Raw genomic sequence first — 232572 nt, forward strand, 5'->3', positions numbered from 1 at the left:
GATTGGAGACCCTACCTTTATGTTTGTTTTTTTGAAGAAGGAAAATCAAGAGAGAGAGATGAGGACAGTACCAAAAAAAAAAAAAAAAAAAAAAAAAAAAAAAAAAAAAAAAAAAAAAAGCTTGATTCAACTTTAGCAGATCCAAGTCTCACATTCCAGGACAATAATATAGTTTCACCACACTAAGTCACACTCAGGATAGCTAGAAAGATCAAAATGTAGAAGGCAGGGAAGAGCAATAAAGGAAGTAATATCATTAGTCAGTACTATCACTGCTTTTTTATAAGCTAAAATGTCATCACAGGAGATTCTTAGAATACTCATGACTTCACTGAAGTGAGGAATTTCTCATGGGCTACTAGTATGGCATAGGAATATAAGATCTTCCTGGCCCAAATCCAGCCAAGACACAACAGCTATCTCTAAGCAAACTAGATATTGATGACTAGATATCCCAGAGTGTTACAAATAGCCATGTAATAGTCATGGCATTAGCGTAATGAGGAAACACTCAGAAATGGCTCCAATCCTAGAGAGAAAAAGATTTGAACCCCACAAGTGTTTTCTTTTTTTTCTTTTTTCTTTTTTTTTTTTTTTTTTGCTGAGGCAATTGGGGGTTAAGTAAATTCATTGTTTTCTTACATCCATTCTGGGGCAAGTAAGTGAAATAAAAGTGGTTTTTTTGTTTTGGTTTGGTTTTTGCTGAGGCAATTAGGACTAAGTCACTTGCCCAGGATTACTCAGCTAGGAAATGTTAAGTGTCTGAGACCAGATTTGAATTCAGGTCCTCCTTACTTCAGGGCTGGTATCCTATCCACTGTGCCACCTAGCTGTCTCATGAAATACAGGCAAACTGAGGAATATTCTTTGGGCATAATCAGTTTGTTAACAGTGTTAACAGTTAACAGTGTATAAGTGTACAAAGTAGGCCAGACCTGAATTCAAATACAGCCTCTAACACTTAACACTGCTTAGCTGTGTGACCCCGGGTAGGTCACTTAACCCCAATTGCCTCAGAAAAAAAAAAAGGAAAAAAGGAAATCAGACTGGCCACATTAGTAGGGCCAGCAACCCCAGTGAGAAGGTAGAAATTCAATTTATTGACATGCAGGAAAGGAGGGAATCAGTGTACTTGAAGAAGATTGCAATTGGTTATATTAGGAAAAGTGGTTTGGCATTTAGGCATGACTGATCACACTCCTTAAGGAATGTTAATTGTTTTATGGAACTTCTCTATTTCTTTATAATCTTGGTCAGGAGACCAGAATCACCAGAAAGGTGATTATACCTCCCCTAATTGCACAAGGACAGAGTAGGACAGATGGCTTGTTTTTTGGGAGGATGGAACCAGGTTAAGTTTATTGGGGCTTAAAGACAACATTTGACAACATGCATGAGTGATAGCTATATTCTCTCCAACCATATATTTACCTAGTTAGGATAAACAACTGTATTCTTGAGCTTAACTCCAGAACTGAGAAACGTGATTTGGCAAAATGGGAAATAGGGTCAAGTACAAAATAAAATAGAAAGAGTAGAAATTACAGATAATACCTATTTTTTTTACCTTTTTATAATTCATTCTCTTAAAATTCAGGTCTTCTCTTTACTCTTGCACTCCTGTCACAGAATCACAGAATTTGAGAATTAAGAGACTTCTAATGGCAACTAGAGCAAACCATACCTGAAAGATTTTTTTATCATAAGAAAAATTCTGTTGATCATTTTCTTTTTCTTTTTCTTTTCCCTAGTTACATGTAAAACAATATTTTTTGGTTATACATGTACATTCATTTTTTTTTTACATATTTCTATATGAATCATATTGGGAGAGAAAAATCAAAACAAAAGAGAAAAACCAGAAGGAAAAAAAAGTGAGCATAGCATGGATTGATTTATATCCAATCTGTATGGCCTCTGAATGTGGATGGCATTTTCCATCTAAAGTTTATTTGGATTGCTTTGGATTGCTGAATTGCTGAGAAGAATCAAGTGTATCATTGTTGATCAATATGATGAGATTTAGGTTTTGAGGTTCCCTTTCAGGGAACCAAATGATGAGATCTAGATTTAGGGAACCATGGTAAGAAATGATCAGCTGGATGATTTCAGAAAGGCCTGGAGAGACTTACATGAACTGATGCTGAATGAAATGAGCAGGACCAGGAGATCATTATATACTTCAACAACGATACTATATGATGATCATTTCTGATGGACGTTGGCCCTCTTCAACAATGAGATGAACCAAATCAGTTCCAATAGAGTAGTAATGAATTGAACCAACTATACCCAGCAAAAGAACTCTGGGAAATGAGTATGAATTACTACATAAAATTCCTAATCTCTCTGTTTTTGCCTGCCTGCATTTTTTATTTCCTTCACAGGCTAATAGTACATTATTTCAAAGTCCAATTCTTTTTGTACAGCAAAATAACAGTTTGGACATGTATACTTATATTGTATTTAGTTTATACTTTAACATATTTAACATGTATTGGTCAAGTCAATCTGCCATCTTGGGGAGGGGATGGAGGGAAGGAGGGGAAAAATTGGAACAAAAGGTTTGGCAATTGTCAATGATGTAAAATTACCCATGCATATAACTTATAAATAAAAATGTATAATAAAAAAACTAATATTTAAAAAAAAGGAAAAAAAATTAGATTTAGGGAACCAAAATGAGATTAGGGTTTCTGGTGGTCAGGTAGTTAAATGATAAGGTCTAGTGGCAGGTTTGTGGTTCAGGGTGTAATGCCAGAGAAACTGAGGCAGGAGAGAAATTAGAGAGTTTTTAATATTTTATTAATTGGAGAGCATAATTGACTAGACAGGACTCTCGTCTCAAAGTATCCAGCAATGAATGGGAGAATCCCAAATATCCTTAAATATCTTTTACGAACAAAGAAGAGGACAGAAGCAGGGAAACTTTTTCACAGACCCATTTGGTTCTGTCAGGATTGGGGAGGAGGCTATAAATTCTTACTAAAAGCCAGAGTCAGGATGTCTGAATAAACAGAAGTAAAGCTGTCAATGAGGTATCTGGGATAGTCTTATCTTTTGGAATATTTTAGAGGGATAGTGTCATCAATTCTTGAGGACTGAAGGAGTTAGGAGTCAGGAAGTCTGATCTCCCCCTTATCTTGAGTCTTACATTGACAATTTATTACCTTAGAGCAAATGGTCCTCAGTCTTAATGGACCAGAGGGCGGTTTTACAACTAAGGAGGTTGAGGCAAAATAGTTAAGGAAACTGAGACAGAACAATTCAGGGAAACTAGTGCAGGGAAACTGAGGTAGAACAGTTCAAAGAGACTGTGGCATAACAAGGGAACCAAATGGAGAGGTTTGGCTTTTCTATACTCCCTTGGGATTTGGCGAACCCCCTTTTGATGGTGCAGAGATTCTCTGTAAAGGAATTTACGACCTGAAAAGGCTAGACTGTTAAAAGAGGTTTATTATTGGCATTTGGAAGTCAGCCTTCACTATGCAAGAATAGAAAAGCTGAGTACCTTTGAGGCAAAATCTGACAGAGAAGTAAAGTCTAGAGAAATTCTGACAGAGAGGAATAAAGTCTCGCTAAGGAAATAGGTAAGGATAAAGGGAGGGTAATACTGGAAGAGAACATTCCAGTGGGCAGAGGTTTCCTTGGCATAGCAAGCATGACAGAGCTAGCATGTCAGGACCTCTGAAAAGAAATGAGTTTATAATTGGCTCTTTTATAATAGGAGCTTTGGCTACAAAGCTTGGTTTCAGCTTGAGCTGAATTTGAATAGAATTGAATGAGTCTCTTAAATTCAATAGGGTTACCTCAGGACTGAATCAACTCTACCTACATAACAGAATGAAGCTGTTTATCTTGTTTCCTCTGTGAGGCTGAGTCCCACAGACACAGGATTCAAGGAGTTAGAGAGTTTTGGGGTCCCTTCTTCATTTACACAATCTTGCTATTGCTGTGTACAATATTTTTCTGGTTCTGCTTGTTTCACTCAGCATCAGTTCATGTAAATCTTTCTAGACCCTTCTAAAATCAACCTGTTCATTATTTTTTATAGAACAATAATATTCCATTACTTTCATATACCATAACATATTCAGCTATTCCTTGTCACCACAAAAAGAGCTGCTACAAACATTTTTGCACATGTGGGTCCTTCTCTCTTTTTTATAATTTCTTTGGGATACAGATCTAGAAATGGTGCTGCTGGATCACGGTTTTATAGCCCTTTGGGCACAGTTTTAAATTGCTCTCCAGAATGATTGGGTCATTTCACAGTTTCACCAACAATACATTAGTGTCCCAGTTTTCCCACATCTCTCCAACATTTGTCATTGTCTTTTCATGTCATCTTAGCTAATTTGATAGGTGTAAGATGTTACCTCAGAATTGTCTTAATTTTCATTTCTCTAATCAATAGTGATTTGGAGAATTTTTTCTTATGATTATAGATGGCTTTAATGTCTTCATCTGAAAATTGCCCGTTCAACTCCTTTGACAAATTGGGAAATGACTTATATTCTTATAAATTTGCTCAGTTCTCTATATATTTTAGAAATGAGGTCTTTATCAGAAATATTGCCTATAATTTCCCCTCCTCCCCCAGCTTTCTACTTCCTTTTTAATCTTAGCTGCATTGGTTTTGTTTGTACAAAACCTTTTTAATTTAATGTAGTCAAGGTTATCCATTTTGCATTTCATAATGTTCTCTAGTTCTTCATTGACCATAAATTCCTCCCTTTTCCAAAGATCCCTTGCTCTCCTAATTTGTTTATAGAATGTCTAAATCATGTACCCATTTTGATCTTATTTTGGTATAGGGTGTGAGATGTAGGTCTATGCTAAGTTTCTAACATTATTTTCCAGTATTCCCAGGAATTTTTGTTAAATAGTGAATTTTTATCCCAGAATCTGGAGTCTTTGGGTTTGTCAAACATCTCCTAATCCAAGAAAGCTTTATTTACCCCCGATTTCTACTGGGTTTTTTTTTTTCTTAATAAGAAGATATATAATATCTTGTCAAAAGCTTTTTCTACATCTATTAATTATCCTATAGTTTTGGTAATTTTACTGATTTAAAATGATCAATTATCCCAAGTATTCTTAATATTGAACAGTACCTGCAATCTTGATATAAATCTAACCTAATAATAGTACATAATCTTTGTGATATGTTGTTGTAGTTTCTTTGCTAATATTTTTCTTAACATTTTAAATAAATATTCATATTCATGATATTGAGCTATAGTTTTCTTTCTCCATTTTGACTTTCTTTGGTTTAGGTATCAAGAACATATTTGAATCACACGAGGATTTATAGAACAGCTTTTTTTCTGTTTTTTTTTTTTAACCATTTATATAGTTTTGAAATTTAAATATTTGGCAGAATTTGCTTGTAAATCCATCTGACTTTATAGGCTTTATTTTGCCTGTTTATTTATGTGAGATTTCTCCCATTTTTCCTCTCCATTTCCCACCCTACTCCCAAGGCTTAATTCAACATTCTTTTCTCTTAGAATGTTAAAACAAGGAGTGGAGCCAAGACTGTGGGAAAAAACCAGGAAGTCACCTTTAACTTTTCCCAATTTCCCTCAGAAAGAACACTAAATTAAGCCTCTAAAATGATTCTGTAGTAACAGAACACACAGAAAGATGGACTGAGACAATTTTCCAGCTTAATTGAACTTAGAAGGGCTTCAGGAAAGGTCTGTCTCACTTGGGTAAAAGGGGAATGCATCCCAGCTCAGGAAGAGGTTCTAAATTGTAGCACAGATCAGCAAATGAAGCCTCTCAGTCCTGGCTCAGTGGGCTGGTGACATAATAGGCCAGCTGAGAGGCCTCCAGCCCCAGTACAGAAGGCAAAGTGTGAGCCCTAAAACTCTGGCATAACTAGGTAGGACCACCTAGCACAGTGAGCAAGCTGCCAGCAAGCCTCTATCTAGGCCTCTGTCCTCCAGCAAAAGAAGCTTGGAACAGTGTCCCCTGTGCCCTAGGAACAGTCCTTAGCTTTTAAAAAATGAGCAAAAAAACCAAAAAGAGCCCTCACCATAAAAAGCTATCATGATAACAGGGAAGATCAAAACATAAACTCAATGGCAAAAGGCCCACAGATAAAGCCTTAGAGGGGAATATGAATTGATCTCAAGCTCAAAAAGTTTCTTGGAAGAGTTCAAAAAGGATTTTTAAATTTAAATTAGAGATGTAGAAGAAAAATTGGGAAAAGAAATGAGAGTTATTCAGAAGAACCATGAAAAAATAGTCAATAGCTCAGAAAAGGAAGCATAAAAACTAGCTGAAGAAAACAGATCCTTAAAAAAGTAGAATTGGACAAATGGGGGGAAAGTTCACCAAACAAAATGATTCCTTTAAAAATATAATTGGCCAAATGGAAAAGGAGGTTAAAAAAAAAAAAGGTAATTGAAGAAAATAATTCATTAAAAATTAGAACAGGTCAAGTAGAAGCTAATGATTCTTTGAGACATCAAAACCAAAAGAATGAAAAAATAGAAGAAAATGTAAAATACCTCACTAGGGAATTTGTTTCCTCACCAATAAAATGGGAAGACCTGTGAAGTCTGGATTAGCTCTCTGGAGGCCTCAGAATCAGCTGGAGTCAGGATAAGCAAAAGTCCTTGGTCTTTAGGGGGAGAAGTGAAGGGGATCAACAAAACTGACACACGCTCTCCACTGACCAACCTCCCTTCTCCTCATCCTCCTCCAAAGTGATTCTGGCTTGTCTTACTCCACCCCCTAATCCCTCCTATGATTATCTATATACGCCAAAAGATCAAGCCAGCACAGAATAGTGAGAAGAACCATTTTTCCAAGCATATGCTAATAGAGCATTGTCCAATAGGTCCAATAGCTTAAGTTCTTGGTTGTCTTATTCCAGTGCACCTATTCAGAGTTTCATCCCTTTACAAAGACCTATTTGTTTCATCTGACCAACCTTTCAGTAGTTTCTTAAAACTTGGTTTAACTTCTTCTTAAGTATTTTGGATGGCTTTTCCATTCCCTTTTGTGCTGAACCAAAACGGAATTATGGTCATTTTCACTATTTACTAATGCTCTTCTCCTATTTATCTGGACAGTGAGCCCAAAATTTTTCAAAAAGGCCTGACTAAAGATTCTTCTTTCAATTTATCTCTTCTCCTTCATTCCTTCGTCTTCACCAACAACTATTAAATTACATAAATAATAGAATTCATAAATTAGAAGAGACCTGGGAGACCATAAATATCAATTGTTAATTTACTTCACCTCCATCACAACATGACTTACTTTCCACATTTCTTCTCCTACTCCTCACAGCCATCTCCCACTCTGAACAAACCTCTGCCCTAATTCTCCTAACTGGTAACTCCTTCACTGGCATTCCATTTCAAGAAATACCTCAACCATTGGTTCCCCATACTCACGCTTTGATTCAATTGCTCACTATACTTCTCTTTCTCCTTGCCAACCATATGACCCACTTCCTCTCCTGGTTTACACTATCTTATTTGTACAGTATTTGGCTAATAATCTGTGTTTAATAAATCCTTTCATTCTTTGTCTCTCCTACCCTCCCTCCCTTCAGGATGCCTTGGTGCTGAGGCTTAACAAGCCCAAAGGCTGGCCACTGACCTCTCCTTAGCCACTTGCTCCTAAGTGACACAGTTAAAATTAAGCTTCCTGGCTCCCTGACCCTTATTCCTCATTCCTTATTAAGGCAATTCAGAGAATACTCTGGTTTCAGTGATTCCAGATTAATCTACTATGGTTCCAGATTAATCTACTATCTAGCTTCATGGACGACAGGGAAATCTTGCATTAATAGCACCTCTGCCCCTTTTCTATAACTCTCTATATATTTAACTCAAAATGTCTTGCTTGTTAGCTTTGAATCAGAATGCATACATCTTCCAGGTAGGACCGTTTCAGTATGCTCCTCAGTATGATTCACAATGGTTATAAAACACTTAATCCCTCAAAATTCATAGTATAAGGTTATGGTTCTAACATCCTGGGGAAAAAGAGAGGGCAAAGGTGTTATTTTTATCACTTGCAAATAGAGAATCTGAGACCCAGAAAAATTAAATGACTTTCCCATGATCCCATAGCAATTTTGAGTGCAAGAAACAACAGATTTTAATGCCTATATGATTTTGAGCAAAATAATAATAATTAGCCATTACAGAGTATTTCAAAGTTTGCAAAGCATTTTGCATATATTATTTCATTTAACTGTCACAAGAACTCTGATGTATAATTCTCATATTACTGATGAGAAACTGAGACATGATAATAATGACTTTAAGGTTTGATAAGCTCTTTATATATGTTATCTCATTTGCGTTTCACAACAATCCTGGGAAGCATGTGCTATTTTATAGATGGAAAACTGAAGGTTAGAAACATTAAATAATTTGCCTTTGGTCACACATTGAAGAACCATCTGAAGTATGAGCTAAATCCATACTTTCTTGATATCAATTCCACATTGTCCACTAAATTTCTCTTAGGCTCAGTTTTCACATTTCACTTTCCTTTAACCTCTAGATCTTGCGACATTCTAATATGGTGAATAATCCTTGATGTGATGATTAGTATGCATTTTGATTTTAATTTGTAGTCAGAGCCTGTCCCAGAATTTTCTTCAATGCTCCCATAACTTCTTTGTTTCTCAGACTGTAAATGAGGGGGTTCATCATAGAAATCAGGATAGCACCAAGCACAAAAAGAATCTGATCTATTTTGGGATCTGTGGTAGTAACTTAGCCTCATATAAACAACAATGGCTAGACCATAATAGAAACTGACCACAGTTAGAAGGGAGGAATAGGTGGCTAGAGCTTTGTTTCTCCCCTTAGGTGAATTTACTTGGAGGACATTAAGGAAAATGAGGGTATAAGAAGAGAGGATGAGTGACAATGGGAGAAGGAGCACCGCAATGCTTGTTATTACCACTGTCTTCTTATAGGCTGAAGTGTCCTCACAGGTGAATTTCAGAATAGCCATGACCTCACAGAGAAAATGGGGAATTTTCCTGACCCCACAGGTGAAGGTTATGTGAACAAGAGAAGTGAGACATGAGCCATCTTTATGCAGGTTCTCTGGTTCATGATGATGAGATATCTCTTTTTTTTATATATATACCTTTTTATTTACAAGATATATGCATGGATAATTTTTCAGCATTGACAATTGCAAAACCTTTTGTTCCAATTTTTCCCCTCCTTCCCCCCACCCCCTCCCCCAGATGGCAGGTTGACCAATACATGTTAAATATGTAAAGTATATGTTAAATACAATATATGTATTCATGTCCATACAGTTATTTTGCTGTACAAAAAGAATCAGACTTTGAAATAGTGTACAATTAACCTGTGAAGTTGGCCACTTAATAACAAAATCATTAATCTTGGGGTAAACAATCTTTCAGTACTGCCTTCCTGTTTTCCTCCTCTGCACACCTTGTTCCCCCTTTTCAGGTTATTTCCTGCTATACAGCTTCTTTTGCCATGTATACCTAAAATCACCTTACACACCTTGTTTATCCCAAGATTAATGATTTTGTTATTAAGTGGCCTGTACCGTGCCAGGGTAAAGACAAAGAAAGCTGGGTATGAGATGATGTAATGAGATGGTATATATGAAGGAATGTAATAACTTCCAGAAGCTGCAGACACCATTAGAGAAGATACGGGTGCTTAATAACTCTTGCAATACTTAGTAACATCTGGTGTGTCCGGTGCTCTGTGAGGAAAGAGAGCAACTAGAAGGAGCTGCTTCGGAGACGTCCAAGTACCTGGAGAATGGTAGAAGTAGTTAAACCGGTTTTTAAAAGAAATACAGGTTATAAATAGTCCTAAAGCTTCCCCTAGTGACCAATGTACCAAAGTGATGAGGTTATTCTTAGAAAGTAAAAAAGGGGGAGGAAGTTTCTGGAGCCCCTATTATTTTTTTGTTCTCTTTCTAATGTTAAGTTACCAAAAATTGCCCAATTATATCAACAATTTGATATAACTATTCCTTCTCATGTGATTAGTGTAATTTCTGTTGATGGCCCTAATATTTTTACAGATGCTAGCCATAGGGCTAGTTTTTACATACCTTCCATGAATGCTCTATGTGTTTTATCTACTCCTTATGACTCTACCCAGAAAAATGAATTATATGTTATTTTATATGTATTACAACATATCTCTCTACCTTTTAATATTATTACAGATAGTATGCTTATTTAGTGGTTAAGAATTTATAGGGATAGTAAAGAAGTGTTTAAAATGTATTCCTTTTGCTCTTCATAAATGTGATCCTACTTATAATCCAAAAGGAGATAAGCAAATGGATGTTACTCACTGGAGAACACAGTGTGTTCATGTAACTGTAGAACTCATTCTAATTTTATAGTAGCTACTCTTCAACCTGGAGAGGCACTTAAACATGTTATTTCTCATTTATATCATTGTTTTGCTTCTATTGGTGTGCTTCAACAGATAAAGACATATAATGGACCTTCTTACACCTCAAAAGGTTTTCAGTCCTTCTGTTCAGAATTTGGCATCATCATGTGACAGATATTCTTTATAACACCACAGGTCAGGCTATAGTTGAAAGAGCTAATAGAACCCTTAAGACACTCCTGGTCAAACAAGAAAAGGGAGTGTCATGGGAGGTAGGCCAAAAGGTCGCTTAATCTTTCAAAGTATGTTAGACAAAGCAGTATTTACATATAATTATTTACAATTTTTTGCCAATGAATTAATGCCAGCCATTTGTTTTTGGCATACATTTGAAAGGACACAGTCTAACACAAAAGTACAACACCAACAAAAACAAAAGGAAAAAATTAATAGAGTGCTATGGAAAACAAAGGAAGGAAATTGGATAGGTCCAGGGACAGTCGAGGTGTGGGGTCCTGGGTATGCTCTTATTGTTGCAGATGAAAACAGATGTGAGCAGTGAGTGTTGACCAGAAGGGTCCAGGTCATCAAGGAGGTCAAATGGAACAAGAAGAGAATAGCAGAGAAGAAGCTCCCAGGACCAGAGGCGGAGATGGAAAGGAGAATTGCAATCTCTGCTGGGACTGTTATCTTTCATGAGCCTTAACACAGGAGCCATAGCACAAAGAGAGTGGAGTAACTTTGTGGCACCAGCACAACACCTGGCCAATCAAAAGGGACAATGGACTTGGGGGGTTATATCTGGACTATCGGTGGTACATATGGTAGGGTAGGAACAACAAACACTTGATTTTCATGTATATGGATGATGGACACTTATTTAAATAATGTCACTTTTATTGCTTATTCTGTTCTCATTTGTTTTTCCATGGAGATGATTGGGTCCCCCAAGAGATGTATTCTATGGGTAATGAAATAGGCCCTCACAGAGAAGTAGAATTGGGTTATCATTTTTTTTTAACAGTTTTATTTATTTATTTTTAATAGCCTTTTATTTACAGGTTATATGTATGGGTAACTTTACAGCATTGACAACTGCCAAACCTCTTGTTCCAATTTTTCCCCTCCTTCCCCCTCCCCTCCCCCAGATGGCAGGATGACCAGTAGATGTTAAGTATATTAAAATATAAATTAGATACACAATAAGTATACATGACCAAACTGTTATTTTGCTGTACAAAAAGAATCGGACTCTGAAATATTGTACAATTAACCTGTGAAGAAAATCCAAAATGCAGGTGGGCAAAAATATAGGGATTGGGAATTCAATGTAATGGTTTTTAGTCATCTCCCAGAATTCTTTCACTGGGCGTAGCTGGTTCAGTTCATTACTGCTCCATTGGAACTTATTTGGTTCATCTCATTGCTGAGGATGGCCAGGTCCATCAGAATTGGTCATCATATAGTATTGTTGTTGAAGTATATAATGATCTCTTGGCCCTGCTCGTTTCACTCAGCATCATTTCGTGTAAGTCTCTCCAGGCCTTTCTGAAATCATCCTGTTGGTCATTTCTTACAGAACAATAATATTCCATAATATTCATATACCACAATTTATTCAGCCATTCTCCAATTGATGGGCATCCACTCAGTTTCCAGTTTCTGGCCACTACAAAGAGGGTTGCCATAAACATTCGTGCACATACAGGTCCCTTTCCTTTCTTTATGATCTCTTTGGGATATAAGCCCAGTAGTAACCCTGTTGGATCAAAGGGTATGCACAGTTTGATAACTTTTTGAGCATAGTTCCAAATTGTTCTCCAGAATGGTTGGATATATTCACAGTTCCACCAACAATGTATTAGTGTCCCTGTTTTCCCACATCTCTTCCAACATTCTGCATTATCTTTCCCTGTCATTCTAGCCAGTCTGACAGGTGTGTAGTGGTATCTCAGAGTTGTCTTAATTTGCATTTCTCTGATTAATAATGACTTGGAGCATCTTTTCATATGGCTAGAAATAGTTTCAATTTCTTCATCTGAGAATTGTCTGTTCATATCCTTTGACCATTTATCAATTGGAGAATGGCTTGTGGGTTATCATCTTTTAGCTTTGAGTGTAGGATTGTATGAGATATATGCTTTAGAGATTATAGTAGAGTGGTTGGGAGAGGAATTGGTCCTCCACACTTTGTTACAATCTATACCTTGTCATTATGCATATCACCCTGTATGTGTTACCCCTTTGTCATGGAAAGATACTGCACTTAATAACACTTGGATTAAGGTACAAGATCTTAAGAGGAGCATTATTGGCAGCGAATGTTTCTAACCAAATTGAAGAATTGGCTAAAATAGTCCAAGACATTAATGATATGGCTGCACAATTTCAATTACCTGATGATGCATCACAAGATTTTGTAAATTGGATCCAATCTAAATTATCCACTTTGCCCTCTTGGTTTTATAGTGTCATAATTGGAGTAACTATAATTCTACTACTTCTTTTGTGTCTTCCGTGCTTAGTGACAATTATGAGAAAAATAGTGATAAATGCTTTTGCACAGTACCACCCTTGGCCTCAGGTTGCTATACAAGCTGTTGAATTAATGGGACCATGACACATCTAGGTGTTGGGATTCACAGACAACAGACAGGGCTTAGGGTTGAGGACACTCAGGAGTCCTGGTTTTAACTGTGCTCCATTAACGAGGCTGAGCTTCCCCTCTGCTTCTGTACCATGAATGGGGTTTCCCTCTCCTCTTACCTGAGCGGTCCCCGCATAACAAGAAAAGGGAATTGTAAGGTGATTTTAGGTATATGTAGCAAAAGGAGCTGTATAACAGGAAATAACCTGAGGAGGGGGAACAAGGTGTGCAGAGGAGGAAAACAGGAAGGCAGTACTGAAATGTTGTTTACCCCAAGATTAATGATTTTGTTATTGAGTGGCCTGTACCATGACAGGGTAAAGACAAAGAAAGCTGGATATGAGATGACGTAATGAGATGGTATATATGAAGGAATGTAACTTCCAGAGGCTGCAGACGCCATTAGAGAAGATGTAGGATGCTTAATAAACACTTGCAGTACTTAGTAACATCTGCTGTCCCAGGTACTCTGTGGGGAGGAGAGCAGCTGGAGGGAGCTGCTTCAGAGATGTCCAAGTACCTGGAGAATGGTAAGGAACCTAGTTATAGTTCCCCTTGGTGAGTAGAGGGAACTCAACAGTTCATATTCATTTCCCAGAGTTCTTTTGCTGGGTGTAGCTGGTTCAATTCATTACTGCTCTATTGGAACTGATTCGGTTCATCTCATTGTTGAAGAGGGCCATGGCCATCAGAATTGATCATCATATAGTTTTATTGTTGAAGTATATAATGATCTCCTGGTCCTGCTCATTTCACTCAGCATCAGTTCATTTAAGTCTCTCCAGGTCTTTCTGAAATCATCCTGCTAGTCATTTCTTACAGAACAATAATATTACATAACATTCATATACCACAATTTATTCATCCGTTCTCCAATTGATGGGCATCCACTCAGTTTCCAGTTTCTGGCCACTATAAAGGGCTGCCACAAAAATTCTTTAAGATCTCTTTGGGATATAAGCCCAGTAGTGACACTGCTGGATCAAAGGGTATGCACAGTTTGATAACTTTTTGAGCATAGTTACAAATCGCTCTCCAGAATGGCTGGAGGTATTCACAATCCACCAACAATGTATCAGTGTTCCAGTTTTCCCACATCCCCTTTAACATTCCGCATTATCATGATGATGGGACATCTCAGTGGGTTTCAGATGGCCACATAGCAGTCATAGGCCATGAGGGTACACTCAGCAATTCCTAATGTTAGGGAAAAAAAATCTGAGTACCACAAGCAACATGTGAGATGTTTGTCCTTCTGGAGAAAAAAATATTGGCCATCATTGGGACAGTACTAGAAATTAGAGTCAAATCCATTATTTCAAGGTGACTGAGCAGGAAGTACATGGGAATATGGAGTTGGGGATCTAGCCAGATCAAGAGAATTAAGCCAGTGTTTGCAGTGAGAGCCACAGTGTATATCATGAGGATGATAAAAACAAGAAAGATGACATGTTTCTTCCTGGCGAAGAGTCCAAGAAGAATGAAATCAGTGTTCAGTGTCTCATTCCTTCTTTCCATGTCTCTAACTGATCAGGCTGAAGAAAAATATGGCAGAAGCAAACCAAGAGTATGAAGTCTGATGAAATGTTATTGAACTGTTGATCCAACTTCACAATTTCTCTCTTTCTCTTCTCTAGGAAAGAGGTCAGCAAACATATTCAATGTTCTCCACAATCTGGCCTCATCTTACCTTTCTAGATTTCTCACTTGTTACTCTATTTCATTTTCTTTGTCAGACCAAACCAGTCACTATTCCAGTAATGGCTGGGATTGCTTCTGGAGAACTGTGGGGAGAAAGGTTAATTGATTTTGTGCACCAATTTCATTGTAAATGGCTAGCCGAAAGTTCTTTATGATTTGCTTCTTTTATTATAGCTTTTTATTGACAGAACATATGCATGGGTAATTTTTCAACATTGACCCTTGCAAAAACTTCTGTTCCAACTTTTACCGTTCTTTCCTTCACTCCCTCCCCTAGATGGCAGGTAGTCCCATACATGTTAAATATATTAAAGTATATGTTAAATACAATATATGTATACATATTTATACAGTTGTCTTGCTACAAAAGATAAATCAGATTTAGAAAGAAGGTAAAGATAAACTGGGTAGAAAAACAAAAATGCAAGCAAACAATAACAGAAAGAGTGTAAATGCTATGTTGTGGTCCACACTCATTTCCCAGTGTTCTTTCACTGGGTGTAGCTGGTTCTGTTTATTATTGATCAATTGGAACTGATTTGGATCATCTCATTGTTGAAGATAGCCACTTTCATCAGAATTGATCCTCATATAGTATTGTTGTTTAAGTGTACAATGATCTCCTGGTTCTGCTCATTTCACTTAGCATTAATTCATGTACGTCTCTCCAAGCCTCTCTGTATTCATCCTGCTGGTCATTTCTTACTGAACAATAACATTCCATAACATTCATATATCATAATTTACTCAGCCATTCTCCAATTGACGGGCATCCATTCAATTTCCAGTTTCTAGCCATTACTAAAAGGGCTGCCACAAACAATTTTGCGCATACAGGTCCCTTTCCCTTCGTTAATATCTCTTTGGAATATAAGCCCAGTAGTAATACTGCTGGATCAAAGAGTATGCACAGTTTCACAACTTTTTGAGCACAGTCCCAAATGGCTCTCCAGAATAGTTGGATTCGTTCACATCTCCACCAATAATGTATCAGTGTCCCAATTTCCCCACATCCTCTCCAACATTCATCACTATCTTTTTCTGTCATCTCAGCCAATATGATTTGCTTTATTTTTGTTAACTTATTATTGTTAACTTACCTCGATAAATCACACAATCATTAAAAATAAATTGTGTTCTGAATGAAGTTGATATTGAAATCAGGAGACTGGAGCTTTAAGAGCTGAGAGATGTTTCCTATTGTTTTGATCATTTGGGGACATATTTCAGTCTCATCTTTAATCTGCACAGAACTTGGAGCTGAGGTTAAAGGGAAAGTGATTAATTTTTCTAGAGTTCAGATGTCATTATTTTTTTGGTGAACAGTAAAGAATGCTCAGCTATTAGGAAAAGTCACTGTACTTCACCGACCACCCTTTGAATTAGTTACTGGTTTAATAGCCCAAACTTGGAATTATTTATTGGCCAAACATTATACTACATCTTTAGCCTGCTAGTTAATCAAATTAAATATTTATGTGAGAGCTGGATATTCTTTGTAGGTTACCAAAAGAAGAGGAATGAGCTAGGGTATGAGTGGGTATAAATTGGCAGCAATCTCAGCTGTACAACTAACTCGCCTAACGTCACAGATATTTGTTGAATATACTACTGGAACACAATATGTCAAGTGTGCCAAAGATAGTATATAGGCTCATTTTGTTTGGCATGCAGTTTCTTACATGAAAGAGCTGTCACAAAGTGTTAAGGTCCAACTTAAGTTCAACTTCCTACTTGGTAGAATTAGAAAATGACATGGGTTTCTCAAATATTCTTCATGTCTACCCCTGGCTCACAAGTCAGAGATGAACTTATTCAGTTCTGCTTTTTTTTTTTTTTTTGTTAGCATGTAAGAAATAAAAGAGTTTAAAACTTAGTATTTAACACTATTTGTTATCCCTATTTCAAATTTTTTGGCATTATTCTCTTGGTTTTCCTTTGGTTTGGTTTTGGTTTTTTGACCTGTAATTTCCTTGGTACAAGGATCTCCTTGAATGATGAAACACTTCTGCCATTTGCAGTTCAGTAGCTTGTTTGCAACTTCAGTTTTAGAGAGTTGCTCAGAGGACTTGCCCCAAATCATATAGCTAATATGTGTCAAATGAAGTCAGGTCTTGCTGGTTCCAAGACCAGGACTCTATCCACTAAAACAGGCTTCTTCTCTTTTTCCTTGTGTTTTGAAAACTAAGTAAGTTTTTAAAAACTAAGTTGTTGCTAGAAAACCAAAATATGCATTTCTCATAACCCTTTCATTTATGTTGTTGGTTCCTTCATTCTCCTGTTTATTAAGCATTAAATATTCAGACATCTTTGTTTCACTACTTATCTCATCCAATCAGTTGTCTGGGCAGCATGATACAATAGAAAAAGCTTGGGGCATATAGTGTGGAGATTTGACTTAAAATTTGTACTAACATTCATATGTGACCCTAGGCAAATAATTGAATTTTTCTGAGCCTAGTTTTCTCTTCTATAGAATAGGGATGATAATACTTGTATTTCCTAGATCATATGGTTATTGTGAGTTAAGGTACTCTGTTAATATTAAAATGATATTATAAATTTGAGTTATTATTAGTCAGGTAGTTAATAAACATTTGTTAAATGCTTCTTATTGGCAGGCAAGTGCCGTTGGGTGGCACAATGGATAAAACACTGATCTTGGAATCAGGAATATTCATTTCTGAATTCAAATCTGACCTCAGACAAGTATCTCTCTATAATCCTCAGCAAACCACTTAACCCTGTTTGGGTCAGTTTCCTCATCTGTAAAACGATCTGAAGGGAAAAAATGATAATCAACTTTAGCCTTTTTGCCAAGAAAGCTCCAAATGGGGTCATGAAGAGTTGGATCAATGGAATGACAACAACAAAAGCAAAGACTCCTTCAGGTGTTTTCAGGCAACATTTTAGATATAGTATAAAGAATTTTCTTCCTTTGATATGTGTTGGACAAGATGACCATTGGAGTCCATTAAACTTTGAAATTCTAAGCCTACAGATCTGTGACTAGAAATGAAAGTGGGGGTAGTCATCTGACTATGGAGGAGACACTCTTAATTAGCTTATCTGAAAAACATCTAGGGGTTTTGTAGCCTTCAAGCTCAATAGTGAATCAGTATGCAAAGCAAATCTTGAGCTATATTAGTTGAGGTATAACTTCCAGCCATAAGAAGATGACCATCAAGTCAAGTCTTCCAAATCCCTATAAATTCCTTTTTCTTTTGAAGATAGCACTATTTCCAGTCATATAGGTTGACAACTTTGTAATTATCCTTGCATCTTTCCTCCTTCTTCATATGACATATCTCATCCATTGGTAAGTCATGTCAGTTCTACTTCCACAATGTCTTTCATATCCATCTTCTTTCCACTCACAAAGGAAAGAATACTACTCAAATTCAATTCTTCTTGCCCAAGCCAGTTCGGTAGAGTTCTTAGTAAAGTTTCCTCCGCACATGTCAAAGAGATAATTTTTATACATAGATCTCTAGGTCATCCCAAGTTGAGTCACGAAGAGTCAGACGTGACTGAAAAATAACCGAACAATATTTTTTTCATTATTATAGCTTTTTATTGACAGAACATATGCACGAGTAATTCTTCAACATTGTCCCTTGCAATCACTTCTGTTCCAACTTTTCCCTTCCTTTCCTCCATCTCCTTCCCTGGATGCCAGGCAGTCTCATACATGTTAAACATGTTAAAGTATATCTTAAATACAATATATGTGTACATATTTATACAGTTCTCTTGTTGCACAAGAAAAAATGGATTTAGAAAGAAGGTAAAAATAATCTGGGAAGAAAAACAAAAATGCAAACTGTTGGAATCTTTACAAAGTGTTATGCCATTGGAGTTGATTTAATCTTAGAGTTATTTTGGGCCAGAACTTGAAACAAGGTACTAAGTGGAACTGATTTAACAATGCTTGTGTTCACACCTTTAGAGAACTCATAAGTATCTAAGTACTCAATGGAGTTCACACGTGTAGGGCTTAGTTCAAATTCACACCTCCCTTGAAGTTCTTAGGACCAGAGAGCACTCTGGGAGATAACCCAGAATCCCTCTCCCTCCAGAAGGCGGAGTTAACCTTTGGGAGATCACATATATAGGGAGCTTTTGAAGCTTGGGCTTTAGTTCTTCTTGTGGGACTGACTGGAGTTAGTTACTTGAGGAGTTACTAGAAACTCTGGAAGCTCTAGAGAGATTTACTTGAAGTCAGAGAGAGCTCTTGGAACCTACAAGCCCTATCTTCAAGGCAAGAGAGATTCATTGCATCTTCCAACTTGGTGCTGGCTGGAGGCTGAAGAAAGCAGAGGCAGAAGCCAAGGACAAAGCTGCAAAAGCTCAAGCAGAGAGTTAGGCCTCAACTAACCGGGCTATTTTGGAAGGAGAAATAAACATTTGCAATTTTTACCAGCTGGCTGGATTTTGGAGTAATTATTTATTTCAACTGAAACTAAGGCTGCCTCCAAGAAAACCTTCACAGCAAACAAACAACAATAGAAAGAATATAAATGGATGTTGCGATCCACACTGATTTCCCAGTGTTCTTTTGCTGGTTCTGTTCATCACTGATCAATTGGAATTGAATTGAATCCTCTCATTGTTGAAGATAACCACTTCCATCAGAATTGATCCTCATATAGTATTATTGTTGAAGTATATAATGATCTCCTGGTTCTGCTCATTTCACTTACATCAGATCATGTAAGTCTCTCCAAGCCTCTCTGTATTCATTCTGCTGGTCATTTCTTACAGAACAATAATATTCCATAACATTCATTTACTACAATTTACTCAACCATTCTCCAATTGATGGGCATCCACTCAGTTTCCAGTTTCTGGCCACTACAAAGAGGACTGCCACAAACATTCTTTGTGCCAGTCATTTTGAAAAAACTTTTTCAACTTTTTTCAACATGCCAAAATGATCTCTGAGCCTCATAGTTCTCATTTACAAAATGAAAAACTTGGACTTACTGAACTCAAAGTCTTACTGAACTCAATTCTAAAGTACAATAATTCCCCCCCCTCCCCCCTTAAAACTGCTCTTTTTTTTTTTCTGATTATTTTAATACAACCTGAAAAGCAACTGGGAGCAAATTACTGGCCTGACATCTATGAAATAAATTAACGAGAATTCCTAGGTGTTTTCCAACTATAAGATTACTAGAAGGGGATAATATAAGAGAGAGAAATAACCTTCATATGGAAAGTCTGAGCAATTAAAACTATTCATTCGAAACGAATGAAGTCTGAAAAAATAATGTTTACTTTTAAGATCATATTAAAACATAAAAATCCTTTTGACTACTTTCATTGTATTGAACAATAATTGTTAAATTTGGATCATGCTAGTTATATTAAGGATATAATAAATACCAAGGCTAGTGATTAGAAAGAAAATGATTATTAATAATAATTATTCTTTTTATCTTTAATACTACTAGTACTTGGTGTTTATTATATCCTTAATATATAATAAACAAACCTGGCATTTTTTTCTGACATCTTATACATGAACAAATGTTAAGCCCATTTATTAATGTCTCCTGGGACCACAGACTCCTGAATTTATTCCAGAGAAAGCAGTATTGTAACTGATTTTGCAGCCAAAATACATTTAAAAGTTGATATCTTATGGAGTTTATTATGGAGTTTTAAATATAGAGTAACTAGTCAGATTGAGAACGAAAATAATGGAATTCAGATCCATTCAGACCCTGATTGAGAGACTTAGTGCCTCATAGGAAATGTCTAGAGAGTTACTTATCAGTACAAACTAATTTGTTTATTAATTTGATTTTATGACATCAGAGCCAAATGTCTATGAAATAATTCTCTAAAGAAAATCCACCCCTGACTTTTTTCCATGGGCTATTTTGAACCTCCCCTCCAGATTTAAGTATGATTTCAAGTTTTTTACTGTGGTAATAATATCAAAGACACAGATTTCATCCTCATATAGAATAATTATTTTCATCACAGAATGAATGTGTATAGATTGTATGCCAACTCATTTTTTCTCATAAACACGTCTTCATACAAGAGAAATTAGATGGATAGTTAAGTGCAACATGTCCAAATTCAAAGCATATTCTACTGAAGGATATTTCCAAATGCAAATAATTTACCTTTCTTTAATGCTTTATATTTTTTAAAATGCCTTCCTTATTGGAAATTATCAGTAATATAAGTGTGATCCCATGTTATACCTGAGGCTTAAAGATGGTATGATTTTTCCACCTTAGAAATATTGAATTTAGAGATCCTGGATTCAAATTCAGATTCTAAGTCCATTGCTTTGTCCATTATGCCTTGCTGTCTCTCGACCAAAGAAAAACTCATTAAATTAAAAAATAAAAAATACTAGATATAAAGAAAGTGACAATAGCTGAATCCTTACAATTGTGAGAACAGTAATAGTTTTTACAGTAATAAAGAGCTTAAAAATATTGGAAGATATATAAAAACAACATGATTATAAATTGATTATAAGCATGGAATGTTAAAGTTGGAAGGAATTTTAAAGAGCATTTACTCTCGTCACATCATTTGTCTATTATTAATTTGTTAAAATTTTTTATACTTTCTTTTAACATAATTTTAAATTTAAATGTCTCTCCCCTCACCCCTGCTTTCCTATTAAACATGCTATTTCATATAGTGAAGTATAAAAAAGAGTCTGGGGAACCCTCCCTCTGCCCCAATTTATCAGAATTAGCAAACACATCAAAAAACTCTGACTACATATTCAGTTACTTGTACTGTGGTTCTTCAATTCTAGAGGGAAAAAAGGTAGATGAATTTTATCATTTCATCTTTGTGGCTAAGGTTTTTCATTATAATTACACAATATTCATTCTGTTATTCTTTCAATTTGCATTGTTGTAGCCATTGTATATTTTTCACTTTGCATATTCTCCATAAGCATTGTTTTGTATGATAGAATAAAATTTCATTTCATCAAAGTACCAGTTTGCATAGCTATTTTCTAATCAACAAATATAAATTTTATTTTCAGTTTTTTGCTTTTCCAAAGTTCTACATAAGAACTTTTGATTCCATGATTTCTTTCTTTTTTTTTTTTTTTTTTTTTTTTTTTAGATAAAGGATATAAAGGCAAGATATTTTGAATGACTTACCCAAAAATCATGTAATAAGTTAATGATAAATCCAAATCTAGAATCTTTCTGCTGAACAGCAAACTAGTTTTCCCCCATCAAACTATGTGTTCTCTGTCTATTTGATACCTATATCTAGATCCACATCCATATCTATGTGTATATCCATCTATCTGGATAAAGATTTAGAAGTGTGGGGCACTTTGATTTCTTTGATTTCACTAAAGGTCCTCTAATCAGGACCTATATATTTGGGGTTTAGGGAAAGCCTTATCTCTTAACAGAAGGGTCCTTCTAATTTTGTTTGGCTCTTTACTTGTCCATCCTGATATCCCAGAGAAAAATTACTTAAAGTATAAGTTTTCCTCTAGTGTCTCCCAAAGAGTAGAAAAGTAGCTAATATACAATATGAATCAGGTTTAAGCTTTTCTTTTGTACTATACAAAATAAATTTGAAACACACCAGATCCAAATGTGTGCAATGACAGAAAATTTAAAACAAGGTACACTAATTTATAACTACTGTTATACTCTCTTCAGAGATAAAGAACTACAGCCATCAAAATAAAAACAAAACATTTGGCAGGACTACAGGAAAAATATTTATGTTTTCACTTTGGTTGTGCACTATTCAAAGAATTCCCACCAGGTCTATGTCTTCCAGCAAACCCGGCCTTCTGGATTCTCTTGTTGGTAGTCAGATGTCTGTTAGCTCTAGAATCATCAGAACTTTGGAAATCATAACTTTACATCCAAATCTGGACATATCCATTTTGAGATCCCTCTTTGGTTATTTATATTTAGGTAATGAACATAAGAGGCAGCTAAGGCCTTAGACTCAGATTTTTTTAATCTGTTCTCTTTGTCATATTGTAGCAATCATTGTACTCCTTTGGAGGAGCAAAGACACTACACTAGACCTCAAATGCTCTGCAGATGAAAAGATAAGAGACTGATTAAGGACAGGTCACTGATTCAGAAGCTCTTCTTAATTTTTATGTACTAAAAGAATTGTCTAGTGGGCTAGAAATAAATAGGGTAACTAATGCTCATGGCTTCTGTAATACATTTATCTAGGGGAATATGATGTGATTGTGTGTGTATATATATGTGTGTATGCATGTATGTATTGAAGCTGTCCCCCTCATGTACCATGAGGTATCTTTGTATGGCTCAACAAGAGGCAGAATTTCACAATGAACACACATAGGAAAAAACAAAGACTACTTATCATCTATCAATAGCATGACAGAAATTAGAAAGCACAGAATAAAATAAACTAGACAGTGTAGAGTGAGGGAGATTTCTCATAGTTCAATGAGAAAAAAAAAATTCCAGTTTTCATTCAAGGAGAAATTCCCCTACATCTCTTTGTATAGAAATCTGGGGATAGGGAGATGAGAGATACTACCCTTTCTTCTCTTGTCAACTTTTTTTCAGAAGAAGCTTCTTTTTCTTCCTTTAGCAACTTGAAATGGGGTGGCATCCATCTTCTCTTTCAAAGCTAGAAGTTAAAAGTGCCTAAAGGAATTGTAGAACCTGAAGAGATGCCAGAGAATCAAAAACAGTTGAGACCAATGGGACTAGAATCCTATTCTTTCTTGCTCTCACCAGCTCTTACTGACCTTTTCTGCAGATATGAGGCAATAATCTCTGCAAATAAGGAGAGAGTTCTATACTTACGCTACTTATATCCTCCATAAAGTTCTATTCCAATTGCTCATTGTAGTATAAGGTACTGTTCTTTTCATTTTTGAACAGATTGATGGCAGAAAATAATATCTATAAAAGGAAAACTAATGAAAACAACTTGTGAAGAAAAATAGTCTCTCACATAACATGTTGAGAAGAGACATATAGTTTTCTGAAGACCAGATAGAGTGGAAGGTAAAACAATGACTTTAGTAGTAGAATTAGGACATCATGGTCATTTGCATGTTTACTATTGTGAGAAGTTAATTCAGAGTTGTTAATTTCCCTGAGAACATGAGTTTCCCTAATTATTTAACTCCTTGATAAGTTTCCATTAGAGAGTATTCCTATTCTTTCCCATAGACATACATTGGGAGAGTGTGACCAAAGTTTATGAGTGGACTGTTACATAATGATTTCATTTTTAGTTAAATAAGTATTATGAGTCTTCCTGCTCTTCTAATGAATAAATATTATTATTATTATTGCTTTTGCCTTATTAAATGATTTGTGTTTAAGTATTAATGCTATCATAGTGACTGATTTCATGTAAATGGGATGTATACTAGTGAAGGCTAGTAGGTGTATATTCCTCCCTTCCGTACTAGGTTTATGGGAAAGGGAGAGAGAGTCAGAGAGAGACAGAGAGAGAGAGAGAGACAGAGAGAGAGAGAGAGACAGAGAGAGAGAGAGAGAGAGAGAGAGAGAGAGAGAGAGAAGGAGAGAAAGGGAAAGAGATAGAGAATGAGGGAGGGAGAGGGAAGGGGGAAGGAGAAGGAGGGAGGGAGATACATTTTAGTTGTAAGTTTTAGCTACATAGGATATCCTTCTCTAAGAATTTCAGATCTTCCTTATGTATATAGATTGGGTGTATCAGCCCAGAATATAATAGTGGGGATTTCATTTAAGATCTAGCTGCAGTAGAATAGAGCTGACATGAGTTCTTTTAGGCTAAGCCAGCAAAGTCAAGCACTTGTTAGTTCCACCATACTAGAATAGCTCCAAGTATGGTACAGATAACAAATGGTCTGCTTTCCAAGTACCAGTATGGAGACTCATCACCAGTAGACCAAGATACTTGGTGATGAATAATTTGGCCACAAGCAACCCATGAAATAATGAAAAATAAAAAAATGTTTAGCTTAGTGTAATTAATTTCTACTTCTACAGTCTAGTAGTGTGGTGGAAAAGGGGTTAGAAGTTTCTAAGGATCACAAAATTCTTAGAAATTTGTTACCATTAACTTAGCTGTGGGTATTATAAATGTCTTCTTTGTACAGATCAATAAGTAGACCACTGCTGAAGGAACTGAATCATATCAGATCATCCTCTAGTTTCCTTAAAGAGTTAAGTTCAAGTGCCACCTCGCTTAAGGAGGCTCTCTTAAGGAGCCATTCCTGAATTCCCAAGTTCTTAGTGTTTCTCACCCTAAAATCACTTTGTATTTTTCTTATATACATTTAATATTCACTTATCTCTAAACATGTTTTATTTCCTTTATTCCCAAAAAATGTAAACTCCTTGAAAACAGAGACCATCTAAGTGATTAATAAATGCTTGTTATTTGGATGACACTCTCACTTCAAATGGAACCAGAAAACTAAAGAAAGAAGAAGGATTATGAACAGATTCTCCTTGGGAAGGCAAAGAAAATTTCAGAGTTGTTTTTTTGTACTTTCACAGGCAAAATGTCACAATTCCAAAGTTCATTTGGTTATCTAATGTTATAATGTTCATTATAAATATTTATCAACCTCTGTGGAAGAGGAAGAAGAGGAAGATAAAATTCTACCAAAAACTCAATAAGACCCCCAAATTAAATCAACATATACAGAAAGTCATCATTTGAGAGCAATTGTTTTTAGAAGATTACTTAAGATAAATTTACTTAAAACAGTAACCAACTTTCATAGTAAACATTTTAAAGGTTTTGATTGAATCATTTTAGTAAAAGAAATTAAAATAACCAAAGTGTTTTATTTTCTCCCACATTTCAAAAAATTGTTAAAATGGCCTCTTTGAACTAATTTTTATATTGAATAAATAATAAATTCTGTTAATTGGCAGAGCATAATTTTTCCTCAAAAATTTTATGATACTTGACAAAGTTTATATACTGGATTGTTGCTGGGTAAGTTACCCTTGGTCATATACATATACATACACACATATATAATATGTACACACATATACATACACATATAATATTTTATATTCATATAATAATATATATGAATAGATGTACTTGTATACATTAAGTATAATTCTGAATGGGAAAAAAAGGACATTTAACAAACGAAAAGACTTTAAGTTTTTTGTGTCAAAAACCCCAGAACTTAAGGGGAAATTTATCATATACCATCCCGAGAAATATAAGATAAATATTAAAGGCCAATTTTAAGGCGGCACAATGGGAAAAAGCACTGGCCTTGGAATCAGGAGGACCTGAGTTCAAATTCAGTCTCAGATATTTAGCTGTATAACTATAGGCAAGTCATTTAACCATGATTGCCTTTTTTTTTTTTTTTTTTTTTTATTGATCTAAAATCTTTTTATTTTAAATAGTTTTGGATTTTCTTTTTTTTTTTTTTTTTTTTTTTTTTTTTTAATTTAATAGCCTTTTATTTACAGGATATATACATGGGTAACTTTACAGCATTAACAATTGCCAAATCTCTTGTTCCAATTTTTCACCTCTTACCCCCCCCCCCCCCCCTAAATGGCAGGATGACCAGTAGATGTTAAATATATTAAAATATAACTTAGATACATAATAAGTATACATGACCAAAACATTATTTTGCTGTACAAAAAGAATCAGACTCTGAATTATTGTACAATTAGCTTGTGAAGGAAATCAAAAATGCAGGTGTGCATAAATATAGGGATTGGGAATTCAATGTAATGGTTTTTAGTCATCCCCCAGAGTTCTTTTTCTGGGTATAGCTGGTTCAGTTCATTACTGCTCCATTAGAAATGATTTGGTTAATCTCGTTGCTGAGGATGGCCTGATCCATCAGAACTGGTCATCATCTAGTATTGTTGTTGAAGTATATAATGATCTCCTGGTCCTGCTCATTTCACTCAGCATCAGTTCGTGTAAGTCTCTCCAGGCCTTTCTGAAATCATCCTGTTGGTCATTTCTTACAGAACAGTAATATTCCATAATTTTCATATACCACAGTTTATTCAGCCATTCTCCAACTGATGGACATCCATTCAGTTTCCAGTTTCTAGCCACTACAAAAAGGGCTGCCACAAACATTCGTGCACATACAGGTCCCTTTCCCTTCTTTATAATCTCTTTGGGATATAATCCCAGTAGTAACACTGCTGGATCAAAGGGTATGCACAGTTTGATAACTTTTGAGCATAGTTCCAAACTACTTCCCCAAATGGGTGGGATTCGTTCACAACTCCACCAACAATGAATCAATGTCCCAGTTTTCCCACATCCCCTCCAACAATCATCATTATTTTTTCCTGTCATTTTAGCCAATCTGACAGGTGTGTAGTGGTATCTTAGAGTTGTCTTAATTTGCATTTCTCTGATTAATAATGACTTGGAGCATCTTTTCATATGACTAGAAATAGTTTCAATTTCTTCATCTGAGAATTGTCTGTTCATATCCTTTGACCATTTTCATGATTGCCTTTTTTAAAAAATCAATTATAAGGGACTCAAAAAGGTCAAATTGTTTACTTCTTAGAATTAAAAATGTTAACAGAAATCTTATGACTGTCATTCTTTGGGTAGTTTGAAAGAAAGGCTTGGGCTGAACTAAGTATGAAGTGATGATTCTAAGAAAAATGAAACTGTAGGAAGAGGTAAAAAGGAGTAATTATTTCATACAAATGAAGAATAGCAGAAAAATTGATACAGAAGAAGCTAATGAGAGGAGGGTGGGGAGTGCTGAAACATTCTCATTGGGAAGGGGTTAAAGAGGGAACAACATAAATATCTAGAAGGGTATAAATTTAATAAGAAATAAGAATGCAAGGGGATAGGGCTGGTGAAGAGGATAAAGGAAGGACTCTTAGAGGGGTGGCAGGTTAAGGAACAGGAGAGCAAAGTAATAGAAGTAAATCTGAGGAGTAAGAAAAGAGGGCAAATAGGATGAGAAGGATAATGAGGAAAAATAAGGAGGAAAATATATAAGTAATGGTAGCTTAGAATGTGAATGTGATGAATTTACCCATAAAATTTACCCAAGAAATGGATAGTAGATTAAAAACCTGAATTCAATAATATGCTGCTTTTAGGAAATACTATAAAAATGAGAAATTAAGATAAAATAAATGGCAGGAACAGAATTATGTGAAAAAAGCAAAGATATTAGTCATAATTTCAGACAAAATAAAAGCTAAAATAGATTTAATTAAAAAATAGAATTAATAATAAGAAAATAAAGAAACTATACTGGGTCAGTAATATTATTCAATATTGTTTTAAACCATTTAAATAACCTAAAGTATAAAATACCTAAGAGTATACCTACCAAAAACAGACACAGAATTTTTATGTTTATACAAATAAAGTCAGATCTAAATATTTGTAATTTTTATTGTACATGGGTAGGTAGAGTTAATATAATTTTTTAATTATATTTTAATTATAATTTTTTAAATGACAATTTTGCCTAACATTTATTTAATGTCATCTCAAATAAATTACTTTTAAAAACCCTGTCTTAATGAGTTAGAAAAAATAACTACAAAGATCATTTGGAAGAACAAAAGGTCTGGAACTTCAGAGAAACCAGGGGAAAAAATGTACGGGAAATATATTCAGCAGTATATTACAATGTGAGAATTGTTGAAGTGCAAAATGGATAATTTTGATTATGTTAAATTAAAATTTTCTTGTATAAATAAAACCTATGTATCCAAGAATAGAAGGAACACACGCACACACACGCACTTAATTGTAGCCTTCTTGAGGGAGGAGAGATGGAGAAGGAGAGGGAGAAATTAAAGAAAAAATGCACAGTGAGAAAAAAAGAAAGCAAAGTAGAGAAGCTTTGAAAACAATACATAATATTTGTGATATAGGTTTTCTTGAATTGGAAATGTATTGTTTTATATTGAATCATTTCTTATATTCTGCTATGTACATGGCATTTTTTTTCTTTTTCTCATTTTGTATTTAAGTTTAAAATAAAATTTAAAATAAAAAAATTTTTGAAGGAACTGGGGCTCAAGATATTGAGATGGCCTCATGATTATTTGGGTCATAAAAGACCAAACTATATGAAGTGAGTATTGATCAGGCCTGACAGAATCTCATTGCTGAGAGACTCCATAAAGCTAAGCACTTTGTTAAGCCAATTGTTCTTATATTTTTATGGGCTCCCTCTTTTATTATTAAATTAATTTTTTATTAAATATTAGATGGTCCCCAATTGTTTCATTTCATTGCAGTCATGAGTCAGAACCATTGGACTAGTCTACAATATAGGGGTACATAGACTATTATGTAGTATCTGAACTAGCTCTCTGGAGGATCTCAGAACCAGCCTTGATTTTAGTGGAGGAGTGCAGGAAGCAGGAGAGCCACCAGGAGGATGGTCAAAGATGGAATGTCTCTATTTCCAGTCCTCAGTATGATTATATCATTACAGCACATTAAATATGTATGAACCAGAGAACCATTACATCACCATACTAAGTACTAAGTATATGTGAACTAGAGAACCATTATCTCATCAATCACACTGAGTTAACACCCTATTGTATTTTTGCTTCAAGTATATTTTTCTCAGAGTTCCTCAATATCTGTGGTCCTCTCCGTCTCCCACTTTCTTTTGTTTTAGAACACAGGTGGTCATGCCCTTCCTGATTTCTCAGGAAGGGAGGTGAGAACACCAAAGGGAAATGGGGAGTCAAACCAGATATTGTTAGCAGGTTTCCTCTGGACTGAAAGGTCTTACCTGAAACAGATATAAAAAATCCATCAGCATAAGCACATAGTAATATAACATAGGCTAGTAGTGATGTAACAATATGAATCAACATGAGGAAATACATATGTCAATAAGTACTAGAAGGAGGGTATATAAATAACATTAACACATACACCTCTTTCAGCAGCCAAGAGAGAGTCCAAAACCAATCAATTGTCCATTATTTCATACGTCAGGGAATTCAGTGATTCTTGCAGATTTTGAAGTCCTGCAACAGTCTCATCATGTGTTAGGGAATCCAATGATTCCTACAGATTTTGAAATCCTGTAGTGGTCTCATCAACAATTTTTGATGTTCACTGTCATGCTTTTTCAGTGGCATGTGTAGTCAGAGATGAAACCATCTGATGTTTCTTGGGTCTTTTCCTTTGTTTCAAGGGTCTTCTCCTTTTCTGTCTCTCTCTCATAGACCAGGTGAATACAGCTTGTTGGCACCCATCAGATTCTTTCTCTCTCTGTAGAGATACACGCAAACCCTCACCCCCAAGCAGTTAATCTATCTGGTCCCTTCCATTCACCACTTTCTGAATCTTTCCACATCACCTGGCAATTATCTAAAGATAGTAGATCTACTTGCACTGAACACTGCCCTTCTGGCGGGTTATAAAACCTGTCTGCTAGAGCCAGTGCATCTTTATCAAAAATTAAAAAAAAAATTAATAGTAAAAGAGCTAAATTTAGATGTTTTCTAGGGTTACCTGTGGCTCCCCCTTTCTTTTGTTTTTGGAGGAGTGTCTTGATGTCTCTGTTTCTCTTCTCTACTATTGCCTGTCCTTGAAGATTAAAAGATATGCCAGTGGTGTGTAAAATCTGATACTGTGCACAAAAGTGTGTTAAATGTTTAGAAGTATATGTAGGTTCATTATCTGTTTTTATTGCTTGTGGCACACCCATAATTGCAAAAGCTTGTATAAGGAATTCAGTAACTACTTGGGCAGTTTTTTTTGCTGCTGGTATTGCAAAAGTAAATCCTGAAAAGGTGTCTACTACAATATAGATAAAAGATAGACAACCAAAGATTTATAATCGGTCACATCCATTTGCCAAATTTCATTGGGTCTCAACCCACGAGGATTTTTTCCTAGAGGGAGTGTAGGAGCGTGGAAAGGAAGGGAAGTTGTACAGGCTTTTACTATGTTCCTAGCTTCCTCTTTTATTATCCCAAATTGCAAACGTAAAGCTTAAGCAGTTTGATGATATTTAGAATGAGATTCTGTGAAGGCAGAAATCCCCAGAGATGAGGAGGATCAGCAGAGCATTTTCAGTGACAGCAACAATGTAGATGATGGAGATAATGTAGATGATGGAGATAAGAATAGCATGTTTGATCTGAGGGAGAAGTCCCATGAGGATGAAATCTGTTGTTTGATTCACTTTGGCCATGACTTGTCTTCATCATCTTTAGATAAAGGACTATAGAACAAAACCAGAAACAAATGGGCCAAAACTCTTGTACTTAAAACAAGGATTCTTACAAAGGTGTTAAATCAGTGGAATTGATAAATAAAATGGTTATCTAGTTTAAGATGGTGATTAATAATTCTCTAGTTCAGTACATGTACTTAGTACTTAATATAGTTCCACAAGATTCACACCTATGATAATGTAATTAGAATGGAGCATATAAGCTGGAATGGACCCAGAGACAGATTCATTCCATCATCCACCTTTGTGGTGGCTGAAGGCTGAAGCACAAGCCCTGGGACTCAGAGATTCATTCACTTTATCTCATACCACCGTTGTGCCTGGCCTCCTGCACTTCCCCAACTGAGACCAAGGCCAGTCTGAAAGGCTCTCCAGAAAGCTAGCCTGGGCCCCAGGCAAGGAAACTAGATTGTGAAGGAGATAATAATGGATTTGGCTTTTAACACCTGGCTATTCTCTTGGTGATTACTGAACTGAAGCAAAGGCTGGTTCAGAGATCTTCAGAAAACCACCAGGAACATTACAAGAAAGAGCATAAAGTTTTATTAGACTGTTCTGAACAATCCCTGATTAATAAAACTTTCTCTTGTGTACATTGTTTCCTTCCATTGACTTCTCTTTCTCCGTGCCTCCTATATTGTATCCATACTTTTTTTTCAAAGAATTTGATTCTTGCCTTTCTGAGACAACTGAAATTAATTATTGTGAGCTCCCTCATATTTTCTAGTTTACTTTCAGCAGTGTTTGCCTCAGTTGCTTCAATTTCCTTGTCAAGACCAACCTCTCTCTTTATGCCTCTGATCTCAACTTCTATCTTTTTTTTCTTTTAGAGCTTGTTTCCTTAATAATTCTCCCCATATACCTCATCTTTAATTTAATTTAATTCCCTTTCTATTGACTGCATCTCTGCTATAAATAAAACATTTCAATTTAACAAAACTTTACTTGAAGGAAGTTAAGACTCTGTTATGGGACCTCTTCTCCACGCTCTTTGGTAGGTTCTATTTGCTTCTTTATAGGGGTAGCTACAAAATAAATTTTCCCAACCCTAATTTCTCTCTCTCCTAAATTCCCATCTCATACCACCAATGGTTTGTTGTATATCTCCAACCAGCTGCCACATTGGCATCTTAAACTCAACTTTCTGACTACAGGGTTTGACCAATAGTTTAAATCTGTCTGTAATTTTCTTTCATTTCTCCTAGTTTTCTGTCTTCTGAAACTGAAAAGACCAAGTTGAATTCCTCTTTCATGTGACAATTCTTCAAAAACTTGGAAAATATAATTTCCCCCTAAATCCTTTCGTTACTAGGACCATGAAGCATAATATCAAGACCCTTCATTTTCATAGTTGATCTTTATAAGTTCTCTGGATTCTTAGAGTCTTCTTAAAAATGTAGTACCCAGAGTGGAACATAATATTCCAGACATTCACCAAGCAGGGCAGAGAGCAGTAGGACCATCACTTCTGGACAATACACAGTCTTAGACTTAGATATCCTTGGCTCTGGTGTATCATAGTTTATTCACATTAAACTTACAGTCCACAGAAAGCCCCAGCAGATCTTCTATCAAAAACTACTGTTGACATACTTCTCTCATCTTGTACTTGTTAATTTGATATTTTGAATCGAAAGACTAAAATTTTGGCTTATATTTAGCCTAGAATCCACAGAAATTCCCAAGTTTTTTTTTTTAAACAAATTAATTGTTATGTAATAGTCTCCCCAATTTTTTACTTGAAGTTGATTTTTGAATTTCAGAGTAAAACTTTACATTTACTTGTTTTAAATGTCACCTTCAAAATATATTTGAATCCTAATTCTATTATCCAGTATATCTGCTTCTCTCAGGTGTGTGACCTATTATTCTGATAAATATATCATTTCTGCCTTTATCCAAGTTAATTTTAAAAAGTTTTTTTTAAATACAGTCAGAAATCATTGTGACATTCTACTAGTGATATTCTTGAAAGGGTATAATATCTGAGCTCAGGAAGAGATCTTAGAGAGTATTTGGTCCAATTCCTTTTATTTTATGAGCCAGGAAACTGAAACTCAGCAAAAGGAAACAACTATTCCTATAGTATAACTTTCTAAGTTAAGACTTTCCTGTCCCTTCCATCTGCTACTGTGGCATATGTTTCCCTCACAAATGACTTTTGTTGTAACTACTTTGTATCTGTTTATATTTATTTTCTTTTTATTTGTTCTTATTATATATTTGCTTATTGTCTCCATGAAAGTATAGCATCCTTTGAAGTGGAAAGCATTTATTATATTCTCTCTCTATTTGCCTAGTATACTAAATTGCATACAGTAGACCCTTAATTTATACTATTGCTTGAGTGCATGATCTCTCCATCTTTTCCACAAGAAAAAGCTTTGCCAAATATTTTATCGAAATCTAGGTAGATTACATCTGCAATATTACTCTGATCTATCATGCTAGTAATCATGCCAAAAAAGGAAATACTCTCTTTTTTTAGTTCTCTTCTTTTCTTTTAGTTCTCTTTAGTTTTTTAGTATAGTTTTTAATACCTTCTAAAATTTTCTTTAGTATTCATTACCAACCTGAGCTCAGATTCTTGCAAGCCTCTGTCATACTTCTGTATTCATTTTTTGTTACCTGGATTTCTTTTCCTAGTTCTCCAAATATTTTCCCATAATGTAAGCTCTTTGGTCTCTTTAGACAACCTCCTTTTTCTTTCTTTTGGAATTGTTATTCTTTATATTTTCAGAATTTCCTACTGAATAATTCCCATATGTTTGGACTGATTTCACCTATAGAATTTTAATTCACAGGCTCCACACTCATATCTTTTTGAATCCTTGATTATATGCTTACCTGAAATCTAATGTATTATGTTTGGCTGTCTTGGTGTGGAGGTGACACCATTTCCTTAGATATTATTCCAGTGAAATTCAAATTCTGACCAGATTTTAGTATGAAATAAAAGTTTTAAGCAAAGCCCCACTAATAGTTTATGTCTGCTTTCCAAAGACAAGCCTTGCCATGTACTGAGAGTCTCTCCAACAGACAACACTGTAACTTTCTTCAAGAAGTAGAAGGCCTATCGTTTGGAAATACAATATGATGGAGTACTATTGTGGTATAAAAAATGAGGAAATAGATTATTATATAAAATAGATGTGAAACAACTAATATGAACTGATCCAAAGTACAGTTAAGAATAGAAAAATGACTAATACTTTAACATCAATATTATAATTTGAGTACTTTTTTCAAGATCTAAAGGAAGAAACAAGTAGATCCAGAAGAATTTATACAATAACAACAATGGTAAGACAATTCCAAAAACTGGAAGAAACTATGATTAGAACAATGACTATTAATGATTCCAGAGGACCAGTGATGAAACACTCAATCCCTTACAGAGAAGTCATAGAATTAAGATGAAGAATTATATACATATCTGTACACATCACAAACCTAGACACACAAAGTCACTGAGGATATTTCCTTTTACTAAATATTTATTTGTTTCAAGAAAAAAAATTTAATATACTTTGTAGAGAGTAAATAAGAAAATAAATTTCTTTTATTAAAAAATAGAGGGACACTGTTACAAGTGTGAAATGCTGCATATACTTTCAGATGAGATCACTGTCATTAATTTTATTTACCTGCTTTGCTTTGTTAAAAATAATTTCTTGTGAAGTGGAAAAAATCTGTAAATGTTCATAATGTAAACACAAAACATGTCAATGAAATTTTTAAAAATTAAAGAACTAAGGGATATAAGTAAAAGTTGCAAAAAAAAATAGCTGGGATGTTAGGGTAAAATTCGATACAAAGAAAACAGTCCAGAAGTGGAACAGGTAATTTCTATAGATCATAGGTTCCTTTCCATTGGCTACAGGACCTCTTGTTAAATGTATTATGAAGTAATTATTTTTCAGAGAGAGGTTGGACTAACTGGCCATTGAGATCCCATGGTTATTTCCTACTGCAACGATAAAATAAACCTATGTTCTTTCATTACATAATTGTGATTTCCTTAAGTCAAGATCTTACTATGCCATATCCTTATGTAACAAACTTCATTACCTGTTAGTGTCTTTTTACAAGGGTCAAGCCCAATGCAACAGGAGGTTGAAGTTAAGCAGCCCTGAAGTAATTTCTTTTACCAGAGATTGCCTCATGGGCGGGACTCTGGTCATATTGAGATAGCTTCGTAATGGGAGACATCTTCCTCTCTGATTAGCTGTTCATGTGACCTCACAGTTCCTTCTTAAGCCTGGTGCAAGCAAGAGGTCAATCTCTTTGTCCTGGGGAAGCTGAGTGGATGGATAGCTAAGAGGTAAGGAGCTTGATAGTGAACATGTGGGTCTATCGCAGACCCAGTGTTCACCCAGTTTTAACAGATCAGGGCAATATGTGAGCAAGTATAATAAAAGACTTTAAATTTGCATATGACTGTTCTTGAGGACGTTATGGGTTATTAAACTACAGTTTGAGAAATTGTAGCCAGAGACCTCTGAAGATTTCAGAAGAGGTAAGCCAGGTTAAAGTTGGTTGACACTTCGAACGGCAGTGGCCAGAGCATTCACTGAAGCCCTGGGAATTAGGAGAGACTGGCAATGTAAAGAGCTACAGAGTAACACTAGAGCATTCGCAAAGGAAGTGACTGCCCAGGGTTAAGTATTCTGCCCTTTACAAATACCCCCTATTAATTTGAGAATCAAATATAAACTTCTTTGAGAAGAATTTGGTTTATCAAATTTAGTGTTAAGTACCCTTCTAGATTTTGGGGGAAAAATGCATCTGATTTGGTTGTGGAAGAACTGGATTCTAACTTTGGTTCTAGTTCTTTACATGAACATAGGCACTTAACACAACATTTGTATCAACAGTTTTATCTGTGAAATTGGTATAAAAACACTTGCCTTGTCTATTTCAGTAGTATTTTGCTTGGAGAAAGTAAGGTACAATATGTGAAAGTTCTTTAAAAGCATGCAATAATAACACTATGTACTTAGATGCATAATACTTCTGCCAACTATGTATAAAGGTGTATAAACATTTGTTTAAGGATATATGATTAATAGAAAAAGAAGAGTTTGAGTTCATGTGGCAGATAACTGTTTCTAAAAATTGATCTACCTAATAGAGAAATTATGGAGTTAAAAACTCCTTAGGTTTTATTATACACAAGCACAGATTCACAGTTTAGGGCGGGGAAAAAAGAAACAAAACCTGAAGCAAGGTTAGGATTATAACAAGGCCTCTTATATTGCAAAATTTCATCAGAGTGCATATGAAAATAAAAGAGTAAATTTTTTTTTTACATATTAGAGTCTTGTACATTCCCCTTTGACCATAAAAGTTGAAGAAAAGATAGATTCAAAATGTCATGCTTCCTTCATTATCATAAACATTGAAAAAGCTTAGTTAAACTGAGTTATAATCTTATATATTCCCTTAATGAAATAAAGCAAAGTAAACAAACTCTATAGGTTTACCTGTCTAGTTACAGTCTGATTATAGACTAAATTACATTTAGTGGGTTCATAGAGGGTTGAGTAAAGGAAAAGGGGATTTACATATTGTCAAAGAATTAGGGACAATTGAAATTCTTCCTCTGGCTTCTTACTGGAAGAATGTTTAAGGACTTAAATAAAATTTCACATTCCATAGGACAGGTTTCAGTTAACTCAATAAACTCCTAACTAGGAGAAATAACCTGACATTCCCAAATAATAAAAACCAATAAAAGGAAATCAAGAATCAATAATTTCCCATAACACATTAAAAATAAGAAAGATTTTATTTTATATTAGGAATTTATGTAAGCATATAAATTCTTTAACCTATCTATCATTTGACATAAACCAAAGCAGAAGAAGGAGACATTGTGATATGGCTAAAAGAATAGAATAAGAAGACATGAATTTTAATCTTGGATCTCCTTACTGATTCTCTGATTAACTTATGCAAGTCATTTTAACTTTTTTTTTATAAGCCTAAATATCTTCATTTATGAAACAGGGGCAAGCACATTTAAGCCACCTACTTCACAGTTGTAAAACTACATATGTTTCTTGTGATAATGTTTGTAAAACTGCTTTGTGATCCTAAAGTACATTATTGTGATTACTACTAATAATGAAAATAACAAAAGTCACATTTCTGATATATACTGGCTATGTGATGCTGGGTCATTCTCTTACCCTCTCAGTGCTCCTAAACAATTTTCTAAGGCTATAATTAGTTGGAGAACAGTCTTGGTAGAAGATGTTCCCTCACCAGAAGCTCCCTGCAATAATTAAATTCAAGGTCCAGACAGATATTAACAGCAACTACAACATATAATTCAGAATCTATATCTAGGTTTTACCAGAATGAAGAAGAATTCTGTTTCCCAATCCCCAAAAGCAACTGAAGGAAGGTTTTCTTAGTTAACCATTATGAAACAAAACTCTGAAGTAGGTGGAATTCATCTTTGGCTTCCAGACTTCCTTTAATTTTAAAAGTTGCTTCCTCACTATACCCTATCAAGTACCCAGCCTCTTCATGCCCTCTTCTTCCTAATGTATCAGTGAATTTCCAGGTTTTAGCATCATTGTGAATTTTTTGCCTCTGCATTCCCTTATTCGTGGATCTTTGCATCTTCAGACCTCTTTAATTATGGAAAGAAATAAGAATAAGAATAATTCATATGTTTAATATTTGATTCTTGCACAACAATCATGATACCCTCCCTCATTATGTTGATAACTTTTGTTTTATATAACAATACTTTCTGGATTTTATTCAACTCATTTATTTGACACTAATTCACAATCTGGTTCTTTCCTTTTCAGCTCTTTTCACACTTGCTCTTCACTATACACTCTTTGAATGGTCCAGATTGAGGGGCATATGATGTTCCTCACAAAGAATGCTCTCCCTTTTATCTCCATCATTTGCACTGACTGTCCCCAATGCCTAGGATGTTCTCCCATTATGCTTCCTTCTGGAAGCACTGGTTTGAGGCTTTTCCTGTTTCTTCCTGTAAGAATTCTTTCTTTCTTTCTCTTTAAGATTACCCTGTTTTTGCTAGGTGATTGTCTATACACATGCCATTTTCCCAATTATGATGTAAATTTCTTGAGAGCAATGACAGTTTCCTTTTTGTCCTACTATTTCCTGGGGAAAGTGCTCTCTAAAATAAGCACATAGAAAATTCTTATTAATTATTAGTATTAAGGTAGAGACTTAAGGAGTTAACAGTATGCAGGAAAAGTCTGACACTTCCTTTTTGTAGTCACTTTCCCTAGGACTGAACCTTGTCTGAATTCTGATCTCATTTTTCTCCCCTCACCCCCCCTAGTCTTAATTTCTAATCCTTGCTCTTTCACTTTTTTTTTCCTTTTGTAATTGTATGGAATGGAAAGATGAGATGAAGAACTTACAGGAATGTGTGAATGCTTTTTCTTTATTTTATTTTCATTATTTCTGTATTTCCCTATGACCTATGTGTAGACCTCTATTTACTTAAATTTGGGGCCAGTTGCAGACACATTTACTTAACCTACCTACATTGGTGCCATTCATCAATGTCTGACATTGTTTAACCTATTTAGTTTAACCTATTAGTTTAAACACTGTCAGCTCAGTTATTTGCTCTTTTAAGGTTTCCTACAAGGCAGGTAATTTCAGGGAAACTGAAATATTCCATTCCCAATTTTTTTGACATCGATATTCCATTAGGAGACCACACACTTCTTAATGCTTTCTAATTTATGGTGCAATGTTTGGTAACAAAACCTATTAAATGGTATGTCTGTACTAACTCTTTGGCCCCCCTACTGTGAGCATTTTTACTGTCCTTTCTGCCCACAGAAAGGACTGCCCACTTCTCGAGATTCTAATAAAATTTCTGCTTTCTACTTTGAGTGATCTCTGAGTAGTCATTTTTGGATAGGAGTCTTTTGCATCTCCCACATAATCAATCTGTTTTTTTATATTCTTGGAGGCCATCAAATCCCAAATTCTCCTCCACCCTACTCTCTTGTCCTGGGCCAGTCCATTAGTTACTTTCATATATTTCTTTGATTCTATTTGACTGCTTCCTTGTTATAAACCTTCTCCAACATAGTTAAAAGCAAATTTTGTATAATTCCTTACTGCTCCCCATCCACATCTCCATATTTGAATAATCTTTGATAATAGCCCAGTTAGAAGAATTAAGACGTTCCTAGTCCTCCTCCTTCTTTGCTTTCCTTCCTTAGAATATTTTTTTCATCTCTTTTTTGTTTTTTGAATTTTCAAGCCCATAACTTTGTTCCCTTACTGATCTTTAGAATTGGTAGAACCCTAAAGGGAGTCTTTTCTCCTTCTCAAGATGTAAAAACTTCATGGGATACACCCTGGTTCAGCACATCTTGATTTAACTCTTCAGTTAAGTTCTTACTTATTCTTAAGTTTCTTTTGCCCTTTTCATTTCCTTTCAAAGATTAACCAGGTATAGTTTTTTTTTCTTCTAAAATTAAATTTTTGATGTAATATACATAAGTATTAGTAATCAGGAGGGAACTGGAACTTTCTCCCTCCCTAACACAAGTCAGAGGTTCCTCTCAGTTTTTAATCTGCACAAATCAACTGAGTTTAATTTTTGGACAGTCTGGCCCTTGAGGAAAGGTGTCAAATTCTTGTTCTCAAATCTTCTAGATCTTTACTCACTCTTCTTCCCCCTGTCCTTTGGAAAAAAATGACTTAAAGTTATGTTTGGCTTGCATTTCCAGTATCTCCAAAAAGGGAGGAATAGAAATATTTTCAGTGTACAGGTGTAAGGTAAATAGTGTTGTAATCAGCACTATTCTAAATTCTAAAGTCAGGAAGATTAATTCAAATCCTGCTTCAGACACTTACCAACTATATGTTCATGAATTACTCATTTAATCTCTTTTTGCCTCAGTTTTCATATGTATGATTGTTATGAGGATGAAATGAGATGATATATGTAAAGCACTTTGCAAACCTTAAAATGCTATATAATTTTATAGCCCTTATTATCAGTGATATATGTGAAATGAAGATCAGCTATAACAAAACTATTAGTTCTTCCAAAATAATAATAAGAACATAAAAGACTTATAAGCATGGATTTTAAAAATCTTAAACATGTAGCAGTAGCTTATAATTATTTGTCATACTTTCCAAGACAGTAATGCTTAAAATATCAAAACATGAAACCTTTCAGTATTGCTGAATCAGCATTTCACCTGGTCTACATTGTGCAAAACAGTTCTTTGTAGGTCTATGTCATTTGAAAACTCAGGCTGGAATGGACTCATGTCCTTGCTGGTGATCATCTTCTCCTAAAAGTCTTGTAAGTGTTTGCTGGGACCTCTTCCCAAAGTACAGTTTATACTGAGCACCTTGGAACTCCCAACATTTTTTAATTCACAAGTGCCTCCAAAGCAAGAAATATCCATCTCATGATTGTTGGAGGGGATGTGGGAAAACTGGGACATTGATGCATTGTTGGTGGAGTTGTGAACGAATCCAACCATTTTGGAGAGTAGTTTGGAACTATGCTCAAAAAGTTATCAAACTGTGCATACCCTTTGATCCAGCAGTGTTACTACTGGGATTATATCCTAAAGAGATTATAAAGAAGGGAAAGGGACCTGTATGTGCACGAATGTTTGTGGCAGCCCTTTTTGTAGTGGCTAAAAACTGGAAACTGAATGGATGTCCATCAGTTGGAGAATGGCTGAATAAATTGTGGTATATGAATATTATGGAATATTACTGTTCTGTAAGAAATGACCAACAGGATGATTTCAGAAAGGCCTGGAGAGACTTACACGAACTGATGCTGAGTGAAATGAGCAGGACCAGGAGATCATTATATACTTCAACAACAATACTATATGATGACCAGTTCTGATGGACCAGGCCATCCTCAGCAACGAGATCAAGCAAATCATTTCCAATGGAGCAGTAATGAACTGAACCAGCTATGCCCAGAAAAAGAACTCTGGGAGATGACTAAAAACTATTACATTGAATTCCCAATCCCTATATTTATGCACACCTGCATTTTTGATTTCCTTCACAAGCTAATTGTGCAATATTTCAGAGTCTGATTCGTTTTGTACAGCAAAATAACGGTTTGGTCATGTATACTTATTGTGTATCTAATTTATATTTTAATATATTTAACATCTACTGGTCATCCTGCCATCTAGGGGAGGGTGGGGGTAAGAAGGTAAAAATTGGAACAAGAGGTTTGGCAATTGTTAATGCTGTAAAAGTTACCCATGCATATATCCTGTAAATAAAAGGCTATTAAATAAAACCAAAAAAAAAAAAAAAAAAAAAAAAAAATATCCATCTCAGAAAATCCTAGACTAAGGAAAGAAACACAAAGTAAAAGAGGTAGTTGGGCTTTGGGAGCTTGAGATTATATCTCCAATTTACCTCTTCTGCTTTGTGTTTCTTTGCTGAGTATAGATGAGTATAGGAATTAATCCTTTGAACAGTCACAGAATGTGCCACCTCTTCTAAGGCACAAATCAGTGCTCTTCTCTGTAATTTCCCTAAGTCATATTGGAGGGTAAGGCATATCAAATTACCCTCCACCCCAGATTTTGCTGCACCATTCCAAAATGACAATCCCTTCTTTACTGAACTATATTTTCTTGAAAGTGGGAAGAGTTCAGGCCCAACAGTCTGTGGAAAGTGTTTTGCTAGAAAAGACTAGAGAGTGTGCTCTTTATCTTTCCCTCCCTCCCTTATTATGTTAACAACCTTTGTTTTTATATTACTGTACTTTCTTAATTAAACTTTCTACTCCCCATCACTCCACCATGTACATTGAACTCTTTGTTATAACAATAGCAAAAAGAAAAAAAAAGTTAAGTAAAAATAACCAAATTAATCTCTGAACTTGATAGCGATGAGCATCTTTTGTCCCAGTTGTCTTCCTGCTGAAAAGAGGAAAATATTTTATTATCTGTTTTTTAATATCAAGACTGGTTATAGATGTTTCCTTTTTAATGTCCTTTGCATTAACATTATTGAATTAATTGTGTATATATCTCTGTAGTCCATCCATTATGTATTATAGTTATTTGTAGATTTGCCATAGGTCTGTACTAGTTTTATGAAACTGGGACTGTGTTTGTTCTCACCTTTCATACCTCCCAAATGCCTATAGACTTCAGTTTTCATTTGTTTATTCTTTCACCCAGCAAACATTTATTAAGCACCTATTCTCTGAAGAAAATAGAGTGCCAGAAGGTGAGGAAATTCCAATAACAGATTAAACATAATTCTTTACCTCATCAAGTTCATGTTCAATTAGACAAAAATAGGGAAATAACATTTGTTGTAAACATTTTTGGGATCAAAGATTCTAAACTTTTTGAAGACAGAAACAGTCTTTGCCTCTTTTTTTCCAAGCTCCAGTGCTTACCACCATGTCCAGTACATAGTAGAGTCTTAATAAATGTTTATTAACTGTTATCATTCAGCATTAGCAGAAGAGAGTACAACAGTTTTGCTGCTCTCCCAATGTTCAACTTATCCAGATATATGATTTTATAAGTCTTCTATTTCCAATTAATCTATGTGGTTAGACTCATAAAAACACTTGATCTATATTGTCAAAATTAAGTTTTGAGCTCCATTATATCCCTAATTGTCATAATCCTTTATGAATGGATAACATACAAGTTATTGCACTCATCATGCATTCCTCCATTTAGTCTTCTACTGTAGGACTGAATTGAACTATTAGATGTATGTTGGATTGATGAGGGATGAGGGTACCGACCCAATGAAGAGGTTAGGCAGGAATGGGTGGGGTTCTGTCTCTCCAAAGCACAAGTTCTGAGCAAAGGAATTCGCTTTAAACTCAGAGACTATGGTAATAAAGCTTTATTGTTAAAGAAACCAAGAGGGATTCTCTTGGTGGACAAATCATTCTCAAGGAAGAAGTGATCTGCAAAATGTCATTTTTTGAAGACCCATTTTATGTATGAGTCTCAGGAAGTCTCAAGTAAATGTGAAATCTTGCCTGGGGTTGTGACTTCCCTCAAGAAAGCTTATCTTGCTCTGAGAGACCATTTGGATTTGTAGCTCAAAGGAGACATGTTTTGTTTTGTTTTGTTTTGATTTTACATAATTGTACGGAGCTCTTTCAGGTCATACAGAGTTCACTCTCGTTAAGATCAAAACAAAATCCTGAAAATCACACAGTTTGATTGAAGGTAATGTAATTCTAAACGGACTCAAGATCATAGAGGCAATTAATTGTTTGGGTAGAGTTAACTACAGGTCTTCTAATTCTAAATTCACTACTAGATTAATGTCTATTGTTCTTCAGAAAATATTGAAGTGGCCTCAAAACCAAATGTGAACAAATCTTTATTATCTGAATTGTACACTAATTAGATAACATGCATTTGGTGTATCAACTGGAAAGTTCCACTAGCTCTGATCTGCTCTTTTAAAAATTATCCCTGGAGTTTGGTTCTGCTATTAAGAAATCATTGTTTTATTCTGATGAAGCAGACTATTGTTTAATCAAAAAAAAATGCATAGGTTATTCCAGTAAGCTGCTTAGTCATTTAGGAATTTTAAAATCTTTTTGAAACTTAAATATGCTCATATTTCACTCAATTTTTTTTCATGTTAGCTTGAAACTCACAGAGCTGCTAGATACTGAATTTTCCTTGACACTGAAGAACATTATTAATAAATTCCATGGTGTGAGGGATAGACAATCCTATTCAAAAATGACTGCTCAGAGACCTCTCGAAGTAAAAAGCAGAAAAGTTGTTTATTTAATAAATTCTCATGAGAATGAGCAATTCCACCATGAGGAGGGAAAGAGAGAAAGCTCATGGTAGAAGGGCTAAAGAAGGGGATAAGGTATACAGTCTTTATAGGTTTTTAGACAAAGGATCTTTAGATACAAAGGATCATTTAGATACAAAGGAACATCATGTGTTGAGGAACATTAAGAGATAGGTGCCCCCCCCCCCCCATTGGATGTTATTCGTGCCAAAAACAGCAGATTCCTAGTTCTGGGAGAAACCATACATCAGGCAACAAATTGTCTAAACATTAATGATTTGAATAGCAATAAATGCCGTCATTCTAGGTTGGATACATATATCTAAAATTTAAGTACATATTGGCTACTATTCAACATACTTATGCAGGTCACAGAGACCTTGAGAAACTAAAATATAGAAGAGGAATTTAAACGTCCTTGGAAGTTCTTCACTTATCTTTACTGCACACAGCTGCTGGAAGTTCTTCAATTACACACACACACACACACACACACACACACACAACACACACACACACATGGTATTGCATGGAACAATTTTATTCAGTATAAATAATTGAGTTATGTTTATTTATTACACCTTTGCCACCTATATTTTCAGAATGAAAATTTTTACAGAGATAAACACATATCCATATATATAGGGGAAATTTGATTACATAAATGATGGCTATCAGATATTTTATAAATAGAATTCAAATATACCTACTTCCATAAATTAATAATTAACTGATTGATAGATACTTTGATTCAAGTTAACAATGACCAGTCAAACCATAGACTAAAATAATTGAATTTCAGTTAAAAAAATTTTTATAAGAATACACAATTGTTCCAGAAGAGTACAAAATACAAAAAATTATATATTACTTGTACCAAAAGAGTTGTTATAAGAAAATATGACCAGCTCTTGTGCTAAATTACTATTATTATTGAAAGGCAGCATGGTGCAGTGGACAGTGTGCTGAATTTAAAGTTAAGAACTCCACTCTGGCAGTAGGGTGACTTTGTTTTCTAATTATTACTTAACCTCTGTGAGATAATATTTCTTCATCAATAAAACTAGAGATAAATATGTCTTTATGGGGCTATTGTGAGGACCAAAATATTTTGCAAAGTTTAAAGCACTATAAAAATGTCAATTAATAACATGGCAAATCTCCATTCATTTATTCATTTTGTCATCAGATATTCTGAAATATTTCTCATAGAGCAATGTGAGGTAAGGTGGAAAAGATAAGTTGGTGTCAAAATATGGATAGTCTTGAAAAACAGGCTATGCAGTTTGGATATTATTTGGTTGAAAATAGAGAGTTACTATTTTGATTAGGGAAGTATCTATATTATGTAAGTAGTTATTTACATATTAGCTCACTAGATATAATGTGGATTCCTTAAGGAAGAAACCATGTTTTTTCTTTCATTATAACCATAGCTTTTAGCAGGAGGCTCAGCACATGGTAAATACTTAATAAATACTTATTGTCCGGCTGACTGAATTTGTTCATGAAAATTATTGTAAAGGGAGAAAGGGTTGAGAATAGAAGATAGAGTACAAAGATTAGAAGATTATCAAGAAGACCACTATCATAAACCAAGTAAGAAATTATTGTACCAAGAAAAAATGCACCAAGAATAACTAAATAACTCAATGGATAGAGCCCAGAACTTGGAGTCAGGAAGTCCTGAGTTAAAATTCTGCCCCAGACACTTACTACCTATGGGATCTTGTGTTTTCCCATCCATAATAATGCTAATAATAGCACCTACTTTATGAAGTTTTTGTGAAGATCAAATAAATTAATATATGTAAAGTGCTTTCCAAACCTTGAAGCACTATAAAAATATAGAATCAAGCTATCTTTTTATGAATGTCAATTCGAGTAATTTTTACTGATCAAATAATTTGATTTAAATTATTTAAACAGTTTACATTAATAAAAATAAATAATTAAATCATTTTAAGTTAATAATTAAACATTTACATCAAGTAATTGCGACTTTGCTTTCTTCTAATTGGAACTATATCTATAGGTTCTGTTGTTTATCTACCAAGTCAACACAAAAGTTTCCAGCTTGTATGCTTAAAGAAGCAGTATGGCATAATAAATAAAGAGTGGACCTTGAAGTTGGAATTAGTGAGGTTCAAGTCAAGCCTTTGACATATGTAAACCTGAGCAACTCACTTAATCTTAGTCACTTAGCAAGTATGTCAGGCAACTATCTACCACAGTTAAGTTGCAGAGTAAACACAGATCTGCATTAGTAGAAGGAGTTTCCTTGCTGGGAATTTCACATACCAATGAAATTACAAGTAAATTTTAAAAAGAAATTTTACTTGTTTTGTTTTCTTTTGGCTTGGTATTCAAAAAGAGAACTGAATGAATATTTTGCATTTATTTCACATTCATATTACATGCACAACTTTGAAACCAGGTAATTTCAGCTCATACTCAGAATTCAATGTTATAGCATGGTTTATCAAAATACAAATAAACAGAAAATTAGGAGATTTGGCTTCTATCCTGGCTCTTCCTTGACTTGTCTTCTTGGATTCGTCATTTAATGTCAGACTTCACTTTTTTTCATTTATAAAATGGGAAATTAGACTACAATTTGTTTTAAAATTGTGTTTAATGGAAAAAAGTAACTAAGAACATACTTAAAAAGCTTAACTAGGTATCTTGCTCTTTTCAAAATTTTCATCAATGACATGTTTTTCAAGTTTGCAGATGAAAAGAAATGGTATACAAAAAGTTCTAAATTGTTTTTTGTTTGGTTTTTTCTGGCTGCTTGTAGTATTTTTTCCTTGGTCTGATAGTTCTGAAATTTAGCCACAATATTCCTTTCAGTTTTTATTTTGGGATCTCTTTCAGCAGGTGACTGATGGATTCTTTCAATGTCTGTTTTACTTTCTGTTTCTATAACATCTGGGCAGTTCTCTTTGATGATTTCCTGAAAAATAGTGTCTAGGCTTTTTTTCATCATGATTTTCAGGGAGTCCAGTAATCCTTAGATTATCTCTCCTAGATCTATTTTCCAGGTCTGTTGTTTTCCCAAGTAAGTATTTAACATTTTTAAAAATTTTTTTCAGTCAACTGATTCTTGCTATCTCCTCAAGATATTTATTTCCATTTATTCAAGTTGATTTTTAATAAATTATTTTCTTCATTTACTTTTTACATTTTTTTTTGTATTTGTCCAATTGAGTTTTTAAATGAGTTTTTTTGTTTTGTAGAATTTTTTTTTCCATTTCACCAATTTTTTTTAAAGAATTATTTTCTTTTTCCAATTCACAAATTCTGTTTTCCTTGGAATTTTTTTCCTTTTCCAATTCACAAATTCTGTTTTCCTGGGAGTTTGTTATCTTTTCCAATTCACAAATTCTGCTTTTCATGGAGTTGTTTTCTTTTTCCACTCTATCTTTACTGAGTTATATGCTTTATCCTGACTCTCTTGAAAAGTTTTCTTTTCCTTTCCCCATTTTTCTTTTAGTTCTCTTTTAAGAGCCTTTTTAATTTCTTCTGTGAGGGCCTTATGAGGGCTGGTCCCCTCTGCGGGGACCAAATTATATCCACCTTTGGATCTAGAGACAAACTGTTTTTAGTCTCCTCAGGGTTTGAAGTCTGTTCTCCTTCATTATAGAAGCTATTTATAGTTAGAGCTCACTTTGCCTTTTAGCTCATTTTTTAAAAAAAGCTACTGTATGCTTATGGGGGGCAGTGGGTATTTCCAAGTTGCCTCTACAGACAACAGGAAGTGACAATGAAAGAGCAGTGGGACAGCATCCACTGGCTGCTTTGGGATTAGAGTTGTGCTAAAATCAGTGGCAGCAGAAAGGCAGAAACTGAGACTGTGCTGGGACCAGCAACTGGGACTGATCTGGAAACAGAGACTATGGCTGCACTTGGATCACATTGAGTCACTCCAGGTGTTGGGTGGGTTTGGCCAGGTCCTGAGAGACTAGCGTTTTTTGGGGTTATAGTCTTTACCCTTTATGTTTATGGTTTCTCTGCTGATCTATTGGCTTGATGCCAGGGCAGAGTATCTGACACTGGTAACATTCTCTTCGCAGATTTTTCTGACAGCAGAGACTACACCCTGCCCTCTCTGGTTTGCTCAGAGTGAGCTGTTTCCCATGCTCTTACTGCCTGCCTGAGTCTGCACCTGGCCTATCCCCATTCCATCCCCTCCCTCGAGCAAAACAGACCTTATCTGATGAATTTTGAGATTATCTCCAGTTGTTGATGTGTTGTACTCCCAATATTCATGGGTTATGACAGTCAAGCACTAATTCTGAAATTGAAATTTCAGAATTCTGAATTGAAAATTCAGAATTTCAAATTCAGAATCTGAAATTGAATTTCATTAAAATAGCTTGAGGGAGCTTGAGGAGAGTTTAGGAAGACATGTGGATCCTCTCTGCCATGTTGGCTGTGCACTCTCCCAATACTATTAAGACACCCTTATTCTTGGAATCCCCTAGTCTCACAATTTGAGTATCATCCTGCTTCCCTCATTATTATCTCACTATCCATTTTCAACTTATCAATTTTATTTTTGCAATATCTTTGGAATATGTCTCCCTTCCCTCCTCTGACATTACTACTTCTTCAGTGCAGGTCTTTATTACCTCCCACTTAGGCTATTGCAGTAGCCTGCTTCAATCTCCTCCCCACTCCAAAATCAGCCTCCACTTAGTTATTAAAGTGATTTTCTTACAGCACAGATATAACCATGTCACTCTCCTACTCAATAAATTCTATTGGCTTCCCATTGCCTTCATAGGTCCCAAACAAAAATATAAAACACATTGTTGGGCATTCAAAGTCCTTCACAACCTACCTACCTTTTTATACTTTACTCTCTGTCAAATACTGTGCTTTCCATGGTTTTCCACAAACAAGATACTCCATATTTAGGCTTTAGAAATTGCCTTTGATTGTTCTCTAAGCCTTGGATGCTCTCCTTCTTCCTTTATGACTCTAGATTTCCTTCAAGTCCCAATTGAAAGCCCATCTTCTAGAGAAAGACTTTCCCAATCTCTCATAATTCTAGTGTTTTCTCTCTGTCACTTATTTCCTATTTATCATCTATTTATCCATTGTTCTTGTTATATATTTGCTTAAACTCCTTTAATTAGATTATGAGCTTCTTGATATTAGAGACTGGCTTTTGCTTTTTTTTTTTTTTTTTTTTTTTTTTGTATCTCCAGTGCTCAGCACAGTGTCTGGCACACAGAAATAGTTAATTAACTCTTTATTGACTGAGTAACTAACTGATTAGCCATTATAAATGGGCAATAATAAAATTGACATCTTAGACCATAGTATCAAACTGGGAAGGGTGAAGCAGATAATATATTCTCCTCTGGTGAGCAAACTCTATTCTTTCCTCCTCTGAATTCCTATGATTTGAAGTCAAAAGATGTCAAAGTGAAAATCCCACTGCCACCCCCTCTATTAACACTTGCCATTCTCCTTACTCATATCCACCTCCACTCCACCTCTTCAGTATTTCTGTCCTTCTCTGTCCTCCCCTTTCCTTGTGCCCTTTGGACCCCCATTAATAACTGCTCATTACTTTATAAACTGCTTTCCATGTAATATCTCTTCTGCTTAAATCTTTCTGTTTTTTTTCAGTCATCAAAACCTGACATCATCCAAAAAGCAACCTTGGCTATATTCTTCAATACTGACTGGATGTTTCTTTTTTTTTTTAATACCTCTTATAGCTTAGAAGAATAGTAGGCATTATTGTTGTTCCTCATGGTCACTTTTAGGTCCTCCCCTTGCCATCTTCAGTAAGAAAGCTCCCTTGAAACCATGGAACTTTGAAAGGTTCAGACTACTCTCATGCATCACCTTGTCCAGATCCTGGTGGCAAATATCTACTACCACATCCCTCCCCTCCATCCCAATTTAGTATTTTTAGAAGTTTAGTATATGGATCATAATCTTTTTCTTCACTCTAACACCAAGTCTTATACTTGGGGATTTTAAGATAAATACTTACGTTCTTTCAATAGTTACTGTGGCTTTCACTTTCACTTTACTTCAGCTGTACATATACACACTCATGAATTCACCATCACAAATGGATGCTCTATCTCTATTAACCAGAATTCTGCAATTTCCGTAACATCACAATTTATTATATACTTCTTTCTCTGTATCCTTCATTTCTCCTAAAGCTTTACTTCCTAATCAGTCAGTCAATTTACTCCCTCCCTTTTTTTTGTCCCAGTTCCATGCTCTGGTCTCATTCATGTTCCTCCATTTAGTCTTGACATTATACCTAATCAGTTCAATTTTATAATCATTGGTCATCAATTCTCTTACCCCCTTTTTCCTATTGGTGTTCATTTTTTTTTTCCAAAATCCAGACCTGGATGACTCCTATCATCCTGTTCCTCCGTTTACTTGTATGCTGCTAATGCAGCTGGAGGAAAACCTACACTAGGTTCTTTGTGTTCATTATATATATACATTTTTATATAATTTCATCTAGACCTTTGTTGCTATATACTAAACAATTTACTCTCCCCTGATTTACTTCTTATCCCACTTCCCAAAGAGCATCTGTACTAAATTTTCTTATCTTGAGTCGCCTAAACCATCCTTTTCTTTCCTTACCAAAGGTCCTTTTTTCATATTTGACTGAGAAAATTGAAACCACCTGTTATGAGCTCCATCTTCTTAGTTTTATGTTCTCAAAATCGTTCAGCATTATTTCTGAATCTCTTTCCTAGTATCTGAGGAAGAGGAGATTGATCTTATTGTCAGGACCAACTCCACTGCTTCTGTTCTTGGTCTCTTCCTGTCTCATTTCCTGTAGAAACTTGCCCTTTTAATCATCCTCTCTCTAATTTTCAATTATATACTCTTAATGTACTGGCTCTTTCTCTGTTGTCTACAGCTATGCCTAGATCTTAAAATATATCCTATCCTTAAAAACCTATTACTTCATCCTCATTCCTTTAAGTATCCTATGTATCTCTTCCCTTTCACTGTTATCTCTTCCCTTTCACTGTCAAAATTCTAGAAAACTTTCTAGAAAACATTGCCTCTAACAATAGTTCTCAGCCCCTTATAATAGTTTTCTACCTCATTACTTGGCAGAAGCTTCTTTCTTGAAGATTGCCAACAATCTCTAAATTTTTAAGTGTATTTTTTTCATGTTTTTTTTTTTTAACTATTCTGCAGTGCTGATTTTTTTTAGATACTTTCTCTTTCCAAAGTCTTCCATGATACTATTGTCTTGTAGAATACCTCCTACTTTTCTGATTGTTCCTTCTCAGTCTACTTCATTGAATTACTTTCCATAGTTTGTCATCTAACTGGGTTCTATGCCAGTATCCTTTCTTGGGTCTTGTTTTTTTCCCTCCATTGATGATCTCATAAGTTTTCTTTGTTTACATTATCATCTCTATGCACTTGATTTTCCCATCTACATATTTGGCATCTAAATCTATCAAACTATCTCTTTCTACCTAAACCCATCCCCTTTCCCAACTTCAGTATTTCTGTCCCTTTTCCTTTTGCCTAGATTTGCAAAGATGAAGTTAGTCTCAAGTTCTTACTTACCTCATCCTCATATGTAATCCTTTACTAGATTTTGTTGAGTCTGTCTATCCATTTCTCTCCATTCCCTCAATCACTACACTATTTTAGGCCCTCATCACTTCTTGCCTGGAATACTTTATTAGCCACCTAATTAATCTCTTTGTCTTAGGTCTCTTTTCTTTCAATGCATCTTTTGCATAGCTTAATATTCCCAAAGGTCACATCTATGTCACTTTTGTGCTCAAATTGTTGTTACTCCAGAAATTAATTTACATTTATTTTGAATATATTATGAATCTGTGTAGATGTTGTTTCTCCCAAAAGAATGTAAGATCCATCAGGACAGATAGTGTTTTCATTTGTATCTTTGTATTGTCAATGTCTATCTCATAATATGTGCTTGTTTAATTGAATTGAGTCTCAGCCCAGACTTCACTTATTGAAATTCACCTCATCTCTTGAGGCCCAATTGAAAGATTAACTACTGGGAAGTCTTTTCCGAGCATCTAATAAAAGGTGTTTGCTTCTTTTTAATATATATATGCAATCTATATAAGATATATACAAAATATTTGTTTTATATACAATGCAGAAATACATATATGAAACACACATGTAACATGTATGTAATATATATAGGGTACTCTTGTACACTATGCATTTTTACTGGTATTATACACCAGTATTTTTATTATGGTAATTATCACTTATTTCTTTGTATTATGGTTTCTTTTATGTATATAGTATCTTACTACTGATTCACAGAATGTCAACACTAGAAGAACTCATTTAGTTTAGTTTCTACCTAAATAAGAATTGCCCATAAAATGCTTTCAATAATCAGTCTTTTATTCTCTGCTTAAAAATCTAGTGTGAGGGGCAGCTAGGTGGCACAGTGGATAGACCACCAGCCTTGAAGTCAGGAGCACCTGAGTTCAAATCTGACCTCAAACACTTAATACTTCCTAGCTGTGTGACCCTGGGCAAGTCACTTAATCCCAGTTGCCTCAGGGGAAAAAAAATCTAATTTGCTCTGGATTCTGGGTCACCTTGTAATATCTTCAGTTGTTTGAAACTTCCTCCTTATGTTGAATTGAAATCTTCCTATTTTTAATTTCCACTAATTGATCCTCTGGGGCAAAACCTAATAAATCTAATTATTCTTCTATAAGATGATCTTTGAAATTTATCACATTCTTTCCATGACTTATCCAAACTACATATTCTAGTTCCTTCAAAGGATCTTCATGTAACTTTTTCTTAAGTTAGTTAATCATCCTGAATATTTTGTTTCACTGTAATAGATAATTATTACATTGAATTATTCATTCAATGTCAAAATTATTTGAAAACAAGAGGAAGAGTTAACATTTATTATTAAATTTCTTTTTTTTCATTTTTGCTTATCATTCTAGCCTATCCAGTTTTTTGTTTCCTACTGTATTTTATTTGAAAATTTTGTTTATATCTCATGATTTAATATCATCTTTATCTTCCATTTTGTTCCCATTTTCATCCATCCATCTATTTTAAGAAAGAAAAAAAAGAGGCAAAATGAAAATAACTCAGAAAAACTAGCCAGCACATCATTTCTCCAGCATTATAATAACACTAATAGTTCAGACTTATATTTACATAATTTTATTTAAGTATCACAACATCTGTGAAGTGTCATTATCACTACTTTACAATTATGAAAATGAAGCTCAGAAGTTGTGACCAGCCATACCTGCAGAGTCTGAAGCCATTTCAAGTCAGATCTTTTCCATTCCATGTCCAATCTCCTACACCTTTTTATTATACAGCCTCTCAGTTTTGGAAAACAGGTAATGTTTCTACTCCCATCCATTCCTTCCTCCCCTCCCCTTGCCCACAGTTTTCATCCTTCTTGACCTCTCTACAGCCTTTGACACTGTGGAGTACCTTTTTCTTCCCTATGTTCTCTTCTCACTAGGTCTTTGTGACTGTTGCACACTCCTGGTTCTCCTCTTTCCTATCTGACCATTGTTCAGTCTCCTTAGTTGGATCTTCAACAGGTCATTCCATTAACTATGGGATTCCAATAGGGCTCTGTCCCAGGTCCTCTTTTCTTCTATACTATTTTACTTGCTTATCTCCTCAGTTCTCATAGATTGAAATATCAGTTCTATGCTGATAATTCTCAATTATACAGCCCTAATCTCTGCACTTATATGCAGACTCTCAACATCTCAAACTGGATTCCTATAGACATCTTAAACTCAATATGTCCAAAACTGAGCTCATTATCTTTTCCTCCCAGTCACACAGGCTTACAACTTAGCTGTCACCTCTCATATCCAATCTGTTGCTAAAGCCTGCTGATTTTGCTTTCATAACATCTCTTGAATACCACCACCATTCCTTCTTTCCTGTAACACTGGCCCCACACTGATGCAGTTTCTCATATCTCAACTACATTATTGCAATAGCCTACTTCTTGGTCCACTTGTCACCAGTCTTCTTAATCCAGTACATCTTCCACTCAACTGCCAAGTAATCATAAAGTGCAGATCTGACCATGTCCTACATCACCAACTTTAGTTGTATCCAGTGACTTCTGATTGCCTTCATGATCAAGTATATAATTATCAGTTCATAACCTTCCTTTCTCCCCTACTCCCACTTTCCTAGTCTTCCAGTCTGCACCTTACACTTCCCTTAAGGACTCTGGTCTCCTTGCTATTCCCTGAACAAGGCACTCCATTTCCATTTTTTCATTAGTTTCCCCCTATGCCTGAAATGTTCTCTCTCCTTTCTCATAAATCTCTATAAATTTGGAGGGAATCCTTCTATAGGAAGGTTTTCTTGATTCAACTTAATTCTTGTTCCTATCCTCTTGATTGTTTCAGTTTTTCCTGTATTAGCTTGTATTGTTTGTATGTCATCTCATCCATTAAATGGTGTGCTTTTTTTGAATCAGGGACCATCTTTTACCTTTCTTTGTTTCCTAGGCACTATAACAATTTAGAAGTTAAAGTAGACTGAGGCACAAAATTCTGAACATAGTTACTTTATTAGTAAAGCATGATTTTACTCAGAAGTAGGGTCTCAGCTTCCCCAGTAAAAGTAAGCCCTAATTATGGGGTTAATATAGGTCACTTTTTATCATTTTGGGGAGAGGAAGACTGGGATGGAAAAAATATATAATTGGATGGAAACTGGGAATGAGGGCTAGCAACAATACCCTCCTTCCCTCCTGTGACTAAAACAAGTTCATTATTCGAGTTCAGGCGTATCTGCAAGGACAGAAACAGCAAACCAGACTTCTTTGGATAACAAACCAGACATATTTAAAAAAGGATAGCTTGGTGGTGTAAAGATACTACACAAGATTCCATGATGTCCACCTGCATCCCTCAAAGATAATAGATTTCCTTGAGGCAGGAATAGAACAGTAATTAACTTCTGATTTCTGAGAACTGAACTTCTCAACTTAATTCTATAAGGGCCAATTTAATTTCTGAATGAAGTTTGTTAGAAAAAAAACAAGTATGACTGTGGTGTTCTCTTCTTTTGTAATATATATGATGGTTCTCTGTGGGCAGGTTTCTTGGGGAGGTTTTCTGGAGGCAGCCTTAGTTTTGGTTACAAGTAATAATCACTGCAAACACACCCAGTTGATAAAATCCAAACGTTTATTTTCTCCTTCCTTGATTCCAAGAGCTCTTGCAGCTTGTCCTTTGCTTCTGCCCCTGCTTTCTTCAGCCTCCAGCCAGCACAAAGGTAGGAGATGGAATGAATCTGACTCCACCTCTGAGAGTGGGCTTGTGGGCTTCCTCCCAGTGTTCTCTGGCCCTAAGAGCTTCTTGCTTATATGAGCTCTCTAAAGGTGTGAACATAAGCATTGTTTCTATCAATTCCACTTAGTACCTTGTTTCAAGTTCTGGCCCATAACATTTCCTTGTGGGATCAAATCAATCATACTGACCCATGCTGAATTAGATAATTATTGTCTCTATGAATTCTAATGACTTAACAGTTTGTAAGGATTCCAACATCTCCCGCTTTCTTTTGATTTAGAACATAAGGTGGTCATGACCTCCCTGACTTCTTAAGGAGGTGAGAACCCTAAAAAGAAGGTGATCATGCCTTCTCTGACTGCTCAAAAAAGAAGTGAAAACACCATAAAAAGAAGGTGGTCACACCCTCCCTGACATCTCAGGAAGGGAGATGAAAACACCAAAAGAAATGGGAAATCAAATCAGATTAGTGGGTTTCTAAAGGGGCTAACTTGAAACAGGTATACATAAATCTATCAATATGAGAGGCATTACACATAATTACATAAGCACATAGCAATATAACACAGGCTAGTAGTAATGTAACAAATAACATCAATCAACATGAGAATTTATACATGTCCATAAGTCCTACAAATCGTCCAAAAGGAATCCATTGTCCATTAGTTCATGTGCCAGGGATCCAATAATTCCTGTAAGCTCTGAAGTACTGCAACAATTTTTCATCTCAAGGAAACAGTCTCATCTTGTTGTTAGGGAATCCAATGATTCCTGAAGATTTTAAAGTTATTTTAACACATTGGCAGTCGTGCTCTTTCAGTGTCAAATGTTTCTCAAATCTTCTCCTTTGTTTTGAGGTTTTTCTCTTTTTCTGTTTCTCTCTGATGGACAAGACGAATACGGCTTGTTGGCACCAATCTGATTCCTTCTCCATCTGTAGAAATACAAGCAAACCCTCTCTCTTAAGCAGTAAACCTATATAATTCTCTTCTATTTACTACTTTTGGGATTTCTCCTCATTATCTGGCAATTACATTGGAGCTGTTTGCACTGGACACTACCCTGTTGGGTTAAAAGGCCTGTATTCTCCCCAACTGTAATCTCTTTCTGCTATCTGACTATTTTCAGGCTGATTGATCACATCAGAGTCCTGACCTTCTAAAGACTCTCTGGGTGTAAACTCAGCTGCTATCATGCCCCACCTGTCTTTTGATTAATATCTTGGAGCTGGGCTCCACCTCTCATTTCCCTGGGTCAATCTACATTCAGAGGCCCAGTGAAAGCCTCAGTTGCATTTTGGACATGGGGTTTTGGGTTTTCTCTCACCCTGTCTTCTCATTCTATCTCCATATCTACAATGAGCTCTCAAATGTCCAACTTTTCCACACTGAAAACATCAACAAGTTCCTCTAGAAGTCCCTTGCCAAGAGGGACTTCTTTCCATGTTCATCATAGTTTGGGTATAATAAGCATTTGTGCCCACTGTGGCACAGCACCTTATGATCTCTTCTAAAGGAGCATCTTTTTCTAGTCCCCATATAATTCTTTTGCAAATCTCATTGGCATTTCCTTAGCCAGATGTCTGGTCATTATTTCTGTAGCTGCATTATCTCCAATGGTTCTTATTACAGCTGTTTGCATATGTCCCACAAAATCTGCAAAGGGTTCACTGGGACCTTGCTCTATTTTTGTGAAGGCTTCCCCTACATCTTTTTGTCCCGGGAAGGAACCTCAAGCTTTTATTGCAGCCTTAGAAATTTTCTCATACACTGGTATGGGATAATAAATCTGTTCTGAATTCTTTCCATACTGACCTTCACCAGCTAGTTGGTCAAAAGCGATTTGTACAATAGTTCCTATTTGCCTATTGCATTGGGCTTGAACCCTACCTAATTCATGATACTCTGAAAGCCACAACAAATTCTGTCCAGGTTCTAAACATGTCCTAACTATGGATTTCCAATCATTTGGGGTTAAGATTTCATAAGACAAATTACCTAGCAACATCTTAACATAAGAGGATGTAGCCCCACAGAGAGTGCAACCCTTTTTCAAATCCTTAATTTTTTCCAAATTAAAAAGTGTATCTTCTCCTTTTTTGACCTGAAGAGTCGAGCTCTTCAATCACAGAATAAAATCTTCTTCATTTATAATATCTTCTTCATTTTTTGCCTTATTAATGCTTTTTCTAATCTTGTCATATTCTGCTTCACAGGAGATGGTGATTGTGTTTTTTCCTCTTTCCCTCCCCCTTCTTCCTCCATTCATGAAGGGTTAATTGAGGGATGAGGGTCATGAGATGTGGAAAGATCTAATTTCTCCTGCTGTGGAGTATCACATTCAGAATTGTACCTAACTCCATTCTTATCTGATTCTTCCTCCTTTTAGTTTAGTTGGTACCTCCCCCTCCTGCTCTTTCTTCTTTTTCCTTATTCTAACACTTAAATAATTTCCTAAAGCCAATTGTATTAAATTATATGTATTAAGTATGTCTTTGAAAATTGCATTTTTATTGTAGAAGTGACAAAGATCCTCTCCTTCTAATTTCCATTCCATTGAGTTTGGATTAGAATTGTAGTATTCACCCAGTTGCTCTCCTATTAATTTCCACTCATCTAGATCCAATTCTTTTTCCATAGAGAACCAAGGACATATGTGCTTTACAGTTTCTAAAAGTTCAGTGATCTGCTTCAAAATTATAATCAAACCTTGCCTTTCTATCACCTTGACAATGCTCTCTAAATATTTTCCTTGAACAGAAACAGAAGGCTGTTTTCTAAACATATGTCCCATCTTAGCTGAAATTCTACTTTAATTCTTTTAACAAAATTTCTTTGTTGTACTCACCCTAATTCTGGGTTGAGGAGACTTTTCCACTGAATTCAGGATCAGAGGTTTTTCTACTGAAATCAGAGTCCTATCAACTCCACGTTGGGCGCCAAAATGTGTCGTTCTCTTCTTTTGTAATATATATGATGGTTCTCTGTGGGCAGGTTTCTTGGGGAGGTTTTCTGGAGGCAACCTTAGTTTCGGTTCCAAGTAATAATCACCGCAAATACAGCCCCCTGATAAAATCCAAATGTTTATTTTCTCCTTCCTTGATTCCAAGAGCTCTTATAGCTTGTCCTTTGCTTCTGCCTCTGCTTTCTTCAACCTCCAGCCATCACAAAGATCGAAGATGGAATGAATCTGACTCCACCTCCGAGAGTGGGTTTGTGGGCTTCTTCCCAGAGTGTTCTCTGGCCCTAAGAGCTTCTTGCTTATATGAGCTCTCTAAAGGTGTGAACATAAGCACTGTTTCTATCAATTCCACTTAGCACTTTGTTTCAAGTTCTGGCCTATAATATTTCCTTGTATGATCAAATCTATCATACTGAACGATGCTGAATTAGATAATTATTGTCTCTATCAATTCTAATGATTTAACAGTTTGTAAGGATTCCAACATATAACCTATGCAGTTATAAGGGAGAAAAATCAATAATTTAAATAAAATCAATTTTATAAAAACAATTTGATTATTTCAATAATTAGCCCAGTGTCTGGCATATAGGAGGATCTTAATGTTTATTGATTGATTGTTCTCACTTCATTTAATGTCAATTCATTCTCTTCAGGAATCTCAGAAATCTTCTCATTCATCATTTCTTATAGTGCAATTAATAAGTTTATAACCAGGGCTTTGCTTTGCATATGCTCACATCACCCAAAATGAAGTCACCCAGGGAATAGCAAGGGTCTTTTTCTAAAAGGCATCTTGCATTTCCCAAACATGTGGAAATGAATAGCACCTTTCCTTTGGCTATGTAGCTATAACTAAAACAAGCTATTTCTTTAAATTATGAGACTGAGACTCTTTTCTGAGGTGTCCAGACAGATTTCACCCAAAGCACAGAGAATCATGAACTAGCTATATAATGGCAAGATTCCCTTTCATTTCACCCTATAGTTCTGAAAAATGGACTTAAGTTTGGGGCTTTTTTGTTTTATTTTTCTTTGTCCTTTTCATTTCTAGATACAGGAAATGAAATCCCCATTAGATGCAAGAATTGGAGCCCTAGCAACTTTGGAAGCAGGTTTCTAGGATGAAGCCTATCTCTATTCTGAAAGCCCTGAGAAGCCAAAGTACCCAGGACTTGAACTCAAGGGGAACTTTATTCTTAGAATTTAGTTGGACTAACCAGCCCCCTCCCTCATCTAATGCATCTATCAGTTCTTTCTCTGCATCTTACTTTTTTTTTTTTTTTAAGCATAATTCATATTTTTACTTTTTCTAAAACAGCTTTGCTTTTTAAGAGTCAAATCATACTCTGACCAATCTTTCTTTTGGATTACTGAAGTACTAATGTTAGTCTTAGACATATGGTTTATATTTCCATGAATAAAATATAAATAGTTTGTCCTTATTGAGGCCCTTGAAATTAGCCTTTAATGTTGGCTCTTATATGTTAAATTTCCTATTGAATTCAGGTTTGAAGTCAAAATCCTGAAAATCTTCAAGTCTATGGAATGTCCATTTTTTTTCCTATTCAATATTATATTCGGCACAGAGTAGGTGCTATGTCTATTCCCTCATCCACCTACAATCCCTTTTTAAAAATAGATCAAATTATCAAATTCCAAAAAACTCTCACCCATGCCTAGGGACAAAATCCCTCTATTTCACAGAGTAGGGACTGATGAAGAGGTGGGAAGGATTATGTCCCCAGGAGTAGGAGAGTTTTTTGCTAACTTGATAACTTAATAAATATAGTATCGGAAGGATAAATTAATCTTGACAATATTATCCTATTTGTTTTATTATCATGGCCCACACATGGATATTGAATATTCCTCTAGCTATTTTCTTTATTTCTTTAAGAAGCAATTTCTTCTTTAAGAAGAATTTATGGTTGAATCTATACAAATCTTTTGTGGGCTTTTGAAAATTAATCCCCAAATATTTCATTCATTTTGCAGTTGTTTGGAATTTTTAAAAAAACGAATGCTGTGGATAAGTTCTCTTACCTTGTTTGGAATAGGATTTCACATTATATATGTTGATATGATTACACAAAAAAAATGGCATTTAAAAAATTATTATTTAAAACAAATACAAAATAAGGAAAAAATAAAATAAAGACAAAAAAAGAAATAAAATGTAGCCAGTAGAACATCAAGGATGATTCAAAATATGTAATTTCCATTTCAGTAAAGCATATATAATAATAGAAAACATTATATTCATGACTGCCCATCTTTGCTTCCTTGTAGGTTTTCTTTTGTTCTCTGCTGTGCACTTTTTACTTTATTCTTTTTTTCCCCTTTCATCTCCTCCACCTTTCCCACAAGAAGGCTACAGTAATGTAGACATGCACCCACTTATCGCTTAAGTGACTTGCCCGAATTCATACATTCAATTGTTAATCTTTTATTTTCAAAGAGGATCAACTTCTTGTTGATCTAAGTAAGTAAGAGACTAGACAATTTCATACTCTACAGCATAACATGCTGTCTCTCTGGAAAACTTTTTTTGGCAGGAATAGGGGAATAAGGAAAAAGGAGGAAAGGAAAATGTAATGTCTAGTTAGCTCTCTGGAGGGTCTCAGGACAGGCCTTGGTCTTTAGGTAGAGAAGTGACGAAGGCAGGAGAGCCACCACGAGGTTAGTCAAAGATGGTATCCCGAATCTTTTCTGAGAGTTCTTCTGTATCTGTGGCTGAGAGACTCTTCTGTGTTTGAGACTCCCTTAAATACCTCAGTACAATTACATCACTACAACACACTGAGCATGTCCAACCATTACATCACCCACATCACATTAAGTATATATTTAGAAACCATTATCTCACACTGAGTAGGTGCTTAACTATAAACACCCTGCTGTCCTTGATTTGAAGTGCCCAGAGAAGAGAAAATACAAGATAGCCAAAATAATATAAATTTGAGTGTTTATTGCTAGCTAGTGACTGAATCCCACCAGAACAGGGGAGTCAGTATCAAGCGATTTCAGAAACACAAAGTTATAGAAAGAAACAAAAAAAGTTTCCTAATACATTTGTCATACTAAAGGAATTTCATCCTAGACAGGAGGCAAAGATTATTACACTAAGGGTGCCATTCCCAGACAGGCAATAAGACAGTATTTCTTTATGATTATCAAGTTGTCAAGGTTTGGGGTTTTTTTAGGGCAGCACATCTGGGGGTGTATACATACCATCTGCATTAGGGTATGAAGAGCTACTAACAAACTTGTAACTAAAGAGTTTCAAGATTATGTTTCTTATGGTCCAGAGGGGTGTCCTTCCACTTCACTCCTCCCTTTTCTTGCGACTGGTTAGAGACTCAGAGGCCAGGGGAGAGTAAGTGGTTTTGGTAACAAACAACTTAACAGCCTGGGTCCTCTTCCTGATATATGTGGTTAAACAGTTAATAAAACAAAGGGCAATTAGTAGAGCTAGCAGAAATAGAGTAAGGGGCCTACCAGGGAAGTTATAAGGGAAGTTATCCAGGGGGACCATTGAAAAGTGACTGATACCAAGACATCGAATGGTGTTAAGTTGTTTCTCATTCCGCAATCTGCTTTCTGACTACAGACGGGGATTCTCTTATTACACCCAGTTGTTAGCATAAAAACAGCAAGCTTCTCTGAGGGCCACACATATCTCTCCCTGTTTAAGACAGAGCAACTCTAGGCCTTGATGGTTCCTCAGGACCACCTCTGCCAAGTTTAGGGAGTTCTGCAAGAAGGATATTTGATTTTCCAGGTCCTTTAAATCCTGGTCCACCTGGGAATCCAGGGCTAACAAATGGCTGCCACCATGGATCAGGGCAACTGTCCCAACAGCGGTGGAGCCTGCTATTACTAGTCCCACTTGGAAGAGGGACAAGAGTAGGAGCAGTCCTTGCCCTATCTAACAGACCAAAATGTTCTTCAGCCCCTTCTTTAGAGTATAAATACACTTGAGGGAGTACATATACGAGTATGCAAAACTTGGGAGATTCTTCCAAGGCTAAAGTGAATTCGCTGATACAAGGGGTTAATCCCATGGTACATACAAAAATAGCACCCTATCAGGACCTGTATTAGGGAATTTACGGTATTCTTGGGGGATGGGTGGAAACCTCGATAACTGCTACACAATGCTTTTTGTATGGAGAGTGCTCCAGACCATAGCTTCCAATTTGATGCACTGTGCTTCACCCTCCATCCCTTCCAAAATTAATCTGGGAACATGGGCAGTATACTCTGGGGGCAGGTTCTCGGCTGAGAGTAAAAGATTCTGGATGGATTGGGTCTCTGTCCTCCAGGTGGCATTTATGCCTATGCCTACAAAGTAGAGGGGTCAGATCCAGGCAGAGCCAACAGATTATGGCGAGGGTGGGGCTAGTCAGGTTTATCAGCCGGTATACTCCATCAAAGGCTGACATTATAGGGAGTGGAGGCTGCAGGGGAGGAGGGGTGGACAACTGAGGTTTCCCCCTCCCAAGATGAGAAGTGGTCATGGCTGGTCTCAGGGGTAAAGGAGGGGGATTAATAACTGCATTAGGCCCTATGGGGATTTTTTCCCTCAGGAGGGTCCTTCTTTGGATTGTGAACAGAGATCCCAAATCTCTTCCTGCCACATAAAATCTGATACCCCAGGTCCTTCCCAATTCCCAGGCCTCATTATACTATCCTTTCATTGTGACTGCAATGGGATTGCAGGTACCCTCTTTCTGACATTGCTGTGGTGATGTTAATCTATGTACCTTAATGGAGGAGTCCTTACCTCCGTCAGAGAGCCAATCTGCTATGGTCTCACAGCCCCATGATCCACAGTGGTACTGGCCTAACCCCTGACACTTAAATACCAGGCACATATAGTACTGGGTTTTCCCCAATCCTTTCTCCATGCTCAAAGATCCACATCCATATGAGGGGAGGACTGTGTTCCCAACCTCCCTTCTCTTAACTTAGAGGGATCATTTTTCATGAGTCCTGTAAAACACTGTCAGCAGGAAGGGGGTAAATTCCAAGAGCTTCCCAAGAGCTGGCATAGGTCAAGATAGAACCATGGCTGCCTGTAAGTCTCATTTAGGTCCTCCACCTCCCTTCAGTAGTTCTTATTAGGGTCCACATATATCTATGGGGATAATAGTGACTAGGTATCCCCAATAGGGTAGGGGAAACAAGAGGATCAGGACATAAAATAGGATAAGATATGAAAACATCATCTTCCTGAGTTAGGTCCTATAGGTACATCAGAAGCAAGGCAAGACCTCACATGCGAATGATGGATCAATGCGTTACGGTCGGCCACCTTCACTACTGAGGGATTGGAGAGGATGACTTAGTGAGGGCCGGTCCAGCAGGGTTCCATTGCAGAGCCATGAGGAAATTTTCTGGTCAGGATCCAATCTCCCAGTCCGGTCAAGCAGGCTGGGGCTGGGGAGGCCCCAGTCTCAGTGAGGGATTCCATTCCAGGCAAGAAAAAGAAATGGCAAAGCAGATCATATAAGCAGTCCCTCCTAAGTGAGTTAGAGAATGCAGTTTTGAAACAAAAGGTTAGCTCAAGGCTTTTGGAAGAATCACATGACCTTCTGAAGGGCACCACCAGTCCTAGCCATCAGCTGGGGCAGGAGGATCTTGAAGTCTGTAGGAGGGTCGATTGCCCATAGGTTTCTTTGAACTCCCCCTTATTTTGAGTTTACACATTTACAATTTATAACCTTAGAGTAACTAGCCCTAACTTATATCAGTCCTAATGATCAGGAGGGGGGTTCGCAAACAGGGGAACTGAGGCAGGACAATTCAGGGAAACTGAGGCAGGACCTCAGTTAATGGGAACTGTGATACAACAGCTCAAATTAATGTAATTACCTTCCCCTAGATACCTGGAAGGTCTCAGCACCATAATGTTGACCAACAATATTTGAGACAAATAAACCAAAATAGAACTAGAAAAAAGCAAGGACTTATATGGCAAGGGCAAGTGTCTCCCTGACAACTCCAGAGTTATCAGCAGTACAAAGGCTTACTGTTGCAGCATGTCAGATCCTCTGCAGTTGGAGTACTATCTCAGCCGGAGAATCCAGTTTGAGATGGACAGTTCACTGTGAGTTAAGTGGTCTGCAGTCATTTGTGCACTTAACTCAGTCTCTGCTTATATAGGGAGTAGCAGGGCTCAAGACAGTCATGCTGTCCATTCAAAGAGGCAACCCACTCCAGGGAAGAAGAGTGAGGCTTGCAGTAATTCCACTTGCCCCCACTCAAAGGATCAGACAGGGCTACTACTAGGGTACCGAAAAGATCCAGATTTCTGAGCAGAGCAATCAGAGTATGTACAGAGTATGCAATACAGAGTATGCACATCAAGGCAGGCAAATTCTGAAATTTTAGAGGCCTGATATCAAACTGCAATGTCCTTTGAAAATGCTGAAATACTAATTATTAAGAAACGGGTTACAGGACTGCCAAGTCCTAAGGTGTCTGATTTCTGGTTGTTTCAAAAAAAAAAAAAAAAAAAGTCCCCAAAACTGAGTCTGCCAACAGAATAAGAGGTTTCAAAGTTAAAACATAACCAGCAGTCACATCCCAGTAAGTTTCAGCAAGTAAAAAACTGCTCATTCAAAAACTGCTTCATGAGCTGGAAACTTTGTGGATGCCCATCAATTGGAGAATGGTTGGGTAAATTGTGGTATATGAATGTTATGGAATATTATTGTTCTGTAAGAAATGACCAACAGGATGAATACAGAGAGGCTTGGAGAGAATTACATGAACTGATGCAAAGTGAAATGAGCAGAACCAAGAGATCATTATATACATCAACAACGATATTGTATAAAGATGTAATCTGATGGAAGTAGATTTCTTTGACAAAGGGACCTAATTCAGTTTCAATTGATCAATGATGGACAGAAGCAGCTACACCCAAAGAAAAAAAAAACACTGGGAAATGAATGTAAACTGTTTGCATTTTTGTTTTTCTTCCCGGGTTATTTCTACCTTCTGAATCCAATTCTCCCTGTGCAACAAGAAAACTGTTTGGATCTGCACACATACATTGTATCTAGGATATACTAGGACATATTCAACATATATAGGACTGCTTGCCATCTAGGGGAGGGGGTGGAGGGTGGGAGGGAAAAATCGGAACAGAAGTGAGTGCAAGGGATAATGTTGTAAAAAAAATTACCCTGGCATGGATTCTGTCAATAAAAAGATACTATAAAAAAACAAACAAACAAACAAAAAAATTAAAAAAGTGAACATCAAAACAAAAAAACCCAAAAAAACAAAACAAAACAAAAAAAAAACTGCTTCATGCTGATAAGGGGCAAAGACAGTCTGAGATAGAAAGACTGGTTCACAAGACTGCTACAAGATTTGGGGAGGCCAAAACAGACTGGCCAGCAGCTGCCCACGTAAAGAAACATGCTAGTTTCACAGGACAGGCAAACAGCTGTCAGCTATAGTCCCAATAAAAACAGCAGTTAGGTTTCACAGACCACTGTCAATAATCCTCTCATCATTTAGAAACCTTTAAAAACCTGAATATCTATGGACCCAAATATCTAGTACCAGATGACCAGGCTAAACATTCATTTGCCTAAGTATTTAGGATACAATAATTACATATAACCAGATTGAAAACAGCAAGGTATAACTTAATTGAATTATATTAACAAATTCTACTGACCATTGGCTCCTATTAGGCACAGGAGGAAAAAAAATGCAGGAATATGACTATAATATAATATAAAAACTGATTCTTCAGCACATACAGGACACAGAATAAAGTAGCCTTAACCCAGTTATACTCCAGGTAATTGTCCCACTAACCATCAGAGGGTGGAGCTTTAAAACTCCCTATAAATATTAATTACAAGCCCCCAAAATTTTACCTCCAATAACAAATTCCATTAAACAAAGTTTCAGCTAAATCCCAAACAGATATTTACCATGACCTTATATTGATAACAGTAAGAAATTTGTCTCAGTAAATTCACAACTCATCTTTAATATCTAAGTAGGCAGTTTCATAAGTCAAACATTATACAAATCATTTTGCTTTAAAATACTCAATACATAGAAAAATTCCAAATTACATATTGCCCATAACAGAAATATTTTCAAAAGGACAAAGGAAAAAAACTATTATTTTCAGAAGCCCTTTAAATGATGGGCATAACCTCAGGGTACAATCAATACAATCAATTAAAACTTATACAGAATATCCTAATACCACATAAAAGAATCTGAAAGATTCTTTAAAACATCAATTAAACTTTAAAAAATAACTTTGCTAAATTATAAATCACATTTATGACTATATTCCTTAACCAAGGAAATCATTATGTATCTAAAAAAACAAAAACAAATGTAGGCTGTCTTTAAAATCACAGTTGCTCCTGTCAACCAGCTGCAGTAAAAAAGACTGGAACACACTTAGAAGGGGGGAGAGGGGGAAGGAGAGGGAAAGGAAGGAGAGCTAAATCTGCACGAAAGATTCCCTCCTGTTCCCACTCAAGCTTCCCCACACAGAAATCCTTCCATTAAAACCCTTCCTTTTTCTCTTCCTACTTAACTCCTTTCCCTCAGCTACATACTTTAAACACATTTTAACAACCCTTCTAGATGCTCCATTACTAAAGTAGCAGAAGCAGGAGGGGGAGGGGGGGTAAGTGAATCTTTATCTTTGAAGACAAAAGATCCTCTCCCATTTCTCTTTCCTCCACCTCTTCTCTTTCCTCACTCCTAAAACCCTTCAAACCCACAACTGTTCCTACAAATCAATCTTTCATAAACCCTTTCCTTTTCCCTTCAAAAGTTTTAAGATTCACAATACAGTGAATAGCTAAATAACTCCATAAAACCCACATGTCCAGCAAAACATAACTTATAATGTTAACAAATTACCCAATGTTTCAGAAACAAACCAAATAGTTTTTTTTTTAAAAGTTTTTCTTCCGTCTGCCTGAGTGTTTCAAGGCCACTAGCATAAACTTCTTTTTCCCAGGAGGCATCAAGCAGATAAGATTTTATTGCCATTACTCCTCTCTAGCAGGCTTTGAAAACTTGCTTTTCAGGGGGAAAATTCCCTGCCAGTTTAAAATAAAAAGTTCAAAATCACAAGCAAATTTTATACTAAGTACAGGTACATTAAAATAACCAATTGCCAAATTTCTTAATCATTGTTCTTAAAACTTAACAGAGCTCTTTTAAATCAACACAATAGACAGACAAGTCACAAACATGGAACACAAATCACACAGACATAGATGACACAATTACAATACTAAACAAAACATTTAACGTATACAGAGGAGGAGCTATCCAGAAACCTTAGAATAGCCGTAAGGGAAGTTGTTGCAGTTCAAGTCTTCCCTCTCAGAATCCAAATGGAGCTTTTTAGGCTTCCAAGCCCCTGTTTGGTGCATTTCTCTGCTTTCATAGAGAATGCCCAGAGAACCAGATAGTGCAAAAATGCACTCAGAACCGGACAGTACAAAAAAGCCACTGGCACACAGAATCAGATAGACACAAGTACACTTAAACACAAAGAGACAGTAGACAATTCTGGAACACAACATACAACCAACCAGCCAGGGCACTCCAACAGAGGCATTTCTATTATTGTGTCCAGAGAAATCACCTACTATTCCTGAGTACTCACCCAAAAGTGAGCCAGTTCCCAAAATGCTCAAAGCCAATTGAGTCAAATTTATGTCTCCTCAACCGGGTTCGCAAAAGTGGGTTCCCAAGGTCAGAGGCCAAGGAATATCAACTCGGTGGCAACCCCCTAGAGACAGTAATACGCTTTGCCCCCCCAGGGAAAGGGACTGGCTGTTGAACAGAGCCAAAGGCTATCTCACTGGGGCTTCCAAATGAAATGCCCAGATGAGAAGAAAATACAGCACAGCCAAAATAATGTAAATTTAAGAGTGTTTATTGCTAGCTAGCAATTTCTTCTAGAACAGGGGAGTCAGTATAAAGTGATTTCAGAGACACATATTGATAGAAAGAAACAAAAAAGTTCCCTAATACATTGTCATACTAAAGGAATTTCATCCTAGACAGGAGGCAAAGATTATCACACTAAGGGTGCCATTCCCAAACAGGCAATAAGATAGTATTTCTTTATGATTATCAAGTTGTCAAGGTTTTTAGGTTTTTTAGGGCAGCACATCTGGGGGTGTAAAAATACCATCAGCATTAGGGTGTGAAATGCTAGTAACAAACTTCTAACTACAGAGTTTTAAGATTATGTTTCTCATGGTCCAGAGGGGTGTCCTTCCACTTCAGATTCAAGTATACCTTTTCAGAGTTCTAGCCCTCTACAGAAGAGCAAGTAACTTTGATTGGAAATAGCTTAATACACAGATTTAATCTTTTGATTGAAATACTAGAGCAAAATGGTGGCAGTAAAATTTCTAAGCCACAAAATGTTACAGTATTTCAAAAGATAAAATATTTAGTTTTGATGAAATGGTGTCATCCACTTTTTTCTTTACTATTTCAGTAACATAATGAGTGGTATGAACTGGAGATGAAGGGCAAAATACTTAATATTACAATTTACTTATTTCAGAACAACAGGACATATTTGATTTCTTAAAAATGTATTTATTACTTTTCTCAGATACAGCAAGTATGCAAGGTTTCTAATAAAACAATTAGCAAAGTTTGCAAAACAGTTCACCTGTCCTTTCAAATAACTTAAAAGTCCAAAAATCAGTGCAGGCTGAATACAGAACAGAATTTTCTGCCCCTTCATTGTAAATTCACATTACAGGCAACATGCAAAGTATTTACTTAAGAGAAGATTTTAAAAGGACAGCTAGGTAGCAAGGTAGATACAGGGCCAGGCTTAAAATCAGGAAGACTTATCTTCCTGACTTCAAATCTGGCCTCAGATAATTAACAGCTATGTGACCACAAATCACTTAACCCTGTTTGCTTAACCCTTTTCTGTAAAATGAGCTAGAGTTGGAAATGACAAATCACATTAGTATCTTTGTCCAAAAAAAAAAAAAAAAAAACCAACCTCCAAACGGGGTCAGGAATAATCAGACATGACTGAAATGAGTGAACAACGACAATCTTTAAAAATTGAAGAACTAAAAGTCAAAGAAAAAGGACTAAAGGGTTATCAGTTTGGGAACGTGTTTAAAAAAAAGGGGAAGAAGAGTATGTCAGAGAAGGAACGAGTATGGTGGCATTGAGAGGAGATAGAGATGGGACAGGGGGAAGAGATGGCATGAGAGAAGGAGGAAGAGAAGAAAATAGCTTGTTGGAAATAGGGGACAGAAAGGCGCAAATTCCTAGTGAACTTGCGATTTCCCAGGGAAAAGGAGACACCCCATGAGGTTGGGGCCTGTCTTTGGCTGGCAAATTGGATCCTGGGAGACTTGGCACCCTAAAAAGGTTAGCTGTGAGAAGTGGGAGTTGGGAAGCATGGTAGAATGTAGGAAGGGGCTGCCATGTGGAAAGGTCCTTGTCAGGTTAAATGGTCAGGTGACAATCTTATTTCCCCTTCCTCCCACTGAGTGTGGTGCCGCTGCTTTTCAACTGTAGCACCTTGCTGATTGAAACATTAATTGCTTATATTATTTAAAGGAACAGCTTACATTTACATGGTGTTTATAACTGGATGTTTTATTTATTTATAAATAAGTATTTATTTAAAATATTTTATTTTATTTAGTCTATAGCTGTTCTAAGAGATTTGTTGGAACTGTAAGTTTCCTGAAAGCGATTTATTTCTACCAAGGTGTCCTATCAGTCTTCAGCAAATTATTTAATGTTTATCTAAGTGCATAATGGTATCCTTGTTTAAGGAATATAACAACAACAAAAAAAACCTAGAGCAGAATTTTAACCTGATCTGATAAGTTGATAGGGCTACTTCCAAAAAGTTTATAGGGACTCCTCAATTGGAGAAAGGTGACGTAACACTTTTTTTTAAAATGAAGAAATTGTTAATTCCAATAAGGTTCTTTTATCTGAAATTTAAGGTTCTATATTCTGTATGACTTTTAATTGATTGTATTGAAACATTTTAAAGTTGTACTCATTATTTAAAGGAACTCTGAGTAGTTAAAAAAAACATAAATAAATAAATGGATAAATAAATAGAAATAAATAAAAAATGAAGAAGTTTTTTAAAAAGTAGATTTTGCCTTTGTCCCATTGAACATATTTCTGTTATGGACAAAATGCAATTTAGAATTTTTCTACATATAAGGTATTTTAAAAGCAAAATGATCTGTATAATGTTGAACTACCATCTATTTAGATATGGAAGATAAGCTGTAAACTTTCTAGGATCAATTATTATGAGCTAGATTCATCTGAAGCTTTATAAAATCTTTTGGGACTGCAGCTGATATAACTATAACTATAACTATAACTATATATATATATATATATATATATATAGAGAGAGAGAGAGAGAGAGAGAGAGAGAGAGAGCGCTGATAAAACTCCAAATAGAGTTTTAAATTCAGGTATGACTATCTGATAGATCATCAAGCCCACTAGTGATCCACCCTCTGAAATGAATGTCATAAGCTACTCAGAAGTTGTTACAAATGGACGTTAGTATCTGAGAACAAATTAGAAGGATGATCTTGGCCTCTGCTGAAGGTAGGATCCTTCTGACTCAATTTCCTAGTGGTCTTTTGAATGAGAACCCATCTAATTATTCCTGAGTCTTGCTTAAGATGGAATTGCTAAAAATTAGGAGTTACCTAAAGTAAAACTGCATTAAGGATGTTTTATCCTGTATATGCTCTCAGGTCAAGACCTAAAAGACCAGTTTTGATACTATTTAAATCATGTTCCTGATTTGTCCTCTTATAGCAAATTTCTGTAATCAGAGCAAGCAGTCTGTAATCAGAGCAAGTGGAAGATATAAAACACAATACCAGTATACAGATATTATTTTGATTTGCAGCCCAGCCCTGGAGGATTCTCTGGTTGCTACTATAAAATCTTTAACTCTTTTGTTTCCTGGGGCTAGAGTTTCTTTGTTTGAAGGCCAACTTTGCCTAAGTATTTGAAGCCACTCCCACTTTCCCTTTTGTTCATTGAGGGGAAGCAGACAATTTTAGAGGCCCTGATCAGGCTAAGCGGGGTCCTCAATCTTTTTAAATAGGGAGCCAGTTCACTGTCCCTCAGACTGTTGGAGGGTCGGACTATAGTAAAAACAAAAACTTTGTTTTGTGGGCCTTTAAATAAAGAAACTTCATAGCCCTGGGTGAGGGGGATAATCGTCCTCAGCTGCCTGCATCTGGCCCGTGGCTGTAGTTTGAGGACCCCTGGGGTTTTTTTTTTTTAGGACCCTGATCTGCTTAGAGCCTTTTACTGTATGTTGATGGAAGGCATGGCAAGGTCCTAGGAGTCTCTGGAACCTTATCCTAGACTTTTTGCTTACTTCTCAAAGATTTATGTTGACTTCAAATGTGGTTTTCATGTTTTGCATGATTAGGGTAACTATATGGAAAGAAGGGGGATTTTTGACAGCCAAACAATTCCCTATTAAGTATGCAGGGAAAACAATTACTGCCAGCTGTCCATGGACCCAAAGAGGTTTCTGTAGTTTCCTAAAGGAAGGGGAATTCACTTCAGGTGAAGGGAAGAGGGCTCACAGATCAGCTGTCCATGTTGCTGATTATTTGCCCCTCACTATGGCAACTTAATTCCCCACCTCCTGACTCCTGCACTCCCTCATATAGTTCCCAAACAAGTAAATTCTGAAAGGACTATTAAAAGGGCCTGCACGAATGTTGGAGGGGATGTGGGAAAACAGGGACACTGATACATTGTTGGTGGAATTGTGAACACATCCAGCCATTCTGGAGAGCAATTTCAAACTATGCCCAAAAAGTTATCAAACTGTGTATGCACAGCCCTTTGATCCAGCAGTGTTTCTACTGGGCTTATACCCCAAAGAGTTACTAAAGAAGGGAAAGGGACCTGTATGTGCCAAAATGTTTGTGGCAGACCTGTTTATAGTGGCTAGAAGCTGGAAAATGAATGGATGCCCATCAATTGGAGAATGGTTGAGTAAATTGTGGTATATGAATGTTATGGAATATTGTTGTTCTGTAAGAAATGACCAGCAGGATGAATACAGAGAGGATTGGCGAGACTTACATGAACTGATGCTGAGTGAAATGAGCAGAAAGAACCAGGAGATCGTTATATACTTCAACAACGATACTGTATGAGGATGCATTCTGATGGAAGTGGATTTCTTCAACAAAAAGAAGATCTAACTCAGCAGCTACACCCAAAGAAAGAACACTAGGAAATGAATGTAAACTGCTTGCATTTTTGTTTTTCCTCCCGGGTTATTTATACCTTCTGAATCCAATTCTCCCTGAGCAACAAGAGAACTGTTGGGTTCTGCACACATATATTGTATCTAAGATATAGTGTAACCTCTTTAACATGTATAGGACTGCTTGCCATCTGGGGGAAGGGGTGGAGGGAGGGAGGGAAAAAATTGGAACAGAAGTGAGTACAAGGGATAATGTAAAAAATTACCCTGGCATGGGTTCTGGCAATAAAAAGTTATTAAAAAAAAAACAAAAACAAAACAAAACAAACAAACAAAAAAAAGGGCCTGCACATGTGCCCCTTACAAAGGGGCTTCAAACTGCTTTCCATTTTATTAACACCTGTACTAATTAGGTAAAAGCCTTTCCTTGTAAGTTTTTGCTGGGAGATAGCATACTCACAGAAGGACACAATGTTCTATACATTGCACCTACTCCTTTGAGGAAACAAAAGCAAGAATTTTGGAAAAACATTCTTTAGTATTTGTCCTAGGAAAAACTATTTGAATGAGAGGCATTTATGATAGCCTCATCTTCCCCCCCAGCCTTCCTCTGGGTGGATTTCTGTTACTGTTCCTAGTAACCTCCATATTAACTCCACTTTTGTTTATTCTTTCTTTTTTGCTCATATTTAGTCCTTGTATTTTTAATATATTTGTGAGAGTTGCTTTTTCCAGTCTCTGAATCATGACCACTTGTTCAACTTGAAATAACGTGAGACTGATTCTAACATTCAGCAACAGATGCTGCTGCCACTGTCTAGAAATCACTTGTCTCCCCTCCTCAGTCTGGACCCCACTGGGTGGGGCTATATGCCCCTTGTCAGACTGAAGCAGTTTCAGAAGATGAGACCTCTGTCCCTTTGCCCCAAATGAATCTGGATCTGGACTGCTTGAGATGGGAATGGTGTGACAATGGACCTGAGGCCCCAGGGCCTTCACAGTGCTGCAGTTCTATGGCTGCCAGGTGCAATCGATTCTGTAATGACTGGGTTTCCAAGACAGATAATGGGAGTTGATGGAAGCAGGGTCTCTGATTCCTGCTCATTGTTTTAAGCAGCAATATCTTGTCACCCGCTTGCTTATGTACTTAATTGTTATGGGCCAGAACTTGAAATAAGGTGCTAAGTAAGTGGAATTGAGGAGACAGTGGTTAAATCTAGCTTAGCACTGATTTAATCCTACAACAAATAATGGTTTCCTAGTGATATGATTGGTGTATACTCAGTGTGGAACAAATAAGGAGGAGCTCTCAAGGCCAGAAAGGACAGGAGCACTAGAAACTCTTGGAGGCTTTGACAAATTCTTCCATCTTCCACCTTTGTGCTGGCTGGAGGCTGAAGCACAAACCTTTGGATTCAGAGACATTCAGGGGGAGCTAGAGTCAGAAGCTGGCAGAGGCAAAGGACTCACAGCAGGAGCTCTCGGAACCAAGGAGAGAGATAGGCCTCTAAAAAAGCTAACTGGGCCCCAGGAAAAGAGAAGACTTGGAAGGAGACAAAGGATTTGGACTTTAATCCCTGGCTGCATTTGGGGTGACTACTGAACTGAAACGAAGGCTGCTCCCAGAAGCCCCCCAAGAAACCTGCTCCCAGAGAATATTATATTTTAGAGAAGAATATTACACTTAATCATTAGAGTTGTTCAAGATTTAGTGAAGCTTTCACTTGTGTGGGGGACTGGTTTTAAATGATAGAGGGCGGATTACAATTAGTACTGAAGAGGGACCAGCCTGAAGCCTAAGTAAACAAAGGTGCCCTAGTGGAAGATGTGTATATTGGGGTAAGAAATCTTCAAACAGATGAAAAAAGAGGGAGGACTGAATGGGATTGATTGGATGAAGTTTTCTTAGTATTGAGATTAGATCAAAGTCACATGATCCCTATTCCCAGAGTCAGAAGATGAGGTCTTGAACTGAGTCCAAGAAGGACCCTAGAAAGTCACATGATCTCTAAAAGGTAAGATAGAAAGTTACAGGAAGTGACCTGGCCTGTGGGAAGCAGATAACATTGGTGGCCCTTGGTCAAGAATGGTTATGTCCTTTTAGTCTATCCAATGAAAAGGTTTGGGTCTTTTCCCATTTAACCGTGTGTTCTACTTCCAGCTGGCCAGATTTCTCTTTCTACCTGAAGATGTCTCTGATTAGCTAATTTGGAAAAGGGATCTAGCATCTGTTCCACACAGTTCTAAACATAAAGACATTAAAATTTCCTTCCATTTTACCCTCAATCTGAGTTTCATCTCACCCACATCTTGGTGAGTTTGATTTTTGTTTTTTTACAATTGTGATAATCCAAATTCAAATTATTATATTTTATTAGTTCATTTCCTTGCTTCTCCCTGCAAAACTAGGAGAAGAAAATGCAGTTGTCTTTAGGAAGGTTACAGGTAAGTAGTCCAGGATGATAGGTTTTTTTTGCTATTATTGTTGCTGCTTTTCCTCCATGCCCTTTCCAAGTCAGTATGAAGAATCTATGACTCATGAAATTCACTTATGTAGCAGGAAGATTAACTACCATATTCTAAAGTCCTAAAAACTCTTAAAGATTATGCCTTTTCAAATAAAAACAAGCAAGTTCTTACAGGGATCATCTTACTAAATCCATGTTACATATGTGGAATAAGAAGAAAAATTAATATCTGGTCCAATGATAGAAATGACGAAGGGAAACCCGAAACTCTTTCTCTTTCTCTCTAACTTTGGGGGAGAACACTAAGCTCTTCCCTGAGAGACCCACCCCAGAGAATCAAGATAAAGTGGTTTTTATTCTGTTATCTAGGGGGGTCTAGTTGAGTCCAGAGTTGGAGATTCCAATTCTACTGAATTGGAAATTAGCCCAAAGACACTCATTCAATTCCAAGATTTTCTATTCTGATTCCAGCCCAAGCTGCCCTCAGCCCCCATCAAGAACTGCTCCCAGCTTGTAGCCAAAACTTCTATGAGCCAACTTGGGGCTCAATCCTTGCAGAGGACCTAACATGCTATGCCTCATCATTTAACTCCCTGACCACCAGGAATCCTAACCTCATCAGATATATACATACTCACAGAACTGTGTTTAGAACTCAAACTCCTAATCCTTCAATCTGCATCTTTGCGGAGACTATTCTAAGCAACATTATTTTCTTAATATAAACTTTAATCTGAGTGTGTGTAATGTGAGATTGTTTGTGTAGGAGGGTACGCACATGTGTAAGGAGAGTTAAGGAGGGATGAGAGAAGGAATGCAGGGAAGATGCTTAGACACTCTTCTCCACACAAGCAGAACTGGAAAGCTCAATGGGGAAAGATAACTGAGTTATTAGAGAGATAATCTCTGAATGGTGGTAAGTAGTACTTGAGAAATTAGTCGGTCACATTTGATAGTCATCTCTTCAAATTATATAGTCATCTCTTCAACAGTCTATATTTTTATGATATTAAATAATATGGACAGATTTAAAGGGAAGAAATAAAGAGGTATATACATTACGAAACTGGTAAAGACCAGGTGAACAGGATTGTAAAAGAAGTTTTTTGTTTGAGTAAAATGAAAATTCTCATTTTTTGACAGAACCTAAAAAGTAAATCTTTCTACTTAAATTCAAAAAGTAATTAACATTACAAATGTCAGTTTGGATTTTACTTGAATTTACTCTTTTTTAACAGTCCTTAAAATATAGTTCTTCTGATTAGATGAATTTTTTTAAAATTCTGTAATATTTTAAATGATACAAACTCTTGACAAATGAAATTCTCCACAACCATTATCTGTGCTTTCCCCCTTTCAAATTTGGTATGTTATTTTACATTTTTACTGTCCACAAGATCCTTACAAAGACATATTTTTCTAATGAATATGTTCCTTGTTTTTTTCTGTCAAATATCATCTGAACAGAGCTTAAATAAAATACCATTCCTATAACCAGAATAAACTTGTACAAAAACAATGAAAATTATGATGTGTTTTGGCTAATAGAAATGTATCTATTTAGAGGCTCAAATGTGGAGTCATTCAAAGTCAAAAAAAAAAAAAAAAAAACTTTATTTCAAATTTGGGCTGTTTTTTTCTGCCCAAACTATGAGAAGAACTAATTACTTCACCTATTACTTAAGACAAATTAAGATCCAGGGAGGCCTTAACCAAGATTGGCCCACTGTACCTGGCGTAATCTCTACTATCCAGACCTAAGTCTTGCCCCTGGACTCAGATGACAGGAGGAACCCAGCTAAGCTGCCCAGCCTCACTAGAGGCTCACCAGCAAGTCAAGACATCACCTTCCAGAAGTTACTGGTTCCTTGGGAACAACAACAAGGTACTTAAAGGTTAATTGTTGTATTTATTTTTCCCCCTAGCAAGAAGACTAAAAGCTATGTTTTTATGGATAATGGATATGTTAAAATAGGGTTAACATTTTAATTGGTCTTGAATAGCTCTAAAATGGTTCTCCAAATCTTGAGTATGGTCATTTAAAAAAACCAGTCTGCCTATGCAGAATGGGAATATTTCCAAATAAGTAAAATTATATACATTCCCCAAAAATATAGAATGCCAATTGTTTTAGTTAGGCAGTCGTAGACAGTTATGTTCAGTCTTAGAATTTTTTCTCTATTTCTCAAATGAGTAAATATAGTTTCTCAATGAAAAGTTCGTTGTTCCTCATACACTGATAAAAAAACTTAAATATTTATAAAATAAAATTCACTGTAAATAAGTGATACATTAAATATGGCCATGGAGTTTTTAAATTCAAATTTATCACTTTATTATTTCAAATCTTGAACCCACAAGGCCCTTATCTTACAGATATGCTGGGTCCCCAATACCATAGTCAGGATTGCAGGTGAAAGAGATGGTAATTGCATAACGAGTACCCCAATGGACTTTCTCTACCTGATGGAGATTTTCTGAACCCGAGGTGAAGAAGGAGACTCGACCTAAAAGAAGTAGAAAGCAAATATCATTACTGAACACAAGGCAGATAATACTTGAAGGATGATTGGCTATTTGAAAAATGCTATCATTTGGACCACTGGATATTTGTGTATGAAGTAGAGCTCCCATAAAAATAACTAATTTTATTTAATGAGAGCTACTAAAAAGAGTTAATGTTCAGAGGATAAAATGCTTTAATTTTACACGAGAAAAATCAGATAAAGGAATGAAAAAACAAACTCAGAGAAAAGAATAGGAACACAAAATTCTTTTGGGGGACAAAGTACAAGACTAGAATGACCCAGGTTTTAGACTATATATTGACATTTATAAAATCTAGACTTTGGAAGGCTTGTAGGATTTTGGCAGTTTATAGAATCTAAATGAAGCTAGATACTGTATTAAGACACCATGGTAAATTTTTTAAAGTATACTAGTTAAAAAGAAATAAGGAAAATAACCTATAGACTCTGCCATCAAGTCCAGGGATTACTCAAAAGATCACCAGAATCCATGAACAGAAAATATGGCATGAAATAGTCCAGGGCAATTGGAAATAGCCCAGAGTCTGGCCTGAAGTCAGAGATACTCAGTGGTGGGAATGCTCCCAAACCATTGGCAGAAGATTCCTAGGCAAAGACCACCCTGGACTAACCTCAAAAGCCCAATGATGGGAGCCTCATATGGGACAACCCCAGAGGCCAGTAGTAAGGGGAAAGATCTAAGATATAACCTATTGAGGAGCATCTCTGGAGCTCTGTGACTAAAGGGAGGTTCCAGTACCAGAAGAGTCTTGGAGTTCCTTGAAGATAGGAGCTAGTCTTAGTCAATCCATTTGGAATAAAGCAGGGCCTGCTAAAGCTATTCAGAAGCATGAGAGCAAAATCTGAACAAAGCAGTCTTTCTCTAATCCCCAATCCAGACAGCAAAGATGCTGAAATGAGCAAATTAAGAAAAATATTTAATATTATGAGAAAATATCTCGTACCTGGACATAACTGGGGCTCAACTTGGACTCACAAGAAAAAAATAAGTCCTGGCCCAAAAATTATAACATTATCTAGAACAAATAAAATAGGAGATACTAAATGGAATGCTTAGGGAAGAAAAAAATGGCAAAGAGTGGAACAGTGGAAAATCCCAACCAAGTAAGGAATAACTAGAAAATCAGAATAGCCAAGTAGAAATCAACAATTAATTGTGACAAGAAATATATTTTTAAAAAACTGAAAAAATGTAAGATTATAATATAAAAAACAAATGACATGAAAAACAGATCAAGAAGCAATTTAAGAATTATCAGATCATCTGAAAATCATGACCAAAAATGCAAAAGCTAGCCATTACATTCAAGAAAGTATAAAAGAAAATTGCCAAGAACTTAGAAACAGAAGGCGAAGTAAAAATGGAAAGAAATCACTAGTCACTTCTTGAAACCACCTTAATATAAAATAACTCCCCAGAATGTTATAACAAAAATCTAGAGCATTCATTACAAGCGGTCAACAGAAAGAGTTCATGTCCCAAGGAGTCACAGGCAAGACTACCTAAGACTTAACAGCTACCACTTTGGAGAGATGAGCTTAGAATCTCCAAAAGGCAAAAAGAAAAAGTCTTACAAACCAACAATTATCTACTATAGAAAAACAAGTGCACTTATACATGCTTGATAGAACTGTGAACTAATCCAGCCATTCTGGAAATCAATTTAGAAATATACCCCAAACCAAAATTATATATATATATATATATATATATATATATATATATGTATTCTTTGACCCAGAAAGACCAATATTAGGTTTACACCCCAAAAAGATTAAAGAAAGAGGAGAGGAACCATGTTTACAAAAATATAACAAAGCTTTTTTTGTGGTGGCAAAGAACTGAAAATTAAAGTATACCCTCATTGTGTAATATTCAAGAAAACTCTGTTATAAGAATATAATGTAATATATTGTAACATATGAAATGTTGAAAAAGATGATTTCATAGGAAAGTAGGACTGCTTCTATAAACTGATTTAGAATGCAGTGAGCAGAATTAAGAGAATAATTTATACAGTGACAACATAATAGAGAAAAATAACTTTAAAAAACTTAAACTCTTTATCAAAACAATGATAAAATGAGTCCAGACAAGTCAAAACGAACCATATTAACAACCTCCTATCAGAGAAGTGATAAACATAAAATTAAGAATGAGCTCTATGCATTTTTAGATGAAATGTGGGAATTTGTTTTGCTGGACTGTGCATATTATGAAGAGCTTGCTTTTTATTTTTTAAAAATTATTCTTCAACTTGGGGAAGAGTGACACAGAAAGATACTGCTTATAAAAATAAGTACTTTTTAAAAAAAGAAAAAAACCTACACTTCATGTTTTCATGTTCTTATTCTCTCACCTTTCTCAAATATTTTGTGATTATCCTATCTTTCTGAAAGAAACAAAACAAAAACCAGACTCAAATATAATTAAGGCTATGTGAACTAAACTATTTTACAGCCACCAGAGTCTAACTAAAACCTTTCTTTTAATATATTAGCCCTCTGATATTACTAAAGACAGATTTTTTTTAAAAGTACGTCAGTTATTCAATACACAATATAAACACATAACCCAATACTATTTATGATCAAAGAAAGCAGTCCTGATATCACTAGCCATGGAAACAACACGAAAAACAAACAAAAAAAATAGAATTTGCTGCAACATTCTAATTAGAAATACTTTATTGGCCTCCCAGTGACAGTCTTGAATTCATTCTCAGATGCATTTTCTATAACTTGAGTGATACCAAGGCATTGGGGTATCCACTGAGTAATGCCATACACATGGTCGAGTTTAAACACTCTACCACCACTACCACAATATGTGTAGGAGTTGTTGGGGGAAGGACAAACTCTAAGTCTTTCTTGTAGACTGGTTATTAGAAACCAAAATTGGGGAGAAACCAGAATAGGGGAAAAACTGGTGTCAAACATCTTTCCTGTTCAGGTCACTTTTTTGTTGTCATTACTAGTGAGCATACTTTGCGACTTTGTAAGACTGTTTTAAATGAAAAAGCTTATTCCCAGAAAAAGGAATGTCATTTTTATTAAAGTTTTTAAATGCTATACCTAAATTTTCCCCAGTAGTATATGTGGAACGCTTTTTGGTGATCAGTGATTGGCTTAAAGTTTCTTTGAAAAAAAGGATTAGAAAAATATTAAAATAATGAAGTGTAAGAAAGTCAAACTAATTCTACTTTGGAATTAATTCTATATTCTACGGATTTCATGGTGTAATTAATTCTATATTTGTTCAAGTCCCCTTTTCAGTGTCCTTTAGTTAAGTTCTAGAATTCAGTTTTCCCCTCTGGGCTAGTTTAATTGTCAGCCTGATAAAAAACATGTAATTAATTTTTTTTTTAATTTAATCTGTATTATCATTTTCTTTCTTTCTTTTTTTTTTTTTTATTTAATAGCCTTTTATTTACAGGATATATGCATGGGTAACTTTACAGCATTAACAATTGCCAAACCTCTTGTTCCAATTTTTCACCTTTTACCCCCCCCCCCCCTCCCCTAGATGGCAGGATGACCAGTAGATGTTAAATATATTAAAATATAAATTAGATACACAATAAGTATACATGACCAAAACGTTATTTTGCTGTACAAAAAGAATCAGACTCTGAAATATTGTACAATTAGCTTGTGAAGGAAATCAAAAATGCAGGTGTGCATAAATATAGGGATTGGGAATTCAATGTAATGGTTTTTAGTCATCTCCCAGAGTTCTTTTTCTGGGCATAGAGTTCAGTTCATTACTGCTCCATTAGAAATGATTTGGTTGATCTCGTTGCTGAGGATGGCCTGATCCATCAGAACTGGTCATCATATAGTATTGTTGTTGAAGTATATAATGATCTCCTGGTCCTGCTCATTTCACTCAGCATCAGTTCGTGTAAGTCTCTCCAGGCCTTTCTGAAATCATCCTGTTGGTCATTTCTTACAGAACAGTAATATTCCATAATATTCATATACCACAATTTATTCAGCCATTCTCCAACTGATGGACATCCATTCAGTTTCCAGTTTTTAGCCACTACAAAAAGGGCTGCCACAAATATTCGTGCACATACAGGTCCCTTTCCCTTCTTTATAATCTCTTTGGGATATAATCCCAGTAGTAACACTGCTGGATCAAAGGGTATGCACAGTTTGATAACTTTTTGAGCATAGTTCCAAACTACTCTCCAAAATGGTTGGATTCATTCACAACTCCACCAACAATGCATCAATGTCCCAGAAAAACATGTAATTAAAATGAAAGGATTGCCATCTTTTAGACCATTAGCTCCAGGGTAAATATCAAGACATCTGGTGTTATCTTTAAGTCCTAAAATTAGTTCTAAGAAATTTATTGTCCCAAAACTATTCTTAAAATACTAAAAGCTAACTTTCTCCATAACAGAGACTCTATTAACTTTAATTCACTAGCAAAAATTACAGAATACAGATGGATCCCATACATCAATCAGCATTATTTTATGACAGTCACTAGTTCCATGAAGCTACTAACCTGAAATACTCAAGTAATCTATTCATAATGTTCCTATCCCATGTGTCAGCTCTATAAACAATCACAGTGTTCTCCATCTACCAAGTTCTATTGTTATAAGTTTATAAAAATGAGCTATCTCCTCTCCTCAAGATCTCAGATGTAGCTGAGGCAGCCATTGACCCTTCTTTATTAATAAGATAATGCTCAAAACTTTATTCTTTAGCTTACCTTAATTTCAATCTTAATGTGTATGTATGTGTATATTTTGACATTTGTTACATTATGGCATCATCCCAAGAAATTAAGAGATCAGAAACAAAATATGCTTTAAAAAAATACACATGTATAACCTATTTTGTTTAACATCTCAGGAAGGGAGTTGGGAAGGAAGGAAAGGAAAGAAGAAGGGAGAGAGAGAATATGACAATTTTTTTTTTTTAAATGTTAAAGTTTTGGCATGTAATTGGAGGAGAAAATAAAATATATTTTTAAAAAGACATACCTTAGGAAAAAGAATAACAAAATTCATCTGGAAGAATAAAAGATCAAGAATATTAAGGGAATTAACATTTTTTAAAAAGTAAAAAGAAGGCGATCTCATAGTATCACATCTCAAACTATTATAATGTATCATCAAAATCTGGAACTGGCTAAGAAATAGAGTAGTTGATCAGTGGAATAAATTCCTTACACCAGACATAGTAGTAAATGACTATGGTAATCTAATGTTTGAAAAACCAAAAGATTCTAGCTTTTGGGATAGGAACTCACTATTTAACAAAAACTGCTAGGAAAATTTAAAACAGTATAGTAAAAACTAGTCATAGACCAACATCTCACATCATATACTAAGATGAGACCAAAATGGATACATGGTTTAAACATGAAGTGTGATACCTTAAGCAAATTAGGAGAGTAAAGAACAGTTTATCTGTCAGAGGTATGGATAAGGGAAGAATTTATGACCAAACAAGAAATGGAGACTGTTAGGAGACATAAAACTGATAATTTTGTTTATATTAAATTGAAAAGTTTTTACAAAAAGAAAACCAATACAATCAAGATCAGAAGTAAAGTACAAAGGGGAAATTTTTATAGCAAGTGTCTCTGATAAAGATCTCAATTCTCAAATACATAGAGAACAGAGTCAAATTTACAAGTCATTACACAATTAATAAATGGTCAAAGAATATGAACAGGCAATTTTTCAGATAAATCAGTTATCTATAATCATATGAAAAATGCTCTATATCACTATTGATTAAAGAAATGCACATTAAAACAGCTCTGCTTTGGAAATAGAGACAACAATAAAGAAAAGAATTAAATGCATGATTATAGGAGATAATTTGCTAGTATTAAGATGGAATATATAGAAAATACTACAGAATTAGCAACAATACTATTTGAAACAGTTAATGGATTCAGCAGAGTTGCAGGCAACAAAATAAACTCTTAAAAATCCACTGAATTTTCATAATAATAACATCTAAGAAGTAATAATAGAAAGGGAAATTCCATTCCAAATAACTACAAAATATCTGGAACCAGATCCACCAAAGTACAAAAAATACCTGTAGAGAATCAATTGCAAAGTTCTCCTTAAAGAAATAAAGAGCAAAATGCACAGCTCAAAAATAATTGGGCTTTATGGCTAGGTCATGCTAATGAAAGAAAAATGAAAATACAGTCAAAGTTAACACACATTTTTAATGCTACAACAATCAAATTGCTAGAAAAATACCAACAGTATCCTTTATGGAAAAAATTATAAAGATCAAGCCCAATTCAAATGAATAGTAGAGGATAACCCCAGCCAGCTTCATGGAGGTGAGAGGTCTACAAGTGTTATATATGCCACTATGTTGTGATCAGTAATGCTGATTTTTCCCTCCTCTTCTATTCTTTTCTCTTTTTTTGTCTTTAAAATATGCCATTTGCTATATAGAGTGGTCTTCTGAGTAAGGGAACACAGGGAAGAGATATTGGGAAAAACAAGAAACATCAATAAGCATTTTTTTTTAATGACTCAGAAAAGAAGTCAAGTCATGATAATCTTGATCATAAAAAAACATAGATAACAGATTTAAGAATTCACAAAGGGTGGAGCTAAAGTGGTAGATTAGGAGTTATCCAGCTGAACTCTCTCAATATCTTCACCAAACAACTTTAAAATAACATCTTAAGTCAAAATTTGGAGTTGTAGAGCCAATAAAAGATCAGGGCAAAACACTTTTTCCAATCTAAGAAAACTTCAAAAGTTGGTAAGAGAAGGTGGAGGCCTATTCACATCCCACACATAAAGAAATGGGAACAGTACAACAGAACACCAGCAGTAAGAACTTCTTTCAGATCAGAGAGTATCAAGAGATTACAGAAATCAAAGATTACAGAGGGCCCTTTGCTGACACTAGGTACATTTGGCGCTAATTGGTACCTATTGCCTATACCCAGCTCTGGGTCAAAATGGGAAAGAAGCACTTGGGGGTCAGTCACTGGGGAGCAGGAGCCCTAGTCATTGTACCAAGGCAAAGAGACCATTCTCAGTTGTAGCTCCAGGGAACTAAGGGCCATTCCTAGGTAAGGACCCAAGCACAGACCAGCAGACTAGTGACCAAAACTATCCCAGGATCATACCATTGTGGAAGCATCAAAAACTTGCAGACCACCAGAACTAGCTCTGAAAACAACAGCACAAAAGAGCCTAACGCTTGGGACAGCACTGCTCAACCCCAAGATGAATAGAAATCAACTTTATAATATAAAGTTCAAAGTCTAGAAATAGACTGGAAGAATGAGCAATTAACAAAAAAAGAATCAGAATGGCAGTAAAAACTAAGAAGGAGAAAACAATGTAAAAACAGCTACATGCAAAGCCTCAAAGAAAAATGCTAATAGGAACCAAACCATATAAGAATTCCTACAAGAGTTAAAGAAAGTGATAAGTGTGGGAAAGGAAAAATTGTAGAAAGAAGAATGACACAAGACAATTTTTAAAAGAAAATAAGTAGCTTGGCTAAGCCACAAAGGACAAATTTTTTTTTTTTAAATACACCTTAAAAAAACAGAATTGGACTAATGGTTGTTGTTACTGTTGTTTGTCCTTCATTTTCGAAGAGGACCATGACATCATGGAGGTGATGCCAGCACACAAGGGCTGTGAGGGAGGGCTGGGAAAGGTCACCAGCCTCACTATCTCCTCCAGAGCCATCTGGGTCCAGCAGCCCAGATATAGATTAGGCCAACTGGATATGGCCCTCAGATTAATGGTTAAAGAGGCACAAAAATCCACTGAAGAGAACTCCTTAAGAAAACAGATTTAGCCAAATGGGAAAAGAGATACAACAGCTCAATGAAGAAAGTTCTTTAAAAATTAGAATTTGGCATGTGGAAGGAAGCTAATGACTCCATGAACCATCAATAAATAATGAATCTACCCAGGAGTCACATGGCTAATTAAGCAGATATTTCTGCCCAAGTGACTTCAAGTGACTGAGGAATTTCAAGATCTTACCTCAGTTGGTTATCTCAATATGTGATATTGATGAGACCAGGTCTTTGAAGGGAGTATTAACAGAAAAGGATCTGAATTACAATTCAATCAGGAAGCCAAGCTAAGACCAGAGGCAAGCAGAGGAGGATTATCTTATCTTTAAGTGGGCCTTTTGTTCTTAAATGAGTCTTTAGTTATCTTTAAGTGGACCTTTATTGAAGTAGATCCTTGCTGAATTCCTTGCACAGACAAAATTATCATGACCTCACAGTTACTGTATCCAATCAAAAAGTCAAGTTATAATATCCCCCAGAGATTTTTTCTTCATAAAGAACCTACTACTTTTTTGTAAGTTCATTAGGAATTGTATGCTTTATGGCAGCAAATTCTCTAGGAACTTTGACTATCTTATGGCATCTTTCTCCTTGTTATAATAAACTTCTTAAGGAATTTAGTCTGCTTTATGGCATCTCTAGTTCATTAGGAACTGAACCCCACCTTATAGCTTCTTCCCCCCTTGTTAACAGTGAGTTCTGCTAGGAGACTTAGCCCAGTTCTTTCCCCTGGTTAATCACTAATTCGCTTTTGGAACTTAGCCCACTAGTCAATGGTATAATAATAAAATCTTTGCTTCTTAATTTGGAGATGATTTAAGCTTACAATTTCTTTTGAGATACCTTGTGACAGTGGCCTGAAAATCCAATATACTTTGTGGTTCAGACCCTGCTCCCCAACATTCAGTGGACTGTATGGGGAGAGTCCTGAAATTCCAATATATTTCTGGGATTCAGTGTCCTATATCCCATCAATATGTGTCTTGATAGCTGTACTCTACTTATACTCTTACTACTTGTGGGGCTAGATTTGGTGAACAGGAATGTAATATTTTGGGGAAAGCGTCTTCTAAGAATAATTTTGATATTATAATTTTTAGTGAAAGTTAAATTTGGGGACAAAAGAGGAAACAATAAAATGGAGTTAGAGGAGTGAAAAAATACCCCCCAAAATGTGAAATAGCATATCAGAAAAACAACTGATCTGTAAAATAAATTGAGGAAAGATAACTTAAGAATTAAGAAGATTACCTGAAAGCCATGATCAAAGAAAGAGACTAGACATCTTATCAAATCCTCAATTGCATAAATCCAGAGGATAAAATAGAAATTTAAAGAATTCACTAATCACTCCTGAAAAAAATACCAAAATTAAAACTTCCAGGAATATTATAGCCAGTAATTATAGACCTACCAACTTTAGGTTCCACGGTCTTGTTAAAACCCTCTTCCATGAACACAAATCTTCCTCCACCAAAGTCTTTCATATAATCTGAGAGATACAGCAGTGAGGTATAATCAAAGGAACCATATGTTACCTATAAACCAAAGAAACAAAAATGGGAATAATACTGTTTGCTAGTTATCTGTAGAAATGAAATCTCAAAAGCCATGTATAAGATTTTCCAATTCCAGGTCAGGACCAAATTGGTCCTGACTTATCTGAAAGTTAATGAAAAAAATAAATAGCCCTCATTTTGGTAGTCCTTTCCAAATTTCTTGACAACATAAAAGGGTATATTGACAAAGTAATTCCCAAGATAGAGAAAAATAGACAGGTTATGATTTTTATTTAAACAGGACATGAGACTGGACATGAGCAATGGTATCTATATTCTCTTTCCCTTTCTCTGAACATAGTTAATCCAACTTGCTCTCAGACTAGCAGCAGATCTAGTGAATTTTCTCAGAAGGTGATCAAGACTACAGAGAGTAAGCTACTATTCAAACTCTTTCTAAAGATCCTAGGAGTTAGCCTGGTAAGAAGCAGGGCACAGCAGTTATTCTAACCTCACCTGACACTACTAGCAGATCTTGTGATTTTTGTCAGTAGAGAGACAGCTACAGGTATGACCACAAACATTAAGCTACAACTCAAACTTTCTCTAAAGGTTATAGTGAAAGGTAGAAAAGAGATAATATTCCTATACTTTGCTACTAATCTGAGCTCCTCTATTGTGACTCTCAAACTGTAATGGCAACAGAGCCATGTAAATTTCCCTCTCCAGCTCTTCAAATAGCCAGGGATTCTGTTAAATCCAATCAGCTCCCAGAAAAGTCAAAGGCTAATCTAATTGCAAGGCCATACAAAGCCTCCCACTATTTTTCTTGCTCAAATTGGAGAGAGACCGGCTCAGGAACTAGAGAAAGAAATGGCAAATGGCAAACATTCCAGTAAATTAGTCAAGAAAATCCCAAATCAGGTCACAATGAGTCAATATAACAGAAATGAATGAAAAATAAAGCACAAGAACTTCTGAGTAGTTCACTTCTTCTCAGGCTATAGATGGTCCCAGAGAACAATAAACCCAGATGCTCTCCCCACAGCTCTTTTCTAGAGAACTAGTAGCTGCTAAGCTCTCTGGCCCTGTCAGTATTGTGTCTCCTACAAACAGCTTCTCTCGTTGTCTCCCCGGCTTTCTATCTCTGATTTCCCTTTGTTCAAGTTTCTCTTCTGCTTCCTCTATCATTTATTTAGTCATCTTCCCTTGCTCTCTTATAGTTTCTGCTGCAATTAGCTTATCTTTACCAATGCCTCAAGTGAGTACCTCCTCCTAAGTTGTGATTCATCTTTAATTTATGAAGGGAAATTCAAAAGATTCACTTTTTTGATAAATATGACCCCAGTAGTCCTTATACATCCTGTATCATCTTCCTGTACTCTCGAAATAATTATTTGATTTATAGTTTCTTAGTTTTAACCTTCAAAATTCTGAGAACATTCACATAAAAATGAACTGATAGACTACCATGCTCTGTGTCTATTATTACTCCTAGTCATTGCTCTGCCTTCAAACAAGTCCTTCACATTTTATTTGAGAATCTAGATATTAAAATATTCACAGAAATATTCAAATATTCACAGACTAATTACTCAGGCACTACTCAGGACCTTTTCTGGCCATTCCAACTCTAAAATTCTGTAACTCTATGGTATTGAGTATTGACTTGAAATTACTCATTCATTTATTTACTCATTTATTGTGTTTAAAAATTTTCATTATTATTTGGCTTTCCACCTTATATATGTCTTGTCTCCCAAACTAGAATGCAAATTCCAATGTTAGGTATGATTTCTTATAAGTATTTTTCTGTACTTCCCATAGAATCTAATTCAGTAGCATTTATATATATTACTATAATCAATAAATATTTCAATAATAGTTATGCTCTATTTGCTTCTTTTGCTAATACAAAAAGCTAGGATAAATCTCAAAATTGTAGGAAATAAAATCCTGAAATATTAAGCAATAAAAGATATAAAGAACATATAACAGAGAATTAATAATTACAATAAGGAACTTGCCCTTTCACCTACAATAAATTCCTGCCTTGATCTATTTCATAAAGTTTCAAAGCATCATTTCTATATGTCATGTAAAAGATAATTCAATCAATATATAACTTAAGTCTTATGTTCAATATGACATATTAAAAGGGAAAATGTCCTACACACCCACCCACACATACATGCACCCCACCTTATCAATATGAGGATGCCAGTATTCATCATGAGTTGTCTTGGCCTCTGTACTATTTATCCGGGAGAAGAAGGTAGGTTTTGTCAGATACATGGATGAAATGTTGATAACAAAAGCTTGACCAATTGCATGTTGAATTTTTTGCCTCACATCACTGTAAAAAAACAAAACACAAATCCACTTACTTTAAAGCAAACTCCATATGCAAAGTAAATATTTTAATTATCTTTAACATGACTCCTATCAAATAATTTCATCCGTCTAGAGAGTTTCTGGTAAAGAAAGTCCCTCCTATAGCAAGGCAGATCTGCAACTTGAATTTTCACTTGGGACACTAAGAGATTAAATGATTTATCAAAATTTATAACCAGTATTTCAAGAATTCCTGACCCTGTAGCCAGGAAAATAAATTAAAATTAATGTAAATGGAATCTGACTTTCTCATAGGAAAAAAAAATGGTATTACAGAGAAATGGTGTGACACAGTATAAAGAACATCAGTTTCAGAGTAAAACAAACAGGATTATAGACTGGGTTCTACTTCTATATCAACTATATGGTCTCAAGCAAATGACAATTTCTGAACTCCAGTTTCCATATAGGTTAAAATATGGATACTTACTATAAGGAGCAATGAAATAATGTAATAAAAGTGCTTTTTTTATAACCTATGTCTCTGTGCTATTTTTTATACTGGAAGTATGTTATTAAAGATCATTTTATTTTTAATTGATTCCTTTGGTTGTAACATTATATACATTTTAAAAATATATCCCCTGGCATACCCATTAGCACACCTTGTATACAAGGATTTTAAAAGTGTATATTTCATACCTATAGATTCTCACCACTGCAAAGGAGGGAGTGTTATATTTTTTCATTCCTTCTCCAGAGCCAAGATTGGTCAGTGTAACCATGCTGTATTCAATACTGTTCTTTCCAATTAATACTGCTGAAGTCACTATGTATATTATTTTTCTAACTGAAGTTCTGCTAACTTCACTTTTTTCAGTTCATCTTTCTGTCCCTGTCACTTGATACTTGTGTTACTTTAGGAAAGTCACCTAACTCCCTAAGACCTTAAGTGCCTAAACCTATGAAAAGAGAGGAATGACTTCTAAGGTTCTTTCCTAATTAAATCTTTGATGCTTAGATACCATCCGAATTCCTGTTTCTTTTAATTTTTCACATTTAACATTTCTTATGGCACAATAATATTCCATTATATTTAGGTAACAATTAGTTGAGCTATTTTCCAAATGAAGATGATGACCAATTTTTAAAAGAAATGGTAATGAATTCTATATTCTACTGTAAATAATATTTCTACCTAAAAGAAAGTTTTCTAACATATGTCAATTAAACATGGCAACATAGTAATTCATCACATAAAATCATACTGATCTAAATAAAGGACAAACTTTTTTCACAAATCTAATTTATATGATCAGGGTTATTTTTCATTACCGATGTATTCCTTCTTTTCAAAACCATATATTTCCTTATAATTTCAAAAGAGACTCCATTTAAGTGACTTGGCATATATAGCACCATGATATAGTATCCCAAATTTTAATTTTATTCTGTAATTTCAGCCTTATTTTTATTGCAACAACTTAGAACACATTATCATCAGATATGTAGAATTCATGAGGACTTATGAGTTGAGATTTTGAGAAGCATCATTACAGAGATCTAGAGAATTTAATATTTTTTGTTATTAGTTGTTATTTTTGGAAGGATATCTGATTTCCTGAAAAAAGGTTCATTGCAAATTCCCTTTCAGCAAACAAGCTAATTAGTTTGACATGCATATTAAACACTTACTATGACAAAGATATTGGGGGGAGAAGTAGTTTTGAAGGACCCTGTCACGTTATATGGAAAATAGTGGAAACTGCCAGGCTAGATCATTAACAGAACACATGGTAGAATTACAGAAAAAAATATGAGATATAAATATCTCAAAAACAATGGATCCAAATCATTAAATTGATATTTTAAGATTGATCTTATGTATCTAATAAAAGATATACACAAACAAAATCTGAATCAAATTCAAAATGGAAAAGCATGAATCTAAGCATAAGTCTACTGCCTAACTTTCTCACAATATAAGAAATATTATTGCCAAATTTAAAATTTTAAAATTAGGGTATGCATATATGTGCATTTATGTATGATCTCACAGAGATCAATTCACATTTTACAGCCGAGTCTGTGAATGTGTATTACCAAAAATAAGTTACACAATTTTATTTCTTAACTAGCTAGATGTAAAAGTACATAGATCATAAAAGATAGACAGGAAATTTAGATAATGTATGAGTTGTCATTAATATATCCCCTTTTCTCTGAATCAATTCCCAATCTCATCAGTGTAATTTAGTGTAAATCCATTTTTAGCAGTCAGGGTATTCTTTTTGCAAAGATGACAAAGAAACATCTTACATTTGATCTGTGGCTAATTGTCCACCAAAAAAACCCATGTATTCAGACACATGTCCTTGAAAGCTCAAACATTTAAGCAAGATTTTTCTAAAGCCTTAGCACTAAAATTCAAGAATAGATCTTGTTTTGACTTCTTTGAATTATTTTACCGGTATAGCAGAAAATCCTCTTCTGAAAAGACATTTTGAATTTTTGCCCCAAAATATCTGTAAAAAAAAAAAAAAATATATATATATATATATATATATGTGTGTGTGTGTGTGTGTATATTAATAAAAAGAAACAAATCATACTATAGTTTTTCACTCTATTTTCCTTATTGCCTTTAAAATCACCTTTTTCTCCACCATTTAGCCAATTAACATGGCAAAATAAAGTTTCTGAAAATTAACTTGTTCTTTGAAAAGAAATTATTTGAAACCATCTATTTAGTGCACTGATAAAAAAAAAAAAGAATCGCCAAAAAATATATAAAATTTATACTAAGTAATAATAACATTCACCAGGGTTAAGAAAAATATGTATTAGTTCCCTTACCTAACAAAAGCAAAGGCATCACAAGGGAAATGGAACAAATTAGTTTAAAAGTACTTTGGGCTATGAGTCAAAGAACCCAGATTTAAACCCTGACTAAGACCTACGCTCTCTACAAAGCTGTTATTTTTCCAAATTAATAAAAATTAGATTCAGCCTTAATGAAAAAGGCTTCACTGACATTAAAGGCTAGGAACACTGGGATAAAATACCACAGAAGTTATTTTCTGAGCAATATATACTTTAAAAGTAAATTCAATCTCATATACTTCTATGATAAAAAGAATGCTAGGATAGGTATGTTTTATTATTATCTGTATAGATTTACAAAATATTTTCCAGCTTCCTCATCTGTAAAATAAGGGATTCAACAAGGAGTCCTCTGAGGTTCCTTCCAACTCTCAGTTTATGATCCTCTGAATTTGTGTCTTTTACTACAACACAAATTTGTTTGTGTATGCCTTTTATTAGACAGATAAGATCAGTCTTAAAATCTATTCAGTTTAATGGATTGGAACCATTTTGAGCTATTTGTATCCATTGTTTCTTCTATAATTCTACCATGTATTCTGTTAATAATCTAGCCTAGCAGTTGCTACTGCTCCATATAAAACCATAAAAACTGAACAATGCAAATCTATCTAGGATGCTTTCTTAAGTCTTACCTACCCATCTTATTCATTTTTCAAGGCCCTGGTAAAGATGTAGCTGCAAGAATTCACTCTACACTATTCCAAACCAATCAATCTCTCCTGTCTGTGAACTAGTATTGTACCTACCATACAGTTTAACTTTTAATTGCTCTCTGATGCCATATGAGCACACCTTGTCTCTTCAACTAGATTAAAATTACTTGTGGTAAAAAGTCAATTCCTTTTTTTTTTTTTTTTCAATTCTTCAGATTAGTTTTTTAAAAGTGTGAGAATTTTATACTTATTTAATACTTTCTAAACTCATTCAATCTTTTTCAATCATGACCAACTCTTCATGACTTCATCCTAAATTTTTCTGGCAGAGATACTGGAGAGGTTTATTATTTCTTTTTCTAGCCCTTTTTATAGATGAGGAAACTGATGTAACAGGATTAAGTGACTTGCCCAGAGTCACATAGTTTATAAGGCTAGATTTGAACTAAGGAAGATAAGTCTTGCTAACTCGAGATCCAGCATTCTGCCTACTACACTATTAAATGAAATTAATAGGCTATGGTTTTTCCAAATTAACAAAAATAAGATCAGTCTAAATAAAAAGGCATGTGGCTAGACACAGTGGAATGAAATACCACACTAGTTATTCTCTCAGTAATATAAACTATAAAAATAAATTCAATCTCATATACTTCTATGATAGGCATTTTATTATTACCTGTAAAGATTTACAAAATGTTTTCCAAAAGAAAGTGCTCCAGAGTGTAAGTCTAAGATGGAAGCCTGGAAAAGATTGAGAATGAAATGAAAACTTAGTGATGAAAAATCAGGAAAAAAAAAAATTTACTCAACTGAAGGCTATAAGTAGCATAACTCTTATTTGCATAAGAAAATAAATTTTTTTTACAATCTGATGTGTACACATGTTCATTTGTTTATTTCCCTATACTTAACATTAGTTATATTGCTTCCTTCCTAGTTGATATTTCCTTTAGTTGATAATATGTTAGAAGAATCTTATAGTTCTGATCTGTAACTTGGCAATGGAGGAGAGAGGGATAACTAGATAATGCAGTGGATAGAACACCAACCTTGAAATCAGGAGGATCTGAGTTCAAATTCAGCCTCAGATATAACCCCAAAGCCAATTTTGTATTTATGGCTTACATTTCTTTGGTTAAAAATTCATTAGAAACTGCTAGGAGTATTCCAGCTTTTCAGATAATTCACTATTTGACAAAAATTGCCGGGAAAACTGGAAAATAGTGTGGCAGAAACTAGGCAAGACCAATTATCTCACACCCCAAAGATAAGATGAAAATGGATTCATGATTTATATACAAAAGGTGAAACTATAAACAAATTAGAAAAGCAAAGAATAGTTTATCTGTCAGATGTTTGAAGAAGAGAGGAATTTATGACCAAAGAAGAACTGGAGAACATGTGTAAAGTCCGAACTAGCTCCCTGGAGGTCTCAGGATCAGTCAGAGTCAGGATAAGTAAAAGTCCTTGGTCTTTTTGGGGGAAAAGTGAAGGAGATAGACAAACTGCCACAGGCTCACCACCAATCTTTTTCTTCCTCATCCTTCTGAAAAGTGAGTCTGGCTTGTCTCACACCACCCTCTAATCCTTCCTACGATTATCTGTATACGCCAAAACATCAAGCCAGCCCAGAACAGTGAGAAAGGCCATTTTTCCAAAATATGCAAACAGAATCATTATCTAATAGGCAATTAGCCTTAAGTGCTCAGTTGTCTGATTCAGGCACACCTTTTAAGAGTTTCAGCTCTTTACAGGTGGTCATGCCATCCCTGACTTCTCAGGGAAAGGAGGTGAAAACACCAAAAAGGAGGTGATCACACCCTCCCTGACTTCTCAGGAAGAGTGACGAAAAACACCAAAAGGAAGTGGGGAGTCAAGCCAGATATTGTTAGCCGGTTTCTGAGCTGAATGGTCTTATTAGAAACAGGTATGAACAAACCCATAAGCATGGGAATTATTATACAAGCACATAGCAATAAAGCACAGGCTATAGTGATGACTCCACACAACGGGTGCAGGCTCAATGTGGTATAACAAACATGAATTGTACATGCAAGTAGTGATATATCAAACAATATGAAACAACATGGTATTGTAAAAGATTTCCAGAAGTCTTAGAAGGAGGGTATATAAATACCAATCACACATATGCCTCTTTTAGCAGCCAAGAGATAGTCCAAAACCAATCTATTGTCCATTACTTCACGTGTCAGGGAATTCAATGATCCCTGCAAGTTTTTGAAATCCTTCATCTTATTAGGTGTTAGGATTTTGAAGTCTTGCAACAGGCTCATCATGTCTCAGGGAATCCAATGATTCCTGAGAGTTTTCAAGTCCTACAACAATCTTATCATGTCTCAGAGACTCCAAATTGCTGAGCGTTTTCAAGTGCTACTACAGTCTTATTAACAATTTTTGAGGTCCATGAGTCAGTTGCCATAACTGCCATGCTCTTTCAGTGGTGGGCACAGTCAGCGATGGAACCACACTGGATGTTTCTTGGGTCTTCTTCGTTTCAAGGGTCTGCTCCATCTCTCTCTGATGGATAAGGTGAATATGGCTCATTGGCACTCATCTGATTCCTTCTCCACTTGTAGAGATACAAGCAAACCCTGTCCCCCAAGCAGTTAACCTATCTGGTCCATTCCATTCACCACTTTCTGGGTCTCTCCACATTACCTGGTGATTTTCGAAAGATAGTGGAGCCGCTTATATCCCAAAGAGATACTAAAGAAGGGAAAGGGACCTGTATGTGCACGAATGTCTGTGGCAGCCCTCTTTGTAGTGGCTAGAAACTGGAAACTGAGTGGATGCCCATCAGTTGGAGAATGGCTGAATAAATTGTGGTATATGAATATTATGGAATATTATTGTTCTGTAAGAAATGACCAACAGGATGATTTCAGAAAGGCCTGGAGAGACTTACACGAACTGATGCTAAGTGAAATGAGCAGGACCAGGAGATCATTATATACTTCAACAACAATACTAGATGATGACCAGTTCTGATGGACCTGGCCATCCTCAGCAATGAGATCAACCAAATCATTTCCAATGGAGCAGTAATGAACTGAACCAGCTACGCCCAGAGAAAGAACTCTGGGAGATGACTAAAAACCATTACATTGAATTCCCAATCCCTATATTTATGCCCACTTGCATTTTTGATTTCCTTCACAAACTAATTGTACAATATTTCAGAGTCTGATTCTTTTTGTACAGCAAAATAACGGTTTGGTCATGTATACTTATTGTGTATCTAATTTATATTTTAATGTATTTAACATCTACTGGTCATCCTGCCATCTGGGGGAGGGAGTGGGGGGTAAGAGGTAAAAAATTGGAACAAGAGGTTTGGCAATTGTTAATGCTGTAAAGTTACCCATACATATAACCTGTAAATAAAAGGCTATTAAAAAAAAAAAAAAAAGATAGTGGAGCTGCTCGCACTGGACACTGCCCTTCTGGTGGGTTATAAAACCTGTCTGCCAGAGCCGATGCATCTTTGTCAAAAATTAATAAGTTAATAGTATAAAAGGCTAGATTTAAAAGTTCTCTAGGGTTACCTGTGGCTCCCTCTTTCTTTTGTTTTTGGAGGAGCGTCTTAATGTCTCTGTTTCTCCTCTCTAGTACTGCCTGTTCTTGAGGATTAAAGGGTATGCCAGTAGTGGGTAAAATTTTATACTGTGCACAAAAGTGTGCAAAATGTTTAGAAGTACATGCAGGTTCATTATCTATTTTTATTGCTTTTGGCACACCCATAATTGCAAATGCTTGTATGAGGAATTGGGCTGCCTCTTATGCTGCGGGTATTGCAAAAGTGAATCCTGAAAAGGTGTCTACCACAACATGGATAAAAAGACAGATGGCCAAAAGATTTATAATGGGTCACATCCATTTGCCAAATTGCATTGGGTCTCAAACCATGAGGGTTCTTCCCTGGAGGCAGTGTAGGAGCGTGGAAAGGAAGGCAAGCTGTACAGGCTTTTACTATGCTCCTAGCTTCCTCTCTTGTTATTCCAAATTGTAAACGTAAAGCTCCAGCAGCCTGATGATATTCAGAATGAAATTCTTGGGCTTCTTGAAATAAAGGAGTGTTAGTACCTGTCAGATTGGCTAGAATGACAGGGAAAGATAATGTGGAATGTTGGAGAGGATGTGGTAAAGCAGGGAAACTAATACACTGTTGGTGGAATTGTGAATACATCCAGCCATTCTGGAGAGCAATTTGGAATTATGCTCAAAAAGTTATCAAACTGTGCATACCCTTTGATCCAGCAGTATTCCTACTGGGCTTATACCCCAAAGAGATACTAAAGAAGGTAAAGGGACCTATATGTGCCAAAATGTTTGTGGCAGCTCTGTTTGTAGTGGCTAGAAACTGGAAAATGAATGCATGCCCATCGATTGGAGAATGGTTAGGTAAATTGTGGTATATCAATGTTATGGAATATTATTGTTCTGTAAGAAATGACTAGCAGGATGAATACAGAGGCTTGGAGATACTTACATGAACTGATGCTAAGTGAAATGAGCAGAATCAGGAGATCATTATATATACTTCAACAATGATACTGTATGAGGATGTATTCTGTTGGAAGTGGATTTCTTCAACAAAGAGATCTAACTCAGTTTCAATTGATCAATGATGGATAGAAGCAGATACACCCCAAAGAAAGAACACTGGGAAATGAATGCAAACTGTTTCATTTTGGTTTTTCTTCCCGGGTTCTTTTTACCTTCTGAATCCAATTCTTCCTGTGCAACAAGAAAACTGTTCAGTTCTGCACACATATATTGTATTTAGGATATACTGTGACATACTTAACATGTATAGGACTGCTTGCCATCTGGGGAAGGGGGTGGAAGGAGGGAGGGGAAAAGTTGGAACAGAAGTGAATGCAAAGGATAATGTTGTAAAAAATTACCCATGCATGGGTTCTGTCAATAAAAATTTATAATTATGAAAAAAAAAAAGAAATAAAGGAGTGTTAGCCAACATGGTTAGAAGGCTTTGAATTACCATCAAAAATAGGACCTGGACATCCACTATGAGAGTGGACATGCAAGATATACATCTTCCCTGGATGCTTTCTCACTTGCTCGTTAAGTTCCTTAAAGAGCTGATATATATTAGAAGATAAAACATTTTTTGGGCTGTGGCAATTCTTTGTACCACATCTACTGAAGAGGCCAAATCAGATATTATATTTATATCTCCTGGATAATAAGTAAGAGCTAGAATGATTGCATACAATTCATTCTGCTAAGTGGACTGAAAAGGAGTTCTAATTACTCTCTTTATAGTTAAGTCATGAGAGTATACAGCACAAATATTATGTTTGGATGCATCTGTAAAGATAGTTGGTCCTTTAAGAGGAATTTTAGAAACCTTTTCTTCAAGAATCCATCGCCAATTACGTAACAGTCTGGTTTATCTTTAATGGAGACCCGTGTGTAAAATGTGGAGCCATAGCTAATAAAATTTGCCACTCTGGGATGGATTCACAGCGTACATTAATTTGAGCATTTTTATCTTTAATGGAGACCCGTGTGTAAAATGTGGAGCCATAGCTAATAAAATTTGCCACTCTGGGATGGATTCACAGCGTACATTAATTTGAGCATTAGTATAAAAGGTATATATCTTGTCGGGTCTTATCCCAGATAATTGTACTGCTTGCTTAATGACCTTTAATAAACTTCTAGCCACAAGCACTTAAGGAGTAAGGCTTTGTTCTGATTGTTTTGGGAGGTTCACTCTCTCTATCACACTGTCTCCTTGATGAAAGACTGCTGTGGGTACCTCTTTTGTAGCAAAAACTGATATTTCCAAGGGTTTCTGAGTGATTCTTTCAACCACATTGGATAAAGCCAGTTCAATTTCTCTCAAAGCCTCTTGAGCTTTTTTGTAAGCTGGCATGGTGAGTTTAAAGCACTGTCTCCCCTTAAAATGTCATATAATGGTTGCAATTGATAGGTAGTCAAGCCTAACACTGGGGTGCTCTTTTGTAGCAAAAACTGATATTTCCAAGAGTTTCTGAATGACTCTTTCAAATTCTGAGTGACTCTTTCAACTACATTGGGATAAAGCCAGTTCAACTTCTCTCAAAGCCTCTTGAGCTTCTTTTGTAAGCTGGCATGGTGAGTTTAAAGCACTGTCTCCCCTTAAAATGTCATATAATGGTTGCAATTGATAGGTAGTCAAGCCTAACACTGGATGCACGCATTGGATATCTCCTATCAATTTTTTAAAGTCATTTAAAGTGTTTACCTTCTCTGTTCTTAAGGAAAGTTTTTGTACTGTAAGTACCTTAGGATATACTTCATATCCTAAATATTAAAAAGGAGCATGTCTTTGAATTTTTTCTGGAGCTATATGCAATTTGTAGTTCCTTAGTGTTTCTATGGTCTTTTGTAGACATTCTTCTAAATCTGTTCGTCAAGTGCACATCCCAATATATCATCCATGTAATGTAATAGCATAACTTTTGGAAATGCTTTTCTTACTGGACAGTAAGAGTAGCAGCAACATACATTGGACCCATAGTAGGGCTGTTTTTCATTCCCTGTGGCAAAACTGTCCATTCATATCTTTTATAAGGCTCACTCTTATAAGGGCACTGAAAAAGCAAATCTTTTCATATCCTCCTTATCCAGAGGGATAGAACAGAAACAATCCTTAAGGTCTATAACCCAAAGACTCCATTCTCTAGGCAATTGAGTAGGAGAACCAGGCTGAAGAGTTCCCATAGTTTCCATCTGTTCATTTACTTATCTTAAATCATACAACATCCTCCATTTTCCAGATTTCTTTCTTACAACAAATACAGGGGAATTCCAAGGACTTAGAGAAGATTGTAGGTGTCCTTGGTCAAGTTGCTCCTGTGCTATATCTAATAAGGCCTGAATTTTATCTTTGGCTAAGGGCCACTGTTCTATCCACACAGGTGTATCAGTTTTCCACTGAATAGGGACAGGTGAGAGTGTTGGCAGGCCTTCAACAGCAGCCCTGCCTAAAAAACCAAAGTATCATTTGTAATCCTAATTTGTAGCAAGTTGTCTTATCATAATTTCTGTTGCTGCATTTTCACTAATAGTCGTAGGACAGCTGCCTGCATATGTCCCACAAACTCAGCAAAGGGTTCATTTGACCCCTGTGCTATTTTTGTGAAGGCCTCTCCTTTGTCCTGTTTACCTGGGATAAAACCCCAAGCTTTGATAGCAGCTGAAGTAATTTGCTCATATGCTGCTATGGGGTAATTAATCTGTATTGAAGTGTCTGCATAAGAACCTACACCTGTTAGTTGGTCATAAGGATTGGAATATTAACTCCACTTTGATTGTTTCATTGGACTTGTATCCTACAGAGCTCATTATATTCAGAAAGCCACAAGTTTTGTCCAGGTTCTAAGCATGTCCTTGCTATAGATTTCCAGTCAGTAGGGGTTAAGACTTCATAAGCCAAATTCTGTAATAACATCTTAACATCCGATGATGTAGCCCCATAAAGAGTGCAAGTCTTTTTCAGATCTTTGATGATTTCTAGATCAAAAGGAGTATATCTTCTACTTTCTTGACCTGAAGAGTTAAACTGTTAAATCACCGGATACATTTCTATTCTCTCTCTCTCTCTTTTTTTTTTTATTTAATAGCCTTTTATTTACAGGATATATGCATGGGTATTACAGCATTAACAATTGCCAAACTTCTTGTTCCAATTTTTCACCTCTTACCCCCCCCCACCCCCTCCCCTAGATGGCAGGATGACCAGTAGATGTTAAATATATTAAAATATAAATTAGATACACAATAAGTATACATGACCAAAACGTTATTTTGCTGTACAAAAAGAATCAGACTCTGAAATATTGTACAATTAGCTTGTGAAGGAAATCAAAAATGCAGGTGTGCATAAATATAGGGATTGGGAATTCAATGTAATGGTTTTTAGTCATCTCCCAGAGTTCTTTTTCTGGGCATAGCTGGTTCAGTTCATTACTGCTCCATTGGAAATGATTTGGTTGATCTCATTGCTGAGGATGTCCTGGTCCATCAGAACTGGTCATCATATAGTATTGTTGTTGAAGTATATAATGATCTCCTGGTCCTGCTCATTTCACTCAGCATCATTTCGTGTAAGTCTCTCCAGGCCTTTCTGAAATCATCCTGTTGGTCATTTCTTCCTGGTCCATCAGAACTGGTCATCATATTATACCACAATTTATTCAGCCATTCTCCAATTGATGGACATCCATTCAGTTTCCAGTTTTTAGCCACTACAAAAAGGGCTGCCACAAACATTCGTGCACATACAGGTCCCTTTCCCTTCTTTATAATCTCTTTGGGATTACACTTCTATTCTCAAATCAGCTGTATTCTGCCCTTCTTCTGTGGCTTTAAGTAGCCTTTTGCAATCTAGTCATAGGATGGGGTGATTGCTGGGGGGGAGGTGCTAGTGATATCACTTCCCCTCCCACTCTTCCTCCTCCCTCCATCCAGAAAGGTGAAGTTGATGGGAGAGTGTAATGGGCTCAAGTTGATGCACTGAGGTCCCAAGCATGTGAGGCTAAATAGCAATTGGATATTATTAAATATATGCTTGGAGAAAGAATGGCCCCGCCCACTCTTTGTGCAAGTTTTGATGTGTTGTATAGGAAGTGACGTAGAGACAATTTTGGTGGGTGGAGGGAGAGAGGCAGAGAGACTGCTGGCTGGGTTCGTGTCTCAGCTGCTCACACCTCCTATTGCCATCCTCCTTCACCTCTGCAAAGAATAAAGATCAAGAATTTTCCCTTAACCTGAATTCCTGACTCCGGCTGATTTTAAAATATGCCATCATATTTGGCACCCAAGCATGGGAACCAAGGACCCTACTTTCACTGAAGAAGTCTCTGGTGACCAGGAAATTAGGTGAGTATTTTAATAGTCAAACAGGGAACTTACTTTCTTAAGGACTAAACTAGTAACCTTTTCTGGCTAAAATGGGACAGATGTTAGGAAAAGATTTTCCTCCCCCCACCCCCACCCCAAAGTGGCGCTATAGAAAGCATGCTTAAGCTGATAGAAGGACAAGGGCTACTTATAACTTGGGAACAGAAAGCTAGACTTCTGGGTACATTAAAACGCACCTCCCCTTGATTTTTAGAGGAAGAATAAATATCTCCAGATAATTGGACTTTAATAGGGTAACAGCTCTCCGCATATTACAACGAAAAAGGTCCTTGTTCAATTTCCATCCAGGCATTCTATTTATACAATATAATACAGTTGGCCTTAAAGAACCCTATTATTTATAGAAGAAAAAAAGCTCTAGGAATAGCCAAATGGGGAAGCCTGAGATTGTAATGGGCTGAGGTTTGAGTTGATGCACTGAGGTCCCAAGTACATGAGGCTAAATAGTAATTGGAGTATACTCTATTAATATACATGATTGGATAAAGAATGGTCCCTGCCCACTCTCTGTGCAAGTCCTGATGTGTTGTACAGGAAATGACGATTTTGGTGGATGGAGGCAGAGAGAGGAACAGGAAGAGAAGCTGGGAGAGATTGGGCCTGGGTCCATTCTCCTGGCTGCTGGTTGTGTGGCTGCGGGTCTAGCTAGCTTCTTGACTCAGCTGCACACATTACTATCGCCGATTCTCTTCCACCTCCGATCCTTCTTCACTGAGAATAAAGACTGACGATTTTCCCCTAACCTGAACTCCAGACTCCTGCTGATTTTAAAAATACACAGTCTTCACATTTGGTGCCCAACGGTGGGAACCAAGGACTGAAGAAGTCTCCAGTGACCAGGAACTTGGGTGAGTATTGTTAATAGACAAACAGGGAATTTTGGCTAAAATGGGACAAATGCTAGCTAAAGACTCTCCATCCCCGCCCCCAGCTCCTTCAACCCCTTCAACCCCACCAACCCCACCCACTAGTGGTGCTATAGAAATCATGCTTAAGCTGATAGAAGGACAAGGGCTACTTATAACTTGGGAACAGGTAGCTAGACTTCTGGGTACATTAAACCGCATCTCCCCTTGGTTTGAAGAGCAGGAACAGATCTCTCGAGAGATCTGGTCCCTGGTTGGACAATAGATGTCTGCATATTACAATGAAAACGGTCCTCATTCAATTTCCATCGAGGTATTTTATTTATACAATATAATTCAGTTAGCATTAAGAAACCCTATCCCTAGAAGAAGGAAAAAACCTATTGCTCCTTTTTGGAGTAGCTAAAGAGGCAGGCCTGATATTAAGGAGGAAGGCAATGAAGAAATTAATGACCATATCCTCACAGGGCATGGAGACTTAAGTGAGCAAGGGTGTGGTGACTTTCCACCTCAGGAGGCAGCTTCAGCCCTATCTCAGGAGCAAGTGATTGAATCTCCTCCATCAACTCCACCCTCCAGGATGGAGGGAGGAGGGGCAGTGGGGGGGGGGGGCAGTGACAGCACCAGCCCCCCCCCCCCAGCATCCCCAGTATCCAATTATGAGTAGATTACAAGAGGGCTTAATGAAGGCCAAAGAAAAGGGAGTGGACGTCAGGGAGCTCCAGCCACATATCTTTCCTGTAATTTCCCAGTTTAATGCCTCCGGTCAACAAAGTCAAAGATATGCCCCTTTTAACATAGAAATCATCAAAGACCTAAAAAAGGCTTGCACTCTTTATGGGGCTACATCAGCTTATGTTAAGATGCTATTACAGAATTTGGCTTTTGAAATCTTGACTCCTAATGACTGGAAATCTATAGCAAGGGTATGCTTAGAACCTGGACAAAATTACATGTGGCTTTCTGAATATAGTGAGCTCTGTAGGATACAAGCCCAACAAAATAGTCAAAATGCTATTCATGCTGCTATCACCTGTGACCTACTAACAGGTATAGGTCCCTATGCAGATGTCACAGCACAAATTGATTATCCAGTAGCAGCATATGAGCAAATTGCTACTAATGCTATCAAAGCGTGGGCTTTGATTCACAATAAAAGTGACAAAGGTGAGGCCTTCACAAAAATAACACAAGGGCCAGATGAACCCTTTACTGACTTTGTGGGACGTTTGCAGACTGCTATCACAAGAACTAATGGGAAAAATTCATCAACAGATGTTTTAATAAGACAACTTGCTAAGGAAAATGCTAATGAAGTGTGCAGAAGGATTATACTAGGACTGTGCAAGGATGCTCCTTTAGAGGAGTTCATAAGACGCTGTGCCACAGTGGGCAAAAATGCCTTTTATAGCCAGACTATGATGCAGACTTCCCAAGATCCCAACGTGGGTAGACAGGGTCCCTTCTGGCAAGGGACTTCTAGAGAGACATGTCAATGCTTTCAGTGTGGTAAAGAAGGGCATCTGAAAGCTCAATGTTGATATAGAGGCAGAGTGAGAAAGCAGGGTGGGAGAACAAGACCCAGTACGCCATGTCCAAAATGCAACAGAGGCTTCCATTGGGCCTCAGAATGTAGACAGGTTCAGGGAAACGGGATGAGGGGCCCAGCCCCAGGGCCCCAGGCAAAAAACACTTGGGGCATGATGGCAACCAATGGTGCACCCAGAGAGTGCCTAGAAGTCCAATACCCAGACATGACCAATCAGCCAGGAAGCCATATGATGGGAGAAAGGGATTACAATTAGGGAAAATAGAGTTGTATGCAGCTGAGACAACTGAGATACCCCTGGAGAGGTGAAATCTATAAACCTCTGCTCACAATCTATATAAATGGCCTACCATTGAAAGGATTGGTAGACATAGGTGCAGATCTTACACTCATTAGAGGTGCCAACTGGCCCAGTCACTGGCCAAAGATTAAAGCAGACACCTACATGTCTGGTGTAGGAGGATCAATAGCAGCTGAAGTTAGTGCTGACCCTATGAGATGGACTTTTGAAGGTAAAACAGGAATTTTTACTCCTTTTATATAGTTGAAAAACTCCCCATCAATCTGTGGGGAAGAGACGTTCTACAACAATTAGGGTTAAGAATGAGTACTTTGGTTTTTTAGGCAGGGCTACTGTTGAAGGCCTGCCAACACTTTCACCTGTTCCTAGCCAATGGAAAACTGATACACCAGTGTGGATAGAACAGTGGACCTTAGGTAGCGATAAAATTCAGGTCTTATTAGATATAATACAGGAGCAACTTGACCAAGGACACTTACAACCTTCTCTAAGTCCTTGGAATTCCCCAACATTTGTTGTAAAAAAGAAATCTAGAAAATGGAGGATATTGACCGATTTAAGAAAAGTGAATGAACAGATGGAAACTATGGGAACTCTTCAGCCTGGACTTCCATATCCTATTCAATTGCCTAGAGAATGGAGTCTTTGGCTTATAGACATTAAGGACTGTTTCTATTCTATCCCTCTGAATAAGGAGGATATGAAAAGATTTGCCTTTTCAGTGCCCAGAGTTTTAGCTGAGCCTTATAAAAGATGTTACAATCAAACCCTGTATCTTTATCAGTCTGAATATGCTTCCTGTAGATCTCCTTTGGGGTGGGGAGAATCTTTTCCTAATAACTGCCCCATTTCAGCTAGAAAATGAGAGCTACTAGTTTAGCTCTTAATAAAGTAAGTTCCTTGTTTGTCACCCTGTTTCCTGGTCACCTGGGACTTCTTCAGTGAAATTACGGATCTTGGTTCACACAATGGGTGCCAAAATGTAAAGTCTGGGCTAGCTCCCTGGAGATCTCAGGATCAGCCAAAGTCAGGATAAGTAAAAATCCTTGGTCTTTAGGGGGAGAAGTGAAGGAGACAGACAAATTGCCACAGGCTCGCCACTAACCTTTCTCCTCCTCGTCCTGCTGAAAAGTTGAGTCTGGTTTGTCTCACACCACCCTCTAATCTTTCCTATGATTATCTGTATACACCAAAATATCAAGCCAGCATGGAACAGTGAGAAGGGCCATTTTTCCCAACATATGCTAATAGAATCACTGCCCAACAGGTAATTAGCCTTAAGTGCTCAGTTGTCTGATTCAACCACACTTTTTAAGAGTTTCAGACCTTTACACACATGGACTAAGAGAAATAAATTATCATTTAAAAAATTATTGGAAGGTATGTGTGGTGTTTTCTTCTTTAAAATATAATGGTTCTCTCTGGGAGCAGGTTTCTTGGGGAGATTTTCTGGACGTAGCTTTAGTTTCAGCTAAAAGTAATAATCACCTCAAACGCAGCCAAATGATAAAATCCAAAAGTTTATTTTCTCCTTCCTTGGGCCCAGGTAGCTTTCTTAGAGGCCTCAGCTCTCCTTGGTTCCGAGAGTTCTCATTGCTAGTCTTTTGCCTCTAGCTCAACTCCAAATGTCTCCAGTCAGCACCAAGGTGAAAGTTGGAATGAATCTGACTCTACCTCCAAGAGTGGGCTTGTGGGCTTCCTCCTAGAGTGCTCCTCTCCAACTCCTGGCAATGTTCCGAAGTGATTCTGACTGACTCACTGAAGCTCTTTTTATGCTCGGGGCAAAAGGTTGACTCCTCCTTCGAGGGAGGGATTAAGGGAGGTGGTGAATTCACAAAGTTACAAAGTTAACTTTGTGACTCTCCCATACTTGTGAACTCCAACGTGTGAGCTAATGTGTGAATTCTTAAAGGTGCAAACACAAGCATTGTTTCTATCAATATTAGCGACTTTTCACCTTGTAAGGATTTGCTCTAAGGTGTGAACCAATAAGTGTTGTATCAATTCCATTGAGTTAATACTAGGATTCTAACATCTCCCTTGAGTTATCACCTTGTTTCAAGTTCTGGCTCATAACAGGTATGTATGAAAATAGATACATTAGTGCACTGTCAGTGAAGTTATAAACTAGTTCCAAAAAAGTGAAGATAGGAAAAAGACCCATATATGTAAAAAAAATATTACAACAGCTCTTTTTGAGGTGAGAAAGAATTAGAAACTGTAGAGATATCTATCAGTTGGAGATAACAAGTTAATGACATATGAATGTAATAAAATACTATTGTGCCATGAAAAATGATAGAGGAGAATTTCAAAAAAACCTGGGAAGATTTATATGAACAGATACAAAGTGAAGTGAGCAGAACAAAGAGAACAATTTACACAGTAACAACAAAATTATAAAAATGACTGTGAACTCTGATGAATACAATGACCCACCACAAATATAAAGGACTCATAGTGAAATATGCTATCCACTTCCACATAAAGAACTCAGATACTTGATCTGAGTGGAAGCATATTTTTCCCTTTGTTTTTATTTATTTATTTATTTTAATTTGGAAACATGGCTAATTCAGAAATTTATTTTCCATGACTCAATATTTGCAATGGGTTTTATATTTCTTGCCTTCTCAGTAGGTGGTAGGAAGGAAATTTGAAACTGAAAATAAAATAAAGTTGAATTTTAAAAATTCACAAAAACTTTATGGATACCAACATGTTTGTAGAAAAATTGATATTTTCTTTTTTTATCTCAGCCCGAAGATATGTCAAAAAAAGTTTTTTGTTTTCTCAAAGAAACTTTCATAAATACTTCTACAAAATAGTCAGGAGCTGATATTGTATAAAAATTTTATGCAATATAAAAAATTTATGAATAAGTCTGACAATAATTCTTTCAAAGACATTTATTCTTCTCAAGATCTTTTGTGCTTTTGCAGAAAATAAATTAGCTTTTCACACATGTTGGTTAGAGTATTCCTTAATGCTTTACAAAATTTAAAAATTATCTTTATTTGATATAAAATAACTTTTCAATACTGGGCACAGTTCAAAAAAGAGGAAAAAAGTCAATACAAAATTTAAAGGAACTCTTGTTCCACAAAATTATTCCTGTCTTAGTGGACATTCAGGAAGGAAAAGGAGAACAGAGAAAGGACAAGAGAGAGAAACGAAAGGTAAAAGATTTATGGTATCTTATGAATATGACCACTAAGAAAATATACATATTTCTCAGTATTAGATTCACCTTAATAGAAATAAATCAGAAGTCAGGATAGAAAGAATGGCAAATAAAAATTTCAAAGCGGACCTACTAACCCCATTCGTCAAAGAACCAAGAATATAAGCAATTAAATAGAATTAACAATAACAAAATCATAAAAAAGAGTGGGTCAAAGAAAATAATATGGAAATAACAATTGTATAAAAGATCATGATAATGACAACAAATAACAACTTCTGAGATGGAGCAAAAGTCTTCAGAGGAAAAAACATATTCCTAAAGACATACAGTAACAAAAAAGAGAGGTTTAAAGAAATGAAACAAATAAATAAGCCCTCACAAAGAACAAGGTACAAAATATTAAAAATTAGATGAAATAAGATTTAAATGTGATCCAAAAAGGCTATAAAACTAATAAAGCTAAAAAATGTTTCTTTAAGAAGACTAAGTAAATTTATAAGGAGAAGGAATTCAAACCAACCCAAAAATGCTCAAAGTAAAATCATGTAAACAAAAAAAGATTCAAGAGAAACAGAATGCAAAATATAAATGGTGAGATAGGAAAATATAAAAGCTACACAGAGAAAACAAGACTAACATTATCAAAGATCACAGGAGAAAGAAAACACAATTAAAGAACCTGAACATTAGCAAATAACACAAAAAGGACAATACTGAAAACAGAAAAGAATAGCTGGAGATCTGGTAAAAGAATATTAATATATGCCCAAATATTTCAAGCCAAAGGAAAATATATCAACACCTAATAAGGAAGAGGTCATTGTGAATTTCTAAGAGATCAAGGAACATCACAGTAAGACATTCCCAAATAGTTTTAAATTATTCTTAAGAATTAAGAAAGTAGTTCACCAGATGTCTTATATGAAATACTGTCCCAATACCCAGAAAGAATTAAGAAAGTAGTTCACCAGATGTCTTATATGAAATACTGTCCCAATACCCAGAAAGGATAAAACAAAGAAATATATCAGCAAATCATTAAGGAAGATTCAGAAATTTTTTAAAAATCCTGAACTACAATAATTCATTACAATTCAAGAATTACATTATAATTAAGATACATTACAATTACTATAGTAATTTATACAATTACTATAGTAATTTATCCAAGAAATTATTCATTACGATCAAGCTAGATTTATATTAGGTATGATTCAATATTGGGAAAGCAATCAACACAATCATATCAAAAATAAAAATATCAAAAACTACATGATTATCTAAATAAATATAGAAAAAAAAAAAAAAAAACATTGACAAAGTGCAACACCCAATTGTGCTAAGGAAAAAATTCCTCCAAATCAAAAGCTTCTAAAAAAGGATCTTTTTTTTTTCATAGAAAGTATCTAATTTTAGGTATCTTAAGATAACAAAAACAAGTATCCCATTCAATGGGCATTCTTTAGAAACTTTCTCAATAAAAACAACAGTAAAGATGCCATCTCAAGTATTATTTGAACTAATTCTACAAATGCTAGCAAGGACAAATAATATCTTGGATTTTGTTATTTTTATATGAAAATACTGTTGATTTTTGTTGATTTATTTCAGTTTCTAAATTTAAGAGACAATGATAAAAAGAGCAATGCTTCATCACATCAAGGTGGAATAACTTGATCTTTGGGTATCTATCAATTCTGAAGTACTCCTAGGTGAGCAGAAATCCATAAAGCACAGGCAGAAGCTATTAGGAAGCTACTTCAAGGAAGGTACATTTTGAATCTTTCGCTATCCTGCCAATTAAGTTCTGCTTTGTCAACCAAAGTTGACATATTAGGAAGCCCTAGTAGATATTGGTCTTTTTATATCATGCCAATTCTTTTTTTTTAAATAATTATTCACTCTATTAAAGTGTGGGTATAGTTCACCTGAGTTTTAGCAAAGCTATGGCCCACTTTATTCTTCTCATTGTGGTCAGTTCCAAGCAATCCAATTTAAGAAAAGATCTATTTCAACTTTTAGATCCTGTAATTCTCTAATTGTACAGATCATTGTCAGAAGAGATACTATGGGTCATGTAGTATAATTCCTTTATTTACAAAAAAAAAATTTTACTTTGAACAATTAGAAAATATATGATGAGTGGATGTGTGTGTGTGTGTGTGTGTGTGTGTGTGTGTGTGTGTGTGTGTATTGAACTAGATGGCTCAATGGATAGTGTGCTGTCAGGAATCATGAAGACTCAACTTTCTGAGTTCAAAAATGGCCTCAAATACTTACTAGCTGTGTAACCCTAGGCAAGCCAGTTACCCCTGTTTGCCTCAGTTTCCTCCTCTGTAAAATGAAGAAGGAAATGGCAAACCACCAGTATTTCTGCCAAGAAAACCCCAAATGGTGTCACAAAGAGTTGGCCATGACTGAAAAATACTGAATTATGGGCAGTTAGGTGGTATAGTGGATAGAATTCCAAGCTTGGATTTGGGAAGATTTGAGTACAAATCCAATCTCAGACACAATGAAAAGAACACAAAAACCATAATTTATTCAAATTTAATTTATTAAATTATATCATGTAATTCCCTTTTATATTTACTGAGAGTCTTTTATCCAAGTAAAACAAAAATATATCACCATATATCACCACTTTCCCAACTATCAACATTTGTCCTTTCACTAATTTACAGAATATTATGAGAGCACCAGAATGCCATGAAAAAGTGGTAAGAGGGCATACTAGAGAAGGAAAGGAAGAATATCCCCCCAAAAATGGAAGAAGCAGTCCCTCTAGACTTGGAAAGTTTATAATCAGGTTACTAATATAGACAGTATAATACATAAAAAAGATTTAAGTATACTAAACATACAAAAAAAGTTCTATTAAAAAACAAGGACTTTAGAAGCTCCTGGAGGGAAGAAACAGCTAGAATTTTTGTTTTCATATACCATAGTTATTGCACAGCTATGAATAACAAAAATCTCAAACTAAGTCTCAGAAGTACTGAAAAGGATCATCATTCAGAAGTCAATGAAGAAATGCAATGTAAATGGATGAATAGACTGCAATAGTTATAAAACAAGGAACTGAGGAAAGAGGATAAAGGATGACCTCAAAAATGTTTGAGTGCAGGACAAAGGATATCATCAAAAATGTCTGAATAAAAAAGAAAATGAGGGTCCCATTCCTGGGACAGATAAAAGATGATATTTGGGACAGTCCATGTGTTCCAGAGGTGTCCTCACAATGTCAACAGAAATCAAAGAAGGCTCCACAGTACAGTAGGTGGATGTTGTACAGCAAAATATAGATGGACATAAAAAAAGTTATATATGATAAGTAGGTATGGATGGGCTGTGGTCGATATCCCTGGATGAAATATTCAGATTGATGAGATCATAAGTCATCACTTAAAGAATCTTACTATGGGACAACAAGTAGAACAATGAATTGCACACCAGCCTTGGAATAAAGAGAAACTGAATTCAAATGTGACCTCAAACACTTACTAGCTAGATGATCCTGAACAAAACAATCCCAATTGCTTTCCCCCTCAAAATTAAATAGATAAAATCTCATTTTGCTGAGCACATAGTAGTCACTTAATAAATGACTTTTGAGTTATAAAGAGAGTGAAAATATATATAAATTTCTTGGTCAATGTAGGAATATATTTTTTGCTGAAGTATGCATAATTGTCACAAGAATTTTATTTTCCTTTTTTTTTCAATTGGGAAAAGAAGAGGTCTATGGATGGAAAAGAAAGAGAAAAAGAGGCAGAGAGAAAAAAAAAGTGAATCACTGAAAGGGGATTCTAATATACAGAAGAGAATAGAAAGATAACCTGAGTCTAAGCAGAGCAGCTTGTAAAAGTTAGATTGTATACTTGAAAAATGTGCTATACATAATAATTACAGTTTCGCGTATAATCTTTTTTCTGTTTCATAGGGATATGGAAATGCTCATTTTATTTGGCATTTGTTAAGCTCAAAATTTTTTAAAAAGCTAAAAATATAAGAATTAACAAAACAAAAAAGAAAATTTACATAAACATAAAAAAATAGAGATGATGAGAGGGAATAACCCAAAGTAGCAAATAATAAAATAATAAATCTTTTAATATAGACAGATTGCACTTTTCAATGCTCTGCTAATTTAAATTATGCTGTGGTATAGGAGAAACAATACTGGACTTGTCTCAGTTCATACTTTCTCTCTCTCTCTCTCTCTCCCTCTCCTTTTCTCTCTCCCCCTCCCTCCTTTTTCTGGGAGAAAAATCAGGATTAAATGATTTGCCCAAGATTACACAGCTAGTAAATATTGGGTTCTAAGGCTAGATTTGAGCTCAGGTCCTCAGGACTCTAAGACCAGTTCTCTATTTGCTGGACACCTAACTGCCATATCAAGTTCTATCTCTTAAAAGAATGGCATAACCAAATGCTTTACTGACCGACTGACTTACTTGTTCTGAATTAATTTTGCTTATCCATAAAATAAGAAACCTAGAAACTTTCTAGCTCAAACCCCTTATTTTATTTATTTATTTTTTTCATTTTATTATAGCTTTTTATTGACAAAACATATGCATGGGTAATTTTTCAACATTGACCCTTGCAAAAACTTCTGTTCTAACTTTTCCCCTCTTTCCCTATACCCCCTTCCCTAGATGGCAGGTAGTCCCATGCATGTTAAATATGTTAAAGTATATGTTAAATACAATATATATATATATATATATACACATATTTATATAGTTATCTTGCTGCACAAGAAAAATCGGATTTAGAAAGAAGGTAAAAATAACCTGAGAAGAAAAACAAAAATGCAAGCAAACAATAAAAGAAAGAGTGGAAATGCTATGTTGTGGTTCACACTCATTTCCCAGTTCAAATCCTTTATTTTAAAGATGGAAGGAACTGAGGCCCAGAGAAGTTAAGCAAATGGTGTATAGTCACACAAGTATTAAACAGTAGAATCGAGAAGTGAACGTCTATTCTTTTTGTTTGTTTGGTTTTATTTAAGTTTTTTATTTTCAAAACATATGTATGGATAATTTTTCAACATTGACCTTTGCAAAATGTTGTGTTCCAAATTTCCTCTCCTTTTCCTAGCCCCTTCCCCTAGATGGCAAATAATCCAATATATGTTAAACATGTGCAGTTCTTCTATACATATTTCTACAATTATCGTGCTGCATAATAAAAATCAGATCAAAAAGAAAAAAATGAGAAAGAAAACAAAATTCAACACCAAGAAAAAGAGTGAAAATGCTATGTTGTGATTCATTCTCAGTTCCCACAGTCCTCTCTCTGGGTATAGATGGTTCCCTTCATCACAAGATCATTGGAACTGGCCTGAATCATCTCATTGTTGAAAAGAACCACGTCCATAAGAATTGATCTTTGTATAACATTGTTGTTGGCATGTATAATGATCTTCTGGTTCTACTCATTTCACTTAGCAGCATGAACTCATGTAAGTCTCCCAGGCCTCCCTAAAATCATCCTGCTGTTCATTTCTTATAGAACAATAAAATTCCATAACATTCATATACTAAAACTTATTCAGTCATTCTCCAACTGATGGGCATCCAGTCAGTTTCCAGTTTCTTGCCACTACAAAAAGGGCTGCCACAAACATTTTTGCACATGTGGGTCTCTTTCCCTCCTTTATGATCTCTTTAGGATAGAGGCCCAGTAGAAACACTGCTGGATCAAAGGGTATGCACTGTCTGATAACCCTTTGGTCATAATTCCAAATTGTTCTTCAGAATATTGAATCATGACCTCATATTCTCTGACTCTAAATATAGTGCTCTTTCTACTACTATACCCAAAATAGGGACGGGACAAAACACAATAGAGATAAAGAAGATCTGGTTCAGGAGGTTGTAGAAAATTTTGCTCCATTTGTCTTTTTTTTTTTTTTTTTTTTTTTTACCCCTGAAGCAATTGGGTTAAGCCACTTGCCTTGGGTCACATAGTTAGGAAGTGTTAAGTGTCTGAAGCCAGATTTCAACTCAAGTCCTCCTGATTTCAGGGCTGTTGCTCTATCCACTGTACCACCTAGCTGTCTTCCTGCATTAATCTTTATAGCAATTGTTCAAATTATCCTACTATCTATTACATGCTATCTATTATTAATACCTTTCAGAATGATCTAAAAATATCAACTAAAAAGAGGTGTCTAATCTCTAAATTGCTGTCTTTTGGCTTAAGAAAAATTACCTAGATCTTTACTACTATTAAAATAAATAAAAAAACTTTATAAATTATAGCCTATTTTATCAACTTGTACTTCTATATTGTTTTTAACCATTTTTCAGTCAGGTCCAACTTTTTGTAACCTTCTTTGGGATTTTCTTGGCAAAGATACTGGAAGAGTTTGCCATTTCCTTTTCCAGGCCCAGAACTCTATCCAGTGCACCACCTAGTTGTCCCAATACTTCTCTATACTAGAATGCAAAATCTTTTTTACTTATGATTCTTTCATTCTTTCAGCAACTACTCTATTTATCTACTGAAGATATATATAGAAAATAAGTGGCATAGACTAAGTGAAAACACAAAACCTATTTCTATGCAGATCTCACTTAAAAGAAGAAATGAAAGGTAAGCAATACACATACAAGTTTATAGTAACTAGGCCAATAATAGTGACTAGTTAACAAATAAGTATTTCTACATTCCAAACCCCACATGGAGTTAACCAAGAAAGAAAAAAATATTTTCTCTCATTCCTGGAAACTTTTCATTTCCTCCCAAAAAATATTTTAAAATTCTTTTCAAAATTTCAAAAAAGCAAAACAAAACAGTAATAGTACACAACTCACCCCTCCTTCAGATCCTCCTAGTGACAATCCCTTTTCAGCTATACTGTAGAGAAAAAATTTCAAATGAGAGAATATTTGAAGATTTTTCCCACTATTATGTACAAAATAAAATATCAAAGTGAACAACTTGAAGGTATAGATTTTGTTTATTTTACAATGACATAGGCTAAATTAGTATAAACCTTTAATTAGAGAAGGAATATATTAAATTAGGAGAAAGGAACTAGGAGAAGACTTGGGTTCAAGTCCCAATTATTCTATTTCCTAGCTATGTTACTTTGAAAAAATAATGTTCTGAAAGACTCATCTATAGAATACTGATTACTTCATATGATTATTATTAATAAGAACTAAATGAAATAATAGATATGAAAGCAGTTTGAAAAGTGGCAAATGCCATATACATAGAAACACTGGTATTATCTTTTTCAATTTAAATCCAAATCTGGTACCTCAATGTGGTATGGGTGTAAACCTTAATTCAACGACAGTTTATCTCAAAATAAAACAAGGAGGTACTAGATTTACTAATTTTGGGGATGGAAGGGTCCAGTATGGGCCTAGAGACAAAAGGTGTTTTTGTTGTCTAAGGACTAACTTTAATTATTATGTTGTAAATATCTATCGATATACATTTATTAAGAGCCTACAACATTGTGATAGGAGAAATATCTATCAGACTTCGGTAATATTTATACAAGGTTGGGTTTTCCTAATGCTCTACCATAAGCAGATTAGGCTAGTTTTTCCTCAAAAGGTACTGAAATTTTCCTTCAGACTTGGATGACTCATGGCATTAAGGCTCAGGTCACTGACTTAAGTTCTTGGTTGCCTAAATAAAAAACTCAGTTCATAAAGAGAAAAGGGATTTTTCCTGAGGCTTCTAGTCACAGACCCACAGAATGATCAACATCAAGAATCATACCTGAATTAAATCTGTACCTTCACTGAGTAGTCTCTACATTCTTTGACTAAGAAAACCTCATTTTATTAATTTCTAAATATTACAAGAGTACATCTTTCCAAAACAATCTTGAACTTTAGGTATCAGCCTCACATTGGATCTGGCCATCTATGTAAGATCTACGCACTAAAAATACATGGACAAAAATGAAGTAGTCTTCATGCTAAAAGAGCTTATATTCTATTAGGAAAGACAACATGCATAATTAACAATAAAATATATACAAAATACATACAGGGTTATTTTCATATCAGGAGAGGAAGTGAAAAATGAGGAAAGATCTTATATAGGAGGGGTTGAGTGGAGCTCTGTAGGAATCCATGGATTCAAAGATGTATCAGTGTGGAGGTAGGGTATTCAAGACACAGAGGGCAAAAGATATAACGTGTGAACAACAGCAAGATGGCTAGTCAGTCTGCATTGTAGATTATAGGAAGGGGGTAATATGTGATGTATCTGGAAAGTTTAGAGTGGAACCTGATTATGAAATATCAAACATAATTGATAAAAATTGCTGGGAAAATTGGAAACTAATATGGCAGAAACGAAGCATTGATCCACACTTAACACCGTACACCAAGATAAGGTCAAAATGGGTTCATGACTTAGGCATAAAGAATGAAATTATTAATAAATTAGAGGAACACAGGATAGTTTACCTTTCAGACCTATGGAAGGGGAAGGACTTTATGACCAAAGAAGAACTAGAGATCATTACTGATCACAAAATAGAAAATTTCGACTATACCAAACTGAAAAGTTTTTGTACAAACAAAACTAATGCAGACAAGATTAGAAGGGAAATATTTTTACAAAGATTCTGATAAAGTCCTCATTTCCAAAATTATAGAGAATTGACTCTAATTTATAAGAAATCAAGCCATTCTCCAATTGAAAAATGGTCAAAGGATATGAACAGACAATTCTCAAATGAAGAAATTGAAACTATTTCTAGTCATATGAAAAGATGCTCCAAGTCATTATTAATCAGAGAAATGCAAATTAAGACAACTAAGATACCACTACACACCTGTCAGATTGGCTAAGATGACAGGAAAAAATAATGATGATTGTTGGAGGGGATGCGGGAAAACCGGGACATTGATGCATTATTGGAGGAATTGTGAATGAATCCAACCATTCTGGAGAGTAGTTTGGAACTATGCTCAAAAAATTATCAAACTGTGCATACCCTTTGATCCAGCAGTGCTACTACTGGGCTTATATCCCAAAGAGATCATAAAGAAGGGAAAGGGACCTGTATGTGCACGAATGTTTGTGGCAGCCCTTTTTGTAGTGGCTAGAAACTGGAAACTGAGTGGATGCCCATCAGTTGGAGAATGGCTGAATAAATTGTGGTATATGAATATTATGGAATATTACTGTTCTGTAAGAAATGACCAATAGGATGATTTCAGAAAGGCCTGGAGAGACTTACACAAAATGATGCTGAGTGAAATGAGCAGGACCAGGAGATCATTATATACTTCAACAACAATACTATATGATGACCAGTTCTGATGGACCTGACCATCCTCAGCAATGAGATCAACCAAATCATTTCCTTTTTTTTTTTTTTTTTTTAATAAAAGAAGCATTAATTCAATTTATTTTAGGCTCGTTGCTTAATTTCTGTTTGGCACTTTCTGATTTTTGTTTAGCTATTTTTTTTTTATATTTAATAGCCTTTTATTTACAGGATATATACATGGGTAACTTTACAGCATTAACAATTGCCAAACCTCTTATTCCAATTTTTCACCTCTTACCTCCCCACCCCCTCCCCTAGATGGCAGGATGACCAGTAGATGTTAAATATATTAAAATATAAATTAGATACACAATAAGTATACATGACCAAAACGTTATTTTGCTGTACAAAAACAATCAGACTCTGAAATATTGTACAATTAGCTTGTGAAGGAAATCAAAAATGCAGGTGGGCATAAATATAGGGATTGGGAATTCAATGTAATGGTTTTTAGTCATCTCCCAGAGTTCTTTTTCTGGGCGTAGCTGGTTCAGTTCATTACTGCTCCATTAGAAATGATTTGGTTGATCTCGTTGCTGAGGATGGCCTTGTCCATCAGAACTGGTCATCATATAGTATTGTTGTTGAAGTATATAATGATCTCCTGGTCCTGCTCATTTCACTCAGCATCAGTTCGTGTAAGTCTCTCCAGGCCTTTCTGAAATTATCCTGTAACCAAATCATTTCCAATGGAGCAGTAATGAACTGAACCAGCTACGCCCAGAGAAAGAACTCTGGGAGATGACTAAAAACCATTACATTGAATTCCCCATCCCTATATTTATGCCCACCTGCATTTTTGATTTCCTTCACAAGCTAATTGTACAATATTTCAGAGTCTGATTCTTTTTGTACAGCAAAATAACGGTTTGGTCATGTATACTTACTGTGTATCTAATTTATATTTTAATATATTTAACATCTACTGGTCATCCTGCCATCTGGGGGAAAGGGTGGGGGGTAAGAGGTGAAAAACTGGAACAAGAGGTTTGGCAATTGTTAATGCTGTAAAGTTACCCATACATATAACCTGTAAATAAAAGGCTATTAAATTAAAAAATATATATATCAAACATAAAAGTTAAGTCCTCAGAATATCCCCCACAAAGCTATTTAGCCCACATATTAATACAATATATAAATTAAAATACTATAAAAATAGATCCTATATGATCTGTGCCCAAAGGGCTATAAATTCATGTATATCCTTTGACCTAACAATACCACTACTAGGCATGAATACTAAAAGAGATTCAAAAAAAAAAAAAAAGAAGAAGAAAAATGACATATATGTACAAAAAATATTCATAGCAACTCTCTTCTCAGGGCAAAAAAATTAGAAATTGAGGGGATGTCCATCAAATGAGGAATAGATCAATAGGGGCTGTGGTGCATGTTTATGATGGAATATTATTGTTCTATGGGAAATGATGAGCAGAATGCTCAGGGGAAAAAAACCTGCAAAATCCTCTATGAATTCAAGCAAAGCGAAATGTACTATATACAAAGTAATAGTAATGTTCTGGGTTGACCATCTGTAAATGGCTTAGCAATTCTCAGTAGGATAATCGTCTATGACTACTCTGAAGGACTTATGATGAAAAATGCTATCCATATCCAGAGAAGGAACTGATTGTGTCTGAATACAAAATGGAGCATTCTCTCCTTCTCTCTTTCTCTTTAACTTAATCTTTCTTGAAGGTTTTTATTTTCATCAGGATGTTTTCTTTCACAACATGACTTTTATGGAAATGTTTTACTTAATCTCACACGTGGTTTCTTAGTTGTGGATAGGGATGGAGGAGAGATCCTAGAACTCAACATTTTAAAAACAAATCTAAATATTTTTTGTTTTGAATGTAACTGAGAAAAATATTAAATAAATAAAAGAAAAGAATATGAAAAAAAAAAATAAAGTTCAAGGCCAAAAAAATTATATATCCTATCTACTCAAGAAAAGTTAGTAGGGTTATACTGGGAAATGGATAGTTTTAAAGCTGAGGAAGATGAGGGCAAAAAAAAATATATGACAAGAAGACAAGAGTTCTCTCTTAATGTACTGGTGACAGTTACAGGAAGAGGGAGAGAAATAGAAGAAGCCATTAGGGCAACAGTAGTTCAGTCTCAAAAGGATATTATAGAAAGAGCTGGGCCAGGTCTGGGTCTATTAAAGAACATTAGAGAGCTAGTGTACTAGTCAGTGGTTGATCCTTGATATGTGTTCTGCCTAGGTCATGCAGTTTAGAGGTATCCATGCTTTCCTCCTTCATGGTTGAGATAGAAGATAGAGAGACATAATATTAAGAAGATGGGAGGTGAGCAATAATGTTCTATACCATCAGAGGGTACTGCTCAGTTGCCCAAGTTTAGCCTCATGGCCTTCTAGATAAAGAGTCCTTGCTTAGAGAATGAGGGACTGGTATGTGGGTTAGTGATACAATCCACAATAGAAGTATTAAGGCAAATGAAGTTGAGGGGAGAGCAGGAGGTAAATTAGAAAGGAGAAATTTAGGGGTTTACTCAACCCTCCCTCCTCATCTCCTCACCACAAATATTGGCACTTAAAATGCTGTTTCAGACCAATTCTAAGGAAGTGATAAATAGAGCAATGGGGCCTACAAAGACTGAGAGATGCCGTACCAGGCAGCAATTAACTAAAGAAGAAATTCTAATCAGTACTTTTAGAAAAGATAGTTGCCCTTAAATAAAGGACACATGTGATTCAGGGACTACTTGTACTAACAAAATATTTCATGGAAATCCAAATGATTTTAATAATATGCTTTTTAAAAATCAACAAGGAGACATCAGGTTCAATTTTTCCAGATCATTATTACGCATACCCTGCTATCAGTTGCCAGCTTGAAGCTAAAGAACAAAGAGCTTGGCTTATGACCTGGATTCTATATCCAATGTAAGAAAGAGGAAATTAAGTTATCTCCTATATTATGTCTATAACCCTCAGAAAGTAATATCATCTTTGAGTCTCCAACAATAGCATGGTAGCAAATAGTCTTGATTTTTTGTCATAGACTGCCAACGATTCAGCTATCCACCCTCTGACAAAGAAGTGATGGACTTGGTAAGGATTAGACATGTAATGTGGGCTTTTTCACTGCATATTGTTTTGCTTCACTGCTAACTTTTACAAAGATTTTGTCTTCCTTCCTTCTTTCTTTTCTTCCTCCCTCCCTTCCTTTCTTCCTTCCTTCCTTTCTCTTCTCTTGGAAGAGAGGAGGGAATGGAAAAGATTTTGTCAGTTGAAAAAAATTAAAATTTTACATATTAAAATATTTTTTAAATCACCTCATGGAAGGGAGAATGGCAGTGTAAAGCTGCTATGCCTAAATAAAGTACTTTTAAAAGAACAATATTAAACTAGGACATGTTCTTTCACCTTCTGAAATGTGAAGTTTGCTTTGATTGAGAGAAAATACAAAACCAAGAAGTTTATGAAAACTTTAAAAAAATTTCTAGAAACTGGTGGGATGGGATCATAAAGTTAGTATCAGTGTTTTTCAGGAATAGTTTTATCTATAAAATATGACCAATCATTCAAACTCAACTCATAGCTTTCATATCCCAGGACCAGAAAGTATACATTCAAATGTACAAACTATTTAATTACCGACGAAGCTGTTGGGCTTCCTCTCTGGTGATTACTATGTCTGTTATTCCTCTGCCACATTTTCTAGGTGTACACCCTAGAGAAGAAAACGAAAATAAAGATATAGGAAATAAAAACACATTTTCAAAGCACTGCATAATTTTCTGATGGAATAAAGCAACAATTTCAAGGTATGTTGTATCATATTAGTGTCAATATTTATTAGATATATACTATGTAAATGGCATTTTTCTAGGACCCATGGAATTTTATAGTATGAAGAAGAAATAAATTCCTTTTTATAAAGGAACTTATAATTTAAAGCCATTTACTCTTTCCTCTATTTCTATGAAATATCAGGAAGATAATGACTCATACCCTTAGAGTACTCAAATATAAAAGACACTAGGGTCCTTAAAAACTTTTCTTGATAAGTAATCCATTCAATGTTAGAAAATCTTTCCTAACATCTAATAAATTTTTCTTGCTGCCATTTATATAAATTTTCTCAGACTACAGTCAGTGACAATAGAAATCAGTGGGTAACTTTGCAATGATTACCACTGCTTTGCCCCAGGTATAAAGTATTATCAAGTGAAGAAGAATAAAAAACCAACAGAAATGAGTCTTTCAAGCTCCCAGAGATAAAATGCCTCAGGAACAGCAGTACCTGCCTTAAAATTTTTAGTACCTAACAATTATCAAAAATTTTCAGGCTGCATTTTGCCTTATTTTTAAGATGTAATATTATTTATGTTTTATTGTATTTTTATATAGTTTGTAAAATGTTTCCCAAATGAATTTAAATCTGACTTGGACAATACTCAGGCATACTGAAGCAAGATTTGGGGTTTTTTTAAGTCAGAAAAAGGTTGTTGTTGTTTTTTTTTTAAATAAGTAAGTTTACTAAATAAAGAAATGAAATGAGAGGAATAGAAGAAAAATTGGAAAGGGAACTGACAGCTTGACACAAGAGGTACAAAAGTTTCCCAAAACAACAAAGTCCCTGAAAATCAGAATGGTTCAAACAGAAACTTAATAACTTCATGAGACAGCAAAAATTATTTTAAAAAAAAATCTGAAAATATAGATGAATATGTTAAGTATATCATAAGAAAAATAACTGACCAGTAAAACTGATGTACGCAAGATAATCACAAAAGAAAATTGCCCATATTTTTTAGAACCAGAGAGCAAAATACAAATTGGAAGAACCCAACAATCAAATCCTTTAAAAAAAAAAAAAAAATGAAAATTCCTAGAAATATTATAGCCAAAACCCATAGTTTCTAGGCTAAAGGAAAAAAAAAAAATACTGCAAGTAGCCAAAAAGAATAATTTCAAGTACCAAGAAGTCATAGGGAAAATCACACGAGATTTAGAAATCACCAAAACAGAAATTTGGAATACAATATTCCAAGATGCAAAGGATATTATAGGCTTGTAATGAAAAATGACTTACTATGGAAAAATGAGTGTAATTCTAAATGGAAAAATAAGATTTCTTTAATGAAACAGAGCACTTCCAAGCATTTCATGATCAAAAAACTAGAGCTATATAAAAACTGTGCAAAGTAAATGTGAGAGTCACGTTAAAAAGGTAATCTGAGTGAACAATCATAAACAACTAAACACAAAATAAGCTACTTACATTCCAACAGAGAGAAATGATATATTTATCCCCTCAGGGTCTTAACATCATTGAGAATCATAAAGAGATTCTAATTAGAAATACTAGAAATGGTTTTAATGCATTTTACTGATCTTAATAATAAAAAGGGAAAGGAAGAAAAATATATTGGGGAGGAAGGACTATCTCAAAAGTCTATACAAACAAAAAAGAAAGGGAGAAGCAAAGGAGATGAACCATACTCGCCCTCAAATGGCCAAAGGAGTGAAGAATTCACACACACACACACACACACACACACACACACACACACTCTCTCTCTCTCTCTCACATTCTATCTCTCAAGAGTTGAGTAGAAAAATATAGATGTCACTCAGCAGGAAAACAGTTAAGAAAGGAGAAAAGGATATCAGGAATAAGAGGTTGGGAAAGTTAAAAAAAAAAGTGATAAGTCATACTCAAAATAAACTCTAACTTAAGCATGTACAAAAATATTTACAGCAGTTCCACTACAGCTAGCAAAGAATTGGAAACTGAGAGAATGTCCATCTGTTGGGAAATGGCTGAGCAAGATACAAAGACAGAGATAGAGACATATAAAAAAATTATATGAAATAATGAAGCTTCAGAGAAATCTGGAAAGATGTATGCGAACTGATGCAGAATAAAGTCACTAGAACCAGGAGAATAACTTACAAAATGTCAATATTTTAAAAACAATTTTGAAAGACTTAGGAATTCTAATCAGTTATGTGGTCAATCATTGATTCCAAGGAACTAGTGATGAAAAGCATGCTATCCATCTTCTGACAGAGCTGTGAAGTAGCAAGAGGCTTTTTTAAATGCAGTCAATATAGGAATTTGTTTTGATCAGTTACATATATATGTAACAATTTGGTTTTTTCATTCTTTCTTAGCTGAGAAGAGGGGGAGGGACATCATGAAATGGTAAAGAAAGAAAGTACATCTTTACTGATTGAAAAATAAATTCTAACTTTAAATAATAATACAAAACTAGCAAAGAAATACATTAAAATGTTACACAGTAGAACAAAAATGAATATATACTAGGAACACAGATTTAAGATCAAAATTAGGAAAATAAAAACTAAACCATACAGTATCTCTTTAAAATCTAAAAAGGATAGTATTAAATGTATCTTTACTTAAGATGGCATAAAATAGTCAACACTAGAATCATGGAGAGAAATCTGGATTCTTTCTTGTAAGATCAGAAGTAAATAAAACATATCTATTATCACTACACATTTTTTATCTAGTATTAGAAAAGGTTAACCTTAGTAATAAAACAAGAAAAAGGAACTCAGTGAATAAGCACAAGGAGGACACAAACATATTGCTTCCTCTAAATAATTTGATGTTTTACTTTTAAAGAATCTTAAAGATTTAACCAAAAATTAATTGAAACAATTTCAGCAAGGTAGTCAGATGTGAAATAAACCTATATAAACTATCAGTCTTTCTTTACATTACCAACAAAAGCCAGAAAGAAGATATGTAAAGAGAAATTCCACTCAAAGTAAGATATTTCAGAATTTAACTACCAAGGGAACTAACTATATATGCAACAACAAAACATTTATAGAAACAAAGACAGATATGAATAAATAGGAGATATTAATTGCTTGTGATTAAACCAGACAACATAATAAAAATCCAAATGACTAATAATTAGAAAAACATGTTAAAACAACTAGGAGGTTCCTATTCACACTTATCAGATTGACAAATATTACAAAAAAAAAGAACCATGATTTAAAAAAAAATAAAGGAACCATAGAAAGACATTGTTGGTGGATCTGTGAATTAGTACAGACATTCCAGAAAGCAATTTGGAACTATGTCCATATATTCACCAAACTGGACATAACAGTGATAAGACTACTATAACAATGAGTATAACATAGTAGACAGTCTCTGGGACTTGAAATGGACAAAACAATTCATCTTCTAGGAGCAGTGACTGATACCTTAAGTTTTATTCCTAAACGGTACTTCAAACAACTTATGAGTACATCAATTCTTAAAACCATTCTACCTCAATAGAAACACAGCTTGTGTTTCTTTGACACTGTCTAAGAAAACACAGAGTCAACTCCATGCTATGATGAGAGATTAGAGGAGAACCCTGATAATTGTCTTATATGATACTGTCCACAAACTTACATCATCAACTACTATATAAAAACAAAACCTGTATATAACAAAGCTATTATGTTCTCATATAACATGTTCTGCTACAAAATCTTTGCAGTTAATTGCCCTATACAATCAATGCTTTGTTTGGTTTCAGTATACTTTCCCCCATTTTATATAAACAAATTTTGCTCTATATATAAGGAGTCATATTTCTAATAGAATCCACCTCCTTATTTTTCACAAATATGTTATGTACACTTCTACTGCCTGAGGTTTTGAAAACTAAATTTTTTATGTGGAACTCCCATCTTTTTCCTCTTCATTAATCCAAATATACTTCCTTCAATTGCACATACCAAGCACTTGAAAATATGAATAACTTTACATGTAACGTTTACAAATAGATATTTCAATAACTGGTATTCTCTATAATGAACTCCAGTGGCTTCCCATTGTCTCTAGGATAAAATATAAATTCCTCTGTTTGGATTTTAGCTCAACATGCCCTGTCCTCCACCTGTCTTTCTAGCCTCAGGGAACATTACTCCCCCATCATACTCTAGTCTAAATGGCCTTCTCTTTGTTCATCAAAATATGTTATTTCATCTTCTATCCTCATCTGACTATTCCACATGCCTAAAATATATTCCCTACTTAGCTGGCCTCATAGAATCCTTTCTCTATAAGACCTAGTTCAAGCATTATCTTCTACATGAAGCTTTTTCTGATTCTCCTCTTCTACCTATTAGTCCCATCCCTCCCAAACTATCTCATATTTAACTATTTTGTAAATATTTATATTTATATTTATTAACTTGATATTTACTTTGCATATGTTTTATTGTCTCAACAATTAAAGTGTAGCTCCTTTCAAGAAAGGAATATTTTGTTCTTTGTCTTTTAGACCCTCAGCACCTAGAAAAGTGCTTGGCACCATAGTGGCTTAACAAATTGATCACAACAATGAAAGTACCCCTTCCAACATAAATCACAACCTATTTAGGATTTCCCATTCAGTGAGATTCTTGTTCATGTTTGTCTATATTCAAGTTGTTATGCTTTTTTACAGTTTTTTTTTAACAAAAAGATGAGCTATGTTCTGTCAATATATATATTTTTAATATTTGTGGATAGAATCACATCATTTTTATTTTTCACTATTTATGTTTTACCATGTTTTTTTTTTTCTTGGTCTGGAACAGACTGTGTATTCATGGAATAAATCTAATTTCATCAGGATTTATAATTTTTCTGATATGTTGCTATACCATTTTTGCTAATATTCTATTCCATATTTTTTCATCAACATTAATTAGGTAGGTCAGTCTATAGTTTTCTTTCACTACTTTGTCTCTCTCCTTGATTTAGGTATCAGAAGAGCCGAGTGTAATGGATGAAGTTCCAACGGGAGCATAGGTGATCAAAACCTCTCTCAAACAAATACTAGTTGTAAGACCCCAGGTAAGTCACTTCCTGTTCTATAAAATCAAAGATTACTTATAGTTCTTTATCTATTAGCCGAAGGTCTTTTGACCTCATATTTATACTATAGAAAAAAATTTAGTAGGATTCCTCCTTATGTCTATTTTGTTGGAACAATTTATAAAATATGGAAATTAGAGTGGTATGTAAATTCTATGAAGTAAAGTAAATAATCAAATGTACTCACTTATATTCAAATAAATATAATAATCAAAAAAATTCAATAACAAACTGACTTCTTCTACCCCAGAATTGCTCAAAATGCCAGCCAAAATCCATAGGCAATTGGAAATGAGGTTACCAGCAAAGGCAATGCCATCAGGCAAACAAGCCAAGAAGACTAACTGTGGGCAAGAGCCACATGCAACCTAAAATGCTCTATGTTTGCAGTTAGCAATAGTAGAGGGTCCTCTAAACACAGTCCAGGAGATCAGAAATCCAAAGGATAGAGGCTTTGGAAGCCCCAAGGAGCAGCAGCAATCACAACAGTCAAAGCACAATAATAGTACTCACACACAGGTAGCTTAGGTAACCAAGCACTGTGTCCAGAAAGACCACACAAGTGAAGATCCTGGAGATATAGCACAATGAACTTCAAAGAAACAGGAGGGTCTAACTTTAAGAGGCAAGGGTCAGTACAGGAATCAAGGGGCGCTATAACTGAACAATTCAATCCAAAAGTATGGCAGGGTACAGAAATCAGGCCTTATACAAAGCCCCAATTAAGGAATTAAAGAAAACATCAACCTATTATCAAAAATAACTAGAAAAACTAAAAGGGAGCTAGTCACTGTACAATAACTATAAGCAGGGATTAAAATGTTAAAATGGAATTTTCACAAGAACTATATTAATATGGAAGAAATGAAGCAAAGGGAAATGGATAAAATAAAAGCTCTAGGGGAAAGAATTGGACAGAGAATAAGAAGCTTAAAAATATGATGAATGAAAAATGAAATAAACATGAGTTAGAAATCCTACCTATAGCAATAAGGCAAAAAAAAAAAAAAAAAAAAAAAAAGAAATTGAGTGACTAAGCAAAGTCAAAAGGGAAACAAAATTATCATTTTCTGAATATGATAGGGTAGTTTAACCAGTCCACAAAAAATTTATTTGAAACAATAATTTCAGCAAAATTGCAGGACATAAAAATCTACATAAATTATTAACAAAAATGACCCCCCCCCAAATCCAATAGGAAGTAATAAAAAGGGAAAAATTTTTAAATGTTTAAAAAAAGATTTCTTTTAAAATTACTACAGAATATATAAGATATTTGGGTACCCAACTACCAAGATAGAATTTATGCAACTATTTATACAACAAAGAATTTATACAACTAAAAATATTTTTTTTTTCAGGAATAAAGACAAACCTAAAATAACAGATCAAGCCAATATAATAAAAATAACAATACTATCTAAATTAATTTATTGATTCTTTGCTATACCAAATTACAAAAGAATTACTTTTATAGACTTAGAAAAAAATTCATACTATATATTTAAAGGAACAAAAGGAAAAGAATCTAACAATTTTTTATTAGCAATCTAATAATTTTTTAAAAGTAAAAAAAGGAGACATCAAATTATACTTCAAAACATTAATCAAAATTGTTTGATTAAAATTGATTAAAATTTGATTAAAAATCAGTGGAACAGATTAGCTACACAAGACAGAGATGAAAATAAGCACAGACAAATATTCAATAAACCAGCTACTTAAGTAAAGACTCAGTTTTACAATAACCTCTAGAAAAATCAGAGAGTAGTATGGCAGAAATCAATTTAGATTAATGTATATAACCACAACACTACAATTAATTCCAAAATACTACCTAGATAGAAAAAGTCACAAAATAAACGAATTAGAGAAAGAATGCAGAAATAACTTTTCATATTTATGAATAAGGGAAAAGTCCATGACCAAAGGATAAAGAGAGGGTTACATTAGTTAGAATGAACAATGTTGCTTACATAACAAAAATAAATAAATAAATGTTGCTTACATAACAAAAATAAAATCAATGCAGTTAAGTCAGAAGTGGAAATGATCTTTTCGGCAAATTTCTCTGATAAATGTCTCATTTCTAAGATATGTAGGGAACTGATTTTTTTTTTTATAATAGCTTTTTATTTTTCAAAATGCATGCAAAAATAGTTTTCAACATTCATCTTTGCAAAACCTTGTGCTCCAAATTTTTCTTCCTGCGTCCCCACTCCTTCCACCCAGATAGCACCCAGATAGGTTACACATGTTCTTCTTTTAAACATATTTCCACATTTATCATGCTGTACAAGAAAATCAGATAAACAAGGATAAAAAAAAATGAGAAAGAAAAAACAAGCAAGCAAACAACAAAAAAAGGTGAAAATACTATGTTGTGATCCACATTCGATCCCCATAGTCCTTTCTCTGATTGCAGATGGCTTTCTCCAACCCAAGTCTATTGGAATTGGCCTGAATCATCTCACTGTTGAAAGGGCCAAGTCCATCACAGCTGTTCATCATATATTCTGTTACTATGTACAATGTTCTTTTGGTTCCACTCACTTCATTTAGTATCAGTTCATGTAAGTATTTCCAAGCTCTTCTGAAATCAGCCTGCTCCTCATTTCTTATAGAACAATAATATTCCATTACATTCATATACCATAACTTATTTAGCCATTCCCCAAATGATGGGCATCCAGTCAGTTTCCAGTTCCTTGCCACTACAAAAAAGACTGCCACAAACATTTTTGTACATGTGGGTAGGGAAATGATTTGTAAGAATAAGTCATTCCCCAACTGATAAATAATCAAAATGATAGAAAGAGGCAAGCTAACAATAGGAATATGAAAAATGTTCCAATTACTAAGAGTTATGCAAATTAAAGCAACTCTGAGGTCTCACTTCACACTCATCAGACTAGCAAAGTTGAAAAAAGAAAAATGACAAATGTAATTTTTATTAGAAAATAAGAAATGCGTAGCACATGTAGAAATTTGAATAATGGCTAAAAATAATAAATAAATGTAATGGAATACTATTGTTACATAAGAATTAACAAGAGAATTTTCTTAAAAACACAGTATGACTTGTATGAATTATTGCAAAATAAAATGAGAAAAATCAGGAAAATAATTTATATAACAACAAATCTGTGTAGGACAAATTTGAAAGACTTTAGAATCAATACAGTAATCAACTATGACTACAAAGAAATGATGATAAAGAATGCTAGTCTCCTGGCAGAAAGGTAATGGATTCAAGATACAGAACAAAAAATATATTTTTGAATAAGACCCCACATGTGAATTTGCCTTGTCTATCTGTCTGTCTGTCTCTCTCTATCTCTCTCTCTATATGTATGTATTTCTTATGAGAGTTTTCTTTTTCTCTTATTCTATTGGGAGGGACAAGAGAGAAAATAAATGCTTGTTAACTAATTTTTTTTTTATTTAAATATCCCATAATAAGAAAAAAAAAAAAAGAAAAAAGGAAATTGCATTAGTTCAGTCAAGAAGTAATGAAGGTCTAAACTAGAGTTGTGGCTATAAGTGGCAAGAAGAAGAGGCATATATTGAGAAAATAGAAACAAGACAGGGCAACTGAATGAATATGAGAGAGAAAAGAGAATGAAGAATTGAGGATAGCATCAAGATTATAAGCTCAAGTGATGGAAGGATTGTGGTGCCTAATAGGGAAAGTTAAAAAAAGAAAGAATGATAGGGAAAGTTAAAAAAAGAAAGAATGATGGAGAAGTCAAAGTCCAAAATAAAGAGATTAACAAATGAGACAATAGAGAAGGAAAATAGAAGGGGTAATAGGACAAAGCTTGGAGGACACCTACCTTTATATGTAAAGGATATAAAGGAAACCGAAATAAACTGTCAGGCATATAATGGGAGAGAACAGTATTATAAAAACCTAGGGAAAAAAGCAGATATATCCAAAAGGGAATGGTGATTTGCCAGAGTAAAATATTGCAGAGAGGTCAAAAAAGATCAAGACTGAGAAAAGAACATTAAATTTGGCAATAAGAGAGCTCTAATAATTTGAGAAGGTATTTTCATTTCAATGATGAAGTAGGAAATCAGTTAGCCAGATTTAGAAGAAATGGAGAAGAAAGAAAGAGAAAACACCAAATGAAAAATGTTGTCAAATAGTATTATCAACAGGGAGGAAGAAAGACATGCCTAGTGGATGTATTTAAATCAAGTGAGGAAGACATGAACACATTTGTAGACAGTAATGAAGGAGCCAAAAGACAGGGAGATTAAAAATAAAAGAGGGCATATCACAAAACATGAATCCTCTGAAGTCTATCATACTCCATTCTTCTCAAGCATAAAAACAATATAAAATTTTCACCAATACTGGTTTTTATTGTTACAAAGTTAATTCCACCTTTTTAATTAGCTTATTCACAGAGAATGGGGATAGAAATATTTTCATTATAAAATATTAATATATTTAATGTAAATAATATAAATTGTCTATATATCTAAAATGTTAAATTAATAATGTGAGGTTTATAATTGCAAGTTTTCTAAGATGAATAGAAATGATTTTTAAATGTTACATATAAACATCAAAAGTCAGGGTTAAGATCCTAACTTACTCTTCTTTTCAAGGCTAAAAGGTCCTAGGCACATTGTAATGAAATTTGTTGAACCAATATTTTACAACCACTTTTTAGATCAAAGAACCATCCTATGAGAGAAACAAGCAACATCTATGAGAGAACCAGTACCTTCAAATCTTTTGTGACTGTCATAATCCTCAGAACAAATCACCTCAATAAACTTGTTCTGTAGAATTTCATTATGATGAGCCAGAACTTCAGTAGCACCATCATCACCATTCAAAAAGCTCCACAATAAAAGACTGGCAAGTAGACCAGATGATCCCAAAAATGAAATTTTCAACCATTTTCTCTGGGATTCATGATGGACTCGATTCTTCTTTATACTAAGGACAGAAAATAAACTAATATCAATTTTTATCCAACATTTGATTGAACATTTCAACAACATCAATGTTAAATTCACATATAACTCTTTTTTTTTTTTTAGGTATTTTTTAAATTATAGCCTTTTATTTACAAGATTATATGCATGGGTAATTTTTCAGCACTGACAATTGCAAAATTTTTTGTTCCAATTTTTCCCCTCTTTCCCCCATCCTCTCCCCAAGAAGGCAGGTAGGTCAATACATGTTAAATACAATATGTGTATACATATCCATACAGTTATTTTGCTGCACAAAAAGAATCAGACTTTGAAATAATCATATATAACTCTTAAAACAGTATTTTACTTGTCGCATATTACTCCTTGAATAAATGCACCCACAGTTCATAGCTGATGGAAACTTAACCAAAGCTTTATGTCAATCAACAATTATCAAGTATCTAACAGATTTTCAGAAGAAACTTAAATCATAGCTCCTATAGGTAACAGTACATAGGTAAAAAATAATAATAATAAAATTAAACAAGACAATATCTAACAAAGTTTTAACTATGTGGTAACCTGTGACTTAATTGGTGTCAAGGCTTAAAATAAAGCTCAACTCCACACCCCAACCCCTCCTCTAAGATCCTCTGATATTCAAATTCCAAATGACAGAAATCACTTCTGGTTCCAGCAGCAGCACTATGAACCATTAAGTTGAGAACTAAGAAATGGGGTACAAGATAGGACATCAAACATATGAGGCTGTGCAGCAATCCACTAAGCCTGGAAGAAATAGTACAGCATCCAGCTAGAGACATTTTATCTTCCCACAATGTGGCATAGATGTAAGCTCGTGAACTGTGAAATGTTTAGTGTTGGAAAGAGGCTAAGACACTTTGAAATTCTCCTAGGGAAACTATCATCAGAAGAAAAAGAGTTAGAAGAGTAATAAGGGAAAATAAAGTGGAGAAATATTGGAATTAATGAAGATCTCAAGGGAAAATGCAAAGGTCTTAGATTTAAATGGATAAATCAAAAGGAAAAATATCAATAGCAGGAAAAAAACAGGTATACAAATGTAGTAAAAGAGTTCAGTTATCTATTAATAGATTTATTTCCTTTATCAATAGATAAAATAGAAACATTTCCTTTACATAAAATATAAAACAAAATTTGAGGAGAGAGAGAAGACCCTATAAAATTTGGGGGCAGCAGAACCATCAAAAGGATAGAGTAAAACAATTTTCCTGTCCAAAATAACTTAAATGGTTGATGGAAAAGGTCTGTCTCAGTGGGGAGAGAGTAGAATACAGTCCAGTCCAGGCTGCTCCAGCTAAAGCCAAAAGCAAGGTCTAGAATCCAGGGCCAAGCTAGCAGTGAGGTCCTGATTCTCTGGACCAAGCAGATCCTAATAGGCCATCGCTGGTACAAATATAGCAAGTGGCCTTGGGAACAACTGAACTGGCTTCTAGAGCTCTCAGAAGGAAATTACAAGAGATTTTTTGCTGGAATTGGGTATATAATTCTGTTGCATTGCCTATATTTAGTTGTGAGTCAAAGTCCCAGGTCAAGGAAGATAACAGTTCCAGGGGTAGAAAATCGTGATTGTAGTCACAGGCCACATGTCTTCTTAGATCATATTACCTTGGAAGAGCTGAAAAGTGACAAATGTCCAGAACTATTTCTGAGCACAACAGCACAAAAGCCCTGAAACTTGAGACAGTGCCCCCTCCACCCAGGAAGCAGAGTTCAACTTTAACATAAATTTAAAAGCACATGAGCAAATATTAAAAAATAGAACCAGACAATAGAAATTACTATGGTGTCAGGAAGATCAAAACAAATTCAGAAAAAAAATTCTTTGTAGAAATACTACAAAGAGCAAAGCAGCTACATGCAAAGCCTCAAAGAAAAATAAGCCTCAAGCCCTGGAAGGACTAAGAAAGGATTTTTAAAATCAAATGAGAGAAATAGAGGAAAAAATGAGGAAAAGAAATAAAAATGATGCAACAGCTTAGAGACATACATAAAACACACATACACACAAAAATACTAAAAAAAATAAGACCCTAAAAAAAAAAAAAAAAAAAGAATTAAAAAGAGGCACAAAAATCCACTAAAGAAAAGAATTCTTTAATAAGCAGAAATGGCCAAAGGGAAAAAAGAGGTACAAAAATTAACTGAAGAACTTAAATACATAGAGGGAACAAGTATGAATTGATTATGATAGGATGATATCCAAAAAATAAAACTAAAGGCTGAAAAAAGGAATGATTGGGAGAAGGGAAGAGAAAAGTAGAATGGGGAAAACTATCTCACAAATAAAAAAAGTCAGAGTTTTTACAGTGGAAGACAATTAAAACCTTATTCTTATTGGAATTGGCTCAAAGAAGGAATAGCATACACCCTCGTGTAGAAATCTCTATCTTGCTCTACAAGAAAGTAGGAGGGGAGGAGGAAAAAAGAAAAAAGGGAGCAGATAGAAGGGAAAGCAGATGGGGAAGCCATGGTCTAAAGCAAAACAATTTTGAAGAGGGAGAGTATGAGAGAGAGAGTAGGATAAACAGAATACAAAAACAGAAGGGAATAAGCAGAGAGACGCACAGACAGAAAAGGCTGAAGCAAAAGGTAAGGGGCTGGAAAAAATAAAACAGGGATAGCAATCATGATCTCAGAAAAAGCAAAAGCAAAAACAGATCTAATTAAGAGATAAGCAGGGAAATTACATTTTGCTGTAAGGTATCATAGACATTGAAGTAATTGTAATATTAAACATATATGTACCAAATGGTATTACATCCAAATTCTTAAAGAAAAAGTCAAATGAGTTACTGGAGGAAACAGACATTAAGACCATACTAGTAGCAGACCTCAACTTGCTCCTTTCAGAACAAGATAAATCTAACAAAAAAAAAAAAAAACAACAACAACAACAACAAAGAAATGAATAGAATTTAGAAAAGCATATGATAATAGTTTTGAAGAAAACTGAATGAGAAAAGAAAAGAATATACCTTTTTCTCAGCAGTACATGGCACCTATACAAAAAAATGACCTCTCAACCAAAAGCAGAAAAGCAAAAAAAAAATTTAAGTACATCCTTTTTAGATCAAAATGAAATAATAATTACATTGAATAAACGGTTGTGGAAATACAGATTAATATTAATTGAAAACTAATCTAATCTCAAAATTGGCAAGTTGTTGGTACAATGTCTGACTGTGGTTGATCAGACTAATATGAATTCAGAAGGCTCTATCAGACTGGGCATAAATAGTTCATATGAATATTTGAAGTGTCTCTAAATTTGTGCATCTCACTTTTTTTTGAGCTACTGCAATTAAGCTTCACTTATAGAGCACAATGCCTTCTTTGATGGAGGTATGCCTTGCTGATCAGTCTTGTGTCAATATCTCATAACTCCTGTGTCCCATATTTCATAGCCTATTCCAGAATTCTTTGGAGCATGTCTTTATATCACTTCTTCTGATATCTGTAAGTGCTAGCCTTGTGTGAGTTGTCCATAAAATTATCTTTTAAGGCAAATGTATATTTGGCATTCAAACAACCATGGCCAGCCCATCTATCTGAATTGCACTTTCTGCAGTACAGTTTGAATGCTTGGCAGTTCTATTCAAGAAAAGACCTCAGTGCCTCGTATCTTATTCTGCCAGGTGATCTTCAGAATCTTCCTAAGACAATTCAAATGGAAGCAATTCATTTTTTCCAGCATGTTGCTGGTACACTGTGCAGATTGCACAGGTTTATAACAATGCAGTCAATACAATTCAATTTGGAACGCAGTGTAGAACCTCTTTTCTCCCACACTTTCCTTTGGAGTCTCCCAAATACGAGTTAGCTCTGGCAATGTATGCATCAAACTCATCATCTATAGGGATATCCCTAGAAAGTATATTGCCAAAGGTAAGTGAACTTATCCATAGCATTCAAAATTTCTCCATTTGCTGTGATCATGATTGCTATCCCTCTTTTCTTTGGTGTTAACTGTTGGGTCAAAATTAGCACAAGCAGCAGAGAATCAATCCATATTTTGTTACATCTCAGGCTGCACTGAGTGTAGGATCATCTGTAAATAAAAAGTCACATACCAACTCCCCTTCCACTTTAGTCTTGACTTGTAGACTAAGTTTAATAAACCATCAATGCAACAGCCAATTTTTCTGCTGTTTTCATATTTATCAAAGATGTGTGACAACATTGCTGAAGACATGGTAAAAAGCATAAGAGCAAGCACAAAGCCCTGATAAATTTACGTCACTGGTGACTGGGGAAAATGCAGGACCAGCACTGAGTATCCAGAACTCCTACAAGCACACCTTCATGAAATTGATATATAACAATGATGAACTTCTGCAGGTTTTAATCCTAAAGAATGAGTAAATCAAAAAACAAATCAGAAATAATAAATTATTTCATTAAAGAGAATGACAACAATAAGACAGTATACCAAAATTTATGGGATGCAGGCAGAGCATACTTAAGGGAAAATTCATATCCTTAAATGCTTATATCAATAAAATAAAAAACAGATCAATTAATTATACATACAACTAAAAAAGCTAAAATTTAAAAAAACTTAAAAGGCCCAGTTATATACCATATTTAAAAGCAGCAATTAATAATATTGAAAGTAAGAAAACCATTGAACTAAAAGCTAGAAATTGATTTTATGGGAGGAAAATTAATAAAATAGATAAATCATTGATTAATTTGATTCAAAAAAAAAAAAAAAAAGAAAAAAGAAAAAACAAATTACCAGTATCAAAAATTTAAAGGAATGAAAGGGAATTTAAAGCAATTATCAGGAACTACTTTGTCCATTACATGCTAATAAATCTAACAATGAAAATGAACTGTATGAATGTTTACAAAAATGTTAATTGCCCAGATTAACAAAAGAGGAAATGGAATACTTAAATAATCCCATTTTAGAAAAAGAAATAACAAGTCACCAATAAGAAAAAATCCCTAGAATCTATGGATTCACAAATTCTACCAAACATTTAAAGAACAATTAATTCTAATACTATATAAATTATTTGGGAAAACAGGCAAAGGAGTCCCACCAAATTCCTTTTGTGTCACAGTATGGTGCTCATTAGGCACCATACCTAAACCACAAAGAGTAAATACAAAGAAAGAAAACAGTGAACATCAATGCAAAAAAATTCAATAAAATATTAGCAAAGAGATTATATATTACAAATATCATGTAGTATGACCAGAAGAGATTTATATCATAAAAGTAAGATTGATTCAATATTAGGGAAACTATCAGCATAACTGACTATATCAATAAAATAATGGGGCACTCTGACAGACAGATGCCACCTGGCAGCTTTGTATTAAAAAAAAAAAAAAGTCAAATCAAATTCTGACTGAGGAAACCAAGGGAAAATAAAAAAGTGAGTCATTTTTCCAGCCCAGAGCATCTTAGGAAGACAGGAGAAAAGCTCTGTTGACATAAAAGTACAGGAATAAATGGAGCTTTTGAAATAAGTAGCATCTATCTAAAACCTAGCACCTATCTAAATCAATCAGCAAGCACCATCTGTAACTGGGAAAAGCTAGAAGCCTTTCAAGTAAGATAAGGGAACTCAGACCTGCAGAATGGATCTCTTCATGTGAGAGGATGATGATGATACAAAAAGACTGAGAGGCAGTTGCATTCTCTGATCTCTTCCCTCTTCCCTCTTCCCTCCAATTCATTTCATTCCTAATCCACAAGGAACATCTATGAAATCTGTTTTGCAACTCCTTCAAGTTTATGATTCACAGCTGTGGAGGCTCTTGGAGAATTGACCTGACCCATCAGGGTCTTTAACAGTTCCCCATTTTTTTGTTTTATGAGACTGTGATTATTTTCCTCCCACAACATGGTCAGTAAGTTTATGCATTGGCTGTTATCTAAGTCCACATGCTAGAGAATGCAAACAGCTGAATCTTGTGAGATGCCATGGAGGCAAACTTTCAAATGGAGAAGAGGACTGTAATCAGAACAGGAATTTTTCATAAGTCTCTCATCAGTCTCCTGACTTGGCCCTTTGATATGTTGGTGCATTTAATTGCCCCAACTAAAAAAGTCTTACCGGGTCTCTTTTCCCTTTCCTTCCCTGTGGGTTACCAAAGGAACTATCCTGGGAGGATCCTACTCACAAACAGCTCTCAAAGGCTGATGCTTCTTTATTTCTTTTGTTTCTTATGTCCCTGTTCCAGTGCCATATGTTGTGATATGGGAGCCACCTGCCAGTGGTTGCTGGAGGTCTAAATCAGACCTGTAGAATGGATCTCTTCATGTGAGAGGATGATAATGATACAAGAAGACTGAGAGGCACTCGCATTCTCTGACTTCTTCATTGAGAGGCTGTTGCATTGTCTGACCTCTTCCCCTCTTCCCTCTTGCCTCCAATTTATTTCATTCCCAATCCACAAGGAACATCTAAGAAGGTTGATTTGCAACTCCTTCAAGTTTATGATTCACAGCTGTGGAGGCTCTCAGAGAATTGACCTGCCCCTACACTTAGGCATGGTCCTTAACACACATTGAACCTGCTCCAACCAGAAAGGGATTCTCACACCTCAACTTTTTGCATTGCCACTAGAACCGCATCAAAGGTGAAACAAAGATGCCCGTAACAGAATAAAAAGAAATTGAAGGAATTAAGGCAATGAGGAAACAAAACTATCACTCTTTGCAGATGGTACATTTAAAAAATCTTGGAAAATCAATTTAAAAATTAATTGAAGTAACTAATACCTTTAACAAAGGAATAGTACATCCAGACTTCAAACTATATTATAAAGCAGCAATCATCAAAACCATCTGGTGATTAAATAATAGATCAATGCAATAAACTATGAATGAACTTCATAAACAAGAGAACTCAATAACTAGTTAGTCTTTTATTTAATTGCCCACACCTTTTTCCTCCAATACACACATCTCCTATTCAACAAATTTTAATGATTCCCTATTTCTCTACAACCAAATATAAGGTTCTTTGACACTTAAAGCTCTTTACAACATGTTCCCTTTCTATCTTGCTAAAGTTCTCACATATTACTTCCCTCTATGCTCTTTACAATTCGATCACACTAGCCAACTTGCTGTTCATAGAAGACACTCCACATCGAATCCCTAGGCTTTTGTAGTAGCTACCCCCATATCTGGAATGTTCTCCATTCTCAATCTGAATCTTGAAGGAAACCAGGGAAGCCACCAAATAGAAATGAGAAGATACTATTTCAGGCATAGGGAATAACAAGAAAAAATACCTGGAGCAGAGAAATGGAAAACAGCAAGGAGGTTGGTGACACTGGATTCAACAGTATGTAGTAGGGGAGTAAGGTATGTGATTAGAAATATAAGGGGGGAATGTTATGAAAGAAATAGAACCTGAATAAAGTTCACTTTCTTAAAAGTCAGAGCCAAGGAAGAAAATTTACAGGAAGTAGTGAAGAGAGCTCCCTCTCCAAACTCCACTATATCTAGAATATACTAGACCCTAATAGGGAAATCTAAGTCATAATTAATTATTTTTCCAGCCAAGGTCCACTTAAGAAAATAGCAAGGTCTGAAAACACAGTGGACTGTATCAGGCCAGAAATGCTGCATACAGAATACTACAACATAGGGAACGATTGTGCACCAGGGCAAGCAGAGGTCCTGGACACATGCTAGGGCACAACCAAATAAATAAGGAAACAAACAAACAAACAAAAAGAGTCATTTTTGAAAGCTCTGCTGACCTAAAAGCACTTAATGATCAGGGAAAGTAGCAGAATGCTATAAAAGACAGCTCAGACTAAACATTTCCCCCATTCCCAGAAGTGAGCAACACCTAACTCTAATAAGTCAAAAGTCAAGAAATAGGCTATATAAAAATTTTTTAAATCACAAAAAGTTACTACAATGACAAGGAAGCTCAAGATATAAATTCAGAAGAAGACAATAAGTAGAAAACATTTATAATAAAGCCACAGAGGAAAAATGTACATTAGACACAAGTCTAACAGGAATTACTAAAAGAGCTAAAAGAAGAGGTTGGCATTTTTATATAGCAAAAAAAAAAAAAAAATTAAAAATCAAATAAAGAGAGCACCAGAGAACTGGAATCAGATGCACCCGAATTCAAATCAGGCCTCAGACCTTTAATATTTACTAACTATAATATGATCCTGGATAAGAGAGTTAACCCCTACTTCCTCAAGGAAAAAAATCAAACAAAAAACCATAGAAAAAGAATTGGGAAACTAAATGACAGCAATGCAAGAAAAAAAAAAAAAGGTACAAAAATACTAAAGAATATATCTCCTTAAAAATTAGAATTGGTCAACTGGGAATTAGTGTTTCCATAAGACACCAAAAAAAAAAAAATAATAAAATAAAATAAATTCAAAAGAATTAAAAACAATAGGAGAGCAACAAATTCACTAATCAGCAGCAGTTGTGAGGCCTGACCTAGAAGAGCAGGATCTCAGTCTTAGTTTTTAACCTACTCTGAATCCTGCAAAGGAATAACTAGGACCAGAATTCCAGATGAAATGTGAAGCTGAAGTTGTTACTGAATCAAGAGCTTCAACTCTTGCTTGGGTAAGCCAAGTCCAGTTCAATGCAAAACCAGATCAGGAGCTTGGGGAAAAAACTCAGATAAGGGACTTTATCCTGGATCAGACCACTTCAGGAATTCTGAAAGCTTGCAGATCCCCAGCTTGAGTTGTCCCTGAAATTCTAGAATAACAATGCACTCAATAACCCACCCACCCCCAAAGCAATAGGAACACATCATAGACTTTCTGTCCAGAATTATACAATGTGGTCCTAACATCATGGCAAGCAAAAGATACTCTTATTTTAAGCCTGTATTCTTGCTGTTCTGTCGTTACAGTTGTGCCTTCCTGATTCCTTTGGGGTTTTCTTGGCAAAGATACTGGAAAGGTTTGCCATTTCCTTCTCTAGTTTATTTTACAGAAGAAGAAACTAAGGCAAATAGGATTAAGTGATTTGGCCAGGATGATACAGCTAGTCCTGAGGCCAAATTTTAATTTGGGTCTTCCATACTTCAAAGCGCTCTATCTATTGTGTCACCAGGCTGCCTGTTAACCACCATTTTAAAATCGTCATCCATCAATCAATCAGTAAACTTGTACAGAGTGCTTCCTAAGTATAACTCCATAAAAACAGCATGACAGAGGGGACCAGCAGAAATACTGGAGGAGAAGGAATTAGCCTAGCCCAGGTTTCCCCCAACTATTCTAATAAAGGTAAAAAGAAGAGCTTTAGATGGCGAAAAACCATAGTGGATTCTTTTTCCAGTCCAGGTCAACACAAGGAGATGGCCAAAGATCGAGCCGAGCCAAGCTTCCCCATGTCCAATCCTTCCTTTATTCTCCCTCTTCCCTCTAGCCCTGGCACCGCTACCACCGCCGCTACCTGTCCAGGCGCCGCGATTGTGCCAACTCTGCCCCTGCCGACGTGTCGCCTTGACTCCCTTTAGCCCCACCGCGCCGTAGAGGTGCCATGGCACAGCCACCAGTCTAAGAGAGGCCGGGACCGCGAGTTTCAGTCACGCCTCCCCAGGAAGGCAGCCCGGAGCACAGACACTCTAAAGCGAACGCAGAACGATGCGATCGGCCATCGGCTCTCGGGACTGGAGGGCTAGGATAGCGCAATCTTGACGTAGCGGGAACCGAAGGGCTGGGCCGCGGTAGTTACGCAAGCTGGCTGCGGGCTGAGGACCTGAGAGCTTCTGAGTGCAGCTTCCAGAAGCTTTCGGAGCTTTTAGATGGCTGCTTCTTCTGGGCCTGTGCAGACAGCCTGGGTGTTTGGAGGCTGATGTTATTTGTGTGAGAAGAGGAGAGCGACTGCATTGAACTTAAGGGTTGTATTCTTACTGCCTGGGCTTACTCTGGGGTGGATCCCGGGTCTCTCGGACCCCAACTCTTGTCCCCCAGAAGGCTTAGAAAAAAGTGCGTCCAGACCCACCCAGAGCAGATGTGGGCGCCCTTCCCTTCCCCCTTCGCTTTTCTCGCTGCCTCTGTTCTGTCTGAGTGTGTCTGGGGCGGGCAACCTTCTGGGCAGGAAGGATTACGCGGGTCAGTACTCCACGAGCTGAATCTACGCGGTTAATTGCAAATACCTCAAGCCAAGGTAGTTTTTCCCTTTTCCCTTTCTCGATTGTGTTATAGGGAGATTTCCCCAACTGCATGGAGAATCCCTTTCCTGGGATTTTCAAAGACCATTCTTACCTTGCTCCCCAGCTTCCAGTCCTCTTACCCCACCACGTACTCTTCCATCCAGCAACACTGGCCTCCTTGCCATCCAGGTAGAATAAGGAGCGGGGGGGCGGGGAGGGGAGGGAGCTGGGGAATGAATGAGTGGTGAAAGGAGGACGGAAGGAGCGATTTTTCCTTGGCATATAGTTCAAATATAGAATTATGCTGAAAACTTTGAGTGTCTAAGGAATTTCCAAACCCAGGTACCTATTTCTATCAATCAATTATGACAATCAATTATGACAATAATTTTAATTCTGAATCTTGAGGGTAGGTTTTTCCTTTTATGAATACAAGAATCAGCTGTGCCTGGTTAGTCCTCATTCTGATGCAGACTCCTAGCCCGAAGTCTGGCGGAGACAGTTTTGTAGTTTATTGTCTTGTATATCTGCTTATTTTATTTTCCTGTCTCAGCAAAAGCTTCCCCTGGGGAGTTGATTGGAGTAAACACTCAAAAAAGCTCCTTGTTTTAAGAAATCACTGTACAACAATAGCTTACATTTATAAATATAAGTTTGCAAAACGCTTTAAGTATGTTATTTTCTTTGATCCTCACAACCTTGGGAGGTATATTATTAAGATAATTAAGCTCGTTTTATAGATGGGGAAACAGGTTCAGGGAGGGAAGATGCTATGCCCTGGTTTGTGGGTCTACTTAAAGTCTAGGGCAGGATTTGAATTCTTCTAGTAACTAATATGCTAAAATATTTTAAATTGCTTTGTTTAAATAGGTTAAGTAAGCCCCTTTAAGGATTATTTCTATTATTTCCTTGATTAGCAAAAAAAAAAATGTTGTCCATGGTAAAAATTAGCCTTTTGCAAATGACCAGATTCTTATTAACTTTCCCCCTAAACTCTTGTCAGAGTCAAAACCTAGGTGTCATCTTCAAATCCTATCTTTCTGCAGCCCCGTATCTAATGTTGCCAAGACCTGTTGATTTCTCTTTTCAACATCTCTCTAATATGCTCCCTTTCTCTCCTCTGGTACGGCTACCCACCTGGTGCAAACCCTTATGATTCCCTATTGGATCATTGCAATAGCCTGCCTCCCTCAAGTCTCTCCCCACTTCAAGCCATTTTTCATTCAGTTTTTCCTAAAGCACCCATCTAACTATGTCGTTCTCCTTGTCAGTATACTCCAAGGGACTCCCAAGTTGTTGTTCAGTCAAATCCAGCTCTTCTTCACCCAGTAGAGCATGTCAATAACTGTATAGAAAACAGCAGTGATTTACCATTTTTTCTCTTTTTACACAAAGGAAACTGAGGCAAACAGGGTTAAGTGACTTGCAAGGGACTCAAATTTAAACTCAGGTGGTCTTAACTGAAATCTCAAATCTCTGTCCTCTGAGCTACCTAGTTGCCAATGCAAAATTCTCTGTTTGAGGATTCATAAACATATAGGCTTCATCCCCCACCCCTACACACGTACATATTTTCTAGTCTTCTTATACCTTATGCCCTACCCCATATTCTTCAATCCAGTGACTGGCCTTTTTTCTGTTCCATGAACAAGATATTCCAACTCTTGTCCTCAAAACAGTTTTTCTGACTTCATACTTGAAATGTTCTTCATCTCTGTCTATTGGCTTCCTTGGTTTCCTTCAAGTACCAATTAAAATCTTGTCTTCTACAAGGAAGTCTTTTCTAATCCCTCCTAATTTTAGAATCTCTCTTCCCTTAATTATTTCCTGTTTATCCTCTATATAGTTTGTTTGCACTTAGGTATTTGTTTATTGTCTTCCCCATTAGACTGAATCATTAAAAGCAGGAACTGTGTTTTGTCTTTTTGTATCCCCAGGACTTAGTGCCTGGCGTGTTTATTGACCAACTGACTAATTGTAATTGTGGATGTAAATTTGTTAATATATATGATGTTTGTATATTTCTACCTATTTATTTTGATGTATGATAACCTCTAGAGACAATCTGAGGATGATGGACAGAAAGCTAGAAAGCTGACATTGGAGCCAGACTCTATGGCCTTGGACAAATAAGTCATCTCAGTGCTTCAGTCTAGACAGCTCTCTGAGAGTAAATTGCAGAGAAGGTGCCCTACCTGCCTTGATTAAAGGAGTTTTCTCATCTGGGAGTTTCTCTGTCAATGAAACTACTAGTCAAATCCTTATCCCTAAACCCAGTATGTCTGTAAATCATATATCGATGTATGGTGGCAAAAACTGGATATGTATGTAGATACATGTGTATTTATATAGTGAGCCCACAATCTGGGAAGGAATAAGATGTTCTGAAAATAAGTCAGAACATCTGCCTCCTTGAAGAAGATAAATATGTGCATATATAACTATATTTCAGTGTGTAATGTAAGAGGTATAACATGTTATGGTAATTTGGATATGGGAGAGTGAGGTTCCAACTTGTTTTATTCCTCCCCAGTCCAACCAATGAGTCAGATTTATGAGTAAAACTGCTGCCAGTGCTAGAGAGGCTATGTCATTAGGAGGGAGCTAAGTCTCCCAAAGACAAAAATAAAAAGGAAACAATTTAAGCTGAGAGCAATTTTGTTACCTATGGGGGTGGGGGGTGAAGGAGGGGAATGGAGAGAGGAGGGAAATGCCAGAAAGCATTGTAGAAGAGGTGGTTAGAACACAACATGTAGATTGGAGAAAGTTGAAAGGAATGGGAATAAGGGAGTGGACAATTGGGATCAAAGAACAGGTTTAACATAATGACAATTGGAGGGGAGGATAGCTAAAATCACTGGAATGGGGAGGATTTTGTCAGGTAGGAATTTGTTAATTATAGAAAAATGAGTTCAAGTAGATTATCAATGTTAGTAGAGTGGAATTCTCTTAGAGCTTTGAGCAGCCCTGTATAGCTTTTTGAGCAGCTATGTGTAGCTGAAAAGAAGTTTGAGGAGAGAAAAGAGGTACCTATATTGTGGAAGGTTCAGGGAGATAGGAAGAACTAGCTGGAATGACATTTCACTTTTATCCCAGATAGGCCAGGCCAATAGACAGGAACTATGTAAAAGCAAGTATAATGTCTTGCTGTTGTTTCAGAAATTTCTCTGTTTCTTTGCATAGTTAAGGTGATGGACTATCAAGTTAACGCTTAAGACTACTAAGCCTTAAACAATGGACATATTTCCCCTAAAGAGCTTCAGTCATTTTCTGGAAGAATAGGGAGAATATATCAGGCTCTGAATAAATCCAAACTTCATTTCATTAGCTATGTAAGTGAAATGAGCAGAATCAGGAGATCATTGTACACGGCAACAACAAGATTATATGATGATCAATTTTGATGAATGTGGCTCTTTTCAACATTGAGGTGATTCAGGCCAGTTCCAATGATCTTGTGATGATGAGAGCCTTCTATACCCAGAGAGAAGACTGTGAGAACTGAGGGTGGATCACAACATAGCGTTTTTACTCTTTTTAAAAAAAAAAAAAAAAAATATCTTGTCAGTTCAAGTGACTAATGATCATATTTATTGGTAATTGCTATCTTTATTAATAAATAAATTATGCTTGGAATTTTTGGGGGAAAAGAATATTAGCTATGAAATAAATGCTCATATTTTCAATGCTGAAGAATTATCAGCATAACTGAAAAAGTCTATATTTCTTTCTGTTTCCTTTTTATTTTGTTTTCACAATGCTAATAAATAAACTGTGATTATGCCTGCTGCTTTTAAAATTCTTACATTTTCATATCTTCCTTTTTGAGGAAGGGTCCACACCAACTCTGCTTTATCAGTTCAGACTTAGCCACCATGTTTCCACTGTTCCCATCTCCAATTAGTGAGTTACTCCAAGAACCTTTACATGCCCTCTTCCCTTTTTAGCTGCCCTATATGTATTATCTTCCTCCAGGAGCATGTAAGCTCTTTGAGGGCTGAAACTGTATTTTTGCTTATTTTAAATCCAGAATTTAGCACAATACCTAGCACTTAGTAAATAATTAATTAAATGCTGCTTCTGCACTTGATTTCTTTATATTACTACTGTTTGAAGATCAGTATAGACAGAAGTAGTCTTTAGGAAAGCAGGAAATAGGAATTCAGAATGTATATGGAAGTTATAATAGAATTTCTATACTGATGAAAAGGGTTCCTTTTGTTGACCCTATCTGTCCAAGACCACAGTTTGGTGGAAGTAGTTGATAAAGTTTTAAAGAAAGTCAACATTTGAGACAGCTTCAATTTGTCAAGGTTATCTCTACCAAATATTTACCAGTGGTCCGTGTATTTGTACATGCTTCATGATATTCATTCTAGAAAGCTGTTCTGTTGTTTTACTGTTCCCTGAGTGATTTAATGGGAACTTTTTTTGTTTTGATTTTTTTAAACAAAACCATATAAGTCTAGTAGGATTATGCTTTCATGTTTCCATGTAAAATTTATTTTGAGTACAAAAACCTTGCCAAAACATACCAGTTTCTGGGGGGGGGGGGTTAAAATTTATTTATTTTTTAAAATAATTATAACTTTTTATTGACAGTATATATGCATGGGTAATTTTTTACAACATTATCCCTTGCACTCACTTCTGTTCCTATTTTTCCCTTCCCTCCCTTTACCCCCTCCCCTAGATGGCAAGCAGTCTTATACATGTTAAATATGTTATGGTATATCCTAGATACAATATATGTGTGCAGAACCGAACAGTTCTCTTGTTGCACAGGAAGAATTGGATTCAGAAGGTAAAAATAAGCTGGGAAAAAAACCAAAAATGCTAACAATTTACACTCATTTCTCAGTGTTCCTTCTCTGAGTATAGCTGCTTCTGTCCATCATTGATCAATTGGTACTGAATTAGATCTTCTCTTTGTTGAAGATATCCATTTCCATTAGAATACATCCTCATACAGTATTGTTGTTGAAGTGTATAATGATCTCCTGGTTTTGTAGATTTCACTCAGCATCAGTTCATGTAAGTCTCTCCAGCTGCATACCAGTTTCTTACTTCAATTTAGCATTATAGTCAATTTATAAACCTTAGATTATCCATTTTCCAAATGATTATTGGATTTTGTTGTATTGGTTTTGTTTGTTTGCTTGTTTGTTTTCTTGTTTTTCTGGACTGCTTCCCTGCCCAGCACAATATGTTCTAGAGCTTCATCTTCCCTGCTTCCTTGCTGGCATAAAATCAGGGAATGTGAATTAACTCTAATATTAACCTAAACAAAATATACAAATCTTCATAAGGTATCTGGTAGCATAGTGGATAGAGCACTGGGCTTGGAGTCAGGAAGACTTGAGTTCAAATCCCAGCCTCATAAACTTAGTAGCTGTGTGACCTGAGCTAATCACTTAACCCCTGTTTACCTGTTTCCTCATCTGTAAAAGAGATAATAATATCTACCTCCCAGGATTGTTATAAGATTCAAATGAGATAGTATTTATAAAAAGTGCTTAGCACACAGCCTGGTACATAATAGGCACTATAAAATGCTTATTCTCTTCCCCCTATCTTTCATAATTTTTTCTACCAATAAATTTTCAATTCAACCCCAAACCTGTTTTAATGATTTTTTACATTCTTTCTCCTGGTTTCACTTAACTCTAATTACTATATTAAGATTTGGAAATTAGTTTGAAGTCTTTTTTTGTTCCCTTCCTTTGAGATGATGAGTATTCTTCAATTTTTGAGATGAGGAAGCTGAAATCCATTTATAGTTACATAGTATCTTGTTGAGTTTTTCTCTCAAACAAGCAATGGACTACCACCTATTCTGACCTTATTTTATCTAACTGGTTATGCTAAAGTAAAGGAAGGGGATTTCCAAGGGTCTTTGCAGAGATGTTACTGTAGTTGCCTGAGTTGGGATGCTTTTAGGGACCTGACTGGGATGTGATGTAGCTAATAGTCAGTTTGTAATGGGTAAAGGGTAGTTGTGGCTGTGTTAAAGACTACAGAAAATCATCCCCAGGATAATACACTATGATCAAGTAGGATTTATATCAGGAATGCAGGACTGGTTCAATATTGGGAAAACTATCAATATAATTGGCCATATTAATAACCAAATTAACAAAAACCATATGATCATCTCAATAGATGCAGAAAAAGCATTTGATAAAATCCAACATCCATTCCTATTAAAAACAGTTGAGAGTATAGGAATAAATGGACTTTTCCTTAAAATAATCAGCAGCATCTATTTAAAACCACCAGTAAGCATCATATGTAATGGGGAAAAACTGCAACCATTCCCAATAAGATCAGGAGTGAAACAAGGCTGCCCACTATCACTGTTACTATTCAATATTGTATTAGAAATGCTAGCTTTGGCAATAAGAGTTGAGAAAGAGATTAAAGGAATTAGAGTAGGCAATGAGGAAACCAAATTATCACTCTTTGCTGATGATATGATGGTATACTTAGAGAACCCCAGAGATTCTACTAAAAAGTTATTAGAAATAATCCACAACTTTAGCAAAGTTGCAGGATACAAAATAAACCCACATAAATCATCAGCATTCTTATATATCACTAACAAAATCCAACAGTCAGAGTTACAAAGAGAAATTCCATTTAAAGTAACTACTGATAGTAAAAAATACTTAGGAATCTATCTGCCAAGGGAAAATCAGAAACTATGAGCAAAACTACAAACCACTTTTCATACAAATTAAGTCTGATCTAACCAATTGGAAAAATATTAAATGCTCTTGGACAGGGCGAGCAAATATAATAAAGATGACAATACTACCTAAACTAATCTATTTGTTTAGCGCTATACCAATCAGACTCCCAAAAAACTATTTTAATGACCTAGAAAAAATAACAACAAAATTCATATGGAAAAACAAAAGGTCAAGAATTTCAAGGGAATTAATGAAAAAAAAAATCAAATGAAGGTGGTTTAGCTGTACCAGATCTAAAATTATATTATAGAGCAGCAGTTACCAAAAACCATTTGGTATTGACTAAGGAATAGATCAGTGGAATAGGTTAGGTTCAAAGGACAAAACAGTCAACAACTATAGCAACCTAGTGTTTGACAAACCCAAAGACCCCAGCTTTTGGGATAAAAACTTATTGTTTAAAAAAAAATTGCTGGGAAAATTGGAAACTAATATGGCAGAAACTAGGCATTGATCCACACTTAACACCATACACCAAGATAAGGTCAAAATGGGTTCATGACCTAGGCATAAAGAATGAGATTATAAATAAATTAGAGGAACACAGGATAGTTTACCTCTCAGACCTGTGGAAGAGGAAGGAATTTATGACCAAAGAAGAACTAGAGATCATTACTGATCACAAAATAGAAAATTTTGACTCTACCAAACTGTAAAGTTTTTATACAAACAAAACCAATGCAGACAAGATTAGAAGGGAAGCAATAAACTGGTAAAATGTTTTTACAAAAATTCTGATAAAGTCCTCATTTCCAAAATTATAGAGAATTGACTCTAATTTATAAGAAATCAAGCCATTCTCCAATTGATAAATGGTCAAAGGATTTGAACAGACAATTCTCAGATGAAGAAATTGAAACTATTTCTAGCCATATGAAAAGATGCTCCAAGTCATTATTAATCAGAGAAATGCAAATTAAGACAACTGAGATACCACTACACACCTGTCAGACTGGCTAGAATGACAGGGAAAGATAATGCAGAATGTTGGAAGAGATGTGGGAAAACAGGGACACTAATACATTGTTGGTGGAACTGTGAATATATCCAACCATTCTGGAGAGCAATTTGGAACTATACTCAAAAAGTTATCAAACTGTGCATACCCTTTGATCCAACAGTGTTACTACTGGACTTATATCCCAAAGAGATCATAAAGAAGGGAAAGGGACCTGTATGTGCACGAATGTTTGTATCAGCCCTCTTTGTAGTGGCCAGAAACTGGAAACTGAGTGGATGCCCATCAATTGGAGAATGGCTGAATAAATTGTGGTATATGAATATTATGGAATATTATTGTTCTGTAAGAAATGACCAACAGGATGATTTCAGAAAGGCCTGGAGAGACTTACACGAACTGATGCTGAGTGAAACGAGCAGGGCCAAGAGATCATTATATACTTCAACAACAATACTATATGATGACCAATTCTGATGGACCTGGCCATCCTCAGCAATGAGATCAACCAAATCATTTCCAATGGAGCAGTAATGAACTGAACCAGCTACGCCCAGCGAAAGAATTCTGGGAGATGACTAAAAACCATTACATTGAATTCCCAATCCCTATATTTTTGCCCACCTGCATTTTGGATTTCCTTCGCAGGCTAATTGTACAATATTTCAGAGTCTGATTTTTTTTTGTGCAACAAAATAACGGTTTGGGTCATGTATACTTATTGTGTATTTAATTTATATTTTAATATATTTAACATCTACTGGTCATCCTGCCATCTAGGGGAGGGGGTGGGAGGGAGGAGGAGAAAAATTGGAACAAGAGGTTTGGCAATTGTCAATGCTGTAAAGTTACCCATACATATAACCTGTAAATAAAAGGCTATTAAAAAAAAAGACATGATTTACTGTTGTGGAGAGGGTAAAATATGACCCATCTCTCCACTCCATTGCACACAACCACGAAAATCTTGGACACTACTATCCTAAAGAACAGAGTATAACTACAGGCAATATAAGAATTAACAGAGATGCCAAGAAATCTAATTATAATTCTTATTTCTTCTTTTGGTAGAAAAGGCCACACTAGTCATCTTGACTATTAAAAAAAAAAAAAAAAAAAAGCATTGATAAATGCTGAAATGTCAGGCTCTTCACCATTCAGAATGCAGTTGGTGCACTTGGACCTTAAAGGAGCTCCTCCCAAGGTCTCATATCTAGCAGAGGTAAGTATTGTATTTGTCTCTAAGGTTTATTCTTTTACTTTGTAGTAACATCTTAATGTTAGCTTTTTTTTATTTTGCAGAAGTTTTAATTTAGAATAATTATTGCACTTTCTCTGAATCAGTCTAGTGCTCTGGCGTATTTCTAGTCTTTGGTGTAAAATGGATTTATCTGATGACCCTCAGTTTCATTTATTTAGTATGTTCTTTGATGTATACTAGACATTGTACTTGAAGAATACTAAGGGATCAGTTCTAAGAAAATTGGTCAGACTAAGCTGCAATGATGGTCACAGAAACACGAAAAAAGAGTTGAAAGGTACAACTTAAATTTAAAAACATATTTTTTTAAGATCATAAATATAAATGTAAAAGGAAATATTAGAGGTCATCTAGTCCAACTCCAGCCTTTAAAAAAAAAAAAAACAAAAAACAGGTTTTATAAACCTATTTGTAGGTACATTCAGAAGATCTAACAGACTGAATAAAGCTTACACAATAAAGTGATGGTTCCACTGACTCTCAATACTTTTCCCAGTAGATTAAAACTATTCTATATTAAATGATATCTTTTTTATTCATTTGTTAATCTGAGGTTGGATTTCCCTTACCACTCAACATGCTTTCTAGTCTTCCTGCCAATATTAGTCAACATACATGGAGAAAATTGACTTTGTTATTATTTTGAGCCAGACAGTCCAACAAATAAAAGAGTGTATGCAATTATAAATAATTTGAAGATTATTTACTTTTAAAATATCTAAACACCGGTTTCCCTTCATTAGTCCAAGTAATCATGAGCTAACAGTTATTTCAGTAAATGTTACTGAGACATTTATAATTTGAAGAATGTAATATAGAAGTACAAAATAAAAGGAAAATCCATGAATACTTGTGATAAAGAAAAGAATTTGAGGAGAGCTAAAGAAAGTCTAGATGAATAGTCAGGTAGCTAGCACATTTCCTTTTCATTCAATCAGCAAGTATTTATTAAGTATCTATGATGTTCCAGGTATTGTGGTAGGTACTAGGATACAAAGACAAAAATAAAATGGTCCCTGTCCTCAAGAAATTTATATCCTATTGTAGAGCACACATGTACTTGTATAAAGTAAATATATTCACTATAAATTGCAAAGTAAAGGGGATCATAAAAATCTTGTGTGTGAAATGATACTTAAACTAAGTAGTTAAGGAATCTAAAGATTCTTAGACACATAAATGGAAGAATGCATTCCAAAGTAGTTGTGGGAAATGTCACGTGTGTGGGACAGTAGGCTTGTTTCTTCAAATCTTTCTATCTCTGTCCTCTTCATTCTAGTCCCTCAGGTTCCTGATCTCTACAGGTCATTTTCATTCCATATTATTATCTTCTAAATGTATCTCAAATTCAAAATTTTTATTGGGCTTCACCCCTCAGTAAAGTTATATTTTTAATGGATTTGGGGTATAGCAATTATATAATCATAGATAGTAAGCCTTGTTCCCCAAAGCATACACAGCCCTCTTTCCTAACACAAGTAAGTAATCCTCACACAATCCCATGTCGGTTGTCATTCAGTCTCAATGTATAGACATTAACTTGCTTTATCAAAGCCTCTGCCCTTGCCACTAACCACAAATTAACTCCATCATTTCAGTAATCCAGGCAGTCAGCCATTACTCCTTATAATGTAACTACATCACCTACTAGGTAAGGGTTAGAAAATGAGATGAAAGAGCAGTAGTAACAATTTCCCTTAAGCTACCAAATATATTATCAGATTTTTGTCCTTAGATTTGAGTTCCATTTACTTGCTTGCCATTCGAGTTTAATTCTTGAATATTATAGTCATAGTCAAAATTCTTGTTTACATATTGATTTCAACTAAATATTGAAATGATTAAAAGAATTAACATTAATATGTGAATGATTTTCTACCCTCTTTGTAGGTGGTAGAATACAAATTTCAATTCTAGTCATTTTATCTAGTCCAACCTGTGCTTAATGATTTGTACTTTTTTCTTTTTCCAGATCTTCCCTCTCTTCCATGCCCTTGGTGCCAATGGTATCCTTATCGAGTATGAAGACATGTTTCCCTATGAGGGCCCTCTACAGCTTCTAAGAGCCAGGCATGCCTACAGGTATCCTGAGGGCTATGAGGTAACCAGAAGGTCCAGGGATGCATTGATCTTAGAGTAACAATGAGTTGAAAGTGGAAAAACAGGGAAATTTATTTTAAAGCAAAAAATAAATTCAAAAAGGTTCTTGGACAATTGAGAATTTATGATCATTTTTATCACTTATGATCATTTATGATAATAATGCCTTTTTGGTGGACTCATTTTTGATCTAGAATCAATCTCTAGTAACAGAACAATGACATATTAATAAGAGAAAATCAATAATGGACAGGCTTGTATAAGGACAAGTTCTAGGCCTATGATTTCATTAACATAGGAAACTGCCAATAAGGAAACTCCCCCTATCATTGTAGGTTTCATTTTCTCTGTAATTTGTTAATGACTAGCCTAGAGCAGAGGTGTCAAACCCTTTGGGGAGGACAAGGGAAGGGTGAACAAGATTAAAATGTAATTGCAAAGTATTTAACAAAATAATTTATCAATAAAAATATAATTAAATATAATAAGTTATGAAAATATAAATATTATAAAATTACTTGATGTTGATATATGGTTTTCTAAATGAGTGACCCTCACTTGTTTGGTAAGGGGCCCTATTTCTGTTTGAATTTGACACCCCCTAGCACTGAGATTTTAAGTAACTTGCCCGGGGTCATGTAGTGTGTATTAGAGGTGACTTAGGACCAGTGTCTGTGATGCCAGCTGTCTGTATGGTATGCCATTTTGTCTCTAAGTTTTGTATAGCTGTCTTTTTTTTTTCTTTTTAAGAACTGTGAGGATGATTGTGTACAGCCAGATTAAAATATTTCAGACTGAAAAGGAATAGGTTAAAAATCTACAAAATCAAGAATGGCAGAAAGACAGACTTTGATATGTTAGAATTAAGGAAGTACATTGAAGATAAACAAAAGGAAGGCCTTGATTTATTTAAAAGATAATGTTAGGTAGTACTAGTGAGTAGTTACATTACTGTAATGGGCTGAGGTTTGAGTTGATGCACTGAGGTCCCAAGTATGTGAGGCTAAATAGTAATTGGACTATACTCTATTAATATACATGATTGGATAAAGAATGGTCCCTGCCCACTCTCTGTGCAAGTCCTGATGTGTTGTATAGGAAATGACGATTTTGGTGGGTGGAGACAGAAGACAGGAAGAGAAGCTGAGAGAGATTGACCTTGGGTCCATACTCCTAGCTGCTGGTTGTGTGGCTGCTGGTCTAGCTAGCTTCTTGACTCAGCTGCACACATTGCTATTGCCCATTCTCTTCCACCTCCGATCTTTTGTCACTGAGAATAAAGACTGACGATTTTCCCCTAACCTGAATTCCTGACTCCAGCTGATTTTAAAATACGCAGTCTTCACACATTACTAATTAACTAATCTAAGAGGTGATATAGACATATATAAGAAATAGCTTCAAAAAGGGTTAGATAAATAAATGCATGGTAATCCTAAATGGGGTATTTAAACAAACTTAGTAAAAATTGTTCTTAATAATCATTAAGAAAGTGTTACTTTTTAAATCCAATAGTTTTTCAGTGACTTCTATAATCTTTTGAGTTTCATGGTCAGAGAAGAAAAAATCTACCTTCACAAAAATTATTGGTACCCTTATCAAAAACCAAATGCTGTGTTCACTGTATCACAATCTCTAATCAGAGATGACATTTCTTATGTTCTTCTTCCTTTGATCTTCACAGCATATCTATGAAGTAGAGAGTGACATTTACTTTAATTCATTTTACAAACAATGACACTAAGGTATTTAAAGGTTTAATTAGAAAGGTATCTACTCTGTGCAGAATGCTTGGCATGGTGCTAAAAGAAATACAAAGATAAGTAAGAGTCAGTTCCAATTTGAAGGAATTTGCAAATGAATATGTTTGCAAAATAGATTGTGAAAGCACATAAAAGATGTGCAAAGTGCTGTAGAATCCCAGAGATCAGAAGGATTTATTTTGAATATGGATGTCAGAGATGTGACCATTCAGAATGGGAGTGTTAGGGGATGGTGAAGATGCTAGGAGTGACTGAGGAATTTGGGACAGTTTAATGATAGTGGTAAAGTGACTTGCCTGTCACACAATCAATAATAATAGAGCTAAGATTATGAGAGAGGTCTCTGACTTCATTCAAGCCAGACCACATTGCTTCTTCTGACCTCTATTTCCTTAGCTGTAAGTACACATATGATAAATCTACTTTAAACCTTTGAAGGAATAGTTTACAATTATTTCAGGTGCTTCAGGAACTTTTTCTTAAGTACTTATTTGGACCATCATTCTTATCCAAATCTTGGAGGAAATACTTTCCCCCAACCACCTCTTAAAAGATTTTATGGTAAAGATTTGTAGACTGTGGTACTTTTTGAGGTTATCCCTCAAGAGACTGGTATGGACTGTCATTTCTTGGTGAGGGTATGGGCAAAATTGTATTGAAAACATCTTTATTAATTTCCTTCTTAATTCATTTCTCTAGTCCCTCTGAGATCAAAGAAATTCTTCATCAGGCTAAATTACATGAGTTGGAGATTATTCCCTTGGTGCAGACATTTGGACATATGGAAGTAAGTGGGGAATTATCTTTTTAAGGTGAACAGAAATGACGCTTATAGAAATAGAAAGAAAGAACTTTATAGATCATTAACTGTATTCCCCTAAAATTCACCTCCCATCTGAGCTTCCATGTTTTTGTTATGTGCATCACCATCCTTCCAGTCACTCAGTTTCATAATCTTGATATTATCCGTAATATCTCATTCTTCTCTCCCACATATACAGTCAATTGCCAAATCTTAATTCTTTTGCCATAATCTCTCTTGCATCTCTCCCCTTCTCTCTCTATACATGACTATCACCCTTAAGACCTCCTTCATAGACAATTACATATTCCTCCTAATTGGTGTCCCTGCATCAAGTCTTTTCCCTCTGAAGTAATAAATCTTTTAGCCTGTGGTGTTCTTGTTCTTTAAAATAATAACAGTTCTCTCAGGGAGAGGTTTCTTGGGGAGGTTTTCTGGAGGCAGCCTTAGTTTCAGTTAAAAGTAATAATCACCCAAATGCAGCCAGGTGTTAAAAGTTCAGATCTTTTATTGCTTCCTCCAAAATAGCCCAATTAGTTTTTCTGAGAGGCCTATCTTTCTGCTTGGTTCTAAGAGCTCTTGCAGCTTTGTCCTTTGCTTCTGCCTCTGCTTTCTTCAGCCTCCAGCCAGCACCAAGGTGGAGGATGCAATGAATCTCTCTTGCCTTGGAGAGAGGCCTTGTGGGCTTCCTCCCAGAGTGCTCCTCTCCGACCCCTCGCAATGTTCGAAGTCACTCACCTGAAGCTCAGAGCCCCTTTTATATATGATCTCCCAAAGGTTAACTCCTCCTTCTGGAAGCAGGGCTTAAGGGAGGTGTGAATTAGTATATCTCATACTAAACTCTGAAATTTCCCAAAAATGTGAACTCCAATGAGTACTTAAATACTTATTGCTTTTATGAGCTCTCTAAAGGTATGAATACAAGCATTGTTTCTATCAGTATTAGCGACTTATCACCTTGTAAGGATTCGCTCTAAAGTGTGAACCAATAAGCATTGTATCAATTCCATTGAGTTAACACCAGGATTCTGACATCTCCCTTGAGTTTTCACCTTTTTCAAGTTGAGTTGACAGTAGGATTCCAACACTAGTCCATTGCTAAAATTATTTTTTTTTAAACTGAGTACTGATCATATCACTTACCAACTTAATATATTTCACTGGCTCTTTTTGCTTCTAGAATCAAATATAAACTCCTTTGCGTATTTTTGAAATCCCTTAACAATCTGGCTCTAACCTACATTTCTCTCTTTATCGTTCATTATTCTCCTGGCCTTCATGCTATTCCTCAGATATTCCACTCAATCTTCTCTCTCTCCACTTTAGTTATGACTATGTCCTGTTTCTCTCACCTCTGCCTCCTTTGTTTTCTATTCAGTGCACCTTTCACATGAAATCTTTCTATTCATCTTGCATATACTTTATACCTACTTATATGTACATGTATATCCCCTGTTAGAAAGTAAGCTTCCTGAGAGCAGGGACTGTTTCACTTTTACCCTGGGTACCCAATACCTGAGGAAGTGGCACAGTAAATAGTGTGCCAGTCTAGAGGCAAGAAGACTCATCTTCCTAAGCTTTAACTGACCTCAGACACTAGTTGTGTGACCCTGGGCAAGCCATTTATCCTATTTGCCTCAGTTTTCTCATCTGTAAAATGAGCTAGAGAAGGAAGTGGCAAACCTCTCTAGTTTCTTTGCCAAGAAACCTCAAATAGGGTTCTTAAGAGTTAGACACAATGAAACAATTGAACAACAAAAGCTTAGGATAATACTTAGTACATAGTAGGCATTAAATACACAGTAGACCTTTTGTTCTCAGACTCCAATCATTTTGGAAATACTCTCCCACTCTCCCTCTCTTTTTTTTATGCTCCTCCATTTCCAAATTAAATCTTTCCTTTTAACAAAGAAAAACAATTAAGCAAAGATGCCCTATACCTTGTATCTTATTACTACTTAGTATGTACCCTGACATTTTATGCAATATTGTTTCCTCATAGCCCTCCAATTTTATTTTGTCAGTGATTGAACAAATTGACTCTCTCTTCCTGCAGTTTGTTCTGAAACATGAGCAATTTTCTCACCTCCGGGAAGTGGAGTTGTTTCCAAATGCTTTGAACCCCCACAAAGAGGAATCCCTGGCACTAGTGGATACAATGATTAAACAAGTAATGGAGCTTCACAGAGGCATTCGTTGGTTCCACATAGGATGTGATGAGGTATGACATCTCCCTCCAATCCTGGAAATTTCCTGAAGCACCCATTCTCATTTATTAATCATGTCTAGCCTTATTTAAAAAACAAAAACAGAATAGCCTTCTACTACCTTGAATTAATTGTAGAATTTTCCCCATGTTCTCCTAAATTCCTCCTTGCCTTCACTGTACTCTTCATTCTGGTTTCTGCTTTTCAAAACAAAAATAATAAATGTATTTTCAAAAGGATTACCTTTAGAAATTTTTCAAAACCAGTAAAAGCCTCACTTCTAACACTGAATTTTTAAAAAATTAAATCTTACAATTCTGAGGTAACACAGCACACCTCTCAAATTGGCTAAGATGACAGGAAAAGATAATAAATATTGGAGGGTGTTAAGAACCATGCCTGGGTGAAGGGGCAGGTCAGTTTTCCAAGAACCTCCGCAGCTGTGGATTGTGACACTTGAGGGAGTTGTGGGGTAGCCTTTATTGACACAGGTGTTGCTTGTGGACTGGGAATGGAATAAATTGGAGGCAGAGGGAAGAGGAGAGAGGTCAGACAATGCAACTGCCTTTCAGGAGAGAGGTCAGAGAACGCAACCGCCTCTCAGTCTCCTTGAATCATCATCATCATTCTCATCATCCTCATCATCCTCCTCCGTCTCCCCCTTCCCCCTTATAGATCTGAGTATTTATATTGAAAGAAAGATCTGCTTTCCCTCCATCTCACCTCCTTTCCCCCTGATGAGAAAAGAAGAAAAATAAAATACCTTTTAGTATAATCAAACAAAACAAACTCCCTCACTGGCCAACTTTAAATAAAATGTGTCTCAGTCTGTATTCTGAATCCATCACCTTTCTATCAGAAGGTACTTATTATTTCATCTTGAGTCCCCTTTAATTATAATTTGTCATTATGTTGATTAGATTTCTTCCCTGAATTTGATCACAACTATAGATTTTAATTATATAAGATTCATGACCAACAGGCTATAAATAGTGAGAATAAAAATACACAGTTTTAGTTAAATGTTAAATAAGTCAATGGCCAGCTCATCAAAGGCCTAGTATGAAACTAAGACCAGAGATGATTTTAGTTTTACCATCCTTTGTTGTTACACAGGAAAAATCATTTGAGCAAAAATTGTCTATAAAACAAGAATACATAAAATGGGGAGTGAGGGAAATCACAGCATAATCCATCATAGGATATAGTTGATCACTAATACAGTCACACTTAGAGGGTGAGATGTCAAGTCCCACGTGGGAAATACTATGGCAATGAGATCCTGGAGTACAGAGGAAAGGGAAGGGAAAAGCAGTTGAACTGCTTGGCACACTAGACTAGAGTAAACTCAGTGCAGGCATATGGTGAATTTGGAGGAGTGTACCTCTCTCTATCCCAAGAAGTGCCTTAAACTACAGTTCCACACCCCCCAGGCAAGGAAGAAATAGGTCTGATATATAAAAGAATTTGTCCATAAGGATCAAAATATTCAGTATGAAAAAAAAATAAGGTACAAATTACTAATAGCCCACAAAAATTCATTTTTTAAATGTTATTGCAGTCGATGAGTGGCTTCTATTATCCTTCTAACTCTTGAATTCTGCAAGTAGAGTCAGACTTCATCCTCTAGAGACCTCACCCTTCACTGAACAGAGCCGTGCCTGAGGTGTGGTAAATTAGAGTAAGCACCTTGAGCCCTCAGCTTTAAAGGACTTCCATTCTGCTTCACCCAGATTCCAAAGGAAATTACTTAGAAAAGACAGCCTATGACAAATAATAATAGTATTTTTTTTTTTTAATTTTTAAAAGTCAGTTCAAAAGTCACCATTCCCCAAGGCAAAAAGGGATGAGACAAACCCTTCACTTTGTATTCACATTACATGTTGGTGACTTCATTCAATTCTGCCCATGGTGATTACAATAACTTAATCTCACTTAAAAAATATCTGGGAAGAATTATATCATATGATATGCCAATAAATCACAACCTAAATCCCAGGAGAACAAAGAAGTCGATAAGCTGAGGAGAATGTGGAATAGCTAATATGAGCTATACTGGGGAGAATGTTTCAAGGATCAGCTTTTTTTAAGACATGAAGATGAAACTCAGGCACCTGGACTTTTTTGATTCTTCAGCAACCTGCTAATAAATCTATTCCTCTACTCCAAAATATGCCACCCCATGCCCAAATATATATACACAAACACATGTGTTTGAAATTCTTCATGTACACTGAAATTCCTGAATTTCTTCTTTGAAATTTGAACAATTTGGTTTCCAAGAGTCTTTTTGTAAAAAGTGATCAGATGAAAAACAGGGAAACAGCTAAAAGTTTCATTTGGTATATACCTAGCTGAATTCATCAGGGATTGAGTAGAAGAGAAATTCAAGTGAAGAGAGGTTCTTTTTAGAATATGATATCATATGGAAAAGGAGTTTAGGTGCAAGGATCTAGAGTTACTAAGTAGACTGAAGGCACTGTGAGGTTGAAAGGCAAGGGTATGCCAGCTACTGAAAAGCTTACTTCCACTTATTCTTCAGAGCTGTTTCCTGGCCCCATTTTGATAGTTTCCTCTGTCTCCCTCCTTCCTCCCTTCACCATCTAAGTTGGTTCTGTAATAAAAATGTTCTGTGAAAAAAAGTAAAACTAAGGGAAAAGTTCAGTCACACAAAACAGTTTACATGCTTGTGTAGCGAACAAGCAAAACCTTTTCTAACCTACAAGTTATTACAGAATCCCTGACCAAGAGAGTGCCCAGAACCACCCAACCTGGAACTAGCTTATCTTTATGTTTGCCATATGTAATCATTCAGGGGCCCGGGAGTTGTCTACCTGCATCCTTTCTCCAGTGTATGCATTAAAATAAACAAGGATTAAAGGGCTTCAAGTATAGCCCAATATCCAACATGTAGCCCTCCTGATTCTGAGGTTCAACATGTCAAAAATGTATAGCAAAAATATTTTAATATCATTTCCTTGCATGTGTAATCATTATGTAATATATTGCTAATGATTATAATATATCAAGCTCAGATCAATTTAGGAGAAGCAGCATGATATAGGAGAAGTTGTAGACTTTGAGGAAGACCAGTATTTGAATCCTACCTGACACATTAGCTTCATGACCCTAGGCAAGTCACTTTATTCCTCTTACCTTTCATTTCTTCATCTGTAAAAGGGAGATAATAATAACTTCTAATTGACAGGGTTGTCGAAAGGATTAAATGAGATAATCTATGCATTGCCCTTTAAAAATCTTTAAAGTACTATATAAATATGAGTTTATTAGAAGCTATAGTAAAAAAAAAAATGTAGCCCCCTCTCATAGATATTTGATCACATGGCTCACTATTAAAATTTAAGCACTTCTGAAATAGAGTGCATGGCCTCAAAAGTCCTATTTAAATCTGAGATTTTATGAACCTTCTGACTTATTTTACTTACCTTCTTTTCTGTATGGGAATAAAATCACAAACCAGAGTTTACTTCTTTCTTCTTCTTCCTTACCTAGGTATATTACCTTGGTGAAGGGGAGATGTCTAAACAGTGGCTGCAGCAGGAACAGAACAATATGGTAAAACTGTGTCTGACCCAAATGAAAGCAGTTGCAAGCCATGTGCTCATCCATCACCCCAATGTGAAGCCCATTGTATGGGATGACATGCTCAGGGGTATTAGTGAAGAATATCTCACAGGTATTGCACAACTTCAAAATACAGACATTCATTTTCACTCTTGTCAGCTCAATATTTTATTAATTTCTCATAACACTGAATTTGTTTATTTTTAGAGAATGTTCAAAGTATACAAAGTAGCATAGTGAATTGAGATTTGACCTTGGAGTCAGGAACCTGAGTTCAAGTCCTACGTTTGGCATATAGTAGTACCTGTGTGATCATGGAACAAATATAATTTCTCCATGCTCCCAGGCAACTAGCTAAGACTATATGCTACAAATAGATTATCAGTCCACATCATAGAGGGTATTTTCCACATTAGGAGGTTCTCACATAACACAATCAGAACTGGACAACAACAACAAAAAAGAGTTAAGGAAGGTTTTATTTACTTTTAGGTAACAAATGTAATTGGTGTAATTGGTCTGATGGGTTATTTTTTTATTTGCATTAAAGTATTTTATCTAAGGAAATGGTTCCTATGGATAAAAAAACAAAATTTGAAGTTGTCCACCAAAAGGGACTTTTAAAAAATGCCTTTGCAGAATTATAGAAGTGATAAATATTAACCAAGAAACCGCCAGAGATTGCAGACCTCGGTAGCACCAGAAATTGGAGCAGTTAAATTTCCAGTTCCAGAAGGAACTCATCTGAAAAAGGACTATTAACTGCCTCCAAACATCTTAGCATCACAAAATACACAGTAAGAACCAGTACTATAGGGCAATAATTGCCAAATTTTCTGTATTCACAAAAAAATTTTATGCTGCCTGTAGGCCAAAAAAAAAAAAAAAAAGTTCCATTTATTTATTAAACAGTTAAGTTCAAATAGCTTAGTAAGTATTTATACTTAAATAACAACTTTGTAACTATTTGGGAAAAGAATACTATAAATTTAAAGAAAAAATTTATTTAAATTTCATTCTTAAATAACTTTTATTGACTCTGTTGGGTACTATGTAGTTTTTCAAATCTTGGAATCAAATTGGACACTGCCACTCTCATTTCTTATTTCATATTGAATTTCCTACAATATTTGGTGTTTTTTTCAGAGCAACTACCAAAAATTTAACTTTACAAAGATATGTTGCAAACAAGAAAGCTTGAAAAATTATTGTTGTAACTGAAAGTTCAAGTAAACGAAAACACACCTTAAACATTTAGAAACTTTGAAAGATGGCAGGCAGCACATTTATTGTGAATGAACTATCTTGAGCTAGTAATTCATCAAAGATTCAAAGAGTTCCCAGTGTACATTTTAGGAAATATAGTTGTAAGGGTTAGCCATGGAAATCCCTGAAGTAATTAATACAATGATTGCAGGAAGAGTTCCCTACAAATGTAAACAGTAACAGCTCCCTAACACCTAGGCATAAAAAAAACAAAACAAAAAAAAAGCACAACTATTTTGAAGGCACTTCACATATGCAGAAAAAGAATCCAGTTGATTCTAAAAGTTCATCTCTTCTTTCTCTAGACCATCCTACTTATAGCTGCCAAAATAATGTAACTATGTTCTTTCTTGCTTCAAAAACCTTCATTGATTGTGTGTAACACACTTTGCAAACCTTAAAGTATTTACAAATAGAGCTAAACCTGGCTCTATTCTATCTTTGGAGCTTTTTTTCCTACTATTCTTCATATTTCATCTTAATTAGACTACTTATTTCCATTCTTAACCTGCCTTTCTAATACCCCTGCATTCTCACAGGCTATCCCATTATATCCAGAATGAACTCCTCCTATATCTTTGCCTATTAGAATCATTGCCTTCTTTTAAGGTCCATTTCAAATATCACTTCTTCAAAGATTTCCTCACATAAAAGAACTCTCTCCCTCTGAAAATTTTTTTATAGTGCTTTGCCATTATTATGTTTTTTCTTATATTTGCCTGAATCTACATTATATTCTCTATCCTTTCCGTTAGATTATATATTCCACGAGAATATACACTTTTTTTTTATCTTTGTATCCCTAATACACAGCACAAGTACGTGCATATTCTTAATAATTTTTTAACTTGATTGATTGCTAATTCCCTATAATAGATCTTTTCCCATGATTTGTATAGTTTTCTAGCTTCGCTTTTTTTTTTTTTTTGTACTGGTAAATGTTTAATGGCTGTCTCTTAGGGGTTAGGGGTATGGAGCATGTATCATGTCACACTTTACATTTAGTCTGTATTATTAACATTTCCCTGTCTCTCTCTCTTTTTTTAAATAACTTTTTATTGACAGAACTTCTAGCTCCTTTGTAAACATTGATAGAGTCCCTGGCATTTTGTTAGAAGGGTAGTCTTCAATTGAATATTAAGCAGGAAATTTGAAGAAATTTCTAACCTCAAGTCAGACTGAGGCTTCTGACAGAAATACTGCCTAAAGCAACATGTTAAAGTTAAAAAAATAAGAGAGAAATTTAAGCCTTTGGGAACTAGGTAGATGAGACTGTGGTACAAAAAGTTTTGTTTCCAGTGTGAGAACTCTTAAGAGAAGAAAAGTCATTTTTTTTGCTATGGCTCTCAGAATAAGCAGACTACCTAATTAAAAAAAAAAAAAAAGGCTGCTAAGGTTTCCTACCAAGCTGGCTGTCTTGGTGTGTAAAAACCCTACTTTTCTAAAGAGCTTTAACAAGAAGTCTTTGGGTTTTAAATAAAAAGAACAATAGCATATAGTAGACCAGAGCTGACCTAGCCAATCTGATACTTTAGGTTCAAGAAAGCTACTTCAGCTACAGGAGGCTTTTTTTATTTTCATTATACCCCTGATGTTCTGCTCATGGCCACTTTTTATATCAGGGAAACTTACTGTGAAGATTTGGCATTCCCAGAAAATGAACAAAATTGTCCTTCTAAGTGAAGAAAGCAAAGCCTGTAATTCTTTGATGTTTTGTTACTCCTTCAGCGGACTTTGCTTATTGCTTTGTTGTTGTTATTCTATTTCTAATTTAGTTTTTCTCATTCAGTGCTGCCTATACCAAATTTTCTTTATCTCTAAGATCAAGATTGTCTAGAAACAGTCCTAAAACCATTTTAAGTGATAGAAGTTCCTTTTGAATACCTTTAGTATCTTGCTAGGTGTAAGATGCAGTGGTATAAATATTTATTAAATCGTTCTTCACTTGGGATGAGCTAGTTCATTTTCTTTTTAATTTAATTTTTTAGTTTTCAGCATTCACCCTTGCAGTTCATTTTCTTAAAAGGTACTGAGTCAGTATCACTGCTGTTTCTGAGAGGTTTTTCTACAACTTCAATACCTTAAGTGATTAAGAAAGGACTTCCGAAGGGAAAGGCTTACTATTTCAAAACTATGTGTGATCTTCCTGTTAGAAAGATACCAAAGGGAGAATGTCCAAAGAAGCACTTGTGAAGATTCCTTGAATAAGGAAACTATGTGAAATCAAAGACTCAAGACTCAAGCATTCCATGAAAGCATCATTCCAGAAAAAGCTTCACAAACCTGGTCTCTAGCATTCTAAACTGGGGAGCTGTAGAATGTGATTGATTTAGAGTATCCTGGAGATATGATGCAGACAAGTAACCATTCACATAAGCACCTTAAACAAAATGAGTATATATGAGTATGATTCATTTAGAAGTTTTAGTAGGGAGTCGGTCTTTAGTCCATCATTCAGAAAGCCTTTTAGTTACAACTCAGAAAACAGTCAGGCTAGAAGATTCCTTGTGACTAGACTTCCAGAAATTCCTGTTTAAGAGAAATATTATGACTGTAAATAAATGTGGAAAAACCTCAGCCACCTGGTAGCTCTTAACAAAACATGAAAGTTTTTGAAAATAACAAACAGGAAATCTACAGTAGACATTTCATACTGGAATGAGAAACTCTTTGAATCTAAGGATTTATAAGAAATCTTCAGAGCAGAGGAGCTAGAAGAAATATGAGAGAATTTATACAAGAGAGAAACCAAGTGCTTATTATCTACCAGAGAATTCTTACTGGAAGAAAACTATTTGATTTTAGTACTCAAATGTAGGTTGTTGTAAAGATCAAATGAGATAATATTTGTAAATCATTTAGTACAGAGCCTGATATATAAAAAAAAAAAAACTTAATAAATACTTATTTCCTTTCTAAAATTAGAAAATTCTTCAAGCACAGGGAAAACTTTATTTAAACATAAAATAATTCATAGTAGAGAGAGAAAATACATGTTTTCAATGTGGAAAGGGCTTCAATTCCCTCATTTTTCACCAAAGATTTCCTAAGAGGAACTACATAAAAGAAGTGAATGGGTATGTTATGTCTTGTCCTCCTTCCTGCTCCTTCCAATCTCTCCAGTGAAATGTAAAAGCTTCTTTAGGACAAGGATTACTTGTTTGTTTTTGTGTTCTCAACATGTAGTATAACTCTTACTATGTAGCCCTTTTAAAAAGTATCAGCTAGATGGGACATCTTATTACACATAAAAGAATTTTTCCTGATAAGAAACCTTATAATATGGGAAATGCTTAGGAATCAGCAGTGAAATATTATGTATTTGGAATTGCATTAACCATGAAAATAATAATACCTAACATTTACATATTACTCTGTGGTTTCTAAAACACTGGTTATGTCTACTGATTCTCATGATGGCCCTGTGGGATAGATGCCCATTTTACAAATTAAGAGGCTGAGTCTCAGAGAAATTGAGTGACTTGCCAAGGGTCACTCAAGGGTCACATAGCAGTTCAGTTTCTAAGGCAGAATTTGAACTTGGGTCTTTCACACTCCAGGTCCAGTGACGCATCTTAGACCAGAGGTTCTTCACTTAGTCTACAAACTTATTTCGATATTTTGATAACTACATATATATATATATATATACACACACACACACACACATATGTGTATATATAACTATATTTGAAAACTATATATATATATAAAACTCTACATAACTATATTTCAGTATATTTGCTTTCCTTTTTAATGTTATACATTTCATCTTACACATTTAAAAATATTCTGAGAAAGAGTCCCTAGGTGTTATCAGATTGATATGAAAATGATATGACATGAAAAAGATTAAGAACTTGTGTCATAAACTGTTCTAGAGGTTAACGGTGAAGTTATAAGAATATGGGGAATATTTCAAAAAAGAGGGTTTTTTTTGTTAAATATTATTATTGGAGAATCTGAATTGCAGTATGCAATCAAATGGGATATTTGGTATACTGAAAGATAAAAAATATTTTTTCTTTTATTATGTCCTTTACATAAAAATGTGCCATTAGGTGACAATAGAATTTATAAGTTACTGGTAGTTTTAATAAAAAATTGGGGGGGAAGGGAGATAGGACAAAGTCACACTTTTACTTTTTATTCCAAATTTAGTAACTGAACAAAAAGGAATATTCATATTTTAAAAATAAGCTTATGGGAAAAGAAGGCATTGAAAATGTTCTCAAGATTTAATTAACTCAAAAAACTAAGGCTCAGGCCTTGACATAGCTTCCTGAGACAAAAAGTACTGAGATTCAGGGTCCTGAAGCAGACCAGCAGAATGACGCAACACAAGGAAGCTGTGCTCAAGTCAATTAGTTGTAGCTTCAGTATTGTTTGTCAGCTCTTTAATATCTTTCTTCTGCTTTGGCTAAATAAACAGTCTTGCTGATTCTGGACTAAGTTAAACAACTAACCATCTCATTTCATTCCACTCTCAAACCTAGCAGACCTATCTGCTCAGCCCTATTCTACTCTTCTTATGGGAAAAAAACAGCAATTCAGTTGAGGACTCCTGCTGAAGCTTTCTATCTGAAAACCAAGGAAGATCTACATCCTCATGCTCAGCAGAGTGTCTTCTGTCAGGGACCACAGGGCCAGGAGAGCAGCATCAGGCAGAAAATCTGCAGAAAACAATACCAGGCAGAGGCCCTATGACTGAGGAGCTGCTGCATGTACCAACAAAGCATCATGAGAGGGAAATAACCTGTTCAAGATCACTTAAGTAGATGGCAAAATAAAGACCTGAACCAGCTCTTCTGATTCAAAATCCAGCCTTTTTTCCATACTATATTATCTCTCATGGCATTTCTAAATATTTGGAATAAGGAATCACATACATAGCCAAAGAAGCAAAAGCATTTCCCTTTGTTGCCACTGGACTGGTCAAAGCCAATGAAGAGCTGAAACTTCAAGGTTTGGAGATAAAAGAATTTATCACACTAACAATTACCAAAGACTAGACATTATATTATTACAAAGAATAATAGTTTCAAAATTTCACACCTAATTGCTATGATGATTCCCTCTAGAAAAACCCTTTATAAAGAAAGATTTCCAAGAATGTGCCCTTTTCCTTTGTCCATTTTACTTAAATGATCATCCTGGTTATTTCAAAAGGTACTCTCAGAAGACTGATTAATCACAATCCCCCGTCTTTCCACTGCTCCTTACTTGCCAAAGAAATTGATCTCTGCACTAACTTTCTTTACACAGATGATTATTAATCAGTCCTTTGCATCAATTATCCTATTTCAACCTATCCCTTTCTGAACTCTAACTCTGGATTATTCCCACCATATTCCTTCTCTTTTCTCACTTGCTAATGCAGAAAACCCCTAGAGGAAGTCAACTATTTCAAAGAGGTCTACTAGAAATTTAATTTAATTTAATGTAATTAAATATCAATTCTGGCTTCTTACTGCAAGCTGTTAACTTTTATTCTTTTCCAAACATCTAGTTTCTCAAAATAATCGATATCAGCCTCTACAACCTCTCCAGTACATTATATTTTTTTCCAATTCAACAATCATGTATTAAATCTCTGCCATGTACCAGACACTGTGCTAGACACCAAAGATACAAAAATAAAAGACAGAGAGAGAACTATGGAGATTGAATGTGGATCAAAGCACAGTATTTTCAACTTTTCTTTTCCTTTTTTACTTTTCCTTATACTTTTTTCCCCTTTTAGTCTGATTTTTCTTGTACAATATGACAAATATGAAAATATGTTTAAAAGGATTGTACATGTATAATCAGTATCAGAATAATTGCTGCCATGGGAAGAGGGGAAGTAAGGGGAAGAGGGAGAAAAAATTTGGAACACAAAATCTTACAAAAATTATGTTGAGAACTCTTTACAAGTATTTAGAAAAATAAAATACTGTTGAGAAAAAAAAATCTTGCCCTCAAAGACTTCACATGTTACTGGGAAAGAATATATAGCAAGTATATAAATATAAATTATGTTCATAAAGAGTAATACAAGCTAATTTGGAGAAGCGGTGGAAACACTAAAAACTTGGGGAATCGGGAGAGGTCTCATGTAGGAAGTATTACCTGAGGTAAACTGCCATGCTTCTAGTATTACCTCCTAATTTACTGAAAAAAACTGAGGTCATCTATCCTGTGCTCCCTCTCCTATCAAATTTTATATTTCAAATGACTACAAAATCATCCTCATTCTCTCCTTCTTTATTTCAGTGTTGGAGAATAAAATAACCTTGCCAGTCCTAGCTCCCCTACTTGTGCTCTTAACCCAATACCCTGGGGGGATCCTGTCTTCTTTTGGCATCTTGCTCCCTTGATAATCCCTCTTGCTAATTTTCAACCCTAACTTCTCAGCCCTTAGCCACATGGTTTCTCTAACCATAATACAAAAGAAATTGCTTTCTTCAAAGTTATTAGTGATTTCCTTTGTGAAATCCAATGGCATTTCAGTTCTCATTCTCCTTGAACTCTATAGTACTTGACATGGTTGATCCTCCCATTTTTTTGGATATTCTGTCTGCCCTGAGTTTTTGACATTGCTCTGATTTAGTCATCCTACCTGTTTGACCAATCCTCAATCTCTTTTGTAGGATCATCATGTTCTATCTTCTATATTTGGTGGTATTCTAAGACTCTGTATTGGGACCTCTTATCACTCAGTAATCTCTCATCAGCTCCTATTGACTCAGCTGTTAGGCAAATGACTCCCTTATCTGTATAACAAACCCCTACCTCTTTTTTGAGCTCTGCCATTTCATCTCTACACGGATATCCCACAGACATGCAAATTCAACATACCCACAATAGGATTCATTATATTTTCCTCTAAATCCCTTCTTACTTCTATATTTTTGTGTGAGGTACCATCATCCTTCCAGTCATGCAGGTTTTTACTCATTCACCCAGCATATCCAGTCAATTGCTAAATCCCTTTCATTTGTCCTCTTTCCACCTAGAACTATCATCCCATTTCAGCTTTCATCACCTCTTACTTTGACTACTTTATTAGCCTCCTAATTCACCTCTAACATATTCAGCCTTTCCTATCTACAATCCATTCTTTACACAGCTGCAAAATTGATATTCCTAAATTCCAGGTTTGTTGGAATCTAGTTTCTTTGCTCAAGAAGCTATTAGTAATCTGTTGCCTCCAGAATAAAATAAAAATTTCTCTAGTATTGTAAATATTAAGTGAATATGAAGGTATCGTAAATACCTTCATTTATTATTTCCCCTTATGTGGATCAGCCAAATTTCCATTTTGCTATTCCTCATACAAAAATTCAGTCTTCTGCCCTCTGTACCTTTGCATAAACTATTCCTAATTCCTAGAATGCTTTTCTTCATCTACTTTCCTTCCAGGTTCAATTTAAGAGGCATTTTCTGATTCCCCTATTAGTGACTCTCTCCCTGATTTGCTTTTTTAATATATTTTGTATGAACCCCAGGTAGAATATAGTGCATTTGAGGATGGAAACTTTGTCACTTTTGTCTTTTGTGCCTTAGAGCCTAGCACAGTAGACATCTATAGCAGTTTTTAACTGAGTATTGATTTGATTCATTTAAATGGATGAGTTTAATTTGCTGAAGGAACCTAGTTTAAACATATATTATGAAAAATAAAGACAAAATGGAAATTAAAAATTAATGGCTCATATTCTCTAAGGCTTCTCCTATTTTAAATACTTGACCTTATCTTCCATATACTATTAAAACATTAATTATGGATTTAGCCCAGACCATAAATCCTTTCTCAATTGTCCTTGCAACATTTTTTCCAGAATCTGGAATAGCACAGCTGGTGGAACCAATGATATGGGACTACATTGAAGATATGGATGTACATGGAAAGGGTCAGTACCGTATGGCTGAGTAATTCACATTTTAAATGTTCTTTTTATTTTATCCCTTCTAAGATCTTATTGTGTGGTGGTGTAGAGTTTGTGTGTAAATCACTGAATGATTATCCCCCACATGTAAGAGCAAACCAGTTTCTTCTTTTCTATGACATTTGATCTTTTTAGTGAGATAGAACTCTCCTGATTAATTAAACAACCTTAGTTCTGTATTTGGGGCAGAAACAACAGTGGATGGAAGTTGCAATTTTAGGTTTAATGTAAGGAAAAACTTCCTAACAATAAGTGCTATTCAGAAATAGAATAGACTATTATGGATAGTGAGTTTCATTGGAGAATTTTGAAGCAAAAATTTGATGACTACTTGTTGGGATGTATTGCTGTGGGGATTTTGTGAATGCTGATTTGTTTGATCATAACCCAGTGCTAAAAGAGAATAGTACTGGATGTTTTATCCCTACATGTATATCAGAGAAAGTTGGTATTCACTGGTATAGATTCCATCTACCACTGACTCTCCATGGGAGCTAGGAAATTGAATTCCTTTATTCTTTTTGTTTTTAGTTCTCCTCATGGATAAGTACAGGAAATGTGGTTTCCCTAAACTGTGGGTAGCCAGTGCTTTTAAAGGTGCCACAGGGGTGAATCAGTCTTTGACTATTATTGGCCATCACCTCAAAAATAACATCCAGTGGTTGAAAGTGGCAGACAGTGGACCTGCTGAAATGCTGCAAGGAATCGTTCTAACTGGTTGGCAAAGGTAAAGGAACTATGTAAAGTGACCTCTGAATCCTTTTAGTCATTAGTCTGATCTGCAAATTGCACATACATAAAAATGCTCACTGTTTATAAAGGGAGTAAAGGCATCTCAAGTAATAGATTGTGTTTGTCATAGGAATAAAATCTTCTTTATCATTGGCATCTGTCTAGACTCTATCTAACTCATCTCCCTGAGAGAAAGTATCTTTTAGATTCTGAAAGATCTTTAGAGGATATGAGATTTCTGGGTTTCTTTACAACAAATGCTAAATTGAGTAGCATCTTCTACCTTATTTTTAATGTCTTTTTTTAATCGCAACCTATGATTTTATGAGTGCAGGAACTCTTGGTATGAATGCTCCCTCTAGTGACATAAATTGACAATTTATCAGTAATTTATAGTTTTAAGAGATTTGCTATCACTTAACCAGGATATGCTTGAAGCAGAATTTTAAACCAAAGTGTTCCTTGCTTCAAAGTTAGCCTTAACCTTTATCTCTATCTTGCTTTCCAAGGTTTGGGAGGACAGATCTTTTTCAATATATGAAGGATCTTTCCATTTATTCCAATAGATAAAATGACAGTACTCCTTTTCAGTGAATTACAGCCTGTTATAGAACCTGAAACTTTTTACTGATTCTTGATTCTCAGTCTTCATATCGATGAAGTAGACAATGAAAAGAATTATTTTGTCCATTCTTCATTTATAAAGCTAGTTGGTAGCACATAAAGAACTGGCACCTAGGTAACTAGACCTTTGCTCCAAGGTTCTTTCGACATCAGACTTTCTACTGTTACTTGTGCTTATTTAGCAATACATAAAGATAGCTTATATACAATATCTAATTTTTTTTAAATAGCTATTCTTTTTGATGACATACAAATGTAACACTGGCTTTCCCATAAACTTAAAGGTGTTTTTTCTTTCCCCTGACAAACAGAAATAGATTCAATAGACACTGCCCTCTTGCTTTACTGAAATGGTCTGGAACCCCATAGAAGTTTAAGAACCCTAGAGTGTGTCTTGTACCTATACTAGTACTGGTAAAAAAAAAAAAAAAGTACAAAAATGTATTTACAATATTCTCTGTCTTTTTTAGATAATCAACAAAACAATAAATAAAGCCTCAATTTGTATTGTTTATTGATTTCCTAGGTTTAAGTGATCACACTAAAAATTAACAAAGGACTCTTTCAGGAGCTGGTTCTAGCACATCATTCATTGTGTCTTACACTCTCCTGGTCTTCCCCTATTAGATCATAAGTTCCTTAAAAATAGAAGCCCTGTGTTCTCATATCATAGCAACTTGCACAATGCTGGGTACAAAGGAAGCTCTCCATAAATACTTATTGGATTGAATTGATTGTTTCTTGAATTGAAATTATTGGGTAGAATTTGATTGTTTTTTTAAATGGTAATGATACTTCCCATGGATGCACACATGCCCCTAAGTCAATAGACATATGTGGAGTGGAGAAATTTATATGGTCAGTGGTGCAATCCCAAGTCTGTTGTAGATAGATGTTTTTCTTCATGGCAAACTCAAAACAATAATTGAATGCTATCTTACTAGTATTCACAAACATCTTCCCCACCCCCACCCTACCCTCCGGGCAGGTTAAGTGACTTGTTCAGGGTCATACAGCTAAGAAGTGTTAAGTATCTGAGTCCAGATTTGAACTCAGGCTGGTACCCTATCCACTGCGCCCCCTAGCTGCCCCCACAAACATCTTCTTGAGGAAGATGATCTGATTCACTAAAATTCACAGAAATCAAGTTTGATTTCCCTTCTTCTAACAAATTAAGATTTTCATTGGCTATGGTCTAAGAGTTGAATGATCTAAGAGTTGAAAGACTCTTGAGATATAAAGATATATGATATATATATAATCTCTGGAGATCCTCATAGAAAGACCAGATGACCAAGTGGTTAGATACATTGTAGAAGGAATTCTTATTTTCAGTGTAAGTTGACATCAGTAACTCATGGGCCATTTCAGTTCTAAAATTTTATGTCTGGGAATTATCAACAAGGAGTGATGAACCTAACCTACAATGTAGAAGCTGCAAATAAAAATTATATACTCTTAAGAGTAGTTGAGGGAAGAAAATCACCTTTTTTTAGGCTTAGAAATCTGTCTTATCGTTTAAAAAAATTTTAATTGTTTATTATTTTTTTCCAATTACATGTAAAGATGGTTTTCAACATTCATTTTTGTAAGATTTTGAGTTAAAATTTTTTTTTTCTCCTTTCCTTCCTTTCCCATGCCAACAAGTAGTCTGATATAGGTTATAGGTGTGTATTCATTTTTAACATATTTCCATATGAGTCATATTGGGAAAGGAAAGTCAGAACAAAAGGAAAAAAAGATGAAAATAGTATGTTTCTATCTGCATTCAGTCTCCATAATTCTTTTTCTGGATATGGATTTTCCCAAAATTTATTGAAATTACCTTGGATCACTGAATTGCTGAGAAGACTTAAGTCTCAGTTGATCATCACACAATCTTGCTGTTGCTGTGTAGATGTTTTCCTGGTTCTGCTCACTTCACTCAGCATCACTTAATGTAAGTTTAATTACTTAACTTAAGCTTAAGAAAATCACATCTTAAAATCTAATCAATATCTCTATCTTTACTTGGTCACTTTTGTGACTTTCCTATCCTGCCTTCCTACTTTAGAAGTGGACTGCTCCTCCATTCTCTTCCAGAGTCACATGAACTTTAAGATACCGTCAAGCCTTTTAGAAGTACAAGTGCCCATAGGCCATGCTGAAGTAGCATTCTGGCATAGTAACATTTGAAACATCTTAGGTTTATTGAAAAACTATCAACACAAAAGAAAGGTCCCATTTTTCTACAGTTGTTTTGTTATTTGTTTCTTTAAATTTCATTCTTTTGAACTCAACATCATCCAGATGCTTTTTTTCCACAAAAACTTGATAATCAGGTTACTACTACCCAACTACATTAGATGGCACGGTTAACTTTGGTTTTGAATTAAAAAGTAATCTTTATACATTACCTCAGTTAATGGGAAATAAAGCGAAGGCACTGATAGTAAGGATTGGGAAAGGCTACCTATAGAAGCTGGGATTTTACTTGGAAATTGAAGGAAGTCAAGAGGAGCTAAGGAAGGAGCATATTCCAGGCACACAGTGAAATCTCCAAAGCCAAGAGACAGAGGATCTTGGTCAAGGTCAATATCACTGTATACATTGTGGGGACTGGGGGAAAGGAAGAGGAAGGGGAAAAGGGAAAGAAAGGAGTAGTCATTTCCATAGTGCTTACATATCACACACTGTGCTAAACATTTTATATATATGAATACCTCTATCCTTTGATCCCCACTACTTTGTGAGGTAGATGCTATTATTATTCCTATTTTCATAGTTGAAGAAATTGAGGCATACAAAGGTTAAATGATTTGCTCCAGGGCACATACAGCTAGTGTCTGAAGTCATATTACCTGACTAGATCCAGTGCTGTACTAGTAAGTTGTAAAAAGAAGAGAGGGGAGAAAGGAAGGGACAGTGAGTTATAAAAGACTTTGAATACAAAATAGGATTTTACATTTAATCTTGGAAGTGAGAGGGAATTTTTTTCAGTAGGGAAGTAGCATAGTTGGACCTTCACTTAAAGAAAAAGATAAATGGAAAATAGACTGGACTAAGGAGAAACTTGTGGCAGGCAGACCAACCAATACGGTAGGTACTGTGCTCAGCATTTTTTACAAATGTTATCTCATTTGATCATCACAACAACCCTTCAAGATAGGTGCCATCATTACTCACATTTTATAGTGGAGGAAATTGAGGCAGACATAAGTTAAGTGACTTTCCCAGAATCACATAAGTGAGATTTGACCTTAGATTATTCTGACCTCTTCTACTATTTCAACAGCTATCCCATAGAGAAGGAGGCATATGCACAAGATGTTGCAAAGATAAAAAACTCCAACAGATTGCATATTGTGGGTAAGAGATACAGGAATTGAAAATAACCCCCAGCGTGCTACCCTGAGGGACTGGAAGATGCTGATGGCCTTAACAGTAATTGGGAAGATTGAAAGTTGGGAAGATTTGGGGGAAAACATAATGAATTGAGTCTAAGATATCTAGGAGATCTTCCATTTGTGATGTCTAACAAGAAATTATCAATACAGGACTAGAGTTCATAGATGTTAGGGCTGGATATAAATAAATATGAGAATCTGCAGCATAGTGATGGTGATTAAAGGGAGTGGACAAGATCACAGAGTTATCAGAATGACAGAACCATTTGAGGATGGATAGATACCCAATGTTAATGAGCATATCCTGGATAAAGAGCGGCCAAATAGTTAAGAAAAAAAAAACAGGAAAGAATAATGTTCTGAAACTTAAGAGAAGAGTATTAAGAAGAGGGTGATCAACAATGTCAAAGGCTGTATAAAGATTTCAAAAAGGATGAAGATTGAGAAAGGCCACTAGATTTGGCAATTAAGAGACAATTAACTGTGGAAAGAGCAGCAGTGAAGACCCTTTTAAGAATATATAACAAATCTATAGTGGGCCCAGTCAAAACAGTTTCATGATTTTCTCAATCTTTGGTCAGCAGGATATGTTTACAAGCAGCGAGTAAGCAGATGATGGAAGTGATATATGATTAAGGCTCAATAGGGCACAATCAGCAATATAATGCGAGGGGCAAGGGATTTAAAAGAACATTGTTGAATTGAACTGGATCTGAGAAAAGGAGAAAAGAATGGCTAGTGCAATGGAGATGGCCTACAAAAGAACTGAGGGATCAAAGATTTGGAAGTCAAGATGTGATGAACAGTAGAATTTGGAATGGAAAGGCAGAGAGAGAGAGGTAGAAAGCCAGTAGAGTGATCAGATAAGGGAATTTCAGAGTTCATTAACACGGAAATGATAAATTTGTAGGTTATAGCAAGCTGTAAAAGTACGTCAATGAGGAGTTGTTAATGGGAAATGAATAAACTAAAAAGCTGAGAGGTTAAGGGTGTCTAAGGAAGTATCAATATGTATGTTGAAAATACATAGTATGAAAACAGGATTGGGGAAAAGAGAAAGATTATGAGCTAGGTACTGAATTCATTAAAAAGAAGAAAGGGGAGTCTCCTAGAAGTCTATAGATAACTACCAAGATTTTGACTGGATGGAAGATGTAAATTATGTATACCTCAAAGGAGGAGAATTTACCTAGTGATAACAAGCAAGGAGTATTCCATCTCCATCACCTTGACCAGACCCCAGTCAAGGGAAATGAGTGAAAGTATATCTAGGACAAGGAGTAGATGGGAACTTTGAATTTGCATAGATAAGCTTCAAGAAGAGATTTTGGTGGTTGTTCAGTTATGTCTGATTCCTTGTGACCCCAGTTGAGGTTTTCTTGGCAAAGATAATGAAATATTTCTTTCCTTAGCTCATTTTCCAGATGATGAAACTGAGATCAGTAGTTTAGTGACTTACTCAGGGTCACACAGCTAGTGTCTAAGGCAGGATCTGAATTCAAGTCTTCCGGACTTTAGTTAGGCCCAGCTCTTTATCCACTGTGCCAACCTAACTGCCCTTTGCAAGAAGGAAGACTTGGAGGGGGAGTGGGGGGTGGAGAACAGAAATAAAAGGATCAGGAGAGTGAAAATTGTTTCAGATAGGAAGCAGTTTCAAAAGGGGAAAAGTAGTGAGGGGTATAATGCCATAAATAGGTTAAGGAGAAGGCCTGAAAACTCTAGAGCAATTTCAGTAGAGAGGAGTCAGAGGATTGAGGAAGACTCAGAAAATGTCAGAGCAAAGATCAGTTCTTCCAGAACTTTGGTTTGGAAAGAAAGGTGACCATATGGTAGCATCTTAAAGTCATGTTGTTTTTCCCTAAGATAGAAGAAATCTGAAAATATTGGTTAGCAGACAGAAAGCTAATGGAGAGGCAGAATGTAGAGAGACCTTACAGAATAATTAACAGGGCCACTTTTCCTAAGGAGGGAAGGAATAGGAGGGGATCAAGGTCATAGAGTAGTTAAATTTGGAAAGGAAGACCTTACTTCTCTGAAAGGAAAAAATAAAAGGAAGAATGAATAATAAATATTTTAAGGCAAAGTAAGGTATTTGGAGTTGAGTTTAATTTTTTCAAGAAAAGAATAATTACCTACTACTGATAAACAAAGGATTGAAGCAGCTGCTACGGGGTATTATTAAGGAATCGGGAAGTTAGAAATAAAAAGTTCACCAAGAAGTTAAAAAAAAAAAAGGCTGATGGTGATATGTGTAGCAGGCTCAGAATAGGATGGGGGAAAGGGGTGACCCCAGAAAAGGGACTATAATGGTAGGCAGAGCAAAAAAAAATCAAGCTATCAAAATATCTAAGAATTTAATCATCTTAAAGGGGCTGACCATAGTTAAATATACACAGAATGAGATCATATTTTGAGCAAAGGGGAAAAAAGTAAGATTGATCATGTAATTCTCTCATGGTATTAAAAATAAATATTTCTTCCTTTTGTGGATTCCAGATATGATCACTTCTCTGTTCTCTGTGAGCTGCTTCCTGTGGGAATTCCATCCCTAGCAGTATGTCTGCAGGCACTCAAACACGGTACAGTATATATTACTCTCCTTTATTTTCCCTAGAATCCTTTTTTTTTTCTTCCCAGGAATACAGGGATCAAGTGTGTGTGCTACTGCCATATTGGAGTGCTCTCCACACATACCTTAACCTTCCCTTTTCACACAAGAAATATATGCTACCCCACTACCTTGAATTCTTCATGGAGTTATTCTAAATAAGAAAATCTGCCTGTTTTGGGATAAGATTGTGGGAGAGTTTCATTAATGCTAAACAACCATGCTGTCTTTCAAAGGGAGGAGAAAAAAATCTCATTACCATGTTCAATGTATGTCACTAGACTGGATTAGTCAATAGGCCTGAACTTTGAAAGCCTGTAGTTCAAGAAACTAAAATAAATTCCATTTATAGGAAATAGCCCTAGAGAAAAGGGCCTTGAAATAGCAAGATAATTTTCTTATAGGGGAAAAAATACAGGCTTGGGAAGAGGAATTGCCTGATTGGAAAATTACCCCTAATAAATTCTCCAAAGGCTTTTGCTAAGCAATGAATTCACAGCTTTCCCAACCAGGCCAATAAACTAGAATAAGTTCTTTTAAAATAGATGTTTTTTCTGCATATACTTGTATAAGATATTCTCCCTTACCTCTCTGTTTCACTTTTCTCCTTTTACTAAAGAAAATGCATTTTTTGGGGCAGCTAGGTGGCAAAGTGGATAAAGCATAAGCCCTGAACTCAGGTGGGACCTGAGCTCAAATCTGGCCTCAGACATTTAACACTTCGTAGTTGTATGACTCTGGGCAAGTCACTTAACCCCAATTGCCCCAGAAAAATGAATAAATGAAAGAAAATGCTTCTTTTTCAGGAGGTTATACTGACAACGTAAAAAAAATAGTGGAGAAATACTTAGGGATGTCAAATTTGGAAATCAACAATTTTATGAGGTAAAACCACCAGTTCCTTCTAATTTCATTCTTATGAGGCCTAAACTTTTGATAGTTCTGAAACTGATGAAGACTTTCTCTCTGACTAGTGAAAGCTCTGGGACTTTCCCTGGCAGTGATGTCTTCTCCCTGGTCACTCAGGTCAGCTTTCACCTAAGGCATTCTGTGGATGAACTGCTAGAAAGAAACAGGTTATTTATTTATTTATTTATTTTTATTATATCTTTTTATTTACAAAACATATGCATGGGTAATTTTTTCAACATTGACCCTTGAAAAACCTTCTGTTCCAAATTTTCCCCTTCTTTCCTTCATCCTCTCTCCTAGATGGCAGGTAGTCTAATATATGTTAAATATGTTAAATCCAATATATTTTTACATATACAGTTATCTTGCTGCACAAGAAAAATCAGATTCTAGAAAGAAAAAAAAACTGAGAAGGAAAATGAAAATGCAAGCAAACAGTAATAGAAAATGTGAAAATGATATGTTGTGGTCCACACTCAGTTCCCATAATCCTCTCTGGGGTGTAGATGGCTTTCTTTATTACTGGACAATTGGAAGTGGTTTGAATTAACTCATTGTTGAAGAGAACCACATCCATCAGAATTGATCATATGGTTTTGATGTTGCCTGGTATAATGATCTGGTTCTGCTCATTTCACCTTAGCATCAAGTAATCGATGTAAGTCTCTCCAGGCCTCTCTGAAATCATCAAAACAGGTTGGTTATTAACAAGTATAGAACAATTCCAAAGAAATTAATTGTTTTCTTCCTTCACCATACAGTCTATTTGGGTAACAAAACATAAGACGAATGAAGCAGCCTCTGCCAGATTTTTCAATCGTGTCAGAGGCCTTACAAAACTAATGCCTCAGGATAAGCCAAATAATAGGAAGTACTGCATAGCTACATGCACCCCTGACTACTGAGTACAGTCCCAATGCATTTATTTACAGGTATGTGACAGGCTGGTTCAGCTCTTATCACCGCAAGAGGAAAATGATTCACCCAGTTATGATCCAGTACATCCAACCAGATGCCATCAGGTAGTAGTACCAGCTCTTTTGCCAGACTCAGTACTCTTCATCTATCATTTTTTCTAAAATAGCTAGATTTTAAATCTCTGTGCTAAAAATAGCTTTGAAATAAAATAATTTTTTGATACAAAATTTAAATTCAAAGACCAGATAAGACTCTTTAAATGAATTCATTTATTTTTACATCACTGTATTAGACATTAATAGCTCCAAGTGCTTCTCACTTTCTTAATTTCCTTTTAAAAGATTGACTTCCCGTAGTATTTCAACTTTTTAATGAGGACTCACATGTCAAACTAAGTCAACTTTTTCTATTTCTCTTCAGCCTCCTAACCAGATGGAATGCTGTCATCCAGGAGTTGCAGGCAGCACTTGAAAGAATTTTCTACCCAGATGCAGTAGAGGAGTGGCTGGAAGAAAACACATATCCCACCATCCAGAAGCTACAGCAGCTGTTGCAAGATCTGGATGCAGCAATAGCAGCTCAATCTTAACGTTTTTGACATGGAAGTGGCCCATCTTATGTGGAAGGCTTACCTACTGCTAACCCAGTGGAGATTTTTACAGATGGCCAAGGCCAGTCACTTACTGAGGGAAGGCCAGGGTTGAGAGAGTTCCTGGGGGTTTGATTGAAAAATCTGATTCTAGGACAAAATCTGAAAAGATACAATGAGGTAAAAGCCATTACCATGAGAAGATGAAGCAGAATTTATTATGCTACAGCTGAATCCAAAAAATTAGGGGTGGCAGTCATAAGTTTCCAAAAGGCATCAGTAAAAAGACACTAAGATTTAAAAAGCAAAAAAGATAACCAGAGAAATTACATTATGCTTGAAGGTATTATAAATTGCTGAAATACATGCACAAAAAATAGCATAACATTTAAATACTTGAAAGAAAAAAAATAGTTGAACTACAGAATGAAATAGATAACAAACTAAAATATTAGAGGACCTCAGTGTGTCCCTTTTCACCCTAGACAAATCTAACAAAAAGATAAACAAGAAAGATTCTGAAAAGAAATAGAAAAATCAAATGTGACAGATGTCTGGTTATTATAAATGATAGTAAAAAAGAGTATTACTCCACTACATATGGCAACCTTTATAAAAACAAATGCAGAAAGTTTAAATATATTCTTTATAACACATCAGCACAATAAAAACTATAATCAATAGAGGGAATTTGAAGAAGTAAAAGAAAATATATGTTATAGTTATTACCAATAACAGACAACACATTAAAAAAAAAAAAACTTACTCCACCCACTGCTCTTAATGTAATAGAATAAGCACTCTTATTCCTAGAAATTACTCTTAAGACTTTTTTTCTCTTCCATCCTCTTGATGTTCAGGATCATCTTCAGTGCAGCAGCTTGTTAAAACTACAGCTGGATCATGGACAGGAATAAAAAATGACCAGTCCCATGAGCCAAAGCATCCCCTTCTCATCTAAACTGTAGCTTGGTCCTAGGCTAGATCCTGGTATTCATATTTATATTGAAGCCCCATAGTTCCTAAGTTCTTAGGACTTTGGTGGCAGTGTTATAATCAAGGTACAACTAGGCAGAAACTACTATTTCCATACTACTGTTCTGCACTGATGCAATACAAATTTAAAATTTTGTCCTCTACGAGTTTAGACAGAGTCCAAAATTTGTAGTTAAGATTTTTTCCTTGAGTGATGCTCTCAGACTCTGCAAAATTGTAAATTATATAAGATTTAATTTGGCGGGGGAAGGGGGGGAGGGAGGGAGGTCCCTTAAAAAAATGATACAGATGGTGAGGAAACTAAACGCATGTCATGTGAAAACTGATTAAAGGAACTCTGGACGTTGAGCCTTGAGAAAACAGTAGGAAAATAATTTTGAATTAGAAACAGTGAATTAGAAATAGCAGGGGCAAATTTTGGCTAGATCCAAAAGATTTCCCAGCAATTAGAACTTTACAAAAGCATTATAGGCTCTCTCGAGTAGGGTCTTTCATTACTAAAGGTCTTCCAGTATAAGACAGCTAGATGAGTACCACTGGTTAGGGATGCTAGAAAGGAAATTCCTGTTCAGCTGTTGGAACTAAATTAGTAATTGTTGGAATCCTAGTGTCAACTCAACTTGAAACGAGATGAAAACTCAAGGGAGATGTCAGAATCCTGGTGTTAACTCAATGGAATTGATACAGTGCTTATTGGTTCACACCTTAAGGTGTGAACCAATAAGCACTGTATCAATCCTTACAAGGTGACAAATTGCTGATACTGATAGAAACAATGCTTGTGTTCACACCTTTAGAAAGCTCATATAAACAAGAAGTATTTAAGTACTCATTGGAGTTCACAGGTTTGGGAGATTTTAGGGTTTAGTATGAGATATCCAAATTCACACCTCCCTTAAGCCCTGACTCCAGAAGGAGGAGTTAACCTTTGGGAGATCATATATAAAAGAGGCTCTTAGCTTCAGGTGAAGGACTTCCAACATTGCGAGGGGTCAGAGAAGAGCACTCTGGGAAGAAGCCCACAAGCCCTCTCTCTGAGGCAAGAAAGATTCATTGCATCTTCCACCTTGGTGCTGGCTGGAGGCTGAAGAAAGCAGAGGCAGAAGCAAAGGACAAAGCTGCAATAAGCTCTTAGAACCAAGCAGAAAGACAGGCCTCAGAAAAACCAACCGGGCTATATTGGAGACAATAAAAGATCTAAACTTTTAACATCTGGCTGCATTTGGGTGATTATTACTTTTAACTGAAACTAAGGCTGCCTCTAGAGAACCTCCCCAAGGAAACTTGCTCCCAGAGAGAACCATCTTATATTATAAAGAAGTAAAACACCACAAGTAATGCTAAACTAAAAAAGGAATAGTTCTTAATTAGCTCAAATTGACTGCAAAAATCACAAAATAAGAATGGATGACTTGCCACTACATTTTTACTACCATTATTGAAAAACTACTACCCATTCCCATTCTGCTACAGATTTTGGTTTGACACCTTAGAAGTTGTAATGGTCCGTTTTAAAGGGCAGTAGTGAGTTACAATAGGTTCTTGACAGGGGCACTAAAGTGATCACATAGGGAATATTGTGTGCAGTTCTGTACACCATTTTAAATAAGGAATTGGCAAGCAGTAATGCCTTCACAGAGATGTAATCAAGAATATTGAGAAGACTGAAGGCAATATATACTATATAGGTATTTGTGGGAAACAGGGATATTTAGTCTGACGAAAACTTAAGGGAGCCATGATAATTACTGTTGAGTATTTAAAAGACATGCAGGGCTTATTCTTGTTTCCAGGAGGCAGAATTAGAACAATAGGTGGAAGCTGCATAAATGTAGATATTACCTCAAGATAAAGAAAACCTTCCTGACAAAGAACTCAAAATATGAAATCGGCTGTTTACAGTTTAGTTTGCTTGCTCCCCTAGATTTCCAAAGAGAAGACTACATCTCTCAAGAAATCTTGTAGAAAGGATTCCTGTTCAGGTAACATAATGAACTAGAAACTGAAGAAATTCTGTGATTTGATGAAAATGTATCCAGGGAAGAAAATTTGAGGAAACTTAAGAAACAAGAAACAATAATTTTTTAAGATGGGTGCCTAAGTTAGACTTTGAGAATGTTTGAATGGAAGCCCAGTTAAGTGAGGAAAATAATTTGTAAGAAATGGAAACAGAGACAAACCCAGATTTGGGACTTCTCAGAATGAATGAATGGTTTTTGGTGGGCAAGCTGGTGATTTCCTTTATAAACACAGTGGAAAAATTGGCTTTTTAAATATACTCTACCTTTTCTCTCCAATCAAAAATGATGAATAGCCATTCTCCAATTGATAAATGGTCAAAGGATATGAACAGACAATTCTCAAATGAAGAAATGAAAACTATTCCTAGCCATATGAAAATATGCTCCAAATCATTATTAATCAGAGAAATCCAAATTAAGGCAACTCTGAGATACCACTACACACCTGTCAGATTGGCTAGAATGACAGGGAAAGATAACGTGGAGGGGATAGTGGGAAAACAGGGACACTGATACATTGTTGGTGGAATTGTGAACACATCCAGCCATTTTGGAGAGCAATTTGGAACTATGCCCAAAAAGTTATCCAACAGTGCATACTCTTTGATCCAGCAGTGTTTCTACTGGGCTTATACCCCAAAGAGATACTAAAGAAGGGAAAGGGACCTGTATGTCCCAAAATGTTTGTGGTAGCCCTGTTTGTAATGGCTAAAAGCTTGAAAATGAATGGATGCCCATCAATTGGAGAATGGTTGAGTAAATTGTGGTATATGAATGTTATGGAATATTGTTGTTCTGTAAGAAATGACCAACAGGATGAATACAGAGAGGATTGGCAAGACTTACATGAACTGATGCTGAGTGAAATAAGCAGAACCAGGAGATCATTATATACCTCAATAACAATACTGTATGAGGATGTATTCTGATGGAAGTGGATTTCTTTGACAAAGAGAAGATCTAACTCAGTTTCAATTGATCAAGGATGGACAGAAGCAGCTACACCCAAAGAAAGAACACTAGGAAATGAATGTAAACTGCTTGCATTTTTGTTTTTCCTCCCGGGTTATTTTTACCTTCTGAATCCAATTCTCCCTGAGCAACAAGAGAACTGTTTGGTTCTGCATACATATATTGTTTCTAAGATATACTGTAACCTCTTTAACATGTATAGGACTACTTGCCATCTGGGGGAGGGGGTGGAGGGAGGGAGGGGAAAAATCGGAACAGAAGTGAGTGCAAGGGATAATGTTGTAAAAAATTACCCTGACATGGGTTCTGGCAATAAAAAGTATTTAAAAAAAAATGATGATGATTCCTGAAATAGAGCCAGTAGACTTCCACAAGCTTATTAGTTTTAATTCTACTGGCGACATAATTGCTTTAGAAACAAAAAAGCCAACTCCAAAGCTACCCATAGAGTTTCTGTTATCACCTGGAAGAAGACTAAGAACAAAAAGGAACTCTACTACTCCCCGCAGCTACACACACAATTTGAATTTCACTGAATGGCATGAGAATGTTAACATCAATCTTAGTTTTTGGTCATTTTCAAAAAAAGAACACCTAGTCAAGTATAAATCCTTTCATGTTTCAATAGCAACAAGATACCATCTGCTTAACTGAAAAAATTAATGAAGGTTAAGGAAGTATAACTACAATAGTCATACAGAAATAGCCTATGATTGAAAAGGGTAATTCAAAATCAGTCAATAAACATTTATTAAACACATTTATAATGCACCAGGCATCATGCCAAGAACAGGATACAAAGAAAGACATAAGACTATCCCTGCCCTCAAAGAGCTCACAGTCTAATGGTGGAGATTACACATAAAAAAGCAAAAAGTGGGAGAAGGGAATAGCTTGGCACAATATTATCATGCAGCTGGGACAGGAGATTATCTGAGAAGGTATAAGTTTCTAGGTTGATTTCATTTTCTCCTACCTAGGAAAGCAGGTAGGTGGAAAATGACAAGGAAAATACCCTGAGTGTCCTCCTGAAATTGGAGAATCTGGGGAGAACTCCCAGAAGTCCACCTCCCACCCTCTAATCAGAGGAAGGAGGGGGTCCCAGAGGCAGGGGGTCCTGAGGAGGTATGAGGTAATTCCTGTGATTTTCCTACATGCCTTACAGGAAAATTAGAAATCTATTCAAGAAATGTATTCTAAAAGTTCCCGAAATAACCATCAGCCTTCAGCCTTAGATAAGGAAAGCTTCAGGAGCAGGTAAACTACCACAGTATTTCTAGATAAATCAATTTATAACTTACAGGGTCAATGTCAGGATCCGGTTCACCAAGATAGAATGGCAGAGCCCATGCTATTGATCTGAACTAGGGATTCTTGTATCAAGAAAGTCACTGTCAAGTCTCAATTATTTAGGGCCCAATTATTCAGATTGTGGATTTTTTTTAAAAGTTCCTTGCCTTTCTCTTACTATCTAACCCTGCCACTGCCAATTACCAAGTGAGCCTAAAGGTAAATAGAAAAGATTTCACATGACTGTGCAAAAAGATTAACTTTTGTGAATTAAAGAACTAAAAAGAACTTTCAAGATATTTTTGGAATTTCACTTACCCATTTTGATTAACTAGAAAATGTAAATTGCTGTTCAATTATTTTTAAAAAATTGACTTCAGCTATTTCAGCAGTAATTGGCCTGATATTCTTGTTTTTGTTGTACCTTATGACTAGAGAACATATATAAAATATATGGTTCACTGTAGCCACAGAATAATTCTCAGTGTCACACATGTAATGATTTCTTTATATAACTTTATATAACATAGATTTGTGATGGAGCTACCTAAACTCAATCTTCAATATACATGATCTGTCTTTCAGGTTAGGGGAATAGAAGGTGCTTCATTTCACGGCATCTGTGGCTATTCCTCTTGAATCTGATCTATGTCTTACCACTGGAGCTAGAAGACTGTGGAAAAGAAAGTGAGGCTGGTGACTTTGCAAAGCCCACCCTCACTTAAATCCAATTCACTCGCAAGTCATGGAACTTCATGTTCCTCAAGAAAAGAACAAACGGCAAACAACAATGTTAAGTATATAGCACATCCAATGCATTTTCTTCAGTCCTAGAGCTAATCTCTACCACATATGAAATCTACTATGAATATCCAGAATGAAGTAGGGAGTGAATCTCTCCCACTTAGTGGAGTTAAAATTTAGCAGCTGATTGTTGACATGACAGCTGGCAAAATTCTAACTCTCAAACATAAAACAATGCTGAAACTACTAGGACAGAGGTGAATAAGAAACTAAAATTCAATATATTAAAGCAATACCCTACCAGGTTTTCAGAATTCTTATAAGGAAGTCTGATGACTTCCAAGATTCCTCCCCTGTTTTCTGTGAGAACTAGACATCTAGCTACTGAGTCCCAGAGGAGTTAAGATATTGAGATTAAAAAGAAAAACAGATTACAGAAATTCTAGATGAGTACAGATTTGTAAGTTAAAACTAGGTCTTCTTTACTCTTCAGGAGGGCAATTGCAGGAAATGAGAATTCCAACAACTGAGATACTCCTTTCTCAAAATAATCAGCCTAAGGCAAATTACAAAAGGTATCTATCCTGCTATGTAAACAGCAAGGTCATTTTACATTAAATAGGACTTGGCCTGTCCTAGATCAATCTGTCCTGACACACAAACATACATACCCTTTTCTGAAGAAAAAAATGTAGCACTGAGCCAAAAAAAGTAACTGAAGGGCAGATACTCCAATTCTTCCAAGCCAAGACAAATCAGGAAAAACATGACCATGCAAGGCATCACAACATGCAAGAAAATAGGCCAAGTCTCAGTTGAGTGTGGTTTGAGTTTATACCAGTTTAGGGGCTGAACTTTATAAGCCATATTCCCAGAAGCTACCAGTCCACAGCCTAGTTCATCTGGTTCTTCTGGGCTTGGGCCCACTACCCAAACAATTCTATACCACATTTAAGTTTCCCCAAATAGCTTAATAAAAATGGTGAAAGTAAAAAGAAAGATAACTCAGGGAATGAATTCCTAGATGCTGACATGGGTTTAACAAAAAGAAATTTCTCTTCTATTCAGCTAAAATGGCTTTTGCTATGGAATGACAATATTTCTTTGGCTGAAAACTTATTAATAATAAGTCTGGTAGTCTTGAAGTCAAAAAAAATAAAAGAAGGGTGAAGGAAAGATACTTTTAAATCTCTGACTTCAGATTTCATATCTGGCAAAAACAGATTTCAAAATGAGACTCAAGAACTCTTGAATATACTTAAAAACATGCCACCAACAGCCCTCTTGGAAATACATCTAACAAGAAAGATTCTACATGATCACCCATTTATGAGGCTTATTTACAATAAGACGGAGCTGGAATGCCTAAGGAGGCCCCTCACAAGCCATGTTGCAAACTCCAATTTATGCTCTATTCCTTTGGTTCACCATAGACAGAAGAAAGACAGGCTTATTAGAAAAGGGCAATTGCTGTTCAAAATACAAAGGAAGTAGGAAAACACTTTGAGGTCGCTGGAAAACTTTCTAGTTTAGTCACAATCTCCAAAATGTAAAGGGCTGAAACTTGGGTTGATGCACTGAGGTCGGACAACCCAGTACTTAAGTCTAACTACTGATTGGACAACTCTATTAGCATATGTTTGGAAAATGGCCCTTCTCACTATTCTGTGCTGGTTCAATCTTTTGGTATATATAAAGAATTGTGGGAAGGATTGGGGGTGGAGTAAGACAAGCTAGAGTCACTTGGGTGGTAGAGGTGGAAAAGGAAGGTTGCAGAGATCCTATATCCATTCCCTTCACTTATACCCCTAAAGACCAAGAACTTTTGCTTATCCTGACTCTGGTTGATTCTAAGGTATCCAGAGTGCTAACTCAGTCTTCACACCAAAACATATCTCATTCTACAGTTGGGTATATCCTGCTGCTTTACCATCCCCCCAATCCTCATTTCAGCCTCTTTAGTGAGATGGGACCAGAACTGGAGGTACACAGAGATCTCATTTCTCCAGTGGCCTATTCAATTCATTTGTAGAACTTCATTATCTATAGCTGGTATAAAGCTGGGACTTCTGGCCTCTCACAAGACCCTTTAATTCAAACACTTGTGCTCCCAGTTGTAGAGAAATATTGAGGAAGCTGAAATAAGGCTTGGCTTCTTAACGATTTCCAGAGACAAACATTTAAAAAGTCCACAAAGAACAGAACCTCCAACCAGCAATTGGCCACATAACCACTTTAAGTCCCTGCTTGAAAGTATGGGGCTATCAGCTCCCTAAAATTTCACAGAAGCAATTAAATATTTAACAACCAAAGTTGCCAGTTGCCTTGGTCCCATAATGAGGCAGCTGTTTTTGTAATTGTGATTTTAAATATGCTCAAATGTTTCTAGACCACTTCTTCATTTTTGTGTCATGGACTTCATTGACAGTATGGTGAAATATGCAATATGGACTCCCTTCTTACAATACTGTTTTTTTGTTGTTGTTTTTCAAATTCATAACTGAAGGAAATGCTAAATTTCAGTTGGAGACTGGTGAAAATAGCTATGTAAATTTTTTCTTCCCCATCTAAGTTCAAATGTTCCATGAAATCTGTCCATGAGTTCATGGACAACAGATTAGGAATTCCTGCTCAACAGAAGTAACTCCAACTGGTTGACATCCACATTCCTCCCCGAATGTCATTCTGCTCAAGCCCTTCCTTCATTTTGTATTTCTTCATCCTTATCATCCCTGAAGCAAAATCACAAAAGAACCTTCTTGCCCAGATCTCTCCAGGTCCTCTATGTGAGAAAAACTGACCAGTGGCTGAGGAGACATGTCAGCTTAATTTCCCACTCCCGAGAGAAGGGCATAAGGCAACATGGTATAGTGGAAAGAACAATGGAGTTACATATATTATGTGATTCATATCCCAGCTCTTCCATTTATTAAACTCTGTGACTTTAGGAACATGACTTCCCCTTTCTCGGCCTCAAGTTCCTCTTCTGTAAAATGACAGTTGGATAGTCCCTAAGGTCCCATTAAGTTCTATAACTACATAACAAATGAGAAGGAAGGAGCAAACTCAACAAATGACCACAGAACTTAAGGCCCAGTCTAGTGAGCTAGAAGCTTTGCCAGAGAAGCAGAAACAAAACATAGATCCCTCTGTTAGCAATCCACATCACTGTAAAAACCAAATACAGTCAAACAGGCGGCCCTGGAGGAAAGGAAAAAAGAAAGAAGTATCAAAAGCTGCAGGAGGAATAGAGCAGCCAGATTCAGTGACTCAGGCCACTATGTCAGACTTAGTTCTGGTGCCTGGGTTCATCCACATCACTGTCACTGCTCTGGGACAAGTCTTTGGGGCTCTCTGGCTGGCGCAGCTCCAGAAAGTTGATGATAAGCTTGGCAATTACTTCTACATCACTAAGATAAAGAATGGGAAGAAGGAAAAGGAAAAATTCAAATTACTTACCATATAAGACCCATCCCCAAATCCTTTACATAATAGCCCAAGAAAAATGAAGCAAAAGATTTATTCTTTACCCCCAATCCCTCCAACAAGTCATCTCCCTTTTATTCTAGTCTGTTCCCTTTCTTATTTTCCCTTGATTTAATGTGTAGTTTAACATCATCACAAATAATACCCTCAGAAAGTAGGCAAACTTTAAGGGTGGAAATGCTATGTGACTTTGGAAAAGTTTATCTTTTTTGCTTTTTTATGCTTCAGTTTTCCCATATATAAGAAAAGAGAGAGAATACAGTATAAGTCAAAACTAACTATGAAGCCTTCTGGACTTTTAAGAGGTTAAATTTTTAAGATAAAAAAGTTTCTTTCAAGTTATAAGTTATTTGACAGGAAGGTTATAGCCAAAAGTAAACCTCAAAGGAAAACCATTACCACTACCCATTGATTTCTTTCTTTTTTAGAGTAGTTCAGGAGCAAATGAAGATTCCACTACGTGACAACTTTAAGAACACGACAAGCTAATGTTAGGACCTGCCTCAAGAAATAAAAACTTTATAATAAAAAGGAATCATGAAGTGGAACAGTCATTTTCAATATCTCTCTTGACCCAGAACACCTTATTGCCCACTTAAACAAAGGCCCCAAAGAATCAAAAGGCTGTTTGAGGAAACATAAAAAGATGATTTGACTTGAAATCATCTAAGAAAATGACAGCTTTAGAGTAGAAATTATGTAATTATACTCTAATTTAGCTTTCAACAAAGCTTCACAAATGCTCTGTCATGAAAGTATTATCACAATACAGGTTCCTATTACTATAGACAGTGCCAAGCTCTTATGCAAAGCTGATGCTTAAGCACGTCATCCTTCCCAATTTCTTTGCCCAGATGAAAGGCTGCATATTGTCTAACCAAATCATGCTGAGGCCAATTTTGGTCTATTTGATCCAGATGTCTCTACTGGTTGGCCTTCATTTATTTTGTCTGTAAAATGGCAAGTTGTTCTTGGAAGGGGGAGGGGTTCCAAAAGGCACCCCCACTAGAATGATTTACAAAGTAGAAGAAAAAAAATGATTCAGGCTTCAGGGATAGCCACAAAATCTAGATATAAACCATCATGATTTTAGACAAAATAGTATAGTATATTTAAAAGATCATTATATTTAAAGTCAAGGAATCTAGATTCAGAGGCTGGTTCAATTATTTACTATGTGACCTTCACCAAAGTCACTTTCACTCTAAGGGCCTTCAATTAGTTATAATATGTAATATATATGTAATATGTATAATATGTAAAATTAGGTGGCTGAAACTAAATATCCAGAGTTCCTTCCAACTCTAAATCCTATGACATTAGGATGTGGTCACTAATGACCCAAATAGAACCAGAAACAATGGATTACATAATGTCAGTAACTTGAAAGAGAATCCAAAATAAAATGGGTTCTAAGTTGCTATAGATACATCTATAATTTAAATGTCACTCTCAGTGTAGGTAAAGCTCCCCATTTGCCCCTATCTACATACTATTCCCAAGACATTGTTATCTTACCTCCTATGACCCATCACTGCACTCTGGGTAAGAGGATGGGAAAAGCCTGTTGCAAACCGAAGTACCACTGTATAGCCCTTTCCAAAATATCGAACTTTCTCTTCAATGACATTCACATCCTTAATGTCATTCAGTCCAACTACCACTGAAAAGATAAGAACAGTTAATACTCATGTAAGAATGTCAGATCTTAGAAGACATCACAAAATGATGTCAGTGATAACAGTCATGTGTTTTTTCCAAAGCCTAAAACTCTGAATTGAGGCTTTCCTAAATTTCATGTAAACATATTTCACTCAACACAAAAATCAGTAGCACTGAATTCCATTCCTATCTTTATGAGTTGGATAGAAAGCCTTATGGCAAGTCAATTTTCCTCCCAGGGTGAGCTCAATTTCTTCAACTGTGGACAAGAAGGATAGCTAAACTCTAAAGTTTCCTCCAACAATGTCATGATGAGATTCTGTGATTTGAAGAAATTCAGTATTTACAAAGAATTCAGGATCTATTGAAATATTGACCAACCTTTATTTCTCAATATGTTTCCAGATCAACATAGTAGGATTCTGCTTGATCTACTTCCAAACATGGAGTCAAAACAATAGTATTAAAGGACAAAGCAACATCCTTCCTAGGAACCATTGATTTACTCTTTTACAAGAAAGCAAATCTGGTTCTGGTTTCTAATGTCATATATATTAATTAAGAGAGCCTTCTTATTTGTTTTGTTTGTCTTAATTTCCTCCTTAAGGTACCATGTGGCATAATAGAAAGAAGATCACATTTGGAGACCAAGGACTTGGGTTCAAATTACAAGTTTGTAATTTTGGGAAATCACTTAACTCCTCTGGGACTGTTTCTTCATCTGTAAAATGAGTGATTTAGACAAAGTCTCTAAGAATAGTCAACGACATATATTTTGCCTGTTTGTGATTACCCAAGCTCAGCTTTACTAGATGGGTACAAACAAGGAAAGAAGGTTCCCAGCTGGTGGCTTTAGTGCATGAATGTAACAAAGCTGCTTAAAATTATCCTAAATGAACGACTATTATGATGAGTTAGCCAAAAACTATTCCCAAACAGAGCCATTCAAAAAGTGACATACAACCAGGAACCAGGACATTTCCTGAGCAAGAGCAGTTCTAGCAAGGCTCAGAGTTTCTTTTGTATCAGATAACTGTGATTATGAAAGCAGAATTCCCTTTCTCATTCACTCTTTAAATTCATAGGGTTGAAATATCAGTACGAACCTAGTGGGCCATATCATCTCTCTCTCTTCCCCCTGCCTCTAAATTCTTGATAGACAGTAGGAATCCTAAAGGAAGCTTTAACATGGCATTAAGTGTCCTCCAGATCCTGATGCCCTTTAGCTGGTTTTCTATTTTACAAGACAAAATGATTTTAACATAGTTTAACATTACTTATCTAGACAATATTTAAAACCATGTGCCTGGCCTACAGGGAGCCATGAAGGTCCCTACAGAACAGGAAAAAATTAATTCCTGACTTCAAGATTAATAATCTCCTTTTTCTTCAAACAAGTTTTGAACTTGATTATAGGGTTAACAATATCCAAGCAATTTCAGTGCTATTACACTTTGCTCCTAAAAATAAAAAGCCAAACTGGATTAGAAAAATTCATACTGATGCAAAAGAATAGTTTTCAGACCTTATATTCACAAGCCAAATCACAATACCCAAGAACATGGAAGACCATGTGGTGCAAAAGAAAAAGCTTACATGGAGTCAGAAGATTGGGGTTTGAATCTTCATTTTTTTCCTTATGTGACTTTTAGATAAGTCCTTACTATAAGAGCATACCTTCATCATCTCCCAAAAAAAGGGCAGAGGGAGAGGGAAAATATTAAGTGAATTTCTTCCCAGGTTTAGATCTATGAGCCTAAGGATTTTCAATTACCTTGTTCAATAAAAGCTCAGTTTGAAAACTCTAGACTAGCCAATCAAAAATATTTGTTTAATAAACAAAAGTGATCCCTTTGTATCCACTGCAATACTTAAGCATATGCAATACAACTCTTACCTTGTTCATGGCATACCCTAGAAGCCATCAGTATTTTCTTGTAGAGGTTGAATGTTTTCAAGATTACTTTCCCAGTAGTTTTGTCAAACAGGGCTTCCTAAAAAAAAAAAATAGCAAAAGATTACCACACAAGGTCTTGAGTTCAGGAGACACACTAATTTCACTCAAACCTCCAGAAACAAACAGTTGCCTTGCTATTTAATGATTATGATTAACAGTTCCCAGTGCCACACTATCTCCCTAATTCTTCAACTATACTGCAGATTTTCTGTTGTCAGATATGATTTTCTACTCTAAAATTAAACAAATTTCTCAGAGGGAATTTAGAAAAAAATTTGAAAAATATCCTTTCTTCACTCATCCCAACACTTGATTTATCAAAACCAAATGTTCTTCTACAAATCTAATTCCCTTAATCTGGGGATTGAAAAAAAGAGTAATAATGATTAAGGAGAATCCTTGAGAAATGACAGGACTCTCAAACATAATCTCTCTTTCACAGATTGTGCTCTAGCCAAACTAATTTACTCCCTAGTCCCCTAATGCTTACTGCATTTATACTGTCTTTATCCTGAACTGCCCTCTGTTCCCCTCTTTAACTGCTAAATTTCTACCCAACTTTTAAAACAACCCACTCAAACATCACCTCTTTCATGAAATCTTCCATTATGTCCCTCAATCAGTAATGACCTTCCCACTTAATCCACAGATTGGTATTTCTCCTGCCCTGGGGAACTTCCCACCCCAATTCTTCCATCAGCCCGTGATGCTAACTTTAGCCCTTACCTCCCAGTCCTCTAAGTTCTGCACCGCCACAAACAGACACCCTGTGACATAGAAGAATTTCCAGCCTATATTATCTAGAAAGCAAATATCCAGAGTAAATAGCTTTGAAAGGCAAAAAGGGAATGCCAACACTGAACTGAAAGCAAACAAGCCCAGAAAGACAGAAAAGTTTCCTCTCAGTACTCCATAGGCTAATTATCTCTGTAGGATCTTCCTACAGAGCAAGAGCAGCAATTACACTCAATGGAGAAAAGGGAAAAGTGGGAGGGGGGAAAGAGGAAAAATTTTCCATAGATCTTAAAAACTAATGTCCTATTCCTAAGCACCTCAAAGCCCAGGCTGCAGACAAGCTACTTTGAATACTGGATATCTAGATATAAAGTAGCTTGTCTACCCTGGCAAAAACTCTTTAGTTAGTACTTGTCTTCTTTTCAGTGTCTAGATGAGCTTAGAGGATAGGTCAGAGGATACATAAAACAATATGCCAAGAGATGAGATCATGGATCTGGCACTGCTAATGTGAAATAATGAACAAGCCAATTCCCCTTTGTAATCCCTATTTCTTTTTGTATAGGATGAAGTGGTTTCACATAGATGATATCCAAGGGCCATCTCCAGTCATCCTGATGGTCTTGCAACTGGACTCAGATAGCTTCAAAGGAGAAAGTGAGGCTGATGACTTTGCCCTTCCTCCTTTCAATCCAATTCATTCACATGTAATGGCATCACCTTCCTGATGTCATGGTCTTCTTCAAGAATGAGAAACAAACTGCAACAATAGATGATATCTTTTCCATTCTTATCAATTTTACTTTGAGCTTTAGTGATTATATTTCATTGTGGACTTGGATGATTTTTTTTTAATTAAAGCTTCATATTTTTCAGAATATATACATGGATAACTCTTCAACATTAACCCCTGCAAAATCTTGTGTTCCAATCCCCCCCCCCACTTCCTCCCCTAAATGGCAAGTAGTCCAATATATGTTAAACATATACTTTAACCTATTTAACATGTATGGGACTATGCCATCTAGGGGAAGGGGTAGAAGGAAGGAGGGGGAAAGTTGAAACAGAAGTTTTTGCAAGGGTCAATGTTGAAAAATTACCCATGCATATGTTTTGTATATAAAAAGCTATAATAAAAGAAAAAGAAATATATGTCAAATCCAATATATGCATACATATTTATACAATTATCTTGCTACAAAGAAAAATCAAATCAAACCAGAAAAAAAATGAGAAAGACAAGCAAATAACAACAAAAAGAGTGAAAATGCTATGTTGTAAAACATACACAGTTCCAATAGTCCTCTCTCTGGGTGTAGCTGGCTCTCTTCACAAGATCATTGGAACTGGTATAGATGATAACTAAAGTCCCTTCTAGCTCTAAGAATTTATGATTTTCTGGGTAGAAATGTCCTAAGTCTGATTCTTAGGCTCCTTATAGAGATACATGAATAATTCCAAGGAAAGAGGAGATTTAAAGCATACAAAAATTGAGTTATATGTAAAGCAGTTTGCAGCAGAACACTAGGCATATAATTCTTTAAAAATGTGGGTCAAAGAGAGGGGAAGAAGGGCATCAAAATACATAAACTCACTAAATCCCTCCTGGATGAATTAAAATTAATCTTTAAACATCTCCATACCAATTGATATCACACAGTTATTAATGAAAAACAAAATACAATGGTGGTAAGCAAAGTAAAATGGATGATGTACAATAGAAATGACAAGCATACAGCTCACATGTTCACAGGCCCACAGCACTTCCAGTTGTGACTGGAAACAGATTAAAATATAAATGGGAATAATAAAACAAGTAAAAACATAATAAAACATAGATAAAATTACATTTTAAAAAAGTCAATTTGCCGGTTATATGAATCTTCATGTACAGATTAATGGCCCCCATTTCCACTTGAGTTTGACAGGATATACAACAAACAACTAAAGGTAGAAGCTGGGAAAGCCTGCCTAGAAGGTGTTTAATAAAAATTTCCTGACTAAACTAAAGATCTGATTGTCAGTTCAGCCTTAGGGAAATGAAGAAGCAAAAGAGGTCAGCATAGATAAAAATTAAAATGCTAGAAGAACCTCAATGAAAAATCAAGAGGACAAAAAGTGAAAAATTCCAAAGAAAACAAATCCATAAAAAATAGCAAGAGCCACTGTACCTCCACTGTAGTATGCAGCTGCCAAGCCAATGGACAAGATACCTGAAACAAAAATAAAAAACTTTAGTTAGAACTAATACAACAGGTCGTCTCTAATCACTCACCAAAAGATTAATATCAGATGGTTTTATTCCTTCCTCCCACAAAGCTTACAAATAGAAGCTAGGAAGCAACAGCTCTGAACAAATAACTTTTCATTTGTTATTTGAGTAGTGAAAAGGAAAATAGAAGGGAGTAGAAGAGAAAGGCTTTCCTATTTCAGAGCCAGATATACTGGGCTTACCTACAAGAAGAGACCAGGATCGGATACCAGGAGACCTCTTCAGATGGAGAAGGGAGCCAGTTCGGGTCTCTACCTGCATATACATTCCTGGCTTCTGGAACTACTCCCAAAGTAAAAACAAGGCTTGTAGAGAAGAACAAAGAATTAGGTGAAAATGACCTTGACCAAAGAATGACCAAAGAAATATTCAGTCATTCTAGTTAAGTCTATCTGTTTCTCTGTCACTCTATTAGTTATTCTAGTAGACATTAGTATTAGATGCTATTGAAGAAAGTGGCAAAATCCCACTACAACTAAAAAAATCTGGGTACTAATCCCAGAAAGGCTGACACCTAGCTATGACTTTGGACAAGTCAAACAATCTCTGCTCCAGTTTCTTTAACTATAAGATATAAGAGTTGAATTAGATAATTTCCAAGGTACCTTCAGCTTTAATATTCTAGAAGCCTAGGAAATATCACAGTGACTTCATATATATATATATATATATATATATATATATATATATATATATATATATATATATGACTATTCCCTCAGTCTTTCTCCTATAAAAACAAGAAAAATATCTTAAAGATATTAATAGATAATAATTCAGAGTAGGAAGGAAAGTGAGAAGTCATTTACTCATGTCCCTCATTTTTCAGTTGAGGAATAGGTGTGTAAGGCTGTTAAGTTACTTGCCCAAGGTTGTATTCGTAAAATGGCAGAATAAAGATTTGAATTGCTTTTTTTTTTTTTACTAGAAATCAAACATTCTTTCCATTACACTAGAGGGTTCATAAAAAGTACTGGATTCATCCAAGATACAACCCATCAAAACATTAAAGACTTCCAACTAAGATGGCAACATCTTACAGAAAAGCCCATCTGCCCCACATATTAACCTAAAGGACCTTAAATTAAGCAATGATCAAGAAACATGAAAAGAAACAATGGGGAGAGCCTTTTTTCAGAACAAAAAGTCAATCAAAAGCCTATGAGCACCAGGAAAGGAAATGTGTCAGAGAAGGTAGTGTGAACACAGATCAGGAATAACTGAAGGAACTTTGTTTCTGGAGGCCCAGAAGCTCTGCTCAGATAGGAAGTCCACAGCACTTAAACCACAGGATAATCATTTTGGTCTTCTTCAATTACAAAGGACAAGCAAACAAAAAGCAAAGGCAAATTGTCAGTTATAGTCCCTTTTGCTAGATTCTCTTCCAGATCCCTCCCTCCAAACACAAGCCTCCCTCAAGATGCTAATCTAGGTTTCCCTCTAATTCTTCCTCTATGCTGCTTTATATAGTGATCTCATTAGCTTCCATGCTAATGAGCATGGAATTAGCTTTAATTATCATAACGCCAATGATTCTCAAATCTACCTATTCTGGCCAAAACTCTCAGCTGACCTCCAATCTCATCTGCAAATGCCTTTCAAACTGGACCTCCAATAGGCATCTTAAATTAAACATGTCCAAAACAACACTCATCTTCCCTCCTACACCTTCAACTGCTATTGCCACCACTTCCCCATTACTGTAGAGGATAACATCATCTTCCCAGTCCATTAGGCTTGCAACTTAGGAATTACTCCTCTCTCTTGCCACCACTATTTCTCACCTCCCATATCCTAGCTGTTGCCAAGACCTATCAATTTCACCTTTGTAATATCTCTCAGATTTACCTCTATCTTCTCTGACACTATCCCATTCAGATGTAGGCCCTCATCATTTCATGCCTGTTCCAATAGCCTAACAAGGGATCTGCCTGTCTTAAGTCCATTTTCCATTTAGCCATCAGTAATTTTCATAAACCTTAGGTCTGATCATGTCACTCTCATGTCACTCAATAAACTTCAGGGGTTCCCTATTGCTTCCAGCATCAAATACAAAATGCTCTAGGACTGAGCCTTGGAAGACATCCACAGTTAAAAGGTAAATCAATTAATAAATAATATATAGTGCTGGGCCAGAGGGACACAAAGACAAAGCATGAAATGGTTAAAACTATTTGTAACTATGGAGAGAGACATTTTACTTGAATGATAGTCACAAACCATACTGCAATATGAAAGAATTAATTTTAAGAGAAGCATCAGAGAATTTGTGGACCCTTTTGAAAAAATAATCTCTATATTTTGGATATTTTCCTAAATGGAAATTTTCCTCCATTAAACAAATGAGATGAGTTTTTCTCTTCCTCCATGAATTCAAAATTCTGGAAGAAACTGACTCAAAAATATCTTTCCCAGATGTACTAGAAGTGAAAGAATACAGGTCTTTCTGGACTCAAAAGAATTTGTAAAATGTCATCTGAAAGCAAGATCATTTTTATAATTTTCTCACTTTTCTTGCTTTTAAAAATAATATGGCTAATATAAAAATGTCATGTATGATCTCACATGAAAAACTGATAAACTGCTGTCTCAGTGGTTGGAAGAGAGGTGGAAGGAAGAATATGAAACTCAAAACTAAAAAGAAAATGTCTTCAGTAAAGTAAGGTGAAAAAGAAAAAAAAAAGAATATTTGGAAATTTTTGTGGATAATAAAGAACTCTTCTGTTTGGATTATGTACTTTCCTGACAATGGTGAACTCTTCAGGTGTTTTTATCCCTGGCTTGATGGTGAAACTCAGGTTGTATCTGTCATAGAATCTGTCATCGAATCTTTAAGATATATTTGACAGACATCTCATTTGAGGAGAGTCTTTAAGGCTGCATTTTTTTCTACAGAATTTTAAGGCTATTTACTCAACCATGAACTCACCCATCACAGTTAATAACTGACACAAGTTATTTGTTAGAACAATGGATGTCAGGAAAGAGCAATATCCTGAAAATATGAGGGATTGAAGGAAAACTTTTCTATTATGAATTGATTGAGGCTTCCTTGACTCAAAACTGGTTCCTATGAGGTATATGGACTGGACAGAGGCAGCTTTTTGTTTAATGTGACATCATTTCTACTGACCTTCAGGGATAACAGAGCTTGGAAGTGTGCTATTTCTTGGGAAAAAGAGAAGCAGCTTTGACACGTAAATAGAAGGAAAATTACAAAAAGCTTATGTTAACTTATTTTGGCTCTGACACTAGCTGTGTGTTCTCTGGCAAATCTGGGTTGGATTTGATGATTCTTCCAGTTTTAAAGTTATGATCTTATTGTCGCTTGGTTCATCCCCACCAACCAGCAAGAGTGCTTGAGGCATGGGCGGGGTAGGGGTAGCCCTGTGGCAGGGGATCCTGCAGAAAAAGAAAACCCAATGACCCACAACTCCCTGCATCACCGACAATACTTCTTCCTTTCTTTTCCCCTTTCTCCAGCTTCCTCCGACTAGTGGGAAGCAAAGGTAGCAAAGAAGCTGCCAGCAAATTGGCAGGCGTGTATATTCATTCACACCTGCCCTAGCTTAGGCAAAACGAACTCGCTAAGTCCCACTGCCCCCAGAGAGCAGGGAGAGCGGCAGAGTAAGTGGAAGGAGAATGCGCCTACCTAGTAGAAGACAGCGGCAGAGGCAGTAGCGTCAGATACGAGCAGGAAAGCAGTCGTTTGAATGAGATCTGGGCGGGAAGGCTACTTCCGGATTCATGCCCAGGAGGGTGGAGGTACCATAGAGTGAGCCGGCCGGGCCACTTCCGTTACGGAAGAGGAACAGAGGGCGGGCCGATCTCAGGAGGCGCCCTACTTCCTCCGAAGTGGTTTTGGCCATCTTGCGTTCTGGTAAAAATTGTTTAAGAGACCCTAGGTATAGAAGGGATGACACGGTTGTGAATGACAATTCCCAGGGGGAAGGAAAAACACTTCTAGCTGGCTGTAAGCGAAACCGAAGAAGGGTGGCTTTTACCAGTCTAAAGAAGCCGGTGAACTGGAAACTTTGCCCGATCCCGAGATGGCGTTGCCGACTTTGTAGACTTCAGACCCTAAGCCCTGGAAGTGGCGGCTGGGCAGAAGTGAAAGGAGCGGATGTGTCCTTTTAAGATGGGCTTCCGTAGAGTGCCTTACTTTCAAGCTCCAGAAGGCTTCCTTTTATTCCTCGTGAGCACAGTTCCGGGAAGGGAGAGGGATGGAGTGGAGTGACATTTCCCTGTGTGCTGGTGTACTTCGGGTCCCTCTTGGTCCTGAGCAAAATTACCATTTTAATAAGATGGTGCTATTACATGTAGAAGGAATATTAGACAGTCATAAAATTCACACATTAGTTATTCGTTCTGAACCCGTGTGATTTTCTGCAATACGGATTTCTGTGTGATGCTGGAGAAACTGAGGCAAGGTAGGGATTAGAGAGTTTTTAACATATTATTTGGATTTCTGAGAGGGAGAGATTGTGCTGGGGGCATGATGCTCCTAAGGCTGATGTCCAAAGCAGCAGCAGAAGAGTTCTGGATGATACATTGTAATGCCGGAGAAACTGAAGCAAGATAAAGATTAGAGAGTATTTAATATTTTATTTAAAAGGGAGAGATTTACTGGGACCGAATGGATCTATGGTCTAGTCCCAGGGCTGAATTCCAAGAATCCAGCAAACAGTGAATTCTCAATGACATATATACACTGTGGCTCAGACACAGGGAGTAGACTGAGGCAGGGGTGGAGTCAGGGTGCTGAGAGTTGGCCCGAGACTCTGGCAGAGTGAGGCAAGCCACCAGTGAGGGGATGACATAATGGGAGGAGGCATTCTGGAGATGGGGAGAGGCATCTTGACAAGACAGATGTCTGATATTCTGATAGCTTGGGATGGGGAGAGGCATTCTGATATTTTAAAATATAAGACCTTTTATCCTTATCAAATATTCTGACTATGAGGGAGGGGTGTGTAATGTTCTCTCTAAAACGTAATGTTCTCTGTTGAGGTTTCCCCAAAATTGAATCTGCCAGGGCAATTCCAGCAGAATAAGGGATTTCAAAGTTAAAACATAACCAGCAAATCATAGTCCAGTAAATTTTAAGCAAGGAGTAAAAAACGGAAAGGACTATTTAAATAATTTCCAACTCAATCTGAACTAATGAGATAGGGGGTAGGGCAGAAGTGCCTAAGAAAAATACATCAGTTTCTCCAATTTCCTAACCAGTTTCTTCCTCCCTTTTTTTCTCATGGAAAGGAATTATCAAATAACCGTTCCACATATAAATCCCAAGAGCGAGTCAAAATTTCTTTACATAGCAGACTAGTACAGCACGTTTCCTAAAAATCCCTTAAACATACCGCAATAGTTAGTTTTAACAAATCCATCCCAAATTTTAAACACACAGTAATAGAAGAACCAATCAGGGTTCCCAAATTCCCCCATATCAGTCCATCAGGGGTAAGGGATGAAGCCTTATTCAAAAACTGCCTCAAGCTGGACACTGGCAAGAGACTCTCAGTCCATGCAAGGGATACGTGTGGTGTGGCCAGGCGTGCTGGCAATCAAACTGATCTAGGTCCCAGAAGCAAGTCAATACCGGTAATTTGACCAAAATCTAGAACAAAAAACACAAATCTAACAAATAAAAGTTAGAACAGACCGATACAAAATGTGAAGAGGCCAGTATGAATTGGCCGGCAACTTAATAGGTTTTCTTCACAGGACAGGCAAACAGCTGTCAGCTATAGTCCCGAGAGATAAAAATGGCACTTAGGCTTTTGTCCTTTCATTTGTTAGAAACCTTAAAAAAACAAAAACAACAAAAAAATATAAATATCCAGACACAATATCCAGTAACAGATAGATGATCAGACTAAATACTTATTTGCCCAAGTATTTAGGATATAATGATTACATATAACCAGATTGGAAACAGCAAGGTATGACATAATTGAATTGCATTAACAGTTTCTTTTGACCAGATTGCTCTGATCATAGAAATCAGTCACAGGAGAAAAAAATGTAGGGATACAACTGTAATATAACATAAGCAGTTTAAACTTAACTTTCAGAAAAACAGGATAAAATAGCTTTAATTCATTTTTACTCCAGTTAATTGTCCCACTAAGTGTGGGACAATTATTAGTTATAGCATTAACTATAAGCCCAAGAAATTTTACTTCCAATAACAAATCCCATTAACCAAACTTTCAGATAAATCCTAAACAGATATTTACCATAACCTTATAACAGTAAGAATTTGTCTCAGTAAGTTCTTTCCTTTCATATCTAAGTAGATAGTTTCCTAAATGAACATTATACATACAAATCATTTTGCTTTAAAATACCCAATACATAAGACAAATATTCCAAATTGCATATTGTCCATAACAAACATTTTCAAAAGGAGAAAAAAAAAATTATTTTCAGAAGCTCTTTAAATGACCTCAGGATGACCCAAACAATCAATTAAAACTTAGATAGAATATCCTATACAGAATATCCTAATACCACATAAAAAAATCCAAGAGGTTCTTAAAACTATTAAATCTTTAGAAATACCATAACCTTATATTGATAACAGTAATAAATTTGTTTCAGTAAGTTCACAAATTATCTTTCATATTTAACAGAAACATTTTCAAAAAGACAAAAAATATTATTTTCAGAGGCTCTTTAAATGACCTCAGGATGACTCAATACAATCAATACTTAGAATATCCTATACATAATATCCTAATAGCACATAAGAGAATCTGAAAGATTCTTTAAAATATTCTTTAAACAGTAGAAGCAATTAATATTTGAACCAGCAAGGAGCTGCAGTTTGTTTTTTAAAAAAAAATCTTGATGGGGGGAGGCGGAGTGGTCGTCGCCCTTCCCCCATTCCACCATGCTTCCCAATCCCAACTTTTCACAGCTAATTTTTTTAGGGTGCCATTTCTCCCAGGATCCAATCTGCCAGCTAAAGACAAGTCCCAACTTCATGGGGTATCTCCTTTCCCATGGCAAATGGCAAATTCACTAGGGGTTTGTGCCTTTTTGTTCCCTATTTCTGGAAAGTCATTTTTTTCTCTCTTCCTCCTTCTCTCTTCCTGTCCCCTCTCTCTCTCTCCTCCCAATGCCTACTTGTTCAAATCTCTGAAATACTTTAAACACTCCCAAATCAATAACCCTTCTAAATAAATGCTCCATTTAAACTATTAATTGCTTTTGCAAATCAATTTCTCTTGTCCCTTGTCTTTAACCCACTTTTTTTTTAAACTTTAAACTTCAAGATTTGCAAATAAGTTTGAACCAAATTTCATAAAACTTACCAAACAGAGCTGACAAATTTTTAAGGTATAACTCATAGTTTACAAACTACCCAATACTTCTAGAAAACATATATCATGTAAGTAGGGAGATACAAACATGACCTCCCAAGGGAAGCTACTGGCATTTTGTTTTAATAACCTATATATTAACTTGTAACCTAATTACAGCTTTAAATTCCCAATAATATAAAACTGCTTTTCCTATCATACTTCAAATAATGAATTTCATTAAACAGCATAGTTTTTTTTTTGTTTTTTTTTTTTCTCTCCCTCTGGTCCCCCATGGCCATTATTCCCAATGGACTTCTTCTAAGCTCCAACTTTGGCCAGAGTTGGAGCCTTTAGAAAAGTCAGACCCTTCTTTACCTAATTAGATGCATGTGACCCCTTTCAGTCAAGTTAACAGAACTTGTTTAATCTAAAGCTATTATTCTTTTAAGATCTTATACTTAAAGATAACTAAATCTAGTCTGCATAGGCAACAGTAAAATTATTTCCCACAATTTTAAAGTTGCCCAAAAGAATACTCAGAACAAATCTGGCATGCAAAGGCAGTAGTAAAATTATTTCAGTTCCTAATTTCAGTTCCTAATCAAATATTTTCTCCAGCTTGAGTTTCAAAGCAATTAACATAAAGTCCTTTTATTCTCCAGAGACTTTATCAACCTAACCCAACCCAAGCCAAGCCTGAAATTTAAATTACTTAAAGGAAAAACCCGAGTACCAGTTTTAAAATAGTTATAAATTAATGCAACAAATTAAAAGTTTAAAATCACAAGCAAATTTTATACTAAGTACATTTGCAACATTGAAATAACCAATTCCCAAATTTCTTAATCATTGTTCTTAAAATTTTAGCAGAGCTCTTAACCAACAGGACAGACAAGTCACACAGAACACACAGACATAGACTGCATGCACAGTTATAACATTAAACCAAACATTTAACACACAGACTAGGGCCTATCTGGAAACTTTAAAATAGCCCTGAGGGAAGTTGTTGCTCAAGAGTCTTCCCTTCCAGAATCCAAATGGGAGCCTTTTTAGGTTTCCAGGCCCCAATTGGGTGCATTTCTCTGCCTTCACAGAGAATGCCCAGAGATAACCAGATAGTACCAAAAGGTACTCAGAACCAGATAGTGCCACATAACATTTTATTGGCACTTCCCAGAGTTGTATGGCTTGTCAGCCCAACTTTTTCTGGGGACCCAGATTTGCTAGTAATCAGACCAGACAGAAAACTTACCCTGCAGGGGTTTGAAACCAGATTCTCCCTTGGCCAAATGGAGTTGCCCACCATCAGGCATCAGGCACAGTTGTGGCTCAAAATTGCTCTTTCCCGGAGGCTCTAGAAAAAAAATCCAGAGGGCCAGCCTCTCCGGGCAAAGAACCCAGATCCCCAGCCACCCTGAGGCCCAAGGTGGGGAAATTCAAATGTCTCTATTCTCTAATCCTGTTCACATTTTCTAATATCTCGGTGGGGAGCCTCCAAAATGTAATGCTGTAGAAACTGAGGCAAGATAGAGATTAGAGAGCATTTTTTATTTAAAAGGGAGAGATTTACTGGGACCAAATGGACCCATAGTTTGGCCCCAGGGCTAAATGAGACTATCATCTCCAAGAATCTAGCAAACAATGTGAGTTCTTAATGATCTATATACACGTGGCTCAGACACAGGGAGTAGACTGAGGCAGGAGAGGATTCAGGGTGCTGAGAACAGGAACGGGACTCTGACAGGGTGGAGTGAGCCACCAGAGATGGGGATGACAAAATGGGGGGAGGCACCCCGGAGATGGGGAGAGAGGCATCTTGATAAGACAGTATCTGATATTTTGATAGCGGGATGGGGAGAGGCATTTTGATATTCTAAAATATAAAATTTTTTATCCTTATCAAATATTCTGATTAAGAGGGAGGGGTAGTTTTGCAGGATTGAGCAGAACAATTATAAACTGAGGCAGGACAATTTAGGGAAACTGAGTCAGGATAATAAAAGAACTGTGGCATAACAATATATATAGCTCTGCACTCGAGTAGCTAAACAAAGGCAGGGGAGGTTGGAGTCCAAACTGGTGAGAGGGAATCTCCAGGCAGGGACCATCAATTCAGTTCTGACAGGTTGGGCGTAGGATCATAAATTCCTACTAATTGGGAGTTAAGGAAGTATCCAACTAGATCCAGGAAGTCTGAAACTTATAGTATAACAGTGCCAATTAGGTATCTGAGATAGGACATCTGGAGTCTTATCTTTTGGAATGCCAGATCTCCACAGCCCTAATGATCAAGAGGGGGGTTGCAAACCAGGGGGATTAAGGCAGAACAATTTAGGGAAACTTAGGCAGGACAATAAAAGGGAACTGTGGCACAATAATAATTCTCTGACTCTGTTACCCATTTTTAATAAAAAGAATATTACCTGTCATTTCATTTTTTGAAAAGGAATTGAGGTAATGTTTTCTTATAAAACTTTGTGAAAATAGTAAAACACCAAACAAATGTTAAGGTGAGATCCTGATGACCATTATGCATTCATTTGTTCAACAAACATTTGTTAAGTTCCTCAGTGTCCAGAGCCCCAAAGTCAGATTCTAAAAGGGAGCTAAAATTCCTGGAACTTATAAGTAGGCAGTGGACTTGATGTAAACTGATAACTTTTTTGGAAAAAAAAAAGTGTTTTGGAGGGGCCGGATGTAAACTGTGTTCCCTTTGGGGAGACTTTCAAATCCTAGGAAAAGCATACCTTTCCCAGACAAGCCCTTCCTAAGGTAAGTGGTTTCATTCAATCGGAGATCTTGGTCAATCACCCTCCATTAAAACTGAAATTTGGGGGGTGGGGGGGCCTGGATCCCCTTCAGGGAATTCCCAGACCTGGGAAAAGCCTTCAAACTCCCAGTTAAGTGATTTTTCAATTAGAGATCCCTATCTAATGGTCCTCTATTGATTAACTCAGACAGCTCCCAGCCCAGGCCAACATAACCAGGGATCTGTTAATCTACCTTTGTCAAATTCCTAATGAGTTTTTCCCACTAAGAAAGCTTCCTTCTTAGTGAAAAATAAAATTTCTCTTTTGCCATACAGATTTCGGGCTTATAAATTCTTTCGCATTGGACCTGTGTCCAACAGAGGGGATTCCCCATCCCAATTCTCCCACCACTATCTAGTGGTAGTGGTACCACATCATTTGCACCTCATCAGACTTACTGTTATATCAAGGAAGGTGATTTAAAATAACTAGAAAACAAAGCTGGACACAAGCAAGATAAATAAGATTAATAATTACTGGCACTCAATTGTTAGAATTCTTACAAAGTGCTAAGTCACTGAAATTGATAGAGACAATGCTTATGTACTTAGAACTTTATTAGAGTTCACACCTTAAAGAGAGCATATATAAGGAGGAGCTCCCACAAGCCCACAGAAGCCCACAAGCCCACTCTTTTGGATGCGGAGTCAGATTCATTCCAACTTCTACCTTTGTGCTGGCTGGAGGCTTTGGATTCAGAGGGAGCTACAGGTAGAAGCTGGAAGAGACAAAGGACTAGAGGCAAGAGGCTTAGGCCTATAAGAAAGCTAACCAGGCTCAAGGAAGAGACAATAAAGGATCTGGACTTTTAACAGCTGGCTGCATTTGAGGTGATTATTACACTGAACTGAAACGAAGGCTGCTCCCAGAAGCCCCCCAAGAAACCTGCTCCCAAAAGAACATCACATTTTAGAGAACATTACAATCAATATCCTTCACCAGCTTTTTGAAGGCAAATTTGATCTAACTTGATTAACAGAAGGTATCAAATATCAATTACCAAAAAATACAAACATGAATGATCCCTCTGAATATAAGTTATAGTCATGTTTATCTATTTTATGTAAAGTTATCTTGGACCACCCCAAAATTTTGTTATCACAAAAAGCAGTATACTGGTCAAAGAGGAAAAAGTTATTTAAAGTATAATTATTGATGTAGTAATTATTGAGTAAGCCACTTTAAAAGGGCTCTGTAATATTTATACCAAATTTACTCATTATTACAAAGTTTTTGACTCATTTCCACACTTGATAACTTATTCATATATTACAAGTATTTAAAATAGACCCAAATGAGATAGCCTAAGGCTATTATGGTTCTGTCTGCCTTTAAACCCATTATTGTCTTTCCTGAACCAAACTAATCGGTCAACAAGCATTTATTAATCATAATAAATCCCTTATTAAATCCTAAATCTAATCCAGGCTTCACTTACTCAGTGTTTGGGTTTTGATGGCTGAGTTTGAATGTAAAAAGTAATTCTTTTAGGTGGCTAGGTGGTGCAGTGGATAAAGCACCAGCCCTGAAATCAGAAGGACCTGAGGTTCAAATCTGCTATCAGACACTTAACACTGCCTAGCTGGGCAAGTCACTTAACTCCAATTGCCTCAGAAAAGGAAAAAAAAAATTATTCTCTCTTTCCAGGCCAGAAACTTTCAGGGTTTTCCTATTCTAGACTGATCTTTTTGGAAAGTCATACTAGACCATTGTTGGCTTCAATCTTTACTATTATACTATTGCCAGTCTCTCCTAATTCCCAGGCCCTCAGAGAAATCTCCAGTCACTGCCTTTTGCAGTGTAGCTTACCTCTGTCTGAGTTCTTGAAAGATCTCCAGCCATTATTTCATAAGAATGATGGTTTAGATACATGAAAGAGCACTCAAGAAAAGTTATATGCAAGCTCACAATCTTTATTCATGTGTTTATTTCTTACCCTCTGACTTCCTGCACATTCTTAGTACTCCTAGCAGAGCACCGGGTAAAAAAAGGACCTACTTCCTTGTCCCCACAGCTTAAATAGGTTCTATTAGGTTACATGCACAGCCAGTCAGAGAAGGAGAAGCCTCCCCGTTAATGACCAGGACCAGGACTCCCGCCCATGAGGTGGTCCTTGCTGGTTCACAGAAAGCCACTTCCCGAGAATTTCAGGCTTCAAAAGCCTCTTTACTTCCTGTTGCACTATATGTGACTCCTCCCCTGACCCTTACAGTACACCACCTGTTAAACCAAACCAACCCTACACCTTAGTGGCCAGTTGTTGGCTATGCTTCAACCCTGCTCCCCCTTATTTTGCAGGAATAGGATTAAAAACCTTCTGGGGCACTGATAAACATTCTGTTTGGAACTATTCCCTTTCAGATGAACACCTTCCTCCAGAGTGTAGCACACATGTACCACAACTTACTTTTAGAAGACCTAGATGGAGTAGGGATGTACCTGAAATCTATTTCCTATGACTTATTGGTGTCTCCTTATCATAAACACTCATTGTGATAACCCTCATTGAACTCCCGCCTGAACCTGGGTATGACACCTTTTTATATCTAGTGCCTATAGGCTCTTCCTTTGCCTGTATGCTGGGCCTGATGATCTGTCAGAGGTTATACCCTAACACTCTCCTGAATTATGCATTCTAGTTTATCTGTATTCTGAGAAAGCATCTGAGGAACATTTCAGCCCTTTGTCTTGGGTGAAAAAGACAGCCCCTGTTCTAGTTCTTATTAGTTGGTCTGACATGGCTGGATCCACTGTCATAGGGATGGCTGTCTTCATTCATGGCAATAATCAACTCCTTGCTTTAGGAGCTCAGGTAGACCAAGATAGCAGGGAGTTAGAAAACCAAATTTCATTTCTGGAAACTTCCCTAAACTCTCTGGCTGAAGTTGTCCTACAAAATCCCAGAAATCTGGCCTTTCTATACCTAAAGCATGGAAGCCTCTGCATGGCCCTGGGAGAGACATGTTGTTTCTATGCCAATAACTCCTGTGTTATTTGGGAATCTCTCTATTGTCCAGAAACACCTGGAAGATAGGGAGACTGCTAGGTGACAGTCCATACTTTGGTATCAATTGCTTTTTATTTGGTCCCCCTTGACTCACTTTTCTCATAACTTCCCTATTGGGCCCTGTATTTTTGTTTCTTCTTGCATTCCTCATTGCCCCCTGTGCCATCAACTGCCTCATCACTTATATCTGCACATGTATACACACCATGAAGCTTTTTGTTGCCCATTCCACTTACAGCCCTTTGGCTTCAGATAAATCCACCCTGTAGAGGATCATACAAGAAAAGGGAAGGGGGGAATGAAGTAGCCTGAAGCTGAGATACCTCCCACCCCTTATAGTTTGAAAACCAACTTCCTTGCTGTTCTCTTCAGATGACCTGTTTTCTGATGAATAGGCAAATAGCAGGCACCAGAGACATTTCCTATTTCCTTCCCTTGAGCATAGTGCAGAACCACATTTTCCTTATGTATGTACTCTATTGTTACTTGTAATCAATAACTGTCAATCCACTCATCAGTGGGTTATACATTCTGCTAACCTTTGCCACCTGGCAGGATGTGAGCCCCTTTGTAATCAACTCTAATTTGAAACATACATGTGGTTTTTGCTTTTATATACTCAGCTCTCAGGTAGGGTCAGGGCTGAATTTTCTGAGTTGCATCTTGGGGTTTAGTCATTGACTGGCTAATAAGTGCTCTTAAACATAATTTGATTTGGCTATGTGGTCAATTAATCACTCTGGTCCATTTCAGTACCACTTCTCCCCAGTCACAGAAGATGAGTGGGCAGCCAAGATACACATTCCCAAAGACCTGGACTTATCAAGTGATCACATGAGGGAGCAAGAGGAAATAGGTTCTCAGAAATGAAGGCACTCCCACTAGAAGTAAACAAAACACTATGAGATAACATTCTGAGGTCACAAGTATGTCTTTACAGAGGAAAAAGAAGACACAAGAAGCTGCATAAACCATATATTCCTTAATATATTTTATTTTTTGAGTAAGAGGCAGCTGGGTAGTAGATCGAGTGACAGCCCTGGATTCAAGAGGATCTGAGCTCAAATCCAGTCTCAGATACTTTCTGTGTGACTCTGGACAAGTCACTTAATCCTGTTTGCCTCAATTTCTTTATCTATAAAATGAGCTAGAGAAAGAAATGGCAAACTACTCCAGTATCTTTGCAAAGAAAACCACTAATACAGTCATAAAGAATTGAACAAAAATAATATTTTTTGGTTGTTTTTGAGAGGCATTTGAGGTGAAGGGACTTTCTCAGGGTCCCACAGCTAATAAATATTAAGTGTCTAAGGCCAGATTTGAAGTCAGATCCTTCTGAGTCCAGGGCCAACATTCCATCTACTGTACCATCTAGCTGCCCCAACAATGATTCTTTTTTTTCCCACTTCATAACACTATTTTTATTACCAAATTAAATTTTAAAGGAAGTTCCAGTTTTCATTTCCACCCTCATGCTTAATGTACAGGATCTCTGTGACTATGCCAGCACATGCAGGTATTTCCTTAGAATGGTCGCATTTTCAGTAACATTTACTGAACTAAAATTTCCCAAAAATATTCCTCTCCAACATCTAGCACTTACATCTATCATTTAAAGGAACATAATGTATTATTTTATTCAGTACAAACATTTAACATGACTTAGATTAAATATATTTATTAACTCTAGAAAAAGGTCAGAATTAAATTCTCCTTGTATTTTCATTTTTACAGTGCATCTTCAGAGCTATGCCAATAATTCTTTAAGTAAAGGAATGAATACAGTAGACTCTTTTAAATGCATATTGGGCTAGGATATTATATTTGATCACCTACCCATGGCATTTGATATAGTTGGCAGGACCATGAAACAGTGACCTCTTAGTTCAAAGAGGAGGACAAGATGCTTCAGATGCTGGGAAGTCCTACTATGAGCATTTGGTATCTAATACCTTGGAAATATGGACATTATATGAATAATCATATTGTAATGCCAGAGAAACTGAGCAAGATAGAGATTAGAGAACAATTTAATAGTTTATTAAGTGGAGAGATTTACTGGGACCAAATGGATCCATGGTTTGGTCCCAGGGCTGAATGAGACTATCTTCTCAAAGAAATCAAGCACGGACTGTGGGATACAAGATTTTTTTATAGGGAAACAAGAACAATGACATAATGGGGGAGGTACCTGGATAGGAATAACCTAATGGGGGGAGGCACTTAGGATGACATAATAGGAGGTACTGGAGAGACTCCTGATATTCTAATGATGTCTAAAATGGATAAAGACCTTTATCCCATGAAACATTAAGAGGGAATAAATATAGCCTAAGGTCTAAGATATAACCCTAATGAAGAGGGAACCCCAAAATTGAAAATCCTTAAAGGAGAAAACCTCCTTCAACTCTGTCTCAGTGAGGGGACTCCATCCCAAGTACAAACAGTTTCATCTTTGTTATCTGGGTGGGGTCGGCTCAGTCCTGAAACCCATTGAATTCAATTCAAATTCTAACCTTAGCTGAAACCCAGTAAGGAGTCAACGGGGAACTCCACCCATGAGTGCCTTTCAGCTAGCCAAAGCCCCCTATTATAAAAGAGCCAAAGTAAAACCCTCTATTTGCAGAGGTTCCAACCCCAATGGTCTCTGCCCACTGGAATACTGTTTCCAGTGCCCTCTTCTCTTTACTTAACACCTTTTACGAATTAGACTTTAACCTTACTTCCAATCCCCATAATAAACTTCTTTTATCAATCTAGGTTTTCGGGTCTGTAAATTCCTTTACAGGGCACTCTTGTGCTGCCAGAAGGGAATCCCAGAACTCCCTACCCTTGCGCCACCACTAGACCTCATTTAGACATTATTTAACTCCCTGACCACCAATAACCCTAATTTCATTTAGGTACCCCAAATCTAAACCTCATCAGTAAAACAGCTAGAGAAAATGCCAGCATCTAGGAGATAAATTATTGTGTGCGATGAATTGGGGGGGGGGGGAGGAGGCAAGACAGAGGGGACCTGTGTCACTGAATTAAAAGGGAGGGAAGGTCGGCAAGTACTAGAACCAAGAAGATTGGAAAGGTAGGAAAGGATCTGGTTTTGTTGTACCAAACTTCCCTTTTAATGTTGTGACCCAGTTTCTCTAATTATCTTATTTAGTTATTCTGCCTCAGGTTATAACCTTTCCCTCTTAATGTTTGATGAGATAAAGGTCTACCTCAGTTGCTCTGCCCCAAAACCCCAGACTATAATCATTCCCTCTTAAATGGTTGATGAGATGAAGGTTTTATATCTTTAGATTAGAGACATTCCTTCTTAATGTTTGACAAGATAAAGGTTTATCCATTTTAGATGTCATTAGAATATCAGTAACTTCCCTCTATTGTGTCATCTTAGGGATCTCCCCCACCATTAGGTTATCCCCACCTAGGTTCCTCCCCCATTATGTCACTGTTCTTGTTATCCTATAAAAAAGCTTGCTGTTCCAGTACTCAGGGCTGGATTCTTTGAGATGATAGTCTTGTCCAGCCCTGGGACCAAGATCCATCTGGTCCCAGTATCTCTCTCCATTTAATAAACTATTGAATTGGTCTCTAACCTCTGTCTTGCTCAGATTCTTTGGCATTACAGTTTAAAAACCCAACAGAATTTTACATTCGATCCTGGAAGTAATAGAGAATCATTGAACTTTACTGAATGAATTTGCTATGATCAAACATAAGGTCAGATCTGTGTAAAAGTAGAATTGGTGCCAGAGCTCCTCTTAAAATAGAAATATGTAGTTCCAGAGATTTTTTTCAGGAGAGATATGCAAAGAAAAAAAAAAAAAAGAAATTTCGAAAGCTGTACCTGTCTCTGTTCATTTCCCTATAGACTTTGGAGATTTTCCCTTGGACTGAGATCTTATTTTACTCCCCTCTAAAGAATTTGTTCAGTCTTGGGTATTTTTTTGATATGTTATAATCTGTATAATTGTGGTGTTTTTCTTCTTTCTTGGGGAGGTAGCCCTAGTATCAGTTCAGATCAATAATCACCCCAAATGCAGCCAGGGATTAAAATACAGTTTTTTATTGTCTCTTCCAAAATCTTATCTCCTTCACTTGGGGCTCGGGTAGTTTTCTTGAGGCCTTCTCTCTCCTTGGTTCCAAGAGCTCTTGCAGATTGTCAGCCTCCAGCCAGCACAAAGGTAGAAGATGGAATGGCTCTGACTTCTCTAGCTCAACTCCTAATGTCTCCAGCCAGCACCAAGGTGAAAGTTGGAAATGAATCTGACTCCACTTCCCAGAGTAGTCTTGTGGGCTTCCTCCCAGAGTGCTCCTCTCCAACCCCTAGAAATGTTCCAAAGTAACTCACCTTCTCTAAGAGCTTCTATATATATGATCTCCCAAAGGTTGACTCCGCCTCTGAGAGAGTTGGATGATGGGATCTGAGAGTGGGATTATGGGTTTCCTCCAAGAGTGCTCTCTGGCCCTAAGAGCTTCAAGGGAGGTGTGAATTCACAAAGTTGCAAATTTAACTTTGTAAATTTCCCATACTTGTGAACTCCAATGAGTACTTAAATATTTCTTGCTTATATGAGCTCTCTAAAGGTGTGAACACAATCATTGTATCAATTCCATTGAGTTAACACTAGTATTCTAACATCTCCCTTGAGTTATCACTTTGTTTCAAGTTAACACTAGGATTCTAACATCATAACTTTTCTAATTGCTGCTTGTTGTTTATTTGATCCTTGCTATTTGTGATAGTTTTTTTTTTGTTGTTGTTGTTGTTTTGTTTTTTTTATAACTAGAGGCAGAAAGGAAATTAATCAATAGTCAATAAAAATCTACCAAGTACTTTTCACTGTGCTAAATGCTAGGGTTACAAAAAAAGAGGCAAAAGACAGTCTTTACCTTCAGGAAGTTCACAATCCAATGAAGGAGCCAACAAATATGTGCAAGCAAACTACAGGATCAAAAGGAAATTAAACCAATAAAAGTCATAAAAATTAAGGAGTTGGGAAAAGCTTCCGGTGGAACATGGGATGATCACAGGAATTTAAAGGAAGTCTAGGAAGCTAGTAGACAGAGAGAAGGAAGGAGAACATTGGAGGCATAAGGAGATATACAGAGAAAATACTCAGAGCTCAGTAGACAGGTGTGATGGATATGGAATCTAATGCCCTAGAATTATGTACAGTATAGGAATTATCATATCACTGGCAGGACTGGAAAAACTGTTCTCTCAATCCTAAGGGGACAACAAAGTATATTAGGTCAGAGAAAGAGAAGAATAGGAAGAGCACAGCTAAGAAAACAATCCCCCCAGTTTTTCTCAGAAAAATGGTGGTGGGGGAAAATGACCAGGAGAAAAGTTAAAACAAAACAAAACAAAACAAAACAAAACAAAACAAAACAAAACAAAACAAAACAAAAAAAACAAGAAAACAAGAGACTGGCCTAGAAAAGCATCTGGTACTTGTCAAGAGGTATAAACTATTAGAAAGGATGTCTCATGTCTGAAGGAGCCTGAAGGCCACAAGGAGAGTGATCTGGAGGTGGAACAGGCTGGTTAACTGATTATGGAACATTGAGGAGGTCAGTGTCACTGGATCAAAGAGTATATGATGGGATTCAAGGTGTAAAAAGACTGGAAAGGTAGGAAGATAATAAATTATGAAGAACTTTGAATGCAAAACAAAACAAAATGCATTTTGTATTTGATCCTTGAAGGCCTAGAGTTTATTAAATAGGGGATGGAGAATTACATGGTTGGACTTGCGCTTTAGGCAAGTTACTTTGGTGAATGAATTGAGGATAGATTGAAATAGGGAGGGACTTAATACAGGCAGATCCACCAACAGATAATGTGAAAGGTCCAGACCTAAAGTGTCAGGGGCTATTTCAGAAAGGTTGCAGTGTTAGAGGAGAAAAGAAAGCATATTCAAAAGATGTTGCAATGGTAAAATCAATAGATTTTTGCAACAGACTGCATATGAGTGGTAGGAGATAAGAGAACGTGAGAAACAAAGGATGACTTCTAAGTTGCAAACCTGAGAGAATGAGAGGATAGTATTAGTTTCTACATTAATAAGAAAGGTTGGAAAGATAATGAGTTCAATTTTGGACATGTGCAATTTAAGATTTCTACTAAACATCCAGTTTAAGATGTCTGAAAAGCAGTTGGAAATATCAGATAAAAGTCAACAAAGAGGGAAATGATAATTAAATTCATGGGAACTGGTCAGATTGAAGAGGAGACCCTGAAACTGTAAAAATCCTTAAAGGAGAAAATCTCCTTGAACTCTGCCTCAGTGAAGGATCACCCCAGGGAATGAGATAAAGTAGTTTATATGGGTAGGGCTGATTGAGTGAGTCTTGAGCTAGAGAATTCCAATCCTATTCAAATGTAGATCTTCCATTCAATTCAACTCAAGCTGTACTCTGCCCCATCTAGAGCAACCCCTAACTCCTAGCCTGAGCTGTCCCAACCCCCACTAAGACATTCAATATAAAAGAGCCAAACTAAAACCTTCTCTTTGCAGAGGCTCCAAACATGCCAGCTCTGCCATGCTTGGGATGCTTCTGTCCACTGGAATATTCTTTTCCAGTGTTATCCTCTATTTATCCACACCTATTTCCCTAATCAGATTTTATGCCTCTCTGTCAGGATTTCTAACTTTACTTCCAATCCCCATAATAAACCCTTTTATCAATCTAGGTTTTCAGGTTTGTAAATTCTTTTACAGGGAACCTCTGTGTCACCAGAAAGGAATCCCCAAAACTCCCTATCCTTGTGCCGAATCCCAAGGGGTTGCAGGAGAGCCAAACCTCTCCATTTGGTTCTCTGAGGCCCGAACCTGCCACTAGACCTTATCATTTAATTCCCTGACCACCAGAAACCCTAATCTCATTTTGGTTCCCTAAATCCCTAAATCCCTTATCATGTTCCCTGACCAAGAACCCAAAAAAACTAGACATCATTTGGCAACCAAACAGAACTCCAAAACTCTCGACACTCAGAACCACACTGGGTTTTGAGCTGTTGGAGCAGTATTTTCCCAGAGAATACCTGTGTTAACTCCAGAAAAGGTAAAAGTCAAGGATAATGAAGATTGAGAAAAAAACAATGGATTTGGCAATTTAGAGATTATTAATAACTTTGGAGAGAGAATAGTTTCAGTAGAATTATGAGGTTGGAAACCTGATTGTAAGGAGGTTAAGAAGAACACTTTAGAGAAGACAAAATACAAGCACCATTTTTGTAGATGACCTTTTCAAGGAGTTTAGCTATAAAGGACAAAGGAAATATAATAGAAGAGATGGAAAGTTCAAATGGGGGAAGAAAGTTGAGTTTTGAAACATGGGTGTGTTTGTAGGCAATAGAGAAGCAGTTAGTAGACAAATGGCAAATAAGTGATAAAATGGGAATGACGGGCCTATCTTTTGGAGAAAATGGAATAGTATGGGATAGCTTGAACAGGTTGAGAAAAGTTAATCTTAGTAAGGACAGGAATGAAGGAGGAGATAGTAGCAGAAAGCATCTAAATGATAGAAGATAAAAAACAGGGAAAAAGAGAACTCTCAATGTTTTCTGGGAAATGATGAAACAAAATTCTCAATTGTGAAGTTAGAAGAAAAGCTATGGGATTGAGTAGATGAAAAGGTTTGGAAAATCCACTATGGAGAATAGGATAGTGAGCTGAAAAGAGAGATATATTAGAATTGCTTAGCAATAGTGAGGGTCCAATGATGTTGTATAACATAAATTTATAGTAGACCCAATCAGAAGTTATGTGACTTTCTCTCCCTTTGTTAAGCAGCACATGTGTAGGAGTGAATGGAAGGAGTGATCCAAAGCTAAGGATTGGTAGGGTTATGATTATGTGGTTATGATAAAGTGGTTAGGGACTCAAGAAAAGAGGACAGTGTAGCACTGAGCAGGTTCATTAAGACATCAAGAAGGGGAAAAGGAGATATTGGCTAATGAAGGAGAAATGTCTTAGAAGAGAATTGAGAGACTGAGGACACGAAGGTCACAATGTGGACAAAGAATAGCATTTAGTAAAGGAAGGTAGAAGGAAAAATGGAAAGCCAATAGATTATTGTCAGATATAAGGGAATTTAGGAATTCTTTTACATGGAGGTACTGTATTTGTGGGTGGTGGCAAGATCAAGGCTATAATCATCTCTGTGTGTAGCTGAGGTAGAATGGAAAAGTAGATCATAAGAAGTGAGAGGATTGAGGAACTGAGTAGCTAGAGAGTTTGAGGAAGAGTCAGATTGAAGTCAGACAAGAACTGGGGAGAAGAGAAAAACTGTGAGCCGTTTTTTCATTGAGGAAAGCAGGGGAATAATCTAGAAGTCTGAGAAGTACAAAGCTAAGGAAATAATTAGGAAAATCAGTTTTTTTTGCACCTTTCTAAGATTCTACTCCTACTCCCTCCCCCAATCATAAAACTTTGAGGAAGCAGATAAACAAAACTCTAAATAGGCACCAGAAGGAGTAAGCATTAAGTAGGCCAGATTCCAGAAATATTTATCTATTCCACTCTTGACCCATGCATTGGTACATTTAGATAACCTGTGTGTGGACATATATATCTTTTACTAGCACATATATCTTATTTTGGAAAATATGTAAGTCCCCAGTATGAGGCTGAAATATATGAGAAGCCCTAGCCCAGATGGCTCCAATAATTAACATCCATATCAGATACCTTTGTGTTCATATCAAAGAACAACTCACTTGATGCAATAGTATAGTGAATGTACAAATATGACCCATCAGTTGATCTTGATATAGATGCTCAAGGACATCAAAAACAATCTCCACACATGGATCAAAATGTCATACTCCACTAAATGTGGAATCATACTCCACATACTTACTAAATGTAAGAATATATGATGCTCCTATCTAAAGATAATATGGCCACTGCCACAGCATGATATATGATCTTGCACACTGAATACTCCTATAAGACAATGCAATACTAGTAGACAGTATTACACAACATACTTACCAGCTCTCAGTCAGTGAACATTAATTAAACACCTTTGAGGCGCCAAGCACTGCTAAGTACTGGAGATATAAATTCAAAAAAGAAAGGCCCTGCCTTTAAGCAGTTTACAACCTCATGTTACAAGACATAAAAGGAAGCTAAAAAGCAGGGGATTAAGAAGGGAAAGAAGAAAGTAACTAGTGATGGGACATGGTAAAGAAATACCAAGAGTGCAGGTGAAATGGCTATCCTAGGGCCCTCCATAAATGGAGATTTTATGGCACTACCCTGCAACCAAAGAGGCAGATGGTATTGATGAGGTATGAGAGTACTGAAGTGGATCTTGCAATATGATGGGATTTCCCAGTGATGAAATTCCTGTCATAATGGAGAAATACAAAGAACTCCAAAACACAAAGATATTTGTTCTACTGGTGGTAGACATTCTCAGTATAAGTTCCAGTAACTCAAGCACTGGAATATCTACTATTAAAATGCTACAATAGATTACACTGATAACTTTAGGTATCTGAAATCCATTATTTCTGTAATAGAACTGAGTAGAAAGAGATCGTAATATAGTTTAATTTATATGCCAAAGTAATTCCCATTATAACAGCCAACAAATAAATGATCATCCAGCCTTTGCTCGAAAACCTATGTGAGAAAATCTACCACTTCTCTAGGCATCTCATTCCACTTTTGGAAACTTCTAACAGAAAATTTTTTCCTCCCTTGACATCAAACCTAATTTTTTTTGTTGTTGTTGCTTTTTTACATCTTTTATCCTATTTTATCATTCTACCCTTTAGGGAAGAACTAATTCCTATTCCACATGATAGTCCTCCACATATTTGAAGGCAGCTATTATATCTCCCTTAGTATTAGAAAGCTTAGTTCAGTTTTCTATCCTAACAAGATGACAAGAAAGGTCTGTTGCACCAGGATGAGAAAGGAGTCCAGTACAAGTGAGGCCTCCACAAATTAGAAACAGGCTTTTGAGTAACTGAATTAGTGGCAGCAGTGGCAGTTTCCAGACCTCTCAGTCCACATATGTTAAGAAGATAAGACAGTGGATCAGAAGAAGCTTTACTTTTACTCTCTTTGCTGGCAGAAGGAGCAGGACTCTGTTGTGTTGCTGATACTTGGATATGGGTCATAGTTCTATGTCTTAGTCCAGTGTGAGGAAGAGCACTAATACATCAGAGTTTGCAGCCACAGGAGAGCATGAATCCTGATCACAGTTCCAGGATAAAAAGACTACTCATGGCCACTCACAAATCAGTGTACAGTACAAGAGAATAGTAAACACACTTCTCCCTAGGTCATACCACCTTGGAAAAGTCAAAACCTTACAGGTCTTTAGAAATACCTCTGAAAGCAGTACCAAAAAAATTGATGTTTGGAACAGTGCCCCTTACACTTGGGAAGCAGAGTTTCACTTTAGCATGGAGTTAAAAGTCAAGAAATCGATTGGAAAATGAGCAAACAACAGGAAAATATTCTCAATATAAAAAGTTACTATGGTGACAAAGCAGATCAAAGCACACACTCATAAAAAAAACAATAAAGTCAAAATTCCTATACTAAAGCCTCCAAAAAATATGAATTGGTCTTAGGCTATGGAAGAGCTCAAAAAGAATTTTTAAAATTCAGTAAGAGATGTGATGACTGCGTTAGCACCCTGGATACCTTAGAATCAGCTGGAGTGGTAGGACTGAATTGGAATGGAAGCAGAATCTCCATGACCTTCCTTCTTCGTCTCCCACCCAAAAGTGACTCTGGCTAGTCTTACTCCAACCCCTAGTCCCTCCTACAATTCTCTGTATACACCAATTATCAATCCAGCACAGAATAGTGGGAAGGGCCATTTTCTAAGCATATGCTTACAGAGTATTGTCCAATCGGCCTTAAGTGCTCAGTTGTCCGACCTCAGTACATCGACTCAAGTGTTTCAGCCCTTTACAAAGGAGAGGTAGAGTAAAAATTGGGAATAAAAATGAGAATGATGCAAGAAAATCATGAAAAAAGTCAATAACTTGGTAAAGGAGACCAAAATATTGAAAAAAAAAGTTTAAAAAACAAAATAGGCCAAATGATAAAAGAGGGTCAAAAATCCAGTTGAAAAGAAGGATGACTTGAAAAGCATAATTGGAAGTGGAAATTCACTTAAAGAGAAGAACTCCATAAAAAACAGAATTGGCCAAATGGAAAAGAAGGCAGAAAAGATCTTTGAAAAAAATAATCCCTTAAAAGTCAGAATTGGGCAAGTGAAAAATAATGACATTATGAGACAATAAGAAATAATCAAACAGAATCAAAAGAATGAAAAATAGAAGAAAATATGAAATATTAGAAAGACAACAAATCTAAAAAAAATAGATTCAGGAGAGAGAATTTAAGAATTATTGGACTACCTAAAAGTCACATTTTAAAAAAGAACCTACACATCATCATTCAAGAAATTATCCAGGAAAACTGTATTAATATTCTAGAACCAAAGGGCAAAATAGAAATTGAAAAAAATCCATTGATCACCTCTTAAATGAGATTCTAAAATGAAAACTCCAAAGAATGTTATAGCCAAATTCCAGATCTCTCATATGAAAGAGAAAATATTGCAAGCAAGCAAAAAGAAATAATTCAAATATCATGGAGCTACTGTTGTGCCACAGTTCCCTTTTGATGTCCTGACCTAGTTTCCCTAATTGTCCTATTTAGTTACTTTGCCTCAGGTTATAACCTTTTCTTCTTAATGTTTGATGAGATAAATGCCTACTTCAGTTGCTCTGCCTCAAAACCCCAGGCTATAATCATTCCCTCTTAAATGGTTGATGAGATAAAGGTTTTATATCTTTAGGTTATTATCATTCCTTCTTAATGTTTGACATGATAAAGGTCTATCCATTTTAGACATCATTAGAATATCAGTAATCTCTCTAGTACTACCCTCCATTGTATTATCCTAGGTGCCTCCCCCCATTAGCTTATCCCCATCCAGGTACCTCCCCCATTATGTCATTGTTCTTGTTATCCTATAAAAGAGTCTTTCTGTCTAATACTCAAGGCTAGATTCTTTGAGATGATAGTCTTGTCCATCCCTGGGACCAAGATCCATTTGGTCCCAGTATATCTCTCCATTTAATAAGCTATTAAATTGGTCTCTAATCTCTGTCTTGCTTAGTTTCTCTAGCATTACATTTTGGAGCTCCCTAGCAAGGTATTGGGAACTGAGAACATGACTAGGGGTCAGAGACATTTCAAGTCTCCACTTTGGACCTGGAAGACAGTTGGGGATCTGAGTTTTCTTTTTCTTGGAAAAGGCTGGCCCTCTGGATTCCTCCAGAGGCTCCAGGAAGAGAGCAGTTCACCAGCTGGGGCCACACCCAAGAGTGGATACTTTCGGCCAGGAGAGAGTAAATCCAATCTGATTTGTTTTTGTTTGTCTGTGTTAGCACTTGCATTCTCAGAATATTAGAATGCTGACTGAATGATGGGCATTGAGTTCTGAGAAGGTTATTATTCAGGATGCTGGATAATACCCTCTGGTTTTGTGTCTCCTAGACACCTGGTCTAATACTTGCTTGTGCTAACACCTGGGTTCTCAAAATAACAAGACACCGACAGGTGTTAAAATTCTAAGTAGTGTCGAACTGGATGCAGTTGGCACTACCCGAGTGTCTCCTAAGATACATCTGGTTTTGTGTACCAGTTGGCACAACTCTGGGCATTCCAGAGTATAAATCTGGGTGTCTTTTTAAGACACCATTTGGCTTGGTTCTTGATTAGTGTTGAACTGGACACAATTGTCACTATCAGGGTGTCTTTTTAAGATGCCATTTGGCTCTGGTTTTGATGTCAGTGTCCTACTGAATGTTGTAATTGTGCAGTCTAAGTGTGGTCAGTGTTCTGTATGTCTTGTATGCTATTGCCTGTTTTGTGGCTTAGGTTTAAAAAAAAAACTGTTAAAAAGATATTAGAAGTTCTAGTGGTATGCAGTATAAGGTCACTTTATCACAGGAAAATCTGTCTCAAAACCAAAAACTCCACTAGATCATCTCCTTAAACATTTTTCTGAGACATTTAAACACCATGATTATGGGATAGCATGGAAAAAGGATAAATTAAAACCGTTTTGCTAAAAAGTGTGGCCTTCCTTTGGGGTAGGATGGCCACCAGAAGGAATATACGATAAAGAAATGGTGCGAGCAGTGCACCAGATAGTTACTGGTGAACCTGGCCATCCAGATCAGTATCCCTATATTGACATCTGGCTACAAGTTATTTCTTACCCTCCTTCCTGGCAAAGGGCAGTTTTAAAACTGTGGGAAATAAATTTTACTGTTGCCTATGCAGGCTAGAATTAGTTATCTTTAAGTATAAGATCTTAAAAGAACAATAACTTGTTAAAGAAGTTCTGTTAACTTGCCTGAAAGGGGTCATGTGTCTCTAATTAGGTAAAGTATATAGCAAAAAGGATCTGACTTTTCTGAAAGCTTCAACTCTGGCCAAGTTGGAGCTTAGGAGGAGTCCATCGGGAATAATGGCTACATGGGACGAGAAGAAGAGAAAGAAAAACTATGCTGTTTCATTATTTGAAATGAGATAGGAAAAGCAGTTTTATATTATTGGGAATTTAAAGCTGTATTTTGGTTCAGAGTTGGTTACCTATAACATTATGCTTTAAATCCAGGTCTGCTGGACATGTAGGAGGTCCCCCTCTCCCTCCCCCCCCCCCCCCCCACTGACTTCTGCTACTTTAAAGGTTAGGTGGGGTAGGGATCTTTTGTCTTCAAAGGTAAAGATTTAAACTCGCCCCCCACTGCTGTTACTTCAGCTATTGGAGCATCTAGTTAGCCTAGAGTGAAGTTTAGTTCCACTTCCCTCCCCACCCCTGTCTCTTTGGAGGTGGAGTGGGGGGAAGGGCAGCCACATGGAATCCTCTCCTCCCCCCTCTAAACTGTTCCAGACATTTTTAAATCAAGTTGTAGCTACCTGGTTCTTGGCTAAAAAGCAGCAAACTGATTTGTATAAATACAAGGTTATGGTAAATATCTGTTTAGGATTTATTATTGGAGGTAAAATTTCTTGGGTTTGTAGTTAATATGTCACTGCATTTTTTTTCCTCCTGTAACTGATTTTTCTAATCAGAGCAACTGAAGTAGACCTTTATCTCATCAAACATTAAGAGGGAAAGGTTATAACCGGAGGCAAAGTAACTAAATAGGACAATTAGGGAAACTAGGTCAGGACATCAAAAGGGAACTGTGGCACAACACTACAATCAGGATAACATAAGATTTAGCAGCTTCTACATTAAAGAATCAAAGGTTTTGGAATATGATAGAGCAAAGAGCAAAAGAGCTAGGATTACAACCAAGAATCAGCTATCTAACAAATATGAGTACAATTGGGGAAAATGGATATTCAATGAAATAGAGGATTTTTCTAGCATTCTTGATGAAAAGACCAGAGCTGAATAGAAAATTTGACTTTTGGGGAAGGATTCTGGCAAAATGGTAGAATAGGTCAGAAAATTCCAAGCTCTCCTGGTTTCCTACATCTCAGGGAGAACATAGACTAGTCAAAAAGAAATAATACTTGGGGCAGAACAGGGATCTTCTTGGGACAACTGGAAAAGACTCAAAGAAAGATCCCAGGATGAAGTTTTAACCACTATGAAGGGTAAGCATTTCCAGGCTAGTTCCAATGAATCAGTAAATAGTGAGCCCTAGGGCTATCTGAGTTCAAAGATAGCCTCAACCTGAACTACAGGAACTTTCAGCTCCTGGACAGTGTGGGGAGTTGGGGATCTAAGTCCCAGAACATTAAGGGAATCTCAACTAATTAGGAATGCCAGGCCCAGCTTTGCTGCTGAAGACCCAATCTTGGGCGAGAAGGAACCAACAAATCTGGTGAGTGCAGAAGTGGTAGAGCAGGAAGGCTGCTGGTTATGGGCACTTACAGAAGAATGGAGTTCTTGGTTTGGGATTCTAGGTCAAGAGAAAGACCTGAAGTGAAGCCAATGCATCACACACACACCCCCCCCCCAACACACACACACACTCTAGGTTTAGAGGTGATTATACTAATAAGCTCTCATTTAAAAAAGAATTGAGCAGGCAAAGGAGAAAGAATAAGTTATAGGAACTTATGGGAATAGGGAAAAACAGGGTTCAGCTTCAGAGGAGGACATTGAAGTTAAAAAACAAACAAACAAATAAACAAAAAATCCTCTCATACCTCAAAGAGCCAATAGTTACCTTCCTAGAAAGAATTCAAGAAAGACTTTAAAAATCAAATGAAAAAAACTGAGGAAAAACTAAAATAAATAAGGACAATCCAACAAGATTATTAAAAAAAAAAAAGTCAACCAACTAGAAAAGGAGATCCAGAGTCTTAAAGAAGAGAATGTGAAACATAAAAAAAAAACAGATCTGGAGAAGAGATCAAGAAGAGAAAACATAAGAATAATTGGACTAACTGAAAGCTATGACCAAAAAAAAAAAAAAAAAAAAAAAGGAACCTTACACAATAATACAAGAATTAATCAAAGAAAATTGTCCTGAAATGATAGGAAAAAATCCACTGATCCTAAAAGTAAAAAAAAAATAGAAACATTATTGCTAAATTTCAAAACTCCCAAATCAAAGAGAAAATTTTACAAGAAATGAACAAAGAAAAAAATTCAAATATGCTGAAGATAATGATCAAAATTGTACAGTATTTATCAGCAGCTACAATAAAAGACCACAGGTCCTGAATTATTATATATCAGCAATCAAAAGAATTAGGCCTGTGGCCAAAAATATATTCAGCAAAATTAAGGATAATGTTGAATGGGGAAGAAATGGATATTCAACAAACTTACAGATTCTCAGGATTTTGTCTTAATCAAACCTGAACTCAATAGAAAATTTAACTTATAAGAGCCAACATCAAAGACTAATTTCAAGGGACCAAACAAGGAGAAACTGTTTATGGTTTATTTGTGGAAATATAAACCATATGTCTAAAACTGACATTGGTAATTGGGCAGTCCAAAAGAAAGATTAGGGCAGAACTGAGTAGGATCTTGCTCTAAAAAGCAAAATAATCTAGGAAAATGTAAACATAGGAATTATGTAATACTTTTGAGGTGCAGAGGAAGAATTTACATAAAGGCATTAGATGGGGAAGGAGAATTGGTAGTTCTGAAAAGCTATTCACATTGGGAATGGGTTAAATAAGGAACTCTGTGTGTGCACCCATATACATACACACACATATATGTACACATATATACATATAATTCATGAAGAGTATAGCATCCTCCAAAATCTATAAAGAAATGAGGGGGTAGGGAATAGGATAAAGTGGGGTATAGAATGTTATGTATAATAGGAGTGGGACAAGATGCATAAATTAATAGGAAAGGAATAAAAAGGGAGAAAAAGTGTGGTATAGGATAAGGTGGGTACAGAGAGGTAGTTAGATTAATGGGAGTTAGATGAAAAAAGAGAGAAAGGGTACCAGGGGAGAAGATAAGGGAGGGATCCATGATGGGGGTAGTTGAGGTTAAGTAATAGCAAGGTAAGATTAGGAGTAGAACTAAAATAGAGGTAGCAGGAATAGGAGATAAGAGACAATCAGAAACACAATAACAAGGATCAAGAGTAGAATTTATTAAAAAAAAAAAAGTAAGCCTAGTCATCACTGATCTCAAAGTCAAACTTAAAAGATTCAATCAAGAGAAATCTACATTATATGTCATCCATATTAGTAGTTTTAGATTAATGTCTATGTATATATACATGTAGGTATATGTATGTGTATAAAAGTGTGGGTATATATGTGTTTGTATGTATAAATATATCTGTGCTTGACTGTAGCCTGCTTGAGGAGAGAGGGAGGAGAGAGATGAAAGGGGAAAAAATAAAGTAAAAAATACACAGCAGAGAATAAAAGAATAATCTATAAAGAAGCAAAAAAAAATCAAGATGAATAGTCATGAATATAATGTTTCTATTATTACATATGGTTTTTTTTTTAATGGAAATTGATTGTTACATATTTTGAATCTTCCCTTATGTTCCACTGGGCAAATGACAGCGTTTTTGTTTTTGTTTTTTGTCGTCTCTTTTTTTGTATTTCATTTTAAATAAATACATTCTTTTAAAAAGAAAATTTGACTTTCAAATATAAGATGCAAAATAAACATAGAAAGGTAAAGAAAAGAGAAATCATAAGGGATTTGTTCAAATATAAGATGCAAAATAAATATAAAAAGATAAAGAAAAGAGAAACCATAAAGGATTTGTTAAGGTTAAACTGCTTATATCCTACATGGGAAAATAATATTCATAACTCCTAAAAAGTTTTTTATTATTAAGACAATTAGAAGTATAAACAGAAAGCAGAGTTGTGAATTGAATGTGATGATATGACTATCTAAAAAATTAAATTAACGGATGAGAAAGAAGACTGCACTAGAAGGGGAAAAGATAAAGGTAAAATGAGATAAAATATCTGATATAAAAGAAGTCTGAAAAAAGATTTTACAATGGATGTACAAATTTATCTTACCATCCAGGAAAGTAGGAAGGGAGAGGATAAGAAAAGGGGCAGAGGGAACTGATAAAAGGGAGGACAGTTATGGGTAGGTAAAAGTTGGAAGTAAAACACTTTTGACAATGGACAGAGTAAAAAGAGAGAGAGAGTAGAATAAATAGGAGGGAAATACATAGTAATCATTTCTTTGAAAAAAAATTATAATGAGTTTCTTTGATAAAGACTTCACTTCTCAAACTTAGAAAACTGATTCAAATGTATAAAAATAAGCCATTTCTCAAATGATAAACGGTACAAAGGATTTTTGGGTAGTTTTCAAAGTATTCTATAGTCATATGAAAAAAATGCTCTAAATCACTGTTAATGGAGAGAAATGCAAATTAAAATAACTCTGAGGTATTATTTCACACCTATCAGACTGACTAATATAACAAAAGAAAAATGACAAATGTCAGAGGAGATGTGGGAAAATTAAAGTACTAAAGTACTATTAGTGAAGTTGTATACTAATTAAACTATTGCTCTAAAGAGCAATTTGGAGATATATTCAAAGAGCTATAAAACACTTTGACCAAGCAATACCACTACTAAGTCTGTGTCCCAAAGAGATAAAAAAACAAAAATGAAAAGGGCCTATGTGTACAAAAATATTTATAGCAGTTTTTTTCATGGTGGCAAAAAATTGAGGGGATGTTCATCAATTGGGGAATGACTGAACAAGTTATATATGATTGTGATAGAATACTATTGTGCTACAAGAAATAGCAATCAGGATGCTCTCAGAAAAACTTAGAAAGACTTACAAGAACTGATACAAATCAGGATAATCAGAAAACATTGTATATAGTAACAGCAATATTATATCATGATCTACTATAAATAACTTAGCTCTTCTCTGCAATATCATGATCTAAGACACTTTTGTAGAACTTGAGATGAAAGATGCTGTTCAATACTGGAGAAAGAATGATAGATCCTGAATGCAAATCAGACATACTTTTTTAAAATTTTCTTTACTTTTATTGGCATTTTTTTGCTTGTGTTTTCTTTCACAGAATGATTTAGATGGAAATATGATTTGCATGATTTCACATGATTAATCTATGTCAAATTGTTTGCCTTCTCAATAAGAGAAAAAAGGGAGGAAAGAAATTTTGGAACTCAAAATTTAAAAAAAAAAAGAATGATAAAATTGTTTTTATATTAAAAAAATAAAAAAATAAAATATTAAATAAGAAAAAGTATTGGGAAAACTGGAAAGAACTTTGGCAGAAATAAGGTTCTGTTTAACACCCTACCTAGATACCATATTCTATAATACCTTCAAAATATAAATATGACCTTAATGTTAAAATTATGTCTTAAAAAATTTAGAAGAGAAACAAGTCAAATATTTTCCATAGCTAGAAATAGATATATCATTAACTAAATAAAGATAGAGATCCCAAAGATTATTTTCTTTCTCCATATAATAAAACATGTTTCCATTTAAATTTGTGATTTGAATGCCCCAGCCAGTTTGTATTAGTGAATTCAAATTGCTTTTTATAAAAATTCAGGATCTGTGCCAGGCACTCTGCAAAGCACTGGGAATATTAAAGCAAAAGACAGTTCCTGCTTTTAAGGAGCTTACTATGTAAGTGGGGAAACAAAACACTGAAAAAAAAAAAAAAAAAAAAAAAAAAAAACAGGGAACAAAGAGAAAAGAAGATACCTAGTTGATGCTTTTAATGTGCATACATATTGTTATGCCACAGTTCCCTTTTAATGTCCTGACCCATTTTCTCCAATATAACCTTTCCCTCTTAATGTTTGAGATAAAGATTTTGTATCTTTAGACTATAATCATTCCTTCTTAATATTTGACAGGTCTATCCATTTTGGACATCATTAGAATATCAGTAATCTCTCTAGTACCACCCTCCATTGTATCATCCTAGGTGCCTCCCCCTATTAGGTTATCGCCATCCAGGTACCTCCCCCATCAGCTCTGGATTCTTTGAGATGATAGTCTTGTTCAGCCCTGGGACCAAACATGGATCATTTGGTCCCAGAAAATCTCTTCATTTAATAAACTACTAAATTGTACTAATACTAATGTACTAATATGTACATGTGTGTTTATATGTAAACACATATGTATATTCATCACCAGAATGGGAAAGAAAGGAAAGAGCAGTGTGATTGCCTTTTCCAGCATGATTGGCTTCCTATTGTTAGGGAACAGGTGAAAAAAGGGAGGAAAAATGGGCAGATAATAGGCAAATGGATTTCAGTCCATCATGGGGAAAAACAGGGAAAAATCAGTCTCATTAAAGTCCTTGTTCCTGGGCCTCAGAAAGTTATTCTTGAATTCTATCCTAGTTCCCAAGTCCATGAACTTGCAAAACTTTTTTTTAATGATAGCCTGGGATATATTCTGCCTGGGATATTCTGTCTTCAACCTCCATTATTCTTGACCATTCACTAAGGTAAGTCTCTGATCATATCTTGCTGGATTGACTTGGTTTCTATCTCTTATATCCACCAACCTCCTTCAAAATTAGGGTCAAAAGGTATGAAGGTTTCTGGAGGCAGCCTTAGTTTCAGTTGAAATAAATAATTACTTCAAAATCGCAGCCAGCTGGTAAAAATGCAAACGTTTATTTCTCCTTCCTAATTAGCCCGGTTAGTTCAGAGACCTATCTCTCTGCTTGAGCTCTTGCAGCTTTGTCCTTGGCTTCTGCCTCTTGCTTTCTTCAGCCTCCAGGCTGCACCAAGTTGGAAGATGCAATGGATCTCTCTTGCCTTGAAGATAGGGCTTGTAGGCTTTCTTCCAGAGTCTCTCTCTCTCTCCTAAGTCCCACAAGAAGAACTAAGCCCAAGCTTCAAAAGCTCCCTATATATGTGATTTCCCAAAGGTTAACTCTGCCTTCTGGTGGGAGAGGGATTCTGGGTTATCTCCCAAAGTGCTCTCTGGCCATAAGGGAGGTGTGAATTCGGACTAAGCCCTACATGTGTGAACTCCATTGAGTACTTAGATACTTATGAGCTCTCTAAATGTGTGAACATTTATGTTCAATGATGCATTATTCTATCAGTTCCACTTAGTACCTTGTTTCAAGTTCTGGCCCAAAATATCTTTTTCTAAGATCAAATCAACTCCAATGTCTTAACACTTTGTAAAGATTCCAACAAAAAGGTACTCAAGATAATTTTTCTTTCAATAAAGTCTGAGATTTTCTCAGAGAATACCAGAGAAGGGACTATCCACTAACAGGCAGCCTAACTCCTGTTTACTTTTACTTTATGCTTAAGCCCTTTTGCTAGAGTTCCAAGAGGGGAAGCTATACCTAACTGATAAATCCATCTTTTCCTCATTATGAATTATGTTCTGGTCATTTTAGGGCATGGAACAATTTCCCTTGCTTTTTAGTTAATCACTTTCCACCTTCTTTAATTTGTTGTCTTCAGTAAGTAGTCTGTTATTGTTTAATGTTTCAGTCATATCCAACTCTTTGTGACCTCCTTTGGAATTTTCTTGGCAAAGATACTTCAGTGGTTTGCCATTTCCTTTACCTACTCATTTTACACATAAGGAAGTGAAGCAAGTAGGGTTAAGTGACTTGTCCAGGGTTACATAGCTAGTATCTGAGGCTACATTTGAATTCAGGGAGATGAGTCTTCCTGACTCCAGCCTGTGCATTCTGCCACCTTGCTGCCCACATTGAATAGTCTAGTACAGTTCAAACTGGAACTTGTTCTTCCATCTCTTAGCATAATGGGAAGGTAGGGGATGGAATATAAATAATAAATATTTACATAGCACCTACTATGAGCCAGGCACTATGCTAACCACTTTGTGAATATTATCCTATTAGAGCCTCCCAACAACACAAGGAAGTAGGTATGGTTATTATCCCCGTTTAGAGAAACTGAGACAAAGTTGTTTTTTATTTTTCTAAATGACTTGCCAAGTATCACAGTGAGTGTCTGAGGTTCTTTCCAATTCCAGGCCCAATACTCAATCTATGGCACAATCTATGACACAGTTCCTGACATTTAATAAATATTTGTTGACTTGTTGAAATATAAATGTATGCCTTCTGGCTGATCAAAAGATTCTCTTTTTAATATTTAAGTCCTACTCTTGATGACCATGTGATAGAGTGAGTTAAACTTGGGGGCCTCTGCATTTTTGCCTATCTTTTGCACTATCTTCTCCATTTTTAATGCTTTCACGAAATCATCTTGTATAATTTTGTGGATTGTTGTGTTTAGATTTTGGGTTTTTTTATTTTTCTTTTGTTATTATCATTATTTTTCTTCTTTCTTTTCTTAGTAGTATTTATTTTTCCAAATGCATGTAAAGATGGTTTTCAACTTTATTTTTTTTTAAATAAAACTTTGTGTTCCGATTTTTTCTCCCTTTTTTCCTTCCCTTCCCCCTCCCCAAAATAGCAAGGAATCTGTGTAATTCTTTTAAATATATTTTCATATTTTTCATGTTATGCAAGAAAAATCAGTTCAAACAGGAAAAAGCCATGAGAAAGAAAAAAATAAGCAAAGAAACAGCAATAACAATAACAACAAAAAGAAATGAAAATACTATGCTTTCATCCACATTCAGTCTCTACAATTCTCTCTTTGAAAGCAGATGGCATTTTCTATCCAAAGTCTATTAGAATGGGCTTGGTTTGGATTTTTTGTTAGTTTGTTTTAATAATACCAATAATTCAAGTTGTCTAGATGGCTTCTGTCTTACAGCTTTGTTTTTTGGTTTCTAGAAAGCTAACATCTTCTAGTTTTGCTTTTTAAAACATTTTTTCTATTGTTTCTTCTTTCATCTCTGAATTTATTTGATTCTATGTGAGCTCCTATTCTTTGAGTTCATTACTTCATTGACATTTTCTGCCAAGTTTTCTTTATTGTTAATTCTTTAAACTAGATGCCCACTCTGAGACTTCTGCTGTCCTGATTACTGAATGTGTCTCATGATTCATTATATCTAACTGGCCTCAGCCATACTTAATTTTATACACTGGCAACCACTACATGCATCCTTTCCTAGTTCTCTTTTCAGATCAGTACTGCCATTGCTACTGAAAAGAGATTGTCAATCAGCTTATGGCTCCATTCATGCTTGCTTTTATATTTATATCCCTAACATTTTGCTCAGTCTTTAGTACTTAGCACATATTGTTATTGTTGTTCTATTGTGTTCAACTCTTCATGACTCCATGAATCATAGTGTCCATAGAATTTTTTCGGCAAAGATTGATTCACCATCGCCTTGCCCAGGATTACATAGCTATAGTAAGTGTTTAAGGCTGGATTTGAACTCAGATCTTTCTTACTTTAGAACCAGCACTCTTTATCCACTGAGCCCTGAGCTGTCCTGCTTATATTAAGTACTTAAACATTATTTTTTAATTCATTCAATTTCATATTTGTCTTCTTGATTTTTCATTCAGTTATATTATTACTGTTCAGTAATTTGATTCCTATCTTACAGATAACAAGCCCTTCTTTTTTGCCTTTATTGTGATTCTAAACCATAATGTAAACTTCTCTTTTATGGTTTCAGTCTTATTCTTTTCTTTTGGAGATCCTTTTCTAATTTTCCCAAACTCACTCCTCAACTTTATTTCTTCTAAGGATACTCACAATCCTTATAGTCACACAAATTCATGACCTTAGTCATCTTTGAATCCTAATTTTCTTACACTTTAAAATATCCAACCATTGCCACATCTCATTAATTATACCATCACAACATTTCTTACTATGTCTTCTTTTTTCTAATTACATAACTGATACCGTATGCTACCATATCTTCATCACCTCTAAAGTGGACTCTTAAAGTAGAATAGTTTGTTTCTCTGTGTCATCTCTTACCCCTCCAATGTATTCTTTATTTTTCTCGGTCTCCTTTTGGTGAGTTCAAATCTGGCCTCATCTGAAGAATCAACTAGAGAAGGAAATCACAAACCAATTCAGAATCTTTGCCAAGAAAGTCCCAAATGTGATCAAGGAAAGTCGGATATGATTGAAAAATGACTTAACAAAGTCTCAGAACCAGGAAAATTTGGTTGTAAACTTGACATACTCACTTGTGACCCTGATAAAGTAACTTCCTATTGCCAAGTTGCAGAGAAGGTGCTGACCTTCATTGTTGTCTTTTTAAAAAATATATTGATTTTATTCTCAACTTAGGAAATAAAACAAGAATTCCATAACAGTAGAATTTTTTTAAAAAGGTGATTATACATAAAATTTCATGTACTGAATTACATATATACAATAATAGCATTATTGTTTTAAGAACTTTGAGTGACTAAGTAATTTTGACTATTATATAAACACAAAATAACTTCAAAGGACATAGGAAGGCAGATGCTATCTGCATCCAGAGAGAGAACTAATAAATGGATGTATAGAATCACTTTACAAATGTGTGTGTGTGTGTGTGTGTGTGTGTGTGTGTGTATACACACACATAATTCAGTTGAAATTTTATGTACAATCATCTTTTTAAAAATATGATATGATGACATACTTGGAAAATCCTGAGGATTCAACTAAAAAGTTAGTTAAAACAATTAGTAATTTTAGCAAAATAGCAAGATATTAAGTATAAATAATAAAGAAATATAAATAAATAAAATTATTTA

General features: G+C 35.8%; 4 protein-coding genes across 11 annotated transcripts; 1 reads left to right on the top strand and 3 right to left on the bottom strand.

The window, feature by feature from the left end:
* Positions 1-8600: 8600 nt before the first annotated feature.
* LOC116423615 (olfactory receptor 2T4-like) lies at positions 8601-9147 on the bottom strand. Its single transcript, XM_031968636.1, is given in 3 exon segments — positions 8601-8741; positions 8743-9071; positions 9074-9147. Coding segments are annotated over 3 exon segments (498 nt in total). The 5' UTR covers positions 9102-9147.
* Positions 9148-76732: 67585 nt separating this feature from the next.
* OGFOD3 (2-oxoglutarate and iron dependent oxygenase domain containing 3) lies at positions 76733-140168 on the bottom strand. Of its 3 annotated transcripts, none has more exons than XM_031968464.1 (9): positions 140018-140167; positions 130359-130576; positions 120369-120444; positions 114246-114288; positions 93237-93301; positions 91487-91543; positions 88887-89040; positions 86600-86723; positions 76733-77312 (listed from the first exon to the last, which is right to left on the bottom strand). In XM_031968464.1, exons 1-9 carry the CDS (start codon positions 140104-140106, stop codon positions 77176-77178), a joined length of 963 nt encoding a protein of 320 aa, XP_031824324.1. In that variant the 5' UTR covers positions 140107-140167; the 3' UTR covers positions 76733-77175. The 3 variants fall into 3 exon arrangements, with proteins under 3 accessions (XP_031824324.1, XP_031824325.1, XP_031824326.1); XM_031968466.1 differs by lacking the exon at positions 76733-77312 and adding an exon at positions 83779-83815 and having other exon boundaries at positions 140018-140168; XM_031968465.1 differs by lacking the exon at positions 91487-91543.
* Positions 140169-140272: 104 nt separating this feature from the next.
* HEXD (hexosaminidase D) lies at positions 140273-179899 on the top strand. 4 transcript variants are annotated; one of them, XM_023503979.2, is made up of 13 exons: positions 140273-140734; positions 149502-149652; positions 151664-151773; positions 154254-154341; positions 156413-156577; positions 160077-160260; positions 169238-169309; positions 169877-170072; positions 176584-176666; positions 177502-177580; positions 177670-177771; positions 178540-178632; positions 178946-179899. In XM_023503979.2, the coding sequence occupies exons 2-13, from the start codon at positions 149569-149571 to the stop codon at positions 179112-179114; spliced, it is 1425 nt and encodes a 474-aa protein (XP_023359747.1). In that variant the 5' UTR covers positions 140273-140734; positions 149502-149568; the 3' UTR covers positions 179115-179899. The 4 variants fall into 4 exon arrangements, with proteins under 4 accessions (XP_023359747.1, XP_023359748.1, XP_031824303.1 ...); XM_023503980.2 differs by having other exon boundaries at positions 140273-140465; XM_031968443.1 differs by having other exon boundaries at positions 140274-140734; positions 178540-178629.
* LOC100913798 (cytochrome b-245 chaperone 1) lies at positions 178246-199375 on the bottom strand. Of its 3 annotated transcripts, XM_031968474.1 has the most exons (8): positions 198902-199375; positions 195432-195554; positions 195149-195190; positions 192969-193042; positions 192183-192279; positions 190142-190286; positions 179210-179276; positions 178246-178285 (listed from the first exon to the last, which is right to left on the bottom strand). In XM_031968474.1, the coding sequence occupies exons 2-8, from the start codon at positions 195514-195516 to the stop codon at positions 178253-178255; spliced, it is 543 nt and encodes a 180-aa protein (XP_031824334.1). In that variant the 5' UTR covers positions 195517-195554; positions 198902-199375; the 3' UTR covers positions 178246-178252. The 3 variants fall into 3 exon arrangements, with proteins under 3 accessions (XP_031824334.1, XP_031824332.1, XP_031824333.1); XM_031968472.1 differs by lacking the exon at positions 178246-178285 and having other exon boundaries at positions 179132-179276; positions 198902-199372; XM_031968473.1 differs by lacking the exons at positions 178246-178285; positions 179210-179276 and adding an exon at positions 187641-188547 and having other exon boundaries at positions 198902-199368.
* Between the last annotated feature and the right edge of the window lie 33197 nt (positions 199376-232572).

This window comes from Sarcophilus harrisii, chromosome 4 (assembly GCF_902635505.1).
Source record: "Sarcophilus harrisii chromosome 4, mSarHar1.11, whole genome shotgun sequence".
Classification (NCBI taxonomy): Eukaryota; Metazoa; Chordata; class Mammalia; order Dasyuromorphia; family Dasyuridae; genus Sarcophilus; species Sarcophilus harrisii.

Bases quoted from the DNA above. Each gene is read 5' to 3' on its own strand.
- OGFOD3 (XM_031968464.1), bottom strand. From the start codon at position 140,106: ATGGCACCTCTACGGCGCGGTGGGGCTAAAGGGAGTCAAGGCGACACG. The intron at 91,544-93,236 runs GTAATAATAAAA...TTTTTTTTACAG, and splicing joins CATTTTGTAAATCTTTACAG to ATATTTTGGGGCAAAAATTC. The intron at 89,041-91,486 runs GTAAAATAATTC...GTTTTTTTACAG, and splicing joins GAGGATTTTCTGCTATACCG to TGATGTGAGGCAAAAAATTC.
- HEXD (XM_023503979.2), top strand. From the start codon at position 149,569: ATGTCAGGCTCTTCACCATTCAGAATGCAGTTGGTGCACTTGGACCTT. The intron at 151,774-154,253 runs GTATCCTGAGGG...TCATTTCTCTAG, and splicing joins AGAGCCAGGCATGCCTACAG to TCCCTCTGAGATCAAAGAAA. The intron at 154,342-156,412 runs GTAAGTGGGGAA...CTCTTCCTGCAG, and splicing joins AGACATTTGGACATATGGAA to TTTGTTCTGAAACATGAGCA.
- LOC100913798 (XM_031968472.1), bottom strand. From the start codon at position 195,516: ATGTATATGCAGGTAGAGACCCGAACTGGCTCCCTTCTCCATCTGAAG. The intron at 195,191-195,431 runs GTAAGCCCAGTA...TTTTTGTTTCAG, and splicing joins ATCCTGGTCTCTTCTTGTAG to GTATCTTGTCCATTGGCTTG. The intron at 193,043-195,148 runs GTACAGTGGCTC...TTTGCTTTCTAG, and splicing joins AGCTGCATACTACAGTGGAG to ATAATATAGGCTGGAAATTC.